The sequence below is a fragment of the Mobula hypostoma genome, chromosome 21 (assembly GCF_963921235.1).
Source record: "Mobula hypostoma chromosome 21, sMobHyp1.1, whole genome shotgun sequence".
NCBI classification, from domain to species: Eukaryota; Metazoa; Chordata; class Chondrichthyes; order Myliobatiformes; family Myliobatidae; genus Mobula; species Mobula hypostoma.
The window spans coordinates 45,963,942-46,227,423 of NC_086117.1; the positions used below are offsets into that span (position 1 = coordinate 45,963,942).

Sequence of the window (263,482 nt, forward strand, 5' to 3'; positions counted from 1 at the left end):
CTGGAGGTTTAGGGCAGAGAGAGTTTCTCCCTTCTGCCGCCTGCTATCGGGATTATTGGAAGTCGATTGGAACTTTGAGACTTTTTTTACCGTTCCCGTGGTCTGCTCTTTATCAAATTATGGTATTGCTTTGCACTGCTGTAACTATATGTTGTAATTATGTGGTCTTGTCAGTGTTAGTCTTTGGTTTGTCCGTTTTTCTTTGTGATATCACTCCTGAGGGACATTGTATCATTTCTTAATGCATGCATGCATTTCTAAATGACAATAAACGAGGACTGAGTATCCTCATAATCTAATTTAATCTAATCTAATTTTTGCTTTTTTGCATGCCCTTTCTTTTGCTTTTACAATAGCTTTGACTTCCCTTGTCAGCCACAGTTGTACTATTTTATCATTTGAGTATTTCTTCATTTTTAGAATACACATATCCTGCACCTTCCTCATTTTTCCCAGAAATTCATGCCATTGCTGCTCTGCTGACATCCCTGCCAGCAGCTCCTTCCAAGTTACTTTGGCCAACTCCTCTCTCATACCACTGTAATTTCCCTTACTCCACTGCTACATCAGACTTTACTTTCTCCCTTTCAAATTTCAAGTTGAACATAATCATATTGTGATCACTGGTTCCTAAGGGTTCTTTAACTTGAGCTCCCTTATCACCTCTGGTTCATTGCATAACATCCAATCTCGTATAGCTGATCCCCTCGTAGGCTCAATGTCAAACTGCTCTAAAAAGCTATCTCTTAGGCATTCAACAAACTCACTCTCTTGAGATCCATTACCAACCTGATTTTCCCAATCAATGTGCATGTTAAAATCTCCCATAACTACCATAACATTGCCCTTTTGACTCGACTTTTCTATTTCCTGTTGTAACCTGTGGTCCACCTCCCAGCCACTGTTGGGTGGCCTGTACATAACTGATGTCAACATCCTTTTACCCTTGCAGTTTCCTAACTCAACCCACAAGATCTGAACATCTTCTGATCTATGCCACATCTTTCTACTAATTTGATGCCATTCTTTACCAGTAGAGCCATACCACTCCCTCTGCTTACCTTCCTATCCCTCTGATTTAACGTGTAACCTTGGACATTCAGCTCCTAACTACAACCATTCGTCAGCCACCATTCAGTGATGGCCACATCATCATCCCTGGCTATCTGTAATAGTGCAACAAGATCATCCACCTTATTTCTTATACTACGAGCATTTAGATACAACACCTTGAGTACCGTATTTACTATTCTTTCTGATTCTGCATCCTTAATGATTTGATACTCAGCCTGTTGGCTGCACCTAACTCCCACCACCTGCCTCCCCTTCCTGACAATCTGACTGCACGCTATCTTTACTTTTTTACCATCCGTCCTTTCCTGAGTCCCTTCACTCTGGTTCCCAGCCACCCCCACCCCCGCCAAGTTAATTTAAACCCTCCCCAACAGCTCTAACAAACCCACAAGGATTCATATTTAAGTGTCTTACTTAAGAAGCAAATAAGAGTAGACAAATATCCCAGCTCCTGTTTTTTCCTTTCAATTGGGTTCTGGAAACAGAAAAAGATCAGAGTTGAAACTTTGTGACCTAGAATAGGGGTGAGTGGAAGAAAACCCTACCCCACTCTTCAGGGACTCCAGGGCAGTTTTGCTCAATCGCATTGCAGGAGACGGCAGGTTGTCATCTGGTGGAAGGAGGGTCTGAGCTGGATATGAGGTAAGCAGTTCACCTTTCTCAGAAGTGCTCCTATGGTTGAAAACGTGGGGAAAACAGCGCCGATGGCAGTTAGATGAGAGGAGTTAAGTGTGTTTCGCTGTCAGAAAGCACAGTGGGAGAGGAGACCGGGTGACCTGTGGTCAGAAGCATCCTAATTAGTGATGGTTTGCGAGCTGAGGCAGTATCTGAAGTGTACTGTGGTGGGTGTCACAGCGTCCTCCGGGATTGGAACCTCATGACGGGCGGATCCTGTGCTGTGCAGCCAAACTACGAGGGACTAAGGGCCCTTCCCAGATCTAGTCTGTGTGCCAGCTCACTGATCCCCAGGCTTTTCCCACAGTCTGTGTGTGAGCCGGCTCACAGATGTAACTCAGGATACACTAGAATATTCACAGTCTTTTTGCCCCTTCAAGTAATCAATCCGTGGGCTGCGAAACATCAGTGGGTGTACTGAGCCAGTGAACATTCCCTTACAAGGATTTAAAATCCTCTGTCTAGTTTCCTCTTTGTTCAAAATAAAGGTCATGCATCTTTCCAGTTTTGAAATATATGGTGCAAGAAGTCGTGTTTGATGGAGTCTGTTACCATCTTAATCATTGGTTACATTACCAAGGTTTGTAATTTATAGCTGATCTTCTCAATTTGAAACCATTAATGAGTACTTAAAGAAAAGCCTTCCAGATGTTACATATCCAGTCCCACATCAGGTGACAAATGCTCTCTGCTCTTGCTTTGTACACCAAAGTGTATCCCCCTAAGACTCTGCATTATATTAACCTGCCAAGGTCATGCCCAATCACTCATCTTCTCTATAGTGATGGCAACTTAATTGGTTTTCAAAATGGTTGCGAGAGTGGGGATCATTCCTCCCAACAGTCCCTGTAAAAGCCGCTGAAAATGTGCACTGCAAATCAATGATAAAGTGCAAGATCATCACGAGGTAGATAGTGAGGCTAATAGTCCATCTTACTGTGCAAGAGATCAGTTCAAGAGTATCGTAACAGTGGAGACTCACATCCTTTGCACAAAATCGTGCTGTTAAGGTAAAGGTGGATGAAATAATGCATCATGTTTCTCTCTTTATGGGCTGAATTATCCACTTTCAGAATTTCACTCAAAATACTTTTCAGCACAAAATCCAGCATCCTATCCCTTGTCTATTTCCCATCTTCATTTAGACCCTATGACTTCCTGAACTTTATATTTTTGCTGAGCTAGTGAAGGGGAGATAGTGAGTGTCCTGACATATTCCTAGATGCCAGTCATCAGTAAGACTATCAGTAAACCAACTGGCCCCACTCTGAGACAGCGGAGACCTCATGAGGTCCCTGTGTTTGCAATTATCCCCATTTCATTAGTGGAGCCAAATGAATGACCGAACTCCTTAAGTCAGCCAATGCAAGAGAGCTATCGTTTGTAAGTCTGTGATTGTGACTGTCTATCAACACATTACTCCAGTGTTCAATCACAATTCCACTGTGTCCATTCCATTCCTTTCTGTTAGACTCTGCAGATTCAGTTTGTTTTATAAAGAAGAATTTGCATGGAACTCACTAACTTATCTAACCTCTTGGAATCGATTAAGTCACCTATGAGCAAAACTCCCAAACATGCATTTTTACACCATCCAGATACAGGTTTTCTCTGCCATCCGAAGGTAAGGCATTCCTATGAAACGGTTCGTAAGCCAGAATGTTGTAAAGCGAAGACACAATTACCATTTATTAATATGGGAAAAATTTGTAAGCGTTCACAGACCAAAAATAACCTACCAAATCATGCCAAATAACACATAAAACCTGAAATAACAGTAACATATAGTAAAAGCAGGAATGATATGATAAATACACAACCTATATAAAGTAGAAATACTCTACATTCATTGCCTGCACTGTTCTCCACAGAAACACGGCGCAAGCGCACTCGGCAAAAACACTCTCTCCAGTAACCTTTAAGCTATGAAGCTGCCAAATCATACCAAATAACGCATAAAAATACACAGCCTATATAAAGTAGAAATAATGTATGTACAGTGTAGTATCACTTACGGGAATTGGGAAGACAGCGCCGAGCACACTGATGATGGTGTGTTAGGCAGAGTCGTCGGAAGTTGGGGTGGTGCAGCGGTCCCCACCTTCCAGGCAGTGAACTGACACCGATCCGCGAAGCATGCAGGAGTACAGTGGTGGCCGGGATGCACCCAGCACATCTTTAAGAAAAATGCCAAAATAAACAAGCTAATTAATTAGGTGCCGCCTGGCACGTAAATGTCGGCCCAGATCAGAGGCGACGCAATCGGCAGTCGTCTCTGATCTGGGCCAACATTTAAGTGCCAGACGGCACCTAATTAATTAGCTTGTTTATTTCGGCTTTTTTTTCTTAAAGATGTGCTGTGTGCCTCCTGGCTACCGCTGCATTCTCCGCAAATCGGTATCTGTCCATGGCTTGGGGGTTGGGGTGGTGGGACTCTGGGGTGTCATCTCATCGTCGTCTGTTTCCATCAGGGCAGGCAGGTCATCTTCTTCTATGTCTGCCTGCCTCGATGTCGAAGATCGAGGTTCGTTGTCTGCTGTGGCTGATGTCGTTTTTCAAGCCTTCCACAGTATGCTTGACTGCTAGCCTCGCGCATTTTTCTATCATACAGTTCTTTGTAAGCACTCAAACCATCTTGCAAATATGCCCTAAACCGACGTACCCTTTCAAAATTAAAGTCGTACTTTATCATTGCAGCGAAAATCTCATGCAGTTGCTTCACGTTCAGTTCCCGGACAACTTCACTTTCGGTCCGTTTGCTACTGCATTCGGTTTCGATTGTTATCCTTTCCTCTTCCAATTGCATCAGCTCTTCATCTATCAGTTCTTGGTGATGGGATGCGAAAACCTCTTCAACAACATCTTCTTCAACTTCCACAAGCCAAACTCACTTTGTCCTTACTTCGTTCACCACGATCAAAACGCTTAATTATGTCTAGTTTTACGCTAAGTGTAACACCCTTACGAGCTCTTTTAGGCTTTTCCGATACCTCAGAACTCACCTTGCTAACGGCTGCTCACAGGCACATGTTTAAGCAATACCGGCGAGAACGCCGTTCCGAATCTGGGGGAGGAGCAGCTGCTCGGGGTGCGCACTTTTTTTCACGCGCTGCCTTTTATTGCACGCTGCTTTTTTCGTAACAGTGAAAACACCTTCTGTTAGCAAAAACAGGTAACTAATGTAGGTCTTTCGTAACAGTGAGGTTTCGTAAAACGAACGTTCAAAAAGTGGGGGACAGCTGTATAGTGATTTGAATTTCTTCTTTGTGCACATTTCATTTGCACTTGATCCTAAGATGAGTATTTACTTCCCACATAACAGTGGTTTCCATCTCCTGAGCATTGTCCTTCTATCCAGGGGGTCAGTGTGGACATGGTGGAGGATTACAAATACCTGGGGATATGAATTGACAATAAACTGGACTGGTCAAAGAACACTGAGGCTGTCTACAAGAAGGGTCAGAGCCGTCTCTATTTCCTGAGGAGACTGAGGTCCTTTAACATCTGCCGGACGATGCTGAGGATGTTCTACAAGTCTGTGGTGGCCAGTGGTATCATGTTTGCTGTTGTGTGCTGGGGCAGCAGGCTGAGGGTAGCAGACACCAACAGAATCAACAAACTTATTCGTAAGGCCAGTGATGTTGTGGGCATGGAACTGGACTCTCTCACGGTGGTGTCTGAAAAGAGGATGCTGTCTAAGTTGCATGCCATCTTGGACAATGTCTCCCATCCACTACATAATGTACTGGGTGGGCACAGGAGTATATTCAGCCAGAGACTCATTCCTCCAAGATGCAGCACAGAGTGTCATAGGAAGTCATTCCTGCCTGTGGCCATCAAACTTTACAACTCCTCCCTTGGAGGGTCAGACACCCTGTGCCGATAGGCTGGTGCTGGACTTATTTCATAATTTACATATTACTATTTAACTATTTATGGTTCTATGACTATTTATTATTTATGGTGCAACTGTAACGAAAACCAATTTCCCCCTGGGATCAATAAAGTATAACTATGACTATGACTATCATCGCTTACTCATCTGTGGTAGAAAGCTGAGGATTTTCCGATATCTGGACTTGCCTTTCAGTTATAGTGTCAGGAAGAGACCATTCAATGCACCATATCAATGCCAACCACTGCATCTCATCTATATTTATCCCATTTACCCGCACTAGATCAGGGACATTAGGTTGCCTTGGCATTCCAAGTGCTTGTTTAGATGCTTCTTAAATGTTATGAGTCTCTGCATCCACCATCTCCTCAGTTTGCAGTGGTTCTAGACTCCAACCAAACACTGTTAATGTCTCCCCCCTTCAACCCCCTCTAAATCTCCCACCTCTTACACTTAAACCTGTGCCCTTTTGTCTTAGACACTTGCACCATGGGAAAACATTTCTTATTATCTGCTGTATCTATGCTGCTTGTGATCTTCCATACCTGTTTACCCCCTTCTAGGCCAACTTGCATCCTTCACAAACTCCATCCCATTTTGCACAATGTCTGATGCTACATGTACCGCTAACGAAAAGCATAACCTTGCCCATAAAGAGTTTGCAAAGAGTGGCTTTGTACTTACTGTAAAGATGTTGAAGAATGTCTTGGGGTTAGATGAGACTACAGTAGAACTTTTTGGCCTCAATACTAAGTGGTATGTCTAGCATAGATCTGGTTCTGTGCATGAGTCAGATGCAGCATCCCCACTGTATAGTGGAGGAGCAGCAGTGCTATGGGGATGCTTTGCCGCAGAAGGGACTGGAAATCTGGTCAGGATTGATGGGAAGATGAATGATGCTAAATACAGAGAGATCCTGGATTAAAATCTGCTATCTTCTGCCAGAAAGTTTAAACCGGGGAGGATGTTTGTCTTTCAGTAGGACGATGACCCTAAGCACACCGTCAGAGCAACTAGGCAATGACTTCACATAAAGAAAATTGATGTCCTTGATTGGCCCAGTCAGAGTCCTGACCTTAACCCAACCTAATATCTCTAGGAAGGCTTCAAGATTGCTGTCAAGTGCTGCTAACAATGTTCCATGGCACATTGAGTAATTTTGCAAAACGGATTGGGCCAATGTTGCTCCATCTCATTTTGCAAAGCAAATGGAGACTTATCCAATAAATGACACTTCCTGTTTTAATGCAACAAGAAATTTTACAACAGCATATCAACTGATGTTATCAGAAATGAAGATATATTTACCAGATTGTCATTTCAAATGCTGTGCCCATTTCACAACAGAACTCAAGTGAACAGAAATATCTCACAACCTTTTTTGAGTGAAAGGAACGTTTTGAACTGGAACCACCAACTGAAGTTTAAAAGGATACCCTTTTATTCTAGGGCTGTGCCCTCTGGTACTTGAATTTCCTAATTTTGGAAACGTCCTCTCCATGTCCACTCTATCCATGCCTTTCAATATTTTGTAGTGTTCAATGATATCAACCCCCTCCCCCCCGCCACAATTCTTCTAAATTCCTGCTCGTACAGGGCCAGATGTATCAAACACATCTCATATCGTAATCCATTGATTCCTGTGATAATTCTTTTAAGGTGTCTCTGGACCCTCTCCAATGCCATCCCTTCCTTAGATATGGAGCCCAAAGCACCAAATGAGGTCTGACCAATACCTCATAAAGCCTTACCACCTCACTTTTTTATTCTGATCATCTCAAAATCAATGTTCATATTGCTTTTGACTTCTTTATTACTGACTGGGCCTAGAAGCTAACCTTTGGGGAATACTGCATTAGGACTCCTATGACCCTTTGTATTTCCAATTTCTGAATTTGCTCCCCATTCACAAAACAGACTACACCTTTTTTTCCTTCTACCAAAGTGAATGACCAAACATTTTCCTGTGCTGTATTCTATGTGCCATTTCTTTGACCATTCTCCTAAAATATCCAAGTCGTCCTGCAGACTCCCAGCTTCCTCACACACTATCTACTCCCCACCTAATTTTGTACCATCCTCAACTTTGGCTACAAAACTATCAATTCCATTATCCTTTCCATAGATGCTGCCAGGCCTGCTGAGTTCTTCCAGCATTTTGTGTGTGTTGGTCGGACTTGCAGTGTCTGCAGATTTTCTCTCATGATTTCAGTTTATGAGAGTAATCAGGCTCCTAACTTGTGGCTTGTAGATGGTGGATAGGACATAGGGTGTTAGGAGCTGAGTCACTCTCTGTAGGTTACTCAGCCTCTGACCTGCTCCCGAGTCTCAGTATTGATGTTGCTGTTCCATTTGTTTTCTGCTCAGTGGAGAGCCGCAGGGTGTTGATTGTTGGGTCCATGATCAAAGGGAGATGGTCATTGTTGACACTTCAATTACACAATTATTACTTGTCACCCATCAGCCTGTGGTGTCGGTGTTGCCTCAGACCTCCTGCAGGCGGGGATGGGCTGACTCATTTGCTAAGGATTTGCAAATGTGCAATCACCAGTGAAAGGGTCTCGGCCTGAAACGTCGACTGCACCTCTTCCTACAGATGCTGCCTGGTCTGCTGCGTTCACCAGCAAATTTGATGTGTGTTGCAGATATTTCAATGAGTCTGGTTTTGCTCCCTACATACCTTCCGCACTCCTTGCTGACCAAAGGTCGATCCTCTTGTTCAATGAGGAGTGATGACAAGTAATAACCTGCACAGAGCTCAGTCCATCACATAGTCTAATTCTCCAACTCACTTATTCTCTGACCCACTGCTGATATTCCAAGCTCAGACCAGTTAATGTGCCCCCTCAAGGGTTCTAGTGGTTTCTCAGTAAATCCGTCAAGTTGTGATTAATGAATAACAAAATAATGTCAACATGGACCTTTGAGCTGTCACTGTTCCACACACACCGGGATTGGGACTTCGTTGGCCTGATAACTCCTGGTGGTTCCATGGAAATGTCTTATTTTGGAACAGACCAGCAATAAAACAATGCACTCTATCACTCACCAACAGCTCCATGGAAAAACAAATGCTGATTTTCTGCTCTGAGCGAACTTTAATGTGAGTCAGGTAATCCGTGTCAGAAAGAACTCTGGTACATGGCTCACGGGCTCTAGTTGTACCCTGCATAAGTGATTACAGGTAGTTCTGTAACTGGTACTTTGGGCTCAGAGACTGCAGTTAATGCATTAACTTTGGTTTACTAGGTTATGAGCCATAGCACTTCCAGACGTTCTGGCCTGCACACTGATGAAATGTACAGGGGTTGGTTTTAGTGCAGCAGAAGAAGGAGAGGTGTCATTTAAAGGCAACAGTTTTCACATGCTGGAAATTCCATCTCAGGTAGGAAATGCTGGAGATACTCAGCTGGCAGGTTAGCATCGGATAAAGGGAGCTGACTTCTCTGTCTGCAGATACTGCCTGAAGGTGCAAGTTAATTCTGATACAAAACCATGAGCCGTCCAGCCAAAGTGAACAGAAATGTTTTAGTTTGGGTCAGGAAAACCTAGTACCCAGCTTTGCCAGCACACAGGTATGCAGTTGGGTGAATTCACATGCTCTTCAGTTGAGAGACTACAGTAAAGGTATATGTTGGTAATTACAGATTCGCTCTGTGCCTGTCTGATCATCATTACTGAGGGGTAATCCTTGTAACAGAATGGTGTCGCTGGGTTGGCCCGAGGATAAATGCTTTCGCTGATTCAGCGGGAGACTCAAGTCGGACCATGAGGGTGAGGTACAGAGAGATGTGTGGCTGGGTAGTTAGCGATTACTAACTCAGGATGAAGAATTCAGGATATTCTGCAAGTTCGGAGGACTTGGATGGTTTTGATTGGAGGGAATTCCTTCAGAAATATGAATGTGGAAATGGCTACAATTCAGGAAGTATGCTGGTCACACCGGCGGTGAAAGAGAACCCGCTGGCGAAGCCCTTTGGAAGGTTGCTCAGGGGAAATTGTCAGACGAGGAATTTAAACTAGTACAGAAGCCAATCACAATTGCCGTCTAATTGAGGATTGGATAGAAATTCGGCAGGAAGATACTGCAGAGCAAGAAAGATCAGAAAATGAAAACTTAGAATGTCGGCATAAAGTTCAAATAGAGCAAGAAAGATTCGAAGCGGAAAACGGAGAATATCGGCGAGAAGTTAAAGTAGAACGGGGACGGATTAGATGAGGAAAGCAAAAGACTCCAAAAAGAGGTAGAAAACCTTAAGGAGAAGCTTACTGATTTACATAGGCAGAGAAGTTTGGATTTGACACATGTGTACCAGTTTCAGTTACAGGGTGAAAGGTTGGTTAGTGAGAAGAGTAAAGAGCCCAAGTAGTTAAGACTGAGGTGCAGGGCTTGAGGAAACAGCGATTTAAAGAAGTCTACGGATGTGATGTAGAAATCAGTATATGAAAATAACTGCAAATATGGAGTTCACACAAAGCGTTTAAAGCAGCTAGAAACGATGTACGACCAACTCGCTGAACAGAGAGAAATAATGCGTGCTTTTGAATCTGAAAGAGGGGAAGAGAGTGAATGACGAGATAGAGATTGGAGTGATTTAGGTAGATAAGGTGACCAGATATGGATATGATGAGGAGCACCGGCCCCCCCCCCCAGGACATACAATCAATAAGAGTCTCTGCTACCGATCCCACCATTGCGCGCCCCCCCACCCCAGTAACTATCAAGAGGGAGAGGAGCCGGGGCAGGAAATCAAAACCAGAATATCACAAGCAGTACCGCGTTCGGGATACGGCAGCTGAGAGATATTGCTAATGATATTGGGACACATATACCCGGGGTTGATCCTAGGAAGCTATTTCAATTAATTACCAGGGAACAATACATGGTCTAGATGATGCAGAGGAAAGGGGATTAATTATGATGTGCTTTATTCCGAATTTACAGCCCGCTTTGCCAGAAAGACAGTGACATGCTGGGGGAACAAATGAGTTAAAGAATGCGATACTACTGTTAAGGGTAATAACAGCGGGAGCCCAATAAATGAGTGACGTAAGTATTACCAGAGGAAAGGGGAACACCCCACTGCATTTGCGTTCTGTCTATGGATGGTGTTCGAAGGGGTGTCTAGATTAACATTAGATCGAGATAATTTAGAACCAGAACCCACAAATAGATGGTTAAGAACATTAGTGTTTCATAGCACCGACGGATCTACAAAGTAGTTGGTACTGTTTGATCCCACATTCTGGAAGTGATGAAAGCATGGGAGAAGGAAATAGAAGAATTAGATTTTAACTTTAGGAATACACCAGAGACAGCTAACATGTTTTCCCTTCAAGAAAATACACGGGGTATCGTGCGGAGCAATGCAGTTCAGGACAGAAACCAGCAGAGAGATTGCAGAAGAGACGTAACACAGTGCCGGAGTTCGCCTACACCCAATCACGGAAACTGTTGTGGGGGTAAACACTGTAGTACCAAACTCAGATCCACTGTTTCATCCGTAGTAACGTGCGTCATTATGCCCGGAACTGTTCAGCAAACAGCTCATTTAATCTCAATCAGAGATTCTGGCTACAGGAGGGTCAGATTATGTTAGAATTTTGGTTAATGCGGGAGGAGAAGATGGCGGTGCAACACAGCGCACGCGGCCTCTCCAGTGATGAATATCTGTGATTTGTCAAGTAGGATGCTGTGCACAATTCTGATTTGATGGAGGTGGACGTGAGAGCATGGAGGAACATCTAGTGAAACTTCTGAAATGCCTGTTTTGCTGCTGCCGCTACTGTGTGAACCGAAATCTCCGGAGGGGAAGGCCCCGAATCCTTGGCTTTGCCTGTTGCTTGGCAGCCGGGGCCGGGGTCAAAGCGCTTGGCAGAGATGGTGCTCAGTGCTCGGTGTCGGAGGGCTGGTCGGAGGCTCAAAGTTTTCGGACGGACTCAGAGTCGGACTGTGGTCGGGTGCTTCCAGGATGTTGCATCGGCAAGTTTGCAGCGCTGGAAGCTCCTGGCAGGGAGAGTTTCTCCCTTCTATCATCTGCGTGAGATGATGGGCTATCGGGACTTTGAGACTTTTTTTTACTGTGCCCATGGTTTGCTCTTATCAAATTACAGTATTGTTTGCACTGTTGTAACTATATGTTATAATTATGTGGTTTTTGTCAGTTTTAGTCGTCTGTCTTGTGTTTCTGTGATATCATACTGGAGGAATATTGTATCATTTTTAATGCATGCATTACTAAATGACAATAAACGAGGACTGAGTGTCCTCATAATCTAATCTAATCTAATGTGGGGATGTCATGCTTTAAGCTTGTTGAAGGTTGTTTACTTGTGCATGATGAATAACTTCCAACAAGTCTTTTTTTAAGTCTTAGAGTTACACATTTCCCCAATTTTGTCTAATTGTAACTGAATATTTTGGTAATGGTCTAACCCTTAGGAATAAGAGATTTTCTAAATAGTTTAAAGTGTGAATGATTTGCATAGTTCAATTGTGTGAAATGTGGCCACATGTGTGTTCATTTGAGAGAGATGAGTTGCCCACATTTCAGAGGGAAATGGGCATTCAGGTAAACTGCTCATTAATCGGCAATTAAAATTGGAATTTGAAATTAACAGTTTGATTATGTTGGAATATTTGTGGAGCAATCCTTGTACATAATTCACAGCTACCGACATCGAGTTGGGGTTTCGCTTTAAGAAGCTGGTCTGACGTGATGACGTAATTACATAAAAGGATTTTACCGCACTTTTGTGTAGGTTTTGGAATTCAATGAAGTATGTTACCAGTTTCGTTAAACATAAAATGCCTCACTTCATTTTATTTGTGAGAACCTACATTGGTGACCGTGATGATCCAGGACGATTCCAGGGTTGTTAAATATATCAGCCCATGGAGTCACCTTGAATCTGCCGGAGTTTTGGGAGCAAAATGCCGTCACTTGGTTCTTACAAGCTGAGTCCCAGTTCGCCCTGCGAGAAATCTCCAAAACCACCAAATATTTCTATGTGGAAGCGTCGTTCAGTAATTCCACGGCTGCGAGAGTGGTGAGTCTGCTTGAACATCCACCTGAACACAATAAATACCGATCACTGAAAACTCACCTTTTACAGACTTTTGGACTACCGGAGACTGAGCGCGTCAAACAATTGCTCTCCTTATCCGGCCTTCGGAGCTAATGGACTACATGATGCCTCTCCTGGGAAATCACCATCCTTGTTTTATTTTAAAAGAACCCTTCATGCAGCAAATGTCTGATCCAGCGTGCGTAGCCCTTGCTAATGCACCCATGAAAGACTACACGGAGCTTGCTGAAATGGCTGATCGTCTACACTCAGCTGGGCAGCGATACATCATTCCTCCTCCTTTCTCTACTTCAATAAGCCCGATCAACAAGGCCCTCAATAGAAGGACACCCGTACCTGTGAAACAGACAACGCTAGGCGCTGGGCCTGTGCTTTTGCCATGCTCGCTTTGGTAGACGTGCCGACCGCCTTGCAGCATTGACAGTGCCAGCGCATCGGGGCATTAGAGGTCTTTGACCAGACAAGAGAAAACCTGCAGATGCTGGAAATCCAAGGAAAGCACACAATTCTCAAGTAGTTCACAAGATGGAGGTTACAGAGCAGCTTCACAAAATGGCAGCCTCCATTCCTTGAAGCACATGGCAAGAACAAAGACAATTCACTTTTCTACTTCCACTGACCTTGATTCATTTGAATTCACTGATTTGTAGACTGTAATTTTTTCTGGCCAACGAAACAGTCAGTTTTGTTTTCTTATTTGGGGTTGCTCTTAGGCTGCATAAAACCAAAGGAAGAGCTGTATGCCATGGTACTCCTTCCTTGTAATACTTAGTCAGCCATTGTTTGATTATCCCATTCATTCTTTCAACGTGTCCTGATGACTCTGTATGATATGGGCAATGAAAAGTATATTTAATGTTTATTAGTCGACATAATTCTTGGCAAACATTTTCAGTGACACGTGTTCCTTGGTCAGTCAATGTGGCATGGTAATCCTCATCTAGAACTTTAGTCCATAAGTAGAGTTTTGGCTGTGTGTCTGGCCATTGCTTTTCTTGCTGTGATGGCTTCTGCGCATCTTAAAAATTCATCCACTATTTCCAGGACATCTGAATATTCTTGCACTTTGGTAAAATAAAGTAGTTAACTTGTAGATGTGAGATGAACCAAGTGGGGCAGGAGTTAGTTGAGGCAGTTTTTCCCATTGATTCAGGGTTTGTTTTCTGGCATGTCATACATCTCTCAACTGTTTGTGAATCCTTAACTTTGGACTCCACGACCATTGGAAGACTCTGTCTATCATGTTTTGCACCCCAATGTGTCCTAGAAAGTGTATTTGCTGAGCCAGATAAGGAATCAATTCAGTTGGGGTCACTAGTATATGACTAGTGCCATATCTCCATACTCTATCGTCATTTAACAACCCTCTATTTTCCATCCAGGGCCACTTCTCTTGGTCTCAACATTAATTTTCCATTTTCTAATTCATCGGTGATACAGAGTTAAACTTGGTTTCCGTAAGAACATAAGAAATAGGAGCAGAAGTCGGCCATCTGGCCCATCGAACCTGCTCCACCATTCAATAAGATCTTGGCTGATGTGACCATGGACTCATCTCCATCTACCTGCCTTTTCCCCACAACCCTTAATTCCCCTACTATGTAAAAATCTATTCAACCTCATCTTAAACATACTTACCAAGGAACCAGTACATACTGCTGCTTCATTGGGCAAAGATTCACCACTCTTTGGGAAAAGCAGTTCCTCCTCATCTCCGTCCTAAATTTACTCCCCCAAATCTTGAGGCTATGTCCCCTAGTTCTAGTCTCACCTACCAGTGAAAATAAATTCCCTGTCTCTATCTTATCTACCCCTTTCATAATTTTATATGTTTCTATAAGAGCTCCTCTTATCCTTCTGAATTCCAGTGAGTACAGTCTCAGGCAACTCAATCGCTTCTCATAATATAAACCCCTCATCTCTGGAATCAATCTGGTGAACCTCCTCTGGACCACCTCCAAAGACAGTACATCCTTCCTCAAGTAAGGAGACCAGAACTCCAGGTGCGGCCTCACCAGTACCCTATACAGTTGCAGCATAACCTCCCTGCTCTTAAATTCAATCCCTCTAGCAATGAATGCCATTTGCTTTCTTGATAGTCTGTGCCACCTGGAAACCAACCTTTTGCGATTCATGCACAGGCACCTCCAAGTCCTTCTGTACAGCAGCATGCCACAATCTTTTACCATTTAGATTAGATTAGATTATGAGGACACGCAGTCCTCTTTTATTGTCATTTAGTAATGCATGCATTAAGAAATGATACAATGTTTTTCCAGAATGATATCACAGAAACACATGACAAACCGACTTAAAAACTAACCAAAACCACATAATTATAAAATGTAGTTACAACAGTGCAAAGCAATACCATGATTTGATAAGAAGACCATGGCACAGTAAAAGTCTCAGAGTCTCTCGAAACTCCCATCATCTCACACAGACGGTAAACCTCTGGCGCCGCCAACTTGCCGATGCAGCATCCTGGAAGCATCCGACCACAGTCCGACTCTGAGTCCGTCCGAAAACTTTGAGCCTCCGATCAGCTCTCCGACACCGAGCACCATCTCTGCTGAGCGCTTCGACCCTGCCCCGGTTATAGGCAAAACCGAGGATTTGGGGCCTTCCCCTCCGGAGATTCTCGATCGCACAGTAGTAGCGGCAGCGAAGCGGGCATTTCAGAAGTTACTCCAGGTGTTCCACCGTGTTTCTCTCAGCTGTCTCCATCAAATCCAGATTGTGCACGGCCCCTTAATTAACACATATGATACTCATTCGGAACGGCCGTGCGTGCTGCGTCGCACTGCCATCTCCTCCTCCCTCCTTTAAATAAAGGATTATTTAAATAAAGGATTATTATTTAAATAATAATCTGATCTTCCATCTTTCCTCCCAAAGTGGCTGACCTCACGTTTGTCAACATTGCCCTCCATCTCCCTTGCCCACTCACTTCACCTATCTATATCTCTCTGCAGTCTCTGTATCCTCTGCACAATTTGCTTTTCCACTCAATTTAGTGTCATCAGCAAACTTAGATACACTACACCCAGTCCCCTCTTCGGGATTGTTAATGCATATTGTGAACAGTTGCAGGCCCAGCATCGACCCCTGCGGCACTCCACTCACCAACCAGAGAAACACCCATGTATCCCAACTCTCTGCTTTCTATTGGTTAACCAATTCTCTATATGTGCTGATACATCACCCCAAATCTATGCATCCTTATCTCATAGGTAAGTCCTTTATGTGGCACCTTATCAAATGCCTTCTGGAAATCTAAGTAAATAACATCCATCTGTTCCCCTCTATCCACTGCACTTGTTAGATCCTCAAAGAACTCCAGTGAATTTGTCAAACAGGACCTGCCTTTGCTGAATTCGTGCTGCATCCAGAGTTTCAGTTATCAGGTTTTCTTCTGTTTCTTCAGTTTCGTTATCACTTCCGTTGCTGCCCTTTTTGTAGTTGGTAGCTGTATCGCTTCCATAAGTTCTCATACAAGTTGGCTGTTCTTGATTGGAGTTTCCACCACTATAAGAAATCCTCTTTGTCTCTATAAGTTTCCAAAGTCATGAATGTCTCTGAAGCATATCCAGAATCAGTGTAGATGTCAGTTGATCTTCCTTCTGCTTGCTTGCAGGCTTCAATCAAAGCTTTCAGTTCTGCCTGTTGCGCAGAGGTACCGGGGCCGTGCTTCCTGAGACCATCACTTTAATTTCAGTGACCACTGCCAAACTGGCCGATTGAATTCCTCCCTCAATGGCTGAGGAGCCATCAGTGTACAGAATCAGAACTGGCTTCATAAAAGGCACCACCTTATAGTCATTTGCATCTTGTTGGCATGCTATTGATCTTGCACAGTCATGACCATCATGGTCTTCCACGTCCAGCTGGGTCCACTGGACTTGCTTGCTGAATGAGGACAATAGGTGCCTCAAGAACAGTGGACCACTCGGACCACCAAGCAGCTGTCACTTGACAGGCCCTGTTCATAGTCAGTAAAGGATACACTAAATGCTGAGATCAAATATTTAAAGTCTATTTAGACTAATATGATGTTAGACACAGTCATGATTGCCAGGTCGGCTGCTCGTAGACCAGAACTCCATCCTAATTCTACATTATCCAATTTGGGAGAGAAAACGAAACCAACAGGACGTAGTTTCTCACCAGGTTCTTGAGTTAAAACTGCCATCATGTAGCCACACTTCTCGCCGACGTACAGGGTAATTGGTCGTCCCGTATCAGGGATTCCTGATGCAGCTGCTGTACTTAAAGTCACCTTTACAGTTTGAAAAGCTTTCTGCTGTTCTTGATTAAGAGTCACAGGGAAGCCGGAGTTCTTGTTGCCTTTCAGCAGACTAGTGGGGGTCTGAGCAATTTCGGCATACGAACTGACCCATGCTAGATGTAGTGGCACAACGTCAGAAATGATCGCCGTTACTGAACTGTTATAGTTGTTTTGCTGACATAATGGTCTTTGTACGATCTTCAGTGATTTCTTGTTTGCCGGGGGAATTTTTCTGTCCTCCTGTTGCAAATTGTCTGAATTTGCTTTGTATCCCATCAAAGCCAGATAGATAATCCAGCAAATAAAGTACGTCATTTTTAACTCCAACTAGTAAATTATCATATTGCTGACAATTCCAGTTCCGCTTGGTCTGTTAGTTAGCAGGTGTGGACAGTTGGCTCATCTGTACTGATCTTATTTGGTCTTCGATACTTCGCTCCACTTGTTTTCTGAAGGTTACATGTAGCAGCTAGTGACATCACTTGTTCCATTCTCTGCAGATCAATATCCGTCTGGCCTCGGGTTTGTGCTTAAACTACTGTCCCTGCTGTGGTTGAAGTAAATGATATCCCAGTCAAGTCTGATGTTTGGAACAAAATTCCATCCCTTTGCTGCCCCTCTGTTGTTCCCAATTCTGGTCCTGGTGCTAGTTCCAATCCACAGTTGTATCCCTTTTATTTTTAATCCTCCAGCCACATCACTCCATCCTCTTCTCCAGGTCCACACAATGCTACTCATTCTCTCCCCTCCATTCCTCCCCCCCCCCAACAGTGTGGTTTACCATCTCTGACTAAAGAAGGTACAGGGTGGAATTTAAAGATGTTGCCTACTTCATATCCAGGTATTCTTGCTTCTTTTCCATGACCCTTCCCCTTTAAAAAGTACCCCGTCATATATTTTTCATCCTTCCCTCCACCTCCCTATCATGCTATTTTTATTTTTGCTTTGAACATCCAAACCACAATCAGTCTTGCACTCTCTCCTCTTTTTAATTGGGCTTTCGTTTGCATTTAATAAATTACATTATATTTTCTGTATTTTGCTTCAGTTTTCACTGTGGAAGATGCTAGCTGTATGCACGATGTTCAAGGGTGTCAGGGGGCTGAAGTGTGTAGAGCTGCTATTACAAGAGAAAGGGTGCTTGTGAATCTGAAAAGTCTGACGGCAGATCAGTCACCTGGACCAGATGATCCACATAGCAGGATTCTGAAAGAGGTGGCTGAACACCAAAGAGATTCTGGAGGCAAAGTAATGATCTTTCAAGAATCAAGGGATTCTGGCATGATTCTGGAGGACTGGAAAACTGCAAATGTCGGTCCCCTTCAAGAGGGGAGAGAGGCAGAAGCAGAGAAATTAGAGGCCAATTAGCCCGACCTCAGAGGCGAAGAGGATATTGGAGTCGATTGTTAAGGATGTGCTTTCAGGGTACTTGGAGGCACATGATAAACTAGGCTGTAGTCAGCATGGTTTCCTGAAAGGGAAATCTTCCCTGACAAATCTATTCAAATAAAAAGTGTGATAGATAAAGAGAATTGGTAGATATTGAGCACTTAGATTTTCAGAAGGCCTTTAATAAACAAGTTAAGAGCCCATGGTAGTACAGGAAAAACATAGTATGGATAGAGCATTGACTGAATGGCAGAAGGCAAAGTGTGGGAATAAAGAGAGCTTTTTCTGGTTGGCTGCCGATGACTAGTGGTGTTTCACAGGGGTCTATGTTGAGGCTGCTTCTTTTTACGTTACATGTCAATGATTTGGATGATGGAATTGATAGCTTTGAGGCCAAGTTTGCAGATGACACAAAGATAGGTGGAGGGGCAGATCGTGTTGATGAGGCTACAGAAGGACTTTGACAGATTAGGAGAAATGGCATATAGAATACAGTGTTGGGAGGTGTACAGAAGAAATAAAAGCATAGATTCTTTTCTAAATGGAGAGAAAATTCAAAAATTTGAGGTGCAATAGGACTTGGGAGTCCTTGTACAGGATTCCCTCAAGATTAATTTGCAGGTTGAGTTGGTGGTGAGCAAATCAAATGTGATGTTAGCATTCATTTCAAGAGGACTAGCATATAAAAGCAAAGATGTAATGTAACTCAGTATCAGGCAGCTTCTGTGGAGAGAGAATGCCAAAGATCCTTTATCAGAATTGATACTGAATCAGAAGCAAGTGTGGGATCTGGTGATTTTTATCTGATACCCAGGTTCCTTTGAGAGTCCAGGAATGGGTGTAAAATTGTTCCTTCATGATCGTTTATTTTAAAGTTTAAACAAAGAAACAGATACAGAGCATATGAAACTGAGAAGACAAAAAGGAGAGAGAAACAAGAAAAAACAAAAGAAGAAACAAAGAACGGGCTTTTGTAGCATTGGCTCCTTTATACTTCAGAAAAGACGAGTTCCTGAGATAAGAAGGAAACAATAATGAGTTACATAGTCATAGCACGTGTGTAATCTGCTTGGACACTTAGTAGATGAAAAATGAAAAGGTAACAACCCGTTTTGTATATGCTATAACCATTTTCTACCAGCAGGTGGAGACATACACCATACATTGCGAAAAATATACATTTGTTAAACTACAAATTGTGGATCAGTGAAAACTACGATCTTATTATAACACCAAATATTGTGAAAAATATACATTTGTTAAAATACAAATTGTGTATCAGTTGTTTTTATGTTTTAATAAGTACCAGTTGTTATTTATTAAAACATAAAAACAACTGACTCCAACACTCGCCCCTTTGGTTCGAAATCACACATTTAGAATTATTACATCTGAAAATTCCAGAGGCAGAAAATTTAAACTATCTGTATTACAGAGTAATCAAAAACTATTTCAGCTGTACAATATAAAAGAATATACATGTTCTTAAAAGCATTTATAGCATTATATCATTATTGGATACATCAAGAACATTTAGTCCGGTTTGGATTATTCTGGTGATGATCGCCTTTAAATAAATGAAAAAATGTATTTTGCGATGATGTATATTAATATGAATATTAATGACTCTTAATATTGAGTAACCCCAACTTCCAAGACTGAAATGAATCTAATTAAAGAAATCCTATCTATCCGTTTGATGTACTTTAGCAACTTCTTTATGAATGTGGTCAGTCAAAATAGTTATGTCTGGGACTATAATACAGGTAGGGTCAGATGTATCATTTCACAAATCATGTTGATTGTAAAAAACATAAATGACTCAGTTTGAGATGATATGTGGGGGTTATTGCCGTTGTGTACTCAAATTGCTTGTCAGAACAATGAACCACAGGAACAGTACCTACATTGCCGTCGCTGGAATGTTTAATGAAAAAGGAACTATGTACTTGTTCTGGATCTGCAGGTGTTCCTAACATTGGTGAGTACTTTGAAGTACGTGGTATGTATTGACATTCCCAACAATTTGAATCATTAACAGCACCTGCATGTTCGTGTGATACTGGTAAGTCTACATTATGAGTCAATTCTCTGAAGATATGTCGTAATGGTAGCAACATCATCGAGTGGTCATCTTTAAGAACTACTTCCACTCAAGTCAAGAGCAGTGCAGAAACTTTAGGGATTGTAACATCCAGTCCTATTAGTCAAACTGAATATCCGGAATAAACCAGTGACCACTGCGAAAGGGCAGCTGATAACCAGGGAAAGACCTGGTGACGGGCTGGAGAGACTGCTGACAGGAGGTAACAGACCCCATCAGGGCTGGCATGGGCCAGCTACTCGTGCCAGCAGGATCTATCGCTAGACAGCGTATTAGATCCACCCATTTATTGCTACGGAAACTTCAAGACGAAGAATAACCTTTGAAACACCCAGTGATGTCGAGGTACACAACTGAAGATGTGTCGTAATGGTAACAACATCATTGAGTGGTCATCTTTAAGAGCTACTTCCACTCAAGTCAAGTGCAGTGCAGAAACTTTAACATGATTGTAACATCCAGTCCTATTAATCAAACTGGCACATCATGAGTAGGGAAAGTAGGTAAACATATAACTACAGCAAACATCAAAATAAAATCCATAATGTCCAATAATTACATTTGTGCTTGAAGTCTTCGCACAGCACTTGCCTTAATCAGGTGTTACTTTCACTCACTTGCAATGGTTGGCAGGTATCCACCTAATTTTCCCTTCCACCTTGACTGCCGAATTGGTCATTAACAGTACTTGGTAAGGACCTTCTGAATGAGCTCCCAGTGGTTCCTTATGTGGTTTCTTGACCGGGACCCACCTGGTAGGAATCAGGGTGTATCCTCCTTCCGATAAACACTCCAAGCAGCAAAAACCTGTTGGGAAGCAGACTGAACGGCTTGGGTTAGTTTCACACAATAATAAACTGAACTGTCTTCCGTAACGTGTCTACAACCTCTCTGAGATCAAAGAGTTCCCAGTAATGGCAGCGGTTACCCTGTTACCACTTCAAAGGACTCCGTTTTGTTTTCTTGTTTGGGGTTGCTCTGATGCTGTGTAGACCCAAAGGAGCAGCTGTAGGCCATGGTACTCCTTCCTCGTGATACTTGGTCAGTCGTTGTTTGATGATGCCATTCATTCTTTCAGCTTGTCCTGATCGCTCTGCAATAAAAGACCATTCAATGTTTATCAGTCAACATAATTCTTGACAAACATTTCCAGTGACGTGTTTTCCTTGGTCATAGTCAATGTTGCATGGCAATCCTTATCTAGGAATATATCTCTTAATTAGAATTTTGGTTGTGTGTGTGGCTGTAGCCTTTCTTCCTGGGATGGCTTCCACCCATCTTGAAAATTCGTCTGCTATTACTAGGACATCTGAATATCCTACTTGTAGATGTAAAAATGGGCCAGCTGGGGCAGGAGAACTTATTTGAGGTAGCTTTTCCATTGATCCAGGGTTTGGTTTCAGGCATGCCATACATCTCTCAACTGCTTGCTGAGCCTGCATACTGAACTGTGGATTCCACCACCATTGGGAATCATCTTTTGCACTCCAATGTGTCCTAGAGAATTAATCTGCTGAGCCAGGTAAGGAAGCAGTTCAGTTGAGGCCACTAGTTTATGACGAACGCCATACCTCCATATTCTATCGTCATTTAAAAACCCACCATTTTCCATCCAGAACCACTTCTCTTGGTCTCAGCATTCATTTTGCATTCCTCAAATATCTTGTATGTTAGTCTGGGTTACAGAGTTCAACTTGGTTTCCATAGTTTCGGTTATCAGGTTTTCTTCTATTCCTTCGCTTCCTGCCCCTTTTGCAGTTTCATCTGCGAATGCGTTTCCTCGGCTTTCCATTGTGGTCATTTTGGAGTGAGCTTTACTTTTCAATACAGAAACTTCTGATGGTAGTTGTTTCACTTGCATAAGTTCTCGTTCTGGTTGGCCATTCTTCATTGGAATTCCTATAGCTGTAAGAAATCCTCCTTGTCTCCATAATTTTCCAAAATCGTGAATGACTTCAAAAGCAATCGAGAATCATTGTAGATGTCAGTTGATCTTCCTTCTGCCTGCTTACAGGCTTCAATCAAAGCTTTCAGTTTTGCCTGTTGTGCAGAGGTAGCAGGGGCCATGCTTCCTGAGACTATCACTTCATTTTCTGTGACCACTGCCAAACAGCCATTTGAATTATTCCCTCGATGGCTGACGAGCCATCAGTGTACAAAATCAGATCTGGATTCAGTAAGGCACCTCCTTATGGTAACTTGCATCTTCTTGACGTGTTATTGTTCTTGCACAGACATGATCATCATGGTCTTCCATGTCCACTGGCAACAGTGTTGTTGGATTCATTGGAGCTGCTTGTTGAATGATGATATTAGGAGTCTCAAGAACACCTGAACCACCAAGCAGCTGTCACTTGAGAGGCCCTGTGGATAGTCAGTAAAGTATGCACTTAATGTGGAACTTGAATATTTAAAGTCTGATCCAACACAATGTTAGAAGCAGGATCCAATGTGATGTTAGAAGCAGTCATGAATACTAGGTAAATTATCTGTACTGCTTGTAGACATGAACCCCATCCTAATGCTCCAATGTCCAATTTGGCAGAGCAATAACCAACAGGATGCTGTTATCTCCAGTTCTTGAGTTAAAACTGTCGTCATGTAGCCACACTTCTCATTGATATACAGGGTAAATAGTCTTCCCATGTCAGGAATTCCTACTGTAGGTGCATACTTAGTATCACATTTAAAGTTTGGAAAGCTTTCATCTGTTCTTCATTAAGAGCCATCTGGTCTTCAGAGAGCTTGCTGCCTTTCAGAAGACTAGTGAGGGGTTGTGCAGTTTCAGCATATGAATTGACTCATGCTCTTTTGTAGTTGCACAAACCCAGAAATGATCAAAATTGCTGGACTGTTGTAAGTGGTTTTGCTGATTTAACAGCCTTTGCACGACCTTCAGTGATTTCACGTTTGCCTTGGGAAATTTTCTGTCCCTAATAAATCACTTCCTTTTGTTGCTTCATACTGTTCCTTCAGCATGTTATATATTTCTTCCTTTTGATTAGTTAAGTTGTGCTCAGTGCTCGGCTTGCCGTGAGTTCACACTGATTTTCAAATTTGGCACCTTTACAGTTAAATTCTTTCGTTCTTTTGTTGTAGCTAAGTATGTTTAATTTTGCTTAGCTTTGATATGACTGCTGGCTTCCAGACAGTCTTTTTATTTCTTGACAGTATTTTATGAATCTTACTCCATAGTCTCTGAACAGGCCATTGTTTTAAGCTTGATTTTAACATTTAGAAGCTAATCACAGTTATTAGACAATAGAATTATGGAGTTATAACACAAATGGAGCTTACAATCTGTAGTTTTGTTAGAGCTTACAGCACGTGAAAAATTAGAGACTGCCCAAAATAGTCAATAGAGGTTATGAGCCCAAAATATTTAGCATGGATCCTCCATAAATTGCGAAGTAGAATATAGTGTTCTTCTCACTCTTGAACTTCATTTACATGGTGTACCGAACCAGAATTAGATGATTTCTCTAATAATTCAAGAATGGAGTAAGTTCTTGCCTCCTGTGATTGTACATTGAAACTTCCTTCTTTGTCCAAGGAATTCTTTAAACTTTGTAAACAATAATGTTTTCCAACAAAGATGATATATTAAATTCAATTGTAATGACCAAATACAGTACCCCATTCACTCATCCACCCTCAATCCGTCTCTGTGGTGGCTTAATGATCCCTTTTGGACTGCCATTTGTTTCCATGGATGTCTTGCTTTCACTTGCTGTTTTAATTCTACTGTCCTTTTGAGAACTCTAATCTACGTGTTCATTTCTTTCACATCCTTCTGCCAAGATCCGTTCTGCTTGCCTCTGTTCTTGTTCTTGCTGTGTGACCATAATTCACTCCACATGCCTCATAATGGAGCCCGGGACTACATCCATGTGATCAGCGAGTCTTTGCACAAGTTACAACTGATTCCATCTCACTTCACAGATCTCCTTCTGTTGGCTGCAAATCATAGATAGGAACTCCTCCTGGTAGTTGGTGTTGAATTGGTGCTGTTTTCTGACCTTGGGGTCTGTGTGGTCTCCCTATTTTCCTTCTTATTGTCCTCTCCAATCTCGGAGAGGATCAAGGAGATACTTTTGATTTCCAGTCTTTAGCTGGAAGTCGATGAGAGAGGAATTTTGAACCAAATCTGCATGATGTGAAAGGAAGACCGGTGACTTCTTCATCATGATCACACTGTTCAGCACTGGCTTCCTGACTGTCATGCTGGTGTAGATGGTACAGATGTCTAAGGAAGATGGAGTTCTTGTGCTTCTCTTGCATAAGCTCTCTGGAGCTCTCAAGGATGCTGTTATGAGTTTCTCGAGTTACCTCAGGTAAGAGTCAGAGTCCCTCAAAGACATCTGCATTCTCTTTACTGAGTGTTGAAAGGTCACCTTTTGTCTGTGAGGTCACTACAAAAACTCTTTTCAACAGGTTAAGCTTTTCACTTGCACTCAGACTCTCTTTACTATAACCAGTAGCTTGCCTTTAGGTGACATCCCTTGTGCATGAAGGTCACTGTATAGTCTCCTTTTACTGGAATGTTCTCTCCAGTACAGCCAGTCACTTTTAACTTCACTGCTCTTTACTTTGAGAATCTTGTAATCATCCACAGATAAAAGATTTACCTGAGCTCCCATGTCAAGCTTGAACAGAATTACTGTCTTATTCACAGTCACTGGAACAATCCATTCCATTTACCAGCACTAGCAGTCCACAGAGGATCTACAAAGACTTCCTCCATTTCCTCAGCAACAGAGTACACCTTTCTCTTGGTAGCCCCAACTTTGCAGCACTCTGCAAAATGATTCCTCTTCCCTCGATTATTACAGGACTTTCTATATGCAGGACATGTGGAATGTGCCTCCCTCCATGTTTGCTGCATTTACTGTTTGATCCTACAGCTTTGCTATACTGTTGCTTTGGGAAACATCTTGTGCTCTGCCCCTCTGTTTTCACAGCATGCCCTGTTGTTTCTGCTCTGTGCAGCTCCTTGGCTTGTGCTCATGTGGTCTCCGCTGTCCTACACATATCCATAGCCTTTTCTAGCATTAAATCTTTCTCACAGTACAAGCTTTCTCTAAACTTCCACAAACTATTTTGTCTCTGACTAGTGAGTCTCTCAAATCTCCAAACTCAAAGGACTTACTCAGTGTGAGAAGATCAAGTAAATAATAATCAATACTAACACCTTGTTTCTGGTCACAGGAGAAGAACTTGTATCTCTCAAATGTGACGTTTTTACTTGGGACAAAATACTCCTCAAATGTTGTCATTAGAGTGTCCAATGTAAATGCTGCCTCATCAATTTAAAAGCTATTGTGGATGTCCAAAGCATCTTTGCCAATTATGTGTTGAAAGATGGATGCTTTCAATTTTCCCCTCATGCCTTCTGCTCTGCTTGCTGCTAAATAAATATTGAATCATCCTTTGAAGCATTTCCAGTTAATTTGCTGATAAACTGCAATGGTGCTGGGGCTCTTAGGTTGTCCATACGGGGAATTTCAGTGTCTCTCAGCTCAGTGTCTTAGTGAACTTCTGGAAAAATTTGCTCTATCGCCTCCTTGGTCAACTTGTTGTTGGCATCTTCCATTATCATGCAGTTTTTTTTTCTGTCAGAATCTCGTGTCTCTTTCTTAATTACTTGTGGTATCCAGTTACGCTTCATATTTAGACCTCACTTCACCTTCAGACACTATGTTATGTTCGTTCTTGATAAAAGACAAACGTTGTATGGGTTTAAACTAGTGAGTTCCAATGGGGTGGTTACATGTCCTAAGGGGGCATTAGGGGAAATAGAAGTCATTGGGGGGGCATTCAAGATTCTTGGGGTGGGTGGTAAGTGGCACAAGACCTGACTGACCATTAGTACGGCAGGCACTTCCAAAACAAAGGATGAGGCACTGGAACACAGGAATAACCACAGCCCTGCAAGCGGTGAGCACTCGTGGTCACAATGCGTCTGAAACTCAGCAATCTCGTCCAACCTTACCAGCCAAACAGACACTATTGGGGATGCATAAATTAGCAACCAGGGTGAACAACAGTTCTCCCTTGGCTTGTGGTAGGGAACAAGTTCATGTAATTTAACAGTTGGTAAGTCAAGTACACCCTCTCAACTTTCTCTACAGATCAACAGAAAACAGATTGCACAATGATACATCACTGGCTGGAACCAAACGGTGAAATAGAGCCAATCAGTGAACCTGCTGACCCCGAGGATTCCTTTCGAGGTGTTCAAAACAAATTCAGCTTCATGTGTGTGGTCCAGAACCATCTTTGGGGATTATGAGATATTATGTGATTGGTCAATCGTGCTAACTAGAGTAGTATAAAGCTGAGGACTTGGGGCCTTCCCCTCCAGAGATTCTCGATTGCACAGTAGCAGCTGCAGCAAAGCAGGCATTTCAGAAGTTTCTCCAGATGTTCCTCCGTGCTTCTCACGTCTGTCTCCATCAAATCAGGATTGTGCCAAACTGCTCTTCATTGTATTTTCATCCTCCTACCTTGTTGAAAGAGGCTTCAGTGCGTGAACTACATACTCACAAAAAACAGATACTGCTTGGACATTGTCACGTATGGGGACTTAAGACTTTTGCTGTCACAGCTTGAACCAGATATTTCAACTCTTGCTAAAAACCATCAAGCTCAAGGATCACATTGATATTGAAGCTGCTGTACAGCACACAGGTACTGTGTAAGCTAGGTTTAAAGACAAATAAAAATTTAAAGCAGAATAATTTTTCTCATGTTAGCATAAGGTAGACATGTTTTACACAATGGGGGCGCTGGAAAGTATATTGTGCCTAAGAGGGGCATTGGCATGTATAAAGGTGCTTTAGGGAGGGTGTTGGCAAGTATGAAAGTGCTTTAAAGGGGGCATTGGGCTACAAAAGATTGGGAAACACTGGTTTAAATGTATTAAGTCATGGCTTCTAGCTCCACACTTTAGCACAGGCTCCCATTTCACCAGCGTCACTCTCGGTTCCCGGTGAACCACCCACATTACACACTGGAAACTGAAGTTCTTTATTATGGGCACAGATAATAACCACAGGATCTGGTGATATTTCTAATCCCCAGGTTTATTTAGGAACGTTGCTTCATGGTTCTTCATTTTAAAGTTAAACAAAGGACTAGAGGAGATAAAGGAACAAAGAAAAAAAGAAACAAAGACGGCACTTTTGATGTGCTTGGCATCTTTATACTTCACATAAGGCAAATTCCTGAGATAAGAAGGAACCTATTAAAAGCTACACAGTCATAGCAAACACGAGGAATTCTGCAGATGCTGGAAATTCAAGCAATACACATCAAAGTTGCTGGTGAACGCAGCAGGCCAGGCAGCATCTCTAGGAAGAGGTACAGTCATAGCACATAGCACGTGTAATATGCTAACACAGCCAATGAAAAATGTAAAGGTGACACACCATTATTTAACTGCTACACTACTTGCCTGACAGTAAGTAGAGACAATCACCACATATTGTGAAAGATATACTTGTTTGTTAAAAATACTAATTGTGTATCAGTAAAAATTCTGATTTTAGTCTTGTAGTAATTCAAATTGTATCTTTTTAAAAGCATATAAATCAACTGATTCCAACAATCCCCTTTTGGTTCTAAATCACACATTTAGAATGAATTACATCTGAAAATTCAGAGGCAGAGATACATTACAGAGTAATCAAAAACTACTTCAGTTGTATAATATCAAAGAGTATACATGTTCTCAAAAACATTTATAGCATTATGTCATTTTTGGAGACATCAGGAACACTTAGATGAATTCGGATTATTCTGATGATGATCGCCTTTGAACACAAAAAATGCATATTACGGTAATGCATATTAATACGAATATTATGACTTTTAATATTGAGTAACCCCAACTTCCAAGACTGTAATGAATCCAATTAAGGAAATCCCATCTATCAGTTTGATTAGTTTAACAACTTCTTTACGAATGTGGTCAGTGAGATTAGTTATGTCTGGAACTATAATACAGATAGGGTCAGATGTGTCATTTCACATAACAGGTTAATCGCATTCACATAAATGTTTCCATACTCTATCATTGTTTAGCAACCTACCATTTTCCATCCAGGACCACCTCTCTCGGTCTGATTTAGCACTTCTCAAATATCTTGCATGTTAGTCTGTGATACAAAGTTCAGCTTGGTTTCCATAGTTTTAGTTATCAGGTTTTCTTCTATTTCTATTTCCTTATTGCTTCCTTTCCTGCCTTTCTGCACTTTTGTCTGTGAATGTGTTTCCACGGCTTTCCATTGTGGTCATCTTGGAGTGGCCGTTTACATTTCAGTACACAAACTTCTGTTGGTCATTGTATCACTTCCATAAGTTCTCTTTCTAGTTGGCCATTCTTGATTGGAGTTCCCATGGCTGTAAAAAATTCTCTTTGTCGCCACGATTTTCCTAAGTCATGAATCTCTCTGAAGCATATTCAGAATCAGTGTAGATGTCAGTTGATCTTCCTTCTGCTAGCTTACAGGCTTCACCAAAGCTTTCAGTTCCGTCTGTTGTGCAGAGGTATCAGAAGCTATGCTTCCTGAGACTATCACTTCGTTTTCTGTGACAATAGCCCAAGCAGTCATCCAAATTTCTCCCTAAATGTTTGAGGAGCCATCAGTGTAAAGAATCAGATTTTCGTTCATCAAAGGCACTTCTTTATGGTAAATTGCATCTTCTTGGCATGTTATTGATCTTGCACAGTTATAGTCATCGTAGTCTTCCATGTCCATTGACAACTGTGTAGCTGGATTCATTTACTTGCTGATTGAATGATGATATTAGAAGCAGGAACATTTGACTTGGACCTCCGAGTAGCTGTCTCTACAGGGTCAGTAAAGTATACACTGAATGCAGACATCGAACGTTTGAAGTCTGATCCAGAATGATATTAGAAACAGTCATAACAGCTAGGTAGGGTGCAGGCACTGCTGTTTTTGGGGACTATTCAGTGTTGACTGCATTCCAACATAAGTGACATCACTATTAACACAGCGCACTGGGTTGGCAGAACTACCCACCAAAGATCATTGCTGCGTACAGCAGCTTTGCTTCATATTACTCTGCAGTTCTGAATTGTGTTTCTTGCTGTGGACGTACTTTTCATGCTATTCTTTCATTTGCTCAGTTAACACAGAGATTTATTCTTTAGATTTTTTTTACTGTCATACTGCATCTAACAACCTTTTTCCCTTTTCCCCAAATTGGTTAGTTAAGTTGTTTACTTGTTGAGTCGTTAAATTAATTGCTTGCTTTCGTTCACATACTTGAGTTTCTAATTCAGCACGTTCATGCTTAAGTGCATGAACACTTAAACTCTGGTCCTGCAGCTCAGCTTGCTTGTGTTCTCTTCACTCTGGTAATACTGCTATGCCAGCGTCTAGCCGGTTTTCTTATCTCCTGACCACATTTTCTGAATCTTATTCCATATCTTTTCAACATCACCCATAAGCCAATTCTCAACAGATGGCATCAATAGTATATTTCCACTGGATTTTTTCATTAATCATATCAAGTTTATACACTTCATTCAAGTACGTGTTTAAACCCTCAGTTATCCATTCTCTCACACCTGGAGGTTCAACAGTTTGTTTCTCAACTTTGGCCATTGTTTTAAGTTCAATCTTAAGGAGTACTCTTCACTTTAGGTGTCAATCATAGTTAATAAACAATAGAATCATAGAGTTATAACCCAAATAGAGCTTACAACCCAATGTTTTTAAAAATAGAGCTTACAGCCAGCTGAGTCTTATCAGCCCTAAAATTATAGAGTTGCAACCCAAAATATTTAGCATGTGTTTGCCACAAATAACAAAGTAAAATACAGCTTTCTACTCACTCTTAAACTTCCTTTACATGGTGCACTGAAGCAGAATCAGACGACTTCTTTGACAAGTCAGGAATGGAGGAAGTTCTTACCTTCTGTTAGGTGTGCACTAAAATTTCCTTCTTTGTCAGGAATTTTCAAACTCCGTCTTTTCATGACTATCCTATGCCGACTATACCAAAAATGGTGGGATCTGGCGATTTTTCGATCTCCAGGTTCTTTCAGGAGTCTAAGATTGAGTGAAAATTTGTTGCTTCATGATAGTTTGTTTTAAAGTTTAAACAAAGGAACAGATATTGAGTGTATGAAAATAAGAAAAGACAAAGAAACAAGAACGAAGAGCATAGAACAAGATGGTGATTTTCCAGAGGCTGGCACTTCTATACTTGACTAAGGCAAAATCTTGGGGTAAGGAAAGACCAATTCAAAACTATAGTGTCATAGCAGCGTGTCATGTGCTAACACGTAACCAATGAAAACTTAAAAGGTAACAAACCATTACGTAACTGCCATACCACTTTTCTTCTAGTAGACAGAGAGAAACAACACATATTGTGAAAATATACAAGTTACAAAACTACAGATTGTGTAAAAGCTACAATTTCAATCTTGCACTAATTCAACTAATAGTTTATTAAAAGCATAAAAACTAACAGATTCCAACAATTGCTGTGTCAATAATCACTGCTAATAGAGAGTGCCCATTATAATGAGTTAAGAGTGGGTATCTTTACTGTATGTTTGGTTTATAACTCTCTGGTAATAGTTAGTGGTCTATCCTGCATCCCTACAATGAGAGTGTAACACAAGGCTAAGATGCCCAACTGTGAGTGCACTGGAAGTTTGGGGGGGGGGGTGGTTATGGAAATTCTACTCACACATTCAGAGTGGAAGCACTTCACCCTGGATTGGAAGGGCCAGATTCAGAAGACATAGGGACTGCGTGAGTTAGCTTGAATACATTGATGCTGGCTGGTGATTTTGTAGGACACTGTTCAGACAGAAAATTAAAATAAGCCAGTGTCACTATAGTAACTGTAACTGTAGGCCATTGCCCATCCTGTAAAAGACATCTGCCACCCTCCACCCTGAATTTCGACACAAACACTACAATCCTCAAATGAAAGTTCATCCTGCACTCCGACTGTAACTGTATCCCTCCGTATGTGTGATCTCCTGCCTATTTTCAAACAGCAACAGTGAGCCATATCACTCTGGTAATGTTGAGAGCCAGTCTGTATTGTTACTGTACATGGGAATAGGAGCAACACCTCATATTCTGTCTGGGAGGCCTCCAACATGACATCAATTTCTCTAACTCTGGTCTTCTCCCCCTTCCTTCTTCTTCAATTCCCTACTCTGGCTCCCCTCTTACCTCCTCATCCTGTCACCTCTTCCTTCCCTCTCGGTGGAGAGGCTGTGGAGAAGGGTGCAAGGGTCCATGCCCCAGTTTGACCCCAGCAGCAGAGATAGAGAGGACTCTCTGATCTATGGGCCATTCCCAGGAAAGGTATCAAGTGCTGCTGGAAGATCATCAACTCAGTGAAAGATGCTCTTTGTTCTGCCTGCAACTTGTTGGTCTTCCAGCACATCAAGATGTCTATAGAGGAGTGCTATTGAATGGCACATTCCAGGTTGCAGCAGTACATGCTGAGAGATGTCCTAAAGCTTGGTGTGGCCAAAGCAAAGGCACTGTGGGGAAGGACAACAGTCTGAAATTCTTCCACTACAGTACCTGGAAGGGCTGAGTCTACTGGGGAAGACGCTCAAATATTGAAATAGTGTATCACCCTGCAGGGAGAACATACAGGTGAGGTAGGGTTTGTTTTGCCTGTAGGGCTGGACATCGTAACTTGTAGGCTGGGAGGTGTGAAGTTTGTAATTTAGGTTTTGTTTCATTGGGTGTGAGTGTGTAAGAGTGAGGGAGAGAGATGGAGAGAGAGAAGTTTTTCAGTGTGTTGGGGGCACAGAGCACATTCAGAGTGGGGGATGGTACATTCTGGGAGTGGAAACATAAATGGGAGAGGTTGTGGATGTTCAGTGTGTAACAGGCTGGAAGGCTTTGGAAAATTGTGTCTTTAGGGGTAAGGAGTTTTGGGGAGGGGTATTTGGATTTGGCTGTGAGTTTGGAGTTATGCAGAAGGTGAATTTTCAGGGCAATAAACTAATTAGGTAATGGTAAATTGGGAAGTCCATGTTGGTGGGGTGAGTGGATGTTAGAGGTGAGGGATGGAGTCAACTCGGTGAATGAATTGAGTTGGCTTTGTGCGTTGTGAAATGTGAGTGGGGGGAGGTCAGTGAGATGTAGGGTGATATAGTGCATTCAATATTTCTGTAATATTTGATTAAGTGTTCATTTACATAATGCATTATAGGTTCACAGCAGGTTGGGCAGCACCCATGGAAACGATCAGTCAACGTTTTGGGCCAGAATATTGACTGATCGTTTCCACGGCTGCTGCCTGACCTGCTGAGTTCCTCCAGCGTGTTGTGAGTGTTGCTTTGACCCCAGCATCTGCAGAGTATTTTGTGTATGCATATGTTTTAGAAGAAAGTGAATGCCATACATCATTATGCCACTTCATCATATGTAAGCACTTCACTAAAAAAGAAAGACTAAGTAGACAAATATCCCAACTAACACACACAAAATGCTGGGAGATCTCAGCAGGCCAGGCAGCATCTATTGAAAAGAATAAACAGTCGACGTGGCGGGATGAGACCCTTCATCAAGACACCTGCCCTGTTTTTTCATTAGCTTCTGAAGTTACAAAGGATAACAGGTGGAACTTCGTGAATTGGAATGGGGTGAGTGGTAGAAATCCCGTACCCCACTCTCCAGTGTCTCCAGGGGCCTCTCCCCCATCGCATGGCTGGACGCCACCTGGCGGGAGAAAGAACCGGATGTGAAGTCAGCGGTTCACCCTTCCCGGAAGTGATTCTACGGTTGACCTCCCGGGGAAGAGAGCGGTGACGGCAGTTAGGTGAGAGGAATGGAGGGCGGCGCCCTGTCAGTACGCGAGGTGGGACCGGCGACCGGGTAACCCGTGGTCAGAAGCATCCCAGTTAGTGATGGTTTGCGAGCTGAGGCAGAATCTGCCCTGGTGGGTGTCGCAGCCTCCTCCGGGACTGGGACCTCCTGGCGGGCGGATCCTGAGCTGTGCGGCCAATCTGCGAGGAACCATGGACTCTTCCCACATTTAGTCTGTGTGCCGGCTCCCTGACGGACCCACCTCTTCTCAGAGCCCGCCTGTGAGCCGGCTCGCAGATACTCCGGAATATTCAGTCTTTTTGCCCCTTCAAATTATCAATCCACCGGCTGCGAAACATTAGTGGGTGCCCTGAGCCGGCAAATTTAACATTCAAGGATTTTATATCCTCTATGTGTCCAACTTGCCCCTTTGTTCAAAATAATGGTCGTGCATCTTTTCATTTTTGAAATGTATGGTGTAAGAAGTCGTCGTGTTTGTTGGAGTCTATTACCATCCTCATCAGTGATTATATTACCAAGTTTTGCAATTTATCCCGATTTTCTCATGCTGAAGCCATTAATGAATACTTCCTGATATTAACCTTTTGGGAAGAATAAACTCTTCCTATCTGCAAATCAGCTATTCGGCTCGGCTGCTTGTCTCTTAGCCACCTACAGATACCTGATTGTTACTACACCTTTCTCAGAATGGTTTTGCTAACATGCAGTGTAATATGGGACCGTGTTGCTCCTGGAAATCAATTTGAACAGTAGTTATGCTGTTCGCATCAAATTCTCTTTTACCTTGTGAAAGAGTAAAATCAAGTTTAGCAGATGTTTTTTTCTTTAACAAATCTCTGTCCTCTTTTAATGATTGCTGTAACTTCAGAGTGACCATTTTCCCCCCACATTGGCTTAGATTGCATAGTGCGGGACAGGGGTTCATTTTTTTGTTTCTGGGTTCTTGGCTCCTTTACTGAATTTGCAGTAGCAGTTACAACCCTCGAGCTTCCTGGCGCTGTCCCTATTTCTAAGGAGGTTTGGAAGAGCTGACAGAACACCCCTATCTTCACACATTAGCAACCTAAGTGTATCTGATCTGCGCTCGGTGACCTTTGTACATTCAGCTCTCAACTTTTCAACTATGTACCTATTCTTTATCTGATATTTTTTCTTACCCAGTTCACTAACATTTCCTTTATAGATATATTGCTCTTTTTTTACACATGCAAATTACTCATTTAGTAACTCAGCCATGCTCTGCTCTCTCCAACACCTTCCATTTGGTCATAAGCTATCTTCAGCCTTCCTTTAGCCACTCCATTGGCCATTATGTTTGTTACAGAATTTTGCATTTCCTTTTATATTAAGTGTTAAAGCCATTTTCACTGTTTCTTCCTCTCTGATTTCCTTTTCGGAACGTCCACTTATTCTCTGTATTCGTCTGGGTTTTCTTGTTTTAGGACTAATACTTAAGAATAGTTTTAGCAAAGTAAATTTGATTGTAATGGGTAAGCTCTACAGGATTTGCAGATAGTTTTCACTTCCCACATTCACTTCCATGGTCTGTTTTATGCAGAATGAAGTGAATACACTGTTCCAGTGTTCTTGTTTAAATTAAACAGGCCTTGTCTGCCAGACCTGAATCTGGTTCAGGACTGGAGTCTGAGGATCCAACTCGATTCACTCTAGATCCCTGATAAAGCTACGATAATTAGTACGAAACTTAGAAGTCTTTAATGCTTGATTCATTGAAATAGGGAGTACGATGCAAATAGCTCCATTGTTTATTAAAGTTGGTTTATTATTGTCACATATACTCAGGTTCAGTGAAAAGCTTGTCTTGCATACAAGTCAGTTCATTACAATGAGGTAAAATAACAGATGCAGAATAAAGGCTGATTTATACTTGTGCGTCAAATCGATGCCGTAGGTACAAAATACTCTGCAGATGCTGGGGTCAAAGCAACACTCACAACACGCTGGAGGAACTCAGCAGGTCAGGCAGCATCCGTGGAGAAGCTGCCTGATCTGCTGAGTTCCTCCAGCGTGTTGTGAGTGATGCCGTAGGTATGGTGTAGCTGCGAACCCTATGCAGTGCCTACACGGATCCCTATGCTATAGCCTGACGCGCACCTCTCCCAAAATGTAACTATGTGTCGTGGCAATGCAGACTGCAACAACTGTGATTGGTCTACTTGGTAGCATTGCATTTCCTCCTACGCTGCAATAGCTTCCCATTGGGCTACTGAAGGGCAAGGAAGGAACTCTGGCTGCAATGCTTTCCATAAAGCTTTACAGACCTCCGAAATTATGGAGGACACATTTCGCTTTTACGAAAAAGACGCTCGCTTTAAATTTGTTTACCCCGAGAAAGACTACCATGACCATGAAGTCTTGCACGGGCAGGTGTGTGCGAATTGCGTGACGTGTGCGAATTGCAGAGCGACGCGGACACACCAACGCACAAGTATAAATGCTCACAATGGCGTAGCCCACTTGCGTAGGTTATAGCGTAAGCTGGTAGGCACAAGTATAAATCAGCCTTAAGGTGGAACAGCTAATGAGAAAGTGCAGTGCAGGTAAACAATAAGGTGCAAGATCATAAGGATGTAGGTTATGAGGTCAAGAGTTCATTTTATCATCCTACAGAATAATCTTAAAAAAGCAGGGTAGAAACTGCCCTTAAGATTGGTGGCATGTGCTTTCAGGCTTTTGTATCTTGTGTCCTATGGAAGAGAGGAGAAGAGATAATGTCTGGGGGGAGGGTGCAGTCTTTGATGATTTGCAGTTTCTTGTGGTCACGGACAGAGCAGTTGGCATAGCAAGTCGTTTTACATCCAGATAACATGTTTTCTTTGGTGCCTCTATAAAAATTGGTAAGGGTGGACAGGCATGTGCAAAATAGCCTCCTGAGGAAGTAGAGGCATTGATGAGACTTGACCACAATGTCCTTGATCCCTAGATAATTATTATACTCCACAAATGTAGAGCCCTGTGGAACCTAGTAACAGCATTCTAGACACAAAACTCTGTCACCCACCACTCTCTGTTTCCTACCTCTGAGTCAACTTTGGATTCAAATTGTCGCATTCTTTGGGATCATTTTTACATTATTAATTAGCCTGCCTTGTGAAGCGTTATCAAAAGCATTGCCAAAATCCACGCAGGCTATTTCAAATACACTGACTTTATTGACCATGGTGTTACCTCCGGGAGATAATCATTAATCAAGGCATGACATTTGTTTTAATAAACCCAAGCTGATTGCTCTTGGTTAATCTGTGCTGTTCTCAATTACGGTTAAAAACAACCCTTCGAATTGATCCCAATAATTTGTCCACTTTTTAAGTAACTAGGTTTTTTAGCCTATAATTTATTCCTCCTTCTCCTTTTGAACACTCTTCCAACTTTAACAGGCCTCCAATACTCTAGGCACCATTCCTGTAGCCAGAGAGGCTTGAAAAATGTCAGAGCCTCTGCAATTTACTGCTTCTATTAGCTTTATTTGGACCTTGTTATTTATCTGCTTTCAAAGATGTTCTCTCTTCCTATATTTATTCCATTAGGTACTTAACACTTGTCTCCGTAATTGAATATCCAGAATTACTTTCTTCGGTCATGTAAACTGCTGTAAATCATTTATTAAAAACCATTTTTACATGCTCTGTCTTCAGATGTGTGTTACCCTTATGGTCTCAAGCAACTCCTGTTCTTTCTCTAATTATGCTCTTTATGTACATCTTTGAACTTTTTCTGATTTCACTTGCCAGCTTTATTTTTCCTTGCCCTCCGTGTTTTTCCTATTAATCTAATTTCATAGCTACACTTTTTTATCCATCCAAGCTTTCTGCTGCAGGAAGCTATCACTGTCTCCAAGAAGCTTCCCTTTTTATTTATCCTTTATGTAGTTTTTCATCCCTAGGACCCTAGATTTGGCAGTCCAGTCTCTTTTTCTGGGACCATGTTAACATTGATAACCATGAATCTCCATGTGTCTTATTTAACTTTAGTTCATTGTTTCCAGTCCACTTGCAATATTACTTTAATCTTATGAATTTTGCCTTACTCCAATTTAAAAACTTCACTGTTTTATTCTCCTTTAGTTATGATTGCAGCCATAAAAATGCTCTCTCACTGTCAGTCAGTCCACATGCCCTAAAATTACATATTTGTTGGATTTTCTGTGGACTGGCTAAGAGTTTTCTTATGACTGAAGGCTGGATAAGTGGCAGCTCTCTCTCAGTCCTGCTCCCTTGACCTGGAACATCTGCTGGTCAAATGTCATCTGTCTCTCTGCCAAGGGATCTCACTCTCGTCCTGGTAGCAGTGTACGTTTCACCCCTGGCAGATGTCAAGCTTGCACTGGGGGATCTGAGCACTGTGATCAGCACCCTGATTCCTTCCTGATCATCACAGGGACTTCAACCAGGGTAGCTTGAAGAAACGTCTGACAACTACCACCAACATGTCACCTGTGGAACTAGAGGAGCCAAAAAAAAATCCAGATTTTGAAGGCGGAGCTTAGGAGAGTTAATGGTGCCGAACGGCGACTCCTTTGCTTGCGTCTTCGGAAACAGCTCACCTTTGAGTACATCTACACTGAGTGTTGTAGGAAAGCAGCATCACTCACCACCCTGGTCATGTTTTCATCTCGCTGCTGCCATCAGGAAGAAGGTACAGGAGCCTCAGGACTCACACCACCAGGCTCAGAAAAAATGATTACCCCTCAACCATCAGGCTACTGAACCAAAGGAGAATAACTTCACTCAACTTCACTTGCCTTATCACTGAACTGTTCCCACAACATAACGAACTCACTTTCAAGGGCTCTTCATCTCGTGCTATCGGATACGTAATGCTTATTTGTTATTATTTTTTAATTGCACAGTTTGTTGCCTTTTGCATATTGGCTGTCTGCCCAGTTGATGCGGTCTTTCATTGATTCCATTATGGTTATTGGATTTTTTGAGAAATTAAATCTCAGGATTGTATGTGGTGATATATATGTACTTTGATCCATATGTGGTATGGTTGCATTCCATTACTTTCTACATGGCAAAACCTAACAGCATGTTTCACTCCCTGAAGGTGCTCTATGCAAGGAAGAATAATATCACAGCTGGGCAATTCGTACAGCATCTGGCAACCTTGTGATCTCTGTCTCAGAGGCCGATGTCAGAATATCCTTCAAGAGGTTGAACCCTCACAGGACATCAGGCTCCAACGGTGTACGTAGCAGGGTACTGAAAATATGTGCCAACCATCTGGCTGGAGTGTTCAAGGACATCTTGCACCTCTCACTACTGTAGATTGAGATTTCCACTTCCTTCAAAAGTACTGTACATCAGTCATACTGGTGCCCAAGAAGAACAAGGTGACTATCACCCAGTAGTAATGTATGAAATGCTTTAAGAGGTTGGTTATGGCTAGAATTAACCCCTGCCTGAGCAAGGACCTGGATCCACTGTAAATGGCCTATCGCCACATCATGTCTGCAGCAGATATAATCTCACCGGCTCTTCATTTGGTGTCGGAGCACCCAGACAACAGCCATACTAATGTCAGGCTGCAAATGGATCCTCAAATTACTTATTGGGAGACCACAGTCAGTGTAGATTGGTAATAACATCTCCTTGCTTACAATCAACACAGATGCACCCCAAGCATGCATGCTTAACCCACTGCTTATGACTGTGTGACTAGGTACAGCTCAGACACTACTTAGGAATTCACTTTGATGACACCGTTATTGTTGGCAGAATATCAGAAGGCAACAAGGAGACCTACAGAAGTGAGATAGATTGATTGGTGTCACAAATATAACCTCACAGTATCATTGAGACTAAAGAACTGATTTTGAATTTCAGGAAGAGGAAGTCAGAGGAACAGACACCAGTTTACATTGAGCTCTCAGCAGTGGAAAAGGGAGCAGCTTCAAGTTCCTGGGCATCAGCATCCCAGAGGATCCATTCTGGATTCCCTGCATTGATCATCACAAAGGAAACACGCCAGCAGCTCTTCATTAGCAGCTTGAGGAGATTTGGTATATCGGCAAAGACTGGCAAATGTTTACAGATATACAGCGGAGAGCATTCTGACTGGTTGCGTCACTGGTATGGAGGTGCCAGGTTAGTTGTAGACTCAGCCAGCACCATCACGGACATGAGCCTCTTCACCTTCGAGAACATCTTCAAGGGGTCATGCCTCAAGAAGGCATCCAGCAAACACCTCACCTCATTACTACCATCGAGGAGGAAGTACAGGAGCCTAAAAACCAATATTCAACATTTAAGCAACAGTTGCTTCCCCTCCGCCATCAGATTTATGAACAGTCCATAAACACTACTTTTCTATTCCTCTTTTGTTTGCTTGCTCATTTATTGGTTGATTGATTCCAACTTATAGTAATGTTTATGTCTTTTTATTTTACTGCTGTTGCAAAACAACACTTTTCATAACAATATGTCAGTGATAATAAATATGATTTTGATTCTGGGGGCACAATTAGTAGGGATGCTGCACACTTGATTAGTGAGGAGTTGATAAGCGGAACCAGATAAGAGAGGATGATGAACAGCTGTTGGGGGAGGTGGGGGTTTAAGATAGGAGGGCAAAGTTTGGCAAGTGAAGGAAATATGAGAGAGGAGAGGGGGTCCATCAATCAAAAATAGCACAGAACTGTGACTCTAGCTTTATTTTTGTCTACTGATTTGTGCCATCTGCTGTTTTGTTGCAGGATTTTGTTGGCCTGAATTTGAAGCGGCAGCCCAATGATGAATGACAAGTATGCCGGTACTTGTGCAGGTACTCTGTGTGATGGCGTGTCTGTGGAATGTCAGTGGTGGGAAGGATGTATTGCAAGTGACTACATGGAGTTAAATGTTCCCCCCCCCCCACCACCGTTGTTCAAATTTACCTGTTTATACCTCTCTCTTCAGTGTGGTTTTTCTACTGTGGGTTATGAGTGACTTTTGCTCATTACTTGTGGGCGCACAGAAAGGTGCCATTTGGCCCGTCAGGTTCATGCCAGCTTCCAACAGAGTAATACCATCAGTCTTTTTCCTTCTTGCATTTCTGTGTATCCTATAATTAAGTCTCCTCCACCTTCTCACTCTGCCCCCCGTGCCTCCCCTCTCTCCCATCTCTCCACCCCTCTCACCCCCCCCCCAAATGGTTGACATATAACATAAAAAGAATCGGACCCAACATAGACCCATGTAGAACACCACAGGTCACCGGCAGCCAACCAGAAAAGGCTCCATTTATTCCAACGCTTTGCTTCCTGCCTATCAGCCAATACGTTATCCATGCTAGAATCTTTCCTGTAATACCATGGGCTCAGCTTGTTAAGCAGCCTCATGTGTGGCACCTTGTCATAAGTCTTCTGAAAATCGAAGTACATGACACCAACCAATTCTCCGTTGTCTATCCTGCTTGATATTTCTTCAAAGAATTCCAACAGATTTGTAAGGCAAGATTTTTCCTTGAGAAAACCATGTTGACTGTGGCCTATTTTATCATGTTCCTCCAAGAGTCTCTAGCATCTTCCTAACTACTGAGGTCAGACAAACTGGCCTATGGTTTCCTTTCTTCTGCCTCTCTCCCTTCTTGAAGAGTGGAGTTTCATTTGCAATTTTTTAGTCTTCTGGAACCATTCCAGAATCTAGTGATTCTTGAAAGATCATTACAATGCCTCCTCAATCTCTTCAGCCACCTCTTTCAGACCCCTGGGGTGTACACAATCTGGTCCAGGTGACTTATCTACCTTCAGACCTTTTTTAGTTTCCCAAGAACCTTCTCCCTAGTTATGGTAACTTCACACACTTCATGACCCCTGACACCTAGAACTTCCACCATACTGCTAGTGTTTTCCACCGTGAAAACTGAAGCAAGATACATCCACCATTTTGTTGTCCCCCCATTACTATCTCTCCGGCATCATTTTCCAGCGGTCCAATATCCACTCTTGCATCTGTTTACACTTTATGTATCTGAAGAAACTTTTGGTATCCTCTTTAGTATTACTGGCTAGTTTACTTTTGAATTCTAGCATTACCTTCTTAATGATGCTTTTAGTTGCCTTCTGCTGGTTTTTAAGAGCTTCCAATCCTGTAACTTCCCAGTAATTTTTGCTGTATTATATGCCCTTTCTTTGGCTTTTATGTTGACTTTGACTTCTCTTTTTAGCCACGATTGTATCATCTTTCTTTTAGATGTTATGTAACTGGCAACAATGAATATCAATCGAGACAGGTTATATAAAAACAACCAAACATTTATTAAACATGGATAAACAATAAAAAAACAAATGAAAACCTTAACCAGAAGTTAACCGCTATGCAGCCGTTCAACAAATCGTCACTTGGCACTGGTTCTTAAAGCGTTAAATGTGAAAACAGTTCTTAAGCGATAATGTCAGATATAGTTCTTAAAATGGGTAATTTGAAAGTCCAACAGGTTTATACGTTCAATTGGGAGAGACTTCTTTGGCAACTCTTGCTTTTGGCAAGAGTTATCTTCGATGCAGGTCGCTACTCCTTCAACAAAGACTCAATAAGGTCGACCTTTTGTTAAACTGCCGAACCATCCGACTCCTCTCAATCCTTTGGTCCTGTACTTTGATAAAGTCTTCACTCCCCCTTCTACTGCTGGAATAAGGTACATCGGCACATCTAGCAAAAATTTCCAGTCCAGAAATATTGTACCTTGCAATAGAACGCAACACTCCATTTTAAAAATGAAACTGTGTCATAAAAACAAATACGCAACAGAAATGGAGACACAGCACGTTCTACCTGGAAATCTTAAAAACTAAAAACTAACTGCATCATCGGGGGTCTACCCTTATATACCCATGTGCACATGTCATCACGTGACCTCAGATTGGCGGGAAAATTACATCAGGTGACCTCCAAAAGACCATTGCATCATTCTCACAAAAAAAATCACAGATCTCCTTGAGGCATGTAACACCTCCCTCCGAAAAAAAATTTTTGGTCTTTTAAAGAACAAAATTTTAACAATTAACAATTTACAAAAAAAAATACAAAGGTATAAAATTTACAAAATACACAATATATACACTCTTATCATTCAACATTACAAACTAATGTACAGTTGGAGTGTTACAAATGTTAAAATACCACTCCATAAAAAAAACAAATTTTCATTGTACATTTAACATCTAGACAAACAATCAGCGATCACATTATCTTTACCCTTAATATGAGTGATCAAAATATTGTACTCCTGTAACATTAGACTCCAATTTAATAATCTTCTATTTTTGTTTTTCATCTTACTCAAAAACACGAACAGATTGTGATTGGTATAACCTGTGAGTGGTTTATGAGTAGTACCAACATATACTTCAAAATGTTGTGAAGCCAAAACAAGAGATACAAATTCTTTTTCTATTGTTGAATAATTTCTTTGATGGGCATTAAATTTCTTAGAAAAATAAGCTACCGGACAATCAACTTCATCACCATCATCTCTTTGAAGTAACACTTCTGCTGCAGCTTCATTACTAGCATCTACAACTAACAAAAATGGTTTTTCCAAGTCAGGAGACTTAAGTACAGGTTGACTACATATTATAGTTTTCAATTTATCAAATGCCTCCTGACAAGACTCTGTCCAAACAAAGTTTTCATTTCTCTTCAAGAGATTAGTTAATGGAAGAGCAATGTTTGCAAAATCCTTACAAATTTTTCTGTAATATCCTACCATACCCAAGAATCTTCTGAGAGATTTTCTACCAGTTGGAGTGGGTACTTCTAAAATTGCCTGAAGTTTTGCTTGCACAGATGCTAATTTTCCCTGACCCACAACATAACCATGGTAAGTCACTGTGGCATGACCAAATTCACTTTTAGCTAAGTTAATAGTTAGGCTAGCTTTTGAAAGTCTCTCAAATAGTTTCTCCACCGCAGTAATATGTGCTTTCCACATATTATTTCCTGTAACTAAATCATCAATATAAGCATCTGTATCTTTTAATCCCTGAATCACGCTATTAATCATCCTCTGAAAAGTACCTGGTGCATTCTTCCCAAATGGAAGAACATTATATCATATAACCCAGATGGGGTTACAAATGCTGAAATCTCTCTACCTCTATCCGTCAATGGAACACACCAATAACCTTTTAACAAATCAATTTTTGTAAGGAGTTTGGCCTGTCTAACATTATCCACATAATCATCTACCCTAGGGATTGGATATGCGTCAGTTTTTGTCACAGCATTCATCTTTCTGTAATCCATACAAAACCTAATACTATGGTCTGGCTTAGGCACCATAACACACGGTGAACTCCAATTCGAATTAGAATGTCTAATAATATCATTCTCTAACATATACTTAATTTCTTGTTCAGCAAGTTCACATTTTTCCCTGTTCGTTCGGTACGGATGTTGTTTTATGGGTTTTGCATCTCCAACATCGACATCATGCATAGCTACGGTGGTTCTTCTAGGGGCGTCTAGAAATAAATCTCTGTATTTAAAAATTAACTGTTTCATCTGCTCTCTCTGCTCTGGCTGTAAATGAGCTAATTTTTCATCAATATTTTCCAGAATTTTTGAATTTGGTAACCTAGCAGAAATAATGTTGGGTTTAAAATGAGTTTCAGATGAATCCTCCATTAGGTTTTTATCAAGATCAGACTCATTATTGACCACAACAGTCATAGTAACAGCTTCTCTCTCATAATACGGTTTTATCATATTTATATGACACAGTTGTGTTGTCTTTCTCCGATCTGGGGTTTTTACCACGTAATCTACATTATTTACCTTAGATTTAATCTCATAAGGACCATGAAATTTAGCTTGTAATGGATTTGTTTGCACTGGGAAAAGAACCAACACCTTATCTCCAGGCTTAAATGACCTCATCCGAGCTTCCTTATCATACCAAGTCTTCATCTTCTCTTGAGCTAATTTTAAATTTTCCTTGGCCAAGCTACAAGCTTTATACAACCTTTCTTTAAATTTTAAAACATAATCTAGCAAATTGGCGTGTACTTCTTTATTAATCCACTGTTCCTTCAACAAGGCCAAAGGTCCTTGAACTGTATGTCCAAACACAAGTTCAAAAGGACTAAAACCTAGTGATTCCTGTACTGCCTCCCTTACTACAAAAAGTAGTAAATGTATACCTTCATCCCAGTCCTTTTCATTTTCCACACATTATGTCCTAACCATAGTTGTTAGTGTGGAATGAAATCTCTCCAAGGCTCCTTGTGATTCTGGATGATAGGCTGAGGAAATAATCTGTTTTGCTCCCAGTTTATAAACTATCTGCTGAAACAACCCAGACATAAAATTACTACCTTGATCTGATTATATTTCTTTAGGCAACCCAAAATAAGTAAAGAATTTTATAAGCACCTTTGTCACAGTTTTGGCTGTTATATTCCTAAGAGGTACTGCCTCTGAAAACCTAGATGCTGTGCACATAATAGTTAATAAATATTGATGACCAGTTTTAGTTTTTGGCGAAGGACCTACACAGTCTACAATGATTTTTGAGAATGGCTCACCGAATACTGGAATTGGTTGCAATGGGGCCACTGGAGTAACCTGATTAGGTTTACCCACAATTTGACACATATGACATGTTCTAAAAAATGATGCCACATCTTGTCTTGAACTAGGCCAATACCAATAAAAATGTTTAGAAACTTTGTTCATAGTTTTCTTTACACCTAAATGACCACCCGAAGGAATACGATGAGCTATAGTTAAAATCTCATTTCGGTAAATTTTAGAACTACTACCTGATGAGTAACTTCCCATTCCTCACTAGCAGGAATTGTAGGCGATCTCCACTTTCTCATTAATACCGCCTTTTCAAAATAATCTCCTACTGGCACTTTTTCAATTTCACTATCTGGAAGAGCTTGTTCCTTTAATTTAACAATCTTAGGATCTCTACCCTGCTCTGCTATCATCTCCTTCCGAGATAAAGACAAATCTTCCTGGTCAGACTTACCACCAAAATCCTGATCAAATAATGCAGGTAAGAAAATTTCTGATACATCCTCAAAATTCGAATCTTGATTTGAATGGTCATGGGTAACAACCTCATCCTTTACTTCAGTCTTTTTAGCCATAGCTCTTGTTACAACACAGGAAGAACCTGTGTTAGAATCCCTCTGTGGTTCCTCAGAATTTGAATTTATTGTCAAATGTACTTCAGGAAAAACTTGTCCGCCTGCTAAATCATCCCCTAACAAAAGAGAAACATCATTCACAGGTAAACTGGACCGTAGTCCTACTTTAACAACCCCTGTAACTAATCCTGACCTTAAATTTACTCTATGTAAATGTACTGGCATAAAGGCACTCCCAACTCCTCTTATATAATTTACCTCACCAATGTCAGACTCATCACTAAACTTTAGCACACTGTCTAATATTAGTGATAGGGAAGCTCCAGTATCTCTAAGTATTCTTATTAGTACTGAATTGGATCCTTCTTTCAAGGATACAAATCCTTCTGTTATAAAAGTTTCATATCCCTTCTTAACTTGGTCAGACTTTGACACATCTTCATTAGTATTTTCTGAACCCTGTGGCTTTACAGGTTTTACAATATGCTGCGCACAAGCATCTGGGACTACTTCTTTCTCTTTCCTTTTCAATCGAAAGCAATTAGCTACTACATGTCCAGGTTTCTTACAATAGTTACAAATAATACCAAAATGTCTTTCCTTCACATGTCTCCCTTCATCCTTACTTTTCTCACTAAGTTCAGGTTTAATGTCTGATTTACCTTGACTCTCTGTGCTATTTTTCCTTTTGAAAATCTTACCTGGAGAAAATTTATTCTTGTGAATTAAAACATACTCATCAGCTCATTCAGCAATCTCCTGCAATGTAGCAGTGTCCTGTTCATTTAAGTATATTCTCACTTCAACAGGAATGCTTCTTTTAAATTCCTCCTGCAAAATCAACTCTTTTAATTTATTATACTCCCCATTCACATTTTTACAGGAAACCCATCTCTCAAAACACACAGGTTTCTCATAGGCAAATTCCACATAAGTTTTTCCCACTGATTTCTTCAAATTTCTGAATCTTTCTCTATACGCTTCCGGAACTATTTCACATGTCTTTAGTATATGCTGCTTAACAATATCATAATCCAGTGCTTGCTCAGCATTTAAAGCTGTATAAACTTGTTGTGCCTTGCCTTTAATTACACTTTGTAACTTCACTGGCCATTGGTCTTTTGACCACTTTAAACTCAGAGCAACGGTTTTGAAATGCTGGAAATATTTGTCCACTTCAGCTTCATTAAATGGAGGAGCCAAAATAGCCTCACGACTAGCAATAAACTGTTTCGTAGAACCAGAAGACTGATTCCCGGACTTTAATTTCTGCATCTCTAGCTCAAATTTCCTCTGGTTTTCAGCTTCTCTTTCTGCAAATTCCCTTTTTTTAATGGGCCTCTCTTTCTTCAAATTCCCTTATTTTAATAGCCTCCCTAGCCTCAAATTCCTTCTGTTTATTTACAGCTTCTAACCGACTCTTTTCCAAATCAGCTTCTAATTGCTTTAACTTTATTTGTTCTAGATGTAACTGCATTTCCAGATTACTCATTGGAAACTTACCTAACACCTCCTCATCAAACAATTTCAAATTAATATAATGCTCGGTGATTTTTCTTTGTATGAAGGCCTTGGTGGAATTCTTCATAATTCCTTTAATATCCAACTTACTAGCAATCTCCAATACCTCAGGTTTTCTCGCATTCTCTGAAGACCCCGAGTCATGTGTGTCCATAAACCCGACAGTATCCATTGTTGCCGAATAATACTCACACCAATCAAACCAAAAAAAATCCGGGTGCATCCCCTTTCCAAATCAAAATGACAATCACCAGCACTTAAGCTCAAAATCGGAACATCCCGGCCGAGCCCCCACAGATTATGTTATGTAACCGGCAACAATGAATATCAATCGAGACAGGTTATATAGAAATAACCAAACATTTATTAAACACGGATAAACAATAAAAAACAAATGAAAACCTTAACCAGAAGTTAACAGCTATGCAGCCGTTCAACAAATCGTCACTCAGCACTGGTTTTTAAAGCGTTAAATGCAAAAACAGTTCTTAAAGTGATAAAGTCAGATATAGTTCTCAAAATGGGTAATTCGAAAGTCCAACAGATTTATACATTCAATTGGGAGAGACTTCTCTGGAGAAGGGTTTCTTCATAGATGCAACTTTCCTGCTGGTTCTGTCCACAGGATTCACGATGCAGTAAATAAACAGTTTAAAACAACTGACCTTCATTTCGTTTAGAGAGAGCAAACCTTTGAATGAACTCTTTCCCTTTTGGCAAGAGTTATCTTTGATGCAGGTCGCTACTCCTTCAACAAAGACTCAATAAGGTCGACCTTTTGTTAAACTGCCGAATGATACCGACTCCTCTCAATCCTTCGGTCCTGTACTTCGATAAAGTCTTCACTCCCCCTTCTACTGCTGGAATAAGGTACATCAGCACATCTAGCAAAAATTTCCAGTCCAGAAATATTGTACCTTGCAATAGAACGCAACACTCCATTTTAAAAATGAAACTGTGTCATAAAAACAAATACGCAACAGAAACGGAGACACAGTACGTTCTACCTGGAAATCTAAAAACTAAAAACTAACTGCGTCATGGGGGGTCTACCCTTATATACCCGTGGTGCACATGTCATCGCGTGACCTCACATCGGCGGGAAAATTACATCAGGTGATCTCCAAAAGACCATTACATCATTCCCACAAGAAAAATCACAGATCTCCTTGAGGCGTGTAACATAGAATACTTCTTCCTCTTTGGGATGTATATATCCTGTGCCTTTTGAATTGCTTCCAGTAAGTCCAGCCATTGCTGATGTGCCATAATCCCTGTCAGTATTCTTTTCCAGTCAATTCTGGCCATCTCCTCTCTCATGCCTCTGTAATTCCCTGATTCATCTGACTTCAGCTTCTTCTTCTCAAATTTCAGGGTGAATTTAATCGTGCTATGATCACATGCTCCTAAGAGTTCTTTTACCTAGTTCTAAACAATTCTGGTTCATTGCACAACACCCAATTCAGAATAGCTGATCCCCTAGTGGATTCAACCACAAGCTGTTCTAAAAAGCCATCTTGTAGGCACTCTAGAAAATTCCACCTCCTGGAATCCAGCACCAACCTGACTTTTCCCAATCTACTTGCATATTGAAATCCTACATGACGATTGTAACACTGCCCTTTAGCATGCATTTTCTACTCCCATTGTACTTTGTAGACTGGGGTCGCCAACCCATCGATCGTGATCGATGGGTTGATCTTTGAGACTTTCCCAGTAGATCCCGAAAAAATCAAAAATAAATACACAAATACTGTTGTAATCTGAGCATTATAAGAATAAGTAATACTGATTAGGATAATGGTAATATAGCAATACTTTAGCTACAAAGCTGTTTGTAGAGAGAGATTGTTTCTGGGTTGCGGGGTTTTCGTTCCGTTCTTTCTGCCCAGTGCGCATGTGTGTAGCACCCCGCCATGAACTGCGTTTTCAGCGCAGCCTGTGCTGCATCAAAGTGATCAATTAAATTAGATTTGCAGTGGTCCCCAACCACAGGGCCACGAAGAATGCAGCGGTACAGCGGTAGTCGGAATGCACCCAGCACATCTTTAAGAAAAAAGCTGAAATAAGCAAGCTAATTAATGAGGTGCCGCCTGGCATGTAAATGTCGGCCCAGATCAGAGGCGATTGCTGATTGCGTCGCCTCTGATCTGGGCCGACATTTACGTGCCGGGCGGCACCTAATTAATTAGCTTGTTTATTTTGGCTTTTTTTCTTAAAGATGTGCTGGGTGCATTCTGGCCTCCGCTGTACAGCTGCATTCTTCGCGGCCCGGAGGTTAGGGACCACTGGGTAAGAGTACAGACTGTTGCGAACATCAATATACTGCACTCGCTCGTGATATCCTGATAGCATGGCGGAGGCTCCACAAAAGAAGGCGAAAACGTACAAATTCCATCCAGAATGGGAAGAGGAATTTCTATTTACCTTGGTGAAAGACAAGTGTGTATGTATGTTGTGCCACCAAACACAAGCACTGACTAAAGAGGGAATCTGGAGCGGCACCACAACACCAACCACCAGAAATTTAAAGACACCTACCCCCCGAAGAGTGCAATTCATGCCGGGAAATTTGAGGAGCTGAAATCAGGGTTGAAGGCCCAGCAACCATTTTTCACAAAACATGCTGCTCAAAATAAGACTGCTATTGAAGCATCATTTCGTGTAAGTCACCTTCTGGCTAAACACAAGAAGGCTTTTACAGATGGCAATTTATTTAAGGAAGCAATGGCCATTACCGCAGAGACTGTTTTTAAAGACTTTAAAAACAAAAATGACATCACAACCGCAATGCATAATATACCGCTTGACCCTGCAACAGTGACAAGGAGGGTAGAGTCACTGCCAGAGGATGTGGATATTTTTCACTTCAATTCGATGATTCCCTGGATGTAATGCAAACAGCTCAGCTTGTTGTATTTGTCAGAATGGCTTTCCAGGATTTTACAACAAAAGAGGACTTCTTCACTCTTTTGCAATTAAAGGAGAGAACGAGAGGTGAGGATATTTACAATGAGTTTAAAAAATATGTCCGTGAAAATGACAAACCCATTCATAAACTGGTAGCAATTACTACTGCGCAGCGTGTGCGTTGGTTTTATAGCACTAAAAGTCAGTGCCTACTTCGGGTCAACTTGTGTATGTGAAATTGCATTTTTACAGATGAAAAATTATTAAATCTAGGTACAGGAGCTGCCTTACTGACGGACACATCACAGACTGTCTCAGACTGGCTGTCTGTAGTTATGAGCCAAATTTCAGGGAACCAGCAATAAGTATTCAGCCCCAGTCATCACACTGAGTGCAACAGTTAATTTTTATTCATTTATTTTTCATGTTGAAATAAAATTAAATAATGAAACTTAGAATTAACGATGTGAAGTATTGTAATATTCTTAAAGAAAGATATGCTAGTTACAGTGTTTTCTTGTTTGAATTAATTTGAAAGTTTGACAAAAGTATTTTGTGTAATTCAAATACAATTAGCCCAAATAAAAGGCCTCAAATTGGCAGTACAATCTGAGCTGTTTCTTCTCTAAACGATTTAGTAGGTAGATCTTGCCTTTCACTAAGGTCGAGGTAGGGGATCTTGGGCTTAAAAAGGTTGGTGACCACTATTGTAGACCATATCCTTACTACTGTTTGGGGATCCAAATTCAACTCCCATGAGGATCTTTTTACTCTTTCAGTTCCTTAGCTCTATCCACTGTGATTCCACACATTCCGACTCTCTATGTCACCTCTTTCTCATGATTCAATTTCATTTTTTACCAACGGAGCAACACTGCCCCATCTGCCTTCTTGCCTGTCCTTTCGATGCAATGTGTGTCCTTGGACATTAAGCTTCCAGCTATAATTTTCTTTCAGCCATGGTTCAGTGATGTCTACAACATCATACATGCCAACCTGCAACTGTGCTACAAGTTCACCTGCCTTATTCCTAATACTGCACACATTCCGATACAATACCTGCAGTCCTGTATTCACCCTTCTCAATTTTGGCTGCCTTTTATGTTGCAGCTCATCCAGTTGAATGCAATTTTGCCCTATCAACAGCCTCTCCTTGCTACACATTACCTCTGTTGGTTAGCCAGCTACCTCATCTTCAGCACTGTCATCTGCCTTTCCTATGATACTTCTTACATTGAAATATATGCAGCTCAGGACACTAGTCGCACCATGCTTAACCTTTTGATTCCTAAGTTTGTCTGAAGTTTTACCAACATCTGCCTCCATAACCCCTCTGCTAACTGTTCTGGCACTCTGGTTCCCATCCCCCTGCAACTCTAGTTAAACTCCACCATGCAGTATTAATAAGCTTTCCCACTAGGCTATTAGTCTCCCTCCAGTTCAGGTGTAAACCGACCCGTCTGTACAGGTCCCACCTTCCCTGGAAGAGTGCCCAATGATACAAAAATCTTGCAGGCATACTCAATAAATCCATAATAGAATAATAACCATTACAGGATTAATGAAAGACTGTTCATTAGGCTGTTCCAAAAAACATTGGGCATTCAACTAAGGTTTCAAAGGTACATTTAATGTCAGAGAAATGTATACAATATACATCCTGAAATTCTTTTTCTTTGCAACCACCCACGAAAACTGAGGAGTGCCCCAAAGAATGAATGACAGTTAAATGTTGGAACCCCAAAGCCCCCCCACAGCTCCCCCCACATGTAAGCAGCAGCAAAGCAACAATCCCCCCTCCCCCACCAGCAAAAAAAGCATCAACACCCTCCACCGAGCACTCAAGCATGCAGCAAAGCATCAATAAAGACACAGACTTGCAATACCCCATAGACTACTCGTTCACCCGGTAATTCAACATACCGCAGGCGCGCATCTCCTCCCTCCCTCTCTCCCCCTCTCTCTCCCTCTCTCTCTCTCTCTCTCTCTCTCTCTCTCTCTCTCTCTCTCTCTCTCTCTTCTCTCTTCTCTCTTCTCTCTTCTCTCTTCTCTCTTCTCTCTTCTCTCTTCTCTCTTCTCTCTTCTCTCTTCTCTCTTCTCTCTTCTCTCTTCTCTCTTCTCTCTTCTCTCTTCTCTCTCTCTTCTCCCTCTCTCTTCTCCCTCTACCCCCCACTATAAGGGAAAAAGGGGTGTCTCTGTTTCACAGCGAGAGGGAAGACATAACAAGCAACTCACTGATTTCTGATATTAAAAGTCTGTTCTGTCGCCTTTTCTGAGCTCTGTGCCCAAAGAACTTGGGTCTCTGGGCACACAGCCAGAGATCTGTCTCCCACAACACACCGATTTCCTGCAGAGGCCACAACCTCGAGTCTGTCTACCTCCAGAGCCACAAAATCCCGAAACTCTGAAGGCCGTATCCTTGGTATATCGAATAACGGCCAGTCGTGAGATCCCGAGAGCGGGTTCCATTCCTGCAAAGAACCAAAGTCAGAGTGCAACTCCAGGTCAGTGTCTTCAAAAGGACCCTGAAAGGGAAAAATTAAGATATTATAGAGCAGTTTCCGAAGATGCAAACAAAGGAGTGGCCATTAGGTGACATTGTTTCCTAAACTCCACGCCTAATGTGACAAAAGACAACAAACTGCAAATATCACATCATGTAGTTCTGTCTTCCCACCATCTGCATTCTCTATAAGTGCAGCTATGGCTTCTGACTCACTTTAATATTGGCTTTTTTTGCATACTCACGTAGCATACTCTCTGACTTTCCCTTCTGTTTGGAATGCTAAACTCTTAATACTAAGCACAGTAAGGATAAAATTCAGATATTGCTAAATAATTAAGCCATTGGGGACTAAATCATAGCACGAACCACAATCTAAGCACCTCACATGACTTGAAATGAGTCACAGCCCCTTTCCACTGTGTCCATGAGTCTGTTCTGAGCACCTGCCCTGTTCTTTAGCAGTTGATTACCTATATGCTGACACTGCCTGATGACCACCAGAGTTGGATCGGAAGATTGATAGTTTCTATTTAAAGCTGGAACAGCCTCTTGCAAGAACACAGGTTGAGTGGCATTTCTACAGAATGAAAACTACTGTCACAGTCATGTGACTGTGGACAAAGAATCATAAAGTTATGACACATTCAGCCCACCAGTTTGTTTAAAAAATAAATAAATTCCAGTCCAATTCCACCATCCAGCCTGGTTCTGTTATCTAACAGGGCATAATCTTTCAGGTACTGTTTAAACATGACGAGTACTTCTGTTTTTACCATCTCCTTTCACACAATGAGTACTAGTAACCTACCGTTCACCAGATGAAAAAGATTACTTTAAATCTGTCCTGTCTCTGGTTTTTGATTTCTCTGCTAAAGGAAATAGGTCCTCCCTATTAAAGTTCTTATAATTTTATACACTTTGGTTAAGCCACCCTTCAGCCTCTGTTTCAACAAAAACCCGACCTTTTTCATTCTTTTCTCAGATGACTATCTTTCAGTCCTGGTAACATTTTTTTACAAATTTGCTGCATATTCTGTCACCAGATGAAGGGAAGTCTCCCAGTTTTGGTTGGTTCTGTATTGGTTCCAGGGATGAAAATTAAAATAAAATTCCGCTGAGAATAAACCTAGTCTATCCAGTCTCCTCATAACCACAGCCATTCCAAGCAATATCCTGATAAATCCCTTCTGCAGTCTCGATTGCTGTCACATCCTTCCTGTAGTGTGGCGACCAGAACTGTTAACAGTACTCTTAATAGTGGTGTAACCAATATTTTGTACAACCTTAATGTGACATTTCAACTCTTATGCTTGATGCCTCAGCATATGAAGGCAAGCAGATCGAAGGTTTTTTTTGTTCCATATCCACTTGGCATTGCCACTTTCAGGGAGAGTTGGACTTGCACCCTAAGGTCTCTCTGTACATCAATACACCTGAGGTCTGTGCCACTACGAGAATTTGACTTCCCAAGCTGCACTACCTCACTCTTGTTAGGATTAAATTCTTTTAATCTGGGTGACACAGTAGCATAGTAGTTAGTGTAATGCTGTTGCAGTGCCAGCGACCCAGGTTCAATTTTACTGCTATCTCTAAGAAATTTTTATGTTCTCCCCATGACCGCATGGGTTTGTTCCAGGTGCTCCGGTTTCCTCCCACATTTCGAAGATGTCGGGGTTAGTAGGTTAATTTGTCACATGGGTGTAATTGGGTGGAGCAGGCTCATTTGGCCAGAGTGGCCTGTTACCATACTATATCTCTAAATAAATACATAATAATAAATTTCTTTCTTCCACCATGCTGCCCAACTTTCCAGTTGATCTATTCTCATTGTTTCCTTAGCTGTTTTCACTGTCTACAATTCCATCAATTTTTGTGTCATCAGCAAACTTGCTATTCATAACACCTAGGTTCTCATCCAAGTCACTTGTAAATACGAAAAACGATAAAGGTTCCAAACTCATCCATGTGGTATATGTTGTAGATATCCTGCAGCTGTTCACAGACACAGTACAGGGTGATTGCCCTCTGTATAATGGTCCAGACAATTTATACAGAAGTAGTGGATATCCTGTCACTACCAGCTGAGGGCAGTCAAGTACTGTAGTAAAGGCAAATACTTCTATTTCCTTGTTTAAAGCTTCACTGTAAAACACCGCTTATTTATTCAAAGCATCTTTCAATTTCTATTCTTGTTTCCTCTCTCAGCACAATATAGTGGTGCCATCACCCATTTAAAAGAGAGTTTAGGTATAATTTTTTTCAGTTGCGAGTCTGAAAGCCAATTTCTTCAAATGACAGTGAACATGTTTAAGACAGGATCAGATAAGTGGTTGAAAAGAAGGGATGAAAGATCATTGTGGGTAGATGGGAATCCAGAGTTGAGGTAGCAGTCAGTTTAGCTTGCTTATTGAATGTTGCAGCAGGCTGGGGGGGCACTACAGGCCATTCAACACATTGTGGCAAGTCCACTCTGAAAGAGCTGTTCCCCTCCCCCGATCCATTCCCAGAGCTCGCAACTATCCTATTCTACTTATTTATTCATTTTACAAAGTGTGGCAATTGTTAACAAGGCCAGCAGTTGTTAATCATCACTAATTTATTTTGAGAAGGCAGTTGCTCATCATGTTGAACTAAAATGCTTTTTCGGTTTTAGTTTGTAAGTGATGGATTCTTAGAACAGCTTGTACTAGAGCTTACCAGAGAGAACGCAATTCTGGATTTAGTGTTGTGCAATGAACTGGATTCGATCAGGGACCTCGAGATAAAGGAGCCATTAGCCATTAGTGACCATAATATGATAAGTTTTAATCTACAATTTGAGAGGGAGAAGGGAAACTCAGAAGTGTCAGTATTACAGTTGAACAAAGGGAACTATGGTGCTATGAGGGAGGAGCTGGCCAAAGTTCAATGGAACAATACCCTAGCAGGGATGACAGTGGAACAGCAATGGCAAGTGTTTCTGGGAATAATGCGGAAGGTGCAGGATCAGTTCATTCCAAAGAGGAAGGAAGATCCTAAGGGGAGTAAGGGGAGGCCGTGGCTGACAAGGGAAGTAATGGACAGTATAAAAATAAAAGAGAAGTATAACATAGCAAAGACGAGTGGGAAGCCGGAGGATTGGGAAACTTTTAAAGAGGAACAGAAGGTAACTAAAAAGGCAATACGCGGAAAAAAATGAGGTATGAAGGTAAACTAGCCAAGAATATAAAGGAGGATAGTAAAAGCTGCTTTAGGTAGGTGAAAAAGAAAAAAATAGTTAAAACCAAAATTGGGCCCTTGAAGACAGAAGCGAGTGAATTTATTATGGGGAATAAGGAAATGGCAGACGAGTTGAACAGGTACTTTAGATCTGTCTTCACTAGGGAAGACACAAACAATCTCCCAGATGTAATAGTGGCCAAAGGACCTAGGGTAATGGATGAACTGAAGTAAATTTATATTAGGCAGGAAATGGTGTTGGATAGGCTGTTGGATCTGAAGGCTGATAAGTCCCCGGGACCTGATGGTCTGCATCCCAGGGTACTTAAGGAGGTGGCTTTAGAAATCATGGATGCATTGGTAATCATTTTCCAATGTTCTATAGATTCAGGATCAGTTCCTTTGGATTGGAGGCTGGCTAATGTTGTCCCTCTCTTCAAGAAGGGAGGAAGATAGAAAACAGGGAATTATAGACCGGTTAGCCTGACGTCAGTGGTGGGAAAGAGGCTGGAGTCAATTATAAAAGATGAAATTACGACACATCTGGATAGCAGTAACAGAATTGGTCCGAGTCAGCGTGGATTTACGAAGGGGAAATCGTGCTTGATTGATCTTCTGGAATTTTTTGAGAATGTAACTATAAAAATGGACAAGGGAGAGCCAGTGGATGTGGTGTGCCTGGACTTTCAGAAAGCCTTTGATAAAGTCCCACATAGGAGGTTAGTGGGCAAAATTAGGGCACATGGTATTGGGGGCAGAGTACTGACATGAATTGAAAATTGGCTGGCTGACAGAAAACAAAGAGTAGCGATTAATGGGTCCCTTTCGGAATGGCAGGCGGTGACCAGTGGGGTACCGCAGGGTTCAGTGCTGGGACCGCAGCTGTTTACAGTATATATTAATGATTTAGATGAGGGAATTAAAAGTAACTTTAGCACATTTGCTGATGACACAAAGCTGGGTGGCAGTGTGAAACGTGAGGAGGATGTTATGAGAATGCAGGGTGATTTGGACAGGCTGGGTGATTGGGCAGATGCATGGCAGATGCAGTTTAATGTGGATAAATAGGAGGTTATCCACTTTGGTGGTAAGAACGGGAAGGCAGATTATTATCTAAATGGAGTCAAGTTAGGAAAAGGGGAAGCACAACGAGATCTAGGTGTTCTTGTACATCAGTCACTGAAAGCAAGCATGCAAGTACAGCAGGCAGTGAAGAAAGCTAATGGCATGCTGGCCTTCGTAACAAGGGGAATTGAGTATAAGAGCAAAGAGGTCCTTCTGCAGCTGTACAGGGCCCTGGTGAGACCACACCTGGAGTACTGTGTGCAATTTTGGTCTCCAAATTTGAGGAAGGACATTCTTGCTATTGAGGGAGTGCAGCGTAGGTTCACAAGGTTAATTCCTGGGATGGTGGGACTGTCATATGTCGAAAGATTGGAGTGACTGGGCTTGTATACTCTGGAATTTAGAAGGCTGAGAGGGGATCTTATTGAAACATATAAGATTATTAAGAGATTGGACATGCTGGAGGCAGGAAGCATGTTCCCGCTGATGGGTGAGTCCAGAACCAGAGGCCACAGTTTAAGAATAAGGGGTAGGCCATTTAGAACGGAATTGAGGAAAAACTTTTTCATCCAAAGAGTGGTGGATATATGGAATGCTGTGCCCCAGAACGCTGTGGAGGCCAAGTCTCTGGATGCTTTCAAGAAAGAGATGGATAGAGCTCTTAAAGATAGCGGAATCAAAGGTTATGGGGTTAAGGCAGGAACTGGATACTGATTGTGGATGATCAGCCATGATCACAGCGAATGGCAGTGCTGGCTCGAAGGGCCGAATGGCCTACTCCTGCACCTATTGTCTATTGCCATCAAAGCTGTTTGCGCTATCTTTTCTGGTAACATTCTATATCTTTGCATGCTGGGCATAAAGAAAAACTCAAAATCTATATTGCTTTTATTAATCATTTCAAATGTGTCTGTTGGTTACCTACCCTCTGCAACTAAAAAGTTCTTCCTGTTAACTCTGTTAAAGCCTCTCATAATTTTGAGCAACTACAGCTTCACCTTCCCTGTTAAGAAGAGAACAACTCCAGTGTCTGCATGGTTGCAGATAAGTAAGGCCCTTATCTGGTAAATCTGGTACATGTTATTCTGGTAAATCTTTTCATTCTCTTTTTTTATTACTGTATGTTTGTCAGTCCATAACTCCTTCTTATCAGTGATTTGGAGGGCCATGTCAGGGAGCACCGAATAACCAACTATCTTTCTATGAATCTGGAGACACATAATGGTTAGAGCAGAAAAGGTTCACAAACAAATGTTTGTGAGGAACATGATGATCTGAGAGCTTCATTACCATTGTCCTGAAATACTGCTTGTTGGATATTTATTTAACTATTGAATTTTAATTCTCTGGATAGGATTTGAATTCTTTTGTTTGGTTCAGTAAAGCAGGACGTAGAGATGAATGAAAGAGAATGACAGGGAAAATGAATGAGGGGAGAAAGAAAGAATGGGGTTAAGGAAGAGGGTTGGTGAAAGTGGTGAAGTTGCATTGGAGGGATGAGAGGGAGGGGTAGGTTCAGAAAACATTTTACATGGTAGGATGGTTTGGCAAGAAGTGGATGAGCTGAAGAAGGGAGGTGTGAAGGGCAGAAGGGTTGGAAGATTTTGTGATGGTAAAGATAGAAGGTGTAGAGAAGAGGGAAGAAGGGTGTTAGGCAGGAAGAAACTTCTCAGAGAAAGACGCTAACACAAGAGGTTGTGTTGACTCTGCTTAAGAAATCCTGCCTCAGAAATCTGCCTGTGTTTTTAAGAAGATTACTAAGAAAATTGATGGCAACAAGAATGTAGGCATGGTATACACGGACTATAGCAAGGAGCCGTATGCTAGGGTGGTCTAGAAACTTGGGGTACATTGGATATCTGATGTTTTGGCAACTGGATCCAGATTGGCCGGTTGATGGGAGGAAGAGAAAAGCGATGGAGGGTTGTTTTTTCTGACTATAAGTTTGTAAACAGTTGCAGGGAATGACACTGGGACCTTTGTGATTGGTTCATTCAAGCTTGGGAGGCATGAGCTTACCGCTCACAAATCAGATTTTACTCTCCAAATGCTCGTAAATCCTATCTAAGAATCCTCTCTTGTCACTGGTGAATACAGAAGCAAAGTATTCATAAGGACCTCCCCTACCTTCTCTGACAGTAAGCACGTCTTCTTTTATCTCTGATCAGTTCTACCCTCACTCTAGTCATCTTCCTGTTCATCACATACTTGTAGTATGCCTTTGGGCTTTTTCCTTAATGCTGTTCACCAAAGCCTTCTCAGATCCCTTCTCACTTTCCTAAGTCCCTTTTTAAGCTCCTTCCTGACTGCCTTATAATTCCCTAGAGCCCTGTCTGATCCTTGCTTCCTAAACCTTAAATGTGCTTCCTTCCTCTTGATTGGATGTTCTAATAAGTTTAGGTGAGAGGAGAAATATTTAAGGGCAGTGTGAGGGACAATTTTTTTCCCACACAGAGGGTAGTGGGTTTATGATGTGGTAGGGATGGATACAGTTACAGTGTTCACAAAGCATTTGGATGGATGCTTAGATTCAGATTCAAATTTATGTATCACACGTACATTGAAACATACTAGTGAAAATGCACCATTTGTGTTAACAATTAACACGCCCGAGTATAACCACACGTTCTGACTCCCACAGGATGGGAAAAGAATAGAAAGATGTGGGCCAAATGCAAGAAAGTGAGACTAGAGTAGGTCTGCAACTCGATCATGGTGGAGTCAGGCTGCCGAGCCTGCTTCTGAGCTCCACGATTCTATGAATCTACGACTGAAACCATTCAAATGACATCACTCTCCAGCAGGAAGTGAGTGATGATGAGTAGGGGGCAAGGTGAAAGTTAACTGGCAGCGTGGATGAGAAATAATGTTAAATAAGAAACTGACTAAACAAGTTGAGCCTCATCTCCTACTGCACAGACTGGCCCCTCTTCAGAAATGTTAGCTCTCTTTGTCTTTTCGTTGCTGTACTTAACACACAGATCTGCTGTGTAGTGTGGCAGTTTGTTTAATAGTGTTAGACAGTGCACCTCTAGCATTACTGAGCAGTGACAGTCCTGCAGCCCCAACAAGGATTAATAAAATCATCCAATCGTGATGTTTGTTGGAGGTTTGTTTAGATTGTGAACGGGATTTGGCCACTAATCTTGAGTGACAGCTCGAAAGTTAGCAGTTTTCAAGGTGACACAAAGTGCCCATTCTATGCTTAGTAACAATACTACAATGTCTCAAGTGCATCCTGTCACAAGCAATTAATCTATTTCTCCCCAGGCCTGGAGCCTCTTCACTTGCTTCGCATCCTGCAAGCACACTGGACAAAGAAGGAGATTCATGAGGTAAGCCCCCTATTGATAGAACCTTACAATAGGCCTTGGATTTATGCGGTGTGTGTCTGCAGCAAAACATGGGGGAGCATTATTCATGTAAGTTTGTGTTGATTGTATGAAGTAGGTTTGCACTGGAAATGGTAATTTAGGCAGAGGGTGGAGTTAGGAACGGGAGAAAACTTCAGAAAAGGAGCAATGATGCAAAACTATGAAAACCACTAACCATTTTGATTTAATGGCTCAGTTCCTTTCCTTAACTCACATCGCATTGAGTTTTTGGAACTGATTTGAGTAACCTTGTATGCTTTGAACTGATCACTTTGCTTTCCAGAGGAAGGATAGACTCTTCAGGTGAATATGTAGGAATGAAGACAGCCTGCTTTATGGTTGTTACACCTGCCATACAGTCATGACACCTGTTCATTTATCTCCCCATTCACCATCTCATCCCAATATCTGTGACCCAAACATTTTAACAGTTGAAGCAGGGATTTACTAACCCTTAAGTGAGGGCTAGTCAGTATGAAGACTGATTCTTCCTGTTCTTATGCATGTGAAATATATATGAGCTACATTATCCTCTCACTCCTCCCTTCTCTCCTCTCCATCTCCCTCGCTGCCCTGCTGCCACCACTCCTTTCAGCACCCACAGTTGTACTGTTCTCGGCCTCCCTGCCTGTTCTTCTTGCCTGTCCATTCTTCTCACCGTTACAGTCACTGTCTCTTTTCTCCACTCCTATTACTTCCTTTTCCTGCTTTTCGTGCCCTTGCTTCTCAAACCCCCGACTGGCTCTCACCTCACTTCTCTGCCCACTGCCCTCTCTCTCACCCACTTGGTGTCACCACAGTCTGCACCTCTTACCCCTCTATTGCATCAGAAAGTGATCTGACCAAGTGATAATTTTTCTCTTTTTAAGCTACATTTCAGTAATAGCAAAAATATCATGTGTTTTTCTCTGCTTTAAACTCATCTGCTATGTACTGCACTTCCCTGTATTTTTGGACGAATGTTCTGCTATCACTCAATCATATCCTTAATACTCATACCAGTGAGGCAAATAACCAAACTAGATTACAACTGATGCAACGTTGCCTATCAGATGTCCTAACAATTAAATCTCCAATATGCAAAGAGGCAGCAAGGTGATATAGATAGGAAAAGTGAAGAGGTGTGTCCTGTACAGCCAAACTACATTGCCGTGGTCTTGGCTGTGGCTACTTTTTCATGGGAAGCAAATCCCCATCCATGCTCAGAACTGTTATGAGTTCAAGACATTTTTAAGAATCTCCATAAATATGTTCTTTGTCAGTTCCTCTCTGTCTACACTCTCTTGAGTTGTGGGATGACAATTTCCTAAAATGTGCAATTCATGTAACAGTCCTTTATCTTTGGTCTGCTGTGATGTCAGCTCCAAAACCAGGAGCTCGAACTTCTCTAGTCGTCGGTGTTTCCCATACCTGAGGTTGATCAGGATGTGTGAAACATTCTGGAGTTCCCACATGGCACAATTGTGCATTCCATGTGGTTGACATGGCTGAATATACCTCCATTGATTGGATTAATTCACGTGCTAGAAATACACAGAGCTTAAAAAGAAAACCACTCAGCAACAAACCTCAGACTGGCTACTTGCCTTGTGCTGGCAACAACCAGTTCATGTATTTCAGTGATGTAGCATCTCAACATCTTTCACTCTGTTATTCCTCCTCCCAGCTCCCCAGGTTTCCCAGTTTCCCAAGACTGCTCTTTTTTTTCAGAAAGGAATAGAGCAGCATCCCTTTTCTGTGAGCATCAGAATCCCACACTCACTAGATATCTAAAATTAGTTCTCTACAGAAGCAAACAAATTCTTGAGTTTAGTTAAAAAGAGGAACTGTCCTACATCACAAATTCCTGAGTGTATTCCATAAAGAATTAAGTTTTCCTCAACAAATTCCTGCATTTAGTCCTCTGTAAAAGCAGTCCGTTTCCAAAGATTTCAGAGTTTGGTTCTTCAATAAAATCTGGAGTTTAGTTAAAGAAGTGATTGTTTTTCTTTCACTTAGTGGGATCTTGCGCCATGAAGGTCATACTTTAAGAGAGTTTGTGTTATTGTGCTGTCAGTCTGTTGGAGTTATGTTATTGAAGATCTCATTCTGTGGGGTTTTGTGTAATTGGGAGCATCTGTGGAAATGTACATTTTTGAAGTCTCACTCTGTGTTATGTGTGTTATCAGGGATCTCACTCTTTAGGAGTTTGCGTCACCAGGTTTTATTCTGTGATATCTTAGATGTTTGTGTTATTGGGGTTCTGCTGTTGTGGTTTTATTATTGGACATCTTATTGTGTGATGTTGATGGAGTCCTAAAGGGTCTCGGCCCGAAATGTCAACTGTTTACTCTTTTCCATAGATGCTGCCTGACCACCAGCATTTTGTGTGTATTGATGTTGTATTATTTTTTTAAAATTTATTTATGGAGATGCAGCACGAAATAGGCCCTTTGAGCCATGCCGCCCAGCAACCCCCTGATTTAATCATACTGTAATAGATCACGTTAACCGCTATGCAACCGTGGCACCCATTTGTAGCATTAATCCACACTTTCTTTACAAAGTGCGTACATCATTATTAGAAATGCTTAATAATAGAAAGAAAAAAACTCTAGGGAGTTTGCATCTCCATAGTAAACGTCAATAACACAACTCTGAGTGTGAGTGCCCACAATAACACTATTCCCCTAGACCACAATGTTCCATGGGACAGCACGGTAGTGTAGTGGTTAGCACAGCACTTTGCAGTACCAGCGACCCGGGTTCAATTCCTATCACTGCCTGTAAGGAGTTTGTGTGTTCTTCCTGTGACTGGATGAGTTTCCTCCAGGTGCTCCGATTTCCTCCTACATTCCAAAGACGTACCTTAACGTAGGTTAATTGGTTATTGTAAGTTGTCCTGTGATTAGGTTGCTGGACAGCACAGCTTGAAGAGCCAGAAGGAGAATTCAAGCAGAATTCCACACTGAGTCTCTATATAAAATAAATGTGACTGATTCTGTGCTTTGTTGGTTCACCTCCTGCCCATATACAGTGCAAGGGGAAGTTTGTGAACCCTTTGCAGTTGCCTGGTTTTCTGCATTAATTACTCATAAAATGTGGTCTGATCTTCATCTAAGTCATGATGACATGCAAACACAATGTGCCTAAACTAATAACACACAAATAATTGTACTTTCCAAGTCTTTATTGAACATATTGTGTAACCATTCACAGTCCAGGCTGGAAAAAGTATGTGAATCCTTATATTTAATAACTGGTAGAACTGCCTTTAGCAGCAATAACCTCCAGCAAATGTTTCCTGTAGCTGCTGATTGGACTTGCACAACAGCAAGGAGGAATTTTAGACCATTCCTCCATACAGAACTGTTCCAGTTCATCAATATTTCTGGGATACCTTGCATGAACAGCCGTCTTCAGTTCATCCTACAGCATCTCAAGGTCTGGATTCTGACTTGGCCATTCCAAAACATTAATTTACTTTTTAAACTATCCTGTTGTTGATTTACTCTTGTGTTTCAGATCATTGTCTTGTTGCATCATCCAACTTCTATTAAGCTGTATACAGGTTGTGGACTGCTATCCTGACATTCTCCTGTAAAATGTCTTGATACAATTTTGAATTCATTGTTTCCTCAACGATTGCAAGCTGTCAAGGCCTTGAGGCAGCAAAGCAGTCCCAAACCATGATGCTCCTTCCATCATGCTTCATAGTTGGGATGAGGTTTTGGTGTTGGTGTGCAGTGCCCTTTTTCCTCCAAGCATAGTGGTGTGCACTTCTGCCAAAAAGTTCAACTTTTTGTCTCATTTGTCCACAGAACAGTGTTCCAGAGACATCATGGAACATCCAGGTGGCATTTTACAAACTTGAGATGTGCAGCAATATTTTTTTTGGAGAGCAGTGGTTTCCTCCATGTTGTTCTTCCATGAACATCATTCTTGTTCAGTGTTTTTCTTATAGTGGATACATGAACAGAGACTTTAGCACATTCTAAGAGGTTTCTGCAGGTCTTTTGCTGTTACCCTTGGGTTCTTTTTCACCTCCTTCAGCATTACACGTTGTGCTCTTGGTGTGATCTTTGCAGGATGTCCACTCCTCAGGAGAATAGCAACAGTACTGAATTTCCTCCAATTTGTAGACAATTTCTCTCACTGTGGATGGATGAACACTCAGGTCTTTAGAAATGCTTTTGTAGCCTTTTCCTGCTTCATGCAGCTCTATAATTCTTCTTCCAAGGTCCTCTGAAAGTTGTTTTGATCGAGGCATGGTGCACATAAACAGATCTATCTTAAGAAGAGCAGGCTCTTTCAATAGTCTGAATTTGTGTGTCTTTTTTTTAGGGGAGGGCATCTGTGCAACCCACACCTCCAATTTCATCTCATTGACTGAAACGCCTGACCCCAAATAGCTTTTGTAGAAGGCATTACCCCAGAGGTCCACATACTTTTTTGAACCTAGACTGGGGTTGTTTAAATGGTGTACTCTGTATTGATGAGAAGAAGTACAATTGTTTGTGTGTTATTAGTTAAGGCAGATTGCGTTTGTCTATTATTGTGACTTAGCTGAAGATCAGACCACATCTTATGAGTAATTAATGTAGAAAACCTGGTAACTGCAAAGGGTTCACAAACTTTTTCTTGCAACTGTACACAGATATTCACGGTGAGAGCTAAATGATCCCATTGATCTAGATGCAGAGTCACTATCACCCCAACCATGAGGAGAGGATGTACCCACAGGCCTCAGTACTCCTGGGATTGTGAAAGTCATGCTTCCTGCTGCAGAATCACAAGAGCATCCACAAGACAAAAAACGTTATACACTTTTTTTTTCACAAAAAAAGGACACAATTAGAAAATACAAAAAGCCAAGTCTATTTTAGTGCAAAAGGGTCATAGTATTGCTAGCTGTAATGATTAAGGTTCTGCTGGTTAGTTGAAGGGAAGTAGCTGTTCTTGAACTTGGTGGTGTGGGCTTCTGTACCTCTTGCTTGATGGTAACTGCAAGAACATGATATGGCTTGGTTGGTATCTTTGATGACAGAGGTTGCCTTTTTGAGGCAGCATCTCCAGCAGATACTACAAATGGTAGGGAGGGATGTGCCAGTGGTATGTTGGGCTGAGACTACTAGTCTGTAGCTTCGTACATTCCTGTGCATTTGACAACCCCTTACTCAACATCAGCAAGACAAGAAGCTGATATTGACCTTGGGAGGAAAAAATGAGGTTTATGAGCCAGTCGTCATCGGGGATCAGAGGCGGAGAGAGTCAGCAACTTAAAATTCCTCAGTGTTGTCATTTCAGAGGACTTGATCTGGGCCCAGCATGTAAGTATAATTATGAAGAAAGCACGACATTGCCTCTACTTCCTTAGGAGTTCGCAAAGATTCAGCATGACATTTATAACTTGGACACATTTCTATAGATGTGTGGTGGAGAGTATATTTATGGGCTGCATCATGGTCTGCTATGGAAACATCAATACCCTTAAATGGAAAATCCTACAAAAAATGGTGGATACGGTCCAGTCCATCATGGGTAAAGCCCTCCTCACCACTGAGCACATCTACACTTGATCTTTCAAGAATCGCTTGATTCTGGCATGGTGCCGGGCTACTGGAAAATTGCAAATGTCACTCCACTCTTTAAGAAGGGAGACAGGCAAAAGAAAGGAAACTATAGGCCAGCTAGCCTAACCTCCGTTGTTGAGAAAGTGTTGGAGTCCATTATTAAGGATGAGGTTTCAGTGTACTTGGAGACTAATGATAAAATAAGTCAAAGTCAGCATGGTTTCTGAAAAGGGAAATCTTGCCTGACAAATGTGTTAGAGTTCTTCGAGGAAGTAACAAGCAGAGTGGACAAAGGAGAGATAATGGATGTCATTTACTTGGATTCTCAGAAGGCATTTGATAAGGTGCCACACATGAGGCTGCTTAACAAGATAAAATCCTATGTCGTTACAGGAAAGATACTGGCATGGATAGAGGAATGGCTGACAGGCAGGAGGCAGGGAGTGGAAATAAAAGGGGCCTTTTCTGGTTGGCTGCTGGTGACTAGTGATGTTCCTTAGGGGTCAGCATTGGGAACACTACTTTTCACATTGTTTGTCAATGATTTGGATAATGGAATTGATGGTTTTGTGGCAAAGTTTGCAGATAGTACGAAGATAGGTGGAGGGGTAGGTAGTGCTGAGGAAGCAATGCGATTGCAGCAGGACTTAGACAAATTGGAATAATGGGCAAAAAAGTGGAATATGGAATGCAGTGTCGGGAAATGTATGATCATGCATTTTGGTAAAAGGAACAATAGTACGGACTATTATCCAAACAGAGAGAAGGTTTAAACATCAAAGGTGCAGAGGGACTTAGGAGTCCTTGTGCAAAACTCTCAAAAGTTTAATTTAAGATTGAGTCTGTGGTAAAGAAGACAAATACAATGTTGGTATTTATTTCAAGGGGAATAGAATGTAAAAGTGAGTAGATAATGCTGAGGCTGTATAAAACACTAGGCAGGCCGCACTTGGAGTATTGTCAACAGTTTTGCACCCCATATCTCAGAAAGGATGTGTTGTCATGGGAGAGAGTCCAGAGGACATTCATGAGGATGATTCTGGGAATGAAGGGGTATACGCTATACTCACTGGAATTTAGAAGTATGTGGCAGGATCTCATTGGAACCTACTGAACGTTGAAAGGACTAGAGGATGTTTCCTATGGTGGGAGTATCCAAAACTAGAAGGTACAGCCTCAAAATTTCCCCCAGGCTCAATAAAGTATGACTATGACTATAATTAAGGGGCCACCTTTTAGAACAGAGGTAAGGAGGAATTCTTTTAGCCGGAGAGTAGTGAATCTGTGAAATGCTCTGTCACAGACTGCGGTGGAGGCCAAGTCTGTGGATATATTTAAGGTGGAAGTTGATCATTTCCTGATTGGTCAGGGCATCAAAGGATATAGTGAGAAGGCAGGTGAATGAGGTTGAATGGGATCTGGGATCTGGGATCAGCCAGGATGGAATGGCGGAGCAGACTCGATGGGCTGAATGGCCTAATTCTGCTCCTATTCTTTTGGTCGTACACAGAGCATTATCTCAGGAAAGCAGCATCCATCATCAGGGACCCCCACCACCCAGATTATGCTCTCTTCTCACTGCTGCCATCAGGAAGAAGGTATGGAGTCCCAAGACTCGCACTAGCAGGTTAAGGAACAGTTATTACCCCTCAACCATCAGACTCCTGAACCAGAGAAAATAACTTCACTCAACTTCACTTGCCCCATCACTGAACTCTTCCCATAACCTATGGGCTCACTTTCAAGGACTCTTAACCTCATGTTCTTGATATTTATTGTTTATTTATTATAATAATTATTTTTTCTTCTTTCTTTTTGTATTTGCACAGTTTGCACACTATGTCTGTCCTGTTGGTACAGTCTTTCATTGATTCTATTATGGTTATTGGATTTATTGAGAATGCCTGCAGGAAAATTAATCTCAGAATTTTATATGGTGACATATATGTACTTCGATAATACATTTACTTTGAATTTTGAATTGCTCAACCAAAACATGATGTACTTAGTAACAATGAGTTTTTGTGTCAAATATGATGTCTTGATGATCTTCAGTCATTCTTTTCCACATTTATGTTAATAATTTAAAAGGGGTGGTGAATTTATCATTGCTATCTATTTTAACTGAGAACTGATGATGAGAAGCAGACTGTGCTTACCAAGGTTTTGCTGTGAACATTTATTGTTGGAGGCTAGGCTTGAGTGAGATAGACAGAACATTCATGCTGCAGAAAGATAGTCAGCGCATTTGTTCTTCCAGCTAGTTTCATGTCGTCATTCTTCGTTTCCTCTAACCAAGGGTTTGAAGGAATTTGATCTATGAAGCAGCTCCCTATAAAGCGTCTGTCTGCCCTGTGACTGCCAGGCGTTGAAAGCACCTTTTGTCTGAAATGGGGCAGGACATTGTGGCACTGTGCATGTTTACGGGTTAATTAGTGCAGACAATTGCCTTTGCACAGGCTGATGTTGAAATGAAATGAAGTGTTAAGGAATCTGAATTGCCGTGCACTGTCACAGCAAGTGGGATGGGGGACAGGGAGTAACAGTTACCTCGCTGAATAAATTAGTAGGCTCTTTTTGTGATGTTTAGATCAAGGGCTTTCCTTTTGTTTTGTTCACCCTCTCTTTGTCTCCGCAGCTCCCGGAAGAAGCAATGCGAGGATTTGCCTCCCTCACTGATCCAGTGGAGGGTCTCCTGGTGATGCTGGAGAACTGCAGTGACTGGAAAAGGGGAAAAAAACAGTCCCTGGCATATTTCCTTATTGGCCAATTTAGTATTTGGATAAACGAGAATGCAAGATCTTATCAGGTTGGCAAAGGAGCAACTAATTCTGCTCATTGAGATTGTATTCGGAGCTGTATCACAGGGTTAGTTAGGTTTGAAGGTGGGGCGATCAGAACTGGGGTGGTGGGGTGCATAGTCACTATTATTGCAAAAAAAAAGCACCACAGACTGGACTGGAAAGCAGTAACTTGTGGACAAAATGTGGTGGTTTCTTGTTTTTCTTTCCTCTTAATATGAATGTATTTGCAATTTTTAAAAATACATCATGAAACTTGTGTGTCATTGTGTGTGTCTCTGCCTGTCTGGGTGTTGACTATACATGAACCCAAATATATATAAGGGTGAAGTCAGTTGATACAAAGGTTCCTCTGAATATTTGAGCAAGTGTTCTCCCTTAGTTATCGAGGCATACAATGAGACATAAAAAGACTGCTAATTAACCATGTGAGGGAAGTGCTGCTCAGTAATGTGGTTATATAACAATAGCTGATCAATGATTGCTGGTCAATGATTAGGGATTGTGCATGAGCGGACATTACTGATTGTGAGTAAATGCTGCTGATCATCACATCATTGATAATTGTATTTGAGTAGTGCTGATGAAAGATAATTGATTGCATACATCAGACGTGCTCACTGTTAGTTACATGTTTATGAGTACTGATAAGTGATACTTGATTGTGATTGATCAGTGATAATTGACCCACCACATGCAAGTAGTATCGATCAATTAGTGTGTATGAGCATAGCTGTTCAATAACACTTGATAGTGTGAGTGAATGGTGATGATTAATGATCATAAGAGCAAAAGAACATAAGAAAATGAGCAAGAGGAGACTAATTAATCCTTCAAGCCTACTTCTCCATTCATCAGGATGATGATCAGTCCAATTCTGGCCCCAACATCACTTTCTTGTGTTCTCTCTTAAGTCCTGACTCATTTGTCTATCAACTTCTGTGTTGAAAATACTTAATGACTCTGCATCTACGGTGCCCTGGGGCAAAGATTGTAAAGGATCCCAACTCTCTGAAACAAGGAATCCATCCTTATCTCTGTATTAAACAGAAGACCCTATTTTTTGAAACTGTACCCCATAGTTCTCGGTGTTCCCACCAAGAAAAACCATCTTCTCAACATTCATGCCCTTTCAGAATCTTTCATGTTTCAATGAGATAATTTCTCATTTATATAAGGCCCAGCTTGCTCAACCTTTCTGTAAATACCAGGCCCTCCTTCACTGGAATCAACCAAGTGAACTGTCCCTGAGCTGCATCCAGTGCATGGGTAATGCTGGCCTATGACAATTGATTGTGTGTGAGTAGTGCTAATCAATTTAACGTGTGAGAGTTTTGCTGGTCACTGACTACTGGCTATGTCTGTGACTGCCATTGATCATATGTGGATAGCATAGCTGAATAATTGAGTGGCACTGGTCATTGATAATAGATTGTCTGAATGTTTTACTGAATAAATGCAATTAGTTGTGAGCAGTGCTGAGAGAAGATGATTATGCTGATGTATGATCAATCACATGTTAGTATCACCAAGCAAAGATCATTGCTTTTGTGTGAGTTGTGCTGTTCAGTGATAATCAATTGCATCAATAATTGCTTGTATATGAGTACAGATAATCAATAATTAGTCCTGTGTGATTATTGCTGATTGATAATAATTGATCCTGTATGCCTTTGATCATTAAGAAAATCGCTCTTTCAACTATGTGCTTAAAGTCCAGCTCATCGGATGAGTAGTGATTTTGATCATTTTATCAGTAATAATTATGTGTATGAGTAGCTTTGATCAATGTCAATTGATCACTTTTGCAAATAGTTTTCAACAATGATCAAATTAAGTTGGTTTAGTATGAGCAGTGCTATTCATTATCTGTTGCTTAGATGAGTCAAACTTATCAATAACATGTATCACTGATTAATGAGAACAATTGCATCCCTGTGTATCCCTGTGTTTTTATGTGTTAACTTAATATTGACCAATGATAATTGATCAGTGGGTAGTCCCACTTATCAATGGTAATTGATCCTGTGAATGGTGCTGATTAAGCATAACCAATCTTGTGCGTGAGTAATATTGCTAATTTGATTATGTGCAGTGATGGGTAATGATTGGGGTGGGGTGGTAGTTTAGTGGTTAGCGTAACAACACTAATTACAGCTCCAGCTACCCGGGTTCAGTTCTGGCGCTGTCTGAGGAGTTTGTATGTTCTTCCCATGATTGTGTGGGTTTCCTCCCACATTCCAAAGAGGTATGGGTTAATAGGTTAATTGGTCACATGGGTGTAATCATGCGGCATGGACGTTACCATACTGTACCTCTAAAATAAATTGAAATGATAATTAGATGTAAGCATCGCTAAAGTGTAATAGTTAATTATATATTTCATTAGTTCTGATTAATGGTAATCACACAAATACCCCAGAAGTGCTTTTTGTAAATTCTTCCCATTCCTTCTCAGTTCTGACGAAGGGTCTCGACCCAAAACGTCAATAATTTATTTCCATAGATGCTGCCTGACTTGCTGAGTTCCCCTAGCATTTTGTATGTGTTGCTCTGGATTTCCAACATCTGCAGACTTTCTAGAATTTCTGATTAATGATAGTTGATCAGCTTGCGTAAGCAGTGCTGATTATTAATAGTTGATTGTCGATGTGAATAATATTAATAAATGCTAATAGACGGTGTATGTGGGTGGTGTTAATAATGATAATGTAGTGTACTGCTGACCAATGGTAATTGATCTTGGTGTGAGCAGCAATAAATGATGGATGTGTCAGTAATGCTGTCACTGTTATTTTTGTCATGTGACTGATAACTGCACGTGGGGTATCAAATCAATTATAATTGGTTGTGCATGTGAGTATTACTGATCAATGGTAATTGATTTTATTAATCAGTATTAATTGTGAGAGAATGGTGCTGGTCAATAGTAATTGAATGCATGTCAGTATTATTGAGATTACCAAGAGACTAGTTTTCTCTGAGAGGCCCTAATTTCTGATTGTATGTGAATGAGAATGATCATTGATTATCAAGAATCGTACAACGTGGAAACAGGCCCTTTGGCCCAACACATCCATATCTACTGCTAAGCACTGTCTACATTAATTCCATTTTCCTCTTGTGTCCCCATTGACTTTGCTCTTGATAGCATGCTCATTTGCCCTATTCTCAATTCTTTGTTCACTGGTCTGTGACACCAATTATATCTGGAAAGCACTTCACTTGAAGTGTTTAATCTCTTTCCCAGCTCCCAACACTTATGTCTGTGGATATGAGCTGTGGCCGTCAGTCAGACCCTTCTGAATACTCTACAATCATTCAACAACGCCCTTAATCATGATGTTAAAAAGACAACACATCATTCTAAAAACGTATCTCCAGCCATTTAATTGCATTTATGCCCATCTGCTGTATTTTGTATCCCTACCTTGTACAGCTGAGACAGCAAATCACGGGCTTGCACTTGTTATACTCCTATGAAGTAATAGTGCTTTCTCCGGTGTTTGTAAGTGATGAACATGATGCACTTGGGCAACTCCCATTCCTTCTCCCTGGGCTTGCTGTTTTTCTACAAGTGAAAGCTTACATTTTGGGGTGAGCAACTGCTGGGATGTGCTGTCTCCATACACTCAATCTTTCAGATGAGGTGTAAGATGTTAGCCGCTGAACAAGTTCCCTAATCTAGCTATTGGAGCTCATTCATTTGATGAGTGTACCACATATAATTGACCTAGATGTAGCACAGGATGCAGCTGCAGCCTGTTACCCTTCAAAGTGTGGATAAAATCTATTAAGCTCATTATGGAGTGAAGCATCAGTGCCATTTATACAATTAGGTGTCTCCTTACAATAGCTCTGGATCACCAAGATTCAAAATTGCTTATTGTCACTTCTAGTACACAAGTGTAAAGGAGAACAAAATAATTGTTACTCCAGATCCAATGCAATATATACAAACACACACTAAGTTAAAGAATACAATAATAAAAACCAGAATGTATAAATAGATAAGATAGTTTATGTACACAGATTACTTATATGTACATAAAGTGACGCAAGGTACAGGGGTGTCTACTTAAGGGGACTCTGACAGGAAAGTGGTGGCTGCAGGGTGTGGTGGAGTGGGTTAGTGAGTGGAGGAATTGATCAGCCTTACTGCTTAGGGAAGGTAACTGATTTTGAGCTGGTGGTTGTGGTGTGGATGCTACATAGCCTCCTCCCTGATGGGAGAGGGCAAACAGTCCATGAGCAGGATGGGTGAGGTCCTTCGTGATATTGTTGGCCTTTTCCCAGCACATTTCTGTATATATGTCCTTGATGGTGGGTAGTCTGGTGCCAGTGATGCATTGGGCAGCTTTGACTACCCGTTGTAGAGTCTTCCTGTCTGCTGCTGTGCAGTTTATGTACTGTTTAATGATGCAGTACATTAGGATGCTGTGTACTGCGCATCTGTAAAAGGTTTTGTGCACTGATGTACACAGTCCAGCTCTCTTCAATCTCAAAAAGTGGAGACATTAGTGAGTTTCCTTGATTGTGTCGAATGTGTTCTGGGATCGTGAGAGGTTGTGTGATGTGCACTCCCAGGAGTTTGAAACTGCTCATAGTTTTCACTGCTATACCACTGATGTAAAGTGTGGTGTGAGTTCTCCTGAAGTTGATAATGATCCCCTTTGATAACCATCACCAGTCCAAAAGACCATAAGAGATAGGAGCAGAATTAGGCCATTCGGACCATCGGCTCGGCCATTCGGATCAGTTCATCATGGCTGATCCATTTTGCCTATCAACCCCATTCTCTTGCCTTCTCCCCGTAACCTTTCACACTCTGACTAATCAAGATGATCACCCTCTGTCTTCAATACACCCAATGATCTGTCCTCCACAGTTGCCTGTGGAACAGAATTCCACAGATCTACCACCTTCTGGCTAAAGAAATTCCTCCTCATCTCTATTCTAAGTGGATGTCCTTTTATTTCAGGGGTTCCCAACCTGGGATCCACGGACCCCTTGCTTAACGGTATTGGTCCATGGCATATCAAAGGTTGGGAACACCTATTCTATTATGAGACTGTGCCCTCTGGTCCTCTACTCCCCCCACTATAGGAAACAGCCACTCCACATCCACTTTATCTAGGCCTTGCAACATTTATTAAGTTTCAGTAAGATCCTTCCCATACAACAATAACTGTTTCATTCCAGGAATCATTCTCATGAACTTCATCTGTACCCTCTCCAATGTCAACACACCCTCTCTTATATAGAGGGCGCAAAACTGCTCACAATACTCAGTGAAGCCTCACCAGTGCCTTATAAAACCTCAGCACTACATCCTTTCTTTTATATTCTAGTCCTCTTGAAATGAATGCTAACATTACTTTTGCCTTCCTCACCGCAGACTCAAGCTGCATGTTAACCTTTAGGATATCTCCCAAGTTTCTTTGCATCGCAGATTTTCAAATTTTCTCTCCGTTTAGAAAGTAGTCTAAACTTTTGTTCTTTCAACCAAGAGCATGGCCATACACTACTCAACAGTGTATTCCATGTACCACTTCTTTGCCCATTCTCCTAATTGGTCCAAGTCCTTCTCAGCCTCTCTTACTACTTCAACAGTACCTGCCCCTCCATCTATTTTAGTATCATCCACAACTTGGCTACAACCATCAATTCTGTCATCCAAATCATTGACATACAACATAAACTGACCCCTCTGGAACTCTGCTAGTTACCGGCAGCCAAACAGAAAAGACCCCCTTTATTCTCACTCTTTGCCACCTGCCTATAATAGACATTTTTCTACCTCCTTCCCTTCTTGAAGAGTACAGTGACATTTGCTGTTTTTCAGTTTTCTGGAACCATTCCAGAATCTAATGATTCTTGAAAGATTATTACCAATGCTTCCATAATCTCCCCAAATGCCTCTTTTAGAACCCTGCAGTATAGTCCATCTGGTCTAGGTGACCTATCCACCTTAAAACCTCACAACTTCCCAGACAAGTTCTTCTTAGTAATAGCAATTACACTCGCTTCTGCCCCCTGATGCACTCTGCTAGTGTCTTCCACAGTGAAGGAAAGGAAAAGTACGTTGCATCCGGAGTTTCTCCGGTTAGTGGATGATTTCCCTCCACGCCTCTCTGATGTCGTGGGGAACTGCGTACGAGGCAAGATACAGCAGTGGTTTGCCATTGCTTTCTGCTGGGTGAGTTTTCAAAGAGATCACCAGCTCGTAACCCAGCACAGATGGAAAGCGTGCAGGGAAGCCGGCTGGATTCGAACTCGGGACCTTTTGTCGTGAAGTCTGGCGCTGATGCCACTACATCACTAGTCGGGTCCACAGTGAAGATGGAATCAAAATATTCATTTAGTTTGTGCGCCATTTCCTTATTCCCCATTACTACCTCTCCAGTGTCATTTTCCAGTGGTCCGATATTTACTCTCATGTCTTTTCAACTCTTTATATATCTGAAAAATACTTCTGGTATATCTTCTTTGATATTATTAGCTAGCTTTCCCTCATATTTCATCTTTTCCTTCTTTATGACATTTTAGTTACCTTTTGTTGGTTTTTAAAAGCTTCTCAATCCTTTGACTTCCCACTAATTTTTGCTCTATTTTATGCCCTATTTTGCTTTAATTTTGTCTTAGACTTCTCTTGTCAGCCACAGTTGCCTTTAAAATACGACTTTTTTGGGATGTATCAATCCTGCGCCTTCTGAATTTCTTCCAGAAATTCCAGCCATTGCTGTTCTGCTAGTGTCCCCTTCCAATCAACTTTGTCTGGATCCTCTTTCATGCCTCCCTAATTCCCTTTACTCCACTGTAATACTGATACACCTGATTTTAGCTTCTCTCTCTCAGATTACAGGGTGAAACCTGTCATGTTGTGATCACTGCCTCCTAATGGTTCCTTTACCTTGCGCTTCCTAATCAAATCCACAGGCTGCTCTAAAAAACCATCTTGTAGGCATTCTACAAATTCTCTCTCGAGATCTAGCACCAACCTGATATTCATATGACTATCATAACATTGCCTTTTTGACGTGCGTTTTCTATATCCCGCTGTAATTTGTAACCCACATCCTGGCTGCTATTCAGAGCCCTGTGTATATCTCCCATCAGGGTCTTTTTATCCTTGCAGTTTCATAACTCTATCCACAAGAATGTTACATCTTCCAGTCCTTTGTCACCTCTTTCCAAGGACTTGATTTCATTTTTTAACCAACAGAGCCATCCTATCCCCTATGCCTACTTGCCTTTTCTTTTGATATGATGTGTATCCTTGGATGTTAAGCTCCCACCTATCTTCTTTCAGCCGTGACTCAGTGATGGCCATAACAATCATACCTACCGATCTCTAAGTGCACTGCAAGATCATGTACCTCATTCCCTAAACTGTGACCATTCGAATGTAACACCTTCAGCCCTGTATTCATCACCCTTTTTGATCTTGTCCCCATGTTACACTGCAACTCATCCCACTGACTGCAATTTTGCCCTATCATCTGCCTGTCCTTTCTCACAGTCTTACTACTTAATGCATTGACTTGTATTCCAACTGCCCCATCCTCAGCCCTATCACTCCGGTTCCCATCACGCTATCAAATTGGGGGTGACTGCCTCACTGTAGCTCCTATCTATCATTTCTTAAGTTTCACTTACAAGCCAAAGGTTATTGATCTGCAGCTCCAGTTCCTTAACACGTTCTCTGAGGAGCTGTAGCTCAGTGCACCTGGATATCCTGGAGGCTGGAGGACTCCCAGATTTCCCCTCAAGCCATTTTCACTGCACTAACTATACACTAACAGATGAAGAATGAAGAAGAAACTTAATGGAAGCTTACCTTGCCGAAGCCTGTTTCACCAAAGCCTTCCCACTCTAACACTGATCCACTCACGTAATTGCTGCTCCGCTTTGTCACTACCTTATTACTTGCCTTTGCTAATGAATCACGATTCGATTGGGCTGCTGGAAAAAGCCAAGAGCCCACAAACGCTCATTTTTATATCTCTCACCCCGGCCTATGTGTAGCCTTCTCTTTCGATTTGATTGGTCAGCCAAAAAAAAATGCTACAAATTCAGTCTTGAATGCTACAAATTTAGCCCTCAGCAGACTAGGGCTTCTGGTTTGGGAAAACTTGTGTTCTTGAAGGTACATACTCATCCACACAGATCTTGAAGCTGGTGATGGCTATGGCAAATTCATTCAGATCCAAAGATGAATTCCTGAACATGGTCCAATCGATTGACTCAAAGCAGAAAATGTATTAAAATGCTGTGAATTAAATGCTTATTGTGGTATTAATGAAATAACCTCCAATAGCCTGGAAAATGTAACAGTCTGGCACCACCAAAGTTCTGAGTGTGATAGGTTCTAATGTGGAGGTATTTAATAAATCATCATGTAGTCTTGGTGGTTGTAGTAGACAATAATTGATTTTGTTTGTATTGGGTGTTCATTAGTAATTGTGTCATCCTTTATAGTTGGTACTGTTGGAAGATTATTGACAGTGTGCAAATATTGTTAATTAAAGAAAATTGATAGTTACGTGTGCATGTTATCAGTGTGTGTGTGTGTAAAGTGGTAATTGTGTATGAATAGTGATTATTGCTGATAATTTGTTTGAGACTGATGAGTAAGTTTTATCAGTGGTTTGGGAATAAAACCTAATGCTTCTTCCTATTGTTTTTTCTGTCCACACCATTTACTTCCGCTAAAGCCATGTCAGAAGCGAAACATGCTGCAGACGAGAGTCTTCTCTTTGTTCACTGTGGTGCCAACCAACTTGTTTGACCAGCTGATTTCTGTATTTGAAGTGGATCAAGCTGACTCAGCCACTCTGCTCAGTCTGATCAAGGATCTGTGTATCAAAAGGAAGTATAAGGAGGTGAGGTTTATCGTACTGTTGTATGGAAAATACTTCCTCAGGTATTAATAACTTACTGCCTCACTTCTGTTGTTCTGTTTCATTTATGAGAGGTGCTTTCCAGCCAGGTGCCAATATCTTTTGGTTATTAACTGAACAAAACTTTGTAAGGGGCCAAAACAAAACCTCGCAGCTTGATAAACATTTGAGTAACATTTAGAAGTACTCTACTGCAGACCAAGATAATTTACACACCTACCTGGTTCTTGTCCCACAATTTATGAATGATCCCAATCTATTATCATCCTGTTTGGCAACGCGTTTAGTTTTCTATTCTTCATTAATAGTGTGATTTCTTGATTCTTCAGTTCCAGCCTCTGCTTTTCCCGGAGGATTTTACTGCTTTGCAGTTCAGAGCAGCTTTGACCTTTAAATCAAGGATCAACTTTATTTGCCACATACATTTACAAGTATTAGGAATTTGCTGTGGTGTGATGGTGTAACATGCAACAGAAAAATAACATTGAACAATTATAAAGGATTAAATAAAATTAAGTTAGGGGTTAAAGTACAGGTATGGAATAAAATGTGCATAAATACCAGCAAGTACTTACAATGTAAACAACATTATAAAAGTTAGTGAACTGAGGTTATAGGTAGAGGGGATGGGAGGGTTTAATGAGAAAAATTGTTCAGATTAACTGCGTGGGATAAGAAACCTTTAAGACTGAGTAAAGTTTTTGTTTTAGCCCAACCCTATAGTGCTTCCAGAAGGGAAAAGGCAATTTGCTGAGTGGCCGTGGCAACAATGACTTTCCTGCCTGCTTCTTTGTCCGAGACAAATGCAAGTCCTGCAGTGATGGTAGACTGCAGCCAGTGACCTTTTCTACTGACCTGATTGCTGTAGTTTTTGTACGCTGTGAGAGGATGCTGCACCAAACCAGACAGTAATGGCTGATGTAAGGATGCTCTCTATGTAGAATTGCACCAGTATATTCTGGGCAAGATGGTATTTTACCAGCTGCTGCAAGAAGTACATTTTCTGCCAAGCTTTTTTGTTAATGAAGGAGATATGAGTCTCCCACATGAGATCCTGCGAAACAATGATGCCCAGGAAGCTGAATGTTGAAATAGTGCTAACTGTAGAGTTGTTGATGATGAGTGAGTGGAGAGCAGATGCCTTCCTTCTGAAACTAAAATGTATCTCCACAGTTTTGAGGGCACTCAGCTCCAAGTTGTGGTGATTGCATCAGGACACTTGCTTATATTGATGTATTATTGAGGAATACTGCATAATAATGTATAACTATCAGTTCCTTCAGTCACTGCCCGAGTTGTTGTAATCTTTGCCCAATTCAGTAAATAGCTGCATTGAGACTGTGCTGTATATTCTCTTCCAGCATACGTCAAGCATTCTGGGGCACACTAAAGTGCTAGGGTAGGGTTGGAAAATCTTTTTGATAGTGTGTGCCCAAGATGGTGATAAACCTTTTAAAACTCTCATGTGTCATGGTAATTTTGAGTAGAGATTATCATGGATTAATGAATTAGTAATAATAATTATGGACTTAAGAAAAGGGGATGAATCCTATTGCTTATTTACATGTATTCATTGTTATACTATGAATTAATGTATAACAGAGACCAATTTAAATAAATGAAGCATTTTTGAAAACCAGGTCTGCAAGGATTTCAGAATGTAGCATCCAACATTGTGTTCTCGCAATTATCTAGCTGACTTGAGACGTTTCTTGTCTCTCTGCTCTGGGTTGTAAAAAATCATTTGCTGATTTGGCAGTAAGGATGATCTTTATGGGTGAGGTTTAAAGAATCAAAAAGAGACTGCATGCCATGTGCCCCAAATTGTTTACAAGTGCCATCTTGGGCACCCATGCCAGAGGTTTGCCATGCCTAGGCAAGGGCTTCTTAAGATCATGAAGGTAGTTGTGCTGGATCACTTGAACAGCATAAAGTGGATAAAACACTGGGTTTGACATGATATATTCCAGGTTACTGAAAGAGGCAAGAGAGGAGATTGCTGAGGCATTGACAAAGATCTTTATATCCTCATATCAGGCTCGGTCCTGGATGACTGAAGGGTAGCTAATGCTGTTCCTTTTTTCAAGAAAAAACATGAAGTTAGTCCAAGAACTTACAGGCAATAATCCTTACATCATTGGTAGGGTAGCTGTTGGAGAGGATTCTTAAGGACAGAGTTTACAAACACATAGAAAGGCATGACCCAATTAGGGACAGACAGCATGACTTGTGCAGGTTAGGTCATGTCTAACAAACTTGACTGAGTTTTTTGAGTAGATGACAAAGATGATCGATGAGGGTAGGGCAGTGGATGTTATCTACATGGACTTCGGTAAGGCATTTTACAAGGTCCCCATGGTATGCTTATCCAGAAGATTAAGATGCATTTGATCCATGGTAACTTAGTAGTTTGGAATCAGAATTGGTTTACTCAAAGAAGACAAAGGGTACTGCCTAAGGATGTTATTATGGTGTGAGGTCTGTGACCAGTGGTGTTCTGCAAGGATCAGTATAGGGACCTCTGTTGTTCATGATGTATGTGAATGGTGGATGAAAATGTAGATGGGTAGGTTAGTAGGGTTGCAGATGACAAAACAACTGGTGGAGTTGTGGATAGTGAAGATTCTCAATGGATACTGCAGAATATAGATCAGTTACAGAATTGGACAGAAAAATGGCAGATGAAATTTAATCTGGCCAAGTGTGAGGTATTGGACTTTGGAAAGTCATATGTAAGTGAAAGGTGTGTCCTTAATGGCATTGATATACAGTGCAATCTTGGGATTTAAGTCTATAGCTCCTTGAAAGTGGCAATGCAAGTAGACAGAGTGGGAAACAAGATGTAATGTATAACTTCGTCAGTCAGAGCATTGAGTATAAAAGTCAGGAGTTGTGCTGAACTAGGTAAAACTTTGGTTAGGCTGCACTTGAAGTATTATGTTCAATTCTGGTTGCCTCCATTACAGCAAGGATGTGCAAGCTTTGGGAAGGGCATAAAGGGGTTAATCAGTATGCTGCCTGGGTTAGAGAGTATGTGTTATGAGGAGAGGTTGGAAAACTTGAGCTGTTTTCTCTGAAACGTTGGGGGCTAAGGGGAGGTCTGACAGAAGTTTATAAAATTATGAGAACCATAGATTGGGTAGGCAGTAGGAATCTTCTCCCCAGAGTAGAAATATCAATACTAGAAGTCATGCATTTAAGGTAAGAAAATAAAGGAAATGTGTACAATAGGGTTTATTTTTACAAAGAGAGTGGTAGGTGTCTACAACAAGCTGCCAGGGGTAGTGGTAGAAGCAGATAAAATAATGGCACTTAAGAGGCTTTAAAATAAGACCATGGGAGCACAATAAGGCTATTTGGCTCATCAAATCCTGTTTGCCATTCCATTGTGGTTGACTATTATTCCCCTCAACCCCATTCTCCTACTTTCTCCCTGCAACCTTTGACACCCTGACTAATCAAGAACATTTCAACCTCTACTTTAAATATACTCAGTGACTTTGTCTCCATAGCCATCCGTGGCAATGAATACTGCAGATTCACCACCCTCGAGCTAAAAAGTTCCTCCTTATCTCTGTTCTAAATGGACGTCTCTCTCTTCTGAGGCTGTGCTGTCTAGTCCTAGACTCACCCACTATAGAGAACATCTTCTTCACATCCACTCTATCTAGGCCTCGCAATATTTGATAGGATTCAATGAGATTCCTTTAGGGAAGCCTGTACGAGGACCCCCAAGTCTCTGTACACCTCGGATTTTTGAATTTTCTGCCCATTTAGAAAATAGCCAACACTTTTGTTCCTTCGACCAAAATGCATGCCTATTCACTTGCAACGCTGTATTCCATCTGCCACTTCTTTGCCCATTCTCTGTCCAAGTCTTTCCACAGACCCGTAACACCACCTGCCCCTTCACCTATCTTTGTATTGTCTGCAAACTTGGCCACAAAGACATCAATTCTGTCACTCAAATCATTGACATACTGTATAAAGTGAAAAGAAGTGGTCCCAATACTGACCTCTACAGAACACCACTAGTTACCGGCAACCAACTAGAATAGGCACCCTTTACTTCCACTATTTGCCTCCTGCTAGTCAGCCAGTCTTCTATCCATGCTAATATTTTTCCTGTAACACCATGTGCTCTTGTCTTGTTAAGCAGCCTTGTGTGTGGCACCTTGTCAAAGGCTTTCTGAAAATCCAAGTACACAACATCCTATGACTCGTGAGTAAGCAGCAAATGGAGGGAAATGTGTTATATGCAAGGCCGAAGAGAAGCTGGTTAATTCAGCATTGTGTTCAGCACAGACGTCACAGGCTAAAGGACTTGTTCCAGTGCTGTGCAGTTCTAGCGTACCAATCCCTTTGGTGCCATGACATAGGCATTTTGTTGCCTAAGTTTTTAGCCCTTTACACTGTCAATTTTGAAGATATCTCAGCTGCGTGTTGATTATTTAAAAGCCTTGTTCTGGGATGGATGTTATAAATGGAGCATAACTGAGGTCACAGTGCTCTAGTTTCTCCCATGTACCAAAGTATTTGATGGACATATGAGAGAGAATAGGTTGTAGGACAACAGGTTCGTAAGTAGAATAGCATGGTTGAGATTGCTCAACCAGGAGCAAATATGGACAAGAAGGTATGAATAGTCTTCTGGTTTGTAATAATAAAAGAGTCAAATATCTGAGCAGAGCAAGCTGTGCTAGGTTGAGGAGAGGGAATGATTGACAGGACGGCTTGTGTACCGTGGTCATCTGTTCCCCTTCAAGGACTGAGAGGGTGTCTGGTTGCAAATTAATGAGACTTTTCAGCACTTTCTACGCATTCCTTTGAGAAGAAAATAAATTCTTGTAACTGGTCTGTTGTCTCACGTGCAGGGCAACTTGGCATAGTTCATGCCCTATGATATTACTGGGTCCGCTGAAAATTCCCAATCAGAATGTGTCACTTTTGATTTGAGATATCACAATGCCATTAGCAGTGATATTTTTATAGCCAGAAGCGGAAGATTCCCACTGGGGTTGCAACTCGGCATTGTGTGTTATGGCTGGGATCATTTATCAATGCTGTATCTTCTGACCTACTGAACTCATGGGGAACGAAAATGCAAAACCATTCTCATGTCTCTGCTCTTGCCTTACATTTGAACTACTGAGCAAAAAAGAAGCATAGTTCGAGCAGCATGCACTTTTTGTAGAATTTTTCATATATCCAGGGAAGTCTGTATGCAAATATATCAATAAGTCAGGATAATCAGATGGTATTGAAGGCTCACTATCAGTAATTTGCGTGGTTTAAACCGCTAGCTGTTTTTGTCCAGTTAGTCATCTGGGTGTTAACCCTTCATATACTCTATGTCACACCCCCCGCCCATCTATCTACTGCTGTGAAAAGCTTTACTATGTTTTGGGGGATATTCATTACCACTTGCATTTTCTAATTTTTGTGCCATTTTACTTAAGTAAGTGACAAAATAATGAGCTGCTTTGAAGAAGGGAAATTATATCCAGAAGAATCAGTTTTGTTATAATTGCAAAAGAATTCTTGAGAAGGTGAGAAATACTTTTTGCATTGGATAAACTTGGACAGGATTAGAGGATCAGGGGAAGAGGGGAGCAGCAGCTTTACAGTAAATTCCCTGGGGATAACATATCAGAGGATCTGATATATTAACGCCAGGATATCGCCTGGGACCAGCGTGTAAGTGCCATCACATGGCACAACAGCGTATCTACTTTCCTAAAAGTTTGTGTAGATTTGGCATGTCACCAAAAAGTTTGACAAACTTCTATAGGTGCACAGTGAAGTGTATCCTAACTGGTTGCATTATGGCCTGGTATGGAAACACCAATGCTCAGGAATGGAAAAGACTATGGAAGGTGGTGGATACAACACAGTTCATCACAGGCAAAGCCCTCTCCACCAATGAGTACATTTGCCTGGAGCGCTGCCACAAAAAGTCACATCCATCATCAAAGACCCCACCATGCAGGGCACTCTTCTCTCTACTACCATCAGCCAGGAAGTACAGAAGCCTTAGGTCCCATGTAATCAGGTTGAGGAACAGCTAATATGCTACCGCCATCAGCGGCACAACTCTAAACTGATTCTATGACCTCTAAACTCGCTTTCAAGAACTCTTTAAAACTCATGTTCTCAATGTTATTTTTTATTAGTACGTTTTGCCTTCTTTTGCATATTGGTTGTTTGTGAGTCTTTGTTTATATATAGTTTCTCATGTAGTATTTCTTTATTTTTCCAGTAAATGCCGGCAAGAAAATGAAACTCAAGGTAGCATATGGTAACATGTACTTATTTTGATAATTTGAACGTGTCAAAAGGGCTTGTGGAAGTAGATTCAGTGGTTCAAAAGGAAATTCGATACATTTTCTAAAAGGATAAAATTTGCAGGCAAAATAATTGAAATACCCTCTGGACTGGGATAGATCTATAGAATGGATATGATGTGTTATGTCTTATTTTAATTCTGGTTTCAACTAAAGAATAATATGGCAATTTACTTAATTGATGAAAGAGATAAAAAGTTAATAAGTTTGTTTTATTGTTGGGTAACATTTACATGTCTAACATTCATGCAGTCTGGGCTAAATACTGGAACAGTTAATCTACCAGTAAACAGAACGCAGGGGTTCAAGGAGATGCTTATCACTATCTTCTCAATGACTAATTGAGAAGGAGATAACGAAGGGTGATTGCTAAGTTCATGGCCTAAGGTAGAAGGAGTCAACTTTAGAAAACCTAGCAGATTTATTTTTCAACATAGTCCCCTCCTACATTTACACACTTAGTCCAGTAGTCGTGGAGCATACGGATCTTGGACCTCCAGAAGTGTCTACAGCAGGGGTGATTGATAAGTTTGAGACCTAAGGTAGAAGGAGATGAGTTATACAGCTCTCGTTACACGTACATGCAGTTCAACTCTTTCAGTGATTATGCAAAAAGTTTGAAGTTAATAACTCATCTCCTTCTACCTTAGGCCACAAACTTATCAATCACCCTGATGAGTTATTAACTTCAAACTTTTTGCATAATCACTGAAAGAGTTGAACTCCAGTAATCTTGGGAAATTTCTCGATGGTGCCCTCCAGGATTAGTTTGCCTCTGGTCTACGAGGGGTGGGTTATCACAAAACCCGTGACACAAGAGGATTTACTGTAAATTTTATGCTAGCCTGTGATATTTCACTGGCATATGAACTTACTGCAAAGATCCTGCGGAGTTAGCATACCATTCCGTCTCAATTAGAGGTGATGTGCAAAAAGTTCCACACAACATCAGGAGGCAACATGAGTACCAAAACATGAGGTGGGTCTCCTCTAAACCAGAAGAAGAGCATTTTGGGTTACTAACTATGAGCTCAAATGAGTGGAGGTGGAATTAACTCCAGAGGAACCTGGCAGGGAAATGGGTGAGGGCACAGCTGGATCTGCAGAGAGGGTGATAGTTCATGATTTCTGACATCTATAATGTTTATGGATTCCTGGACATAAGACACCACCTTTTACTTGCACAGTACATTCACGTTCACATGGACCACCCTTGCCTTTCACGAGTTCAAACACAGTGACCTGATGTTCCTCCTGATCAAGCAGAGACTTAGGTAACTTAGCTGCTACTCGTGAGGCTGCATCAGAACCAGGCCCAGAGGCTAACAAACATCTAGTCTCAGCAGTAATTGTTACTCCTGAAAAAAGATACTCCCTGCAGCAACAGAAGGCATGAGAGAGACCTGATCTTTAAATTGGATGCATCTGGTTAGTTGACAACAAGTTCTAATGGATGAACAAAGTAATCCCCTGAATGTGTTCTGGGGTTGATCAGTCTGCTTCAACACAGTGTCTGTGCAGGGGCGTAGTTATATAACCTGCATACTCTTGTTAAGGGAAATTTAATTGAGGAGTGTAGTATATTATGTTGTAGAATTCAAATTCCCAGGTACATAAGAAGCTGCAGAGAGTAGTGAACTGTGCCCAATACTACATGGACACATCTCTTCCCACCATTGAATGTACGTACAGGAGGTGCTGCCTCAGGAAGAACTTTTCACAGCTGTCACTGGACATGAGGTACCGAAACCTGAAGCCCCACACTACCTGTTTCAAGAACTGCTTCTTTCCTTGAACTTGTCAAAACACACATCATTACAGTTTAGCAACACTATGACCATTTTGATCATTTTGCACGAAAGTGGTCTATGCTTTTTTTTGCTACGTTTGTGTTCTACGTAAACATTCTGTTTATGTTTAAAATTGCTTTTTCTTGTGACTGTTGCTTTTATGGTGTTATGTTCATGTAATGCTGCTGCAACTAAGTTTTTCATTGCACCTCTGGATACATGTACCTGTGCCTATAACAATAAACTTGACTTTGACTTTGGTAGGATTGTCTGCTTTGGGTTACCGTAACACGGACTTACCAGTGGTTAACCGGCACGGCGTCTGGATGAGAAATAGAAATAAATCTGTCTGCATTCAGATGAATAACACGTGGCTTGATATCCCTCTAGTTATTGTAATAAAAGTTATTGGACTGTTCATTTTTAAATCATTCAAATCAATCATTGTATTCTCTCCTTCCTCGGCTTATGACTATATCACTTTATTGAGCTTCTAGGGTAGGTAGCTCAGTGAATGGGATTGACTGCCCTATTGGCATCAATGGATCTGGGGTTGAGAGGGTGAACAGCTTTAAGTTCCTTGGCATACACATTACCGAGGATCTCATGTGGTCTGTACATACTGGCTGTGTGGTGCGAAAAAGCACAACAGCACCTTTTTCACCTTGGACGGTTGATGAAGTTTGGTATGGGCCCCCAAATCCTAAGAACTTTCTACAGGGGCACAATTGGGAGCATCCTGACTGACTGCGTCACTGCCTGGTATGGGAACTGTACTTCCCTCAATCTCAGGACTCCGCAGGGAGTGGTGCAGACAGCCCAGTACATCTGTAGATGTGAACTTCCCACTATTCAGGACATTTACAAAGACAAGTGTGTAAAAAGGGCCCAAAGGATCATTGGGGACCTGAGTCACCCCAACCACAAACTATTCCAGTTGCTGCCATCTGGGAAATGGTACTGCAGCATAAAAGCCAGGACCAACAGGCTCTGGGCCAGCTTCTTCCACCAGGCTGATTAATTCATACTGACACAATTGTATTTCTTTGTTATATTGACTGTTCTGTTTTACATACTATTTATTATAAATTACTATAAATTGCACATTGGACATTTAGAGGGAGATGTAACGTAAAGATTTTTACTCGTCATGTATGTGAAGGATGTAAGTAATAAAGTCAATTCAATTCAATTTAGACAGATAGCTCCGTGACATGTACACTATTGTTGATGCAGGCAATGTCTTTCTCAGTGAAAATTGCTCGGTTTCTTTGCCTTAAACAAAGGGCATTAAAAAAAGTTTTTTGTCATGTTATTGATAGCAATGCCCTGAGATACTGAATATGCCTATTTACTTGATCCACAGGCTGTATTACTGAGCATAAAGCTGAATCTGCAGTTGCAGCTGAACATAGAGGAGGTAAGTAGTTTTCTGGAGTCATGTTGGGAAGTGGAGGAGTTAGTAGGAGAACAACAGAACTCCATTGCAGATTCATATAACTGTTGATTAGTCTGCTCTTGAAGACTTGTAGGAAGAAAAGAGCATTTCCACTTGTCTTCTTTGTGCACTGTTGTGTTTATGATTTAAGTCCAGTGCAGAAAGAATTGCATTTATAGAGGAGATAAGAAAATGTTGCTTGTTCTTGCCTTAAATTATCTGTTCTCAAAACATTAGCAGCCATTTGGTGTGTTTCCAGTTTAATGCCTTTTCATCTGTAGAGATAAAACTTGTTATTTGATTTTTCAGGTCGAGGCCCTGCATCAGGCTAAAGAGGAAAGATTGCCTGTGTGTAGTAGGAAGAAATGGGTGTGGGATAGAGTTAGTAAGCAATAGCAGAAACCAGATGGTTACCAGAAACTAGAAAATTCAGTATTCATATCATTGGGTTATAAGCTTTCCAAGTGAAATATGAAGTGTTTATCTTTCATTTTGTGTTTGGCCTCTCAGTAACAAAGTTGAGAGTGAGGACAAACAGGTCAGGTCAGTGTGGAGTGGGAAAGAGAGTTCAAATGATATAAAGCCAGAAGCTAGAGTTAGCCATTACACTGTAATCCTGTTATTCTGTCTTTACTCTTCTTTTATCACTTTCACCTTGTTGTTTTGTGGATGAAATCACCAGAGAGACAGAGTCACTGGTAGATACAAAGCAGCTTCTTTATTTGACACAACAAGGTATAGCAGGTATCATACAGACAGAGATGCTTTCGGTGGAAAGGTCTGCTAGCCCAATGTGGGCTTAATATTTATATGCTAAACACAAAAGGCAATTGCTACTTACAAAGTTGTAGAAAATGCATAGATAATACTTCTTTTTGAAGCTACATACAAACATAGTCATAGTCATACTTTATTGATCCCGAGGGAAATTAGTTTTCATTACAGTTGCACCAACCAAGAATAGAGTATAAATATAGCAATATAAAACCATAAATAATTAAATAGTAATATGTAAATTATGCCAGGAAATAAGTCCAGGACCAGCCTATTGGCTCAGGGTGTCTGACCCTCCAAGGGAGGAGTTGTAAAGTTTGATGGCCACAGGCAGGAATGACTTCCTATGACGCTCAGTGTGGCATCTCGGTGGAATGAGTCTCTGGCTGAATGTACTCCTGTGCCCAACCAGTACATTATGTGGTGGATGGGAGACATTGTCCAAGATGGCATGCAACTTGGACAGCATCCTCTTTTCAGACACCACCGTCAGAGAGTCCAGTTCCATCCCCACAACATCACTGGCTTTACGAATGAGTTTGTTGACTGTGTTGGTGTCTGCTACCCTCAGCCTGCTGCCCCAGCTCACAACAGCAAACATGATAGCACTGGCCACCACAGCATCGTCCGACAGATGTTAAAGGACCTCAGTCTCCTCAGGAAACAGAGACGACTCTGACCCTTCTGACACCTTCTGACTTCATCCTTTCCTCCTGTCGCCAACATGTCTGGGTTGGTATTCACAGCCTTTAGGAATGCAAGTTAAATCCACAATACATTTATTTGGTACTTTACCTGCTACAATAGAGGACAATTCATATTCATAAATTATAGATAAAACTGTCTGAAACTACAGCATCTGGTCAAACTACAGCATCAGCAGTGTCTGGTATTCACAGCTTTTAGGAAATGCATTGTTTTGAACTCAATCCACAGTACTTCGTCAAACAGAAGACCGGTGGCCAGAGTCATTTATGTGTAAATGAATCATCTACCCAAAAACTCACTCTAACACACCTCTTCTTGCTCTCCCTTCTTACCTTCAGTTTCTGTTGTCTACAGTTCTGTCACTGTGTCTTTCTTCTGTCCTCCCATGCTTCTCTTCCTGAGGATCAAAAAACTGATGGTGGTAAAATGTACAATAAAACACAGTACTTGACATGTGCAAAAATGATAGCATCTATGGTGAAGGTGACATAATGATACAGATAATGGAACTGCTGTCTTATAGCTCCAGAGCCCTAGGGTTCCATCCTGAACTCCGTTGCAATCTACGTGGAGTTTGCATAAATTCCTGTAACTATATGGGTTTTCCCTGGGTATTCTGATTTCATCCCACATTCCAAAGACATAGAGGTTGGTAGGTTAATTGAACATTAAACTGCCTCTAATATATAGGTGAGTGGTGGAATCTTTGTGTAATGGATGTGAACGTAGGGAAAATAAAAGAAATCAGAGCAGAAATGCTTGCTTGTTACTGAAATCAGTAGCCAATTTTTCTGGTGCATCTTTCGATGACGGTATGCCTAGGAGAAACTGAGATGCGGGTCAATAACTTTTCTTCAGAATTGTGATTCTCTCTTGGCTGTGTCTTTGTCAGTATAGTATAGTGACACCATTGACTTTGTTCCTGTCACTCCAGCATCCTGTTCTTCATTATTCCTTCTGCACCTAGAATCCCCTCTCTCGTTCTAATGAATTCCAGTAGATTTTGTACTGTGTGGCCAGGTGGTTCTGTCTAGATAGTATAATAAACACTTCACACTTTCCTTCCCAGTTCATGTTAGCTCTTTGTGCCTAAATAAATGTATAGTTTTCTGATGTTTCAATTGTTACTCAATCTGTGAGCGTATTCTCAATATGAGTTGTTTTGTCTGGTACAGATGTGTATTCCCCTGCTCCTTCAGGATGATATGAGCCTGGTGGAGGCATATGTTGACGACGATCCAGAGCTACAGAAGCGTTTGCTACAAGTGCTGGATTCGCTGTGCCGCTCGTGTGATAGCATAGAAAACATACGCAGGTACTCCTCCGGAGTCATCACTGAAACATATTCAACAACTGCACAGCTTGGCTGAGTGGGAGAATGTAGTTGGACAGACAGTAGGTTATGCTATGGGTGCGTTTCTCAGGTAGAATGGCACAAGGACGCGTGACTACAGAGTGTTTCTGTAGTGTAAATGGTGGCTTCAGATAGGGTCATTTCCTTTTAAAAGCAAGTTCTTTGAGGTGAGCGTGCTTATAATCTGCACTTGCATGAACTACAGCTGATGATTGTATTACGTCTACATTTAAATACTGTGCTTCTTGAAAAAAGACATAGAAGCAGGCAGCGGAGCAAGATACTAGTGAGTTTTATCTTGCAGATAGTAGAGAATGGGACAGGATCTGGGTTTGAGGGAGGGTGGGGCAGAGAGTGGCGATGGAGAGGAGGGAGGCACAGAGAGTGGCAACGGAGAGGAAGGAGGTGAGGAGAGGGTCATGGAAAGAGGCAACAGAAAGGAGGGGGCACAGAGAGCAGAGGATAGGAGAGAGGTGCAGAGATTGGCAGCGGAGGAGCAAATTTGTAAGGAGATAGCAGATATTTGTAGTAAGCACAAGGTTGTGATTGTGGGAGATTTTAATTTTCCACACGTAGACTGGGAAGTCCATACTGTAAAAGGGCTGGATGGTTTGGAGTTTGTAAAATGTGTGCAGGATAGTTTTTGGCAGCAATACATAGAGGTACCAATGAGAGAAGGGGCAGTGTTGGATCTCCTATTAGGGAATGAGATAGGTCAGGTGACGGAGGTTTGTGTTGGGGAGCACTTCGGGTCCAGTGATCACAATGCTATTAGCTTCAATATAATTATGGAGAAGGATAGGTCTGGACCCAGGGTTGAGATTTTTGATTGGAGAAAAGCTAATTTTGAGGAGATGCAAAAGGATTCAGAAGGAGTGGATTGGGACAATTTGTTTTATGGGAAGAATGTAATAGACAAATGGTGGTCATTTAAAGGTGAAATGTTGAGGGTACAGAATCTTTATGTTCCTGTTAGGTTGAAAGGAAAGGTTAAAAGTTTGAGAGAGCCATGGTTTTCAAGGGATATTGGAAACTTTTGGAAAAAGAGAGATATCTACAATAAATATGTAGGAAGCATGGAGTAAATGAGGTGCTCGAGGAATATAAAGAATGTATAAAGAATCTTAAAAAAGAAATTAGAAAAGCTAAAAGAAGATATGGGGTTGCTTTGGCAAGTAAGGTGAAAATAAATCCCAAGGGTTTCTACAGTTATTAATAGCAAAAGAATAGTGAGGGATAAAATTGGTCCCTTAGAGAATCAGAGTGGACAGCTATGTGTGGAGCCAAAAGAGATGAGGGAGATTCTGAACAATTTCTTTTCTTCAGAAGGAGAAGGATATTGAATTCTAAGGAGAAGGATATTGAATTGTGTAAGATAAGGGAAACGGGTAGGGAAGTTATGGAAACTATGATGATTAAAGAAGAGGAAGTATTGGCGCTTTTAAGGAATATAAAAGTGGATAAGTCTCTGGGTCCTGACAGGATATTCCCTAGGACCTTGGGGGGAGTTCGTGTGGAAATAGCAGGGGCTCTGACAGAAATATTTCAAATGTCATTAGAAATGGGGATGGTGCCAGAGGAATGGCGCATTGCTCATGTTGTTCCACTGTTTAAAAAGGGTTCTAAGAGTAAACCTAGCAATTATTGGCCTGTGAGTTTGACGTCAGTGATGGGTAAGTTGATGGAAAGTATTCTTAGAGATGGTATATATAATTATCTGGATAGACAGGGTCTGATTAGGAACAGTCAACATGGATTTGTGCGTGGAAGGTCATGTTTGACAAATCTTACCGAATTTTTTGAAGAGGTTACTAGGAAAGTTGACGAGGGTAAAGCGGTGGATGTTGTCTGTATGGACTTCAGTAAGGCCTTTGACAGGGTTCCACATGGAAGGTTAGTTAGGAAGGTTCAATCGTTAGGTATTAATATTGAAGTAGTAAAATGGATTCAGCAGTGGCTGGATGGGAGACGCCAGAGTGTAGCGGTGGATACCTGTTTGTCAGATTGGAGGCTGGTGACTAGTGGTGTGCTTCAGGGATCTGTACTGGGTCCAATGTTGTTTGTCATATGCATTAATGATCTGGATGATGGGGTGGTAAATTGGATGAGTAATTATGAGATAATACTAAGATAGGTGGCGTTGTGGATAATGAAGTAGGTTTTCAAAGCTTGGAGAGAGAGTTAGGCCAGTTAGAAGAGTGGGCTGAAAGATGGCAGATGGAGTTTAATGCTGATAAATGTGAGGTGCTACATTTTGGTAGGACTAATCAAAATAGGACATACATGGTAAATGGTAGGGCATTGAAGAATGCAGTAGAACAGAGGGATCTATGAATAATGGTGCATAGTTCCCTGAAGGTAGAATCTCATGTGTATAGGGTGGTGAAGAAAGCTTTTGGTATGCTGGCCTTTATAAATCAGAGCATTGAATATAGGAGTTGGGGTGCAATGTTGAAATTTGTACAAGGCATTGGTGAAGCCAAATTTGGAGTATTGTGTACAGTTTTGGTTACCGAATTATAGGAAGGATGTCAACAAAATATAGAGAGAACAGAGAAGATTTACTAGAATGTTACCTGGGTTTCATCACCTAAGTTACAGAGTAAGATTGAACAAGTTGGGTCTTTATTCTTTGGAGCGTAGAAGGTTGAGGGGGGACTTGATAGAGGTGCTTAAAATTATGAGGGGGATTGATAGAGTTGACATGGATAGGCTTTTTCCATTGAGAATGGAGGAGATTCAAACAAGAGGACATGAGTTGAGAGCTAAAGGGCAAAAGTTTAGGGGTAACATGAGGGGGAACTCCTTTACTCAGAGAGTGGTGGCTGTGTGGAACGAGCTTCCAGCAGAAGTGGTTGAGGCAGGTTCGATGTTGTTGTTTAAAGTTAAATTGGATAGATATATGGACAGGAAAGGAATGGAGCATTATGGGCTGAGTGCAGGTCGGTGGGACTAGGTGAGAGTAAGAGTTTGGCACGGACTAGAAGGACCAAGATGGCCTGTTTCTGTGCTGTAATTGTTATATGGTTTATATGATCATATGGAGAGGAGGAAGGTGCGGAGAGGGGCGTGGAAAGTGGCAACAAAGAGGAGGAGGGCGTGGAGCGTGGCACCGGAGAGGAAAGGGGGCGAGGAGAGTGGCGACAGGAGGGGGGTGCAGAGAGTGGTGGAGAGGAGGGGGCACAGAGAGTGGTTGCGGAGAGGATGGAGGCGAGGGGGCACAGAGAGTGGCGGCGGAGAGGACGGAGGCGAGGAGGGGGTGTAGAGAATGGCAGCAGAGAGGATGGGGATAGAGTGGCGGTGGAGAGGAGGGAGACGTAGAGCGTGGCAGCGGAGAGGAGTCAGGTGTGGAGAGTGGCAGCAGAGAGTGAAGTGCAAAGAGTGGCAGCAGAGGGAATGTGCGTGTGGAGAGGAGGGAAAACTGTCAGAAAACTGTGGCTGTAAAGTTAGTGGATGCGCTTGTTTAATGGATTCTGGAATGGTTTCCACAGATCTGAAGGTAGCAACAATCCACTTAAGAAAAGAGGAGAAAGGAAATGGAAGAACACAGATCCATTGGCCTTGTATCAGTATTAGAGAAATGCTGAAATCCATGTTTAAGGACTGAATAGTAGAGCACTTCCAGATTGAGGTTTGGGTATTAAGGGAATCAAGGGATATGGATTTAGTGCAGAAAGAGGTAAAATAATCTTTCTGGATGAAGCAACAAATGGAGGATAAAATGGCCTACTTGTATTTTTTTTTCTTAATTTTCTATGTGCTTAGACTGGAGATCCAGTTTAGAACCTTGCAGAAGTTCTGTGGGTGAGGAACCGGGGAGAGATGGAAATGAGCTGGAAGTTTGTTGGAGACTGGGAGGACAAAGAAGAGCTTCGTGTTCAGGGGGGCTGGGGAAACACGGGCTTGGAAGGATCAGAATATTAACTCTGGGCATAAGGATATTCACTGGATATAAATAAGGTTATCCTCTAAAACGTATTTCCTAATTCTGTAAATCAATTATAAAACTCCATTTTTTCTAACTTTTCAAAAGAATTGTAAGTAATTTTTGGAATCTTCATCATCTCCTTTTCAAGGGGAAGCCGAGGTTTGAGATAGGGAATAGAACACAATTAATAAAGCTATCTGATAGAAGCAGGATGTTTATCTGAAATACAAATATTAGCAGTGTTTCAGGGTCGGTGGGGCAGGAGGACATAATTGCATGGTTATTAGACAATAAGATTAGGAGCAGAATTAGGCCATTTGGCCCATTGAATCTGCTCTGACATTTCATCACGGCTGATTTATTATCCCTCTCAACTCCATTCTCCTACCTTCTTCCCATAACCCTTGACACCCTGACTAATCTATAACCTATTAACCTCCACTCTAAATACACCCAAATACTTGGCCTCCACGGTGGTCTGTGGCAATGAATTCCACAGATCCACTATCTTCTGGCTAAATAACTTCCTCCTCAACTCTCTTCCAAATGGACGAACCCTCTGGTCCCAGACTGCCCCACGATAGGACACATCGTCTCCACATCCACTTTATTTAGGCCTTTCAATATTTGAAAGGAGCTTCTCGGCATCCACCTCACAATGTCTGAGTGAAATCACCTCTCATTCTTCTAGAACTTGGTGAAGGATGGGCACTCCTGTTCAGTTGATCCTCATGAAACAGCTACTATATGACACGGATCAATCTCCCAGCTGCTTCCAAGGCCAAAGTGTTGCCTGGCATGGAGTTATAGTTAGGTAGTTATAAAGAGAGACTGGATAGAATGTGTTTGTTTTCCTGGGAGCAGAAGAGGCTGAGCGAGGCATAGATAGGATATCCTGATAGTAAAAAATGTGATGGGTGAGAGAGTTAATAGGTTTGAGGAAGAAATTTTTCACCCACTAGGTAATTGGAATTTGGAATACACCATTAGAGTGGATGGATGGTAGGTACTGTCATAACTGGCTATGTAGACAAGCACATGAATCACCCAGTAGGCTGTGGAGCAAATACTAGTACATGGGATTAGGATAGATAAGTACTTTATGGTACCAAGGATATGGGAGGGGGAGCAAAGGACCTTCTCTGCAACTATGACGTTAATATTTTTTCAGGCACAGAAAGCAGCACTGAACACATTATTCCAGGTTGTATCCCCCAAACTTGGCACAGTTCCCCAACCTCCTTGCAGTAAAGGCAAAATGCATCTGTATATTTTCTTCTTGTGTGATAAGCCTACATTCTATTTTTCTCATCATACTGCAAAATTGAAGAATCTTGTGTTTATCCACACTATGCCGTATCTACTATCTAATTATTCACTTAATTAACCTGTTTTGATTATTCTGCGGGCACTTTGCTTTCTTTTCATTGTTGACTTTCCCACTGGCTTTACATCATCAACAAATTTAGATGTACTATGCTGTATTTTTAGATGAGCCATAAAAAGCTTTTGCAAATAACTGAGGACCTAGTACCATTCCCTGTGGGTCCGCAGTTGTAATAGCCTGTCAACTAGAACAAGTCATACTTATTTCTATTCTTTGTTTGCTGGCTTTGCATCAATCTTTTCACCATGCTAAGATGTTACCCCAACCTATGTGCCCTATTCATGTATTCCAAATGCACTTTGAAAATCCACTTGCATTTCACCTGTTTGCCATTTCCACCCTATGAGTTACAAACACCATTATGTTTGTCAAACACAATTTCCTAATCACATTGTGTTTTTCTTTGCATCCTGTTGTTCATTCCAAGATTTCGTTTGCAATTCATGTTAAGCGAACTGATCCATGCTCTCTATTTGTTTCTACCCCCTTTCTTGGTTGTTTTACATTTGACAATCTACTGTTTTCAAATGCCTTCACTGCATCGTCATTCAGCTGTAACCCTCGGGTTCAGCTAGCGGTTTGATCTAGGGGAGGGCAGCCTCCAGCCCAGCCAAACTTAAGAAATCTCATTTGGGTGGATGCTGTGTGATGTGTTCCCCTGTTACAAATCAGTACCACAAAATAACAAACAGTGCACAATATGCAATTAAATGATTGTGCTTTATAATTCTTAATTTGACTATAGGGTTAGTAAAGAAAACATAAAAGAAAAAGGAACACACATAAAAGTTGCTGGTGAATGCAGCAGGCCAGGCAGCATCTGTAGGAAGAGGTGCAGTCGACGTTTCAGGCCGAGACCCTTCGTCAGGACTAACTGAAGGAAGAGTGAGTAAGGGATTTGAAAGTTGGAGGGGGAGGGGAAGATCCAAAATGATAGGAGAAGACAGGAGGGGGAGGGATAGAGCCAAGAGCTGGACAGGTGATAGGCAAAAGGGGATACAAGAGGATCATGGGACAGGAGGTCCGGGAAGAAAGACGGGGCGGGGGGGGACCCAGAGGATGGGCAAGAGATATATTCAGAGGGACAGAGGGAGAAAAAGAGTGAGAGAAAGAATGTGTGCCTAAAAATAAGTAACAGATGGGGTACGAGGGGGAGGTGGGGCCTTAGCGGAAGTTAGAGAAGTCGATGTTCATGCCATCAGGTTGGAGGCTACCCAGACGGAATATATGGTGTTGTTCCTCCAACCTGAGTGTGGCTTCATCTTTACAGTAGAGGAGGCCGTGGATGGACATGTCAGAATGGGAATGGGATGTGGAATTAAAATGTGTGGCCACTGGGAGATCCTGCTTTCTCTGGCGGACAGAGCGTAGATGTTCAGCAAAGCGGTCTCCCAGTCTGCGTCGGGTCTCGCCAATATATAAAAGGCCACATCGGGAGCACCGGACGCAGTATAACACCCCAGTCAACTCACAGGTGAAGTGTTGCCTCACCTGGAGGGACTGTTTGGGGCCCTCAGTAGTGGTAAGGGAGGAAGTGTAAGGGCATGTGTAGAACTTGTTCCGCTTACACGGATAAGTGCCAGGAGGGAGATCAGTGGGGAGGGATGGGGGGGACGAATGGACAAGGGAGTTGCGTAGGGAGCGATCCCTGCGGAATGCAGAGAGAGGGCGGGAGGGAAATATGTGCTCAGTGGTGGGATAATAAAATAAAAGAAAAAGGGCCCATTCTCATGAGACAGTCTAATGCACAATGTTGGAGCTCATGGTTATCCCGTCTGTTTGTTCTCCATCGATTTCCCTGGCGCCTTTGACTCCCGATCCCATTTCAAGGCCACTCCGTCCTGCAGTCTACAACTTCCCCGTTCTGGCATCTTCTCTCTCCATTTTCCGCCAAACAAAAGACCTTGAAACCTTTGCTCGGGCACACAGAAAGAAAAGCATCTCCCCTCATTGGCCAGCACACATTCCAAAGCCCCCGTTATCTTTAGTCATAACTCAAACACCGCGCTACAGAGAAACCATTACATTAGCAGGGAAACTTTTCCCAGATCACTACACAACTCCTTTCAAGCCCTGAGCTGTCGGCTGTTCAGTCCATTTGATTTATTGGTTTTCGGTGTCATTGATTTCTTTGGTACTTTCTTGTGGTACTGATAGATAATCATTGTCATTCGATCCTTGGTTCTCCCATTTCTGCTGCATTTCTTGAGTCTTCCACGGTGAAAGCAATACAAATATTTTTACAATGCTTTCTCCATTTGAATTTCTCCTATCTAAACATCTTAAGAATCAACATTTAATTTTGCTATTCCTTTTCATAGAATATAACATTCTGTAGTTAAGCCTCTTGCTGTGCATCCTTTGCAGAGCAGACCTAATGGGTCAATAGGCCTAATTCTGCTCCTATGTCTTATGGTCTAAGATTTACTTGTTAAAACTCTACCACTTTAATCTAGCTTCGGTCATCTGTCTTTTCATGTAATCATAGAGTTGTAGAGCCATAAAACACAGAATTAAGCCTTTTGGCTCATCACATCCATGCTGACCTATCTACATTATTTATATTTACAGAAACATGGTCTGTCACCTAACTTGCCCTGGTGATTGAAATTCTAAATCAGTTGCCTCTTAAGTGTTGAGAATATCTGCCTCCATCACCTCTCAGACTATTAGGTTGATGGGATTCCAGACTTCAAATATCCCAAGTGATTTTTTTTTCCCCTCAGATCCCCTTGAATTCTCTTAGGCTTCACTTTAAATTTATGCCTTCTGGTCTCTTTGCCGTGTAGTCAAATTTCCTACTAATCGATAATGAAAATAAAAACTGTAGATGCTGGAAATCTAAAACAAGAACTGAACATGCTGGGAATATACAATTGGTCAGGCTGCACTGGTACGAAATGAAAGGAGGTCAATGTTTCAGGTCAGAGACCCTTCATCAGAGCAGAATATGTATATAAGCATGTATACGGCATGTGGTATATGTCTTACACTTGTTATATTTTCCAAATGTATCACTTTACACTTATCAGGATTAAATTCCACCTACCATTGCTCTGCCCAATTTGCCAACTAATTGGTATCATTGTGTAGCCTGACTACTTTCCTCACTGTTAATAACACCACTAATTGTCATGTCATCTGCAATCTTACTAATAAAGCTCCCTACATTCACATCTAAGTTATCAATGTGTATTTACAAGCAGCAAGGGTCCTGCTGTCACAAACTTGTATTTCAATCACGCACTGTCACCCTTCTACTACAAAGCTAACTTGCTGTGAATCCAATGGGTTCTAACTTTTTAGACCAACTTTCCATGTGGGACCTTGCCAAAAGCCTGTATGAAGTTTCTGGTAACCATGTCAGCTGTGCTGCCCTCATCAATATATTTAGTTACCTCTTCAGGATCTCCTACTAGAATCTCTGCTGACTATCCCCTTGGTCAAGACCTGCCTTTCCAAGACTAAATTAATTCTGTCTCTCAGAACTTTTCCTAATGGTATCCCTACCATTAATGTTGGATTAATGTCTGTAATTACATGGCTTACCCCTATTGCCTTCATGAGTAGAGGTACAGTTTTATATCCTCCAGTTATTTGGTTACTCACTAAAAGCCAGTGAACATTTAGTGCTTCAGCAATCTTCCCACTGTATTTCCAAAGCTGGAAGGTATCTCATCAATCCCCAGGGTTTTATCCATTATACTTACATTGACATCTAATTTTTTTTATGACCAGGTAGAAAAGTGGAACTGAGGCCAAGATCAAACTGTGATCATTTATATTCTATCTGGCATCTTGTTTTACGTAGCTTCTGTGATCCACTTTGGAACATTGTACTGTCCTAGAGGTACTATACTTACGCAGTTTTTGTTCATTTTAGTGACTTTTTTCAAAGTGAGTAATTTACAGTAATAGGGACTACAAAGCTTATTTCACAGAGATAGGATGAGATTGGGTCTTTGGAGCTTGTGTTAATATTATGATGTTGTAATCCTATTTCTTTCTGGCAGGCATGATGGAAAACTATCACGTTTGAGATGTGACAAAATAAATTATAAGGTTTTGAGTAAACTGGTGTTCAGGCTAATGAAACTTTACGACCTTGGCACAGGTATGTATGAGGTGAAGACAAGATATGAATTTTCACTACATTGTTTATTAGGAACAAGCCATTCGACATTACATGTTACACCAGTGGTTTCCTGTTTGATGTAAATTTGTACAGTTAGCTCATTACCCAAGTATCCCTCACCAAGTACAATTTGTATTTGGAGTAACAGAATCTGGAACTGGGGCGCTGAATTTAAAAGAATTAGAATTTTACACTGCTACACATCACAAAAATTCCTTAGATGACACTGATATAGAAAATCTGCAGAAACTAGGAATGAGTTGGGTTGTTTTGACTAGTTGTATTGAAAAGGATATGAAGTGCTCAAGTAGAGAGGTTTTGCTAGATCAATGTGTACAACTTTGTACCCAGTGTTTAAAGAGTGATGTACTTACCTTGGAGCCAATATACTCATCAAAATTATTTGTGGGATGATTTTATAAGGAAACACTGGTACATTGAGTCTACACCCTCTGGGGTTTAGAAGAATGGGGTTTGAATTTATTGAGACCTGCAGGCAATTTAACAGAGTACACGATCAGAGAATGTTTTGTATTCTTGGGCAACATGAAACAAGGGGACATTTCGTCAGGCTATAGGGTCATCACTTTAAGACTAAGGAGGAGATTTTTCTCAAAAGACCTTGAATCTTCGGAATTCTCTATGTTTGAAAGGTTGGGGAGACTGAATTAAGAATATTCAAAGCAGAAACAGGCAAACTGTCAGACCTTAGGAAATGACTATAAATGGGCATGTAAATGGTACGAAGGCCCAAAATCAGATCAGCTCTAATTTTGCTAAATCCAGCACAGGCTCAAGGGCATACTCCTGCTCATATTTCTTTTGTTATATTCTTAATAACCAGTAATCAGTCAAAACTGTTGTTGAGATAATCTGTTGGGACTAGCTACCCAACAAGTGGGAAAGTTAGGAAAACTAAAAGCCAGAGCTCCCTGGATGGTAAAGGAAAAGCAGAATATGATGAAACAACAAAAAAGTGCATGACACATGTTGGTTAGACAATTCATGTGAAAATCAGAGGGGGAACATAGAATCTTAAGCATTATAGAGTTGAATGGCATGGAAACAGGCCCTTCAGCCCATCTCGTCCATGCCAATCTCTTTGCCCATCCACACTTAGCCGATTTGCCTGTGTTGTACCTATATCCTTCCAATGCCTATCTAAATACCTCTGAAATACAGTGATTGTATCTTCCTCCACCACCTCCTTTGGCAACACATTCCAGATGTCAATCACTCTATATGGTAAAGCTTTCCCTGTAGATCCCTTTTAAATCACCTTAAGCCAACGCCTTTTTGTTTCTTCCACCATGGGGAAAAATATTCTATTTGCCCTATCTATATCTCTATAATTTTATACACATCTAAGGCTACCCTCTTGGCCTCCTTTGCTTCAGGGAAAACATGACCAGCCTGTTTTAATCTCCCTTCATAGTCAAAGTCATTTAAAGATACGCAGCATCCTGGTGAATTTCCTCTGCACCTTTTCCAGCACAGTTATGTCATCCTTATAGCATGGTGACGAGACTGCACACAGTACTTGAACTATGGCTTGACCAGTATTCATTAAAGTGGGAAAATAAAAGTTAGGGTGTAATATTGCATGCCCCATGCTGAGTAATCAATCATGCTATGCTTTCTTTGACACCCTTTGTACCTGTGTTGACACTTTCAAGAAACAATGGATTTGTGGTCCAAGGTGTCTTCTATTCATCAACCTTTCATGTGGCCCAACGATTTGCTGTATATATCCTATCCTTATTTGACTTCCAAATGTATCACCTCACATTGTCAGGATTAAATTCCATCTGCCAATCATCCCTTTTCCAGCAGACTACTGGCTGTTGCCTTGGACTACTTTAGACAATCTTCTTTGCAATCTAAGATAGTACTGATTTCCATATTATCACAGTTGTTAGTCAAACCTCCCACATTCACACCCAAGCCATCAATATTTAACTGCAAACAACAAAGGTCCTAACCCTGAGGAGTGCCACTTCTAATTTGAAAAGTATCCATCTCGCACTGTCCCGCTACCTTCTTTTAGCAAAGTCAATTTTAGATCGAGTTAGCCAGCTTGTCATGGATGGCAGCCTACCATGTGGGTGTAAAAGTTTTATAAAAGTTCACGTAGACAGTATTTACCATCTTGCTTTGAAAACAAGTGAAAAGGAAAATAAAATTCGCAGAGGGAATGATAGTTAACGTAATAGGAAACCATGATGTTTAGTGTATACACTAAGTAGGTAATAAAAATATAGCATGCATCAGAAATAGAAGCAGGAAAAGGCTATTTAATCACCTCCACCAACTCCACCATTCAAAAGACGACATTAATACATTCAACAATGATCAATGGCCTCTTCCTGCACTGTGTATTTCTTTGAAACAGCTGGGGAAAGTCATGACTTTAACAAAGTTGTACTGTACACTCTAGTCTGCCTTGATTACTGTTTGTAATCTATTGTCTCGGTGGTCACAGTGCACAGTATGTGCAGAGAAATAGAATTTGTATTGCCAGCATCTTTCATCAATGCGGAGGGCACAAAATGTTTGAAGATAATAGTGTGGATAATATTGGAATATAGTGTAATTGAAGTATATGCTGATTCTGTATAATATTGGCAGTATCATTTTTGGAGCTAGATCTTCCCTGCGTTTTTGCGTCTGTATTTACTAAGGAAGCTGGCATGAAATCTATGGAATTGAGGGAATCAAGTAGTGAGACCATGGAAATTGTACAGATGCTTGCTGTCTTGAGGAAAATTAAAGTGGATAAATCCCCGGGACCTGACAGAGTGTTCCCTCGGACCTTGAAGGAGACTAGTGTTGAAATTGCGGGGGCCCTGGCAGAAATATTTAAAATGTCGCTGTCTACGGGTGAAGTGCCGGAGGATTGGAGAGTGGCTCATGTTGTTCCGTTGTTTAAAAAAAGATCGAAAAGTAATCCGGGAAATTATAGGCCGGTGAGTTTAACGTCAGTAGTAGGTAAGTTATTGGAGGGAGTACTAAGAGACAGAATCTACAAGCATTTGGATAGACAGGGGCTTATTAGGGAGAGTCAACATGGCTTTGTGCGTGGTAGGTCATGTTTGACCAATCTGTTGGAGTTTTTCGAGGAGGTTACCAGGAAAGTGGCTGAAGGGAAGGCAGTGGATATTGTCTACTTGGACTTCAGTAAGGCCTTTGACAAGGTCCCGCATGGGAGGTTAGTTAGGAAAATTCATTCGCTAGGTATACATGGAGAGGTGGTAAATTGGATTAGACATTGGCTCGATGGAAGAAGCCAGAGAGTGGTGGTAGAGAATTGCTTCTCTGAGTGGAGGCCTGTGACTAGTGGTGTGCCACAGGGATCAGTGCTGGGTCCATTGTTATTTGTCATCTATATCAATGATCTGGATGATAATGTGGTAAATTGGATCAGCAAGTTTGCTGATGATACAAAGATTGGAGGTGTAGTAGATAGTGAGGAAGGTTTTCAGAACCTGCAGAGGGACTTGGACCAGCTGGAAAAATGGGCTAAAAAATGGCAGATGGAGATTAATACTGACAAGTGTGAGGTATTGCACGTTGGAAGGACAAACCAACGTAGAACATACAGGGTTAATGATAAGGCACTGAGGAGTGCAGTGGAACAGAGGGATCTGGGAATACAGATACAAAATTCCCTAAAAGTGGCGTCACAGGTAGATAGGGTCGTAAAGAGAGCTTTTGGTACATTGGCCTTTATTAATCGAAGTATTGAGTATAAGAGCTAGAATGTTATGATGAGGTTGTATAAGGCATTGGTGAGGCCGAATATGGAGTATTGTGTTCAGTTTTGGTCACCAAATTACAGGAAGGATATAAATAAGGTTGAAAGAGTGCAGAGAAGGTTTACAAGGATGTTGCCGGGACTTGAGAAACTCAGTTACAGAGAAAGGTTGAATAGGTTAGGACTTTATTCCCTGGAGCGTAGAAGAATGAGGGGAGATTTGATAGAGGTATATAAAATTATGATGGGTATAGATAGAATGAACGCAAGCAGGCTTTTTCCACGGAGGCAAGGGGAGAAAAAAACCAGAGGACATGGGTTAAGGGTGAGGGGGGAAAAGTTTAAAGGGAACATTAGCGGGGGCTTCTTCACACAGAGAGTGGTGGGAGTATGGAATGAGCTGCCAGACGAGGTGGTAAATGCGAGTTCTTTTTTAACATTCAAGAATAAATTGGACAGATACATGGATGGGAGGTGTATGGAGGGATATGGTCCGTGTGCAGGTCAGTGGGACTAGGCAGAAAATGGTTCGGCACAGCCAAGAAGGGCCAAAGGGCCTGTTTCTGTGCTGTAGTTTCTATGGTTCTATGGATATTGTCTGTGTAATTTTGGTTCACTTAAAATCCCAATCTTTGCTGCTCATGCTTTGTAATTCAGCTAGATGGCAGTGTGTCTTCTCTGAAGCTGCTGGCCAGAACAATCTGAGCTACCAGGTCCTGTTACTGAGCATTACCGAGTCAGTTAATTGAATCGCAAGTCTCAAACTAGCCAACTGGAGACGATAGTGATCACAGTTAGTTCTTAAAGTGCAGGAACTTTGAATTGGCCTTGGCTGGGATCAGCTAATTTAGCAATCAAATCTGTGGAAAGAATCTGCACTTCCAAATTGGCCATGATCTTCGCACCTCCCAAGTTATGCATATTGAGAAGATTTAAGACTAGCGGATAAATTTACCTACAATACCATAGCCATAAGAGTATTAGTTAAGAATCAGAATTAAGTTTAATATTGCTGGCATATATTGTGAAATGTTGTTTTGGGGCAGCAGTACAATGCAATACATAATTTAAAAAGTATAAGTTGCAATAAGAAATGTATATAAAAATTAAGTTACATAAGTAATGCAAAAAGGGAAAAAAGTGTGGTAATGTACATGGGTTCATTGTCCATTCAGAAATCTGGTAGCAGAGGTGAAGAAACTGTTCCTAAGAAGTTGACACTGTGTCTTCAGGCCTCTGTACCACCCTCTCCATGGTATCAGTGAGAAGGGGGCAAGTCACAAACAAGAGCAAATCTGTAGATGAAATCCGAGCAATACACACTATTTTGGAGGAACTCAGCAGGCCAGGCCGCATCTATGGAAAAAAGTACAGTTGACATTTCGGGCTGAAACCCTTCGGCAGGACTCAAAAGAGGGCATGTCCTGTGCGATGGGGGTTCTTACCGACGGCTACCACCTTTTTAAGGCATCATCTTTTGAAGATGTCCTTGATGCTCAGAGCTATCTGAGTTTACAACTTTCTGCAGCTATTTCTGATCCTGGGCAGTGGCACCTCTGTACCAGACGGTGATGCAGCCCGTTAGAATACTCTCCGTGGTACATCTGTAGATATTTGTAAGAGTCTTTGGTGATATACCAAGTCTCCTCAAACTCGCAATGAAATATAGCTGCTGTCTTTGTAATTGCATCAACATGTTTACACCCAGACTCTTGAAACTGCTCACCTTTTCCACTGCTGATCCCTTGACTTCCCCTTCCTGAAGTCCACAATTAATTCCTTAGTCTTAATGACGTTGAGTGCAATGCTGTTGTTGCGACAGCACTCAGTCAGCTGATCTATCTCATCCCTGTACACCACCTCAGAACTATCTGAAATTTTGCCGATAATTGTTGTGCCTTTGCCAGATATATAGATGGCATTGGTATGTGCATGGGTGTAGAGAGAATAGAGCAGTGGGCTAAGTACACGTCACTGAGGTGTGCCAATGTTAATTGTCAGCGAAGAGCAGATATTATTTCTGATTTGCAGAGACTGGCCTCCTGATGAGGAAGTCAAGGATTCAGTTGCCATGGGAGGTACCAAGGCCCAGGTTTTGGAGCTTGTTGATTAGTACTGAGAGTATGATGGTGTTGAGTGCTAAGTTATAACCAGTAAACAGCAGTCTGACATAGGTATTGCTATGACCAAAGATCCATGGCAGAGTGGAGAGCCAGTGAGATTACATTCACTGTTGACCTCTTGTGGTGATAGGCAAATTGCTGCAGGTTCCGGTCCTTGTTTAGACAGGAGTTCGTTCTAGCCGTGACCAATCTCTCAAAACATTTCATCATAGTAGATGTGAATGCAACTAGGCGATAATTGTTGAGGTAGCTCACCCTGCTTCTCTTGGGCACTTTTGTCATTCTTCTGAAGCAGGTAGGAACCTTCAACTGCAGTAGTGAGAAATTGAAGATGTCCCTTGAACACTCCCGCCATTTAGTTGGCACAACTTCTCAGTGCCCTACCAGGTATACTATCGGAGCCTGATGCCTTGCAGGGGTTCACCCTCATGAAAGATGTTCTAATGTTGGCGTCGGAGACAGAGGTCACAGGGTCACCAGATGCAGCAAGGATTTGCACAGGTGTAGTTTTATTCTCTCTTTCAAAGCCTGCATAAAAGACATTGAGCTAATCTGGAAGAGAGGCATCACAGCCATTCATGACGTAGGTTTTGCCTTGTAGGGAGAAATAGCCTGCAAAGACTGCCAGAGTTGACATATATCCGATTCTGTCTCCAACTTCAATTAATTGTTTTTTCACTCTCAAATTAGCCTTCTGTAGGCTGTACCTTAACTTCTTGTTTAGCCCTGGATCACAGGTCTTGAATGTCACAGATCTAGCCTTCAACAGACTACGAATTTACTGGTTCATCCCCAGCTTTTGGTTTGGGTATGTTTGGTGTGTTCTTGAAGGCACACACTCATGTCCACACAAGTCTTGAAGTCTGTGGCAACTGTAGCGTATTAATACAGATTCAAAGATTAATCCCTGACTATTGTCCAGTCCATTGACTCAAAGCAGTCCTGTAAGTGCTCTTCTGCTTCCCTCCCCCTTGATCCTCACCCCTCTGTGGCTGTGGTCTTTAGTCCCTGCCTGTATGTGGGAGTACAACCAGGAGATTGGACTTTCCAAAATGCGTGCGTAATGTGGCCTGGTAAGTGTTCTTGCTGTTGGTATAACTGGTCAAATGTGTTGGCTCCTCTGTTTCCACACGTTCGTGCTAGTTGTTCAGGGTAGCTTCAAGCTAGCCTACTTGAAATTCCATGTAATAATAGGGAAGGCATCAGCGGGGCAGTTTCGTGACTGCTGATCACAGTGCTCAGCTGCTGCAGTGCCTGCCTGACAGATCTGTCCCTATGTAAATTGATTATACTAAAATGAAGTATATAATCTTGGATAAATTCCACCTTTGGGTTTATCCATTATAAGCATGTAAAATATTGGTTATAGAAATGGAAATTTGGGTATAAAATAATAAATTGCAGGGTCCCAGAAGAAAGATGAGATGTCAGATCAAGGCAGTGTCTGAGCATTGGGAACGACTGGGATTTCAGAGTGAAGTGAGATAGATAACTTAAATTGGTCCACTCGAAACTGGGGTAGTTGGCATGAAGAATAGGCAGTTGAGGGAGAAAAGCGAAAGAGATGGGCCAGAGTGCGTAATAACATCACACAAAGAATTGGTGGATATTTGAGGGACTGGGTCTATTGGTCTATTTCTCCACCCATCCATACCGGAATAGACTCTTCCACCACTTTGAAGTGTACCACCCAGCAGTCCCCAGATTTAATCCTAGCCTAGTCATGGGATTATTTACATTGACCAATTAATTTACCAGCTGATATACTTTCGGACTGTGGGAGGAAACTGGAGCTCCCGGAAGAAACCTATGCCGTTGTGTGAATGTACACACACCTTACATGCATTGGAAGGGATTGGTTCTCAGAAGGAGGTTTATTGATGTGAAATTTGTTGATTTGCTGTAGCAGTACAGTACAAGATGAAAGAATTACTGTAAGTTGCAATAACAAAATAGTTCAAAAGAGGAATAGCGAGGTAGTGTTGATGAACCATTCAGAGATCTCATGGCAGAGAAGAAGATACTGCAAAGTACAGCTGCTGCATAACAGCAAATTTCACAACATATGCCCGTGATATTAAATCTGATTTTGAAGGAGCTGTTCCGAAAGTGTTGAGTATGGGTCTTTAGACTCCTGTACTTCCCAATAGTAGTAATGAGAAGAGAACATGTCCCAGATGGTGAGAGCCCTTAATGATGGATGCTGCCTTATTGAGGATTTTCTTGTTGGTGGGCAGGGTTGTGCCTGTGATTGAGTTGGCTGAATCTACAACTTCTACAGCCTCTTTCAATTCTGTATGTTGGAGCCTCCATACAGCTTGTGTTGCAACCAGTCAGAATGCTCTCCACTGTGTATCTGTAGAAAGTTATAAGAGGATTCCAAATCTCCTCAAACTACTAATGAAGTAAAGCTTCTGGTGTGACACCTTCATGATTGCATCAATGTGTTGGACCCAGGATAGTTCTTTTGAGATATTGATGCCCAGGAACTTGAAGTTGCTCACCCTTTCCACCAGTGACCCCTCAGAGATTACTGGTATATATTCTCCTAACTTCCCCTTCCTGAAGTGCACAATCAATTCCTTGGACTTGCTGATGTTAAGTGCAAGGTTGTGGCAACACTACCCAACCAGCCAATCTACCTCTCTCCTATAGACCTCCTTGTCGCCATCTGAGATTCTGCCAACAACAGTAATGTCTTTGGCAAATTTATAGATGGCAATTGAGTTGTGCCTCGCCACACAGTCATGAGTGTGGAGAGTGTAGAGCAGTGGGCTAAACGTGCATATTTAAGGTGAGTCTGTATTGATGATCAGAGATGTCATTTCTGATCTGTATTGACTGTGATCTACTGATGAGGACATCAGTGATCCAGTGGCAAATCCAGTTAGAGGATTCATTCCAGTTTTATGTCTCCATCACCATTTACTGTCCATTTCATGGCCAAGGTGGATACACCGCTTAGTAAGTAATCTTGATGGGATATTTGACTGTGGAGAAATCATAGCAAGTTCATACTCAATCCTGCACTCAACCAAAGGACTTTCAGGCTGGTAATCATCTATACCCAGGTACTAAAAACAAAAGGATCAGCTACCTTTCGAGAGGTGCTACTGCTGAGAGGGAATAGTGGGTGAAAATCTGAAATAAAATATTAAAAAGATATTCTGTTCTTGCTGTCCACAGAACTGTGCCCAAATATGGTGAACTGGCATTGTTTGGATTCTCTCAAATATCTTCTGTATAAATACTTTGTGGAGGTAAGTCCAAGGTTGTGGGCGGTTTGAACAAACATTTGAATTGACCTGGATGCTGGCTTTTATTCCCAATGGTCCAGTATCTCACTATCTAAAACTATAGTGCTGGAAGATCTCAGCAGGTTAGCTATAGAGACAAAATGAATAAATTGATGTTTCTGGTCAAGACTATAAACCAAACACATTTTGCCTTTGCAGATGTGCCTTGTCTCGCTGAGTTCTCCCAGCATTGTGCTTGTTCCAGATTCCAGCATCTACAGTGTATTTTGACTTCTGTATGTATCGATGTTATCTCTCTTTTGAGCTATTAAACTTGTTTGTTTTTCAGGATCTAGTAATTGCTGACAAGGTCATCCTCACTTGCCCTTGAAGTAGTGTTGGTAATGAGCTGTTGTCAAACTACTGAGTCTATTAGTAGTGATGTTCCAAGTTCCTGTTGCCCTTGTCTTTCTTGCTAGGTTAGGAGTCAGTGGAATGTTTTCAAAATTTTGTTGTGTCAAAATTCTTTTCCTGGATCAATGCTAGGTGGCTTTTTTTTAAAATGTCAGTGTCATGGTAATAGTACAAATGGGTGACTTGCTTTGCCCGACGCCAGCCCCCTAGGCCTGAGTCGACATAGTAGTAGTATTTGGCCACTTCAGACGCCATTTAATAATCAACCGAAGTGGTGGGATTGCAATTGAATATTGCTTACACTGGGTAATGATACAGATTTCCTACCCAAAAAATATGAGAGGCAGAGGGTTTTTTTTACAAGAATTTTACAGTAATTATGTGGTCATTAATAATGACAATTTTTAAAGTCTCAGATTATTGAATTGAATTTTAATTCCACAGCTGTAATGTGGAATTGGAATCTGTGTTCTGATGTTTAATAGAAATTTGTTAAGATGTGTAATGCCAAAGGTGAGAGCTAATGCCTCCTTATGGACCTGGGTCATTTTGTGACAGCATACAGTGGAGGTTGTGCCTGCATCCATAGATTGGGTGCTGAAAACTCCAACACCATAATAAGGAAGGAAGTCACCTATTTCTTTCCAGTAAGATGACGGCGTGCTGAGACACAGTGGCTTCTATGGGGTCAAGGCCATTTGGCCCATTTAGTGTACGCCACCATTTCATCATGGCTGATCCATTTTTCCTCTCAGACCCAATCTCCTGCCTTCCCCCATATCTCTTCATGCCCTGACCAAGCAAGAATCTTATCAACCTCAGCCTTAAATTTACATAAAGACTTGGCCTCCATGGCTGCCTGTGGCAATGAATTCCACAGATTCACCACTCTCTTGCTGAAGAAATTCCTCCTCATCTCTGCTGTAAAACAATGCCCCTCTACTTTGAGTCTGTGTGCTCTGGTCTTAGACACTCCCACCATAGGAAACATCCTTTCCACATCCACTGTATCGAGGCCTTTCACCTTTCAGTTAGGTCATCCCTCATTCTTCTAAATTCCAATGAATATAGGCCCAGAGACGTCAAATGCTCTTCATATGACAAGCTGTTTAATACTGGAATCATTTCTGTAAACCTCCTCTTCAGTTTTAGCACATCTTTTTCGGCACAGACTAGAAGGGCCGAGATGGCCTGTTTCCGTGCTGTAATTGTTATATGGTTATATGGATAAGGAGCCTAAAACTGTACACAGTACTCTATACACACAATATTCAATCATCCGAATTATTTGCATATAACATAAAAAGAATTGGTCACAACACAGGCCCCTTTAGAACACCACTAGTCACTGCGAGCCAACCAGAAAAGGCTCCCTTTATTCCCACTGTTTGCCTCCTACCAATCAGCCACTGCTTTATCCATGCCAGAATCTTTCCTGTAGTACCATGGGCTCATAGCTTGTGACTCAGCCTCATGTCTGGTACTTTGTCAAAGGCCTTCTAAAAATCCAAGTACACAATATCAACCTATTCTTCTCTGTCTATCCAGCTTGTTATTTCTTCAAAGAATTCCAACTGATTTGACAGGCAAGATTTTCCCTTGAGGAAACCATGCTGACTACTGTCTATTTTATCATGTGTCTCCAAGTACCCTGAAACCACATCCTTAACAATCGATCCCAATATCTTCCAAACCACTGAGGTCAGACTAACTGGCCTATAGTTTTCTTTCTTCTGCCTCTCTCCCTTCTTGGAGAATGGCGTGACATTTGCAATTTTTCAGTCTTCCGGAAACATTCCAGAATCTAGTGATTCTTGAACGAGCATTACTAATGCCTCCACAATCTCTAATGCCACCTCTATATGATTACTAATGCCACCTCTTTCAGAACCCTGGGGTGTACACCATCTGATTCGGATGACTCATCTACCTTCAGACCTTTCAATTTTCCTGCAACCCAAGAACCTTCTCTGTAGTAATGATAACTTCACAAACTTCAAGACTCCTGACACCTGGAACTTCCACCATACTGCTCGTGTCTTCTACAGTGACGGCTGATACAAAATGCTGTATTTATTCAGTTCATCTGCCATTTCCTTGTCCCCCATTACTACCTTCCCAGCATCGTTTTCCAGTGGTCTGATATCCATCCTTGCCTCTCTTTTACTTTTGGTATCCTCTTTAATATTATTGGCTATCTTATTTTTGTATTCCATCTTTATCTTCTTATGACTTTCTTAGTTGCCTTCTTTTGGTATTTAAAAGCTTCCCAATCCTCTAACTTCTCACTAATTTTTGCTCTATTATATGACCTCCCTTTGACTTTTTTGTTGACCTTGACTTCCCTTGTTAGCCATGGTTGTGTTACCTTGACTTTAGAATACCCCTTCCTCTTTGGGATGTATATATCCTTTGCCCTTCGAATTACTTCCAGGGATTCCAGCCATTGCTGCTGTGCTGTCATCCCTGCCAGTGTTCTTTTCCAATCAATTCTGGCCATTTCCTCTCTTATGCCTCTGTAGTTCCCTTTACTCCACTGTAATACTGATACATCTAACTTCAGCTTTTCCTTCTCAAATTTCAGGGTGGATTCGATCATATTATGATCACTAGCACCTAAGGGTTCCTTTACCTTAAGCTCTCCAATGAGTTCTGCTTCATTGCACAACACCCAGTCCAAAATAGCTGACCCCTAGTGGGCTCAACCATGAGCTGCTTTAAAAAACCATCTTGTAGGCACTCCAGAAATTCCCTCTGATCTCAGCACCTAACTGATTTTCCCAATCTACCTGCATATTGAAATCCCCCATGACTATTGCAACATTGCCCTTTTGGCATGAATTTTCTATCTCCCATTGTAACTTGTAGACCACATCCTTACTTCTTTTTGGGGGTCTGTATATAATTCCCATCAGAATCTTTTAACAGATACATTTCTTTAGCTTCATCCACAGCAATTCAATACCTTCCAACCCTATGTCACCTCTTTCTAATGATTTAATTTCATTTTTTACCAGCAGAACCACCTGCCTTCCTGCCTGTCCTTTCGATGCAATGTGTATCCTTGGACATTAAGCTCAGAGGCATAATCTTCTTTCAGCCATGGTTCAGTGATACCTACAACATCATATTTGCCAATCTGTAACTGCGCACATTCAAATATAACACCTTCAGTTCTGTATTCAGCTTTATTAATTTTGTCTGCCTTTAACTTTGCAACTGATCCTGTTGACTACAATTTTGCCTTATCATCACCCTCTTCTTGCTAGGAGTCTCAAAACACATTGCCTTTGTTTGTAAACAACTACCTCGTCTTCAGCACTATCTCTCCCATTCCTATCTCCCTGCCAAATTAGTTTAAACCCCCCTGAACAACTCTAGCCAACCTGTCCGCAACAATATTGGACCCCTTGGGTTCAGGTGTAAACCATCTCATTTGTACTAGTCATTTCTTCCCCAGAAGAAATCCCAATGATGCATAAACCTGAACCTCTGTCCCCTGCACCAGTTCCTCTGCCACGCATTCATCTGCCAAATCACCCTATTCTTACCCTCACTAGCTCATGGCACAGGCAGCATTCCAGAGATTACTGCCCTGGGGGTCCTGTTTCTGAGCTTTCTACCTGGCTTCTGAAAATCTCTCTTCAGGACTTCCTCACCTTGTCTACCGATGTCATTGGTGCCAATATGTACCAAGACTCCTGGCTGCTCACCCTCGCCCTTGAGAATGCCATGGACATGATCGGAAACGTCCCTGATCCTGACTCCAGGGAGGCAACACACCATCAGGGTGTCTATATCGTGCCTACAGAACCGTGTACCTGTTTGTCTGATTGAGGAATCTCCTATCAAAACTGTAGTCCTCTTCACTTCTCTGCTCATCTGAGCCACAGTACCAGAGAGCCAGTCACTGTGGCTCTCCCATAATAGGTCATCCCCCTCAGTAGAATCTAAAGTTATGTACTTAATGAGAGGAACATCCACAGGTGTACTCTGTGCAATGATACAAAGGTGCTATTGTCTTTTTTAAGCATTGTTTATGTTCACAACCCTGCTGGATATTAAGAATTTGAAGTTCTTTGGGTCAACCCCATCAGCGAGTTACTTGTTGGCTGACAAACTGAAGGAACTGGACTTGGTGCGAGCTGTGATGCTGTTTGTGACTAGAGAGGTGTCAGTGCATGAAGGAGGCTTGCTATCTAACAGCAGTGATCATTTTAGCTGCTTTTCTTGTGATCACAAGATCCCATTGGTGGTGTGGAATGCTGGAAGTCCACAGCTTATTGTTGAATGGCGGGGTGGGAGAGGAACTGTGTACTGTTGGTTGTAGGGAGGACTTGGACTCAAACCATGTTATTGGCTGTTTGCAGGGGCCCCGGGGGAGGCGTCAAGGTTGGGCACTCCACTGGAGTGTCGGTGGCGGTATGGCACAGTGTCCATGTTGGAATTGATGCTGTCTCCAGTGTTTGCTAGGCAGAAGTCAAACTTTATTGTGTTCAACTGCAGACTGCTGCAACATTCATGGACTCAGGGACTTGAACTATATATTTTTTTGTGTGTGACTGTATTGTATCTTATGTGCTGTGTGTGCCTTTTGCTGTGTATGACTGTTGGTCCTGTGTTTTGTACCTTGGCCCCAGAGTAACAATGTTTCATTTGACTGTATTCAGAATTAAAATCAGAATCAGGTACACAGTTTTTGAGCATTTTAGGTCACAAACCAAATTTCCTCAAACTCCTAATAAAGTATAGCCACTGTCTTGCCTTCTTTACAGCTGGATCAATAACCAGGTTAGATCCTTAGAGATCTTGACACCCAGGAACTTGAAATTGTTCACTCTCTCCACTTCTGATCCCTCTATGAGGATTGGTTTGTGTTCTGTCATCTTACCCTTCCTGAAGTCCACAGTCTGTTCTTTGGTCTTAATGGTGTTGAGTGCAAGGTTGTTGCTGAGATACCACTCAACTAGCTGGTATATCTCGCTCCTGTACGCCCTCTTGTCATTGGTATTCATGTATGGTTGAATGACAATTAAAGTTGAACTTGAACTCACTTCCTTTTGCTCTTGCTGTCTGCCCTGTTTCACTCTTTTGTCCTCTTTCACTGATGCCTTCTTTTTTGTACCCTTCCCTTTGGCCCTAGGCTTTCTCCTATCTCCTTCTCCCTGGAAACTTTTCAGACTTTTTATCTGGAAGCACAAGAGACTGCAGATGCTGGAATATAGAGCAATGAGCAATCTGCTGGAGGAACTCAGCACAACATCAGGACTAATAAAGGGGTTCATACCAAAATTTGGATAATTTCTTTCTTCCCGCAACACTCACAACACCCTGCAGGAACTCAGCAGGTCGGGCAGCATCCGTGGAAACCATCAGTCGACGTCTTGGGCCAGAACCCTTTGGCCCGAAACGTCGACTGATGGTTTCCACGGATGCTGCCCGACCTGCTGAGTTCCTCCAGCGTGTTGTGAGTGTTGCTTTGACCCCAGCATCTGCAGATTATTTTGTGTTTTCTTTCTTCCCACGGATGCTGCTTGACCCACTAAATTTCTCCATCAGAATGTGTTTCCTTTTAAGTCTCTCTGACTCTTCATTTCCATGTGTGCTTCTCTCCCTTCTATGCCCTTAGTGTCTGTTATCCCTTCGCTTAGTCCCTTAGTCCCTTCGCTCTGAATTTACTGCAGCATTTTGAGCTTTCTACTCAGTTTTGACTCAGTCACACATCAGGCGATCATTAACCTTTGTGGTGATTCTTCTACAACCAGACTAGTAGATAACATTCTATTGTCCCCTGTTCACTGACTACTTTGACAATGAGTTACAGTGAGTGTTATCAGTTGTGTATTGTTGGTGTTGCTGGAGGTAGCAAGTCACTTAGTTTTTGCCTTTTTTAACACAATGCTTTTCCTCCTTACAGAAGGGTATGACTGAAGAGATTTGGTCTGAACACACTGAGGTGAGTTTTCCTGGCTTCAGTGGATTTCACACTTTCCAGAAAGGTGTTGTAGAACCTTTCAATCTTTTAGTGTTGATACAGGATTTGATGGAGTTTATTGATGCAACAACAATGACATGTATTTAAAGAATGTCTTTCATGTGGTAATGTAGTGGATTCTTCACTTTAAGCTACTTCTTCCTGCAATAAAGGCAATGTTTTATTTGACTTTCTAATTATTTGCTTTACCTACAGGTTTACTTAGTGATCATTTGCAAGGGTTTACATCAGCATTCTTATGTCTTTATCCATCTCGAACTCTGATAATCCAGCATGCTTTCAGAACTTTAGCAATGCCAGACAAGCAGATTTTCTGGACTATTGAATGTTGTTATTATTACCACCCCAACACATTTGATAGTGCTGAGGATGAGGTAGTTGGTTTACAAACAGCTGAGGCAGTATGTAGTGAGACTGCTAGCAAGGAGGGGCTGATGATAGGGCAAAATTGCTGTCAACGGGATGATTTGCAACATAAAAGGCAGACAGTATCAAAAAGGGTGAATACAGGACTGAAGGTATTATTTGAATGTGCGCAGTATATGGAATAAGGTAGATAAACTTGTAGCACAGTTAAGGCCAATTTATACTTGTGCGTCAAATCGACGCTGTAGGTTTGGCGTAGCCATATACCCTATGCCGTAGCCTGACGAGCACCTCCCCAAAAATGTAACTACACATCGCGGCGATGCAGACAGCAACAACTGTGATTGGTCTGCTTGGTAGCATTGCATTTCTTGCTACCCTGCAATAGCTTCCCATTGGCCGACTGAAGAGCAGGGAAGGAACTCTGGCTGCAGTGCTTTCCATAAAGCTTTGCAGACCTTCAAAATTATGGAGGATCCCGTGCTTGATGCCAGTTTGTAACTAGCTGCTACAGCCTGTTGACTTCCACCTGAAGCTAAAACTCAAATGGTGATTGCCAGTCTCTGAATATAATGTGCGTACACTGATGCGAAATAAATGGTTGGAGACGATGAACCAAATCGTCAAATCTACCTGCCGACATCCGAAAATATTTGAAATGCATTTCCTCGCCCATGTCTCTCAGTGGCCGGACAAGCACAGAGAATTCACCCTCCTTCAGTTTCAGTCGCCATTGTTTGAAGTTTGAGTTTCTTCGTGTTGAACTTCAACACGAAGAAACTCAACACAGCAGCATAGAAACCCCACTGCCAACTAGCGTTTTGGCGGTGAATTGCAGAGCGAAGCAGACACACCAACGCACAAGTATAAATGCTCACAACGGCGTAGCCCACTTACTTAAGCTAGTACGCACAAATATAAATCAGCCTTTACAGATTGACATGTATGACGTTGTGGGCATCACTAAATCATGACTGAAAAATTATAGCTGGGAGCTTAATGTCCAAGGATACACATTGTATCAAAAGGATGGGCAGGTGGGGGGAGGGAGAGGTGGCATGATTCTGTTGGTTAAAAAATCAAGTCAAATCATCAGAAAGAGGATTGGAAATGAATCATTGTGGATAGAGGTAAGGAGCTGCAGGGGTAAAAACACCTTGGTGGGAGTTAAATGCAGTCCCCCAAATAGAGGTAAAGATGTGGTCTACAAAGTACAAAGGGAGGTAGAAAATGCATGCCAAAGGGCAATATTACAATAGTCAGGGGGGATTTCAATATTCAGGTGGATTGGGAAAATCAGGATGGATCTCGAGGGGGATTTTCTACGAGATAGCTTTTTGGAGCAACTCATGGTTGAGCCCTCTAGGGAATCAGCTACTTTGAATTGGGTGTTGTGCAATGAACTAGAATTAATTAAAGAGCTTAAGATAAAGGAACCCATTGGGGCCAGTAATCATAATGTGATAGAATCTGCCGTGCAATTTGAGAAGGAGAAGCTAAAGTCAGATGTATCACTATTACAGTGGAGCAAAGGGAACTACAGAGGCGTGAGAGAAGAGCTTGATAAAATTGATTGGAAAATGCTGACAGGGATGATGGCAGAACAGCACTGGCTGGAATTTCTGGTAGCAATTTGGAAGGCGCCGGATATGCGCATCCCAAAGAGGAAGAAGTATTCTAAAGGCAGGATGACACAACTGTGGCTGACAGGAGAAGTCAAAGCCATCACATAAGCCAAAGAGAGGGCATATAATCAAGCAAAAAATAATGGGGAGTTGGAGGATTGGGAAGCTTTTTAACAAAACAACAGAAGGCCATAAAAGTCATAAAGAAGGAAAAGATGGAATACAAAGGTAAGCTAGCCAATAATATTAAAGAGGATACCAAAAGTTTCATCTGATACATAAAATGTAAAAGAGAGGCAAGAGTAGATATTGAACCACTGAAAGATGATGCTGGGAAGGTAGTAATGGGGGGAACAAGGAAATGGCGGACAAACTGAATAAATATTTTGCATCAGTCTTCACTGTGGAAGACACTGGCATTGTGTTGGAAGTTTGAGAGTGTCATGCAGCAGAAGTGTGTGAAGTTGCCACTATTAGGGTGAAGGTTCTAGGGAAACTGAAAGATCTGAAGGTAGATAATTCGTCTGGACCAGATGGTATACACCCCAGAGTTCCAAACGAGGTGGCTGAAGAAATTGTAGAGGCATTAGTAATAATCTTTCAAGAATCAATTGATTCGGGCATGTTTCCGGAGGAATGGAAAATTGCAAATGGCACTCCACTCTTCAAGAAAGCAGAGTCTTTGCATCATTCTCATAACTTGTTTGCCCACTTTCCTTTTTATCGTTAGTAAATTTAGCAAGAATGCAGTCAGTTCCTTCAGCTTAGTCTCCAGTTGAGGGGCCCAGCATTGATCCCTGCTAATTATTGCTATCCAACATGTAAATTATGCATTTTTCCTGATTGTGTTTCCTATTAGCTAGCCAGTTATTTATCTGAGTTAACATTTTGCCCCTGATGTCACTCATGAGCACTTTATTTTGAATGCCTTTGGAAATCCAAATACACCATGACTGTGGCTTTCTTACTCATTACATCTTCAGAACATTCTAATAAATTTGTCAAACATGATTTCCCCTTCATAAAATCATGTTGAATTTATTTGATTGTGTTATGCCTTTCTAAGTATTCTGCTGCTGCATCCTGAATGAATCCCAGTATTTTCTCTTTCTTGTAAAGGTATCTTCCTTCAGCTAGGACCTTTCCAAATTTGGGAAATTTTGGAAGGCCACAACCAATGCAATAATTTCACTTAGCATCATTGGACTTGGGCTGTCAGATCCAGGGCATGCATAGTGAATGTGGTTCAGGAGTGTTTAGAACATAAGGACGTTGGACTACAAGTACAAAGTTCCCTTAAGTTACTGACATGGTTAGACAGGGTGCTGAAGAAAGCATGTGCCTTCATTGGTCAACAATTTGAGTATGTCATTTTATTGTCTCCACTTTGCAAGACATTAATGAGACTGCACTTGGAGTATTGTGTTCAATTCTGATTGCCAAGCTATAAGAAGAACGTGATTAAGTTAGGAAGGGTGCAGAAAAGATTGAGGCAGGATGGCTTGAGTTATAAGAAGGTACTGGCCAGGCTAAGGCAGTTTCCCCTGGAGTGAAGGAAGCTGAGGTGTGATCTAAAAGGTTTATAAAATCACAAGAGAAGTAGGGTGGTTAATCAGTAGAGGATTTAGGTTTAGGTTTAAAATGAAAGGGAAAAGAGGGGCAAATTTTTCACACATTAGACCATGGTAAGTATATGAAACAAACTACCAGACGAAGTGGTGGAGGCAGGTACAATTACAACAATTAAAATATTTGGGCACAAAAGGTTTGGAGGGATGTAAGTAAAATGCAGACAAATGGGATTGACAAGGTAGACAGCTTGGTTGGCATGTAGAGGTTGGTCTGAATTTCCATGCTATTTATCACTATGGCTCTATGAAAAGTAGATATTTCAGACCTCACCTACATCTTCAGGCTCAATGAATAGACTGCCTTATTGTCCCTTCTTTTATCTTTAATCTATTAATAAAACAACTTCAAATATATCTTAATATGCTAGTCTTGTCTGCTAGCGATATTTTGTAATTCCTCTTTGCCTTCTCCCGATTTCCTTTGTAAGTGCCTCCCTATACTTTTGCCAATTATACTTGACCAACCTCCCCAGTCTTTAGTTCTCTGTGCTTCCTTTATTCTCTTTATCTGACCCTCAATATATTTTGCTATCCAGGTTTCTTGTACTTGTTATACTTGGCTTTCACCTTTACAGCAGCATATTGGCTCTGAACTTGCACTATATTTCCTTAGAATGCCTCCCACGGTGTAAATGTAGACTTGTGTACATGGTCATGCCCCAGTCTGCTTTTGCCACATACTCTCTTATTTCAAATAAATTTGTCTTCCTCCAGTCTAAAACATTTATATCTGGCCCATCCCTATCTTTTTCCATAACCACTTCAAAATATATTTATGGTCACTAACTCTAGAATGATCCCCAGTGACACTCCCTCTAATTGACTGGCTACATTTCATAAGATAAGTATACTCCTTCCTTTGTTAGTTTATATATACTATGTATTGTGTTATGAAGCAGTCCAGGACACCAGAAAAATTCCCCCATTCTGAGCCTGTTACATTAAGGCAATCCCAGATAAATTGAAATCCCCTTTTACTAAAACTTTATGTTTATTATATCTTTCTGCTATTTGCCTACTTATGTGTTCTCCTATCTCCTGTTCACTGTTAGAAAATCGGTAATATACCCCCAACAAAGAGACAATACCCTGGTTCTTTGAAACCCATATGGCTTTGTTTGAGGAGCCACATTCGTTTCCACGGATCCTGTCCGACCTGCAGAGTTCCTCCAGCATGTTGTTAGTGTTGCTTTGACCCCAGCATCTGCAGAGTATTTTGTGTTTATGGCCCGAAATGTTGACTGATCGTTTCCACGGATGCTGCCCAACCTGCTGAGTTCCTCCAGTGTGTTGTGAGTGTTGCTTTGTTTGAGGAACCCTCTAGGATATTCTGTTTTGATACTAAGGAAATGTGTTCCTTGACTAACAGTGCAATGCCAGCTCTTCTTTTACAACTCCCCTTGCCTCAGCTGAAAATTCTGTACCTTGGGATATTGAATAGCAGATCCTGCCTATCATTCAACCATGTTTCTGTGTTGGCAGCAATACCATAATCATTGACTGCTACAGCACAGAAACATGCCCTTTGGCCTAGCTAGCTTGTGCCAAGCTATTATTCTCCCAGTCCCATCAACCCACACTTAGATCATAACCCTCCATACCGCCCCCCCAATCCATATACTTATCCAAATTTCTGTTACATTTTGAAATCGAACCTCCATCCACCACTTTTGCTGGCAGCTTGTTCCACACTCTCACCACCCTCTGAGTGAAGTTGTTCCCCTTTGGGTTCTCCTTAAATATTTCACCTTTCACCCTTAACCTGTGACCTGTAGTTCTAGTCTCACCTAACTTCAATGGAAAAAGCCTTCTCACATTTATCTTATCTACGTCTCACATAATTTTGTATACCTCTATCAAACCTCCTTCATTCTCTGACACTCCAGGGAATAAATGCTGAAACCTTTAAATAACCTTTCCCTATAAATTAAGTTAATTAAAGGTTTAGTTGATTAACCTTAGTTGTTCAGCTGCTTGCATGATAATCAATGCACTTGAGCTTTGTTTCTTCTGATGTGCATTTATTTGCTTGCTCTTACTACCGGATGTACTTTATCTCTTCTCTAGGTGACTTGTACCTCCCAATCTGAACACCTACTCTGAGCCCCATTGTCCTACCAAACTCAGCTTAAACTTAACCCAATAGCACTCACAAACGTCCCATAAGGGTATTGCTCCTATTCTAGTTTAGTGCAACCCATCCATCTTGAATAGGTCCCACCTTCCCCCAGAAACAGGAACCTAAAGTCTACCCCCCTGCACCATCACTTCAGACAAGCATTCCTCTGACCTATCCTTCTATTCTGCCACTCACAAGCTCCTGTCTGTTGGAAGCAGTCCAGAGATTATAACCTTTGAGATGCTAGCTGCCTGTTCCCGTTATATTCCCGTTTCAGCCTGTTGCAACTAAAAAGCACAACTGCTTCCAAGGTCAGTATAGTCAACAAAGACATCTTAATGTTTTTAAATGAACTATCGCTGTTTAAAACCGACGGAACCAACACCATCTGTGGTCGGAAGCACCCACAGAAGACATCTTGGAGGAAGCACGGGCGTAGATGAGGATTACAAGCGTGCTTAAGGAAACGGGGTTTTAAATTCCCTATACCAATTATCTTGCTGGAAAATGTGCAGTCTCTGGTGAATAGAATCAATGTTCTCAGAGCCAGGGTGCTGAATCAGAGGGACATTAGGACCACGTGTGTCCTCTGTTTCGCAGAATCCTGGTTAACCCCTTCTGTACTGGATTCAGCGATTCAGATCAACGGGTTTACTATACACTGTCAGAATAGATCTTTTGAGTCCCTCAGAAGCAGAGGTGGAGAAGTATGCCTCATGACCAACTCTTCTTGATGCACAAATATATCAGTGCTGTCCCAATTCTGATCACCAGATCTAGAATATCTAGCAGTAAAGTGTCATCCTTTTTACCTACCACGGGAGTTCTCTGGGATCATTCTGATAGCAGTTTACATTCCACCTCAGGCCAGTGTCAAGCGGGCTTTAGATGATCTGAGCAATGGGATCAACATGCACGAAACAGCGCACCCTAACACATTCACCATCATTTTGGGAGATTTTAACAAGGCCAGTCTGAAAAAAATCACTGAGCAATTACCATCAACAGATCCCTTGCAATACCAGAGGAAACAACACACTGGACAATTGCTACACCACCATCAAGAATGCCACCCGTGCTATTCCACGCTCTCACTTCGGGAAGTCTGATCACCTGGCTGTACTTCTACTCCCTGAGTATAGGCAGAGACTAAAGACTGCAGCACCAGTAGTGAGGACCAAGAAGGTTTGGACAAGGGAAGCACAGGAATGCCTACAGGACTGCTTTGAATTGGTGGACTGGACTGTATTCAGGGATTCATCTTCGAACCTGGATGAGTATGCTGTAATTGTTACCGACTTCATTAAAACCTGTGTGGATGAGGGTGTGCCTACAAAGATTTACTGTACATTCCCAAACCAAAAGCCATGGATGAACCAGGAGGTACGTCATCTGCTGAAGGCTAGATCTGTGGCATTCAGAGCTGGTAACCCAGGTCTGTACCAGAAAACCAGGTATGATTTGCAGAGGGCTTCAAGGGTGAAGAGACAATTTCGAATGGCATTGGAGGCGATAACAGATGCACGGCAACACTGCAGGGTTTGCAAGACATTACTTCCTACAAAGCGAAACCCAATATGATGAAGGGCAGTGATGCTTCACTACCAGATGAACTCAATGCCTTCTATGCACGCTTTGAAAGGGAGAATACAACTACAGCTGTGAGGATCCCTGCTGCACCTGAGGACCCTGTGATCTCTGTCTCAGAGGCCAATGTTAGACTGTCTTTAAAGAGATTGAACCCTCGCAAGGCAGATGGTTCCAATGGAATAACTGGTAAGGCTCTGAAAACCTGTGCCAACCAACTAGTGGGAGAATTCAAGGACATTTTCAACCTCTCACTGCTATGAGTGGAAGTTCCCACTTGCTTCAAAAAGGCAATAATTATACCATTGCCTAAGAAGAATAATGTGGGCTACCTTAATGACTATTGTCCGGTAGCACTTACATCGACAGCGATGAAATGCTTTGAGAGGTTGGTCATGACTAGACTGAACTCCTGCCTCAGCAAAGACCTGGACACATTGTAATTTGCCTATCGCCAAAATAGGTCAATGGCAGACGCAATCTCAGTGGCTCTCCACATGGCTTTAGACCACCTAGACAACACAAGCACCTACATTAGGATGCTGTGCATCGACTATAGCTCCGCATTTAATACCATCATTCCCACAATCCTGATTGAGAAGTTGCAGAACCTAGGTCTCTGTACCTCCCTCTGCAATTGGATCCTTGACTTCCTAACTGGAAGACAACAGTCTGGATTGGTGATAACATTCCTCCTCGCTGATGATCAACACTGGCACACCTCAGGGGTTTGTGCTTAGCCCACTGCTCTACTCTCTGTATACACATGACTGTGTGGCTAGCTGTAGCTCAAATACCATCTATAAATTTGCTGATGATACAGCCATTCTTGGTAGAATCTCAGGTGGTGATGAGAGGGCATACAGGAGCAAGATATGCCATCTAGTGGAATGGTGCAGCAGCAAAAACTTGGCACTCAACGTCAGTAAGACGAAAGAGCTGATTGTGGACTTCAGGAAGGGTAAGACGAAGGAGCACATACCAATCCTCATAGAAGGATCACAAGTGGAGAAAGTGAGCAGCTTCAGGTTCCTGGGTGTCAAGATGTCTGAGGATCTAACCTGGTCCCAACATATTGATGTAGTTATAAAGAAGGCAAGACAGCGACTATACTTCATTAGGAGTTTGAAGAGATTTGGCATGTCAAGTAATACATTTAAAAGCTTCTATAGTTGTACCATGGAGCGCATTCTGACAGGCTGCATCACTGCCTGGTTTGGGGGGTGGGGTGGGGGAGCTACTGCACAGGACCAAAAGAAGCTGCAGAGGGCTGTAAATCTAGTCAGCTCTATCTTGGGCACTAGCCTACAAAATATCCAGGACGTCTTGAGGGAGCGGTGTCTCAGAAAGGCAGCGTCCATTATTAAGGACGTCCAGCATGCAGGGCATGCCCTTTTCTCACTGTTACCATCAGGTAGGAGATACAGAAGCCTGAAGGCACACACTCAGCGATTCAGGAACAGCTTCTTCCCCTCTGCCATCCGATTCCTAAATGGACATTGAAGCTTTGGACACTACCTCACTTTTTTTTAATATAATTTCTGTTCTTGCACATTTAGAAAAATCTATTCAATATTTGTAATTGATTTACTTGTTTATTTATTATTATGTTTTATTTAATTTATTTGTTTTCTCTCTCTCTACTAGATTATGTATTGCATTGAACTGCTGCTAAGTTAACAAATTTCATGTCACATGCCGGTGATAATAAACCTGATTCTGCTTATAAAATGGCCAATTAACTCCTGTTGCAGGACTCATCCCTTCTGCTACCCATGTTGTTGGTACCAATATGTACCACCACCATTAGCTGTTCATTAGAATGTCCTGCAGTCACACCTAGGTATCCTTGACCCTACTACCAGAGAGGTGTCAGACCATCCTGGAGACTTGTGGTCGCAGAAATGCCTCTCTGTCCCTGTTACAATAGAATCCCTAACAACATTACTCTCCCAATCTTATTCCTCTTTTGTACATCAAAGCCCTCTCTCATGCAATGAATTAGATTATTGCTGCTACTTTTCCTTCAGAGGACATCCCCCAGCAGTATACAACATGTTATAGTTTGAGAGGTTGGGATCTACACAGTCAGTTTCACTATGTCCTTCTCTGCTTCCTGCTCTGTTTCTTTCTCCAGGCTTCACTATTTTTCCATGGCATTGACCCACTGTAGTTTTCACCTAATCCTTGTCCCTTTCTTCATAGTCATACTTTATTGATCCCGGGGGAAATTGTTTTTTTGTTACAGTTGCACCATAAATAATTAAATAGTAATAAAACCATAAATAGTTAAATAGTAATATGTAAATTATGCCAGGAAATAAGTCCAGGACCAGCCTATTGGCTCAGGGTGTCTGACCCTCCAAGGGAGGAGTTGTAAAGTTTGATGGCCACAGGCGGGAATGACTTCCTATGACACTCAGTCCTGCATCTCGGTGGAATCAGTCTTTGGCTGAATGTACTCCTGTGCCCACCCAGTACATTATGTAGTGGATGGGAGACATTGCCCAAGATGGCATGCAACTTGGACAGCATCCTCTTTTCAGACACCACCATCAGAGTAATTCACCTATACCATTAACTGCTATTAGCCTGACTTTGTTCCAACTCCATCTTGTCCCTTGGGGTTTCACCCTGACCAGACGCTGGATTTTGCCACCTGTTCTGCATTCCAGCCAAAGTAAATATCTGTCTTGCAGGATATAGTTGGACAGAATTCCTGTCTGCAGGGCCAGTTTTTGAGCTTGCTGGCAAAGTACACAGATGTCAGTACAGTGGCTCTCTGGGCCCTGAGGCTAAATGTGCCAGAAGAAAGACTACCACGACACATCGCCGAATGGCTCAGGCAGCTGGAAAAAGACAAAGAGTAAGTTTTTCATTATTTTTCATGTTTTTGCCGTAATTCATCATTACCTTAAGTAATACCTTCAATCATTCCTATGGTGTTACTCTTCACTAAACTCCATTGACACAGTGTATTTTATCTCACCCTCACTCCCACTATTGATTACTCCATTTACTGGCATTTTGTGAAGAAATTAAGGCTGATCAGTTGCACATCTGTTTCTTATTTCCACAAATAATAATAATACAGATTATAGCCTCTGTGTTTCTTTGGTTGCTGCTTGCAAAGGGAGAACTCCTGTTACATAGCAGTTAGTGCAACGCTATTATAGCTCAGGCATCAGAGTTCAGAATTCAGTTCTGGTGCCGTCTTTAAGGATTCTCTATACGTCCTCCCCATGGAATGTGTGGGTTTTCCCTGGGTGCTCTGGTTTCCTCCCAGAGTCCAAAGACATACCGCATAGGTTAATTGGTCTTTGTAAATTCTCCCATGATTTAAATTAGGGATTCGTCTGTCTAATCTGTCGGAGGTTGCTAGGGCCTTCTCCGCACTGAATCACTAAAAATAAATAAAACTCTTACTGCCCTCAGTAAAGGATGATTGTTACTGTTGACTAAGCAGCAGGACCTGGATATAACAATATGTAAGAACAATACAAATTGAATCTTAAAGGTAGTCTACACATGCATAAAATAATGCATTATGCATTCCTTAAAAAAGAGATAACCCTTATTATCAATTAATTGGCATAGATGCATGAAATTTTATAATTGGTGAACTATTTATATTAAAATGCAGGGTAAATTCAGCCATCTATGAATTCACTTGACTTTTTAAGTCTCTTCATTCACTGAACTCTTCACTACAAGCTTCATTTATCATCCCTGAAGTATTTATTCTGGGAACTAATGGTACAGTGGGCATAAGGAAAGAGAGTTTTAAGTTTCAACCTATGAGAGTTTCTTGTAGTTGAGTTCATGATAACTAGCTATGTTCCAAGTTCAAAGTGTAATTATGACCACTGTGGTAATTGTTAAGAATGTTATATGGACAGTTCACTATATAAGAAGATATAATCCAGAATCTATAATACAATGTATTCAAAGTCATGATGGCAATTGTTTCGAGGTAACAGTTGGCAGGACAGGAGATGAGACTCAGGGTAATATATTGTGAAATATACAGTGACTTGGAAGAAGATCAGACCACATTTTATGAGTAATTAATGCAGAAAAGCAGGTAGTTGCAAAGGGTTCACAAACTTTTTCTTGCTTCGGTTCATTACTCATTTAATCATAGAATTTTAGTATTCTTATAGCACAGAAGGAGACCATGAGGGTTATAGAGTCCATCTCAGGTTTTGTAAGAACTGTCCAGTCCCTGGCTTTTTCCTCATCACTCTGCTTTCTTTCCATATATTTTATGACAAAAGAATGAGGTCATTTTGTGCATTGGCACTCAGAAGTATTCAATGATACTCCATTAATTTTTCCAGCCTATTCCTTTAAGTCCTCAGATTCTACAACCTACCTACATGCTGGAGGCAAATTAAATTGACCAAGTAATCCACCAGTCGGCATGTCTTTGGAATATGGAAGGAAACCCAGATGGTCCTAGGTTATAATGTGCAGACTTGTCCAGTCAGCCTTAGAGATCAGGATCAAAGCAGGGTGGTTGGTGCTGTGAGGCAATAATTTCACCAGCAATCCAGCAATACCACTGTGAAAGCCACTGAGTGTCCTTTTATTCTTTTTTTTGAAATGCTGTGTTGAATTTATTTCTACCAACATTTCACTTGGCACATTACAGATCATGGAAAAGATTTTCCACATCCATCCTTTGATCCTACTGCCAGTCACCTTGCATGACTTCTTGTTCCCTCCATTAATGGGAGCAGCAACTATTTATTCATTTTGTCTAGGCCCTTGAAATTTTTAAATACTGTACATTTTCCAATTATTTCTCAGTTTTCTCTGACCTAATAAAGATAACACCATCATTCAACAGAATCAAGGTTGCAAAATACTTATATCTATTCCAGGGCATCCTTTCTGTACCGTCTTTGCCTTCATATCTTTTCTGTGATGTTGCACCCAGTTTGTTCTTTGGTGTTTTGCAGAGTTTCAAACTGTTATTCTTTGTTCCTTTTTGTAAAGTCAAAAATGAAATCTCAGGGTTGTATATGGTGGCATATTTGTACTTTGATAATAAAATTTACTTTGAACTTTGAAATGTACTAAATGCGCACCTGAGTGCTACCCTGAAGATAGTGACATGGATCCTTAATTCGATTCCAGCCGAGAGTGGCTGGCAGTGCAGGTGACGTCACCCATTCCCCTTACTGCCAGTGCCTTCTCAAGATGGATGAAAACACCATAGTTGTCGTGGACCTTATTAAAATAGTTGTAGACGAGTTATTCTGTCTGTCCAAATCAGAAACCGTGGATGAACCATGAGATCTGTCATTTGTTGGGCGCCTGATCAGAAGCATTCAAGTCTGGTGACCAAGAAAGTTACAAGAGATCCAGGTATGATCTCCAGAACGCAATCTCACATGTGAAGTGGCAGTTCTGGACTAAACTTGAAGCAATGAAGGATACATGGCAGTTGTGGCAGGCTTGAATACTATCATCTCTTATAAAGTTAAATCAGGCGACATAGGCAACAGCAGGGCTTTGCTTCCAGACAAGTTCAATGCCTTCTGTGCTTGCTTTGACTGTTAAAGCATGGAGGAACCATCACAAACTCCCACAGTCTCCTATGATCCTGTGATTTCAGTCCAGTGGCACTTACATATATCCAGAGTGATTAAGTGCTTTGAGGGGTTGGTGATAAATCATGTCAACTCCTGCCTGAGAATCAACTACTTTACATACTTAAGCAAGAGGTCCACAGCAGATGCCATCTCATTGGTTCATCATTCAACCCTGGAACATCTGGACAGCAAAGATGCATATATCGGGATGCTCTTTATTGACTACAGCTCAGCATTCAATAACATCATCCTCTCAAAACTAATCAATAAGCTCCAAGACATTGGCCTGAAGACCTGATTGTACAATTGGTTCCTCAATTTCCTCACTTGCAGTTTCCAGTCAGCTTGGGTTGGTACAATCTCCATCAGCACAAGTACCCCTACTCTACTTGACACTCATGTCTGTGTGGCTAAGTACAGCTCCAATGTCATATTCAAGTTTGCTACGACACCACTGTCTTAGGCAGAATCAAAGGTTAGATTAAATTAGATTGTGAGGACATGCAGTCCTCTTTTATTGTCATTTAGTAATGCATGCATTAAGAAATGATACAATATTCCTCCGGTGTGATATCACAGAAACACAGGACAGACCAAGACTGAAAAACCAACAAAAACCACATAATTATAACATATAATTACAACAGTGCAACAATACCATAACTTGATGAAGAACAGGCCATGGCACAGTAAAAAAGTTCAAAGTCTCTCGAAAGTCCCACATCTCACACAGACGGGAGAAGGAAGAAAACTCTCCCTGCCATGCCTGACCACAGTCCGTCTCTGAGTCGTCTGAAAACTTCAAGCTCCGATCAGCCCTCCAACACGAAGTACCGAGCACCATCTCTGCCGAACGCTTCGACCTTAGCCTCGGTCGCCAGCAGCAGGCAAAGCCGGGGATTTTGGGGCCTTCCCTCCGGAGATTCTCGATCGCACAGTAGCAGCGGCAGTGAACCGGGCATTTCAGAAATTTCTCCATATGTTCCTCTGTGCGTTCTCACGTCTGTCTCCATCAAATCAGAATTGTGCACGGCATCCTACTTACAAATACGATATCATTTCACCAGAGAGCTGCGTGCGCTGCGTCGCGCCGCTATCTTCTCCTCCCGCCCACTATGTAGTGATGAATCAGCATGCAAAACGGAGATTGAAAATCTGGCCTGGTGGTGCTCTAACAACAACCTCTTATTCAATGTCAGCAAGACCAAGGATGTGCTTATTTGCTTCAGGAGAAGGAAACCAGAGGTCCATAAGCCACTCCTCATCAGGGGTGGAGAGCGTCAGCAACTTTAAGTTCCTCAGTGTTATTATTTTGGAGAACCTGTCCTGGGCCTAGTTTGTAAGTGCAAATATGAAGAAAGCAGAGCAGCATCTCTGATTCCTTAGGAGTTCACAAAGATTCCACGTGACATCTAAAACTGTGACAAACTTCTATAGATGTGTTGTGGAGAGTATATTGACTGGCTGCATCACAGCCTAGTATGGGAACACCAATACCTTTGAGCAGAAAATCCTACAAAAAGTGGAGGCAGCCCAGTCCATTGTGGGTAAAGCCCTCCCTACCATTGAGCAATTCTACATGAAACAGGACAGCAGCATCAATCGTCTGGGACCCCCACCATCCAGGCCATGTTTTCTTCACACTACTGCCATTAGGAAGAAGGGACAGGAGCCTCAGAACTCACACTACCGGGTTCAGGAACAGTTATTGCCCCTCAACCCTCAGGCTCTTGTACCAAAGCAGATAACTTCACTCGACTTCACTTTCTCCAACAGAGAAATGTTCTCACAACTATGGACTCACTTTTAAGGACTCTTCATCTCATGTTCTTGATATTTATTGCTCATTTATTTTCTTATTTGCTCAGTTTGTTGCCTTTCATTGATTCTGTAATGGTTATTATTCTATGGGTTTATTGACTATGCCCACAAGAAAATGAGTCTCAGGGTTATGTATGGTGTCACATGTGTACTTTGATAATAAATTTACTTTGAACTTTGAAGATGGAAAACATACATGAACACCAGCCTGCTGTTCACAAAGACATGGCAAAAATTGCCACAGCAGAATTTTAAAATATTCTGGCAATTCCAGGGAAAAACAGGCATCTGTGTCCCAGGGACAAATTGATTATCCTGGAGTAATGAATGACAGGATGCATCCAGTGCAAGCAAAAAGTGCCTCATCAGTAATCTTGTAGGAGAAGCTTCCAGTTTTGGCCTCTGGAAAGTGGGGAACCCCGAGCAGAATTCTGCTGCATGGTTGGAAAACACTCCCTGATCCAAAATGTCACTATGCCCATGAGTCTCAAAGCATGGAGCACATCACATTAACCCACTGCAGCAGAACAGATCATTTCTCCACTTGGCATCTCAGATGGCAACAGAAGGCTTTTCATTGCCACTTGAAAGGAGATTTATAAAGCTCAAGATCCTAATGTGCTTTTCCCAACCTGTTGCACCACTTTCAAAGAATTGTGCATAGGTGTCATCCATTCTCTTACCACTTGTTTGCTATTTTTATCCCTAGAGACTTTGGCTTTTCTTTTGAGGACATTTCTTCTCTTTTCTCATACACTTTCACTGGTTCCTTTCTTATTTCTTCAGCTTTCTAAATACAACATGTTTCTCTCTTGTATTATCATCTTCCAGATTCTACCAAATAGTTACCCTTAAGGGTCACTCGTCTGTTCCTTGAGTTGGAAACAGGAAAATCCAAAAATGAAAGGAAAAGCTCAGGAATTGAGTCAGAGACTGTGCCATCTATAGTACCTTTACTAAAGATCTTCCCAAGCTGCTTTCTGTAAGAACTCTGGTTCCTCCATCGCAGTCACATCGTTCTGATGATGCTTTCCACTTGCGTCTTTCTGTATTTACCATATTTGACAGCCTTCAGCCAATTTTCATCTATTCCCTGCACTTCTACTCACACTTCCCTCTCCTCCAGGCTACAGCAAGGATTGAGTTCCCCTGGTTCCCACCTTCCACCCCAGCACCATCTGAGTTTAATGGTCATCCTCCTTGGCATTTTCTGTGATCTTCAACAAGATTCCACCTCCAGATTCTCTTAACCTTCATCACTTTTTCAGTACTCTGAAGGGACCATTTCCATTGGTGTCTCCCTGTCCACATTTCCATCTCCCACCTACCACTCCCACTCAAACCACTTTCAACAAGCCCAACATATCTTGAGGAATGACACCTTACCTTCTATCTCAGCGCATTGTAGCCTTTGAGACTCAGTATTGGGGTAACTTGCTTTATCAGTTGTATCTGATCTACCCAGTTCTAATCTGAGATTATCCTCTAATATTAAGTCAGTTATAACCTCTCCACAATTACTCACTGATTTTCCGAGCTTTTCCAGCATTTCATTGGATTCTGGTTTTAGGCATGTCCCTTTCTGCCTGGGATGGAGAATTTCTCGATAGGCTGCGTTTGTTTTCCTTCAGGCTCAAAAGGATGTGTCAGGTCCTGATAGGCATACCTAGAATTGAAGAGAATAGATAGTGTATTGTGGTAACCATTTCCTTTTAGCAGGGGTATCTTTAACCAGAGGGCATAGGCTTATACCACAGTGTAGGAGTCAGAGGATATCTTTTGCATCCAGAGGGAATCTATATTTGTATTTTCTGAGGTGGTGGTGGGGGTAGGGGGAGGTGAAAGGGGTGGAGAACAAGATCAGAGTTATGAAGCAGAGAAACAGATGCTTCAGTTCATCATGTCCATACCGGTCCTCCAGTCTTTAGATGACTTTTTGAAAAGCCATGGCAGGGAGTGCTTGTATAAGGGATTAGTATGGTTAGGAACTTGATGGTTTGTATGGATACAGTGGACTGGAGCATCTGTTTCTCTGCTTCATAACTCTGATTTTGTTCTCCTCCCCCTTCGACCCCCCTCTCCCTTCCCCCTTGCTCCCCCCAATCCCTGCTTGCATTCTACCCATCACTCCCTCCCGGCCCCTGCATTGACCCTGCTGGCCCCTCACAACTTACTCACTATCCCTTGGCCCTTCCCCTCCTTGGCTGCCCCCCCAAGACCCTCATACCTGGCCACCCTACCCTTACCCCCACCCCCTTTCAGCCTCTGTGCTTAATTTTTAAATTTACAGTTACAGAGATGGTGTAAAGAACAGTTCCAAAGAGGAAAGTGGCCTGGAGAAAGAAAAAAAGAAGTACTACCAGCTACCAATTTCCACAGGGTGTATTTACATGGTGGAGCATTTGGATCAGTTACAGAGCTGTTCATCTCGGATACTACAGGTCAGAGCCACAGAATGCTTATAAAGCAAGTGTGACTAGACAGTCTCCTTTTATTCTATCCAATTCTTCTGTTCCTTATGCCAACCTTTTCTCTTTTTCTCCCTTACCTAACACTTCCCTTGCGTGCTTTATTCCCATTCCTGCCCCAACTCCTCCTCCCACACTCCAATCCCCCCCTCCTTTGTCACCCTGCCCCCTTCCCTCTCCCTCCTATTCTTTCTTCTGTCCCTCCCCTTTCTTCCCCCTTTCTGCCACCATTTCTGCCTTCCTCTCCCACTGCCTTCTTCCAACTTGTACTCTCTTCAACCACCACCCACTGACTTCTTCAGCACTTTCTGCTGCACTCTGTCTACTTCCTTTACTGATGCTCGCTACCACATCCATCTGATTTTTTACGTATACTTTTGTGAATGTTACCTCCCATTTTCCCCTTTCCATGGGTTAATGTTGCTTCCTGACTATTATTTAATCTATCTGCCTTGATAACGATATCTGTGTTTCTGTTGCAGGCTGATGGTGTCGTGGGCATTGACATGGAGTGGAGGCCCACGTTCCTAGCATGGTCCAAAACCCGGGTGTCGATCCTGCAGATTGCTTTGAAGAATTGTGTTTACCTTCTGGATCTGCCTCAGCTGGCGAAGGAGTCAGAATCCCTGGGCCGGGAATATGAACTTGAGCAGTTCATGCATTCTTTATTCAATAGTAGAACTATAACTAAGCTAGGTATTTTGAACAAGAATGGCTTTTCAAGAATTTGTGCAGTATTTGTTTCATTTTTCAAGCTTTCTCTGTACTCCCTACTGCTTCTATTCTTGCTGTTCTCTATGCTTTGACCCATTTCCCATTGTCCTTCCCCGTCACCTTGCAGTTGTGTTCCCATGGTCTGGTCCTTTTCCAGCAGGGAACCCAGAAAGCAGTGCACCAGTTCCCTTTGGTGTCCCAAGTGGTGGTGTTGTCATACAGGTTCCCTGGCTCCCAATAAACTCAGCTGGAAAATCAGTTGCCAGTGTACATGTTGCTGGGTTATAATTATCCCATACATTTTAAGCTGCAATCCAAGTTTACACTGTATTCCAGCTACTTTTCTGCCTCCCATGCACCCTCAGCTGGTAACCCAGTTATCACTGTGTTCCAAGCAGGGTGTATAAGAAATGCAAGAGAACACTTAAGAAGGAAATCAGGAGGGCTAAAAGAAGACATGAGATTGCTCTAGCAGATAAGGTGAAGGAGAATCCTAAGTATTTCAATCGATATATTAAGAGCAAAAGGATAGCAAGGGACAAAATTGGTCCTTTGGAAGATCAGAGTGGTAATGTATGCTTGGAGCTGGAAGAGACGGGGGAGATCTTAAACTGATTTTTTGCATCTGAATTTACTTGGGAGACAGCCACAGAGTCTGTAGATGCAAGGCAATGCAGCAGCAAGGTCATAGACCATGTACACATTACAGAGGAGGAGGTGTTTGCTGTCTTGAGGCAAATCAGGGTGGATAAAAACTCAGGACCCTGGGACCCTGTGGAAGGCTGGTTCAGAAATTGCAGGGGCCCTAGCACAGATATTTAAAACATACTTATCCACGGGTGAGGAGCTGGAGGATTAGAGGATAGCAAATGTTGTACCATTGTTGAAGAAAGGCTCTAAAAATAAACCAGGAAATTATAGGCTGGTGAGCCTGACATCAATAGTGGGAAAGTTATTGGAAGATACACTGGTCCACTCACAGAATGTCCAGTCCGCTTAAACCTAACTTTTTTTTTACTGGTCCTTGCCAAGTGCCTAATCATGCACATTCCAATGTCCCCTTGTGACAATGGTGCACAAAATGTGCTGATTGCCCCGCTCGCTTCTTTTAAACTCTCTCTTTCTCTCTGCACAATCCAATGATTCCTCAGGACTGTGGCACAGAAAATGATGGTAGTGTGGTCTCAGTAAACTCCAAGCTGGTGTTCTTGTTCTCAATGAACACCCATCTGTGCTCTCACTTTGCAGGACCATATCCTAGTTTACTTCTGACTGGGGTCCTTCTTGCAGGATATACCTGATTAGTTCCCAATATTCTCCCATCTGGAGTTCCAGTTCTCAGTGTGTTCCCACATCTGTAAACCTTGTTTTGTTTGCACTCTAAGCAGGGCTCCCAGTTCCCAGTTTGGTTTTGGGCAGTTGGATGCAGCAACCTGCATCCACGAGTACTGTACCAGAATATTGCGTTTGAGCCATCTTGTTTACATTAACTTACTTGCTTTCAGGCATTGTATCAGTATCAGTCATGATGGTGAACTGAATTTATACCAGAGACCGCACACTAGTTTTCCATAGTCACGCCTCATGCTATGTACATGGCCCATACTACTTAAAGGAGGCATCCTACTCAATAGCTGGATCCTCCCAGTTGATATAAGAGGCTTTGTCATCTTGTCTTTACAGGTTATGCTTTGGCAGGAGATCTACATGGTTTGTGTACAACTTACCCTATTTTGAAGGATGTGGTACGGAATACAGCTGGCATTCTAGACCTCCTAAATGTGCATAAAGAGGTTTGTTAATAGTCTTCAGCTTAAACCTTTTTTTTAAACGAGAATTAGCATTGGTCTTCTCCGTCCTTTCAGCTCACGTGGTCCATGACTACGAATCTTGCCGTCTGCTCCTTGCCACAGAATGTCATTCAAAAGCTATTGCCTACTACAGCAAGACTGCTGAGGCGTGAAGTCACATTGCTGACTTCCACAACTCACTGAATACATACACAGAGGGCAGATATTCCATCAATGTACAGTTAACTTATCGCGGCCCAGTCCTTGATCTTGACTTCGGTCTTTCCTTTAAGAATCAAGTGGATGCTGGTGTGCAACAGTAGAACCCTTGAACTTGCCACTAATGTATACAGTTGTCAGCAGTTACCTTAGTCACTTGCTAACTGAGAACATTCAACTGAGGGGCTGTATGACACTGGGGTTTAAATTATCAAGTCATAGGGGTGATCCAAGTTCTGCCCAAGAAATGACTGAGAAAACCCCTAAGAAAGCTGATAAATTTATCAATTCTTCAAAAAGCATAAATTGGAGGAGTGCACCTCTTAGTCCTACAAATCTGATTCATCAGTCAACAAGAAAAGGGCATATCCTGTGCCCAGCTACTCTTCCCAACTGTTTCCCATAACCCACATACACCACAGTTTGGCCTGGGTTAGGACTAAATATATTCAGTGATTCAATATTTACAACTGTCAGGCAGAGAATGCTATAGATCGATTGCATGGTAAGAGAAGAAATTACTTTCTTAAATTTATTCTGGAACTATGTTTCCTGGTTTGAGATTCTCCCAAGATTGTGAGCTCCTAACTGTCTGGTTCATGAACTGCTACAAAGATAGCACTTTGGTTCGGACAGAAATACTTCTTGACAGCTGTTATTGCAACTGGGCCGCCCTCTTTAAAATCTGGCCCTTTATTGGAAAGGAAATTAGAAGGGGTGACCTAGCCATATCCTGTTTACTTTTTCCTGATAAGATGGCTGTGTCCAGTTGGATCCCTTTACTCTGGTTGAAATCAGCAAAGTTACAAATGCATCTTTGGAATTAGGAACATTAGGACCTCTATGAACAAACCTAATAGTGCAAATGCAGATGCGGGGAATCTGAAATTTTAAAACTGCTGAAACAACTTGGCCTTTCATACCAAAGAAGGCAAGGTACACTCTTCAGCAAATGCTGCCTTCCCTGAATGTTTCCAGCATTTTCTGTTTTTATGGGCCTTATAGTGCATGTTAGGAGACTGATGCAATTGTGACCCAAGAATTCAGAAAATGCAGTGTTGTTATGGCCTGTTCCAAGCAATATCTTGCAAGCAGCATAAAGGCAACTCAAGGAAGACAAGATTATATCTTCTTTTGGAAAGGGAACCAGGAAAAAGAGTATCAACTTCAAGGAGTGGTTTGCCACCTAGAGTAAATTCAAGCCCACCTCACTGGAATCATTAAAGGCCTGAAGACTCTTCACTTCAACTTGATAGGAGCTGTCATCCATTTGCCAATGTAGACTCCAGCTCTTCAAATAGATGATAAGATCAAGAAGAAATTTCATTCACTGTTGGTTAATTCTTTTCTGGTATTTCAAAGAGGATGGGAAATGTATTCTGCTTGGCAACTTTAGTGTCAGAGCTGGAAAGAATATCAGTTTCTCAAATAAAATCGTTGGCAGGTAAGGAGAAACATTAACTTAATTGGCAAAATTCTCCCATTCAAATGTACAGAATGTGAACCAATCAGCACCTACACCCTAATTTCCTTCTGACATATGCTGTGTATATTAGCTATTCATTGACTCTTGGGCAGCTTCTCAGGATCCTTTGTACTTTTCTGACTATGGGTGCCACAAACTGCAATCACAGACATCTTACAGTGTTCAGGTCCTTTCCATTTGGTGATCAAGATAAAATTGATGCCAATGGCCAGATCATGGGGACTCCATAATATTACTTTATGCACTCACACTCTGTCATGACAATATTATCATCCTCTCTTCTGGGAGACAAAGTATTCACAAAAAAAGTCTCACTGGTTGATTGAAATGTTTTGTGTTCAGCTGCAGAAAGTTCCAGTTCACAGAAAGGATTGCAAGGGAGCGGAGAACATGCTTGTGTCGGTCAAGAACAGATTGGACTCTGGCTGCAAACAGCAAGAGAAGGGTCTCAGTCTACTTGTGCATTACGTTTTGGGAAAACCACTAGATAAAACACAGCAGTTATCCAACTGGGAGAAACGGCCTCTCTCGTGCCAGCAGATTGTTTACGCAGGTGAGTAGCTTGTGCTACCTTCAGCGGCCCAGTGTTGTATGACAGAATGCACTGAGAGGTCTGAGTGCCCGAAAGTCCCTCCTTCTCTTCATTGACTGAACTGCTTTAATCTGATGTAAGAAGCATAACTGAACTGCAATTTTTAATGGTTCAAAGCAGATGTAGTTCTAGAATCGGAGCCATACAGAGTGGAAGTGGTTTCTTAAGCCCACTGTCCACGTAAGCCATCACATACAAAATACTGGAAGAACTTAGTAAGTCAGGCAGTGCCTATGGAGGGGAATAAACAGTCGATGCTTTGGACCGAGACTCTTCATCGGGTCCTGACGCTCAAAATTTCCAACATCTGCAGAAACGCTTGTGTCCATGTAAATCATCAACAATTTACACAAACAGTATCTCATTTTCCACAATTCTCATCATCACCCCCCACCCCCACATTGTATCACTCACCTACACAATAGACCCAATTTACAGTGGCTGATTAACCTACCAACTTGCATGTCTTCAGGATGTGGAAGGAAACCCACATATTCACAGGGAGGTGGTTCAAACACCATGCAGGATTAGAATGGGATTACTGAAGCTGTGGGGTTGCAGCTCTGCTGGCTCGGCCCCCCTCCCACCACCACCACCACTGGGCTGCAAGTTTCATTTTCTGGGCTTTCGTTTATCTGGTTGCATTTTGAATGTGAAAACTATTGAGTAGTTGAGTGGAGTACTGTGTCTGAAGTTTTGATAAACAGCCCCTGTGGTGTCAGTTTTGGTACAGTTATCACTATGTTATGTCAGAGCCTAATTTCATGAATTCGAATCCCACATGCTAGACTCCAGCCCAGCCCTATCCTCACACTCCACTTCTACAGTGACTGATTACTGAACTATCAGAGGTGCAAGCTTTTCAGGTAAGATATTAAACATTTTATGACTGCCCACCCCACCACAGTTTGGTTGGACGAACAGGTAACAACTTGTGACACCTCCTCCCCTTTCTCGAACTCTCTGCCTCGATCTCTGGAGACAGTTTGTCTACTGATATCTTCTATAAACCCACTGATTCTCACAGCGACCTGGACTATACTTCTTCCCATCCTGTCACTTGTACAAATGACATCCCCTTCTCTCAGTTCCTCCTTATCCGCCGCATCTGCTCTCAGGATTAGGCTTTTATCCCTTTCTTCAAAGAAATAGGCTTTCTTTCCTCCCATCAATGCTGTCTTGCCTGCATCTCTTCCATTTCGTGCACATCTGCCCTCACCCCATCCTCCCACCACTCCACTAGGGATAGGGTTCCTCTTGTCATCACTTATCACCCCACCAGCCACCACACCCAGCACATAAATCTCTGCAACTTCCATCATCTCTAAGGGATCCCACCACCAAACACATCTTTTCCTCCCACCCCCTCCAATTACTGCAGGGATCACTCCTTACACGACTCCCTTCTCCATTCATCCCTCCCCACTGATCTCCCTCCTGGTATTTATCCTTACGAGTGAAACAAATGCCACATCTGTCCTTACACCTCCTCCATTCAGGCCCCAAACAGTCCTTTCAGGTGAGGCGACACTTCACCTGTGAGTCTGTTCTGATCATCTACTGTATCCGGTGCTCCTGGTGTGGCCTCCTGTATATGTGAGATCCGACAAAGATTGGGAGACTGCTTCGCCAAGCCCCTTCACTCCATCCTCCACAAAAAGCGGGATCTCCCAGTGGCCACCCATTTCAATTCTATTTCTCATTCCCATTCCGACATGTCACTCGATGGCCTCCTCTACTGCCACGATGAGGTTGGAGGAACAACACCTTATATTCCATCTGGGTAGCCTCCGACCTGATGGCATGAACATTGACTTCTCAAACATCTGGTAATTGTAACCCCCCCCCCCCCCACTTCACCATTCCCCCATTCCAGTTTCCCTCCCTCACCTTATCTCCTTACCTGCCCATTACCTCCCTCTGGTGCTCCTACCCCCTCCCTTTTGTCCATGATCTTTTTTCCCCTCTCCTATCACATTCCCCTTTATCCAGCCTTTTATCTCTTTCGCCAATCAACTTCCCAGCTCTTTACTTCACATCCCCCCCTCCAGGTTCACCTATCACCTACCACCTTGGACATCTTTCTCCCCTCCTCACACCTTTTTGCTCTGACTTCTCATCTTTTGACCTGGTCCTGCTGAAGGATCTCGGCCCGAAAAGCTGACTGTTTACTCTTTTCCATTGATGCTGCCTGGCCTGTTGGGTTCCTCCAGCATTTTTTGTGTGTTGTTTGGATTTTCTCATGTTTGGGTGCTAACCACTCTATAGAGGTTATTTTTAGTATTTGTTTTAGGATCAGGATCAAATGCAGACTTTGTTTGGACACCATGTTTCAGTTCCCTGTTCTTTTGCAGTTATGTGTTTCCTTAGGTAATACATATTGGCTGATTTCAGTCGACAGTAGCTCATGTGTCAGTAGCATGCAGGCATTGATCTGTTGAATGCATTAGTGCTTTGCTGAGCTATTCTGATCAGAAGATTTCTGAATGAACAATGAACCCATATAGACTACCTCATATTTTTCTTTTTTGCTCTCTTTTTGTGCGACTAATTTAACTTGCATATTTTTAATTGTAATTTTTAGTTTTTTAAATTATGTATTGCAATGTATTACTACCACAAAACAACACATTTCACAACAAATGCTTGTGCTATTAAACCTGATTCTGATTCTGAGCGTACAGGTTTCATTGCTCACCAAGTTGAGCTGTCATGGTGTTCCTCATTTCTCACCATCATGTGTGAGTCAAGGCTTTGCTACAATTGCATCTGCAGAGAACAGAAACTAAAAGAGGAAATGCTGGATGGTCAGGCAACATCTGCAGAGAGAGGAAAACAGATTAATGACCTTGCATCAGAAGCAGGCATTTCTCTCACAAACTGGAAAAGCTGATTATCTGATTTTTTTTGTATTTAGTCCTAAAGGCCATAGCTTCTCATCTGTGGTGACTGGGATTGGGTTACGGTTGTCCATGCTGAAAACTGATGCATAGGAAGTATATACAAGTAGCTTAGTTACTAAAGATGCTGGTTTAACTGAGTCCATTTGGTGTTGGTGCCAGTAGACTGTGTCCTTATTGGAGTCAATATTCATAGAAATCTACACCAATGAAACACTGTAATGTTTTTGAAACTCAGCCTAGTGAGGTGCAACATCTTCTGGAGCTGCAGAAGGAAGATATAATTGAAAGGGAGTGTAAATAAAGAGGTGATTTTTGTGTCTGCAGCGACCGATGCATACTGCCTGCTGGATCTTTATGATGCCTTGTATCAGGACGTGGAGCATTTGAACTGCTTGAATTTGAAAGTGGAGAAGAATAGAAAGGAAAATAAACCAATGAAAGGCAAGAGCTGTGCAGCCACTCTCGTCCAGGTAGGAGCACAGTTTTTCATAAATCATTACCTAAAACACAATTTGCAAGAAATACTCAGCAAGTCAGTGGGGAGACAAACAGTGAACACTTCAGGTTGATGCAGCTCCCTTCAGCAAGTATAAAGGTACAACAGTAATTTTGTATATTTTTGTTTTTTCCCTTGACACTGCTGTTTCTTTTTGCTAAATGCATTGTATTTCAAGGGATGGGGAGACGGTGGAGAAGGCACTGATGGACAGGAGTGGGGAGTATGGACGGGAGGACAGGCAGGATTAGAGAAGGAGGGAGGGAGGAATGGAGAGGACAGGGAGGAGGAAATGGAACTGGGGTGGGTTGGGGAGGACTGCATTGGAGAGCAGTGGGGGTGGGGAGGGCAGCAATGGAGAGCCGTGGGGGAGGGGAGGGCAGTAATGGGGTGCAGTGGGGGAGGGGAGGGCAGTAATGGGGTGTAGTGGGGGAGGGGAGGGCAGTAATGGGGAGCAGTGGGGAGGGGAGGGCAGTAATGGGGTGTAGTGGGGGAGGGGAGGGCAGTAACGGGGTGCAGTGGGGATGGAGAGGACAGTAATGGGGAGCAGTGGGGGAGGGGAGGGCAGTAATGGGGTGCAGTGGGGAGGGGAGGGCAGTAATGGGGTGTAGTGGGGATGGAGAGGACAGTAATGGGGAGCAGTGGGGGAGGGGAGGGCAGTAATGGGGAGCAGTGGGGGAGGGGAGGGCAGTAATGGGGTGTAGTGGGGGAGGGGAGGGCAGTAATCGGGTGTAGTGGGGGAGGGGAGAGCAGTAACGGGGTGCAGTGGGGATGGAGAGGACAGTAATGGGGAGCAGTGGGGAAGGGGAGGGCAGTAATGGGGAGCAGTGGGGGAGGGGAGGGCAGTAATGGGGAGCAGTGGGGGAGGGGAGGGCAGTAATGGGGAGCAGTGGGGGAGGGGAGGACAGTAATGGGGTGTAGTGGGGGAGGGGAGAGCAGTAACGGGGTGCAGTGGGGATGGAGAGGACAGTAATGGGGAGCAGTGGGAAGGGGAGGGCAGTAATGGAGAGCAATGGAGGGGTGGAGAGATCATTTCTCAATAAATAAATGAACAAGTATAATGTTTTTATGTTTCTTTAATTGGGTATTCTTTATATAGTTTGGGACTTGCGTGAAGATCTGATCACGTTTATGCAGAAACAGAGAAAATTACACAGGGTTCACACACTTTCCAGCATCACTGTGTATTTGTCCACAAGGAGCATCTTAACATTAGTCTACTCCTGATCATCAGCAGAATGATGAAAAGGATAATCAACGGTGCTATCAAGCATCACTTGTTTAGCAGTGATCTGTTCACAGAACTCAGTTTGGGTTCCATCATTGTCTTTTAGCATAACAGACTTGGTCCACATATGGACAAAAGACCTGAATTCCAGAGGCGATGTGAGTGTAACTGCCTCTGACATCAGGACATCATCTGACTGAGTCCTGATTGAATTGGAATCAATAGGAATCGGGGGGGGGGGGGGGGAGGTGGGACCCTGACTGGTCAAATCATATCTGGCATAAAAAAAATAGTTGTTGGAGAGCAGTCATCTCAGCCATAAGACATCACTGCAGAAGTTCCTCTTAATTGTGTCCCAGGCCCAACCATCTCCAGCTGCTCCCTCAACAATCTTTAGCTCTAACGTCAGAAGTGGGGATGTTCACTGATGATTACACCATTCATGATTCCTCAGATAATACAGTAGTCTACATCTAAATGCAGGAAGATCTGAACTGTAACATAGTATTTCCATTACTGAATTTCCCACTATCAATATCCTGGGACTTATCAATTTCCCAGGGGCTTATCACTGATCAAAAACTGAACTGGAGTGGCCATATGCATGATGTAGCTAAAGGAGGTCGAGGAAACCTGCAGTGAGTAACTTACCTCCCAGCTCCCCAAAGTGTGTCCACCACCTGTAAGGTGGAATACTTGCCTGGATGAGTGCAGCTTCAATAACCCTCAGAAAACTCAACACCTTTTAGGATATAGCAGTCCACACAGGAGGTGCGATGGTAGCATCGTGGTCAGCATAATGCTGTTACAGCTCGGGGAAGGGGATTTCTAGAGCTTGCAGCTCAACTCCGGCACTGTTCTGTTCATCCTCCCCATGGAATACAGGTTTTTTTTCCAGGTGCTCTGGTTTTCTTCCACAGTCCGGAAATGTACTGGGTTGGTTAATTGATCAGTTGTCCTGTGATAGGTTGGGATTAATCAGGGCTGTGGGGTTGCTGGGGTGGCATGGCTCAAAAGGCAGGTGGGCCTACTCAGCACAGTATCGTTAAAGAAATAAATAAACCTTGTACCGCTCACTTCACTATTGACTCTCTGTAGTGACGTTTTACACCACCTGCAGAATGTACTGCAACAACTCACCAAGAGTTCTTCAACACTGTAACATCATCTACTTCCACCATCCTTCCAGATTCCAAACATCACCTTGGTCAAAAAAGTGCCCTCTAAATCTCCTACCTGATAGCTTTATGTCCAGTTACAGGTATCTCTACCAAGGGAAGGAGTTTATCATTAAAGAAATTTTAAATCTGTTTCACTTCCAACTGAAGCAGCCTGACTTCTGAGTATTTCCAGCATTTTCTGTTTTTTATTTTGGACTGACAGCATCTGAGGCTCTTTTGATTCTTTACCCAAGCTACGCTTTTCATAAGTGTGACTGCGTCATTCAGGTCCTCACTGAGCCTTCATTGCTGTAATAAACATCTGTGGGCGTGATGTTTAGCTTTGGCACACAATGGAATGGTGATTGCTGTATGTTCAGTTTGAAGGTTGGAGAGACTGGTCCCACAAAAGTCATCAATTACCCACTATTGATATGTATCAGTGATTATGCAAACTTTTCTTCACTCCAGATTCTGATTACTAATTCTGATGCTGTTATCTATGTAGGATATTCGATTGGCCCAGGATGAGACACTACTGTCCTCCCCAGTGTCACCTGCCGATTTCAGAGTCATCTGTGACAACATGTTGCAGGGCCTTGGCCGATACCTTCGCTGTGTGGGAGTTGATGTGAAGATTCTAGGAAATGAAGATGATCACAGGAAGGCTGCTGAGGTGATGCAGGGATAACAGCAGCTGGATTGAAAGGGAAAGAGGGAGAGTGCAAGTGCAATGGAAGAGAAAATGCAAGGGAAAGAGCAATATGGAGGGGATGAAATGCAGAAAACCCCTGAGGTGGAATGGGGGGAGTGTTGGGGAGTAAAAGAGGGAGAGAAATGGAATGACGAAAGGAGCTGAGTGGAGCACACATGGGGTAAAAGAGAAGAGGAGAACATGTAAGGGGAGAAGAAGAAAGTAGATGATGGAGGGAGAAAAGAACATTGGAGTTTGTGGAACATGTGTAGGGAAGGTTTGGTTTATAAGAAATTGGTCAAGTGTGCGAGAGGGTGCAGCAGTGGACAGAATACAAGTGAAAGGCGATATTGTGAGAGTTTATAAGGCGCAATGTGTGTAGAAGAGAATGAGAGATAAAGCTTGCAAGAGGGTAGAGGAGAGTAAACAGAGAGAAGGGGTAGGAATGAGTTGACATGAAGGGGTGAGGGAAAGAGCATACAAGAGGAATATATAGTGCAAGGGAAATGGGGAGTGAGTGTAAGGGTGGGGAGCATTTGGAATTATCAGCTGTAGATGGAGAGATCCAACAGGGAAAAGACTATGTGAGTGGGAGAGAGGATATAAGAAGTAGAGATGGAAAGATATTAGGGAGGGGAGTTGAGGTAAGAATTGGAGAATTTGCAGGCTACAGTGGGAAGACTGTGCCAATGGGAAAAGGAGGGAATGGAAAGCGTGCAGGTGGAAAGAGAAGGAAAGCCTATGAGCACCTGAGGGGAGGCGGGCGGGTGAGAGAATGTATGACAAGTTGGGAAAACCATGAAATGTGAATAATTCAAGGGTGCTCCTGTGCTCCTCGAGGGAGGCTCAGTGCATGTAAGATGGGTGGTTTATGAAACAAGATAAGCATACAAGAACGCTAGATAATGACCATTTCCAACAAGAGAAAGTCTCACCACCTATCTTGATGTTCTGTTGATTGCCGTTATCAAGACCCCACTATTTGTATCACCACTGATCAGAAAGTCAACTGAATCAGCAATATAAATACCGTGACTACAAGAACAGATCAGAGGCCAGTATCCTGTAATATGTGACTCACCTTCTGATACCCCAAAACCTTTCCATCTTTTTTAAAACAGAAATGGGCAGTCCAGTGGTGTAGCTAGTAGAGTCACTGCTTAAAGCTCCACATTCTGGGCTCAGTCCTGACCTCTGATACATTATTTATGGAGTTCTCATATTCCTGCTGTTACCATGTGTGTTTTCCCTGAGTGCTCTAATTTCCTCGCATACCCCAATGTCATGTGGGTTGGTAGATCAATTGGCCACTGTCAAATGCCCCTAGTGGATGATAGTTGGAAATGTGGGGAGAATGGGATACAGGGAGAATGAATGGGGAATGGAATTGCTGAGTTAGTTTTCATGGTCTTGATTGCCCAAAATGGCCTTTGTCTTGTAAAGATAAATGGAAATATGAAAGATGGAAATGTGTGAATGCTCTCCATTGGCCTGGATGAGTGCAGCTCCACTATTTCTCAAGAAACCCAACGCTGTCCAAGACGGACACCTCATCAGCCAGATAGTCTCCTCTCACTTGTTTTTCTACGTTCAGAATCCCTCCTGAATCCCCTATCCCTTATGTTAAGTCTGTTCCCCCTTGTAGATACCTTGATAAGGGGATAGGTCTTTCACCATGTATTCATAACCCAGCTCCGTGACCCTCTCTCTCTCACTTAATACCATACTTTTCTGTTTTTCCTACCAAAGAGGATAACTTCACACTGATCCATGTTAGACTGCATATACCATGCATTTGGTCATTCACACTACGTCTGTTACTAAACTTAGATATATTACATTTGGTTCTTTCATTCCATTCATTGATACTTATTGTGAATACCTGGAGCCCAAGCACTGATTGCTGCAATACCCCATTAGTCATCAATTGCCATCCAGAAAATCACCTACGTATTTTTTCCCAACACTCTATTTTCTGTCTGTCAACTAATTTACAAAAATTTTTTTTCTTTGGAAAATTCATTTTTTACAATCCAAAGACAATTCTACTCCACGAACATCGAGTACTGCAGGGCAACTCCACCTGTGAGCTGCTCATTGATCATAGTAGCAGGACTGGTGTCGACAGTGGAGTCGCCGAGGTGTCAAAGGAACCACTTGGGATATCAGAGGAACTGCTTGGGGTATCGGAGGGCCCGTTGAGGTATCAGAGGAGCCTGATGGGATGACAGAGGAGCCGGATTGGGTTCGAAGGAGTTGACCTGGCTGTAGATTGTGTTGCTGCCCGCTGCTTGGAAGCATCAGGTGGTGCAGTACAACCGTGGGAGATTGTCTTGGACATTTCACTTGTGATCGCAAGACTCTGTTGGACAATGATAATGTAAGTTACCCTTGACTGGTGGAGGGACACATGACATGGGAGCTGTGTAGCTTCAGTTGTAGCAAGGACTAGGCCTCAAGCCTTGGGCTTGCCTGCTGCTGCAGACCAGGTGAGTGACGTGGAAGCATTTACAGCGTGGCGTCCAATCAAAACTGGGGCCTAGCCTTTCCCATTGGTCCTGCCCTCCTGTGTTCAAGCTGTGGAATGACAGGCTGGATTGCGTACGTCTGCATACTGCCAGGAGACTACTGTCAATTGCTGGACATTGTCACTCAGGGTCTTGGACTACATATATGTTTTTTTTGAGTGAATATGCTTCTTTGCTTGCTGTTTTGATTAAATGTTACTTGCTATTTTTGAATGTTTGCTTGCTATTTTAAATGTTTTCACCTTGGCCCAGAGGAACTCTGTAATGGCCTCTCTGTAATGTTTCACTGCAAAGGTAATAGATTCTCTGTAGCAGCAATGTTTGGGTTATGACTAGAGATAACAGGGCTTTAGAATGTGTGCTATCCAGTGAGATGCATGTTGTTCTTTCTTGTGCGTCTGAGAGAAGGGATTTTGTGGTCTTTTGTCGGTGAGAGATGAAGTGCAAAGACGCGAGTGCAGAGAATTAGTAGACCACCAGACGAAGTGGACTGGGAGCGAGGGTCCAAAAGTCGGCGATGCTCGGAGGAGATCAATGGAGAACAAATGGACGAATCCATGAGCTCCAATGAGCACGTTAGACTGTTTTATTAAAATGGGCCTTTTTTCTTTTTATTTTCTTTACTAACCCTATAGTCAGATTAAGATTTAGTGTTCTGTCTGATATTTTGCGGTTCGGATTTGTAACCAGGCAACACATCACGCAGCATCCACACAAATGAGATTTCTCATTTTGGCTGGGCCAGAGGCTGTCTTCCCCTAGACAAACACGTGCTGGCCGAACTTGAGGGTTATACTTACATGGAACTATATCAAAGGCCTTCTGAAAATCCAAATATGCCAAATCCACTGGTTCTCCCTCATCTGGTCCACCAGTCACATTCCCAAAATAAGCTCCCTTCGCTAAATCTACATTGATTTTGTCTAATCCAACTGTATAGGTGCAGTATAGGTAAGTGGTGAAGTTAAAAATGCAAAGGGAATTAAAAATGAGAGTGAACAGATTGTTGATGGTCAGTGTGGACTCAGTAGGTAGAAGGGCCTGTTTCAGTTCTGTATTTCTCAATCACTAAGACATTGCACTGTATAGACAATCTGAGAGCAAGAGTAGAGAATATACCATATGGAGAACCTTAGAAAGGGGGGACATAGATAATGTATTGAGAACTTCAGGAGTATAGGGAAGAGATAGGTATTGCACCAGGTAACATTTCTTGGGGATGAGAAAAGCGGAGTATGTGCCAGATAAAAGGATAGACATTTGAGATAATAGACTCAAAATAAAGGGTTGCACATGTAGTTGAGGAATTTCTTCCCTCAGTTAATTCTGAACTTTAGCAATTCTCTACCACTGTGATTTACAGATGCTGACATAGATTTTTGGAATATGGGGATCGAGTAGGGAGGTGGAGTTCAGACAAACTATCTGATGAGCTGTGATCTTATTTGTTGGCTTGAGCGGCTATTCAACCAATTCCTCCTCGTTCTTATGGACCATTTGAGACTGCAGAGAGGGATTGATAGATGATGCACTATTTAGAAGCCAATGTACAGAAGGAAAGGCTAAAGCACATGAGGAGCGGAATGAATGCACAACATTGAAACATGTTTGCTTTTATTCAATTCTGATGCGTGGTAGGAGTTATTACTTACGTATAATCCAATCAGTTGACATTCTATAATGATACTGTGACATATAAATTGTGAGTACAAGATTTCGTTTCACTTTAATCAATACCTTGCCACATCCTGAAATATTAATGAGTGATTCTTTATTTTAGATTGCTCGTGAAGAAAACAGAGTTATCCTGACCTGTGGTTTACCTTATCAAACGGTGAGTATCTATTTTATTACCTAGCTACAGTCAGAGTGTTGAGCAGATCTGTTCATTATGCTCAAAGTTCTCTGTGTGACCAGCAGGTAACATGTCGATCTAGAGTGCCAACATCTTATAGGTGGGTTTGGGAAATAGCACTTTGAATGAGGACGGGATGGGACTTTGTTCTTCAATAACAAGTCAGGCCTTCCCCAAATGCTGAAGAAAGAGATATTTTTTAGGGAAATCATGACAGAGCAACCACTGGGAATCAACGAACATCTCATGACTCTGTGAATCCAACTTGTCAAGAACCAACATGCCACCATCATCAGTGCCTATGCTCCAACTCTGGATGCTGAAGTTGAAGTAAAGATGAACTTCTACGCCCAACTTGGCCATGTCCTTTCCTCTGTTCCCAACAACGACAAGATCATTCTCTTGGGAGACTTCAATGCCAGAGTTGGGAAAGATCATAGGCTCTGGACTGCAATAATAAGCAAGGAAGGAGTTGGCAAGGTCAACGCCAATGGAACACTCCTCCTCACCTGGCAGCACCCACGCTCCAAACACTGGCACCTCATCGACTACATCATTGTAAGATCTCGGGACCAACAAGATGTACTGATAACAAGAGCTGTTACTGGTGCTGATGAGTGCTGGATAGACCATCAACTCATCTCGTCCACCATGAGAATGAAGATTCGGCCCAAAAGAAAACACCAAGATCAGAACTCTATTAAGAAACTTAATGTTGACATCCTTCAAGACATCAGCCACGTACAGAAGTTCCAACAAAATCTTCAAGAACAACTGCCTGAACAAATCCCACCATCTGTAGAAGAACACTGGAATCAATTGAAGAACGCTATCATCACCTCCTGCAAAGAAACAATTGGGTTCAAGATGAAAAAACATCAGGATTGGTTCGATGATAACGACAAACTACTCCAACAACTCATCGACAAAAAGAGAAAAGCGTTCATTACCTTACAAAATTGAAAATAGGTGCAGGAGTAGGTCATTCAGCCCTTCGAGCCAGCACCGCCATGCACTGTGATCATGGCTGATCATCCACAATCAGTATCCAGTACCTGCCTTATCCCCATAACCTTTGATTCCGCCATCTTTAAGAGCTCTATCCATCTCTTTCTTGAAAGCATCCAGAGACTTGGCCTCCACTGTCTTCTGGGGCAGAGCATTCCACATATCCACCACTCTCTGGGTGAAAAAGTTTTTCCTCAACACTCTAAATGGCCTACCCCTTATTCTTAAACTGTGGCCTCTGGTTCTGGACTCACCCATCAGCGGGAACATGCTTCCTGCCTCCAGTGTGTCCAATCCCTTAATCTTAAATGTTTCAATCAGATCCCCTCTCATCCTTATAAATTCCAGTGTATACAAGCCCAGTCGCTCCAATCGTTCAACATATGACAGTCCCGTCATCCCAGGAATTAACCTTGTGAACCTATGCTGCACTCCCTCAACAGCAAGAATGTCCTTCCTCAAACTTGGAGACCAAAACTTTCTTTTCTTTTTAAATCTTTTTATTGAGTAAGTATACAAAAAAGGTAAGCCATATAAACATTAATACAATGTTAAAGTATAATAAAATTCCAAAAGATAACAATACCAAAAAGAAAATACTACAAACAATGTAATTTAAGCATAAGAAACCAAGATAACATAATAGTATACTAGATTTTATATATATCAATGGAAAAAAAAAGAAAAAAAAAAAACCCCCAAAAAAAAACCCACCGTGCAACTAACTAAAAGCAAAGCAAAGCAATGGGCTAACTTGAAACCAAACAGAGTTAAACTTAAAATCACGTCCTCAATCCTGACCTCCATTAAAGCAGTGAAGAAAAAACAAGAAGGGTAAATATTACATTAAATGAAAATATCGAATAAAAGGTCCCCAAATCTGTTCAAATTTAAATGAAGAATCATAAAGGTTACTTCTAATTTTCTCCAGATTCAAACATAAAATCGTCTGAGAAAACCAAAAAAAGGTAGTTGGAGCATTAAGCTCTTTCCAATGTTGTAAAATACATCTTTTCACCATTAAAGTAAGAAATGCAATCATTCTACGGGCTGAAGGGGAAAGATTACTAGAAATTTTAGGTAGTCCAAAGATAGCAGTAATAGGGTGAGGAGAGATATCTATATTTAATACCTTAGAAATAATATTGAAAATATCTCTCCAAAAAGTTTCCAAAGTAGGGCAAGACCAAAACATATGAGTTAAAGAGGCTATCTGCCCCGAACATCTATCACAGAAAGGATTAATATGCGAGTAAAAACGCGCTAACTTATCTTTGGACATATGTGCTCTATGAACCACTTTAAATTGAATTAGGGAATGTTTAGCACAAATAGAGGAAGTATTAACTAATTGTAAAATCTGCCCCCAATCATCCACAGAAATGGTAAGCCCCAATTCCTGCTCCCAATCTACCCTAATCTTATCAAATGGAGCTTTCCTAAGTTTCATAATAATATTATAAATCATAGCCGATGCACCTTTCTGACATGGATTAAGGTTAATTATCGAATCTAAAATATATATAGGAGGAAGCATTGGAAAGGAAGAAAGTATAGTACTTAGGAAATTTCTAACTTGTAAATATCTAAAAAAATGTATTCTTGATAAGTTATATTTATTAGATAATTGTTCAAAAGACATAAGGGAACCATCTAAAAATAAATCCAAAAACCGTAAAATACCCTTAGTCTTCCAAGTTTGAAAAGCGCGATCCGTAAAAGAGGGAGGAAAAAATATGTTACCTAAAATAGGAATCGCTAACCCGAATTGATTAAGATCAAAAAATTTTCTGAATTGAAACCAAATGCGCAAAGCATATTTAACTATCGGGTTAGAGACCTGCTTAAGACGTTTCGAATCAAAAGGAAGAGAGGAACCTAAAATAGAACCAAGTGTATAACCCTGAACAGATTGTAATTCCAATGCTACCCATTTAGGAATAGATAGTATGTCCCGGTCAAGTAACCAAAATTTCATATGTCGAATATTAATAGCCCAATAATAAAATCTAAAGTTAGGTAATGCTAAACCTCCATCTCTCTTAGCTTTCTGTAAATGTATTTTACCCAGTCTCGGATTCTTATTCTGCCAAATAAATGAAGAAATTTTAGAGTCAACTTTATCAAAAAAAGATTTAGGAACGAAAATTGGTAATGCCTGAAACACATATAAAAATTTTGGCAAAAAAAACATCTTAACTGCATTAATACGACCAATCAAAGTTAAATATAAGGGAAACCATTTAGATGAAAGTTGAGTAATATGGTCTATTAATGGTAAAAAGTTAGTCTTAAATAAATCTTTATGTTTACAAGTAATTTTAATCCCAAGATATGAAAAGTAATTATTAATCAATTTAAATGGAAATTTATAATATAAGGGAAGATGTTTATTAATCGGAAAAAGTTCACTCTTACTAAGATTTAATTTATAACCTGAGAAAAGACCAAATTGTGCTAATAACTCTAAAACAGCAGGAATGGATCTCTCAGGATTAGAAATATATAAAAGTAAATCATCAGCATAGAGTGATAATTTATGGGACTTTAATCCCCGAGTTATCCCAGTAATATTTGAAGATTCTCGAATAGCAATTGCAAGAGGTTCTAATGCAATATCAAATAATAGGGGACTAAGAGGACAGCCTTGTCGAGTACCACGAAAGAGAGGAAAAAAAGGTGAGTTTAAGGAGTTAGTACGAACCGAGGCTACAGGGGAGTGATATAACAGTTTAATCCAGGATATAAATTTCAAGCTAAAATTAAACATTTCAAGCACCTTAAATAAATAAGGCCATTCTACTCTATCAAAAGCTTTCTCGGCATCTAAAGAAATAACACACTCAGGAACATTTTGTGAGGGAGTATAAACGATATTTAACAATGTACGAATATTATAAAAAGAGTAACGACCTTTAATAAAACCCGTTTGGTCTTCCGAAATAATAGAAGGAAGTACTTTTTCTAGTCTATTTGCTAATAACTTAGAAAAAACTTTAGAATCAACATTTAATAAAGATATTGGTCTATAAGATGCACATTGAGCAGGGTCTTTATCCTTCTTTAGTATTAAAGAAATTGATGCTCTATTAAAAGATTCCGGAAGTTTACCAAGTTTCAAAGAAGCCTCAAAAACCTTATAGAGCCAAGGAATCAATAAAGAAGCAAAACATTTATAAAATTCAACGGTAAACCCATCAGGGCCAGGAGCTTTCCCCAGATTCACAGAAAAAATAACATTCTTAATCTCATCCATTGTAATGGAAGTATCTAATAAAGAAGACATATCCTGTGAAATCTGAGGGAAGTCTAACTTATCTAAAAAATCATTCATATATTTAGAATCTCGAGGAGACTCTGATTGATATAAAGAAGAATAAAAATCACAAAAGGTTTGATTAATCCCCACATGATCCAATATCAATCGATCATTTTGGTTATAAATCTGATTGATTTGAGATTTAACATAATTAGATTTCAATTGATTAGCCAGCAGCTTGCCAATTTTATCACTGTGAACATAAAAATCACTTCTTGTTTTCTTTAATTGGTTTACAATCGAGGACGAGAGTAGTAAACTGTGTTCCATTTGAAGTTCAGTTCTTTGTTTGTATAGCTCCTCAGAAGGAGCCATAACATATTTCTTATCAATTTCTTTAATCTTGTCCACAATTACCATCTCCTCCTGCTTCTGTTTCTTCCTCAAAGCAACGGAATACGAAATAATCTGACCCCGAATATAGGCTTTAAAAGTGTCCCAAAGAGTGTTAACCGAAATATCTTCTGTATGGTTAATTGTAAAAAAAAGCTCAATCTGTTCATTCATAAAATTAACAAAGTCCGAGTCCTGAAGCAACAGCGAATTAAAACGCCATTGTCTATTGTTTGGTATATTGGCCATAATTTTAATAGAAAGCTTAAGTGGAGCATGATCCGAAATGGTTATAGAATCATAATCACATTTAATCACTGAAGGAATGAGACGAGAATCAATGAAAAAATAATCAATTCTTGAATAGGAATGATGAACATGTGAAAAGAAGGAAAAATCTTTTTCCTGAGGATGCAGAAAACGCCAAATGTCCGTCGACCCAGAATCAGAAAAGGAAAAAATTAATCAAATTTGCAGATTTATTAGGTAAAGTCCGTAAAGGAGCCGAACGGTCCAAAGCTGGAGATAAACAGGTATTAAGATCTCCGCCCCAAATCAATGAAAACTCGTTCAAATTCGGAAACTGATCAAACAATGATTTATAAAATTCCGGACAATCCATATTAGGAGCATAAACATTAACCAAAACTACTTTTTTATTAAATAGTAAACCACTAACCAATAAAAATCTACCATTCGGATCAGAGATAATATCCTGTTGTATAAAAGTAACTGAGGAGTCTATAAAAATAGAGACGCCTCGAATCTTAGCATTGGAGTTCGAATGAAATTGTTGTCCCTTCCAGAATTTGAAAAAACGTAGTCTGTCCCCCCTCCGTACATGGGTCTCTTGTAAAAATAAAATTTGTGCTTTAAGTCTCCGGAACACTTTAAAAACTTTTTTCCTTTTAATAGGATGATTAAGACCATTAGTATTCCAGGAGACAAAATTAATAATAGACTCCATAAATCCTAAAGTCAACCCATAACAAGGAGGATTGACAATAGGCGCGACCCACAAACCCGGAGAGGAAACAGAACATACAAAAGATACCGGGGAAAAGGACGCAACCAATACTTCAATAATGTATATAGCCCAAAGAGAAACAAACTAAAACGTGAAGCCCCTCCCACCGCCCCCCACCCCAAGACCCCAAGGCGAAATCTAAAGCAGACCCGCCAGAAAGAAGCAAGCGCTAAAACTACCCCCATGACTTCCGGTATACGCTCCCTAAAAAAAAGGTATAAATATGAAAAGGATCAGCTAATTGTAAAACAGTAAAAAAATAAGTAAAAAAAAGTTAGCTCAATTAAAATACACACAGAACAGAACAAAAGCCGGAAAGTATATATTAAAAAAAAACCACAATAAACCTCAAACTCATGAATAGACACAGCAACAAAAAAAATAGGATTATTAACATAAAATGATTATAAAAAGCAAAACAGAATAAAATTTAAAAAAAACTACAAAATTTAAGGCCGCACAGGAAATACGTAAGATGACAAAAGGGAAGTAACCACCCAGAATCCCCTGGGAAAAGAAAGAAATGACGCAGTTAAAAAGAAAGTTTAGCAGCCATATTAAGAAATCGAAAGTAAACTTTTCTGCCCAAATAGGGCACAGAAAAGTTAAAACCAACCAATTCACAGCCTCCGATCAACGGAGAAAATTAAAAAAAGGCAATTAAGATGTTGAAGATGAAAGTTGATCCAGATAACTCTGGGCATCCGATGGAGAATCAAAAAAACGAAGGGCTCCATCTAACATGCGAATCCTTAGACGTGCAGGGTACAGCAGCGCTGGTCTTAAATCCATCTTATAGAATTCCGACATCACGGATCTGTAACGGACCCGTTGGTCCCAGATTGGTTTACTGAAATCTTCCACGAATCGGAACTTAAGATCCGAAAAATCAATGAAACCTTTAGATCGAGCGAATCGAAACAGTCTCTCCTTGTCTTGAAAGTAATGAAAACGTAAGATAACATGCCTAGGTCTATCTGACCTAGACGAATATGATGGGATTCTGTGAACACGATCCAGTAGCGGTGGTTGGTCAGGAAATACAGTAGGGAATGCATCTTTTAAAATTTGGGAGAAATATTTCATAGGGTTGTTAGCTTCCACGGCTTCCCTGACGCCAATCATTCGTAAATTCTGCCGTCGCATTCTAGATTCCAAGTCAGAGTTTTTAAAAGTCAAAAAGTCAAGTTTCTTCTTCATTACATTAATTGTTTCTTCGACTTTCCCCATCTTAAGCTCACTTTGTTGCGCGGATTTTTGAAGATCAGATATAGCCGACTGATGTTCCGCAATACATGTTTGCATCTTATCAATTAAATCGGCAATTTTCTGGAACTTAGTTGAGATTTCCGTATGAATCAGGTCTTTAACAGAGCCCATAATTTCTGTACGAATCATCTCCCTAACAGAGGTTGAAATTTCCCTCTGAATTAACTCCGATATAGCTTTCAAAGTCACCGGTGATTCAGTCGGAGGGAGATCCGTAGCTTTCGGTTTAACCGGAGGTTTACCATCCTTGCCGTCTTTCCCGTTCTTAGACATAGCCGATCTCAGTATCATCCAATTGTCAGAGAATTCAGTTTAATTCAAAGTATTGTAAAAATTGATGCCTTAATAGTTAATTAAAGTATAGCTGACCATAGAGAGAAAAAACTCAGAGGTAATGGAGCGAGTCAAGAACGCGACTTCACTCCATGAGCGCTACCGGAAGTCTCTCGAGACCAAAACTGCATACAGTACTCCAGGTGTGGTCTCACCAGGGCCCTGTACAGCTACAGAAGGACCTCTTTGCTCCTATACTCAATTCCCCTTGTTATGAAGGCCAGCATGCCATTAGCTTTCTTCACTGCCTGCTGTACCTGCATGCTTGCTTTCAGTGACTGATGTACAAGAACACCTAGATCTCGTTGTACTTCCCCTTTTCCTAACTTGACTCCATTTAGATAATAATCTGCCTTCCTGCTCTTACCACCGAAGTGGATAACCTCATATTTATCCACCAATGACCAACGATCGGCTACCAAAAGGAAACACTATCAGGAATGCAAGGCTGCAGTCCAGAAGAGCACCCAAGACCTGAAAAACCAATGGTGAAGGAGGAAAGCTCAGGAAATTCAACAACTAGCAGACGCCAATGACACTCGAGGCTTTTTCAACGCAAATAAAGCTATTTTTGGCCCATCCACTCACGGACAAGCCCCTCTCAAAAGCAAAGATGGTTCAACCATCCTGAAGAGCAATGCTGACATCAATTCTAGTTGGAGGGAGCACTTTGAAGATCTTCTAAATCAAACACTCTCATTTGACAGGAATGTGATGAACAACATTCCAAAACAGCCTGTTGACGACTCCCTAAGCAAAATGCCAACACTTGAAGACGTCAAGGAAGCCATCAAAACCTTAAAAAACAACAAGGCTGCTGGTCTCGGATGAAATACCAGCCAAGGTCTACAAAATTGGAGGTAACCCGCTTCATTACCAACTGCATCAACTTCTTATCAAGATCTGGATAAATGAAGACGTACCAGCAGACTTTAGAGACTTAGCAGTCGTTACCATCTACAAAAGGAAAGGTGATCGATCCGAATGCGGAAACTATCGTGGAATTTCCCTGTTAGCAACAGCAGGAAAGATCCTCACCTGCATCATGAATAACCGGCTCAAGCCTTTAGCTGAGAAGATCCTTCCGGAGACACAAGCCAGTTTTAGACCATCACGTGGAGCAATCGACATGATCTTCACAATGTGACAACTTCAAGAAAAGTATCGTGAACAACTTCAACCTTTGTACATGGCATTCATCGACCTCACCAAAGCCTTTGACTTGGTATCAAGGGAACTCCTATGGGATGTCCTATCCACCTATGGATGCCCTGAAAAGTACATTTGAATCCTGAGACTCCTCCACGATGGCATGCTTGCCACAGTCATGGTCAGCAACAGTAACTGTGAGCTTTTACAAGTTAGATCAGGAGTAAAACAGGGATGCATGATTGCCGCAACTTTGTTCACCATCTTCATTGCGACAATCATTCACATTATCAAGGACGACCTACCCCCCAGGGATCGAAATTGTCTACAGAACAGATGGCAGACTTTTCAGTCTTGTCCGTCTCAAGTCCAAAACAAAGACATCCACGAGTTCCCTCATCGAGTTCCAATACGCAGATGACAACAGTGTTGTAGCTCTTTCAGAAAACCACCTACAACAGATTCTGACTGCCGTCAACTGTGCATACACGAAACTTGGACTTACCATCAATTCCAAGAAGACTCAGATCATCTATCAACCGTCACCAATTGAGACAAATTGGATAGAACCATCAGTTCAACTTGGCGAAACAACCCTGGGAAACGTGGACCACTTTCCATATCTTAGAAGTCACCTCTCCTCTAATGTCATCCTTCGTGACGAGATCTGACATCGTCTTAAATGCGCTGGAACAGCTTTTGGATGTCTCTGAACAAGAGTCTTTCATGATCGTGACATCCGAACAGACACCAAAATGTTAGTGTGCAAAGCAGTGGTAATCCCAACGCTCCTGTATGCATCAGAAACCTGGACAACATACCGACGACATCTGAAGGCGCTTGAAAAGTTCCATCAACGCTGTCTTCGAAACATCTTAAATATCAGCTGGGAAGATAGAAGAACCAACGTCAGTGTGCTAAATGAAGCAAAAACAACAAGCATTGAAACCTACGTCATCAAGAACCAGCTAAGATGGAGCGGTCATGTTGTTCGGGTGAAAGATGAACATCTGCCGAAACAAATCTTCTACTCCCAGCTTAAAGAAGGCAAACGTAAAAGAGGCGGACAGCAGAAGAGACTCAAAGATGTCTTAAAAGCCAACATGAAGAAATGTAACGTCGACATCAACAATTGGGAATCCAATGCCAAGGACAGGAAATTCTGGCAAGCCATCATCCGAGAAGGAACAGCAACTTTCAAAGCCAACAGATGTGCAGAATTAGAAGGAAAGAGAAGAAAATGGAAAGAGAGGCAGCAACAACCAAAGCCCGATCTGCCATCTGGAGCTACCTGTCCTGAATGCGGAAGAACTTTTAAAGCCAAGATTGGACTCATAAGCCACTTGAGAGCCCATAAGTAGATCAACAGAACGAAGACCATCATCCTCTACCTCGAGGGATAGCAAGTGTAGAAGCTTGGCTCAGTTGTGTTGAGTTTGATTTTTTTTTAATTGTCTGTACACATTCATGTAGAATTTTGAACAGATAAGAGAATGATTTTCTCCTCTCTATACCTCGTGAAGAATCTCAGCAACTTTGTCAAGGAGTGATTTGTCAAGCAAGCAGGAAAGTGAGTGAGGCTATGGGACTGAAGCTCCCTTGACCCGGACTGATCATTAATATTCTCATTTCCTCTTCAGCTGCGATCCCAAGTGGGGGAGGGCCGGTGCCTCTCCGTGAATTGCTCAGAGAAAGCCAGGAACCAGGCCATTAATGTGCTGAGACACTTCAATGTGCAAGTTACCCCCAGAGACATCTTCAGCCGTTGTCAGGTAGGAGACACCTCCTGGGTAAAAAGCTGAGGGCTGATCCGATGGTGAGCTGGAATGTTTCTGTGAGCCTATACTCTTCAATGTTTTTTTAACTGCCTCTGACTTCTCTTTAATAGAGGCTTGAAATGTGCGAGAGGGAGTGAGGAAAGGGAAAAGCCCTGTTGTGTTGCATTAAGTACAATAGTAGCAAAGATTAATTTTACCATGATCAGAAAACTGCAAGATTGCACGTGTGTTTGCTGGTTCTGTTGGTGTTAGACATGACTGTCAGATGCTCCCTTTGATTCAAGTAGAGCTGATAATTTTCAAGAAGAGATATATCTGTCCCAACACAGTAGAAGGCAACTTCCATTTGCCTTTTTTTGATGCTCTTATTTCAAATGAACAACAAACTGTACTTTAGAAAGGTGCAAAGCAAGATTTAAAAAAAATAACGATGTAATTAATAATGAACAAGGATTACTGCTGCCATCTCCAATATGATCCCACCAGCAAACACATCTTTCCCTCCCCACCCTCCACTTTCTGGTTTCCTTAGGGTTTGCTCCATTCGCAACACCCTTGTCCACTCATCCCTCCCCACTGATCTCCTTCCTGGTTGTTATCCTTGCAATGGAGCAAGTTCCACACCTGCCCCTTCACCTCCTTTCTCACTACCATTCACGGCCCCAAACAGTCCTTCTCGATGAGGCGACACTTCTGAGTTTGTTGGGTTCATCTACTGTATCAGTGCTCCTGGTGTAGTCTCCTGTATATCGGTGAGAACTGACATAGATTGGGAGACCACTTCATCAAGCACCTTCACTCCCTCTGCCACAAAAAGCAGGATCTCCTGGTGGCCACCCATTTCAATTCTACTTCCCATTCCCATTCCGACATGTCAGTCCATGGTCTCCTCTACTGCCACGGTGAGGCCACACTCAGGTGGGAGGAGCCACACCTTATAGAAACATAGAAACATAGAAAATAGGTGCAGGAGTAGGCCATTTGGCCCTTCGAGCCTGCACCGCCATTCAGTATGATCATGGCTGATCATCGAACTCAGAACCCTGTACCTGCCTTCTCTCCATACCCCCTGATCCCTTTAGCCACAAGGGCCATATCTAACTCCCTCTTAAATATAAGCAATGAACTGGCCTCAACTGTTTCCTTTGTCAGGGAATTCCACAGATTCACCACTCTCTGTGTGAAGAAGTTTTTCCTCATCTTGGTCCTAAAAGGCTTCTCCTTTATCGTTAGACTGTGACCCCTCGTTCTGGACTTCCCCAACATCGGGAACAATCTTCCTGCATCTAGCCTGTCCAATCCCTTTAGAATTTTATACATTTCAATAAGATTATCCCTCAATCTTCTAAGTTCTAGCGAGTATAAGCCTAGTTGGTCCAGTCTTTCATCATATGAAAGTCTTGCCATCCCAAGAATCAATCTGCTGAACCTTCTTTGTACTCCCTCTATGGCAAGAATGTCTTTCCTCAGATTAGGGGACCAAAACTGCACACAATACTCCAGGTGTGGTCTCACCAAGGCCTTGTACAACTGCGGTAGAACCTCCCTGCTCCTGTACTCGAATCCCCTTGCTATGAATGCCAGCATACCATTCGCCTTTTTCACTGCCTGCTGTACCTGCATGCCCACTTTCAATGACTGGTGTACAATGACTCCCAGGTCTAGTTGCACCTCCCCTTTTCCTAATCGGGCACCATTCAGATAATAATCTGTTTTCTTGTTCTTGCCACTAAAGTGGATAACCTCACATTTATCCACATTAAATTGCATCTGCCATGAATTTGCCCACTCACCTAACCTAACCAAATCACCCTGCATCCTGTTAGCATCCTCCTCACAGCTAACACTGCCGCCCAGCTTCGTGTCATCCGCAAACTTGGAGATGCTGCATTTAATTCCCTTGTCTAAATCATTAATATATATTGTAAACAACTGGGGTCCGAGCACTGAGCCTTGCGGTACCCCACTAGTCACTGCCAGCCATTCTGATAAGGTCCCGTTTATTTCCACTCTTTGCTTCCTGCCTGCCAACCAATTCTCTATCCACATCAATACCATACCCCCAATACCATGTGCTTTAAGTTTGCTCACTAATCTCCTGTGTGGGACCTTGTCAAAAGCCTTTTGAAAATCCAAATATACCACATCCACTGGTTCTCCCCTATCTACTCTACTAGTTAGATCCTCAAAAAATTCTATAACATTTGTCAGACATGATTCTCCTTTCACAAATCCATGCTGACTTTGTCTGACGATTTCACCGCTTTCCAAATGTGCTGTTATCACATTTTTGATAACTGACTCTAGCATTTTCCCCACCACTGATGTCAGGCTAACCGGTCTATAATTCCCCTGTTTCTCTCTCACTCCTTTTTTAAAAAGCGGGGTTACATTAGCCACCCTCCAATCCTCAGGAACTAATCCAGAATCTAAAGAGTTTTGAAAAATTATCACTAATTATCACTTATATTCTGTCTGGGTAGCCTCCAACCTGATGGAATGAACATCGATTTCTCAAACTTCTGGTAGTTGACCCCCCCCCCCACCTTCTCCTTCACCATTCTCCATTCCTATTCCCTTCTCTCACCTTATCTCTACATGCCCCTGACCTCCCTCTGGTGTTCCTCCCTCCTCCCTTTCTTCCATGTTCTTCTGAACCTTCCTATTAGATTCCCCCTTCTCCAGCTCTTTATCTCTTTCACCAATCAACTTCCCAGCTCTTTGCTTCACCCCCTCCCCATCTCCCGGTTTCACCTATCACCTGCCACCTTGTATTTCTTCCTCACCTCCCCCCACCTTCTTACTCTGACTTCTCCCCATCCTTTCCAGTCCTGATGAAGCGCCTCGGCCCAAACCGTCGACTGTTTACTCTTTCCACAGATGCTGCCTGGCCTGCTGAGTTCCTCTAGCATTTTGTGTGTGTAGCTTTGGATTTCCAGCATCTGCAAATTTTCTCATGTTCATGACATTTTGCTCATTTATTTAAAATCTTCTGTAATCTGTTTCTGCTTCAATACTCAGCAAGAGCGTACCCAGGAGTTTACTCCTTATTTTGGAAAGCTTTAGTGAGGGTTAATGGCAGTTGTCCTTAGCAGCTGAGTTAAAATGGCAAACATTTTCTCCTCTTGATCGGACTATGTACCTACTTTACAGAGTAACACTTCTGACAACCACCTATTCTGGTAGGTGGTTTCTGTAAGAGGCTTCCAGCATTAAATGCTCCTAAATTGAAGTAATTATTGTGTGAATTTTTGTCATGTCTGATTCAAAATGAAAGAGACCTTGTACAGACTGTGGACTTTTTCCAGTCTTTTATCAGCTGTTCTATCTATTCCTGCATGTATTCTCACTACTTAAAATAGTTTAGGCTGCAAGGATCACAGTTGTTTACTTCAGGTAATGAAAAGTGACTGATGACTGATGCTGGTGTCAGCAGAGTACAGCCGATTCACTGTAGAGTGTACTGTGGATGATGGACCAACGTTGTAATTGGTCTCCCTTAGCAGAGAGGGGAAATGATTTTACAGAAGTTTTCAAAATTATAACTGGGTGTAGGTGGAGTAACTAAACAGAAATTTTCTCACCAAGTGCAAGTGGTGCTATAACCACAAACCACAACGTTTATAGACAATAGAGGCAAAGATAAAAGAGGTTTTCTATGCACAGAATGGATGAGATGGGGATTGCACCTTACAGATGCGTGGAAAAAAAAGTAAAGATTCCGGTTCTGATGTGAGTCTCGGGATTGATGACTGTTGTAATGATCTTATAACTCTACACATTCACAGAGTAGAGGGGATAAATTGTTCTGTCCCGATTAAGTCAGGAGTTAACTCCCGGATACAATAAGGAGCAAACTCCTAAGTAAGCTCTTGCTGAATGTTGAAGCAGAAACTGATCACAAAATGTTTTAAATAAATGAACAAAATGTTACTTCTGTTCATTATTAATTATATTGTTATTTTTATCTAGCTGTGCAATGTTCAAAAGTTCAGTTTGATGTTTCTTTGAAATACAAATAAAGCAAGGGTTTGGATGTAATTTATACAGAGATGGAAACCAAATTAATGATATCAGATAATGCTGGATAACAGTGTCTGTGGGAGTTGTGTAATGGTAAAGTCAAAGCAATGGCTTCTGATAGCTTGAACAAAACAGAACTCCACACTTTGGCTGCAACCCATCTAGTCTTACCATGGTTTTCATGCGAACCCAAGCACCACAACCTAGTTCCCACAGTTCTTCAAGTTTCCTGCCAAGAATTTAGTATCTTAAGAAAGCCACTGGTGCATGAAGGTCACTGAGTGAAAAAATATCAGGCTGTGTTGATTTCTATAAGGAACTCTGGTGTCGTACTGTGAGGGCTTGGATGGAGGCATGACAATGTGCCAGATTGTGTAACGTGTGGACACAGGGTCAGGGGACACGATTGAATCTCAGTTAAGCATTTCAGCTGGTTGTTGGAAACTTTTCACTACTGTGCTCCCTCTTCTCATGATCTTTCTCCAGTAGAATTCCTTCTGGATAGCACAACCTTCCCTAAATGCCAGGATGTTTATCCAGTTTTCTGATTGACCTACTGACCAGCCCAAGCATTGAGACAAAGGGGTAGTGTTTGATTACAACATGCATATCAGTGCAATCAGGGTAAAGTTGGCAGGGGCATTGCAAAAGATCAGAGAATTTTACCCTGGGGGTTAAGCAATAATCAGTAGCCTTCATGTTTTCCATGATCTTTTATCCTTGCTCAGGATTCAATTTGCTCAAATCAAGCCATGCCCTAAATGCTTGCCACAACCTCTGAACAATGTATGCATTTCTGCTGAAAGCACTGCTTAGGGAAGGCACGTTTCGCGGGCAGAGAAGGCATTTCTTAAAACTTAAACACAAGAGATACTGCAGATGCTGGAAGTTCAGAGGAACACATAAAAAAAATGCTGGAGGAGTTCAGATCAAGCAGCATCTATGGAAATGAAATAACAGGCAACATTTCGGGCAAGACCCTTCATCAGGACTGGATGCCAGAATTGGAAGTGGGGGGCGGGGAAGGAGGGCAAGTTAGAAGGTGATGGGGGAGGGAGAGAATGAAGTAAGGAGCTGGGAGGTGATGGGTGGAAAAGGCAAAGGGCTGAAGAAGAAGGAATCTGATAGGAGAGGAGAGTGAACCATGGAAGAAGGGGAAGGAGGAGAGGTAGCTGGGGGAGGTGAAAGGCAGGTGAGGAGAAGAGGTAAGAAGCTAGAGTGAGGAATAGAAGAAGAGGGAAAAGTGAGGGGAAGAATACCGGAAGTTGGAGAAATCAATGTTCATGCCATCAGGTTGAAAGCTACCCAGACAGAATATAAGGTGTGCCTCCTGCAACCTGAGAGTGGTCTCATCATGGCAGAAGATAAGGCCATGGACTGTCATGTTGGAGAGGTAATGGGGATAAGAATTAAAATGGCTGGCACCCTGAAATTCTGCTTTTTGCGGATAGAACAGAGGTGCTCGACAGAGCGGTCCCCCAATCTACGTCGGCCCTCATCAATGCAGTGAAGGCCCATCAGGAACGCCAAACACAATAGATGATGCCAGCAGATTCACAGGTGAAGTGTTGCCTCGCCTGGAAGGGCTGTTTGGGGTCCTGAATGGAGGAAGGAGGTGAATCAGCAGGTGTAACATTTCTGTTGCTCACAGGGATACATATCAGGAGGGAGATTAGTGGGAAGGGGTGAATGGACAAGGGAATCACAGAGGAAATGATACCTATGGAAAACGGAGAGTTAGGGGTATACAAAGATGTGTTTGGTGGTAGGGTCCTGTTGAAGATGGCAGAAGTTGGAGAGAATGATGTGTTGGATGCAGAGGCACGGGGTGCTAGGTGAGGACAAGAGGCACTCCATCCCTGTTAATGTGTTGGAAAGATGGGGATGTCTGTAAAATGGAAGAGATGTGGGTGAGGGTAGTGTCAATGGTGGAGGAAGGGAAACTCCATTCTTTGAAGGGGATGTTCTGGAACGTAAAGTCTCAACCTGGGAACAGATGCTGCAAAGGCAAATAAACTGAGAAAAGGGAATAGCATTTTTACAGGAGACAGGGTGGGAAAGGGGTATAGTCGAGATAGCAATGGAAATCAGTAAAAGATATCGGTAGACAGATTGTCTCCACAGATGGAGACAGATCGAGAAAGTGGAGAGAGGTGTCAGAAATGGACCAAATGAATTTAAGGACAGGGTGGAAGTTGGAGACACAGCAGGAAGCAGCTGTAGTCATCAATGTAGCACAGAAAGAGATAGGGGGCATTACTGGGGAAGGCTTGCAACATGGATGGTTCCACATAGCCAACAAAAAGGCAGGCATAGCTAGGGCCCGTGTGGGTGCACATGGCTACATCTTGAGGCTGGAGAAAGTGGGAGGAGCCAAAGGAGAAACTATTGAGGGTGAAGTCAGAGGGGAACAATGAGAGGGAGTCTTGCTGTAGTCCTATCGAAGAAAAGGTTTCAACTTCAGGGAAGGCATACTTTGAAGAAATTTTGTAGTGGAGCAGCAAGTCTGCAGATGCTGGAAATCCAGAGCAACACACACAAACTGCTGGAGGAACTCAGCAGGTCAGGCAGCACCTATGGGAATGATAAGTAGTCGACATTTCCTGCCAGGATCCTTCATCAGGACTGAAAAGGATTGGGAAAGATGTCAGAATAAGAAAGTGGGGGGAGGGGAAGGTGGACAAGCTCGAAGGTGATAAGTGGTGCCAGGTACATGGTGGAGAGTGGATGAAGTAAGAAGCTGGGAGCTGATAGTCGAAAATGGCAAAGGGCTGGAATAAAAGGAATCTGTTAGGAGAGGAGAGTGGACTATGGGAGAAAGTGAAGGAGGAGGGGTACCAGGGAAGGTGATAGGCAGGTGAGGAGAAGAGGTAAGAAACTAATGGAGAATAGAAGAAGGGGGAAGGGAAAAAACAGCGGAAGTAAAAAAATGTTTATTTAAAAAATATTATTTTAAAATTAATCACTGTATTGAATTGTTTATTCTATGACATGATCCTTGTCTACAATCCTGTCCTTGATCTTAAGGATGATTTTTCTTTCAACTACATATAGCCTCTTTTGGTATCTTGGGAATATGACATATGAGCTGAAATCCAGCTCTCAGCTCAAACCCATTCAAGAAAGATATTAACAAATAGAACTGGGCAAATGTATGTGTTTAGAATGCATGTTCAGTGTTGGAGTGGGAGAAATGTGTTCAGAGTTTAGGCTCAACTAGGTGCAGCAATTGTCTCTAGGATAAAATCAGAAAATAATGGAATCACTCTGGTCGGGTAGCATCAGTGGAAAGAGAAACAAGAGTTAATGTTTCAGGTCAGATGAAAGGTCTCCAACCTGAAACATTAATTCTGTTTCTCTTTCCACAGATGCTGCCTGACATGCTGAGTGTTTAAAGATGCTTCAGTTTTACTTCAGATTTACAGCATCTGCATTTTTAAAAAAATTTTCAATTGCATCTGCAGTCATTGCTTATGGTTAGAAATTGTGCTGGGCAATATTTTACTGAGGCTAATTTACTCTCCTGCTTTCAGAACTGTGAGAGTTTACCATGAAGTGGTAACCAGAATTTAGGAGATGAGCCTAGAATCGCTGGACCACAGTGCACTGCACCCACAACACATATATCGCATACAGCACATTAACAAATAAGTTAATAAAATATTGTCCTGCAACAAGACCTCAGTGGTGGCAGGGTATTCATTTCAGTCTCACTGCCCGAGGGAAGAAGCTGTTACCCAGTCTGACAGTCCTAGTCCTGATATTCCTGTACCAGCGCCTTGGCAGTAATGAGTCAAAGAAAATGTGGGCTGGGTGGTATGGTTCCTCAAAAATGTTCAGGGCCCTTTGTATACAGCACTCACTGTAAATGTCACAAATAGGGGGGAGGGAGACCCTGGTGATCCTCTCAGCAGTTTTTACTACCCTCTAAGGGTCTTTAAGTCTGGTGCCTTGCATCTTCCATACCCCACGATGCCACCAGTCAGGACACGTTTGATGGTTGTTAGAAAGGGGGCAGAGAGCCTTGCATGCCTCAGTCTCCTCAGAAAGTATAGATGCTGTTGTGCCTTCTTGACTAATGACAAAGTGTTGTGGGTCCAGGTTAAATAGTCCGTTATGTGCACACCAAGGAACTTTGAGCACTTCATTCACTCCACGGCAGAGTCATCGATGTGCTGTGGAGAGTGTTTAACCTGCGCCTTCCTGAAGTGCACAATTACCTCTTTTGTCTTGTCCGTATTGAGTCTCGGGCTGTTCTTCCTACACCATTTGGCAAGCCTCTCTACCTCCTCGCTGTATGCTGATCCATCGTTTTTGCTGATGAGGCCAACCACGGTTGTATTATCAGTGAACTTGATGATGCGGTTTGAGATGGATCTGACAGTGCATTCGTCAGTCAGCAGCAGGCTGAGCACAGCCCCGGAGGGGGGGGTACCTGGAGTGTAACTGTGCTCAGCGTGATGGAACTTGAGATGAGACCCAGTTACAGAGAGAGTTGTAGGTGTTGAGTCCCACCAGGACAGTTTACCTGCCAGTCTCTGAGTGATGTTCATATTAAACGCGGAGCTGAAGTCAATGAACAACAATCTTACCTCACCTGTGCTCTTCACTGCATCCTCAGCCTCATCACTTTTTGTCACTCTTCTCTTGCTGGTTTGTCCTTTAATGCACTTTGCTCATCCAGCCCATGATTATGTTAACAAACTATTATTTCACTCTGACCGGATTTAGGACTGTGAATTTAGCGTTAAGCATTAATGCTAATTTAAGTGTTAAGACTGTGACAAACTACAGTTCCCTTCCCTTCCCCTCACCCCCTCCAGAATGTGTAGCAAATTTGCATTAAAATAGTTTGCTCAGATTCGCTTCATCCCATTAGAGTTACGGAAGATTAGGTCACGTATCATGTTTTGATTCAGACTCAACTTTGGTTGGTGTCGATCATGGATGTTGCGTCCTAGCTGCCTAAGTGATATGGAAACCAGTGCGCAAGCCAGAGAAGTACAACATGAAAACAAGCTGCTAGCCATGTAGCAGGCTCCCCCTTTCCATGCAGCCGATGAATCCAAAGGAACAGCAGAGACTGGTACGGTATGGCACCAGCAACATCACAGGAGTTGCCAGTCAGTGTTGAACTCAATGTCGGACTGCCTTAGGGACTCCAGCTCTGGATTTTTCCTCAGGTTTTACTCCCGAAGCCTTCCCATGAGTGGCTATAGCCGCAAGACAGTGAACTTTTGAGTTCAGAGTTTTCCTTCTAGATGAGCTGCCAACCACAGCTGATGAACCCCATCTGCCTGAAGCAACTGGTTTTAAAGTGCCTTCGCCCTTTTTTTCTGTAAAGAGAAACAGTTCCACCAGGCTTAGTAGCTAAACCACATATGAAAGCCAGGAGCTGGACTTGGTTGTTACAGACTATTTGAGACATACGCCATTAGCAGTATTTAATAGGTAGTGGGAGCTTATCCTCTCTACCACCCCAGCTATAACAACCTTAAGGATCATGTATCATGTTGATATTTAGTATATCTTTGAAAGTATTGCCTAATTTTTTTTTGTTGCTGTCCTCAGCCCTGTGAGCACAATCCCTCCCAGCATTACAGCCTGCAGCTCCGTGAACACCATATTGGCGTCATCCTTAATCCTCTTGCATCTTTAACAATCAGTTCTACAGATTAATTTTATCCCTCTGGAAATGAAACCCTGGTCGCCCTACAAGCTAATATACCCATTAACTGTCAGTCAAGGCCTGAATTATTCTGTAGTGCTTTCTGCTCAGTACTTGGATCATCCGTGTTAATTTCAGAGTTGAGGTTTGAAGGTGAGTTTTTGATAACTGAAAAGACCAGTCTTTGAACCACACCCTGTGCAGTAGACGCCACTGATAGTGATCAACAGAGAGTATCTAGGTCTTGTTTCCTTTCCTTCTGTGTTTGCCAATTCTCTGTCTCCAATCCAGAGCACTTGATCTTTCAGAAGGTCTTGTTCTGGGCCAATTTCTTCCAGTTTCTCATTCCTATGTCACCCTTTTTAATGTTTCCTTTAAGTGTGCCCTTACTGTGCTGCTTCTAACTTCCGTGAGTTACTGTGACTATGGTAGTTGTTTGGGTGATAAGTAGACACACAATTTTGTATCACAATGTGTATCACAACTAATATTGCACAATTAGGACAGGCCATCCAGCTTTCGTCCACACTCGGGATTTGGACAATCCCTCTATTAACTCCTCAACAAGTAAATGATACCGTTAATTCCTTTGGTTAATTCTTCCAGCTTTGAACTTGGATTATCTTGCTGTTACCTCTCTCAATTTGAATTCCTCCTGTTATCATTCAGCTCAGAACTTGAACTATTCTCCCTGTAATTTATTCAGCTGAGAACCCTTCATCTTGGATTAGGACCATTTCATTAACTTCGTTTTGGGGGTTAGATTGTTACGTCTTTAGTACATTGCATCACCCTGTCCAAACATTAATGAATTTGGCTCAGGACACATACTCTAATTAAGTCTTTCATGTTGCATGTCAGATTCTTCAGCTCCAGACTTGAACTATCCATCCCTTAGCTCCTTCAGTTCTTTAATCCATCTAGCTCTTGACTCAAACAAAACATACATCTCTCACCTAAAGCATGCCATCTTTTCACACTTTAATTTAAAATATTTTGACTTTTCATCGACCTTTCTGTTGAGTAGGACTGTCTTACAGTTAACTGCATGAGCTCAATTCTGGGATTTCCCTCCATTAACTCTTTTAGTTGTCAGCTCTTTCAGTTGCTTTTTAGCTTTTCAGCTCCAATCTCTTTCAGCTTTCTGGAATCTGATTATCATCATGTTAACTCATTCAGTTCAGGATACATACTACCTTTTTTTTCTTTAATCCCTCAATTTAGAGGTCAAACCATCACCCTGTTAACTTCAAGATTCGGGTTGTCTCTTTCATTCCTTCAACTTTGAACACCTGTTTAATATTCAGTTCCAGACTTGAACTATCTCTCTCTTAACACTTTCAGAATTGTACAGAGACTTGGTTTGTCTTCAGATCTAGTTTTGGGTTGTTTATTCTTTCTGCAGAGGGTTTGGACAGTCATCATTTTAACTGCTTGTGCTCAGGACTCTGTGAACTGCTTTCATCTAGGCACGTGATTATTCATTTAACCTTTCAGCTCAGTGCTTCGGCTGTTCTCTTTCAGATCAGGTATCAGATTATGCCTTAAATCCTTTAACTCAGGACTCAGACAGTCCTGCTTTTAAAACTACAAGATAACACATGGATGGGCTTCCTCTTAACTCTCTTAGATCAGAAAATCGTATTGTCTTTCTGCTTATTCTTTTGGCATAAAATGGACTGCACAGATATTAACTCTTTCAATCGAGGCAGAGTTTCTTCACGGTAATATTTTCAGGTCAGGATGTGGGATACCTTCCTGTGCTGTCTTCACCTTAGGTCTCAGAGTATTGTCCCACAAACCAGTTCAGTTCAATTTTGTCTGTCTTATATTTAAGTCAATAGTTTCAGGTCTTAGGCCATCTTGTTAACTATTTTAGCTCAGGAACATAATGGCTATAAGTAGGTCCCAAGGTTAGCTTTGTATTCAGGATGTCAACAGTTGATCTTCTCCTCCAGCCCCTCCTATTCCCCTTGACTCCCATAAAGACCAAAGAGCTATCAATCATGGTATTGGATATACTTACTGATCCTACCTGTAGTACCTGCAGGACTCAAGATGCTCTCAAGATTGCTTTCTTCATCTCTGTCTTAAATGTGAACTTGTTATCAGGAATCCAGGCTTCTAGTTCTAGATTCCTGTGAGAGGAGACACCTCAGAGCATCTACACTCAGGATCTTAAATGCTTCAGTAAGGCTCCAGAGAAGATGCTTCTCCTCTTTATTTCTCCTTATGCAGTTAATTTATCTATTGTACCTCCTTTACACTATCTCCCAAGACAAGTACATCTTCAAATATAGAGACCAAAACTATTTCACATGTGGTCTCAAAGCTCTGTACAACAGTTCAAAAAAAAATCTTCTCTGTTTTTGTCCTTAATGCTCTTTGCCAACAACATTTCATTTTTCTTCCTAATTATATCACCATGTTAACTTCCACTATTTCTTTATAAATATTACAAAGGTTCAAACATTCATTTTATTATCATGTATGTCTGCAGAATACAACTCTGAGATTCATCAGACATACTTGATGAAGTAAGAAATACAGAAAAACCATAGAGGTGGTTGAAAGAAAAGACATCCGGCACAAAAAGAAAAAGAAACAAAAACTCGCAAACCCCAAATCCCCCAACCCGTCCCTCACACAAAAACTAACAGATCGCCTTGACAAAAAATGGCAGCTAGAACATCAGACCCAAAATCCTCAACCCCCTCCTTTACACAAAAATCTAATATATCGCTCACATGGAGAAACAGCAACAAGAACATCAATCCCCAAATGCCCAGCCCACCGTTCGGCAACAAGAAAGAAAGGGTGAAAACACAAACTAAAGCATAGAACTGAAAGAGGCCAATTTGAACTGCAGTTGGTTTGAACTACAGTTCAATCCATAAATCTAAGAATTTCAATAACATCTCCAAGAACATTGAGGAGAGCAACCGCTTGAACTCAGCGACCTCTCCGAGGGGAGCAACTGGAACCCAGCGGCCCTTCTGAGGAGAGCAATTGCTCGACTGCTTCTCTCCTCTGCATTTGCCTCGATGTTTCAACCTTCTTCGATGCTTTAATCAGTGAGACATGTAGTTGATCATGGCCCCGCGCCTCATCTCTGAGCTGCTCCTCGAGGTAGCTCGTGCTCGCACTTCTCTCTTGGAGTTTTCTTGGGGACAGCAGAGCGCTAGCTCACTTGATCAAACTACAGACTGTAAGTCACAGTCACCAACAGTTTCAAAAACAAAATTAAGATAAAAAGAGTAGTAGAAGCTGTAGAAAAACTGAAATAATTGACTTTCTGGAAGATGTTGCCCGGGGAATCATTGTTTGCTGGTGCCATCTTAACTAGAATATGTTATGACATAGAAGAATATTCAGCCTGTCATGTTCACACTGTTTGGTAAAAGTGCTATCCAGCCAAATACAGTAGTGTCCCAAAGTACATATATGTATATCAAGGGTGGCTAAGATTTAATTTTTTTTTCAATTGCATCTGCAGTCATTGCTTATGGTTAGAAATTGTGCTGGGCAATATTTTACTGATGCTAATTTGCTCTCCTGCTTTCAGAACTGTGACAGTTTACCATGAAGTGGTAACCAGAATTTAGGAAATGAGCCTAGAATCGCTGGACCACAGTGCACTGCACCCACAACACATATATCACATACAACACATAAACAAATAAGTTAATAAATTATCATTCAAAATGCATGCAGTGTGCAGCACAGATAAACTGTCCTAACAACAAGACCTCAGTGGTGGCAGGGTATTCATTTTAGTCTCACTGCCCAAGGGAAGAAGCTGTTACCGAGTCTGACAGTCCTAGTCTTGATATTCCTGTACCACCTCCTTGGCAGTAATGAGTCGAAGAAAATGTGGGCTGGATGGTACGGTTCCTCAAAAATGTGATCTCTCACCAAGAAAGATAAAGGCAGCTGGCGAATGGGAACACCAGCACCTTTTAGATTCCCTCCACTTTGTGGGCATCCTATTTGAAAATGTATCACCAGTCTACATTGTTGCTGGAATTAAATCCTGGAACTCTGGCCAATCTGCTCATCACCAATGTTCCCTCTAATTTTAAAGTAGTCAGTGTGCGCAAAAATCTTACGTTGTGCAAATTTTTTTCCTGCGACAAAAGTTTGTGCGCACTGAATGCACACATGGCACAGTTTATGTAGGTTTACAAAATATTTGACATAATACTGCACAGAATAACAACAAAATTACATACATATTTAAGTCACTCAGTTATTTTCTCTCTCTCTCCTGTCTTTGGCATTTACCCATTCTTTGTAAACTCTTATCTTGACTAATAGAACTTCCATCCAATTGATAGCTTTTGATTCTAATTAATATATCCAAATTGACATTCTCTCATTCACCTAAACAGTTTCTCAGCTTGTTTTTGAGTTGGTTCATAGGCTAAAACCTCGCTCACAGTCCGCACTAGACGTAAGGAAGGTTCCCCCAATGCCCATCAATTGTGCAAGGTCGCAGAACTGTTCATTTTGAAGTACAAATGCCACCATTTGAGCAAAGTTTGAAATCGGTTTGGATTTAATTTTTTCTTGCATGGAAAATTTGAAATCATTAAACTGTCTAACTATTACAGTACTTTCAGCTAGAAAATCATGATATTTTAGACATAAGACATTAACTTGTTCATCGCCAAATGTGAAGCCACAATCTGCAATTGTGGAGAAATCAAAAGCTGACCATTCTTGTACCTCATCATCAGGAAACCTTTCTTCTAAGTGAACACAAAGACTATTTATAAAAGTCAACAGCGAACTTGTATCTACTGTGACATTTTCTTCATGTTGTTGGCTTAGCAAAACTTTAACTTTGTCACTCCACGAAACATTGTCTCCCAGATACTGCTTTCTTATCTTGTTAATCTTGCCTAGCGCAAAATGAAGTGAATCAATCGGTGTCAGGCCACTCTTTTGCAGAATCTTGCACAGTGCAGCCAGTTCATCAAAGACATCACTTAAAACCTGTAAAGCTGCTTTGTATGTGATGTTTATCAATTTCTTGTGACAGTATTTAGCCACAGGGTCATTTGACTGATCTTTTTGAATAAAAACTTAGTAAGCTATCTACAGGATTTGAAACAGATCTTTGTAAACTTTACAATATGAACACTGTCTGCTAAAAATGGCTGCCGCCGTGATGCAGCTGTACAAACCGGAACAGGAAAGGTGAGGTGGTGTAAGTTAGTGACGTGCATTGTGGTATTTGAAAAACCAACTAACTAGTTAACAGAAACGTTTAGCTAAAAGATTATTTTCAGTAAGTATAACTATTACTACATTATTTTAGGTAACTAACCTTTTGTGCGCACATTTATTTCCTTTGTGTGCTGGTTGAAAAACGTGTGCGTGCACACGCGCACAACTTAGAGGGAACGTAGGTCATCACCACCAGCCATTACAGATGGGCATTTGGTACAGGGCTTGCCAATAATGCCCCGATCCTCAAAGTGAATATATAAGAAAAAATGTTATCATAAATATGGAGTCCAATTTTGTACCCAGTACTCCAAGTGCTATGTTAGCAGTGCCCTGCGACGTTTGATCAGAACTTACCTGCTTCTAAGTTCATACTATTTCTATAAAAGTAACGTTCAATTAACCTTCCTAATTATTTCCTTCACCTGCATGGCAGCCCTTTGTGCTTTTTGTGTACTAACATTGCTGATCCTATGAACCATAACATTTAATAGTCCAGTTCTATTTAAGTATCAATTTGTTTTTTCCCAATTTTTGTCACTTCAAAATGGATAACCTCAGCTTTTCCGCATCAAATTCTCTAGAGATTTGATAAGCAAGAGGATTCTTTATCTAGACGGAAATGCTGAGCTGAGATTACAATGATCTTATGAAATGCTGGAGCAAGCTGGACTGGCCAAGTGGCTCTGTCTATTCCCAGTTCACATTTTCTTATCAACGAGATGCTGATGCAATTAGAAATCCCACTGAAGAGTGAGGAGTTCAATATCCCAGTGGCTGCTAAACAGCCTGAAATCTGGCCAAAATTGCTGACTTTCTGCAGTACCTTTTTTTGGAACCAAGCAAACTGAACTACTCATATTTCTGGAGGAATCCACTTCTCCATTTGTACTTGTTTAGGCAACTGAAAAAGGTTGAAAAGCACTTTTGAAGTGTGACAAAGAGTTACAAGTGTGATTCATTTTTACCCAAACTGAGCTGGATATCCATTTCCAACATCATGCTCCCCTTTCTCGATCTCTGTTTCTATCTCTGGAGACAGCTTATCTACTGATGTCTATTATAAACCCATGGACTCTCATAGCTACCTGGACTATACCTTTTCCCATCTGTTACTTGTAAAAATGCCATCCCCTTCTCTCAATTTCTCAGGATGAGGCTTTTCATTCCAGAAAGAAGGGGATGTCCGTTTTCAAAGAAAGCGGTTTCCTTCCTCCACCATCGATGCTGCCCTCACCGCATCTCTTTCATTTCACACATCTGCCCTCACTCCAATCTCCCACCACCATACTAAGGATGGGGTTCCTCTTGTCCTCACCTATCACCCCACCAGCCTCCGCTCCAGCACATAATTCTCCGTAACTTCTGCCATCTCCAACAGGATCCCACCACCAAGCATATCTTTCCCTCCCCCCACCCACTTCCTTCTTTCCGTAGGGATTGCTCTGTACGCAACTCCCTTGTCCATTCATCCCTCCCCACTGATCTCCCTCCTGGCACTTATCCTTGCAAGTGGAGCAAGTGCTGCACCTGCCCCTACACCTCCTCCCTCAGTACCATTCAGGGCCCCAAACAGCTCTTCTAGGTGAGGCGACACTTCACCTGTGAGTCTCTTGGGGTCACATACTGTGTCTGGAGCTCACAGTGTGGCTTCCTGTATATCAGTGAGACCCACGCAGGTTGGAAGTCCGCTTCGCCAATCACCTACGCCCCATCCGCCAGAAGAAGTGGGATCTCCCAGTGGCCACCCATTTTAATTCCACTTCCCATTCCCATTCCGATATATCTATCTATGGCCTGCTCCACTGTTGCGATGAACACAGACCTTATATTCCGCCTGGGTAGCCTCCAACCTGATGGCATGAACATCGATTTCTTGAACTTCCAGTAATGCCCACCCACCCCCCTTCACCAGCCCTCATGCCCTTTTCCCCCCTCATCATATCTCTCTGCCCATTGTCTCCCTCTGGTGCTCCTACCCTTTTTTCTTTCTTCTATCCTTCTGTCCTCTCCTATTATATTTCCCCTTCTCCAGCCCTGTATCTCTTTCCAGCTCTTTACTTCATCCCTCCCCCTTTCGGTTTCACCCACTACCTCATGTTTCTCCCTCCCCTTCCTCACCTTTTAAATCTATTCCTCATCTTTTTTTCTCCAGTCCTGCTGAAGGATTTTAGCCCGAAATGTTGACTGTACGCTTTTCCATAGATGCTGCCTGGCCTGCTGAGTTCCTCCAGTATTTTGTGTGTGTTGCTTGGATTTCCAGCATCTGCAGATTTTCTCTTGGTTGTGAGTGGATATACATAGAACTGAGATTGCAAGAAAAGGCAACTGTCAAAAAAATCTCTCAACTTTGCCAAATGGCATTTGTTCTCAGCATAGAATTTTACCAAGTCAAAGCAGCTTATCATTGCCTTATTTTCAGTGTGGAAGATTTCTGAAATTCATTTCCTATTAAATATATTTAGCTGGAGAAATAGCAAGAAATTGTTTCCTGGCAACACATGCTAAATGGCCAATCTTTCAACTTGTAGCAGGAGGCGGAAGGTTTCAAAGACAAATGAGAAGTGTGCTTTCACGACAGAACATGAATGCCACTAATCTTCATCTACAGCCCATAGGAGAGGGTCAATTGGACATAACAGCCTCAATACTCTGCTCTCAGTCTGCCAAGGTGAATTATATCTTTCAAGGTGCTACATTTGTTAGACTCCATATATGTTTGATAAGCACCTTTGCTACTTGACCAAGAAAGAAATGCTTTTGTGGGGTAAGTGTGATAGTGCTCCAGTGCATTCTTAGATAGAATGCAGCTATCTAAGAATGCAACTAAATCTTCTGCAGATGAAAGTCAACTGAGATTTTTTATCTGATGATAAGGCAGAAAGAGCTTACAAACTTTGTCAACAAACATGTAATTTCTGCAAGAGGCTTTAATACTTTTAAGTGTCAGGTGCCCCTGGGAGAGTTTTTCTCAGTATCAGGACAATTGATAGCACACATCCATTGCTTGGTGACAAGCAGCTCTTCCTGTCATGTACAACAGTATATACTGGAATGCTCAGTTGTACATGTTGGTGTTTCCTTTAATGTACTGATGTAGAGAGCACTTGATCTTACAAAATATGTAGTGTGTACAACCTGAAATATTTCAGGCTGCACGACATTTAATAGGCATGTGTTTAACATTTTTTATATATATATATAATGTAATTATATAATATATCATATTTTATGCTGTTTGGGTACTAGATCCGTATCACTCCATTACACCTATGTGACCAATTAACCTCTTTGGAATGTGGGAAGAAACCGGAGTATCTGGAGGAAATCCATGCAGTCAGGGGATACAAGTACCTTACAGTCAGTGGCAGGAATTGAACCTAGGTCACTAGCACTGTAAAACGATGCGTGAACTGCTACATCCGTGCCACCCCATAAAACAGTACCTTGAGTACAAGGTTGAACCCAGGTCTCCAGCACTATGGGACAGCAGTTCTACTCGTATTGCCACTCTGCTCCCTGTATAAGCTGTAATGTACAGTGATACATCTTCTGAGCTTTGTAAGTACACAAAGCTGACTATCTGATAATTTACATGGGTAGGATAGTGTATCCTATAATGTACTATTTTGTAATAATCAAATTTATGAAACAGTATTTCCTATATTCAGGACTACCACACAGTATCTCTCACAGTGTACATGGAAATTTAGGGTCTTATGGTCATACAGCAAAAATCAGGCCTTTTGGCCCACCAGCTCCATATTGACCAGCAAGTATTCTTCGACACTGCTCCCATTTACTGTTACCTGGCCTGTAGTCCTCTATTCCTTGTTGATTCAAGCACTCACACTTGCTAAATATTCTGAGAGTACCCAGGCAGCTCATTCCAGATTCCAACCAGCTTCTGGTTGAAAAAAAATCTTCCTCTTGTATGCTGTGCGCATCTTATCATAAACCTTACCCCTATGGTTTTGGCCATCACTGTTATAGGGGAAAAAAGTTTTGTACTAGCTGCACCTGATAATTTTATAATAAATCCTCATCCTCTGCTCCATAGAAAACTAAACCATTCTCACCTCATTGGCTCCAATCAAGGCAACATCCTCAGAGTCTACATTCTGTCCAGTGCAATTAGATTCTTCCTGTAGTATGGTAACCATATATACATATAGCCTCCTGGTAAGCCTCAGGCTCGCTCAGCTTGCTTCTGTCTAAGGGGAGCAGCCTTCGGCCCCGCCAAACTCTGTAATCGAGTTTGTGTAGATGCTGTGTGATGTACCCCACCACACCAAATAACAGACAGTACACCATATGTGATTAAATGATTACACTTTATAGATCTTACTGTAACTATGTAATTAATAGATACAATATAAAAGGAAAGTAAAAGGCGCCAAACTTATCAAAGCTCAGCTACTTCGTGCACAACTGTTGGAGCTCAATTGACGGAGTCTTCTTTCCACCATTCGAGGTCTTCCGAACTCCTCCGACCCTCGAATGGGACCACCCTTGGCAAGACGCTCCACACGAGTCTGTCCTTGTCTCCTCTCCTTGCTGAAGACCCTGGGCCTCGGACTCCTGCTCGGGGTCCGTTCCGTCGCCCAGCTTACAGCATCGTGTCCCCTCTCTCTGTTTCCATCGTGCCTTCTACCCCAAAGCACAGGGAAACAATTGCTTACAGACACACAAGAATGAATAACATCTATCCCAATTGGTTAGCAAATGAATACAATTCTCGTTATCAGTAATTATAACCCAAACAAGCTGCTAGAGGGAGAACCACTGTCTCAGCAGTTAACATCATAGAGAAGCCATTTTATTTTTAACATAACAAAGAAACCATTTTATCAGCCTTAGCAATAACATAAAAGAAGAAAACCCTTAGATACATACACATATATATATATATATATACACACACACACACTATTGTATGCCATAATGTATGTGTCCTAAGTTATATGACCTATAATTATACGAGTGTCACTAGCTTTTAAGTGAATCTAGTTTTTCAGGAGCATAGTTCCATATCAGGCTTCCGTGAGACTACCTGGAGTACTGAGGCAGAACTTGTGTTTGTAAGACTGAGCTCTAAGCTACTGTTAACTCATTCACTGAAGCATACAAGAGGATGCGCCTCTCATTTCATATCTGCGAGACAAAGGCTAAGTTGCCCTTGCTGCACAACACTGTGCTCTGACTACAAAGGGTCGCTATAAGACCGTAAGATATCGGAGTAGAATTAGGTCATTTGGCCCATTGAGCCTGCTGAGACACTAATCATTGTGGATCCCATCCATGGGTCAACACTCATTATGGGCAGAATTCCCACCTTTGGTGCACTAGAATAGCTTTTGGTTGATTGAAGAAGAGCATAAGGCCTCAAATCTGGCACAAATCTCATGATCTATTGAACAGCAGTGATCCCTGCCCTCCAGCATGCTTCTGAGATCTGGATTGTCCACAAGGTTCCAGGGAGATTTCACCAGTGCTGCCTCTGCAGAATCCTGCCATTTCACTAGAAGGATATAGCTCCCCCAAGCCAACATCCCCAGTGCAGAGACCCTAGTTACACTCAACTGGCTCTGTTAAACAGACCATATTTGTTTGCATGCCTGATACCGGATTCCCAAAACACTATTCTGAGCTCTGTTACAGGAAGAGCTCAGCAGAAGAAAATATTCAAGGAAGTGTTCAAAACATCCTTGGAAAAAAATCGCAACATTCCCGCTGACTCCTGGAGTAAGAAGCATTCAAGATATTGTTGAGAATTTTGGGACCGTGCATTGGGAGTAGATAGTAGCCCTACGTAAAAAACAGAGGGAGCACACTACCACATAATGTATCCACCCATCGGACCCCTATAAGTCATCTGTGGAAGAGTCTGTAGTTCCTTGCAGTCATCCTTAATCCCAAAGGACTGTGTAAGGAGAAAAAGGCTGTGGACAGGAATGACACACTTGCCTTAGAGGTTCACTCAGTTGGGTCTGGGGACAGGTGATTAACATGAGGACAGACTGAGCCTGTGGTCTGGAATTTAGGATAAGCGGTGATCTCATAAGGTGCTTGCCGGGTGTAAACACTGAAGATTACCCAGCCCCCCAAGATAGTATTTTATCGGAATAAGAGATCAAGCAGTTGAGAGGAATTTATCTGTGAATCTTAGAATTTTACTGAGAATAATAGAAGGGGAGGATCTTGCAATGATCAGCAAACCACCTGAACTCAGAAGTTGCTTGGCTTCACATCACACTGTTTCTTACCAGGCTCAATTTTATATTGCGCTCTGTCCTAAGAGGGCTTTGAGCAGCACAGAGCTTTTCCACCCGCTAGTGACTAGCTTTACCTTGAAATGACCTGGTCAACCAATTAGCCTCAGGCATTAGTTGTCAAATGTTATTGCTGGTCTTCTGCGACCTCCACAGATGCGGGCAAATGTTAATGATCGGAAGTGTGACAGGGTTAGACCTGTTTAATGAAATACGCTTCCACACTTGTGTCACAGTGGCTTACAGTGGAGTGTGACGTATTTCAAGCAAACGGTAAGGATTGAGTATGAGTATTGAATCTTAAACATTTTGATAAGTTGTATCACATTTTGAATGATGGTCACCAAGCATCATCCATTAGCCCTTCACTCATAATTAACTATCTCACATTCAGCATTAGAGCTATGATTTCCCAAGAGAGGTGAAATGCATAGCAAGTTGAAATCATTCAATACATTCAGCATAACAGAATCACTCAGGAGAAATGGAGACAGGCTAGCCCCTATTGACATCAATGGATCTGGGGTTGCGAGGGTGAACAGCTTTAAGTTCCTTGGCATAAACATCACCGAGGATCTTGTGGTCTGAACACACCGGCTGTGTGGTGAAAAAGGCACAATAGTACCTCTTTCACCTCAGAATGTTAAAAAAGTTTGATGTGGGCCCCCAAATCCTATGAACTTTGTACCGGAGCACAATTGAGAGTATCCTGACTGGCTGCATCACTGCCTGGTATGGGAACTGTACTTCCTTCAATCGCAGGACTCTGCAGAGAGTGGTGCGGACAGCCCAGCACATCTGCAGATGTGAACTTCCCACTATTCAGGACATTTACAAAGATAGGTGTGTAAAAAGGGCCCAAAGGATCATTGGGGACCCGAGTCACCCCAACCACAAACTGAGGATATCTTGGTATCTTTGATATGATAAATATGGTCCTGATGAAATGGAAAAAGGCAGATTTCAACATTATTATACTCTGGGAACAGCTAATTTAAGGACAAAAACAGATCTATTATTTGCCATGAAATCTTTTGATTTGCAGCAGCAAAACGGTACAAGATAAAATTACTATATGTTACAAAGAATAAAAAATACTGCAAAACAGGAATAACAAGGTCATGAGACTGTTCTACATTTCTCCATTTCTGGTGGAAATCTTTCTAAAAGTGAAATAGATAGTGTTCTTGGGTTCATAGACTATTCAACATTTCGACATTTGGGAATGGGAGTGTTTTAAAATTGAAATAGAGAGGTTTTAGGGCCAACATATTCCTAAGAGAGTGAAGGCTAAAGATAGCAAATTCAAGAGAATCCTGGATATGAAGAGATATTGAGGGTTTGACAAAGAAAATAAAGAAAGCATATGGTAGATTTAGAGCATTAAAAACAGCATAGAGCTTTCAGGAGTATAGAGAATGTAGCATAGTGCTTAAAAATGAAGTTTTGTGGGCAAAGAGGGCCATGAATTATCTCTGACACATAAGATCAAGGAAAATTTCGGGGCTTTTTATATGTATGTTAAGAGCAAGAGGGTAACCACAAAAAGAACAGTGTCCATTATGGCCCAAAAGGCAATCTGTGTGGAGCCAGAGGACACAGGCATGGTCTTAAATGAGAAACTTTTCATCTGTATTCACTTAGGAAAAAGACATTGTAGTTGAAGATTTCAGTTGGGACAGTGAAATTCTAGAGCACACTAAGGATAAAAAGGAGGAAGTATTAGATATCTAAGTGGGCATAAAGGTAGAATAATCCGCAGGGCCTGATTAGATGTATCCCAGGCAAGGGAGGAAATTGCTGAGTCCCTGGTGGAAGTATTTCATCTTTTGCTGACCACAGGTGCCAGATGACTGGAGAACAATACATATGATACCTCTATTTAAGAAGTGCAACAGGGATAGCAGTGCTTGCCTCACATCAGTGAGAGGGAAAACAGTGGGAAAGGTTCTGAGATACCGGATTATTTTCCAGCTGGGGAGGACAGGATAATCTGCATGGATATGTTAATGGGAGAACCTGTGTGTTTGATTAAGTTAACAAAATGTGTTTTTGAGGACAGTGCTGTTGATGTGGTTTACTTGGACTTCAGTGAGACTCTTGACAAGTGGAAGGCTAGTGCAAGGGTTAGAGCCAACAGGTCCTTTCATCACAGGGAATATGCGCCAATCTGAGGAAGATTCCAGGGTATAGTCCCAAAAATGAATATTCCCAAAAATGAATATTCCCATTCAGTATGTTTCCAAGTCCAACTGTCCCTAATAAGCAGGGGCTGTGAACAGTATGTAAGCCTTTGTGCTGCAAACACCTAATTGTGCAGTTTCCTAGTCTTGACATGATAGACACAGTGTTGCTTTATAGCTAAATGTCTTATTATCTAACAAGTGGGAAGCCTATGAATTCAGAGAGAGAGAGATCAGCTAAAGAAACATAAAAATTGAAAACTTCTGAAACTGTAACCCCATCCCCCAAAATGGACAGAGGGAGCTTTCATAAATATCTCACCAGACAAACACCTGTAGGCATGTGGCAGTCCTTTCATAAATCTGGGACTGAATTCCTGGACATGTAGGAGTGCTGCCCTTTATCTAAAGCAGGCCAAAAGAAGAACAATGGGATTCTCAACTTTATGATGAAAGGGATGAACATATATGATTTAACTGGTAGGAGTTGAATGGGAGCTCAAAGCAAGATGGAAATTTCCATAGGAACAGAAAGAAAAGTTGTATGGATTTTTTTCCAAGCTCTAATTTCAACAAGTTAATGACTGACTTTCACCAAGGATGCTTGGCTGTGTGGTGCAAACTAACAGTGAAGACTCTTGAGCATGTTTCACTTGAAAGTCAATGTGTGGATTTAATCACACTTTGTAGACATTGGGTTGCACAGATTGTGCCTCAATAACAATTCCTCATTACAAGCTGAATATGTTTGAGAGAGGAAAGAAAAACTCACCAAATATCTCCAAGTTTCTCAAAGACAGCTCTTTAATTTTAGTGACAACCTTTTACCTACTTGTTGGTTGGGCACGACCCGGAAATGGGCAGTGATGAAAAACTGCAGATGTTGTTAGTTTATGAATGAAGCAGTTAGTTTACTTATTACCATAAAGTGGGTCCGGCCCTGGGAAATAACCAGTCTCTGACTCTGAAGGTTGCAATCTAATGTGATGCTGGAAAGCCACGGAATAGGGACTGCTGTTTCAGAGATCAGTGTCATTTGGAGCATAGCCACAATTGCTCAGACTGTCTAGCTTTACTCTTGAGCTTTACATAGAAATGTCTTAAGTCCTGATAAGCACATTAGAACCAGATGTTAATGCTACTTAACCATATTCTTCAGTTCCTGTTCAATTCTTTTTAAAGCATCCTTGTTTGGTTGTGCTCTGTAACCACCTCTGGCATTCCCTGCCACTCAGCTGTGCGCCTTGTAAACTTCGTGCACTGATACCTCTCTGACGCAGGCAGCAGCACGATCCATACCAAGTCCAGGTCCTTCAATTATTCTGCCAGTGAGCAACTCGCTGATGGGGTGACTTTAAGTTCTTAATGTCCATCAGGGTCTTGCAATCATAACAATTATAAGGACACAGACACGAGAAAATCTGCAGATGCTGGAAATTCAAGCAACACACACACAAAATGCTAGTGAACGCAGCAGGCCAGGCAGCATCTATAGGAAGATGCACAGTCGACATTTCGGGCCGGGACCCTTTGTCAGGACTAACTGAAAGAAGAGATAGTAAGACATTTGAAAGTGGGAGGGGGAGGGGGAGATCTGAAATGATAGGAGAAGACAGGAGGGGAGGGGTAGATCTAAGAGCTGGAGAAGGGAGAGGATCATGGAATGGAAAGCCTGGGGAGAAAGAGAAGAGGGGAGAGAACAAGGAGTTATAGTGAGAGGGACAGAAGGAGAAAAGAGAGAGAGAGAAAAAAGGGGGGGAAATACATAAAATAAATAAATAAGGGAGGGGGTGTGGGGGGCATTAACGGAAGTTAGAGTAGTCAATATTCATGCTGACCAGAAATGTGCACAGTACTCAGGCTGTGGTCTAACTGGTGTTGTCTATTTCAAACATTCTGTTTTAACGAATGAAGGAAAAGATCCAGTATGCCTTTTTAAGATTACCTCATTGATATATCCTGCTATCATTAAGGAATATTCCTTTCATATATTCCTCCACTACACTTCTCATCATATGTCCATCAGCTTGGGTGAATTTTTGAAAGGGACATTATGGGTGATAGACTTAAATAAAACCTGTAGGGATTCCATAATTTCATTAGGCAGAATTCACCCAGGCTGTTAAGGGTTAAGTTTGGCACGTATGTTACATGTAATGTATGTTATTACGTTTTGGGGGTGGAGTTTTTTCATATATAACATCACCATTTGTTTTTGATTGGAATAGAGTGTACGTTAGAAGTGATTACACGCGTGTCGATTTTTGTCGACACTCCTACAAACCTTAGACAAGGCAATGGTGGAGGGTTGGTTTCATGATCAGAATTAAGAGGGATTGCAACCCTTTCTATGTGTTTTGTACATTACAATTTGGAAATGAATGCAGGCAGTATGATTAATAAAGTTGCAAATGACCTGAAATTCAATGGTGTTATTGACAGTGAGTAGGATAATCATAGGCTACGGGATGATATTGATTAATTGGTAGTAGAAGATTAAATTTGATGCTGATGTCCAGGGTGATGCACTTCGGAAGGACTAATAATGGTGGAATATCTGCAATTGAAAGGTCCCAAGGAGTACAGAGGAACAGGAATTTTTGATGGCTGCAGTGCAGCTGGCCAGGGTGATGAAAAAGATTGTCTTCATATGCTAGGGTATAGAATACAAGATTAGGGAGATTATGGTAAAACTCTATAAAATATTGTTCAGGCCACAGGTTAGTGCTGTTTGCAGGTCTGGTCATAGGAAATATGAGTATTGTAGAATTTGACCTTGATCTTGCCTGGGATGGAGTGTTTAATTATGAGGAGAAACTAGGTAGTCTGGGCATCCTTTTTTTCGAGCATGGGCGGACAGGAGGGAGGTACGCAAAGTTATGAGAGGCATACATAGGGTAAATAGAAACTTGTCGCCCTATTTGAAACGTCTAAAACTAGAGGGCAGAGGTTTAGAGTAGGGCATGAGAGGTTTAGAGGGGACCTGCAGGAGAAGTTGTTCACCCAGAGGGTCATTGGTTGACAACTGCCTGAGTAGGTGGTGGAAGATATACCCAGACAAGCACTAGAACTGCCAAGGTACAGATGGCTACACACCAAGTGCCAGTGAAAGGGGAGAGTATAGATCGTACTGTAATGGTTGACATAGTCATGGTGGACTGAAAAGCTTATTTCTGTGTTGTAAAACTTCCTGATATCATCCCACTCCAACATTTGGTGGGGGTGGTGAGTGGGAAGGCCAGTGCGCATGTAGGAGGGTGGGATGTCCTTGGAGCCATGTATGAGGAGGGAAGATGGTGTGCATGGGGAAAGACTGTGTTGGGGGTTCAGTGTGTGTGAGGGTGTAGATGGTGTGCCAGGGGAAGGTGTGTGAGGGTGTAGATGGTGTGCCAGGGGAAGGTGTGTGGGGTAGATGGTGTAGGAGGTTTGTTGTATGTGAGGGTGTAGATGATGTGCTAGGGGAAGGAGTGTGGGGGTGTAGATGGTGTGCCAGGGGAAGGAGTGTGGGGGTGTAGATGGTGTGCCAGGGGAAGGTGTGTGAGGGTGTAGATGGTGTGCCAGGGGAAGGTGTGTGGGGGTGTAGATGGTGTGCCAGGGGAAGGAGTGTGAGGGTGTAGATGGTGTGCCAGGGGAAGGTGTGTGAGGGTGTAGATGGTGTGCCAGGGGAAGGTGTGTGAGGGTGTAGATGGTGTGCCAGGGGAAGGAGTGTGGGGGTGTAGATGGTGTGCCAGGGGAAGGTGTGTGGGGGAGATGGTGTAGGAGGTTTGTTGTATGTGAGGGTGTAGATGGTGTGCCAGGGGAAGGTGTGTGAGGGTGTAGATGGTGTGCCAGGGGAAGGTGTGTGGGGTAGATGGTGTAGGAGGTTTGTTGTATGTGAGGGTGTAGATGGTGTGCTAGGGGAAGGAGTGTGGGGGTGTAGATAGTGTGCCAGGGGAAGGTGAGTGGGGGTGTAGATGGTGTAGGAGGTTTGTTGTATGTGACGGTGTAGATGGTGTGCTAGGGGAAGGAGTGTGGGGGTGTAGATGGTGTGCCAGGGGAAGGAGTGTGAGGGTGTAGATGGTGTGCCAGGGGAAGGTGTGTTAGGGTGTAGATGGTGTGCCAGGGGAAGGTGTGTGGGGGAGATGGTGTAGGAGGTTTGTTGTGTGTGAGGGTGTGCATGGATTGTCAGGAAGGTGTACGTGGGGAAGACAGTGCAGGGGGTTTGGTGTGTGTGGACATGAGGCTGCAAGGAGGGGTGGTGTTAGACAGCTAATAAACACACGCTTCCTCCTCCCTGCGCACACACTCCCCCACCACGCACCACCCACCACCGCTTATGCAAACCTCCCTTCTCTTTCTCTCTGTCTCTCTCTCACACACTCACTCTCTCACACTCTCAGTCTCTCACACAGTCTCTCACACTCTCTGACACTCACACAGTCTCTCACGCTCAGTCTCTCACACTCAGTCTCACACTCTGTCTCTCACACTCTGTCTCTCACACTCAGTCTCACACTCTCAGTCTCTCACACTCACAGTCTCACACTCTCTCAGTCTCTCACACTCTCTGTCTCTCACACTCACACAGTCTCTCACACTCTCTCAGTCTCTCACACTCTCACAGTCTCACACTCTGTCTCTCACACTGTCACAGTCTCTCACATTCTCACAGTCTCTCACACTCAGTCTCACACTCTCACAGTCTCTCACTCTCACAGTCTCTCACACTCTCACAGTCTCACACTCTCAGTCTCTCACACTCTCACAGTCTCACACTCTCTCAGTCGCTCACACTCTCAGTCTCTCACACTGTCAGTCTCTCACATTCTCAGAGTCTCTCACACTCACAGTCTCACACTCTCACAGTCTCTCACTCTCACAGTCTCTCACACTCTCACAGTCTCACACTCTCAGTCTCTCACACTCTGTCTCTCACACTCACAGTCTCTCACATTCTCAGTCTGTCACACTGTCTCTCACACTCAGTCTCACACTCTCACAGTCTCTCACACTCTGTCTCTCACACTCACAGTCTCTCACTCTCTCTGTCTCTCACTCTCAGTCTCTCTCACACTCACAGTCTCTCACTCTCACAGTCTCTCAGTCTCTCACACTCACAGTCTCACTCTCAGTCTCAGTCTCACTCTCACTCTCTCACACTCACAGTCTCTCACACTCTCTCAGTCTCTCACTCTTACAGTCTCTCACACTCTCTCAGTCTCTCTCACTGTCAGTCTCTCACACCCTGTCTCTCACACTCTCTCTCACAATTACATTCTCGCGCTCCCTCACGCACACTTACTCATGCTCTCTCTCTCTCTCTTACTCTCACACAGTCTCTCACACTCTGTCTCTCACGCTCAGTCTCTCACACTCAGTCTCTCACACTCTCTCAGTCTCTCTCACTCTCACAGTCTCTCACAATTACATTCTTGCGCTCCCTCACGCACTTACTCATTCTCTCTCTCTCTCACTCTCACACAGTCTCTCACACTCTCTCTCACACTCAGTCTCTCTCACTCTAAGTCTCTCTCACTCTTACAGTCTCTCACACTCTCTCTCACAATTACATTCTCGCGCTCCCTCACGCACTTACCCATTCTCTCTCTCTCTCTCTTACTCTCACACTCTGTCTCTCACGCTCAGTCTCTCACACTCTCTCAGTCTCTCTCACTCTCAGTCTCTTTCACTCTCAGTCTCTCTCACTCTCAGTCTCTCTCACTCTTACAGTCTCTCACACTCTCTCTCACAATTACATTCTCGCGCTCCCTCACGCACTTACTCATTCTCTCTCTCTCTCTCTTACTCTCACACTGTCTCTCACGCTCAGTCTCTCACACTCTCTCAGTCTCTCTCACTCTCAGTCTCTCTCACTCTCAGTCTCTCTCACTCTCAGTCTCTCTCACTCTTACAGTCTCTCACACTCTCTCTCACAATTACATTCTCGCGCTCCCTCACGCACTTACTCATTCTCTCTCTCTCTCTCTCTCTTACTCTCACACAGTCTCTCACACTCTGTCTCTCACGCTCAGTCTCTCACACTCTCTCAGTCTCTCTCACTCTTACAGTCTCTCACACTCTCTCTCACAATTACATTCTCGCGCTCCCTCACGCACTTACTCATTCTCTCTCTCTCTCTCACACACACACACAGTCTCTTACATTTTTCTCTCTCACACTTCACACACCCCACCCAGTCCACTGTCCTTTCACACCTCGAACGTCCTCCACACATTTGTTTGGGACTTTCAAGGCGGCTGAATGCGAGAAGATTTTGTCCTGTATCCCGTTGGAAGTGCTAAATTTGTCAGTTTTCAAAGTCATAAAGTGGTGTTTATATCAGTGTTGTGGGCGCTGGTCTGAAATTACCTTTTGTTTCAGGTGATCTTCCTGTTTCTCCCCAGTAGCGGCCTCTCTCTGGAATGCAGACTTTACTGCTGTGTAAAGCTGAGTGAAACCTGACTCCGCTCGGCCCCATCCCCCCACTTTCCCACAGTGGTTAGAAGTCAGCAGGCTTTCTCACACACCTCCCCTGGGGCCAAAGAGAGGACACGGTGCTCACTCTACTTCTCTCTATGCCTGTGAACTGCCTGTCTTTGCTCTTTCATGTTTTTACTTTCACTCTCAGCACATTGCACTGTTCGTGTCCTTTCAAACACGGGGAAATTCAGAGGCACGCAAACAACGCTCGCAGTCAGGAGTGCTTTTAAGAGTGTTGCAAAGAGCTTTGGTACATAGACCACAGGAACTGCTGTCTCCGGCTCGGAATCTCCATCGGGAGAAATCCAGTGAAGAGATGGAGTCGTAACAGCCACACTCTACTGTGGGTGAACTCTGCCGCTCAGAGACAGAGCTCCAATCTGATGGTACCTGATCGGAACAAGTGATCTCCCATCCCCGTCTGGCTTTATCCTGTCCACCTATGTCAATGATAACAGGCCTCCTTCTACGTATTAAAAGAAATGTGAGAAATTGCATTCGCTGTGAAAAGAGAAATAATTGGAACTGGCAAACCATTTTCTGTGTTTCTGACAGACTGGCCCAATGTATAAATTGACAGGCAGCCCTTGTGTCTACATTTTTTGACAGCCCCTGAAGATGGGATGTGCCAATATAGTGGTTCAGTACCTGTGCTTCGATTTGGGATGTTGCCATGAGATACATGACAAATTAGAGCTTGGGCTTTGACAAGGCTGAGCTCCAAGCTTTGTTCTTCAAGAGAAGGACCCCTTGGAGTTAGTCTTCTGCATCTTTGCTGATCATGCCTTGTATCTCTCAGAAGTTGCTCAGAAGGATCAGTCTGTCTCCATTTGGGATGTGAGCCAGCGTTTTCTTTTGGTGGGAGTGAGTAGCAGTTTTCACTGGCTTCATTTGAGGTTTCCAGGTTTGGGGTTATGCCTTGATGACTGTGGCATGTTGGTTTTGTATAAGATTGAGCCAAAGGGTCAGAAGGTGTTCACTGTTCCTACCAGGGCAGTCACTAAGGCTCCTTGTTGGTGAGCAAAGCTCACTCTGAGCAGTCACATATGGAGAAAGGCAGTGCATTACAGTGATAAGCAGCCTGTGTATATAAAGAGAGAGAAGTTGCACCTGTGTTTACATCAGAGCTGGTGTTTATAGGCAGACACTGGGAATGCTATAGAGACAGGAAGCACCTGTGTACATATAAGGGATATGTAGTGCTGGTGTTTACAATGAAGATATGCATACCTGTGTAAGTAACAGCAATTGGCAGGCCCAATGTACTAGGAAGTGTTTTTCTCTGTAATGGCTATAGGCAGCTCCTCAGCTCACTACAGTCAGAGGAACAATTATAAATTATAGCGAGCCAGATGTGATATATCAAGTAGTTTTGGGTATACCCTGTGCATATAAAAGCTATGTATATGGAGAACAATCATTACTTTTAATCAGAGAAGGGAGATGTTTGGCAAATCAAGTCCATACTGAGCACCTCATCAGCTCCATATGCCTGCTCTTTCACTGTGGCAATGGAAATTCTTTTCTGTCAAGTGACAATCAAATCTAATCTGATCCAGTTCATATTTGAAAACCTTGATTGTCCCTCCACTACTATAGACAACGATTTCCAGATCACAATTAACCCGTTTGTGTGTCAATGGTTTTCCTCACCAACTTCCTGTAAGCTGTTCTCCAGAATGTTTTCCTTGGTGCTGCTAATGGCAAGGGTAGCTCTGTGTTTACCCTATCCACATGACGACGACTTTTGAATTACAAAAAGGTTGCAGATGCTGGATATCTCAAATAAAATAGAAAGTGCTAGAAACAGTTGGCGGGTTAGACAGCATCCGTGGAGAGAGAAGCAGATAATTTTTCAGGTCAGTGACCCTTTATCAGAACTGGAAGTGAGAAAACAAGCATTTTTAAGTTGTGTTTGATTTGGTTCCTCCAATATAAGGGAGGAGGTATAATTGCTGTACTTTTGCACTTTCCTTTCCCGTCACCCTAAGTAATCCCAGTTGAAGCAGTGTCTCACTTGCATTTCTCCCATTCTGGTATACTGCATTCAGTGTTCTCCAGACTCTGAGTCTGCAAGAGCAGCCTTCAGTTTCCAGTTGACTGCCATTTTACCTCTCCGTCCCAAAAACTGTACTGCATCTGTCCAGGCATGATATAACCCTCAGGTTTCAATACTGAATTCAACAGTTTGAGATCACCGTTTTGTGTCAGATAACCTTTGTGCCAGAACTGTCCAGTTCTGCTCTAAGGTCATCAGAATGCTGCTGCATTTCATTCTTCCAAATGGAGGCCAGCACTCTGGTGATTGGTGGGGTACTGAGAGTACTTTGTTCCTTTCCTAAATACTAGTTGAAAGTTAGTCTCTTGGTACCTTATTCCAAGATTTTTGAAGTGTAAAGCAAGTTTTAATTAGTTGTCAGTGTGTCAGTACCACAGCACATAATACACTTTTATGCGCCTGAATGAAACAAGTGGTGGGACACTCAGCAGATTGGTTAGTATGTACAGAGATAGCAGCTGCGTTAAACCTGTCAAGTCAAAGGCCAGTCATCAAAGCTGGAGAAGTGAGAAGAGTATTTCTGACACTTTGTTTTAATTTCATTTCCCACTACTCTGCTTTCTGCCTTTCAGACAATTTCTTACCTGTGCTACTACAGGAACTTTTGTTCCATCTTACCGAGTTTTGCATTCAGACATCTTTTGTGGTGCTTCCTAAACACCATCTGAAAATGCACCTGGACGAGACATACTGTATTTCCTTAACTATTCTCTGTTACCTCATTAAAAATTGCTATTTGTCAAGTGTGATGTGCCTTTAGCTGGCACTTTTTTGTAAGCAAAATTACTTTGCAATGCCATTAATGTTTAAACCTTCCATCCCTTTGAAGCTAAATTGACTAATCTGTCTGCTCTTGTTTATCATGTTTCTCTACTCTTTGATCTGAAGTGTGACACTTGCCATTGTTCAACGTAGTGACACCTCTCCTGTATCTCAGGATGATTGGAAAATTGTTACAAAACATTCTGCTATCTCTTAAGCAGCCTAGCGTACATACCAACTGATTTGCTTAATTGAAGTATAGTTTGCCTTTCTAGTACCTCCTGATCAATTTCCACCCCATCCATTGTTTCTACTGCCTCCCCTTCTATTTAAGTTTCGGCAGCATCCTGTTCCTTAGTAAAGACCTATACAAAGTACACATTTAGAACTTCAGAGCTGTCTTCTAATCTGAATATTTATCCTTATTTGCACCCCCCCCAGCTATTGTTTGCAACAACTGGGAAGGAACACTGCAATACTTCCCTCAGATTTGGCTGTCCACAGAGATTGTCACCAGTCCACTTTAGCTTCCAGATCACGTATGAGCCATGATGCTAACCAATGGAGGTCTACAACAGAGTGAATGTCAGTAACGTTAGGTGTCAAAAAAGGCTGCTTTATTCCCTTGGTGCATTTTTTAATGTTTCTCATGGCAATTTTGCAATTCCTCATCAAAAGAATTCTCTCAGGAGTGAAGCTAACCTTCTTAACTAACGGAAAAAAAAGATGTTCAACCTGTGCTGACTGCACTTGAAACTGAGGTCACGCCAGTTTCAGCAGCCGAGCTGCAGCTTGTAGATGATGCTTGTGGTTTGTACACACTCAGAAGCCAAGTTGCTAAGCTATTATCTGCTCATAACGGAAGTGTTTCAGAGAATGGGCCTTACGCACCGTTTGTGAAAGATCAACCTACTCTCGCACCACACTGCCCTGCAACAATAAAACTTCATGATTAGACCTGGACAGACTGGACAACTTCCTGAATCCTCTCAGCAAAGGCAGTGATGAAATTATCTTGTCTTCAGTGCACTGACCCCCCCCCCCACCAGTCTATTAATGAATCTGAAGGTTAAAAATTCAGATGTTGCAGAACCCCATGGACTTCAATGTGACAGTGATCCCGTGCTCCTGAATACCTCGAAGACATGAACTATCTTGAGCAGGGCTGAAGACATTTGAAAGATTCTATCAACGCTGGTGCACAGAATCCTTCAAATTCATTGGAACAATAAGTGAACCAGTGTCAGTGTACTATCCAGGTCAATATCCCTAGCTATGTTGCTCAAATTACACTCACTTAGCTCTGTTAGATAGCTCATATGTGCAATGCCAGAATCTCAAAATAAATTGACTGTTCTATAATCTGTCAAGAAAAGATATTACCAGGTGGATCGAGGGAAAGATTTAAGGATGTTCTCAAAACCTTCTTGAGAAAATGCAATATCTCCTCTGAAAGTCACTGGCCCAGGGCTACTCAGAATGTAGAAAGAACATTAAAGCATCTCAAATCTATGCATTGGGAGCACATAGCAGCCCTGTGTAACTAGCTAAAAGTCAACATCAGCTCACAGCCTACCACCAATCACCCCCATCTTGTCTCAGCAATTCCAGCATTGGTGTAATTTCCCTCGAAATCAAAATGGAAGTGAATTATACAGTATAGATACAGATCCTTTGGTCTACCATGTCTATGCCAACCATCAATTGCACCAGCTGCACTAATCCTACTTTCCAGGACTTCATCCATGGTCTTCCGTGCCTTGGCATAACTTAAGTGTTATGAGACCATCCACTCAAACAGTATGTTGCAGATTCCAACCACTTCAGTTAGGCTGCACGTGGAATTTGTGTATAGTTCTTTATGCCATGGTATTGTTCTGGAGAAAGAGCAGAGGAGATTCACCAGGATGTTGCATGGATTGGAGGATTCTAGTTATGAGAGAAATTGGATAGTATGGGCAATTTTTTCCCTGGAGCAAAGGAGGCTAAGAGGTGACCTGACAGAGATGTATAAGATTAAGAAAGAATGGATCGCAAAAACCCTTTTTGCATGGTTAAGTTATCAAAAAAAAACAAGAGGCCATAGATTTAAGTTGAGAGGTAGGAGTTTTAAAGAGAATATGAGAAGCAGGTTTTTTTTTACACAGAGTGTTTGACACATTGCCAGAGGGGGAATCTGATACAATGACCAGATTTAAGAGGCATTTGGACAGACATAAACATAAAGCATGGAAGTATACAGTCCTAATGCGGGTAGATGGGATTAGTGTAGATGGACGCAAAGGTTGGCATGGAATATGATGGGCTGAAGGGGCTATTTCTTAGCTGTACACCTCAATAAAAGCATCAAAGTGACATTGTTCTTTCTTAGATCTCTTTTAATCTCTTCCCCACCTCAGTTTCTTTCACTGCAAAGCAAACAAACCCAGCCTATCTAGTCTCTCCTTAGAAATGAAGTGTTCCGTCCCATGCAACTTTGTGGTGAATATCCTCTGCACCCTCTCCAGTGCAAGCTGATCCTTCCTATAGTGTCCTACAGAGCCTTTCCACACTTTTATTTGGTGCCTCAGCTGATGAAACCAAGTATTGTATTTGCCTTCTTCACTATCAAGTCTCTATGTCTTGTTTCTTTAAGGGATCTTTGTACAAATACACCAAGTTTCCTCTGTCCAGTATCTTCAGGACCTTATCATTGACTCAACTTCATTTGCCCCATCATTGAAATGGACTCATTTTCAAGGAAGTTTCGTTTCATGTTCTTGATATTTGTGGCCACACATTTTAATTCCACATCCCATTCCCATTCTGATATGTCTATCCACGGCCTCCTCTACTGTCAAGATGAAGCCACACTCAGGTTGGAGGAACAACACCTTATATTCCGTCTGGGTAGCCTCCAACCTGATGGCATGAACATTGACTTCTCTAACTTCCATTAATGCCCCACCTCTCCCTCGTACCCCATCCCTTATTTATTTATTTGTTTATTTATTATAACTTCTTTTTCTTCTCTCTTTTTTCTCCCTCTGTCCCTCTCACTATAACTCCTTGCCCATCCTCTGGGCTCCCCTCCCCCTTTCTTTCTCCCTAGGCCTCCCGTCCCATGATCCTGTCCCTCCTCCAGCCTCCTACCTCTTTTGCCAATCAACTGTCCAGCTCTTGGCTCCATCCCTCCCCCTCCTGTCTTCTCCTATCATTTCAGATCTCCCCCTCCCCCTCCCACTTTCAAACCTCTTATTATCTCTCCTTTCAGTTAGTCCTGACGAAGGGTCTCGGCCCGAAATGTCAGCTGTACCTCTTCCTAGAGATGCTGCCTGGCCTGCTGTGTTCACCAGCATTTTTTATGTGTGTTGCTTGAATTTCCAGCATCTGCAGATTTCCTTGTGTTTGCTTATTTATTTATTATTTTTATTTCTTTCTCTTTTTATTTGCATTTTGTTGTCTTTTGCACATTGGTTGTATGCCCAAGTTGGTGTGGTGTTTCATTGATTCTGTTATGGTTATTATTCTATCATGGATTTGTTGAGTATGCCCGTGAGAAGGTGAATTTCAAGGTGTACATGGTGACATACATGTACTTTGAACTGTACTTGTCCAAACTTTATCAGCCTTCCTAAAATGATCACCTTACATTTTCAGAACTAAATTCCAACTGCTATTTCTGTGCCCATTTTGCCAACTCATCAATATCATTTAGCAGCTGAAGACCACCCTCCCCATCATCAATCAGAATACCAATTTTCACATCATCTCTAAACTTAGGCAATGTGTTATTTTCTGATCACTTTGGATCCAGGAATATTAAGTGACTAATTGTGCACTTTTCTGTGAGTCATGTTTCAGTGAACACCACGCATCATAATCCCACACTGCTATTTGTGTTTGCAAATCACTGGCTTCATTATGAAACTTTTTGTTTAAGTACGTGCATTCTAAACCTGTTGTTGTATTCCCAGCAATCTCTCTTAATCTGTTTCCATTTAATATTATATTGCTTCCTTCCCTATTGCTGTTTAACACTTTATGTACCCAATTTCTTTTTAACTTCTGTTTGACCTTGACCATTTGCTTGCTAATTTAGTTTAATCACTCCCTAATCATACCAGTGAGCCAGGTGTGTTGGCCCTTGTTTTATTAAACTACAATGTCCATTTTCAATTAGTCCTTCTGCCCCAGAACTGATCTAAGAGGTCCAAGACCCTGAAGTCATTCTCCAGTATCATGTCCTCTGACATGAATAAAGCTGCCTAATCTATTCTCACTAGGATGTGGCACTAGCAGTGACTCAACATTCAAAACCTCATCTCTTAACTTTCTCCCTGCCTTCTGACTCATTAGGACCACAACCCTATTTCCTGTGATATTGGTGGTTCCAACATGAAGCATAACATTTGGTTCCTTCCCTTCCCCGTTGAAATTTCTGCAACCTTGTTGTGATGTGAATGTTAGTATCAGGGGGATGCAACACTCCAAATGCCATTTATAAACTTGCTAATGATACAACCATTGTTGGTAGGATCTCAGATGGCGATGAAAGGGCATACAGGAGCGAGATATACCAGCTAGTTGAGTGGTGTCACAGCAACAACTTTGTACTCAATGTCAGTAAGATGAAAGAGCTGATTGGTGACTTCAAGAAGGGTAAGACGAAGGAACATGACCAATTCTCATAGAGGGATCGGAAGTGGAGAGAGTGAGCAATTTCAAGTTCGTGGGTGTCAAGATCTCTGACTATCTAACCTACTGAGTTTCCAACATACTGCTGCAGCTATAAAGAAGACAAGACAATGGCTATACTTCATTAGAAGTTTGGAAAGATTTGGTTTGTCACCTAAACCACTCAAACTTCTATGATATACTGTGGAGAGTGTTCTGTTAGGCTGCATAACCGTCTGGTATGGGTTGGGCAGGGGGCTGCAGGACTGGACCGAAAGAAGCTACAGAAAGTTGTAAAATTAGTCGGCTTCATCTTGGGTACTAGACACCATAGTATCTGAGACAGGCGGCGCCCATCATTAAGGACCCCCATCACTCAGGACTCTTCTCATTGTTACCTTCAGGAAGGAGGTACAGAAGCCTGAAGGCACACACTCAGCGATTCAGGAACAGCTTCTTCCCCTCTGCCATTCAATTCCTAAATGGACATTGAACTCATGTTGACTACCTCACTTTTTTTTAATATACTATTCCTGTTTTGCACTATTTTTAATCTACCTATTTAATATACATATATGCTTACTGTAATTGATTTACTTTTTTCTTTTTATATTTCCATGTATTGCATTGTACTGCTGCTGCTAAGTTAAAAAATTTCATAACACATGCCGGTGATAATAAACCTGATAACGATTCTGATAAAAAGAAAAATGCTGGAAGCTCAGGGAGCTCCTGTGGAAAGGGAAACTTTCAGAACTGGGAATGCAACAGAGTAAATTGGTTTACATTTTTGGAGATGACAGGGAAAGGATGGAGGAGGAGGCAAAGAAAATACTTTTGAATGGGTGAAACAAGTATGCCCAAGTGACCCCCAGTGGTTTCATTTAGTTAATAAATTAATGAGACAGTTAGAGATAGGGAAAACAATAAGTGAGAATTTCTCCATTCGTTGTCGACGTTCAATGCCAAGTCTCTAACTATCAATACCTTTGGAATCAACTTGAAGCAATGGGATTAGCCAGAGATTCGATACCCATCTCACCTTCCTACACCCCAAGTTCCACTACCTCCAAGTCACAAGCTGGGACAGTTGGTCTGTTTGTCACTTGCCTCGATGAGTGCAGCAAAAACAACTGTCAACATGTTCGACCCTACCTAGGAGAAAGCATCCCACTTGCTCTGCAATCTGTCAACCTCTCTAAACATTCCTTCCCTCCACCACTAGCACACAGCAGCTGCAGGGTACACCATCTACAAGATACACACACTTACTCGGGCTACTTTGTCAGGGCCTCCAAAATGTACAACATCAGCCCCAAAAAAGGACAAGGGCAGCCGGCAAATGAGAAGACTGCCAATTGCAGCTTTCCCTCCCTGAGAAACAAACAAATAATTTTCTCAAATCCTGTTCATGAAATAATTTGTTTGCAAGTTGGAATGTGTTCTTAACTTCTGTGTTTGGTATCACACCGCCAACATTCTTGCCTGGTGCTGATGTACCCTTACCATATGGCCTCACTAGCTTGTTCCCAAAAACCCATGGTCACCTCTCTGTGACCTCAGTGCCCAGGGTCTCCAAATTGTATCCTCAGTATCTAAAGTCACCAACCTCTTCTTCAGTGCCAGGGTCATTCACCTGTGACCTCAGTGCCTGGTGTCACTGGCCTGTGACCTCATTTTATTCAGTTACCTCTTTGAACAAACCATAATTTATCATAATTTTGCACTGCACTTATGAATAACTCAACTTAAAGGGACACTTCACTTCATCCATTAGTAAATGTAGACTTTTCCACATTTGATGTTGGAGTTTAAACTGAATAAGTGTGAGGTCTATTGTAAAGTGAAACTAAGTATACAGTGAATGGTAGGTTCTTGATATACAGAGGGATCCTGGAGTCCAAGTCCATAGTTCACTGAAAGAAGTGGCATATGTAGATACAGTTGTAAAGAAGGCATACTTGCCTTCCTTGGTCAGATATTGAGTATAAGGATCATGTTACGGCAATGTAAAACTTTGATTCGATGTATTTGGATTATTGTGTATGGTTCTGATCATCCCATTACAGGAAGGACGTTGAGGCTTCAGAAATGGTGCAAAAGAAGTTTACCAGTATGCTGCTTGGATAGAGTGTATGTGCTATGAAGAGAGGAGGAAACACTTCAGTTGTCTTCGCTTGAGTGTCAAAAGCTGAAGAGAGACCCGATGGATGGCTATAAGATTTCGAGAGGCATAAATAGGCAGTCAGAGTTTTCCTCCCAGAGTAGAAATGTCAGTCATTCTCCTTATGGCCTTGTGAATTTTCTGCCCCCCACCCCCCCAGTGTTCTCCCATATCCTAAAATGAGGAGGTTGTTAGCTTGATTCTCTTGTATAATTGGGTGTAGGAGGATCAGGGATTTAAAGCATGAGACAATAGATTATGAGGAAGAAATTGGGAGAATGTAATCGATGGGAATGTTTTGAGAGACACCATAGACAATGGGCCAAATGACCTAATATGTCAGAAGAAATATAATTACATATTCAAAAATGTAACAATAAGTAAGTGGTTGTGAATAGAGCAGACAAAAAATAATGTGAGAAAGTATGAGTTTGTTTACTTTGGTGCACCAAACAAAAAGGCAGGGTATCTTTTCAATCCTTAAGGATTGAAATGTTGATATTCAAAGGGACCTGGGTGGCTTTGTACTCAGGCCACTGAAAGCGAACATGTAATGCTACAAAAGTGTAGGAGGTAAATGGTATATTGGCCTTTATAACAGGGGGATTTGAGTTGCATAAATGTCTTGCTGCTGTTGTATAGCTGTATGTTTCTGAACATTTGAGACTGCACCTGGCGTGTTGTTTTTGGCTTTGATCTCTGATCCTAAAAGAGGAATGCTGTGGCTGTAGAGGGAGTGCAACAAAGATTCATCTAAGTGGTTTGCCATTGCCTTGTCCTAGGCAGTGTCTTTTCAAGATGGGTGACCCCACGCATTTTCAATACACTTCAAAGATTATCTGCCTGGCGTCAGTGGTCACATAACCAAGACTTGTAATATGCACCAGCTGCTCATACGACCAACACACATAAAAGTTGCTGGTGAACGCAGCAGGCCAGGCAGCATCTCTAGGAAGAGGTGCTGCCTGGCCTGCTGCGTTCACCAGCAACTTTTATGTGTGTTGCTTGAACTTCCAGCATCTGCAGAATTCCTGTTGTTTGCTCATACGACCAACCACTATCTGCTCCCATGGCTTCTTGTGACCCTGATCGGGGGCTATGCAAGTGCTACATATTGTCCAAGGGTGACCTGCAGGCTCGTTTAGGAAAGGAACATTTGCACCTCCTTTTGTAGAGACATATCTCCACTCCACCACCCAAAACAAAGATTCACCACTAGTAAAAAAAAAGTAACTGGAGGGTCAGGCAGCATCTATGGAAGGAAAGGAGAGATGACATTTCAAGTGGAAATGAAGCATTTGCAGACTGTGTGTCTCAAAGATTCACCAGTTCCTGAGGTGGCAGGCTTGTTCTGTGACAAGAGATTAAGCAGATTACATTTATGTTCTCTAGATTTTCTGAGAATGAGGAATGATTTCATTGAAATTTGCAAAATTCTTACAAAGCTTGACATCCTGGATACAGGGAGGATATCTGTCCTGGCTGAGGAGTCTAGACAAGGGTCATAGCCTTCAGTTAGGCCTTTTAGGATTGAGATGAGAAACTTCTTCTCTCTGAGGTTGCTGAAACTTTGGAATTCTATCCCTGGAGGCTTGAGGGAACTCTATCACTGAGTTTATTCAGAACAAAGATGAGCAGGATTCAGGATTTTAGAGCTATTGAGGAATTAGGGAAGTGCTGGTAAATGTCATTGAAGCCATGATCTCAAGTAGTGGAGAAGACTCGGGGTCACGTGGCCAATTCTTGCTCCTAATTCTTGTGTTATTATTTGCCCTCACTAAGCTTGAACTGGCTGTAAATACCTCAATCAAATCTGCTGAGAGTGGTGACATCCATGGGAGCCTGCTGTTGTATTTGAATGAGTTCCTTGTTTTAGAAATTGTTTTTTTAATTGGTGTGCCTGAACACGAGTGTGCTTGCAGAAATGAATAGGTGACGTGAGAGACTGGAAATCTGAAGCAAAGCACACAAGATGCTGGAGGAACTCAGCCATCATGCAGCATCTATGGAGGGAAAAGAACGGATGACAGTTTGTGTTAGAGACCCTTCAGGACTGGAAAGCAAGGGGAGGAAGAAATACATATGGGTTGGGAAGAGGTTGGAGCAAGAGCTGGCAAGGGATGGATGGTGGAAGTTGCGGGAAATGATATGTTGGATATGCAGATTTGTTGGGTGATACCGGGGAGCTCTACCCCATTGCCAGTGAGAGAATGAGTTGAGGGCAGACGTGGGAAATAGAGGAGATGCATTTGAGGGCTGCATTGATAACAGCGTCGGGGAAATGAGTGGGTGTGTTGAAGTATTCTGGAAAAATATACATTCAGATCCTTCAGAGAGATGAACAAATGAAATGGTAGTTGTAGCAACTGTGTGCTGTATGAAAGTCTTATTCATATATGTGTGCTTTGGGTTGGCAAAGGTTGCAAAGCAGTTTTGTAAACAGCAACAGCTTTGAATGCCAAAGAGATCAGCAGACACACTGAGTAATACAGTATATAGTATGGTGACCAGCAGCCCCTTTCTGTTTGATGAAGAATAACAGCCCATCTATTTATCAGAGGAATGTTTATGTCTTGAGTACATTTCAGAGGAGAACCAACTCTCTGAATTTTCTGGAAAATGATGCCAGTTGTCTGGATTATAAAAGTCAACAGACTAAATTATTACCCCCAACTCTTGTGAATATCACAGGAAGTAACAGCCTGTATGTATTTAGTTAGCATCTGCATGCTTCAGGAGATCAGTTAAGTTAGGACTAATAATATTACTTGACAAGTTCCATTGCATTTTGCAATTAGCACTTCTTGTGTTTTTTAAAAAAGAATGTTAGTTACTCTTTAATAGAGTTGGGGACCCACAATGTGTTTTAGATTGAATAGCAACCTCTGTGTGTACTACTAGCATTAGCAATTCAGTGTAGAATTTAGAAGGCAGCAGTCCTTGTGTACATTGAGAATTACATCTGTATGACATGAAGAAGAATTGATCCTGTAGCTTTTACACAGTGTAGTAGTTCCTTTAAATATAACTGGGGATAGCAGGCCATGCTAAAGAGATGAACAGCTTCTGTGCATATTATGTATCTTACCAGCTGTTGTCATTTTATTCCAAAATAGCAGCTTTAAGTATTTTATGAAGCTCAGCAGTCCATGTATAATGTAGAGAACAACAAGATTTGTAATCCCAGTTTTACTTTATTATGCATTTAAACCATAATACATAGGAACAGAATTAGGCCATCTGGCCCATCGAGTCTACTTGATGGGCCAGATATATAATAATAAATATATCTATATCTAAATATATATAATAATAAATATATATTTTTTTTTGTTATGGATTTGCAGCCCTGTGAGAACAGCAATACCTGTAACTGTTAAGAAGATAGCATTCCATGTGTGTATTGTAGTTAGCACCTCAATGTATGTTGAAGAATCAAAGAATTGATATACCATAGAAAAAAATAGCATTCCCAATTTTAATTAGAGATAAGCAGGCTTCCAAATATTATAACAACTATCAGAGTTAGGTATACTGTTGAAAAAGCAGATCTTGTATCTGTGCAATAAAAAGCATTTTCTGTGTGCCATAGAGATTACAGTCCCAGTGTGTAGAATTGAGATAAGTCTCCTAACTGTATTTCTAAATGTTAGCATCTTTCTCTTTATAGAGAACTGTAGAACTATGTAAATCACAGAGTAACAACTATTCTTTGTGTGGTAATGTTCATGCAAAAACAGGACAAATACAAGTGAGCTATCAGTTTGTCTCTAAATCATTAGCAGTGATGGAGTTACTGTGCGATTCAGTGGAGCACTTCCTTACCATTAACCTACTCACTGATGCCCAGGTTGTTTTTTGCCAGGATGACTTCAGCCTCAGACCTCATCACAGCCTTAGTGTGTAAACATGGACTAAAGAGCTGACTTCTGGAAGTCAATGCAGCATCTGACTAAACACAGCATTAAATATCCTGGTAAAACTGGAATCAGTGGGCATCAGAGGAAAACACTCTAGTGATTAGAGTCATATTTGGCACTTGAGAGGAAGATTGTAGTTGTGGGAGGGCAATCGTTCCAACTCAGATATCACTGTAGACAACACACATAAAAATTGCTGGTGAATGCAGCAGGCCAGGTTGGTCGACGTTTCGGGCCGAGACCCTTCGTCAGGACTAACTGAAAGAAGAGCTAGTAAGAGATTTGAAAGTGGGAGGGGGAGGGGGAGATCTGAAATGATAGGAGAAGACAGGAGGGGGAGGGATGGAGCCAAGAGCTGGACAGTTGATTGGCAAAAGGGATATGAGAGGATCATGGGACGGGAGGCCTAGGGAGAAAGAAAAGGGGGAGGGGGAAGCCCAGAGGATGGGCAAGGGGTATAGTGAGAGGGACAGAGGGAGAAAAAGGAGACAGAGAAAAAGAATGTGTGTATATAAATAAATAACGGATGGGGTACGAGGGGGAGGTGGGGCATTAGCGTAAGTTTGAGAAGTCAGTGTTCATGCCATCAGGTTGGAGGCTACCCAGACAGAATATAAGGTGTTGTTCCTCCAACCTGAGTGTGGCTTCAGCTTGACAGTAGAGGAGGCCATGGATAGACATCAGAATGGGAATGGGATGTGGAATTAAAATGTGTGGCCATTGGGAGATCCTGCTTACTCTGGCAGACAGAGCGTAGGTGTTCAGCGAAGCAATCTCCCAGTCTGCGTCAGATCTCACCAATATATAGAAGGCCACATCGAGAGCACCGGACATTGCTCAGGGCAGTGTTCTTGGCTCAACCACCTTAAGCATCTAGATTCTTATTTCTATCATATGCAACACTTCAACAAATGAAACTGCTCATGCTGGAAAGACCAAAACACATTTGGGCATTGGTAGCTAAGTTCTAAGTAATATTCACACTACAGAAGTGCCAGTCAATGACCATCTCCAACAAGAAATATTCCAACTACCTACTCTTGACATTCAGTGTGTCCTATCATTACTAAATTCTGCACCATTCACATCCTGAGGAGCGCCATTGACCAGAAATTTTACTGGACCAGTCATACTAATTTCGTGGAATCAAGAAACAGTCTTCCAAAGTTGACTCAACTCCTGATACCCCAGAGCCTATGAACCAAGTGCAAGGCACAAATCAGGGAAGAGATGAAATGCTCCCCATTTCCCTGAATGAGTGCAACACCACAATTCTGAGAAACAGCCAGAGTATTTGATTGGCATTGCATCAACCAGTCTAAATATTGGCTGTCTTCACCACCAACACACGGTGGCTTAAATATGCATCAAATTCCATCTTTCATGACCTTACCCTTCCACTAACACTGTTTATACCCTAAAACTTCTCTGTTCTTTCAACATGCTCTGCGCTTTGAAAGAGTTTTAGATGGTCAGCAGACTTGGATATAATATACATTATCCACTCCTCCAACTTATTGAATTAGATTGTAAATAATACTGGAGTCCCAGCACCATTCCCTGCAGAACCCCACCGGTCACTGGTTTCAAAGGCAAAAATGAACCTTTTATTTCCGTACCCCAGTTAAAGTCTGTGTATGGGAGAACTGTACCCAGTGATGGTCACTGTGTTTGTGGAACTGTATCACAGTGATGGTTAGTTTGTGTGGAACTGTTCCACAGTGAGAGTTTGTGTGTGTACATGCGTGTGTATATGAGAGAGGGAGACTGTACCCCAGTAAGGATTAGTGTGTGTGAGACTGTACCCCAGTAAAGATTAGTTTGTGTGAGACTTACCCAGTGAGAGTTAGTGTGTGTGAGGCTGTACCTAGTAAGGAATAGTGTGTGAGAGACTGTACCCAATGAGGGTGGGTGTGTATGAGACTATACCCAGTGAGGGAGTGTGTGTGTGTGTGTGCGCGCGCCTGTACCCAGTGAGGGTGCGTGTGTGAGACTGTACTTAGTGAAGGTGTGTGTGTGTGAGAGACTGTACCTAGTGAGGGTTAGTGTGTGTGTGTCTGTGTGACTCTGTACCTAGTGAGGATTAGTGTGTATGAGACTGTACCTAGTGAGGGTTAGTGTGTGTGTGACTGTACCTAGTGAGGGTTAGTGTGTGTGTGACTCTGTACCTAGTGAGGATTAGTGTGTGTGAGACTGTATCAATGAAAAACTAAAGAACAGACTAACAAACGAGCAATGTACAAAAGAAGACAAACCTTGAAAATAAAGCTAAATAAATAATGCTGAGAACATGAATTGAAGTGACAGTGAGTCCTTTGTTTGTGGAATCAGTTCAGAATTGAGCTGAGTGGAGTTATCCATGCTGGTTCAGGAGCTTAATGGTTGTAGGGTAATAACAGTTCCACTACCTGGTGGTGTGGGACCTAAGGCTTCTGTACCTCCTGTCCAATGGTAGTACCAAGAAAAGAGCATGGCCTCAATAGTGGTGGTGCGGGGCCTGAGGTTGCTTTAATTCCTCTCCGATGGCATCATTGAGAAGAGAGTATGGTTCGATGGTGGGTGTCCATAATGACGCTGCTTTCATGTGACAGTGCTCCTTGTGCTCAGTTGTGGGGAGGGCTTTTCCTGCAATGGACTGAGCTGTATCCACCACTTTTTGTAGACTTTTCCATTCTTGGGCATTGGTATATCCATACCAGGCCGTGATGCAACCAGTCAGAATACCCTCCACTGTGCATCTATAGAAGTTTGTCAGAGTTTTAGATAACATGCTGAACCTGTGCAAACTTATAAGAAAGTAGAAGGATCACCAACAAGGGAAATTCTGATAGAAGGGGACAGAAGGCCATGGAAGAAAGAAAAAGTGAAGGAGCACTTGCGTGAGGTGATGGGTATGAGATGTGAGCAAGGGAAAAGGGAACGTGGATGGCCTTCTGTCCTCTCCTATCAGATTCCCCCTTCTCCAGCCTTGCATCACTTTCATTAATCAACTTCCCAGCCCTTTACTTCATCACTCCCCTTCCCACTTTCACCTATCACCTTGTGTTTCTCTCTCCCCTCCCCCCACATTTAAAATCTACTCCTCATCTTTTTTTCTCCAGTCCTGCTGAAAGGTCTTGGTCCGAAATGTCGACTGCACTTCTTTATGTCGCTGCTGCCTGGCCTGCTGAGTTCCTCCAGCATTTTGTGTGTGTGTTTCATGGTGCTCAGGCTTCTTCCTCCTCTCATCTCTGATCAGTTCTGTGGTTCCGCTGACGTTGAGTGAGAGGTTGTTATTGCGGCATCACTCCACAAGATTGCCCTCCTGTATGCCGATTTGTCACCACCTTTGATTCGGCAACAATAGTAGTGTTGTCAGCAAACTTAAACATGGCCTTAGAGTTGCACTTAGCCATACAGTCATAGGTATGAAGCCAGTAGAGCAGGGGGCTAAGCATTCAGCCTTGCGATGCATCTGTGCTGATGGTGATGGCAGTGATGGTGAAAAGGGAGGAATTTCTGAGCCATGTTCATAAGGATCTCCTAAGCAATACTTTTCCCGAATCTGTTTGTAATGAGAGGGCTGAATAGGCCACGTCTCAACAAGAGCACAACTGGGGAACAGTGATCACTGGTCGCAACATTTGAATTAATAATGTAGAAGGGTAAGGAGCAATCAGAGGAAAACTTAGTTGAAGAAAGGCTGACTTCACATGGATGAGAGGGGATCAGGCCAGGGTAAAGTTGAACCAAACATTGGTAAGATTGTAACAGGACGATGGGTGTTCTTTAAAGAGATCTTTAAAAATCCAAGCTAGGTACATTCCCACAAATGACCACTTTGTATTGGTCTTTACCAAGAGACAGGGTGCTGTCAAAATCTAAGCAGGGTCAGAATTTTAATCAGGTTTATTATCACTGACATGTGATGTGCTTTTTTTTGTTCTGCAGCAGCAGCACAGCGAAACATAAAAATCTATAAATTTCAAAAAAAATTCATAAATAGTGTAAAAAAAAGGAATAACAAATAGTGTTTATTGGTTCGTGGACTGCTGAAGTAGAGGTGGTAGGGGTGAACATTAATAGAGAAGTTCCTAAAATAAGCTGGTCACTTGATGTGTTAGGGATATATTCTTGATTGCCTGGGAAGATGGGGTTTGCAGAAGAGTTTGCCACAATCTTCTAATCCTCCCTAGGTGAGGCAGTGGCACGGCACTGGAATATGCTAAATATGATCATGAGACAGATTCTAGTCCTCTTGAATTGGACGCTAACATTTCAAATAAGCTGATAAAGTGAATGAGGATGATGTCATCCATATGGATTTTCAGGAGTCATTTGAGTTAAGGTGTGGTTCCAGGGATGGCAGGGTTGCATTCAGAGGAGAGATTAAATAGAGCATTGATCTACTTAATCTCTCCTCTTGTTGCAGATCTTATTTCTAAAGTTCCCTAGAGTTATGACTGAGAGAAGCTCTCATCAAGATGTACAAACTTCTTACACAGCTCAGCAGACTGATGCTGAGAGGATGTTTCCCTTGAAGGAAGAGTTTAGAACTGAAGGCCAGAGCTTCAGAAAAATGAGTAGGCCATTTAGGAGTGTGATGTGAAGAAACTTCTTCACCTAGAGAGACGAATCTTTGGAATTTTCTGCCTCACAGATTCAGTCACTGAGTTCATTCAAAACAGAGATGGAGATTTCCTGTCATTAAAGCATTCATGGGATATGCGGACGGTGCTGGAGAATTACACTCTGGTAGGTCGGTCGTGATCTTGATCAATGGCGGCGCAGGCTCAAAGGGCCAAATGACTCACCCCTGCTGTTAGTACCTTTGTCCTTATGAGTACAGCTACAACAGCATTTAAGGAGCTTTGCACCATCCAGGACAAAGAATCCCATTTGATTGTGCTCCATCCATCACCCTAAACATCCATTTCCTCCACGCCAGTGCACAATGGCTGCAGTGTATACGATCTTCAAAATGCACTTCAATTACTTGCTAAGGCTACCTCCCAGATCCATTGGCTCTACCACTAAAGGCTTCAGGCTCATTGGAATACCACCATCTACAGGAGGTGCAAGTTGCACAGCACCTTGATCTTCATTGTTACTGGATATAAGTCCTTGAATTCCATCCCCAACAGCACTGTGTTAGGAGTATCTTCACCAGAAAGTCATCCACAGATGAAACAGACACCTCTGCATGATCTTCTCAGGGGCAATTAGCAATTAACGCTAGCCTTGTCACCAATGACCGGATTCTGACAAATGAATGCAAAAGAAAACCTAAGCATACATATGTGTAAATTGACCAGTTTGTAGAGCATACCTTGAAACATATTTGACAAAAGCAGGGAGGTCATGTTGTACTTTCCCAACTGTGGACATAGCGTCAAGATTCGAGGGAGTAGAGTTAGGATGGAGATGAGGAGGAACTGCTTTCCCCAAAAGGTGGTGGTCTGTGGAATTCTTGCCCAATGAAGCAGTGGAGGTTACCTCAGTAAATATATTTAAGACAAGGTTAGATAGATTTTTGCATATTAGAGGAATTAAGGGTTATTGGGGAAAAGGCAGTTAGGTGGAGATGAGTCCATGGCCAGATCAGCCATGATCTTATTGAATGGCAGAGCAGGCTCAACGGGTCAGATGGTCTACTCCTGCTCCTATTTCTTATGTTCTTATGGTGTGACTGCAACTGGAGTATTGCAGCCAGTGAACTTTGGGAAGAACATATCCTATTATGGATACAGAAGACATTTGTGCAAAAGAAATTTCACCTGGAAACGTTCTGGGTACTCTTGCAAAATAAAAAGAGCAAATATAGGATGTTAGTCACCTAGAATATAGGTGATGTACATGGGCAAAAAGATGGTCCCATAAGCAAATTGGTCAAGAACTAGGTCTCACAATATTATAGTAATGGCATTAATATATTAGATGAATGAAAAAATATCTTTATTACACAGAGTAATTCCCAAAAAAGGGAAAATGAAGCAACCTCTGGATATGAAGGGGTATTGAGAGCTGGGTAAAGCGAAATAAAGAAGCCTTGCCGTGAGTGTGTGTGTGTTTCCTCTGACAGGTCCGGATTCCCCCCACATGTCACGGTTAATTGGTGATTGTAAATTGTCCTGTGATTAGGTTACGGTTAAATAGGTGGGTTGCTGGGTGGCGCAGCTCGTTAGGCCAGAAAAGCCTGTTCCACGCTGTATCTGTAAATAAATAATAAAAAATGGCAGGTACAGAGAACTGACAATGGGAGGCCTTTTACAAGTATAGAAAGTGTAGAAGAGTATTTCAAAAAGGAATTAGGAGAGAGCACAAAATATCACTGGCAGACAAAATGAAGGGAAACCCCAAACACTGCTTAAATATATTATGGGCAAGAGGATAAACATGGAAAATGTGGGCCTATTTAGGGACCAAAGTGGCAGTCTTTATGTGGAGCCAGAGGACGGCTTTAAGTTGAAGGATATCATAATTGGAGAATTCAGGAAGGAGGATAGTGAAATTTTGGAACATACTATTATTCAAAAGGAAGGGCCGGCTGGTGACGCAACGACATCGGCGTCAGACCTGGGAGCGGAGGTTCTTGGGTTCAAAACCAGTCGGGTTCACCCCCGAGTGCACTTTCCATTCATGCCAGGTTGAGTGTCGAGACCGCAACTCGTAAAACAAAAGGGAAAATACTGCGAAAATGTTTGTGTGAGGAGTGGCGTGCCTCTCAGTGAGTGTGTCTGTCTGTCTGTCTGTCTGTCTCTCTCTCTCTCTCTCTCTCTCTCTCCCCCCCGTCTTGTAAAAGCCATGAAAAAGACGTCATCATGGACGCACACATGGACACGCAGACGCACACATATGCAGAAGCACACGCATAGACTCGCACGCACGCAGGCACACGCCAAAAAAAAAACAAACGGAAGAATTATTGGATGGCATAGTGACCATAAAGTTTGACAATCCCCATGGTCTGATGAGGTGAAATCCAGGCAAGAGAGGGGACTGCAGGTGTCCTGGCAGAGATTTTTAAATTTCGGAGTGTTGGTGATGAGCCAGATGATCAGAGGAAACCAAACACAGTATCATTATTCATGAAGACCAGCAAGGATGAGCCAATTCATTATTAGTGATAGGGAAGTTGCTGGAAAAAGATGTTGGGAGACAGGATTAATCCACACTTGGAAACGCAAGCATTAATCAGAGGTTGTCAGCATGGCTTTGTTAGGGGGAGGTCCCGTCTGACCAATTTGATTGAATTTTTCGAAGAGGTATCAAAATGTGTTGATGAAGCCAGTATTGTTGACATGGGCCACTGCACTCCAGTTAGGCTTTTGACAAGACCCACATGTGAGACTGGTCCAAAAGGTTAGAGCACACAGGATCCTGGACAAGTTGACGAATTGGATCCGAAATTTGCTTGATGATAGGAGGCAGCTGGATGAAAATGTTTTTTTGTGTGATGGGAAGCCTATAATTCATAGTGTACCACAGTCATTGGTGCTAGGTCGCTTACCATTTGTTGTATACTTCAATAATATGGGTGTGTTTGGTAAAATGGGAGATGACATGTAAAAGTGCCGGTGTTGCTGATATTGAGGATACTCAAGGGTACAAGTTGATCAGTTGGTAAAGTGGGCAAGGCATTGGCAGGTGGAATTTAATCCTGATAAGTACAAGGCAATTCACTTTGGGAAGACTAATCCGGATAAGGCATACACAATGGAAAGTAGAGCCCAGGGGAATGCTGAGGAATAGGGGGACCTCAATGTCCAAAAATTCTGAAAGTTGCAACACAGGTAGGTAAGGTGTTGAAGAAGGCATACAGAATGTTTGCTCTAGGACATGGAATATAAGAGCATTGAGGTTATGTTACAAGATTTCAAAATGTTAATTAGGTCATAGCTATGTACAGTTCTTGTCACTACATGAAAGGCAGGATGTGATTGCACTGGAGATGGTGGAAAAAGGTTTCATCAGGATTTTGCCAGTGATGGAATTGTTTCAGTTATAAGGAGAGATGGATTAATCCTGGATTTGATTAAGACTGGATTTGTTTCCTTGGAGTAGAGAAGGCCAAGGGGGGAGCCTGATGAAAGTATACACAGTTCAAGAGGCATAGATAATGTTTGTAAGTTGGAAACTTTCCCCAGAGAAAAGTATCAGAGGTATATGTTTAGATTAAGGGCTAAGAGGTTTATAGGAGTTGTGAGGAAGACTTTTTTCACCCAGATTGTGTTTGGAATGTGCAGCACATTGCCTTTGTGGCTGGTTGAGGCAGGTTTCTCAAAACAATAGAAAAGTACAATAAAACTCCAATAATCCTCTGTCCAATCATTTGGAAATCGCAATAGTTCAATGTTCCCCACGTTCCCTTAAAACTCACTGGGATCCTGTGAATTGTATTGGGATTTTTATAGGGGGAAAATACTCTGCCAGTCTGGTACTGCAATAGTCCTGGTGCTTTGTCAGCATTTTACTGAATCTTGCTGTGCATTTGAATCACCAAGGCATAGAAAGCTAAGCCACTTTGACTTTGAGAGCCAAATGTCAAACTGGGCTCTTTACTGCTATTGGTAGGGGAGTGGTAATAATTTTAGCAAGAAGCAATCAAAAAATCATTAAGGTTCCCGTTTCTGATCCATGATTTATTTTCTGTCTGAGCATAAAGATGTTGAAGAGATTATGGTAAACTTTTCTCCTTCTTTTCAGCACAGTGACCATTCCTTTCTATTTTAATTGCTCTCCACCATTGTTCAGGTGGGTGAGTATACATTCACCTGGTTTCACCCTTCAGCGTCCAGATGTAGTATAAGAATCAATCTATGAATCATTCATGGGTCTACTCTTAGCCCTTTTTTCCTATCAACGTGCTGCCCCTGGAGTGAAAGAGAAGTATTGGCAGTGGATGTGCAAAAATGCCTTTGGTTTAGGACAGGGAGCAACTTGAACACCTGGGTGAAATCCACATGGTCACAAGGAGAGCATGCAAACATGTCAGAAACAACACCCAAAGTCAAATAAACTCTTCTCAGGGTGACAGCCGGGAACAGGTATCGATGATTACTGACGTTTCGATTTCAAACTATGCCATCTTGTTAAGAAGGTAGCAGAATTTGAGATTGAAACATTGGTTATCATTGATACTTGTACCCGGCTGGAAGCATATTTGTCATATATGCTGGGGAAAAAACCAGATCCTTTTAACACCCAAAGTCTATTATAAACGTAGGTTACAGTAACTGCACTAATTATAGCGCTGTTAATTATTAACCTTGTAAAGGGGCCTTGGGGTTACAATTGGAAGTAATATAGATCAATCAACCCAAAACCAGAGTCTAAAATCTAAACAAGCAAACAAAGGTATTGGCATGGGTTGGCTGTGGTTAATTGGGAAAATACATTGAAAAGGTGTGACAGTAAACAAGCATGGCTACTATTTAAGAATCAGGTTAGAGGAACAACTCCTTATATTCGGTCTGGGTAGCCTCCAACCTTATGGCATGAATATGACTTCTCTAACTAAAGTTAATGCCCCTCCTCCCCTTCACACTCCATCCCTTATTTATTTTATATTTCTCATTTCCCCCCTTTTTTTTCTCCCTCTGTCCCTCTCACTATAACTCCTTGCCTGCTCTCCACCCTCCGGGCTCCCCTCCTCCCTTCTCTTCCTCCCCAGGCTTCCCATCCCATGATACTCTCCCTTCTCCAGCTCTTAGATCCACCCCTCCCCTCCTGTCTTCTCCTATCATTTCGGATCTCGCTCTCCCCCTCCCACTTTCAAATCTCTTACTATCTCTCCTTTCAGTTAGTCCTGACGAAGGGTCCTAGCCCGAAACGTCGACTGTACCTCTTCCAATAGATGCTGCCTGACCTGTTGTGTTCACCAGCATTTTTTGTCTGTTGCTTGAATTTCCAGCATCTGCAGATTTCCTCGTGTAATGCACCCTTTACCAGTTCTCATATAGGCTGATGTAGAATAAATTATATTGGTAAACAAGAAAATAGAGAAATTGAATATTAAAGATGGTCCCATAAGCAAATTGGTCAAGAACTAGGTCTCACAATATTATAGTAATGGCATTAATATATTAGATGAATGAAAAAATATCTTTATTACACAGAGTAATTCCCAAAAAAGGGAAAATGAAGCAACCTCTGGATATGAAGGGGTATTGAGAGCTGGGTAAAGCGAAATAAAGAAGCCTTGCCGTGAGTGTGTGTGTGTTTCCTCTGACAGGTCCGGATTCCCCCCACATGTCACGGTTAATTGGTGATTGTAAATTGTCCTGTGATTAGGTTACGGTTAAATAGGCGGGTTGCTGGGTGGCGCAGCTCGTTAGGCCAGAAAAGCCTGTTCCACGCTGTATCTGTAAATAAATAATAAAATATGGCAGGTACAGAGAACTGACAATGGGAGGCCTTTTACAAGTATAGAAAGTGTAGAAGAGTATTTCAAAAAGGAATTAGGAGAGAGCACAAAATATCACTGGCAGACAAAATGAAGGGAAACCCCAAAACCTGCTTAAATATATTATGGGCAAGAGGATAAACATGGAAAATGTGGGCCTATTTAGGGACCAAAGTGGCAGTCTTTATGTGGAGCCAGAGGACGGCTTTAAGTTGAAGGATATCATAATTGGAGAATTCAGGAAGGAGGATAGTGAAATTTTGGAACATACTATTATTCAAAAGGAAGGGCCGGCTGGTGACGCAACGACATCGGCGTCAGACCTGGGAGCGGAGGTTCTTGGGTTCAAAACCAGTCGGGTTCACCCCCGAGTGCGCTTTCCATTCATGCCAGGTTGAGTGTCGAGACCGCAACTCGTAAAACAAAAGGGAAAATACTGCGAAAATGTTTGTGTGAGGAGTGGCGTGCCTCTCAGTGAGTGTGTCTGTCTGTCTCTCTCTCTCTCTCTCTCTCTCTCTCTCTCTCTCTCTCTCTCTCTCTCCCCCCCCGCCTTGTAAAAGCCATGAAAAAGACGTCATCATGGACACGCAGACGCACACGCATAGACTCACACGCACGCAGGCACACGCCAAAAAAAAACAAACGGAAGAATTATTGGATGGCATAGTGACCATAAAGTTTGCAATCCCCATGGTCTGATGAGGTGAAATCCAGGCAAGAGAGGGGACTGCAGGTGTCCTGGCAGAGATTTTTAAATTTCGGAGTGTTGGTGATGAGCCAGATGATCAGAGGAAACCAAACACAGTATCATTATTCATGAAGACCAGCAAGGATGAGCCAATTCATTATTAGTGATAGGGAAGTTGCTGGAAAAAGATGTTGGGAGACAGGATTAATCCACACTTGGAAACGCAAGCATTAATCAGAGGTTGTCAGCATGGCTTTGTTAGGGGGAGGTCCCGTCTGACCAATTTGATTGAATTTTTCGAAGAGGTATCAAAATGTGTTGATGAAGCCAGTATTGTTGACATGGGCCACTGCACTCCAGTTAGGCTTTTGACAAGACCCACATGTGAGACTGGTCCAAAAGGTTAGAGCACGCAGGATCCTGGACAAGTTGACGAATTGGATCCGAAATTTGCTTGATGATAGGAGGCAGCTGGATGAAAATGTTTTTTTGTGTGATGGGAAGCCTATAATTCATAGTGTACCACAGTCATTGGTGCTAGGTCGCTTACCATTTGTTGTATACTTCAATAATATGGGTGTGTTTGGTAAAATGGGAGATGACATGTAAAAGTGCCGGTGTTGCTGATATTGAGGATACTCAAGGGTACAAGTTGATCAGTTGGTAAAGTGGGCAAGGCATTGGCAGGTGGAATTTAATCCTGATAAGTACAAGGCAATTCACTTTGGGAAGACTAATCCGGATAAGGCATACACAATGGAAAGTAGAGCCCAGGGGAATGCTGAGGAATAGGGGGACCTCAATGTCCAAAAATTCTGAAAGTTGCAACACAGGTAGGTAAGGTGTTGAAGAAGGCATACAGAATGTTTGCTCTAGGACATGGAATATAAGAGCATTGAGGTTATGTTACAAGATTTCAAAATGTTAATTAGGTCATAGCTATGTACAGTTCTTGTCACTACATGAAAGGCAGGATGTGATTGCACTGGAGATGGTGGAAAAAGGTTTCATCAGGATTTTGCCAGTGATGGAATTGTTTCAGTTATAAGGAGAGATGGATTAATCCTGGATTTGATTAAGACTGGATTTGTTTCCTTGGAGTAGAGAAGGCCAAGGGGGGAGCCTGATGAAAGTATACACAGTTCAAGAGGCATAGATAATGTTTGTAAGTTGGAAACTTTCCCCAGAGAAAAGTATCAGAGGTATATGTTTAGATTAAGGGCTAAGAGGTTTATAGGAGTTGTGAGGAAGACTTTTTTCACCCAGATTGTGTTTGGAATGTGCAGCACATTGCCTTTGTGGCTGGTTGAGGCAGGTTTCTCAAAACAATAGAAAAGTACAATAAAACTCCAATAATCCTCTGTCCAATCATTTGGAAATCGCAATAGTTCAATGTTCCCCACGTTCCCTTAAAACTCACTGGGATCCTGTGAATTGTATTGGGATTTTTATAGGGGGAAAATACTCTGCCAGTCTGGTACTGCAATAGTCCTGGTGCTTTGTCAGCATTTTACTGAATCTTGCTGTGCATTTGAATCACCAAGGCATAGAAAGCTAAGCCACTTTGACTTTGAGAGCCAAATGTCAAACTGGGCTCTTTACTGCTATTGGTAGGGGAGTGGTAATAATTTTAGCAAGAAGCAATCAAAAAATCATTAAGGTTCCCGTTTCTGATCCATGATTTATTTTCTGTCTGAGCATAAAGATGTTGAAGAGATTATGGTAAACTTTTCTCCTTCTTTTCAGCACAGTGACCATTCCTTTCTATTTTAATTGCTCTCCACCATTGTTCAGGTGGGTGAGTATACATTCACCTGGTTTCACCCTTCAGCGTCCAGATGTAGTATAAGAATCAATCTATGAATCATTCATGGGTCTACTCTTAGCCCTTTTTTCCTATCAACGTGCTGCCCCTGGAGTGAAAGAGAAGTATTGGCAGTGGATGTGCAAAAATGCCTTTGGTTTAGGACAGGGAGCAACTTGAACACCTGGGTGAAATCCACATGGTCACAAGGAGAGCATGCAAACATGTCAGAAACAACACCCAAAGTCAAATAAACTCTTCTCAGGGTGACAGCCGGGAACAGGTATCGATGATTACTGACGTTTCGATTTCAAACTATGCCATCTTGTTAAGAAGGTAGCAGAATTTGAGATTGAAACATTGGTTATCATTGATACTTGTACCCGGCTGGAAGCATATTTGTCATATATGCTGGGGAAAAAACCAGATCCTTTTAACACCCAAAGTCTATTATAAACGTAGGTTACAGTAACTGCACTAATTATAGCGCTGTTAATTATTAACCTTGTAAAGGGGCCTTGGGGTTACAATTGGAAGTAATATAGATCAATCAACCCAAAACCAGAGTCTAAAATCTAAACAAGCAAACAAAGGTATTGGCATGGGTTGGCTGTGGTTAATTGGGAAAATACATTGAAAAGGTGTGACAGTAAACAAGCATGGCTACTATTTAAGAATCAGGTTAGAGGAACAACTCCTTATATTCGGTCTGGGTAGCCTCCAACCTTATGGCATGAATATGACTTCTCTAACTAAAGTTAATGCCCCTCCTCCCCTTCACACTCCATCCCTTATTTATTTTATATTTCTCATTTCCCCCCTTTTTTTTCTCCCTCTGTCCCTCTCACTATAACTCCTTGCCTGCTCTCCACCCTCCGGGCTCCCCTCCTCCCTTCTCTTCCTCCCCAGGCTTCCCATCCCATGATACTCTCCCTTCTCCAGCTCTTAGATCCACCCCTCCCCTCCTGTCTTCTCCTATCATTTCGGATCTCGCTCTCCCCCTCCCACTTTCAAATCTCTTACTATCTCTCCTTTCAGTTAGTCCTGACGAAGGGTCCTAGCCCGAAACGTCGACTGTACCTCTTCCAATAGATGCTGCCTGACCTGTTGTGTTCACCAGCATTTTTTGTCTGTTGCTTGAATTTCCAGCATCTGCAGATTTCCTCGTGTAATGCACCCTTTACCAGTTCTCATATAGGCTGATGTAGAATAAATTATATTGGTAAACAAGAAAATAGAGAAATTGAATATTAAAGATGGTCCCATAAGCAAATTGGTCAAGAACTAGGTCTCACAATATTATAGTAATGGCATTAATATATTAGATGAATGAAAAAATATCTTTATTACACAGAGTAATTCCCAAAAAAGGGAAAATGAAGCAACCTCTGGATATGAAGGGGTATTGAGAGCTGGGTAAAGCGAAATAAAGAAGCCTTGCCGTGAGTGTGTGTGTGTTTCCTCTGACAGGTCCGGATTCCCCCCACATGTCACGGTTAATTGGTGATTGTAAATTGTCCTGTGATTAGGTTACGGTTAAATAGGCGGGTTGCTGGGTGGCGCAGCTCGTTAGGCCAGAAAAGCCTGTTCCACGCTGTATCTGTAAATAAATAATAAAATATGGCAGGTACAGAGAACTGACAATGGGAGGCCTTTTACAAGTATAGAAAGTGTAGAAGAGTATTTCAAAAAGGAATTAGGAGAGAGCACAAAATATCACTGGCAGACAAAATGAAGGGAAACCCCAAAACCTGCTTAAATATATTATGGGCAAGAGGATAAACATGGAAAATGTGGGCCTATTTAGGGACCAAAGTGGCAGTCTTTATGTGGAGCCAGAGGACGGCTTTAAGTTGAAGGATATCATAATTGGAGAATTCAGGAAGGAGGATAGTGAAATTTTGGAACATACTATTATTCAAAAGGAAGGGCCGGCTGGTGACGCAACGACATCGGCGTCAGACCTGGGAGCGGAGGTTCTTGGGTTCAAAACCAGTCGGGTTCACCCCCGAGTGCGCTTTCCATTCATGCCAGGTTGAGTGTCGAGACCGCAACTCGTAAAACAAAAGGGAAAATACTGCGAAAATGTTTGTGTGAGGAGTGGCGTGCCTCTCAGTGAGTGTGTCTGTCTGTCTCTCTCTCTCTCTCTCTCTCTCTCTCTCTCTCTCTCTCTCTCTCTCTCTCCCCCCCCGCCTTGTAAAAGCCATGAAAAAGACGTCATCATGGACACGCAGACGCACATGCATAGACTCACACGCACGCAGGCACACGCCAAAAAAAAACAAACGGAAGAATTATTGGATGGCATAGTGACCATAAAGTTTGACAATCCCCATGGTCTGATGAGGTGAAATCCAGGCAAGAGAGGGGACTGCAGGTGTCCTGGCAGAGATTTTTAAATTTCGGAGTGTTGGTGATGAGCCAGATGATCAGAGGAAACCAAACACAGTATCATTATTCATGAAGACTAGCAAGGATGAGCCAATTCATTATTAGTGATAGAGAAGTTACTGGAAAAAGATGTTGGGAGACAGGATTAATCCACACTTGGAAACGCAAGCATTAATCAGAGGTTGTCAGCATGGCTTTGTTAGGGGGAGGTCCCGTCTGACCAATTTGATTGAATTTTTCGAAGAGGTATCAAAATGTGTTGATGAAGCCAGTATTGTTGACATGGGCCACTGCACTCCAGTTAGGCTTTTGACAAGACCCACATGTGAGACTGGTCCAAAAGGTTAGAGCACGCAGGATCCTGGACAAGTTGACGAATTGGATCCGAAATTTGCTTGATGATAGGAGGCAGCTGGATGAAAATGTTTTTTTGTGTGATGGGAAGCCTATAATTCATAGTGTACCACAGTCATTGGTGCTAGGTCGCTTACCATTTGTTGTATACTTCAATAATATGGGTGTGTTTGGAGATGAATATTGTTTGTCTTTTCTGAAGAAACAAAAAAACCTCTGGAAGTGTTCTATGTTTTATGAAACAGTGGAAAACAACAGATCTAGATAAAGGGAGGAGCTGAAAGTAATTAGCATTAGTTAAAAGTGCAGAAATGAATTAAACTAGAAGTCAATAAAACTGATAACCTCTATCTCAAAGTTTCTATGGAGATGGTTATCGAATTGTTGGTTTGCTGGTTGTCATCATCCATAATTCCGTGAACTGCCAGAATGATTCCCAGAGACCAAAAGATAATGTAGCCCCATTATTTTAAAGGAAAGTGAGAGGAAGCAACGAATTAGCTGGACATCAATTGTCAAGAACCTGCTAAAATCAATTATTAAGGAAGTGCTAACAGGCCACTTAGAAAATAATAGGCTTGGGCAGACTCAACAGGGATATATGAAAGGGGAGTTCTATTTGACAAATCTGTTAGTGTCATTTGAGGTTGTAGTTAGCAGAACAGATCATCAGTGAATGTGAAGTTTCAGACTGTATTTGATCTGATGCCAAGCACAAAGTTATTAAATAATAATTACAGCACTTGAGATTGGAGGATTAGTGTGGATTGATGATTGGTTAAACATGTTATGGGGCAAAAATCTGAGGGGCAATAAATGCTCACCTTGCAGACACCAAAAATGAAATAACAATTAAAAGTAGTGGGTGTGACTAGGCTCAGTGCTGGGGCCTCACATGTTCACACCTGTATCAGTGAGAGCAAGAAATCTGATGCTCATACAAAACTGGCTGAAATCTAAGCTGTGAGTGGAAACCATGGAGGATACAAGAGGACAAGACAAGCGAAGTGGCACTGAAGTAAAAGAACTACCAAGATCTTGATTGACTGGCAGAGGTAGTGTTGGGGGTGGGGGGTGTTGCTGAATGAACTATTAGTTCTATCTTCTTAGGTTATTTCAATGATAGTATTTGGTCAGGTGAGTGAGATGAGATTTGCCTTAAGCATATCTGTCATGGCTTAAAATCTACTCAAACTTTTCCAAGTCGGTTTTCACTTTTTCCTTTTTATTGTTTCTGGAATCTTCCCCTTCGTCAAGGTTAAGACATTTGTTTTGACATTGCCAAGCATGTCCATAACCCCTTCTTGATCCACTTTCTCCAGTACGTAACTTAGGTTTCTACTGAGAAGACAACTTCATCCTTAGCAAAGACTCACGCAAAACACACATTTAAAATTCCAATTCAGTCTCCTGCTTCTGTGCACAGATCACACTCTTTATGCAACACACATCAAAGTTGCTGGTGAACGCAGCAGGCCAGGTGGCATCTCTAGGAAGAGGTGCAGTCGATGTTTCAGGCTGAGACCACTCTTTATCTTTATTTGTCTCCACCCCTCCTTTCATAACCCATTTACTACTGACATCCCTTTAGATTTAAAGTTTAGAAGATTTTTGAGTTACCTTTTCATTAACAGCTCTTCTCATATGCTTTATTTAAATTTTTTGCAGTTGATTTATGAAATTCAGTTAAGTGCTCACTGGAGTTATTTACCTGATATTTTTTATTATTATCTACTCTTATCATTCAGGAAGCCCTGGCTTTGCCTCCTTCCCTTTCCCTTGTGAGAATGCACCTATGCTCAGCCCCTCCAGGAACACCCTCTAAGTTCACTCTTTGTTTCTCTATAGTTTTACCTATTTGATTCCATTTTGCTGCCCAGTTCCCTTCTCATCGTATTGAATCTGGTCCAACTCCAATTTTGATTTTTCCTTGTCCTTCTCAATTAACGTGAACATGATTCCTGCTTCACAATAGTTCACCCATTGGCACTTTGCCCAGGTTCTCTGCAGTATTTCCCAGAACTTAATCAGCAATGCTTCATTTGGGCTGGAAAACAGTGATCAAGGAGGTTCTCAAGGTCCTTCCCAGCTACGTCTCTAATTCTAATATAGGGGGGTAGTTGAAATCTCCTGATAGTTCTTGCACATTTCTGTAGTTTCCTCAGAGTTGCTCCTCCATCACTTCACTATTTGGGGGCCTGTAGAGTTGCCCACAGTAGCATAGTATCTCTCTTATTGCTGCAAGCTAGCAGTTGATCTTTCAGGGCTATTCTCGCTCTCTCTTCTAGCTCTATATAATGTCCTCCTCAACATTTGTGCCTCACTTCCATTCTTCTCTTCCCCAATCCTTGCTGGAGTGCTTCAATATTAATTAGTCCTGTCTTTTTAAAAGTAATTTTTAGCTGTTTTTGCAATATCATAATCCCACATGGCTATTTCTGCATGTAGCTCACCAATGTTATTCACCATAACTGATCCATTTACCTACAGAACACACCCCAATTCACCACTCACACCGTCACAGATTATGGCCCAACTGAAGCTTGTGCAGCTCCACCAGCCTGCATTTCCTCACTAATGTCATTGCTGTGTTTCTAGTTTTATCGGTGGAGTTGCAATGATGTGTCATTCCTAGCCTCTTGTCACTCACTTCAGTGGCTGATTGTCCAATAATCAAGTGGATCTTCACCAGGCCATGAATCTAAATAATCCTTCCTCTCTCTGCAGGTCTGCAATGGGTCCGAATACCTGAAGCTGCCCGCTGAAGATATGATCCAAGCCATGAAGTTAAGCACTGCCTCAGGAAAGGCAGAGTGTTCAGGTAACCAGAACCAGAGAGGAATTGGTTTGATGTGGATTCTCGAGAGTAACTTGGGGTCAGTTTGGGGGAGGCTTGGGTGTCTTAGGTTAGCTGAAGATCCCTTTGGGTTTGAGTTCTCAGAGAAGAAGCCATTGGTTTCCAAATGATGAGGAAGTAGGTAAGATTCCAGGAAAGTGAGATCCATAAGGAGTGGGACCACATCCCTGGAATGGGCCTTGCAGAAGAGGAACCTCAGAGAAAGAGGATTCTTGTGGAAAGGTGTACTTTGGGACTTTGCAAGGATCGAGGAACTTTGCGGGGAAGAGAGGGCCTCACCACTGTCGGTCCAGTTGCATGGAGTTTCCTGGAGGAAGGGAGCAGTTGTACCATGCAGTCCCCTTGGAAATGCTGCTTTTTACGGGCAGTAGGACAAGGTGATGTGTATAGAGTCAAGGTGAACTTTCTCAGGGAAGCAAGGTCTTCCAGGTGACCTGAAGCATGTTATGGTACATGAGCTAAACTGAGACGTGGTGATACATTTGCTTTGAAAGGTGCAGTCCTGTTGGCTCCTTCGTTAAAATAGTGCACATGCTGATGTCCCTGTGTTGAAGGTGCAGAAATAATTGACTGAGAGTTCCAGAACTGTCATGATGAGTGATTGAAAGACAAGTTTATCAGCTCCCAAATACTTCTCATTTTCTTTCTTTTATTTTCTAGATACTCCATCCACTGAGAGTATTAAATCGCCCAGTCGGAGTAAACACAAGGTGCATCCGCAGACAGATCCTGGTTGTCCTGGCATCACTTCCTATTATCCCAATTGTCATTGGGCAGAGAGATCAAGGTTAAACCTGAAGACACTAATGTTTGCAGGTGGTGCCATTTTGCAGGTGAGGGCCATTCCACCTGGTATATTGGACAAGGTCCCATGGTTCTACTGCTGCACTACCTGTGGTAAAGTCTTCTGGGAAGGTTCCCACTTTCACCACGTGCTATCTCAGTTCCAGGAGGTGCTGCACATCACAAATGAATCAACCCATTTACAAGTTTAATCTTTCTCCATGTTTCACTAATTCATCTTTAAAATGGCCCTTGTCAGAGCTCAGTTTTGGTGTTTCGGTACCTACCTGGACTTGCCACTCTCACAAAAGATACATCTTTTACATTATTCTGCTTAAAATCATAGCTCCAGAACCATTCACATTCCTTCCCATTCCCTTGGTGCATCCATTCAGAGCTTCCATGCTTCACACCTTCCTGTCCTATCTTGCTCTGCCCTGTCCAACTGTCCCACTAACTTCTCTAACTTCTGGTAATTTTTCCACCACTCTCCTTTTCTCTTTTTCAATCCTCCATTCTGAATTCCCTCTTATCCCTCCCTTTCTCCTCACCTGCCTATCACCTCTCCCTGGTGCTCCCCTCCTTCCCTTTCTTCCATGGTCCACTCTCCTCTTCTATTCGATTCCTTCTTCTTTAGCCTTTTACCTTTTCCACCAATCACCTCCCAGCTTCTCACGTCACCCTCCCTTCCCCCACCCACCTAACCTGGCTTCACCAATCACCTTCCAGCATTTACCCCTTCCCCTCCCCCACCCCCACCACCTTATTGTGGCTTCTTCCCCCTTCCTTTCCAGTCCTGCAGAAGGATCTGAGCCTGAAATGTTGACTCTTTATTCCTCTGCATAGATGCTGTCTGACCTTCTGAGTTCCTCCAGAATTTTGCTGTGGATTTCCCGCACCTGCAGAATTTCATCAGGTCAGGCGGCATCTATGGATGTTTCAGGCAAGACCCTTCATCTGGGCTGGAAAGAAGGGGGAAGAAACCAGAATAAGAAAGTGGGTGGGAGGGGAAGGAGTACAAGCTAGATGATGATAGGTGAAACCAGGTGGTTGAAGGAGGGAATGAAGTAAGAAGCTGGGAGGTGATTGGTGGAAAAGGTAAAGGCTGGAGAAGAAGGAATCTGATAGGAGAGGAGAGTGGACCATGGGAGAAAGGAAATGAGGGGCACCAGGGGGAGATGATAGGCAGGTAAGGAGAAAAGAGGTAAGGGGTCCAGAGTGGGGAATTGAAGAAGAGGGAAGGGGGAATGGGAAAAATTGCTGGAAGCTGGAGAAACCGATGTTAATGCCATCAGGTTGGAGGCTACCCAGACAGAATGTGAAGTGTTGTTCCTCCAACCTGAGAGTGGCCTCCTGGTGGCAGTAGAGGAGGCCATGGACCCACGTATCAGAATAGGAATGGGGATTAAAATTAAAGTGGTAGGCCACTGGAAAATTCTGCAGAACCTCTTGTATTTATAGAAAAATAAATGGTGATGGTCACCAATGAATGCATATATTGAATTCATCTTACATCTCCTCAACAAATGAATTCTGTATGCAGTAATACCAAGATGACATTCAGGGGTGGGCTGACAAGTACCAAGTAATGTTTGTACCTCATGTGTCCCAGGCAATGAACATCTCCAACAAGAGTCGAACCACTGTGCAATGATATTACCAAGTCTCTATTCATTGCTATCCTCTGAGTCACCACTAACCAGAAACTCCGCTGAATCAGCCACATCAATCAACTGGTTAAGGTTAGAGACTTGAATAATTCACCTCCTGACAACTCAAAGTTTTGCACTATCTATAGGGAATGAGTCAGAATACTCTCCATTGAATGAATGAAGAATCAACTCTCAAGATCTTCAAGAGCATCCAGGGCAAAGCAGCCCACTTCACTGACATTGCCATCAATATCCTAAATGTTTATTTGCACCCAGGCTGCAACATTTGCTATCTACAAATGTACTGCGGTTAATCACCCAGGCTGCACCAACAGCCTTCACAAACCCATGACCAAGATGGATAAGGGCAACAGGCACATGGGAACACCTCCATCTGCAGCTCCCCCTCCACATCACACTCATTTGGAAATATGTTACTGGTCTTCATTGCCACTGGGCCTAACCCTCCTGTCCAGTTGCACTGTAAGCATGCCTTACCAGAAGGACTGCAGTGACTGAGGAAATGGCTGACTACCACTCCTATTTCGAAGGTAATTTGAAGTGGGCCATACATGGTTTAATCTTCCCAATGCCACCGAAAAATGAATAAATAAATTTTGAAAAATCTTGTTGATAACTCCTCAGTCTGTTTCTGATTACTTTAAGGTGTTTGAACATGTGTATCAGCTTTGAATACCGTGCACGTCTCATTGGTCAGGAGTATCCAGCTGTGTCTGGAGCATTATCTCAAAGCCTGTGCTTCTGAATATATGAGAATACCTTGTATTGCTGAAGTATTTGATTATCAGCCTATTTTTGATTATTGTGTTGTATCTGGACATGTGAATAAATGTCTGGGTACTGTGCCAATCAGATTATTTGTGGGCACCTGATTTTCTGAATGTCTGTGTTTTTCTGAATATTTGGTGATGCATACGTAATTACTAGATTTTTCTGATTAATGTAGGGCATTTCTTTAAACAAAGTTGTGCTGAACATGTCCCTACCTTAGAAATTACTAGGGTTACCCATAGCCCTCTATTTTTCTAAGCTCCATGTACCTATCCAAAAGACTCTTAAAAGACCCTGTTGTATCCGCCTCCACCACCACGCACTCACCACGCTCTGCGTAAAAAAACTTAACCCTGACATCTCTTCTGTACCTTCTTCCAAGCATCTTAAACCTGTGCCCTCTTGTGGCAGCCATTTCAGCCACTTACTATCTACACGATCAATGCCTCTCATCATCTTATACACCTCTATCAGGTCACTTGTCATCCTCTGTCGCTCCAAGGAGAGAAGGCCGAGTTCACTCAACCTGTTTTCATAAGGCATGCTCGCCAATCCAGGCAACATCATTGTAAATCTCTGCACCCTTTCTATGGCTTCCACATCCTTCCTGTAATGAGGCGACCAGAACTGAGCACAGTACTGCAAGTGGGGTCTGACCAGGGTCCTATATAGCTGGAACATTACCTTTCGGCTCCTAAATTCAATTCCACGATTGATGAAGGTCAATACACCGTACGCCTTCTTAACCACAGAGTCAACCTGCGCAGATGCTTTGAGCGTCCTGTGGACTCGGACCCTAAGATCCCTCTGATCCTCCACACTGCCAAGAGTCTTACCATTAATACTGTATTCTGTCATCATATTTGATACATATCAGTGTGTATCTGAATGCCTGACTGTCTGATTTTCCTATCTTTATCAGTCTAATTTCTGATTATTTTAAGGCATTTGAATATGCATGAGTATCAGGTTACCTAACTATATCTCAATGTCTTGGAGCATCTAACTGTGGATGTGGGTCTTATTGATTGTGAGCCTGCATATACAGGTTGAGTACCCCTTATCCAAAATCCGAATTGATCGCTGACATGACATTGCAAATGGAAAATTTCACAAGGCTCTGAGGAGGTTCCCAGGCGATGCGCAGGTCTCTGTACACCAGACAATTCTGAGAAGCAACTTCACATACATAATGAACAGAAGTCGGTGGAAAAGTAGAAAACCATTACATAAAGCAAAAAATGAGGATATTAATCATGTATTGAAAGAATAGGTTCATCACCATCGGAGTGAACATATGCCACTTAATGATATGCTGATCATGAAACAAGCAACTGGTTGCAGAAATTTAAGAAAAAGCACGGCATTAAATTTTAAAGCGTCTGCTGATCATGAAAATCTAGCACCGGAACAAGTCTATGATGCTGATTGTTGTTATGCCTAACATATAGTGCCTATAAAAATTATTCACCCCCTTTAAAGGTTTTATATTTGTAATTAATTTAGATCACTTTGTAGAGAGCTGTTTTCACTTTGACACGGAGTGAGCGGTAGCAGAGTGTAGGGCTTTGGCTTCAACGGGCTTCGGCTGTAAACGGGAAGAGGCAAGAGCGAAGCACCAACTCTTTTTTTCTCCCCCCCACCTTTCGTGAGTCGGTCCGGACAGACAGGAACAGCAGGGCTCTCACAGCTAACGGTACGAGCTAACGGTTTAAAAAGTTCATCTGTTTGGCGAGGTAAGTAGGTGAGTAGACTTATTTTTCCTGTTTCATTCCTGTAGAATTAGATAGCATGCCTGCAGGGCTAGTGCTTTGTTCAGGGTGTCAGATGTGGGAATCCTGGGCGTCCTCCTCCCTGATGGCCACATCTGCGCCAGGTGCAGCGAGATGCAGCTCCTCAGAGACCGTGTTAGGGATCTGGAGCTGCAGCTTGATGACCTACTGCTTATTAGGGTGAGTGAAGAGGTGATAGACAGGAGCTACAGGGAGGTAGTCATCCCTAGGCTACAGGGGTCAGAAAACTGGGTGACTGTCAAGAGAGGGAAGGGAAATGCCCGGATAGTGGAGAGCACACCTGTGGCTGTCCCCCTCAGCAACAGATATCTTGTTCTGGATGCTGTTGAGGGGGATGACCTGACAGGGGACGCCCACAGTGACCGGGTCTCTGGCACTGAGCCTGGCGCTGTTATGCAGGTGAGAAGGAGGGAGAAGAGGAATGCGGTAGTCATAGGGGATTCCATAGTCAGGTGAACGGACAGGAGATTCTGTGAGCCTGATAGAGATACCTGCATGGTGTGTTGCCTCCCAGGTGCCAGGGTACAGGATGTCTCGGATCAGGTCCAGAATATTCTGAAGGGGGAGGGTGAGCAGCCAGTTGTCTTGGTACCTGTTCGTACCAATGACATAGATAGGACAAAGGAGGAGGTCCTGAAGAGAGATTTCCATGGGTTAGGAAGGAAGCTGAGAAGCAAGACCTCCAGTGTAGTAATCTCGGGATTGCTACCTGTGCCACATGCTAGCGAGGGCAAGAATAGTAGGATCAGGCAGATGAATGTGTGGCTGAGAGACTGGTGCAGGGGGCAGGGCTTTAGATTCTTGGATAATTGGGATCTCTTCTGGGGGAAGTATGACCTGTTCAAAAAGGACAGGTTACACCTGAACCCGAAGGGGACCAATATCCTGGCGGGAAAGTTTAATAAAGCTGTTAGGGAGGGTTTAAACTAATTTGGCAGGGGGATGGGAACCGGAATGACAGAGCCGAGGAAGGGGAAAACAGAAATAAATCTAAGATAGTGAGCAGTACAGATGTCAGGAATCACAGGCAGGTGATGGGGCAAATTTGTAGCCATTGGGATGAGTTGCAGTGCAATAAAGTTGCAATGAAATCAAAGCGAAAAGTACCAAATACTGGTCTTAAGGTGTTATACTTAAATGCACACAGCATAAGGAATAAGGTGGATGATCTTGTCGTACAGCTACAGATTAGCAGGTATGATATTGTGGCCATCACTGAGACGTGGCTAAAGGATGCATGTCTCTGGGAGCTGAACGTCCAAGGATACACAGTGTATCAAAAGGATAGGAAGGTAGGCAGAGGGGGAGGTGTGGCTTTATTGGTAAGAAATGATATTAAATCATTAGAAAGAGGTGATATAGGATCGGAAGGTGCAGAATCTTTATGGGTTGAGCTAAGAAATCACGGGTAAAAGGACTCTGATGGCAGTTACTTATAGGCCTCCAAACAGCTGCAGGGATGTGGACTACAAATTACAACAGGAAATAGAAAAGGCTTGTCAGAAGGGCAGTGTTATGATAATTGTGGGGGATTTTAACGTGAGTGGATTGAGAAAATCAGGTCGGCACTGGACCTCAAGAGAGAGAATTTGTGGAATGTCTGCGAGATGGCTTTTTAGAACAGCTTGTTGTTGAGCCCACTAGGGGATCGGCTGTACTGGATTGGGTATTGTGTAATGAACCGGAGGTGATTAGAGAGATTGAGGTGAAGGAACCCTTAAGAGGCGGTGACCATAACATGATTGAGTTCACTGTGAAATTTGAAAAAGAGAAGCTGAAATCTGATGTGTCGGTATTTCAGTGGAGTAAAGGAAATTACAGTGGCATGAGAGAGGAACTGGCCAAAGTTGACTGGAAAGGGACACTGGCGGGAAAGACGGCACAGCAGCAGTGGTTGGAGTTTATGCGAGAAGTGGGGAAGGTGCAAGACAGGTATATTCCAAAAAAGAAGAAATTTTCGAATGAAAAAAGGATGCAACCGTGGTTGACAAGAGAAGCCAAAGCCAAAGTTAAAGCAAAGGAGAGGGCATACAAAGAAGCAAAAATTAGTGGGAAGACAGTGGATTGGGAAGTTTTTAAAACCTTATAAAAGGAAACTAAGAAGATAATTAAGAGGGAAAAGATTAACTATGAAAGGAAGCTAACAAGTAATATCAAAGAGGATACTAAAAGCTTTTTCAAGTATATAAAGAGTAAAAGACAGGTGAGAGTAGATATAGGACTGATGGAAAATGATGCTGGAGAAATTGTAATGGGAGATAAGAAGATGGCAGAGGAACTGAATGAGTATTTTGCATCAGTTTTCACTGAGGAAGACATCAGCAGTATACCGGACACTCAAGGGTGACAGGAAAGAGAAGTGTGTGCAGTCACAATTACGACAGAGAAAGTACTCAGGAAGCTGAATAGTCTAAAGGTAGATAATTCTCCTGGACCAGATGGAATGCACCCTCGTGTTCTGAAGGAAGTAGCTGTGGAGATTGCGGAGGCATTAGCGATGATCTTTCAAAAGCCGACAGATTCTGGCATGGTTCCAGAGGACTGGAAGATTGCAAATGTCACTCCGCTATTTAAGAAGGGGGCAAGGAAGCAAAAAGGAAATTATAGACCTGTTAGCTTGACATCGGTGGTTGGGAAGTTGTTGGAGTCAATTGTCAAGAATGAGGTTACAGAGTACCTGGAGGCATATGACAAGATAGGCAGAACTCAGCATGGATTCCTTAAAGGAAAATCCTGCCTGACAAACCTATTACAATTTTTTGAGGAAATTACCAGTAGGCTAGACAAGGGAGATGCAGTGGATGTTGTATATTTGGATTTTCAGAAGGCCTTTGACAAGGTGCTACACATGAGGCTACTTAACAAGGTAAGAGCCCATGGAATTACGGGAAAGTTACATATGTGCATAGAGCATTGGCTGATTGGCAGGAAACAAAGAGTGGGAATAAAGGGATCCTATTCTGCTTGGCTGCCGGTTACCAGTGGTGTTCCACAGGGGTCCGTGTTGGGGCTGCTTCTTTTTACATTGTACATCAATAATTTGGATTATGGAATAGATGGCTTTGTGGCTAAGTTTGCTGACAATACAAAGATAGGTGGAGGGGCTGGTAGTGCTGAGGAAACGGAGAGTCTGCAGAGAGACTTGGATAGATTGGAAGAATGGGCAAAGAAGTGGCAAATAAAATACAATGTTGGAAAGTATATGGTTATGCACTTTGGCAGAAGAAATAAATGGGCAGACTATTATTTAAATGAGGAAAGAATTCAAAGTTCTGAGATGCAACGGGACTTGGGAGTCCTCGTACAGGATACCCTTAAGGTTAACCTCCAGGTTGAGTCGGTAGTGAAGAAGGCGAATGCAATGTTGGCATTCATTTCTAGAGGAGAAGAGTATAGGAGCAGGGATGTGATGTTGAGGCTCTATGAGGCGCTGGTGAGACCTCACTTGGAGTACTGTGGGCAGTTTTGGTCTCCTTATTTAAGAAAAGATGTGCTAACATTGGAGAGGGTTCAGAGAAGATTCACTAGAATGATTCCGGGGATGAGAGGGTTAACATATGAGGAACGTTTGTCCGCTCTTGGACTGTATTCCTTAGAGTTTAGAAGAATGAGGGGAGACCTCATGGAATCATTTTGAATGTTGAAAGGCATGGACAGAGTGGATGTGGCAAAGTTGTTACCCATAATGGGGGAGTTTAGTATGAGAGGGCATGACTTAAGGATTGAAGGGCGCCCATTCAGAACAGAAATGCGAAGAAACTTTTTTAGTCAGAGGGTGGTGAATCTATGGAATTTGTTGCCACGGGCAGCAGTGGAGGCCAAGTCATTGGGTGTATTTAAGGCAGAGATTGGTAGGTATCTGAGTAGCCAGGGCATCAAAGGTTATGGTGAGAAGGCTTGGGAGTGGGACTAAATGGGAGAATGGATCAGCTCATGATAAAATGGCAGAGCAGACTCGATGGGCTGAATGGTCGACTTCTGCTGCTTTGTCTTATGGTCTTATGAGTCTGTTTCTGTTGATCAGTGTCAGAAAAGCCAAATTAAATCCACTGTGATTCAATGTTGTAAAACAATAAAACATGAAAAATTCTGGGGAGGGTGAATATTTTTATAGGCACTGTAAAACCTAAAATAAAGGTAAAAATACAAGTATAGTGTACTATAACTTTTTAATGGAAATACAGCATCAAAGGTGGAGACTGAAAGCCTGCTGTTGTTCAACAGCGGATTAAGATGCTGCTTTACTGCTTTTGTTCCCCTTCACACATAGTTCTGTAATATTAATGGTACGCAATACTTTTTACTATTAAGTACATCTGTGTAATGAACATGTGCTTACTGGTAGCACATAAATCCACAGTTAGAAATGATGGCAATCCAAGATATTTTACTATATATTCCAAAATCTCTGAAGATCCAAAACACCTGTGGGTGGCCCCAGGCATTTCAGATTAAGAGGTACTCAACCTGTATCAATCCCATTATCTGCACCACTGTGCCCCCCTAACTGTGTATCTGAATATTGGAAAGAATCTATTTATCTAGTGAGTGTCTGTGTGTAAATGAACATGTATAAATTCTGTAAACCAGATCTGCGTGGATCTGGTTATTTAAGACGATTTATGTGATTCCAAGTATCAGATGCCTGATTGATTTTGAATGTCTACTTATTGTACCATTTCTGGTTCTTGTTTGAAAATCTGACTAAATGTGGTGTTCAGGTTATCTGTAAGTATGTGAAAATCTCAGAGCATCACACTGTGTGTAGGTGTGTGTGCATGCGCACACTCATATGCCTGCTTATGTACCTGTGTGTGTGCTGGTTATGGTTGGCAGATTAATTAACCATTGTAAATCAATCATTTTGCAGGTGAATTAGAGTAGGTTGTGGGGGATCAGCTTGATGGGAATGCTCTGACAGCCAGCAAAGGCTCAATTGACCAAATCCCCTCCTATCTCATAAAGAACTATGAAAAGTACAAATAATGTATGTTATGCATAAAGGGGAATCAGTGGATAGCCTTTGACATCTAGAAGGCATTTGATAAAGGTCAAAAGTTCAAAGTAAATTTATTATCAAAGTGCATATATGTCACCGTTTACAACCCTGAGATTTGTTTCCTTGTGTGCACAGTAAATCCAAGAAACACAATACAATCAATGAAAGATTGCACTCAACAGGATGGACAGACAACCATTGTGCAATAGGCAACAGACTGAACGTACAAAAGAAGAGAAGAAATAATAGTAATAATAATAATAAATAAGCAATAAATATTGAGAGCATGTGATGAAGAGTCCTTGAAAGCGAGTCGATCAGTTGTGGGAACAATTCAATGATAGGGTGAGTGAAGTTACCCTCTCCAGTTCGAAAGCTTGATGGTTGTGGGGTAATAACTGTTCCTGAATCTGGTGGTGTGGTTCCTGAGAGTAGGTGTACTCAATGGTTGTGGAGGACCTTACCCATGATGGACTGGGCTGTATTCCCTACTATTGATGGATTTTCCATTGAAGGGCATTGGTGTTTCCATACCAAACCGAGATGCAACCAGTCAATATACTCTCCACCACACATCTACAGAAGTTTGTCAAAGCTTTAGATGTCCTGCTAAATCTTCACAGACTTCAAAGGAAGTAGAAGCACTGTCGTGCTTTCTTCATAATGGCACTTGCGTGCTGATTGGGCCAATGACAGTGGTGTCATCTCCAAACTTAAATATGGCATTGGAGCCGTGCTTAACCTTGCAGTCATAAGTGTAAAGTGAGTAGAACAGAAGGCGAAGCACGCAACCTTGTGGTGCACCTGTGTGATGGGGATTGTGGAGAATATACTTTTGCCAATCCAAACTGGGGTCTGCGAGTGAGGAAATAGAGGATCCAGTTGCAAAAAGAGGTATTGAGGCCAAGGTCTTGAAGCTTATTGATAAGTTTTGAGGAGATGATAGTATTGAATGTTGAGCTGTAGTCAGTAAAGAGCATCCCGATGTATGCATTTTTGCTGTGCAGATGTTCCAGAGTTGAGTAAAGAGCCAATGAAATGTCATCTGCTGTGGACGTGTTGTGGCAGTGGGCAAATTGGGACAGATCCAAGTTGTTTCTAGGCAGGAGTTGATATGTTTCATCACCAATCTTTCAAACCACTTCCTCATAGTGGATGGAAGAGCTTCTGGACGATAGTCATTGAGGCGGCTTACCATGTTCAGGTGCCACATCAGCTCGTGGTGTAGGAGCCGACCCCTCAGCCTCTCAGACCTCCTGTGCCATTGGACGTTCTGGCCACCCAAAATGTTCATGACTCATTTGTTTGTGTGGAGTTACCATTCTGAACAGAACTGCATTTCGGATTGAGGTAAATTTTGGCTAGTGCATTGTCGCTCTGTGCATGAAAGTAATCAGATTAGGGGCCTTCTTATCACAAAATTACTCACTTGTGGGAATTACTTTTTACATTGAGAATGAGCATTGCAGGTGCTGGTATGGTCTCCCTTCTCACCAACCAGAGCTGGCACTGGTTTCATTCAAAATTGAACATAGAACAGTACAACACAGAAACAGGCCCTACGGCACACAAAGTTGTGCTGAACCAATAACTTGGTAATCAAATAGCCAATTAAAACAATCCCTATGCCTAAATAATATGCAAATCTCTCCAATTTCCTCACATACATGTGCCTATCTAAAAATCTCTTAAAAGTCCCTAATGTATCTGCCTCTACCACTACCCCAGGCAGTGCATTTCAGACACGCACCACACTCTGTGTGAAAAAACTTGCCCCTCACATCTCCCTTAAAATGACCCCCTCTCACCTTAAATGCATGCCCTTTGGTATTATATATTTCAACCCTGGGAAAAAAATACTGTCAACCTACTTATCTAAGCCTCTCATAATCTTATAAACTTCTCTCAGATCTCCCTTCATCCTCTGCAACTCCAGGGAAAACATCCAAAGATTGTCCAACCTCTCATTGTAGCACATGCCTTCTAATCCAGGCATCATTCTGGTAAACCTCTTCTGCGCACTCTCCAAAGCCTCAACTTTCATATAATGGAAAACTCCATCTGCAGCCCAACTAGAGTTTTATAAAGCTGCAACATAACTTCCTGACTTTTGAACTCAATGCCTCAACAAATAAAGGCAGATATTCTATATGCCTTCTTAACCACCCTATCAAGCTGTGTAGCTACTTTCAAGGAGCTATGAACTTGGGCCCTAAGTTCCCTCTGCTCATCAACACTGTTTAGGGTCTTGCCCTTAACAACGTACTATTTCTTTACATTTGACCTACCAAGGTGCAATACTTCACATTTGGCTAGGTTAACCTTAATCTGCCATTTCTCAGCCCATATCTGCAACTGATCTATATCCTGCTGTATTCTTTACCAATTTACCAGTCATCCACAGCACCAGCAGTCTTCGTATCATCTGCAAACTTGCTAACCCACCCATCTACTACATTTTCATCCAGGACATTTATATACATCATAAACAGCAGAGATCCCACTATTGATCCCTGCGGAAAACCATTAATCACAGACCTACAGCTAGAATAAGTTCCTTTGACCACCACCCTCTGTCTTCTATAGACAAACCAGTTCTGAAATCAAACAGCCAATTCACCTCTGATCTCATGTATCATAATCTTCTGGATGAACCTCCCTCATTAAAACATCTTACTAAAATCCATGCAGACAACATCCACAGCTCTACCTTCATCAGTTACCCTTAACAGCTTGTCAAAAAAAAAATCAAGTTAGTAAAACACAATTAGGCTATAGTTTACCAACTGCTGATAAATCCTATACTTAAGAATTCTCTCCAGTAACCTCCCTATCACTGATGTGCGACTTGCTAGTCTCTAGTTTCAGGGTATCCCTGGTTCCCTTCCTATTAGTGGAACATTAGCTTCTCGCCAATCCTCTAGGACCTTCCCTGTGGCTAGAGGGGACACAAAAAGATATTGGTCAAGACCCCAGCAATCTTTTCACTTGCCTTTCTCAATAACCTGGGGTACATCAGGTACTGGAGTATTATCTACCTTAATGCTTTTTAAGAAACCCAACACTATCTCCCTCCTTACTTCAAAATCCCCTAGCATATTACTACTCCCAGCACTGATCTCCTTATCATCCATGTCCTTTTTGATAAATGCTGATGTAAAGTACTCATTAAGGACCTCACCCCCATCCTTTGCACTCAAGCAAATGTTTCACCCTTTATCCTTAAATGCTTCTACCCTCTCCCTAGTTATCTTCTTGCTCCTGATGTATGTATAGAATTCCTCAGGATTCTTTTTAAGACAACCTACTGAGCACTTTTCATGACCCCTCCTGGCTTTCCTAATTCCTTTCTTGAGTTATTTTCCGGCTTCTTTATAATCCTCAAGAGTTCTTTTTTATTCTAGCTTCCTAAACTATTCCATTAATTCTTGGCGAAATTGATTACCTCCCTTGACACCCAAGGTTCTCATACCTTGCCATCCTTGTCCTCCTGACTGGAACGAACTCTGTGCAGTTGGACCTTAAACAGCCTCCACATGTCAGATAATTAACTCTCCCTAGGTCCATACTTACCTATAGCCATCTTAAAACTTGTGGTCACTGTTCCCTAATTTCTCACCCACTGAAAGGTCGGTCACCAGGCCAGGCGCATTGCCCAACATCAGGTCCAGTACAGCCCATCTTGTTGGACTATCTACATATTGATTAAGATACCCTTCTGGATCCACCTAAAAGGCAAACCTCTTGCACTAAGAAGATACCCATTTACACCAGGGAAGTTGCAGTCCCATATGAGAACAACCCTATTGTTTTTACATTCATTTGTTCATTATGTGCCATGTCATATGATGAAGGTGATCATGATCTTTCAATGACCAAGATTGTTCTTGGCAATTTTTTCTACAGAAGTGGTTTGCCATTATCTTCTTCTGAGCAGTGTCTTTGCAATATGGGTGACCCCAGCCACTATCAATACTCTTCAGAGATTGTCTGGTATCAACGGTAGCATAACCAGATTTGTGATATGCACCAGCTGCTCCCATGGCTTCACATGACCCTGATCAGGGGCTAAGTAGGTGCTACATATTGCCCAAGGGTGATCTGCAGACTAGTGGAGGGCAGGAACATCTTACAACTCCTTTGGTAGAGGCATAGCTCCACCCCACCACCCTTGTTTTAACACCTTTTCTTAATCTGCATGCATATTTGTTCCTCAATGTCCCGGTTGCTACTGGGGAGGTCTGGAGTACAATTCTATCAGAGTGATTGCACCTTTCATACTTTTTGAGTTCTGCCCATACAGTCTCAGTAGACAAGCCTTCCATTATATCTCTCTACAAAGCTTCAGGATAAAATCTAAAACAGACATATCACAGCATGGTATGGTAACACCAATGCCTTTGAACAGAAAATCCCACAAAAAGTAATGAATACGGCCCAGTCCATCATGGATGAAACCCTCCCCGCCAACGAGCACATCTAGATGGAGCATTGTTGTAGCATCCATCATCAGGGTCCCCCACCACCCAGATCATGCACATTTCTTGATGTTCATATCAGGAAGAAGGTACAGGAGCCTCAGGACTCACACCACCAGGTTCAGGAACAGTTATTACCCCTCAACCACCAGGCTCTTGAACCACTGGGGATAACTTCACTTGCCCCATCACTGAACTATTCCCTATGGATTCACTTTCAAGGACTTTTCATGTCATGTTCTTGATAGTTATTGCTTATTTATTTTTTTATTGCTACTTTTTTTCTCTTTTTATTCGCACAGTTTGTTGTCTTTTGCATAATGGTTGTCCAACCCATTGGTGCAGTCTTTCATTGATTCTATTATAGGTATCGGATTTATTGAGTATGCCTGCAAGAAAATGAATCTCAGGGTTGTATATGCTGACATGTATGTACTTTGATAATAAAAACGCTGGGACATTAAGCACCCATTCCTGTCCCTCTCTCAACCAGGTGTCTGTACTGGCTACATCACAGTGTATGGAATAATTTTAACCATGCGCTGAGAATGGCTTCGGCAATGGTGTTATACACTCTTCAGAATAATCGAGGATGAAGCACTCTAGTTTTGTACGTTCCCAAGTTTTACCTCATCGCTGTTTTAAATGGAGACTCATTTTGGAAAGTGACCTCTCGTTCCAGATTCTCCTGCAAGAGGAACCATCCTCTCTATATCCATCCTGCACAAGTATTCCTCTGAACAACACCCCCTCCCGCGCACACACACACACACACACACACCCACCCACCCACCCTCTAAGTCAGTAATCTACTTCCCCAGACAAAGAGACCAAAACTGTACATAGTACAACAGACATGATGTAACCAGTACCCTAAATAAGCAACGTGTTGAACTTCCTATTTTTGTATTTCAGTTCCCCTAGCAATAAACAATAACATTCTGTTAGCTTTCCTAATAGCTTGCAATACCTGCATATTAGCCTCTTGCAAATCAAAACAATGATGCCCAGATCCTTCAGTATCTCAGAGCTCTGAAATCTTTCACATCTTTTGTTATTTTTCATGGCATTATGGACCACTTCAAATTTTCCCACATTATACTCCATCTCTGCCAGAAACTTCTTATCGCAAATCACTAAACCTGAGAGAAATTACTTCACATATAGAGAAAGGCCTTTGCTGATGGTGGTGTATTCCACTTCAAAACCAGCCAAATCAGATAGGTTGCTATCCACGAGGTTTGCAATAAACTAAACAGGGTCACATTTTAGGTTGTTATGAACTTTTCTAATCAGTGCAGTATTGCTCTTTTGTTAGTGAGAATTAGAATAGAAGTGTTATTGTGAATCAATTGTTGAAATTACTTAATACATGGCCAGTAATCTTTGTCCGGTATGTTGCAGTCTGTCATACTAGATTTGTAACACATTGAAGAGAGGCGAACCTGACTTTGGAATAAACCTTCGGGAAGGTGGTACAGAAGCCTGAAGACACAGGAGCAGCTTCTTCCCCTCTGCCATCCGATTCCTGAATGGACTTGAACCTGTGAACACCACCTCATTACTTTTTTATTTTGTTTTTTTTTTGCAGTAGTTATTTTAACTATTTTATAGACACATATATATTTCCTGTAACTCAGTTTTTTTCTTTATATTTATTTGTCATGTATTTCATTGTACTGCTGCCGTAAGGGTAATGAATTTCAACATATGCCAGTGATACTAAACCTGATTCTGATTCTAATTCTGAACTGCTTTGGCAAACATAGAATTGCTCCAAATAGAAGAAAGCAGTTTATCACAAGTGAATTTACTTGATGGAATCTATTTTATACATTGCAACTGAGCTTTTCTGGTGATAGTATACTGTACAACCCAGGTAATCAGATGGAGTCGTTCATACTGGTCCAGCAATGAACAAAGCAGAGCCAGGCTTTCCATTGAGATTAAGTATTCAAATCAAATTGAACTGAATTTTACTTGAAGAACAGTAGACTAGATCACTTAATTGAAATTATTTCATATTCTGAGAATGAGCTTTGCTGACAGTGGAATAGTCTCCAGCAGCATGAAAATCTAAATTTAATGTAATATAAACAGAGCAGTGTATTATTTAGAGGAACTGTTTTGGCAAGTGCAGAACGCTCCATATACAGATTTTGTCCCTTATGATTAACTTGAAAATGTATTCATAATTGAGATAGAGCTTTTTAGATGATGATTTACATTTTCCCAAGTAAATTGGATATTCTGCTTCATACTAGATTCGGTGTGTTACACTGAGGTAAAGTGTTCAAACCAATGTACACAAACAATAGCAGGCGGAGGCCACTCGGAACCTGAACCTGCTTTGCCTTTCCCAAAGGTCACGACTGATGCATTCTTGACCTCTACACAACTTTCTCACGCTCTCCTCATACCCCTGGATGCCCCGGTAGATCAAATACCTCCGCTTTGAATGTATTCAGTGACTCGGCCTCCACGGCTCTCTGGGGTAGAGAATTCCAAAGACTCATGACCCCCTGAGAAAAGAAATTTCCCCTCATTGCCACTTTAAATGAGTGATCTCTGGTTCTGAATCTATGCCCCTGAGTTCTAGATACCCCCACTGGGAATGGACCCTTTCACTCTCCACCCTGTCAATCCATTCATAGTGTTTCAGTGAGAGCAGATCCCGTTTCTCTAAACTCCATTTATAGGCCCAACCTACTCAGCCACTGTTCATTCATTAACTCTTTCACCCCAGGAATTAACCAATGAATATTATCTGACTGCAATGCAAGTACAGTGGACTGGGACACACTGAAACCAATATATTTTGGCCCAGTTAAGAGGCTGCCCCAATTAGCTGAAGTTTTATGGAAATTGTTAAAAGGTATAAAAATCACTGTTTAATTGAGTAGCAAATTATGTATTTAAATGAAATAGAACAAATTAGAAGACTACTAATACCTCTACAGGACAATAAAACTATTAATTCCTAATAGTTATCGATGGAGGAATTTGTCTGTCGTGTTCTTTTCATTGACTGTAAATGAACAAAATCTGCACAGACACCCAATGAGGATAATGGACTTCCTTCATAAAATGCTTCTGACAATTGCATCCTCCAAATTTTCATTTTCATTGAGTAATGCTCTGTAAGGTTTCACTGCTAATGTAATGGTTTCTCTGTAGCAGCAGTGTTTGGGTTATGGTTAGAGATAACGGGGTCTTTGGAATGTGCGCCATTCAACGAGAGAGTGTTGTTTCTTTCTTGTGTGTCTGAGAGGAAGTATTTGCGGTCTTTTGTCGGCGAGAGATGAAGAGAGGAGACGCGAGTGGAGGGAGTCGGTAGACTGTAGGATGGAGTGGACTTGGAGTGAGGGTCCATAAGTCGACAACGCTTGGAGGAGATCGATGGGGAATGAATGGATGGATAGCGTGAGCTCCAACGTGTACATTGGACTGTTTCTTTAAAATGGGCCCTTTTTAAAAATTTTCTTTACTAACCCTATAGTCAGATTAAGAACTATAAAGTTCAATTGTTTAATTGCATATGGTGTACTGTCTGATATTTTGCGGTATGGATTTGTAACCGGGCAACACATCCCACAAATGATATTTCTCAGTTTGGCTGGGCCGGAGGCTGTCTTCCCCTAGACAAACATATGCTGGCCAAACTTGAGGGTTACAATAATAACATTCAAGATAACTGTCAATACCTTCATAATTCCTAATTTGTTGAAATTGTGAAATTGTATCATTTTCACTCCCGGCCGTTTTTGGCATCTCCAAGCCTGAATGCTTGAAACTACAGTGAGTAAAACAATTCTGAATTGTCTTACTGCTTATTTCTCACCAGCTATCAGTGACAAAAATCACTGCTTTCTGAAAACAAACACACATTATTTTAAAACTGATTGCTCTAAGTGTCTAATGGCCATGCAAGTGCATACAACCGATATTTGTTAGAAACTGTTTGGCAACAGTGTCCTGCCTTAGTTAAGTGGCATAGTGTCCCAAATAAACAAAGGGAATCTCGGCTATTTTCTCGATTTAGCTTTTGTTCTTTAAGAGTTGGACCAAACAAATGGCTGCCCTGATTAACCAATGGTCCAATTAACCAGAATCCACTGTATATCCTTTCGTAACTATTACAGAGTGGTTAGACTACAGAGGAAGGCCACAGCTCATTGTTTCCGTGCCTGCCCTCAACCAGAGCAACTCTCTTGTTCTACCTCTCTGCCTCTTCTTTGCAGCACTCCTCACCATGTATTCATTTCTTTCTGAAGGCCACAATAGAACCTGCCTCCAGCACATGTGCAGGCAGTGCATTCCACATTCCAACCACACGTCCATAGAATGCTGCTGTTAATTCTCATGCCCTTTATCTTACATCTGCGACCTCTAACTCTGACCTCTCCACCAACGAGAACAGTCCCCCATATCCACTCAGTCTAGACTATCCATCATTTTATATATTCTATTATCAAATTTCCCCTCAGCCTTCTCTAAAGTAAACAGTTCCAGCCTCTCCAATCTGTCATTGTAATTTTAGTTCCTCATTCCAAGAACCATCCTCAGAAATCTTGTCTGGAGCCTCTACAGTGCTTTTACATCTTTTCTGTAATGAGGTGACCAGAATTGAATGTGATACTCGAGCTGTGATCAGACCAGTGTTTTATAAATGTTTCACATGACTTCCCTACTCTGTGTTTCTATTCCAAGCCAAGAATCATCTAGAAGAGAAACAGAGTTAACGTTTGAGGTCCCATACCCTTCTTCACACCCATTGTCAGAACTTTGGGACCCAAAATATCTACTGCTTCTCCTTGCACAAATGCAACCTGATCTATTGGATGTTTCTGACATTTTCTGCTGCCCAATGTCCAGCAGCAGTATTTTTCCTAGATCCTCTATGTTTTCTCAATCTGCCCCGTTGCTTCAATGATTTGTGCATACATAACCCTAGGTTTTTCTGCTCCTGCATCCATTTTCAGTCCAAAACATTGACTGCTCATTTCCCTCCATAGATGCTGCATGATCTACTGAGTTTCTCTAGCAATTTGTGTGTGTTTCTCCAGATTTTCAGCATCTGCAGTCTCCCTTGTGTCTCTGTTTTCAAATAATATTCTTTATTCTCTTTTCCCTTTCATTCTTCTTTTCAAAATTCATCACCGTACATTTCTCCGTGTTAAACTCCATCTACCATGTGTTTGCCCATTCTGCCAGTCTTTTTATATCTTGCCGCAGTCAATCACTATCTTCTTCACAATTCATTATGATGTATAGTTTTCTGTCATTATAGTTTGCACCTCCATATGCAAGTTATTTATATAGTTTTAAGAAATAAATGTAAAAAAAACACATATCCCTAAAGACACCACTATTCACTCCACCTAATAAACATCCTTACACCTCAAATATCCGTTTAGCGATCTTGATACCATGCCTTTTGTCACGTCAATGTCCCTTTTATGCCATAACCTTCAGTCTGTCTCGCATAAGGCTGTTGTGTGGCACCTTATCAAAAGTTTTCTGGAAGCTCAGGTACAATACATTGACTGCAATACCCTCCTCAGCTCTATTTATTTCACAAAAAATTCTTGTTGGTTAAACACAACTTGTCTTTTAAATAAATTGTGCTAGTTTACCATAATTAAGCCATTTTCCTGGTTAGGGACCATTATTACTGTGCTCGATTACTACCTCTGAAGTGTTTACTGGCCTTAACCACGCTCCTATTTCTGAACAAGGGAGTGATGTCTCTATCATTTTCTTACTTATATGCCTTTAGAACACTCTTGAATGTCTATTTATGTTGGTAAGTAATCTTTCATCATACGCTCTCATTGCCTTTCTTTTAGTTTTAACACACCCTCTTATTCCTTTGTAATCAAGCTTGGTCCTCACTGTTGGTAACAAACCAACACTTGTCACACAGTCGACGTTTCGGGCTGAGACCCTTCGTCAGGACTAACTGAAAGAGGAGCTAGTAAGAGATTTGAAAGTGGGAGGGGGAGGGGGAGATTCGAAATGATAGGAGAAGACAGGAGAGGGAGGGATGGAGCCAAGAGCTGGACAGTTGATTGGCAAAAGGGATATGAGAGGATCATGGGACAGGAGGCCTAGGGAGAAAGAAAAGGGGGAGGGGGGAAAGCCCAGAGGATGGGCAAGGGGTATAGTGAGGGGGACAGAGGGAGAAAAAGGAGAGAGGGAAAAAGAATGTGTGTATATAAATAAGTAACGGATGGGGTACGAGGGGGAGGTGGGGCATTAGCGGAAGTTTGAGAAGTCAATGTTCATGCCATCAGGTTGGAGGCTACCCAGACGGAATATAAGGTGTTGTTCCTCCAACCTGAGTGTGGCTTCATCTTTTCAGTAGAGGAGGCCGTGGATAGACATATCAGAATGGGAATGGGACGTGGAATTAAAATGTATGGCCACTGGGAGATCCCGCTTTCTCTGGCGGGAGAAAGCAGGATCTCCCAGTGGCCACACATTTTAATTCCACGTCCCATTCCCATTCTGATATGTCTATCCACGGCCTCCTCTACTGAAAAGATGAAGCCACACTCAGGTTGGAGGAACAACACCTTATATTCCGTCTGGGTAGCCTCCAACCTGATGGCATGAACATTGACTTCTCAAACTTCCGCTAATGCCCCACCTCCCCCTCGTACCCCATCTGTTATTTATTTATTTATATACACACATTCTTTTTCTTTCTGTCCTGTTTCTCCCTCTGTCCCTCTCACTATACCCCTTGCCCATCCTCTGGGCTTCCCCCCTCCCCCTTCCTTTCTCTCTAGGCCTCCTGTCCCATGATCCTCTCATATCCCTTTTGCCAATCAACTGTCCAGCTCTGGCTCCATCCCTCCCCCTCCCACTTTCAAATCTCCTACTAGCTCTTCTTTCAGTTAGTCCTGACAAAGAGTCTTGGCCCGAAACATCGACTGTACCTCTTCCTAGTGATGCTGCCTGGCCTGCTGCGTTAACCAGCAACTTCTATGTGTTGCTTGAAATTCCAGCATCTGCAGATTTCCTAGTGTTTACTTGTCACACAGAGTCTTTCATTGCCTTATCTTCCTCCATATCTCTTTCATCATCCAGGGAACTCCGAATTAGTTTGTTTTTCTTTTACCCCCTCATTAACTAAAGACAGCCCACCATTTTGCAATAGTTTTGCCTGCCAGCTTTTAGTTCCACTCTCATTCTAATGAAATTGGCCTTACTGCTGTTAATTTTCACTCTAGATGGTTTCTCCTCCTTTCTGAAAGCTAACCTAATGATATAGTCACTATCTCCAAAACGCAGGGAAAGCAGAGCTGTATGTAGCACTCCAGACACAAGACTCCAGATGCTGGAAATATGAAGCAATACACAAAGTAGCTGGAAGTACTGGAGGGAAGCAGATGGTCAATCTTCTGGTTGAGACCCCTTTGCTGAGTTCTTCCAGCTCCATTGTGTGTTGCTGTAATCCAGATCTAATCTCTGTAAAATTCCATTGAAACTTCCCTGATTTTATTGAATTTATTTATTTAAATTTTACATCCGTCTTACAATGCGAGGGAGTAAAAATCTTTGCATTATGACTCTGTCACAAATTACAAACATGTGAATTTATAAATCTAATAGCTTGTAGAAAGAAGCTGCCCCGTAGCCTGTTGGTCCTGGCTTTAATGCTGCGGTACTGTTTGCCAGACGGAAACAGCTGAACTAGTTTATGGTGTCCTTGATGATCTCCCAGGCCTTCTTTCTGCATCTGCTGCTGTAAATGTTCTCAATGGAGGGAAGTTCACATCCACAGATGCGCTGGGCTGTCCATACCACTCTCTGCAGTGCTCAGCGATCAAGGTTGGTGCAGTTCCCGTACCAGGTGGTGATACAGCCAGTCAGGATGCTCTTAATGGTGCCACTGTAGAATAACTTGAAGATTTGGGGTCTCATGCTGAACTTCTTCAGTCACCTGAGGTGAAAGAGATGCTGCTGTGCTTTTTTTGCCACACAGCCGGTGTGTACAGTCCAGGTGAGATCTTTGGTGACGTGTATACCGAGGAACTTGAAACTACTCACCATCACAGCTGCAGTCCCATTAATGTTGATCAGGGCAAGCCTGTCTCCATTCCCTGTAATCCACGATGTCTGTGGCGTGGTCTCTCTTAGCCCCAACTAAATCAAATAAAATGTTTCTCACTCAATTTGCAATATACCGTTTATATAATAGCAAAGTCTCCTAATCGTTATTGTTCTGCTCTTCATGTGAGAAGAAGTAGATATCTAAACCAATTTACTTGAGGAAAATTAATTCATACATTGAGAATAGTTTTGCTGAAGATGGCATATTCTCCCATGAACCCATAGTGTGCTTCATAGTAAATTTGTAAGAAACTAAAGTTAGTTTAGCCTTAAACAATCTGCTGAATGAACTCTTGCAGGGTTTCGACCAAACATTGGCAATTCCTTTCCTCTCTCAGATTCTGCTCAACCTGCTATGTTTTTCCAGCAGGTTGCACGTTAATCCAGATTCCAGAATTGCAGTCTCTTGTATCTTCACAGTGCTAAACTTAATTTGAAACAAGTGGTCCTGAGTAAACCTGTGTTGCTCTTCACTTGATCAGAAGTTTGTTTAAATTTTTCTTTCAACAAATCATTTACTTTGGTGAAAACTTCTTTGCTTGTTCAGAATGGACTTTGCTCCTGGTTTAGCCTCATTTAGACCTCATTATATAGTGATGGCTAAGAAAGCATACGGTGCATTGGCCTTCATCAATCGTGGGATTGAGCTTTGGAGCCGAGAGGTAATGTTGCAGCTTCATGGGACCCTGGTCAGACCCCACTTGGAGTACTGTGCTCATTTCTGGTTGCCTCACTACAGGAAGGATGTGGAAACCATAGAAAGGGTGCAGAGGAGATTGACAAGGATGTTGCCTGGATTGGGGAGCATGCCTTATGAGAATAGGTTGAGTGAACTCGGCCCTTTCTCCTAGGAGCGACGGAGGATGAGAGGTGACCTGATAGAGGTGTACAAGATGATGAGAGGCATTGTCATACAGATGATGAGAGGTATCGTGTGGATAGTCAGAGGCTTCTTCCCAGGGCTGAAGTGTCTAGCATGAGAGGGCACAGTTTTAAGGTTCTTGGAAGTAGGTACAGAGGAGATATCAGGGGTAAGTTTTTTTACGCAGAACGTGGTGAGTGCGTGGAATGGGCTGCCGGCGACGATGGTGGAGGTGGATACGACAGGGTCTTTTAAGAGACTCCTGGATAGGTACATGGAGCTTAGAAAAATAGAGGGCTGTGGGTAACCCTAGGTAATTTCCAAGGTAAGGACATGTTCAGCTTTGTGGGCCGAAGGGCCTGTATTGTGCTGTCGGTTTTCTATGTTTCTATGTTTCTATTTTATATAAGAATTGCAATGTACTACAAAGAGCCATGATTTGTATTAAGATAAAGAGGTATAATCCAGGATTCCTCAACAGCAGGGTCCTTACTGGTCCATGAGAGATTAGACAGTGAAATGAGTGAATATATATTACATTATAGTGAAAGAAAGAATGAGACAGAATTCTTCAGTTTCATATGAGAGTGGATTTTTCAAAATCCCAAAGAATGCACCTTCCAATCCAGTGCTGCTCAGCTGCAGTTATTTCACTGACAATTATTTTGCTCACAGTTTTCATAGGGAATTTAAGTCAGGGCAGGTAAAACTGGATCACTTCATGAAAGAGGTGGTATTCAATATAATGAAAGAAAAGTTCAATACAACAAGTTCAAAGGTCAAAGTAAGTTTATTATCGAAGTGTGTGTACATTACCATAGACTACCTTGAGATTCACTTTCATGCAGACATTTATGGAAAAAGGAAATACAATAAAATGTTACAAAAAATTGTATAAACTTTATACTTTATACCTTATACTTTATTGTCGCCAAACAATTGGTACTAGAACGTTCAATCATCACAGCAATATTTGATTCTGTGCTTCCCACTCCCTGGATTACAAATATTAAATATTAAAAATAGTTAAAATGAGTAAATATTAAAAATTTTAATTATAAACAGACAAAGACAGACAAAAAATGTGCAAAAGAAGACAAATTGTGAAAGTAAAAATGACATTGAGAACGTGAGTTTAAGGATCCTTGAAAGTGAGCCTGTAGGTCACAGAATCAGTACAGAGCAGTGATGAATGAAGTTATCCATGCCAGTTCAGGACCCTGATGGTTGTAGGGGAATAATTATTCCTGAACCTGGTGGTGTGGGACCCAAGGCTTCTATACTCCCTTCCTGATGGTAGTGAGAAGAGTTCAGAGCCTGGAAGCTGGGGGTCTTTTATGATGGGTGCTTCTTTTTTGTGGCAGCACACAATGTAAATGTGGGCACGTGGCCGAGTGGTTAAGGCATTGGACTAGCGAACTGAAGGTCGTGAGCTCGAGCCCCAGCTGAAGCGACACGTTGTGTCCTTGAGCAGGGCACTTAACCACACAGTGCTCTGCGATGACACTGGTGCCAAGCTGTATCGGCCCTTGCCCTTGCCCTTCCCTTGGACAAAATCGGTGTTGTGGAGAGGGGAGACTTGCAGCATGGGCAACTGCCGGTCTTCCATACAACCTTGCCCAAGCCTGCGTCCTGGAGAGCGAAGACTTTCCGGGCGCAGATCCATGGTCTCGCAAGATTAACGGATGCCATACACACAACGTAAATATACTCAGTGGTGGGGAAGGCTGTATCCACCACTTTCTGTAGCCTTTCCTATGGTGTTCCATACCAAGCCATGATACAACCAGTTAGACACTCCATTGTACATCTATAGAAGTTTGTCACAATTTTTTGTGAAATGCCAAATCAGCGTAAACTCCGAAGAAATCAGAGGTGCTGTAGTGCCTTTTTTGTGATGATATTTATGTGCTTGTCCCAGAACAGATCCTCTGATATATTGACACTGAATTTAAAGTTACTGATCCTCTCCACCTCTGATCCCCTACTGAGTACTGGTTATGGACCTCCAGCTTCTTCCTCCTGCAAGCAATAATCACCTCTTGGTTTTGCTGACATTGAATGAGGGGTTGTTGTCGTGGCAACACCCAACCACATTTTCAGTCTCCCTCCTGTATGCTGATTTATCACCACCTTATATCCAGCCAACAACAGTGGTGTCATCAGCAAACTTAACTATAGCATTAGAACTTAACCACAGAATCATACGTGTAAAGTGAGTAAAGCAGAGGGCGAAGCACACAGCCCTGGGGTGCACCTGTATTGATAGTGACTGTGGAGATGCTGTATTGACTGGGGTCTGCCAGTAAGGAAATCAAGGATCCAGTTTCTCAAGGAGGTACTGAGGCTCAGGTATTGGAGCTTAGTGATGAGTTCTGTGGAGATGATAGTGTTGAATGCTAAACCATAGTCAATGAAGAGCATCCTTCATTGTCCAGGTGTTCCAAAGCTAAGTGACATGGCATCTGCTGTTAGGTCTTCAACAGAATATGTTTGTTAAGTATAGGTTTATTATAAACAGAGAAGTAGAATGCCCCAAAGCTCACTGAGTAATGTCTGGTGTGATTCTTCACAGCAATGTTATGAAACCTTCCGAAAAGATTTGTCCACAAACTTTAAAGACAGGTCAATGGAGTGATGCCACTATGTTAGGGATAAATTTGTCCCGGCGAGGAAGATAAAGAATGGTAGGGTGAAGGAACCATGGCTGACAAGTGAGGTGGAGAATCTAGTCAGGTGGAAGAAGGCAGCATACATGAGGTTTAGGAAGCAAGGATCAGATGGGTCTATTGAGGAATATAAGGAAGCAAGAAAGGAGCTTAAGAAGGGGCTGAGAAGAGCAAGAAGGGGGCATGAGAAGGCCTTGGCGAGTAGGGTAAAGGAAAACCGCAAGGCATTCTTCAATTATGTGAAGAACAAAAGGATGACAGGAGTGAAGGTAGGACCAATTAGAGATAAAGGTGGGAAGATGTGCCTGGAGGCTGTGGAAGTGAGCGAGGTCCTCGATGAACACTTCTCTTCGGTATTCACCAATGAGAGGGAACTTGATGGTGAGGACAATATGAGTGAGGTTGATGTTTTGGAGCATGTTGATATTAAGGGAGAGGAGGTGGTGGAGTTGTTAAAACACATTAGGACAGATAAGTCCCCGGGGCCTGACGGAATATTCCCCAGGCTGCTCCAGGAGGCGAGGGAAGAGATTGCCGAGCCTCTGGCTAGGATCTTTATGTTGTCCACGGGAATGGTACCGGAGGATTGGAGGGAGGCGAATGTTGTCCCCTTGTTCAAAAAAGGTAGTAGGGATAGTCCGGGTAATTATAGACTAGTGAGCCTCACATCTGTGGTGGGAAAGCTGTTGGAAAAGATTCTTAGGGATAGGATCTATGAGCATTTAGAGAATCATGGTCTGATCAGGGACAGTCCGCATGGCTTTGTGAAGGGCAGATCATGTCTAACAAGCCTGATAGAGTTCTTGGAGGAGGTGACCAGGCATATAGATGAGGGTAGTGCAGTGGATGTGATCTATATGGATTTTAGTAAGGCACTTGACAAGGTTCGACACAGTAGGCTTATTCAGAAAGTCAGAAGGCATGGGATCCAGGGAAGTTTGGCCAGGTGAGTTCAGAATTGGCTTGCCAGCAGATAAAGACAGAGGGTCATGGTGGAGGGAGTACATTCAGATTGGAGGATTGTGACTAGTGGTGTCCCACAAGGATCTGTTCTGGGACCTCTACTTTTCGTGATTTTTATTAACGACTTGAATGTTGGGGTAGAAGGGTGGGTTGGCAAGTTTGCAGACGACACAAAGGTTGGAGGTGTTGTAAATAGTGTAGAGGATTGTCAAAGATTGCAAAGAGACATTGATAGGATGCAGAAGTGGGCTGAGAAGTGGCAGATGGAGTTCAACCCAGAGAAGTGTGAGGTGGTACACTTTGGAAGGACAAACTCCAAGGCAGAGTACAAAGTAAATGGCAGGATACTTGGTAGTGTGGAGAAGCAGAGGGATCTGGGGGTACATGTCCACAGATCCCTGAAAGTTGCCTCACAGGTGGATAGGGTAGTTAAGAAAGCTTATGGGGTGTTAGCTTTCATAAGTCAAGGGATAGAGTTTCAGAGTCGCAATGTAATGATGCAGCTCTATAAAACTCTGGTTAGGCCACGCTTGGAGTACTGTGTCCAGTTCTGGTCGCCTCACTATAGGAAGGATGTGGAAGCATTGGGAAGGGTACAGAGGAGATTTACCAGGATGCTGCCTGGTTTAGAGAGTATGGATTATGATCAGAGATTGAGGGAGCTAGGGCTTTACCCTTTGGAGAGAAGGAAGATGAGAGGAGACATGATAGAGGTGTACAAGATAATAAGAGGAATAGATAGAGTGGATAGCCAACGCCTCTTCCCCAGGGCACCATTGCTCAATACAAGAGGACATGGCTTTAAGGTAAGGGGTGGGAATTTCAAGGGGGATATTAGAGGAAGGTTTTTTACTCAGAGAGTGGTTGATGCGTGGAATGCACTGCCTGAGTCAGTGGTGGAGGCAGATACAATAGTGAAGTTTAAGAGACTATAGACAGGTATATGGAGAAATTTAAGGTGGGGGGTTGTATGGGAGGCAGGGATTGAGGGTCGGCACAATATTGTGGGCCGAAGGGCCTGTACTGTGCTGTACTATTCTATCTATAAAGCTGCTGCATAAACAGCAACAGGTGAAGGTATGCCAGTAGTGTGGTACCTCTTGGTTCATTTTATTGCCTAGTGCAAAACTGCATTCACAATAAGGGAGGACTTCAAATATGTCTTCAATGGCAGTGGGCTGTCACTCAGTCTTGGAGGTTAAGTTGCCAAGAAAATTGATATTCATTTCTCAAGTGATACAGTCTCATGTAAAATTACTAATATTCAAACCCTAGAAATTGTCTCTAGAATTTTGGATAAGCGGACTGAGGAATGGCACTGAAGTTTAGTTTGGATAAGTACAAGGTCAAATGAGGGTGGGACTTTCACAGTGAACGACAGGGCCTTGGCAGTATTGTAGAACAGAGCGACCTATTAGGACAACAAGTACATAGTTCCCTAAAAGGGCATCACAGGTAAGCAGGGTTGTGAAGAAAACTTTTGTCATGTTGGCCTTTATTGTTCAGGACATTCAGTATGAAAGTTCACATCTTGAGTTGCAGTTGTACAAGGCAATGGTGAGGCTGCATTTAGCATATTATGTTCCCTTTTGGCCAGCCTGCTCTCGGAATGATGTCATTCATCTGGGAAGACTACAGAGGATATTTATCAGGATGTTGTTGGAACTGAGTTATGGAAAGAGGTGGAGCAATTTTTGTGCACCACAGTCCTGACAGGACACCTGATTGCTCAGAGGAAGAGAGAGTTTATAAGAAGTCAGTGGGGTCAGTCAGTTCATTTTGCACATCACAGTCCCAAGGAGACACCAGACTGCTTGAAGGGAAAGAGAGTTTATAAGAAATGAGTAGGAACAACAGGTACTTTCTGTGCGCCACAGTCCTGAGAAGACATTGGATTGTGCATAATTAGACATTTGGCAAGGACCAATAATAAAAAAAGATAGGATTAAGTGGAGCGGCCATTTTCGGAGTGAGGCAGTGTTCGTATGGGGAGTTGAGTCTTTAGCTCATAGAGGTTTGGTGAGGAGATGCATAGGTGGTAGGTAGATTTTTAAAAAATTATTTATTCTTTATTTCTTTCTTATAGCACATTTAGATCAGCAGGGATGCCAGACAGGATACTGGAATGCACTTCTTGTGGGATGTGGGAAGGCTGGGAGACCTCTAGTTGTCCCTGACAACTATACCTGCAAGAAGTGCACCTAGCTGTAGCTTCTAACAGATTGTGTTTAGGAGTTGGAGATGGAACTGGATGAACTCTGAATCATTCAGGAGGCTGAGGGTTTGATAGATAGGACATACAGAGTGGTAGTTACACCCATGGTGCAAGACACATGTAACTGGGTGACTGTCAGGAGGGAGAAAGGGAGTAGGCAGACTGTGCAGGGTATCCCTGTGGTCGTTCCCCTCAATAACAGGTATACCACTTTGGATGCTGTTGGGGGGGTGGGGGAAATGACCTAGCAGAGGTCAGGTCTCTGGCACTGTCTGGCTCTGGGACTCAGAGGGAAGAGAGGAGAAGAGACAAACTATAGTGACGGGTGGTTTGATGGTTAAGGAAACAGAAAGGAGGTTCTGTGGAAAAGAATGAGATTCGCAGATGTTGTTTTGCCTCCTCGGTGCTAGGTTCGGGAACGGCTCAGATTGAGTCCACAAGTGGGAGGGTGAGCAGCCGGGTGTCATGGTCCATGACATGGGGGGGAAGGTTCTGCAAAGTGAGATCAGTGTGTTAGGTGCTAAGTTAAAGGATAGGATCTCCAGGGTTGTGAACTTGGGATTGCTATGTGCTAGTGAGGCCAGAAATTGGGAAAATCATACAGTTTAACATGTGGATAAGGAGTTGGTGCAGAAGGTGGGGCTTCAGCTTTTTGGATCATTGGACTGTTTTCCATGTAAGGTGGGACCTGTACAGAAGGGAAGGTTTGCACCGAAACTGGAGAGCGACGAATACTCTAGCGGGGAGGTTTTAAACTAGCCGCAAGGGGATGGGAACCAGACCGCCAAAACAGATAGTGGAGTGGTTGTGGAGAAAGTTGTTGTTAAGCCTATATACAAGTCAGGAATTGAAAGGTTGAGCACGATGGGACTAATGTTTTGAGCTGCTTATATTTCGATGCAAGGAGTATTGTAGGAAAGGCGGATGATCTTAGGGCATGGATCAGTACATGGAATTATGACATTGTAGCCATTAGTGAGACTTGGTTGGAGGAGGGGTTGGACTGGCAGCTCAGAGTTCTGGGGTTCTGTTGTTTTAGACATGATGGAGGGGGGAAGGATTAAAGGGGCAGCATTGGCGTTACTATTCAGGGAAAATGTTACAACAGTGCTCAGTCAGGACCAACAGGAGAGCTTGTCTAGTGATGTGTTATGGGTAGAACTGAGGAATAAGAAAGGTATGACCACACTAGGAGGATATATATTACAGATCACCCAATAGTCCGCAGGATTTAGAGGAGCAAATTTGTAGAGAAATCACAGATTGTTGCAAGGAACATAAGGTTGTGATAGTACACAAAATGCTGGAGGAATTCAGCAGGTCAGGCAGCATCTATGGAAGAGTACAATCCACGTTTCGGGCCCAGACCCTTCAGCTTGGATTCCAGCATCTGCAGATTTTCTCTTGTTTGAGGTTATGATAGTAGGTGATTTTAACTTTCCACATATTGACCGGTTCTCCCATACTGTAAAAGGGCTCGACGGGAACGATTTTGTCAAATGTGTTCAGGAAAGTTTCCTTAATCAGTGTGTACATAGAAATCTCAACTAGAGAAAGTGTGATGCTAGATCTCCTATTCGGGAGTGAGACAGGGCAGGTGACAGAAGTTTGTGTATGGGGAACACTTTGCGTCTAGTAATCAAAATGCCAGTAGTTTCAAAGTACTTATGGGAAAGGATAGGTTTGGTCTGTGGGTTGAGATTCTAAATTGGAGAAAGGCCAATTTTGATGGTATCAGGAAGTACTTGGCAAGTGTGGATAGGGACAGGTTGTTTTCTGGCAAAGGTGTACTTGGTAAGTGGGAAGCCTTCTAAAGTGAAATTTTGAGAGTACAGAGTTTGTATTTCCTGTCAGAATAAAAGGCAAGGAGAACAGGTTCAGGGAACCTTGGTTTTTGAGAGATATTAAGGCCCTGGTTAAGAAAATGAAGGAGGTGTAGCCAGGCATGAACAAATGAGGTACTTGAGTCTCTTTCCATAGAGAGAGTTAAGTTCACCAAGTTCCTAGGAGTTCACATTACGGATGACCTTATCTGGTCCCTTAATATCACCTGCCTGAATAAGAAGACACAGCAGTGCTTCCTCATCCTAAGAGGACTGAGGCAAGTAAACTCCCCCTCACCATCTTAACTGTGTTTTACATGACCACCATTGAGAACATCCTGACAAGTTGCATCTCCATCTGGTATGGGAGCAGACAAGCATCCGACTAGAAGTCCCTACAAAGGACTGTGAGAACAGCTGAGAGGATTGTAGGGGTCTCCCTACTGTCTAAAGGGCACAATTATCAGGAGCACTGCATACACGGGCCCTTAGTATTATTAAGGATCCCACGCACCAATCCAACATCCTCTTTGACTTTCCATCATCAGGCAGGAGACTACGATGCATAAAACGAGAACGTGTAGAATGAGAAACAGTTTCTTCTCCCAAGTCATTAGGCTTCTGAACTCCTTGCTGCATCGTATTCAAAGTGTCACTGGTTAGTCTGTTCCAGATCTTACAATATTTAATATTAATGCACTTTAGTTTGCTATTTATGTGTGATTCATCTGTGGATGTTATCCTTGTCTTCATAAGTTATCATGTGTTATGTGTGTCATGTGTACTACTCTGCTTTACACCCTGGTTCGGAGAAATGTTGTGTCATTTCTATATATACTATATGGTTATATATGTTATATACATGTATATAGTTAAATGACAATAAACTTGACTTGAAATGCAAGAGAACATTTAAGAAGAAAATCAGGAGGGTTAAAAGAAGAAATGAAGTTGTTCTAGCAGACAAGGTGAAGGAGAATCCAAAAGGCTTCTACAGATTAAGAGCAAAAGCATAGCAAGGGACAAAATTGGAAGGAGGGAGGAGAAGATGGCGGCGCAATGCAGCGCGCACGGCCGTTCCGAATGAATATCGTATGTGTAACTAGGGGGGCTGTGCACAATCTGGATTTGATGGAGACAGCCGCGAGAGTACGGAGGAACACCTGGAGTAACTTCTGAAGTGCCTGCTTCGCTGCTGCTGCTACTGTGCGATCGAGAATCTCTGGAGATGAAGGCCCCAAATCCTCGGCTTTGCCTATCGCCTGTTGCTGGGGCTGGGGTCGAAGCGCTTGGCAGAGATGGTGCTCGGTGCTCGGTGTTGGAGAGGTGGTCGGAGGCTCGGAGTCGGACTGTGGTCAGATGCTTCCAGGATGCTGCATCGGCAAGTTGGCGGCGCTGGAGGTTTACCGTCTGCGTGAGATGATGGGACTTTCGAGAGACTTTGAGACTTTACTGTGCCATAGTCTGTTCTTATCAAATTACGGTACTGCTTTGCACTGTTGTAACTATGTGTTATAATTATGTGGTTTTTGTTAGTTTTTATGTCGGTTTGTCATGTGTTTTCGTGATATCATTCTGGAAAAACATTGTATCATTTCTTAATGCATGCATTACTAAATGACAATAAAAGAGGACCGCGTGTCCTCATAATCTAATCGAATCTAATTGGTCCCAAGGAAAATCAGAGCACTAGTTATGTGTAGAGCTGAAAAAAATAGGAGGAGATCTTAAATGGATTTTTTGCATCTGTACTTACTCAGGGAATGGACATAGAATCTATAGAAGTGAGGCAAAGCAGCACTGAGGTCATGGACCACATACAGATAACAGAGGAAGAGGTGTCTGTTGTCTTGAGGCAAATTAGGGTTTATAGATCCCTAACACCTGACAATGTGTTTCCACGGACCCTGTGGGAAATTCGTGCAGAAATTGCAGAGGCCCTTGCAGAGACTTGAAACATCCTTTGCCACGGGTGAGTTGCCGGAAGATTGGAGGATAGCTAATGTTGTTCCATTGTTTAAGAAAGGCTCTATTAATAAGCAGGAAATTATAGGCCAGTGAGCCTGACATCAGTAGTGGGAGAGTTATTGGAGGGTTTTCTAAAGGAGCAGATATGTAAGAATTTGGATAGACAGGGACTATCCAAATGGCTATCACGCATGGCTCTTTGCATGGTAGGTCATATCTAACCAATCTTATAGAGTTTTTCTAGTAAGTTTCCAGGAATGTTGATGAAAGCAAGGCAATGGATGTTATCTGAATAGGAAGTTGATCAAGAAGGTTTAGTCACTCGGCATTCAAGATGAGGTAGTAAATTCGATTAGACATTGGCTTTGTGGAGGAGGTCAGGGAGTGGTTGTAGAATGTTGCCTCTCTGACTGGAGGCCTGTGACTAACGGCAGGGATCAGTGCTGGGTCAGTTGTTGTTTGTCATCTATATCAACGATCTGGATGATAACGTGGTAAACTGTCAGCAAATGACACCAAGATTGGGGGTGTAGCAGATTGTGAGGTACACTATCAAAGCTTGTAGATGTATCTGGACCAGCTGGTGAAATGGGCTTAAAAATGCAGATAAGTGTGACTTTGAGAGGACCAACCAGGTAGGTTTTACACAATGAACGGTAGGGCACTGAGGAATGTGGTAGAACAGAGGGATCTGGGAATACAGGTCCATAATTCCTTGAAAGTGGTATTGACAGGTAGATAGCTTTTGTAAAGAAAGATTTTGGCTCATTGGCCTTCATAAATCAATGTATTGACTACAGGAGTCGGGGTGGTATGTTGAAATTGTATAAGACGTTGATGAGGCCTAATTTGGAGCATTGTGTCCAGTTTTGGTCACCTACCTACAGGAAAGATGTAAGTAAAGTTGAAAGAGTACAAAGAAAATGTTTAAGAATGTTGCTGGGACTTGAGGACCTGAGTTATGGGGAAAGGGTGAATAGGCTGGGACTTTATTCTCTGGAACATAGAAGATTGAGGGTGGATTTAATAGAGGTATACAAAATTCGATAGGGTAAATGCAAGCAAGCTTTTTCCATTGAGGTTGTGCGAGACTAGAACTAGAGGTTAGGGATGAAAGGTGAAATGTTTAAGGGGAACATGAGGGGAAAACTTTACTCAGACGGTGGTGAGTAAGGAACAAGCTGCCAGCACAAGTGGTGGATGCGGGGTCAATTTCAACATTTAAGATAAATTTGGATAGGTACATGGATGGGAGGGGTGTGGGGGGTTATGGTCCAGGTGCAGGTTGGCACAAATGGTTGGGCCTATTTCAGTGCTGTAGTGTTCTATGACTATGACTCTAAATTGGGATTTTCTTTTCATTGGAGTGTAGGTCGGTTGGATGATCTTGCAGAGGTGTATAAAATTATGAAGGGTGAAAGCTCACCATCTTTTGTTCTGAGTTGGGGAATCAAGAGCTAAAGGGCACAGATTTAAGGGAGAGATTTAATAAGAACCTGAAGGACAACTTTTTCACCCAGGGAGCGATCACTATATGGAATGAGCTACCAGAGGAGGTGGTCAAGGCAGATACATTAATGACATTTAAATGGTACTTGGGCAGGTACATGGATAGGAAAGTTTAAGTGGGTATGGCCCAATGTGGGCAGATGGGACTATACTGGATGGAAATTTGGTCAGCATGGAAAAGCTGGGCTGCTTTTGTGCTGTATGATTTAACAGTGTCTTCACAATAGTAATAAGATTTCTAAATGCTGTGACAGACATTGTCATTTGTCACTGTGAAGAAGTGGAGGCTAACTTCCACCTTCTACACTTACTCACTTAACACATGGTGTACACTACTAAACCACATGTATGACCTGCAAGGTGAAATGGAAGGAAGCCCTTCTGTTTCAAAAGAAGTCTCCATAGTAGAATATTACAATGGTTGGCCATACTTGTACATCTGGCAGATGTATCTGGTCTCTCATCCAAATCTGTTCACACAGGTAAGTGTACTGAGTGTGTTTGAAGCAGTGGACAAGATTACAGCTTGAAAGAAAATATTGGATGCAACTGTTTGGACAAGCACCCATCTCCTGGATCGATGACTACTGACAACAATGAAGATATTATGTCTTATTCTCAAAATCAAATTAGATCATCCTATCTAAAACCAACTCTCCAGAAGTTCCAGGAGTATTTCCCCCTCTGACTCTGATGCACAGAAAAGAAATCAATTGTTTAGTGACCTATTCTAATTTGTAGACACCCAGGCCTTACTGATGCTAATAAAACAGAGGTCACTTGGGGTGGTTCAACTGTTGAGGTCCTCAATTAAAGTCAGTACAGAATATTCAGAAGTTAGTGAACTTATTGCCATTTCATTCCCTGACGTTTGCAAAGATGGATTTTTGGCAAAGACTGCAACAAAAATGCAATTATAAAAGCTGAGCTTCGGAAAGATATTTTGAGTACTCTGGTCTAATTACAAAATGCTTGTTTCAAAATGGAAAGAACAGAAATCTCATTTAGATATGATTTTTAAACTAAAGTATCTGTAATTCACAAACATAGAATGGTAATCATAGAGAGATATTGCATGGAAGAAGCCTTTCGGCTCACTAAGTCCACACTGATATCCACACACACACACTCTACTTGTTATTCTCTCCTCATTTCCATTCATTCCTCCCTCTCCTTCAAAACTCTGCCATTTGTCCACAGTACATGAGAAACAATTTACAATTACCCAGTAACCGACCAATCCACCTATCTTTGGGACGCAGTAGGAACTGGAACACCCAGAGAAAACTCACATGTAACAGTGAGAGACATAAAAGTTGCTGGTGAATGCAGCAGGCCAGGCAGCATCTGTAGGAAGAGGTGCAGTCGACGTTTCAGGCCGAGACCCTTCGTCAGTCCTGAAACGTCGACTGCACCTCTTCCTACAGATGCTGCCTGGCCTGCTGCGTTCACCAGCAACTTTTATGTGTGTTGCTTGAATTTCCAGCATCTGCAGAATTCCTGTTGTTTGTAACAGTGAGAGATTGATCTTGTTAATATACTTTGAATTGTGTATTTATGAAAATGATGCAGTGATGTTGACAGTTTACTTTGGGAGTGGAATGTGCCTTAAAAGTAAAGCACTCTCCCCAACTTTCTTCAGGCAAAGGTTTCTTCTAAAATGCAACATTGCAAGTTCTTTTAAAATTCTGATCTATACCAGAGTAAACCCCAGCATGGGACCTTTCATTTCAAGCTATTCTGCACAAATCCAGCTGTAAAAGGTGGACAAAAAGAACTGGGATCAACAAGGAGCCCATGTCAAAAAATAGCTAGCTGGTCCATAGCACCAAAAAGCTTGAGAGGCATTGCAGTATTGATCTTCAGTTGATCAAAAACCTTCTTAATTCCGGTGAAGGATCAGCTTCATGAGATTGCTTTATGGTATAATCTTGCACAGACCACACCAGTGAAGGTATGGACAATGAAATATGTTTCACATTGAGAAAATGTGTTCTAAGTAACAAAGTATTGTTTTTTGCTTAAGAAAGGTAGCTTAGACTGCTTCTCAAGATTCCATCAAATAAGGTAAAAATTCATAGAGGATTTGCAGTAAACGGCAATGATATACAATGAGCTAAACAGCTGCGTCTAATGCAATAGTGATATTTAATTATATAGACTATAATATTTCTCATAACAAATTGATTCACTGAGTGGTATCTCCTTTTTATGTTCTGATTTGTCAGCAGTGGCATGGTCTCTGTTAGTTCATCAAACAAAACAGAGCTTTGCAACATACTAAATGAAACATTGGGATAAACTCTCCCGGTGGTGGCAGTATGGCCCTTTATTTGAAGAGGAGAGGGTTAGGATGTTATGCACAACAATTGACTCATTTACTCGAGAAATTCTATAGATGCTGGACATCCAAAGCAACACACACCAGATGCTGGAGGAACTCAGCAAGCCAGGCAGCATCTATGGAAATGAATAGACAGTCGATGTTTTGGGCTGAGACCCTTCACCAGGGCTAGAAAGGAAGAGAGAAGATGCCAGAATAAAAAAGTGGAAGGGAGGATAGCCAGAAGGTGACAGGTGAAGCCAGGTGGATGCAAAGGTCAAGGGCTGGAGAAGAAAGAAGTTGATAAGAGAGGAGAGTGGACCATAGGAGAAAGGGAGGGAGGAGGGGACCCGGGGGAAGTGGTAGGCAGGTGAGAAGAGGTAAAATGCCAGAGTGGGGAATAGAAGAGGGGAGGGGGAGGCAAAAAAATGTCTACTAGAAGGAGAATTCGAGAGTGAGCTTTGCTGATGGTGATAATATCTTAACTAGATCCTATATCAAGACATAGCGCTTCATGATATATATGAAAAAAAAACAGAGGCACATCTTACATTGGAAGTTATTGTTCTAATCAGTGCACTGTTGCTCTTGAAGAAAGGTTATTTTGGAACTATGTAACAAATCAATTCACCAGGTGGAAATAACTTCATTCATTGGGAATAAATGTTGCAGCTAGTCTTGTGGTCTCCTTTTGACCCCACGAATTAGATGGAATGATTCACTCTACCTCTACTGGTCACAAGTGCGGAGCACGGGTGGACCCAAATGCAGGAGACAAACATGTTTTGTAGCGTTATCAAAACTAGGGTTTATTAATAGTTACTAGGAAAGCAGGGAAGCAAGGATTGTACAGAGAGACATCAAGGAGTGAATGAAGCAGAAGCGGGAATATGCGTGGCTGGAGTTGGCCTCGGACCCTGGACTCAGGGCCTGGGACTCGGTACCTGGACTTGGACTTGAGCTTGGCCTGGGACTCGGGACCTGGAATTGGACTTGCTTGTCCTGGGAACTTGGGACCTGGACTTGGACTTGGGCTTGGCCTGGGAACTTGAGACCTGGACTTGGACTTGGATTGGGACTTGGGACTCGGAACATCAGATCCTGGACTTGGGACTCGGAATATCGGAGCCTGGAATCTTCCTTTGATATAGGACACAGAGCCGGCACTCTTCTGACACCGGACACAGAACACTGAACCGGGACTCTTCCTTGGACAAAGGACACAGAGCCGGGACTCTTGGACACCGGACACAGAGCCGGGACTCTTGGACACCGGACACAGAGCCGGGACTCTTCTCAGACACGGGACACAGAACACTGAAAGTGTTCTCCACTCAGGGTAGCGGCAAACGGCCGGACCTACCCAGCTGAGGAGAGAACATGGAGAGACAAAACCACACAATGATAGACTGTTCTTTATCTTGACATGAAAAGGCTCCAAGTAGTGGCAAGCCCTCAAAGCGGCCCAGGAACAACAGGCAGTGGCTCTAGTCTCACTCCGGCGGGTTAACTTGATGGGGTTACTGACGAGGATGGTCCAGCAAGGAATCACTGGACCCCAGAGCTATTTGTGTTGCCAGCCCGAAACCAGAATCAAGTGCCTCAATTAAGACACCCAAAGGAACAAGGGAAAAACAGAATAACCGGTGTACGGAATCCATGGACCGGACCGTGAACCGGAATGCGGACTTCATGGACCGGACGTGACACTACCAAGGAGAAATAAACTAGAATGCTTCTTCTAACAAATCAATTGATAGAAATTAATTCTCACTTTGCCAATGTTTTTTTCCCCAAGGTGATACAGTTCTTTTTATAACTCATCAAGTGGGTTGGTGCGCTTCATGGTAATTTGACAATGGATTAACGTCATTTAAATATGTAAAAATCAACTTATCAACAAATCAGCAATAATAAAAATCAACAAAATCAAATTACACAAAGTAATGTAATATTGGTCTTTAGTGAGGAGTTGATTAGGATGCTTCTGATATTAGATAATCCAGACACCAGAGGATGTCAAACATAATCTCTGCAAAACCCACCTAACTGTTGGATAAGTGATCCAACCCCAGTCCCCCAACCAGGCAACAGTGACCAGTAATGAGTCCCTAATTATGCCCATTCAAATCTGTTGTTCACGTGTCCAACACCAGGCTCTCAGGATAGACTCCAGGCTCTGTCACAGGAAGACATCACCAGGTTGTCAGAGGAAAAGACCCACGGATGCTCTCAAATCCTCCTTGAGGACGTGCAGCATCCCCATGACCTCCCGGGAATCCCCAGCCCATGACTGCTCAAAGGGGAGAAGAAGCTTTTGGGAAAGGAGACCCTGAGGTCTGTGTGTCAGGATCAGTGTGAATGGTGGAATGAGCACCACAGCTCCAAAATGCTCACTCAGTCAACTATCGGTTCACCTGTTGCCCACTGCAAGGTCTGTTGTTCCCATTACCCAGTCGGTCACCCCAGAGTGAAAGCTGGTCAGCATCAATCCTGAGGACCTGCCTCAGGAGAAGAGGCAGCTCCAGTATGTTTTCTGTTTTTATTTTAAGATTTCCCTCCCACTCCTTTTTTTCTGCCTTTTACTCAGACATTGTTCCAGTCAGCTTTGCAGTAAATGAAATCCCCAATGGCCCTAGCCTTTCCACATTTCTGTTTCTCTCTCCCTCCCACTCACATATACTCACTCTTTTTCATACATTCTCACTCTCATCCTGCCTACTCTTCCTCTCACACCCTTATTCTCATCCCCTCATTTTCATACATACACTCTCTCACTCTCAGACACACTCATTTTCATCCTCTCTCTCACACACACACATACTCAACCTCTAACTCTCCCTCTCTCTCTCTCATTCTCACTCTCGCCCTCTCCTCCCCCTCTCTCTCACACACACAACTATAGCCTGATCACTCTCTCTCTCTCCTTGCTTCTTAATTATAATGCCTTGGCATGTTGACAGAATGATTAGAAAAGGATATGGGCCCATAGCCTCATAAATAGAGGCAAAGCGCATCGAAGCAGGGAAATTATGCTGAATACTGGTTAGGCTGTTGTTGTCGTAATTTTGGTAGTCACAGTTCAGGAAGGTGCTGGAGAGGGCACAGAGAAGATTAACAAGGATTACTGCAAGGAGGAGGGTTAGACTGGAAAAACTGAAATTGTTGTTCTTGTAATGAAGGAAGTTGATAAGAGATTTTTTAAATCATAACTGCTTTAACCAGAGTAAATAGGAAAAAAAATTCTTCCAATTAACGGATGAATAAAGAACCAGGAGGCATAGATTTAAAATCTTGAGTAAACGATATAAAGGGATGTGAAAGGCACTTTTATACTAGCATAGTTTAGTCTGGAATTCATGCTTTGAGTGGAAACAAAATTAATCAATGTCTTCAAAAAGAAATTGGATCAATGCTTGAGAGAGACATATATACAGCGCGCTGGAAAAGAGCAGGGTAATCAGACTCAGAGAATGGCTCCACTAGGGGCTAACGTAGACTTGACGGGCCAAATGCACTTGTCTCTGCCATAACAATTCCACAATTCTCTGAGTGCCTTACTGTGTGAAAATAAATATGATTATGGGTGATCTCATCTTAACTTTTAGTGTGGGTCTGTGTTTGATCTTCAATGTTTCACTTCCTATGTTAGTCAATGGTAAACAGGTTACCTGTTAGCAGTAACTAATAAGCAATTAGGTGGTCACCTTGTTCTCTAAATACTTTGTAATTATTGTCCGCAGAGGTGCAGACAGTTGTCAGGGAATTTGGGTGTGGCTACAGTCAATTTTACACTGAGTGCAGTTTCGAAGGCTGGAGTTTGAACAGAGTGTAAGGGCTGGAATTGTGATCAGGTTGGCGAAGGAGGTACCTACTGAAATTAAAGAGTTTAAATAAATCAAGATAAATTGGGAAGAACGTGGCAGCTGGCTGCTTCACTGCTTCCTTTAATGTAAACCCTAAGTGTTAGCCTGAGAGAGGTTGTGGATCTGTAGTTCTTTTACTAAGTAGCGACAAGGCAGGAACCCTCTGTCCCACGGAATGCACATCCTGTGTCAGATGGGAAATCCAGGATGCTTCTCACATCCTGGACGACCACAAATGCAGGAAGTGTCGGCAAATTGCAGCAGCTCCAGATCTGAGTTCAGCTCTTGCACAACAGCTGACGTGACTACAGGAGGCCGAGTGCTGGGTGAAAAACTCATCTTAGAAGGTGGCCATCCCACAATTAAGCTCCTGGAGGTAAAAGGGGAATGAGGGACTATGAAGCACACCAGGTGGTTAGTTTAGGGTTTCCCCTGAGTGTGTTTTGGTGCTTAATCAAAAGTGATCTCTGAATGGTTCATCAGAGGAGTACAGAGGGAGGCATCCTTTGTAGTCCAGCTGTTCCTATGGACACAGGGTTTGACTTGGGCTGGTGTGACTCCCTGATACATGTATCAATTTGAAGGACATTCTGAGAAGGAGGATAGCCCATGTTTGTAACAATAGAAAAAAGAATGAGGTCCTACAGGCAGATTCCAGTAAGTTAGGGTTGTGATTAAAATGCAGGAGCTCAAAGGCAGTCTTATCCATCCTTAAGTACAAAGGTGGTGAAGTATTAACCTAAGCAATGGTTGTGGGTAGGGTTTGGATCCTGAAGGCATCAGTACTAGTTCAGGAAGAGTTGCAGCCTGTACAGGGTAAAGAGGCAGATGTGAAAGTAAGGGTTTGGTGACTTCGGGAGGGAGAGGAAACAATTGCTAAAGTTAATGAAACAGAGAGGTCTGGAAGTGCTTAACTGTTTACACCTTAAGGTACTGGACTATGACTACATCTGGGAGTTTGACAGTGTGGCTTCAATGACACATGGCTTAAATGGCAGATCAACATTCCTTGTGGTAGAATTTCAAAAGATGAAGGTGTGAGAGAATCAGGAGGGGCTATATTTGGGGTCTGATTTGCAAATGAAGTGGAGATAGAAGAATATGCAGGGAAGAAGGAACAAGAAAAGGGAAGTTTTATGGCCAATTCCAAGAGCTCGACACAGCAGAAAGATTGGAAAAGAATAAAAGGTATGGGGTGAACTTGGCAGGCAAAGTCTTCAGATATTTTATAAATCTGTGCAAGGGAGCAGGTTAAGAAAGAAATGTATTTCATGATAATGTATTATTAAATATTATTTCATGATAAATTAATGCATTAATAACATTTATTCCTGAGTCTTTCCTGTTTGAAACTAAAACAGCAGCCTGCTTGTGTAAATGGAACAATGTTTTGTTCCAAAAGAATGCTTTATCCATCTTTATGGAAGACGGGGATGATACTGATGTGATCATAAAGAAGGAAGAGTGTGAGGTCCAGGCAGAGGTACACACTCAGAAAGTGGATGAATCAGTGAATTCATGTAAAAAAAAAAGATCCCGGGCCCTGAGAAGCAGGAAGGAAATGGTGCAGGTTCCGAGTCATATCTTCAGTCCTCGTTTACTACTGGCATGGGGCCCGAAATGGCTAATGTTTAAAACAAGATGAGAAAGACATAAGCCAGGCTACCATAAAGCAGCACCTAGAGGGTTAATCAAAGGCAGCACGGTTTTGTTGAGGAATAGTCACTTCTACTAACAACTGTCTTATTTTGAGGTGGTGTCGTGAAAAGTCAGTGAGGTTTCTGCGTTCGATGCAGTCTATGTGCATTTGACTAAGACCCATAGAAGGCTGATAAAAGAGGCAAAGTGGAGTCGAAATTATTTCAGTGACTGAAAAATGCAAGGATCGGACACTGAGAAACTTGGTGACTGGATGCCTCTGCATTTCCTGACTTAATGGCTTTTCATGACCTCTGTTTACAGGTTTGCCATAATGCTTTCAACTTTGATGTCGGGCCTGTGATTCAGAAATGAGCCACTGATAGCAAAACTGTCAGTGCAGTTGAGGAAGGAAGTTCTAGACTGCAGGAAGGTATCAATGGACTAGTGAAATGGCAAGTGGAATTCAATTGAGAGAAGGGTAAAGGCACCTGCTAAAGAAAAGTGAAGCATGGGAACCTAGGCTAAATGGTAAGATAGGAGTCCCAATAGATAGTCTCCACCCAAAACGTTGACTGGTTGTTCATTTCCACAGGTGCTGCCTGACCTACTGAGCTCCTCCGGTGTTTTGTGTGCCTTGCTCTGGATCTCCAGCATCTCCAAAATCTCTCGTGTTAGATATTAGAAAAACACAGAAACAAAGAGATGTATAATTGAAAGTCCTACAGAGGAGGCTGCCCAGATGGTAAGAGCCCATGACACCCATGGCAGTCTGAAATAATCTAAAGTTGATTTGGTAAATAGGAGGCAGAGGCGATTGGAAGCCTGTGACCAATGGTGTATCACAGAGATTCAGTGCTGGCATCCTGAGCAACACATTACATGCTGAAGGAACTCAGCAGGTCAGGCAGCATCTGCAGAGGAGAATAAACAGTTGACATTTTGTGCCAAGACCATTCATTAGGACTTGACCTCAAACATCAGCTGTTTATCCTCCTCGATAGATGAAGTCTGACCTGCTGAGTTCCTCCAGCATTTTGTATGTTGTTCTGGATTTACAACATCTGCAGAATCTCTTGTGTTTAAGGCGCTGGGATCCTTACTGATTGTAATGTCTATTAACAATTTGGATATGAATGTTGGATCTATTAGTTTTCAGACAACACAAAAGTCAGTAGAATCATCAGTGAGGAGGAAAGTCATAGGCTATAGAAATATATTGACCGGTGGTAAGATGGACAGAGCAATGGAAAATAGTATTTATTTCAGGTGATGAACTTTGATGAGACTAATAAAAGTTCAAGGGGCTATTGAGGGCAGAGATCCCTGAAGGAACAGCACAGGTAGATGAGTGGGGTAGTGAGGTAGGCATTCAGGTT

General features: G+C 42.2%; 1 protein-coding gene across 7 annotated transcripts; it reads left to right on the forward strand.

The window, feature by feature from the left end:
• Positions 1–33,311: 33,311 nt before the first annotated feature.
• On the forward strand, positions 33,312–221,404 carry exd3 (exonuclease 3'-5' domain containing 3). Of its 7 annotated transcripts, none has more exons than XM_063073914.1 (21): positions 33,312–33,354; positions 40,081–40,148; positions 59,936–60,000; positions 68,230–68,400; positions 77,110–77,277; positions 86,796–86,849; positions 89,525–89,664; positions 99,032–99,132; positions 108,217–108,290; positions 114,598–114,636; positions 124,703–124,869; positions 131,715–131,865; positions 132,375–132,588; positions 134,290–134,399; positions 136,444–136,654; positions 139,921–140,066; positions 142,989–143,156; positions 147,483–147,536; positions 157,636–157,767; positions 219,520–219,613; positions 220,310–221,404. In XM_063073914.1, the coding sequence occupies exons 2-21, from the start codon at positions 40,115–40,117 to the stop codon at positions 220,642–220,644; spliced, it is 2,628 nt and encodes an 875-aa protein (XP_062929984.1). In that variant the 5' UTR covers positions 33,312–33,354; positions 40,081–40,114; the 3' UTR covers positions 220,645–221,404. The 7 variants fall into 7 exon arrangements, with proteins under 7 accessions (XP_062929984.1, XP_062929985.1, XP_062929989.1 ...); XM_063073915.1 differs by having other exon boundaries at positions 33,339–33,393; XM_063073919.1 differs by having other exon boundaries at positions 33,339–33,354; positions 40,081–40,128.
• Positions 221,405–263,482: the final 42,078 nt, after the last annotated feature.

What these genes read in the sequence shown, in the direction of transcription:
- exd3 (XM_063073914.1), top strand. Translation starts at nt 40,115, where the DNA reads ATGATGAATGACAAGTATGCCGGTACTTGTGCAG. An exon ending in AGCATAGAAAACATACGCAG is followed by an intron (nt 89,665 to 99,031) that starts GTACTCCTCCGG and finishes TCTTTCTGGCAG; the next exon opens with GCATGATGGAAAACTATCAC. An exon ending in AGGAAAGGCAGAGTGTTCAG is followed by an intron (nt 219,614 to 220,309) that starts GTAACCAGAACC and finishes TTTATTTTCTAG; the next exon opens with ATACTCCATCCACTGAGAGT.